At 40.9% G+C, this 267,710-nt stretch overlaps 5 protein-coding genes across 9 annotated transcripts; 3 read left to right on the forward strand and 2 right to left on the reverse strand.

The window, feature by feature from the left end:
* Nucleotides 1-3,625: 3,625 nt before the first annotated feature.
* Nucleotides 3,626-46,956, reverse strand: ELMOD1 (ELMO domain containing 1). 4 transcript variants are annotated; one of them, XM_058045620.1, is made up of 12 exons: nucleotides 46,939-46,956; nucleotides 31,237-31,331; nucleotides 21,354-21,499; nucleotides 21,179-21,207; nucleotides 19,902-19,999; nucleotides 14,302-14,431; nucleotides 11,120-11,253; nucleotides 9,846-9,914; nucleotides 9,533-9,556; nucleotides 7,447-7,497; nucleotides 5,829-5,962; nucleotides 3,626-4,989 (listed from the first exon to the last, which is right to left on the reverse strand). In XM_058045620.1, exons 2-12 carry the CDS (start codon nucleotides 31,251-31,253, stop codon nucleotides 4,817-4,819), a joined length of 1,005 nt encoding a protein of 334 aa, XP_057901603.1. In that variant the 5' UTR covers nucleotides 31,254-31,331; nucleotides 46,939-46,956; the 3' UTR covers nucleotides 3,626-4,816. The 4 variants fall into 4 exon arrangements, with proteins under 4 accessions (XP_057901603.1, XP_057901601.1, XP_057901602.1 ...); XM_058045618.1 differs by lacking the exon at nucleotides 46,939-46,956 and adding an exon at nucleotides 46,561-46,730; XM_058045619.1 differs by lacking the exon at nucleotides 46,939-46,956 and adding an exon at nucleotides 46,380-46,482.
* A 10,208-nt stretch (nucleotides 46,957-57,164) lies between these two features.
* ALKBH8 (alkB homolog 8, tRNA methyltransferase) lies at nucleotides 57,165-106,068 on the forward strand. Its single transcript, XM_058019069.1, has 13 exons — nucleotides 57,165-57,195; nucleotides 60,123-60,258; nucleotides 61,113-61,253; nucleotides 63,100-63,340; nucleotides 64,289-64,420; nucleotides 65,285-65,380; nucleotides 66,815-66,919; nucleotides 69,883-69,953; nucleotides 86,765-86,871; nucleotides 89,882-90,036; nucleotides 90,853-91,118; nucleotides 98,811-98,960; nucleotides 100,161-106,068. The coding sequence occupies exons 3-13, from the start codon at nucleotides 61,122-61,124 to the stop codon at nucleotides 100,728-100,730; spliced, it is 2,025 nt and encodes a 674-aa protein (XP_057875052.1). The 5' UTR covers nucleotides 57,165-57,195; nucleotides 60,123-60,258; nucleotides 61,113-61,121; the 3' UTR covers nucleotides 100,731-106,068.
* Nucleotides 106,069-114,250: 8,182 nt separating this feature from the next.
* CWF19L2 (CWF19 like cell cycle control factor 2) lies at nucleotides 114,251-174,859 on the forward strand. Of its 2 annotated transcripts, XM_058019058.1 has the most exons (18): nucleotides 114,251-114,330; nucleotides 125,942-126,052; nucleotides 126,755-126,874; nucleotides 128,278-128,385; nucleotides 129,768-129,887; nucleotides 131,009-131,102; nucleotides 132,298-132,413; nucleotides 132,696-133,426; nucleotides 137,191-137,284; nucleotides 140,139-140,228; nucleotides 152,130-152,255; nucleotides 153,911-154,048; nucleotides 163,325-163,537; nucleotides 165,152-165,268; nucleotides 169,421-169,576; nucleotides 170,938-171,018; nucleotides 173,299-173,400; nucleotides 174,279-174,859. In XM_058019058.1, the coding sequence occupies exons 2-18, from the start codon at nucleotides 126,035-126,037 to the stop codon at nucleotides 174,417-174,419; spliced, it is 2,565 nt and encodes an 854-aa protein (XP_057875041.1). In that variant the 5' UTR covers nucleotides 114,251-114,330; nucleotides 125,942-126,034; the 3' UTR covers nucleotides 174,420-174,859. The 2 variants fall into 2 exon arrangements, with proteins under 2 accessions (XP_057875041.1, XP_057875040.1); XM_058019057.1 differs by lacking the exon at nucleotides 128,278-128,385 and having other exon boundaries at nucleotides 114,269-114,330.
* A 21,087-nt stretch (nucleotides 174,860-195,946) lies between these two features.
* Nucleotides 195,947-197,591, reverse strand: LOC131080517 (vitelline membrane outer layer protein 1-like). Its single transcript, XM_058018832.1, has 3 exons — nucleotides 197,421-197,591; nucleotides 196,766-196,869; nucleotides 195,947-196,241 (listed from the first exon to the last, which is right to left on the reverse strand). Exons 1-3 carry the CDS (start codon nucleotides 197,589-197,591, stop codon nucleotides 195,947-195,949), a joined length of 570 nt encoding a protein of 189 aa, XP_057874815.1.
* An 18,918-nt stretch (nucleotides 197,592-216,509) lies between these two features.
* LOC131096876 (vitelline membrane outer layer protein 1-like) lies at nucleotides 216,510-218,208 on the forward strand. Its single transcript, XM_058045516.1, has 3 exons — nucleotides 216,510-216,677; nucleotides 217,133-217,230; nucleotides 217,923-218,208. Exons 1-3 carry the CDS (start codon nucleotides 216,510-216,512, stop codon nucleotides 218,206-218,208), a joined length of 552 nt encoding a protein of 183 aa, XP_057901499.1.
* Nucleotides 218,209-267,710: the final 49,502 nt, after the last annotated feature.

Raw genomic sequence — 267,710 nt, forward strand, 5'->3', positions numbered from 1 at the left:
CCTTCAGCACAGTGGAGCCCAGGCCTAGTAACCAGCCCTCTGCCCTTCCTCACAGCTCCTTTGGAGTTTAGCTCCTGACCCCAGCTCTTGCTTGGAGGTTTTAGAGCTAAATCTCTTCTCTAATTATAGTTCTATATAGAGTAGAACAGTTTTCTTTGCTAGAATAAGTAATGACCTGATTTCTATGTGCACTGCTCACAGGGGAAAGCACAAAGCCTGTCCTACTATATTCCTCTAGGATCTGGTAGGAAGAGTCCTGTCTAATCATTGGCAAGTCTTACAGAAAACCTGCTCTGCTGCAAACCAAGGAAAACAATGAATAATTCATTGCCTTATCCATTTCAGGATTGTTTTCTGCAAAACATCTATTTTAATAATTTATGTGATTTTTAGCTGCACCATGCTGCAGATGCAAGAGCAGAGAGGGGAACCCTACTGTTTGTCTCAGTGTAGCCTAGAGGATTCATTAGTGCAAAATTTGAGCTCCCATTGGAACAATTTCCAAGTGAGGACTGAGAGGTGGAAATCAGGGTAGTTTACAAGATTCAAAGTAGAACAATTCTCTGAAAATCACAGTTCCAGAGGAGTCTTCCTGTAATGTCAAAATGGTCACGATGATGTTAAAATGTTGATGATGTCAAGCTTGTTAAGAGCCAGCTGGAGGACAGAAGCAAGTATAATCAGAGTTACCATATTTTCCAAAGTGCATACAGAGTTTCCCTATTTCCCCTACAGCACTTGCCAAAGACATGAAGTTAACAGTTATAGAATTGCTCTCCAGTTATTATTCCAGCTGGTTCCTACCTTGGCCAGATCCATCCAAGTGGTGGACCTGTGGATTGAGGTTTCCCCTAGAGCTCGGGCAGGAATGACAACAATCTGCAATACCACACTAGGGGACAACCCTGCCATGCTGGTCACTCCTGTGGAAGGGTCACAAATCTCTGGTCACATTCTGACAAAAAGGGACAGGTCAGCAAATGGCATGTTAAAAGCTAATCACAATCCATGAAGGGAGGGATTAAGAAAGAAATGACGGTCCCTCATAATGGAAGCCAATGTATTATGATGCTACCAGTGATTCTTTGGGCCATTGGAGACAAATCTGGGTTCATTAACCTGAGCATCAGCACTCTGTTCACATACATCCTGTTCCATCTAACAGCACTTTTTTTCAGCTGGAGACATGCTGAAAATGCCCTGCTTGCAGCAAAGTGTTTTAGTCTGCTAAATCATCACCAGCTGTCTGTGCCCCACAGGGCTCATAGTGGGCACAGGTGCTTTTAGAGATTGCTCTTTCATTAAAAAAGACAATAAATTAATCTCCTTTACCCTCTAAATGACAGTAAATTTTTCAATAGAGCTTCAGTGCTGCTCCAGGAAACAGTCAGGAGATAAAATTATCCAAGGAAAATTGTATACATAAGGTAGACCTTGTTTGCTTCTAAAAACAGCATATAGAAATACCACCAGCACCAGCATTTGAAAAACTATCTTCCGAAAGAGCCAATTAGAAGTGCTGCAAAAATATTTCTCCTTCCCTCAAAGAACAAAAAAAGCTACAAGCCAAAGAGTGTCAGGAAGGTGGAGTAGCACTTGCTCTCCTCCTCCTGGCTGTAATCAACCCCCCAGGCACAGATCCAGAGGCTGTGGAGCATGTAGATGGAAAAGTTACTGAAGCACCAAGGTTACTGAAGACAAGTCCGTGCCCACCGATGTTGTTAAAGGAGCCCTGGTAACAATTTAAATACACATTAGAGGGGATAAGAAAATGCTGTGCTATGGGAAGTGCTTGAATGTGTAACAGAGAAGAATATAGGCACCATTATAAAAGGATGAATACAGAATTAAAGAACTCAAACACTACCTAGCCCTTTTCCCCCCGGCTTTAAACAAATCAAGGTTAATATTTCTGCATTTTAACACATTCAATCTCCCAATGTTATACCTTCATCAGTTATATTTTCACCCTCTGACCTAAAGCCATACATATTCTAAGCAATGCATATTCTGCATAGCTTCAGCAGGCTGTCTTGAATTTTATACAGTAAAGTAGCAGCTTAGACTTACAACATGGCTGTGCCTTTTATAAACAACACCTGGGCTGCATGGCATTGCCAATGTGAATTATTTGCCTGAGAAAAATTACTTGTTACAAAAGAAGGTGGCCATTTACTTTGCAGCCTGGGCAGGAGTCACTTGCTGCCTGAGATGAACATGACTAGGCATGAGCCTGAGAGAGATGGTTGGTGAAATGCAAGAACCATGAAGCTGTGGAAGGTTTTTTGGAAAGATCCGACCTAAACCTTCTTTACACTTAATTAAACCAAATTCTGCACCCTGCAGTGAGTATAAATATTGATTCTTCCTTATTGAAAAAACTATTTAATACTTCACACATCCGCCGCCCCCCTTCCCTCTTTTCTTTAATTTTCTCCTCCCTAGGGAAAGCAGCATCCAGTTGCTCACAGGTCAGTATGCTTAGTGAAAGCATAAATTCTAACATTTTAAAAAACGCTTAGGTTTATATTATTGTAAGAGGTCATTCTTGGGGAGGAAGGAAGGCCGTGCCCCACAGACATCCTCCCTCAGCATGCCCAGCCAGTTTTGGGCACCCACCAGGGATATTCTCTGCTCCAGGTTTGACATTGATTTTGGGAACAAAAACACAGGACAAAGCTGAAGCACAAGCGGGCAGGAAGATTTGAAGGCACCAGCATGCAAGGGCTCCACAGGAGAAGGAATTTCACACTTTCACTTCATTAAATCTATCTTCCTGTAAGACAGGAAAAATAATCACCCAAACTAGTTAGATTATACTGATACAATCTGACACAGAGCCAGATGACATTTTCTGGTTTATTTGAAGTTGACACCTTGAGACAAGGCACACCTGAGAGGATCAGAGCAGTAAGAAGGTAGCAGGAACCTTCCCTCCCTCCCCCGCAACTTCATGAACTCCACTGCAGACTATTAAAAATAAACCAGTAACCTAATAAATTGCAGAAGATATTTAAGTCAGAGTGGGGCAAGGAAAGAGAAAGAGAGCCTAAAACTTGAAACAATGAAAACTGTTACTAGAAACCTAGTTTAGAAGCTTCAAGAGTCACACAAAAAAGTCCTCGAGACCTAATGGCTATAAATAATCACTTTCCAAAATCAATGGTATTAAGTTGAACATGCATAGTTTTTATTCCTTGAATTCCCATGCAAAATATGCAAATGTTAATGTTTCCAGTTCCGTATTTCCAGATTCATTGGGAAAGACTAATTATTGCAACACCCATAAAATGTTGCTGATTAACTCCATGAGTGCAAGTTTCCAGCCGTGTAGAGAAGTCCTGACCCCCAGCTTACATTTTAGCAAAGAAATGAGACAACTTAAACCCAAGGAGTTTCCTAGGAAGTTGAAGTACTTCCATTTATTCATTTATTTATTTAGTTAAATAAAGTGATGGCCCAAGCAGTAACTAAAATGATATAAAGCACCTTATCTGAAGAAGTTGTGATCACACTTCATCCTCAGGAATACCACAGAGCTGTTACAACCCATTTTACCTCATCCATTAAGTAAAACACTTTTCCTCTGTACTACTGCATATCTCAAAAATAAAACCCACAGTGCTTCAGTTTAGAATGATGTATAATTTATTCATATATTCACAAGTAGTTGGACACTACTCAATTTAATCTCCATATGCAAGTGATTTACACAAACATATAATACTAAAATTGATTGCTTAGAAGGTAAAAAATACCATGGGTATGAAATGCCATGGTAGATGTTGTTCAGTATACTACACAATCTTATTGTCAAACACTTTTATTCATTTATGCTTTTAGAAAAAAGGCAGTTTGCCATTTTGAATTTTTTTTATAAGCAGTCTGGGAAACACAAGCAGTTTTGTTCTAAACCTTCTAACCAAATATTTCTCCCAGCTCTTAGGAACTGAATTAACAACCAAAGCAACATTTTCAGTAGTTCAAAGAAAAGATAAATAATTTTGCTTCCCTGAATTCACCAAGCACCACGTGACCAAATCATGTTGCCTTCCAACGTGTGACACAAAGCACCAACCTCTGCATATCCAAAGGAATGTGCAGGAATCTAGACCAGGCCTCAGTGTGGTGGGTTTGGTGACAACAGCCTGATGTTATAATTTTTGGCCCCTGCCGGTATCTCTTAGTTGTGAATGTGCTCACAGCTCACTGTGTTAGCATCACCAGACCATTTGGTATTCATGCATTTGATCATAATTCTGCATAAACTCTTCTCACTGAAAGTTGTATCTCACAAGCCTCATTAATTTTGCATTAAGCATATAATGGTTGCATGGAGAAAATTGGACTTAAATGTGTTTGTCTGAATTAGATTAAATTACATTATCTTCTAGATGAGGTCCAAACATATATTTTGCTTGAAATGCCAGTAGTTATCTTAAAACATACCGAGAAGTTAAAAAGCTTTCACAATACAAGATCCAGCTACTTATTCCACATATACAAAAACACTGCTAGAGAAATACAATTCAATTGTCAATGCTGAATTATGAGGAAAGTCTAAAAAAATAGAAAAACTCTGATATCTGGACATCAATTCAGAAGGTAACACTGCATAATGAGGCAATATGAGCACCCATTTAAAATGAAAAATCCCCAGCAAGAGAAGCATAAGGGGATCATGTGACAAAAATAGATGAACACTGCGCCAAAAACATGCACACGATTGCCATGGTCATTCAGTATGCTAGTGATGGTCTAACAGTGATCTAAACCAAGAGTGAGACAGTGCTTCCAAATTAAATCAACTGAGTAACTACATATTGATTAAACTTTCTGATGCAGCAAAGTGAGGACACAGAGCCATCTCTGGGTTCTGGAGCTGTCTCAAGATTCGCTTGTAAAATTTCTCTCTGACGCGATTAAATTCCATTATGTCCAGTGGATCCTCATCAATCCAGAATTTGTGGAATTCATGCATTAAGTAGCCTACAAAACAATACGAAGGAAGAAGAGATAAATACTGCATGTAAAGATGACATATAAAATTAGAAACTAGCCTGGAACTAATAATTATGATCTGCAAAGATAATCCTTTTCACTGAGATCTGACACCTCATGACACTGGGCAGGAACAAGACTAAACCTATTCTGGACAAGGCCAAAATTGGATGAATATTACACTCACTGGCAGAATCTCTCACAATAAATACAATAAGTCACTAGTCATCTTGACATATGGATTCACAAACTGAAACATAAAACCAGGGAGTATAAAAAGAGGGAGAGATGTTGCAAGTGCTCATTATCAGTTCCTTGCCTACACATTGAAAAATATTAGAAGTGTTACTCCCACTGTGCAAAGATGAACAGCAGGCCTCTGCTGCAGCAGGGATGCTTAAATACAGGGGACAGAGCTGTCAAAACATTATTTTGGCGGTGGAGCTGCAGCTCTGCTGAAGGGTGGGGAGTAACACTGGAATGTAGATGCAGTATCATATGACAGTTGGATTTAAGGGGAAACAATATTCAGACACTCCTTAAAGCACATTTGCTTTTTTCTTATTATTTAAAAAAGAGCAAGGTCACTTGGTAAGGTGCTTAGTGCATTTTTTGTTTGCGTTTCTTAATTTGTTTTACACCTTGGCTTGGTGGTGGCCTCCATCAGAGCTGAAGAGCAGAATCCAAGCATCTGAGACAGGAGGGCACATTCTCTATGCTGTGTCAGAAGACTTTATTTCTTTTTTTAAACTATGGGCAGTAGTATGTTAGCAGAGTACCAATTATGCATTTCCACCCCTTGCCCCACACTCCCACCCAGCACTTACAGAACGTCTGCTGGAAGTGGGTGAGCGTGGGTGCTTCTGGAGCAACGTTGTAGAAATGGGTCTTCAGAGCCCCACTCACAAGCAGGTTGTATGCAAGGTCTGTTATGTTAATGCCCACAATGGCAAAAGAGTAGCTGTAAGGAAAAGCAGCAACTTTTGTTGAGAATTCACCTTCTTTTGTCATATTTTAAGGAACACTGATGACCCTGTTACTGAGATGCATTAATTCTCTCCTTTGTGAATTTCCAAGGTGCGTGTGGGGTGCAAATCAAGGAAAACATGTATTCTGTGTGCTTTGTACAGCATTTCCCTTGGGAAGTACGTGGTCACAGTAAAAACAGGAGTCTCATCACTGTGCCAGCCTTTTCAGGGGAACAGTACTGATTAATTCCTACAAAATAAGAACAAGCACAGACGTCCCTGTGCTCCTGCACTCGCCTCTGAAGCAGGGCAAGGACTCCACACGGTGGCCAGGCTGCAGGGTGACCCATCATCTGTTATTTTTAACTGCTGGAGTTCCCACTGGAACTCATTACCCATAGTTAGGAACATCGTGCTTCAACAACCTGTCCTGAAAAGACATTCATATGGCTAAAAAGCTTGTGAAAAGCATCCAGCAGAGTCACCTCTGATTTCTCCCTAAAAGAGAACTAGAGACAAAGGCCAGAAAACAGGCAAAATCCTAAATCAAAGCCTGCAGGAAACAGAAACAAGAAAATCAGACTAATTAAGCAAACTCTGTCCTGCTAGGAGATATTAACAAGTGAAGTATATTAAGGCACAACAAAACTCAGAAACTGGAAGCTAACTTGTAAGGCCGGTTCATAAAAAATTTGACATTTCTAGCAGTGACTATTTCCCAAGAAAGCACATAAAGACTCACACGGACATTCCGTCACAAAAGCAAACATGTTTGGATATTCAGTGATTGATTTTTTTTCTCAGCTAAAGACAGCTGTCTTCTCTAGACTGTCTTGGGTATTTTTTCAACTACCTCTATCAAGCAAACAGAAATATTTTCTTCTCCTTTAATCTTTTTTTTGCATTTCAGGAGGGAAAAAAACAAACCAGATGTACAGAAGTTAACTTCAGCATGAAGTTAACTTGCCTAATGGCAACTTTCACAGAAAAATTAAATCTGGGCAGTAAAATCTTGTATTACAGATTTTTAGATACACTCAGAAGGAACATCCTGTTCCATTTCCATGAATAATGCAGTTCTACCAAACCCTCTGCTAAAGAAGAAAAAACCCTCAGTACTATTTCTTCGCTATTATATTTTCCTAAAAGCAGTTCTGAACCTGCCTTCGACAGCAAGAAGTGAAACTTGATCATGTCATGTGCTAAGAAGAATTAAACAGATATTAATCACCACACTATATATAGCACACAAAGAAAGCTTCTCCTTGCTACAAAATTTTTGGCTTATTTTTTTCTGAATGTAACTTGAATTGTTTCTCCAGTAACCTTCGACCAAAATCAAGGTGTGGCAGATGTACATATGCTCACAGAAATTTCTTTTAAAAAAGAACTAGGAAACAACTTTTCTCCCTCAAATATATAGCATCACTGTTATTTGCTGTGTTTGCAGGAAATCAAAAAAGGTCTTTAAACTTACCCAATTGCCTTATCAAACTTTTTCTTCTCCCATTCAGCTTTGCTAAGTTGGCTGAGGAAGAAAAAATAGTTAAAATCCAGATATTGCCAAACATTACTAACTGACAAATATTTTCTTTCAACTTCTCTGATGCTATAATATTGCCTGAATATGATATTTTATCTTCTTTGATATGGCTAATACCATTTAACACTCCTTCTGGCTGAATGGATTGATAGAAACAGACTTGAAATGAGTAACTGGTTTAGAGCATTGCCAACAAACTGGTCTCACCATTACAAAATGCACCTATGCTCTCAGCAAAAACTCATTGTTTTCTAAATAGACCACAAAGGTGAACCACTTCAGTTAAGCTTGAGCTGTACAAGAAGTTGTAAATTATATTTAACTAATCAAAGATGGTTTTAGCTCTTTTGTGTTTTCAGAGATATTCGTGATACTCATCACTGATGATGAGGCATGATTCACCTGAGGCAGCAAACATGAAAATACCCCTCTGACAGTAAATTTTTATGACCAGACAAATTAGAAATCACTCAACAGCCAAAGATAAGGAACAGAGTTTCCTATTATTTGGCACAATAATGCAGTGCTTTTCAAGGACACAGAAGACGCCTTCCTGAAATAAAATTAGTCAGGGAACAGATTCATTTTTAACTAAATTTCAGCTCTCCAACAATTTAAAAGAGCTGTGTGATCCATCCAGTCAGCCAACATCCCACTAACCAGGTTTGAATCTACTGAGATGAGCAAGTTTAGCAGAAATCATTGCCTGCATTTGAAACCAGCTAAAGGCAGGCACAGAACTGACCCTAACCAGGAGCCTACAGCCTTGACATGGCTGTGGAAATTTTGCCCTAGTAAGACAAATCAGAGTTTGCAAGCTTTAGGTCCCAAATTATAGACAGCTTTGTGTCTATAAAGCATTGTTCTTAGACTATTCTTGAACTTCAGTAAGTATAAATTGCACTAAAAACAATTCCCTGAGCTTCATGTAAATATAGTATATAAAAATTGTTATCAATAATTACTTAAGATGCTAATAGGTTCACAGCCATTGTGACCTGAGGGTTACTAGCTGGCATAAGGACAGAAACTTCAGCTCCTAAATAACTTTGCAGGCAGGAATACCCTATTATTTGCTCATCCTCTAAAATCTGAACCATCTTTGTAGGCTGTGGAATAACACCAGTTAGAAAACCCCAGGTAAAGACTGAATAATAAATGTGGCACACATAGGATGTGGGCAAGTGAAAAAGTTCAACTGAGATAGGAAATCCATTGATCCCATCAGAAAACAGCACAGCTGCTAAGCAACCACGCCAGGAAGATCACCAGGGGCACCACCTGCAGCATCTATCTTCTACTGAATGCTCTGTCAAGGCACAGAAATTGCACATGCTCACACTGCACTCCAAGACTGCCCTTGGTAATCAAACATGCAAATGAAGCACACTAATATGTTCCAAGGGCTTTTTGTCACAGAATTATCACTAGGAACTCAACAGGAAAAAAAAAACAAACCAAGAACCCTGAGGAGATCAAAAGCTTCAGGATTTAGGTGTGCACCAGCTTTATGGATATCTAACACTATTGGCAGAAGAAAAATGTCTTTTCAGGGAACTAATTTCTATTTAACTGGCTAAGAGGCCTCCACTCCCCAATAACTATGGAGTCTCTTACTGACAAATTACCTACAGCACAGTTTGTGACACTTGCAGGTTCCTGATCTCTGAACAGCCAGGACAATGGAGTAACCACATTGGAACCACCATTAGTTAAGGCAGACAGAATATGTGACTATAAATAAAGGGGCTTTTCAGCTCTACTAACAAATATTTGGCATAGACTACTTATGATTATCAAGTCAGTCACTTTAACAATATCAAGCAAGGTGGATTTCATTTTTGATATATAAGCATGTTCATATGTACCCAGTGTTCCTCTGCCCAGTTTGGGTCTAAAGGAAAGAACATGGATCTCCCAGTGTTGCAACAAAGACTTTAAGATTATAACACACCAAATTGTAGTTTGATCTTTATTTACATGTAGTGTCTCAGAAAACTTAGAAAAAAGAAAAAAATACCTTAGTTCCTTCTTAGTGACTTCCCTTTATTATGAAAAAACACAAACAAATTAAAATAAAGGTAAATAAAAATACAAAAATCACTTGAAATCAGAAGTGAAAACATTTAACACTAAATTTAACTATTTCCAAGATTTGGCATACAAGTTTACCTCTTGCACCTGGTCAGCTTTCAGGATCAGTACTTTTCAACAGACAGCATGTGGAAATACCCAAGGACATGCCCAACAAAGAGAAAAAACCCCAGCCCCCTTCCTCAAAGAGAGCCAGCAGAGTGCTCTCTCAAGTTATTGTTTCTGGTCTCAAGCATTACCTGTATTTAGGGTGAAGAGAATCAGTGAGAACTTGCTGAGCTATCTCAGTGTCCCATTCAGCAAAATACCTGCAGACATATATGTTTAGGGTGAATTGTTTAAAAAGAAACAAAAGCAATAAAAGCATGTGAAGTCATAGTAAGCTGTCTCTACACACCTTTCTAAAGGCAGGTGCATGTGTTACACAGTATGAGCAGCATCTGATGTGTTAAACTCATTAAACTGCCACTCAGACTCCCAAACTGAAAGATTAGAGCAGCCTCCAACTCCAAGTGCACTCCTATATGGGTTTAGGGAATGTGCATTGCAGAGTCTCCTCTCCACCCACCCTACAGAAAATCAGTTGTTTGTGACTGGAGCATGTCGGGTGCTGAGCTCAGGAAAAAGCAGTTCAGACCTCTTGATCTGGCAGATTCATTAAGCAAGATAAGAGTAATCACAGAAGACTAAGAAATTAAATACATGGTAGGGATTAATTTCAAATGGAAGTTCAAAGCCAGAGTCAAGAGTCCAGATCCTCAACTGAGATTTACTAGGGAGCAACATACGGACGGAGGATGATTTATGTCCTGCAATCTGTAAAAGCAGAAAATACTTATTTTTCGCCTTGTAAGGAGAAGTTATTTTACCAAATGTTTCCAAGTTATGTAACTGCATGCAGCAAATACAATTGCTGGAGAAAATGACAGGCATTAGTCAATTCCCAAATTACAAAGCACAGCTATAGCATTAACACCTGGTGCGCATGAGTTGGAAGAAAAAAGTGATGTAAACTCACTGTTTAATTTTGAGTATCGACAGAAATTGAAGCAGTAGTCAAACTACTTAAATCTACCATCAGTGACTGCATATCAAGTGTTTTGCTTAAGAATTCAGCATGAAATTCCCAAAGACAGCAGCTGAGCAGTAACATAACCCTCCCACCTACATACTTCCAGGGCATTTTGTTTAAGGAGATCTAGATACTGATGAAAATATACTTTACACTTTCTTTCTGGTAGGAAGAGAGTGCTAACTTGCTGTGTCACAGAGAAACTAAAAAAAGGGCTTAGCAAGTGGTATTACAAGGTTGAATTAGGAATACTGAAAGAAAGGAGACCCCTTTGAGAAACACTCCAAAAATGAGGCTAGCAAATAAATTGTTTCACTTGCTTAATATGAAGTCCCTGACACTTTTATAAATTATTCCCACAGATTTGCTAAAATCTGCAAGTAATGCTGCTTTTCATGACTTCAGACCCCAGTAAACCCATCTGCAGAGGGACATACTTACACCAAGTTATATAAGCCCAGGAGACCCATTCCTCTGAAGTCTGTTTTAGGATCGTCACCTTGGAAACCAATTTCACACCACTGCTTCGAAATCCGAGCTTTCAGCGGTGAATTCGGCTTCAAGCATTTCCACAACTAGGAAGATTACAGGTAAAACATAGTGAAGTTTCCACACAGTGAAGCTTTTTCTTTTCTTTTTTTTTATTTTTTTCTCTTTTTAAACCAAGCTACATTCTGATCACTGAACAGTATCGCAGCATTTCTATCCCAGCAACCCAAACACAAAATCAAATGGAGTTCCTCTGGATGTGTGTCTGTGGGGGGAAATCCCAAACTGCTCTGAAGAATTGCAGACATTTCAGCCCTACAAGGCCTTTCTGTTCTTATCACAGCTGCTCTAACAAGACCTGTTTTGCTTATGCTTTGTTCATCAAGGTGGTGTCTGCCTCCATAAGCACAGAGACAGGAATGGGCTGGAATTTGGTTGTAAATCACTGACAGTGCAGCAGAGCAGCTTTGAGTTCCTAAGGTTCTGCAGCAATCTTTTCTCTTTTTCATTTTTTTTGCAAGTCTCTGGAAAGGTTATAAATCAAGAGAGTTGGCTACCATGGTGTTGAACAGCAAATTGGAGAACATTAAAAAAAAATCCATACCAGGATAGCATGTGCACCATCATATTTAACTAAGGGAAGAATCATTCATTGATCTCACATAAAGAAATGTCCGAAGTGATTTAACAAGCCAGATCATCAGCTGGAATAAATCCCTTTAACTGCACTGGTTCAGCAACTTTAGTGCCTAAATATCATGTTGCCATGCACCTAAAAGCAGCCTCAATTGACATATGACAAATGCATACCTTTATGCACACCTCATGTGCCATATCACAAACTCACCCTTTTTGAAGTGTATTAAGAAATCAGAACTTAGAATAAGAAAGTGTATTAATCACCAGTCATGAATTGGTGAGCACATCCGCAAGAAAATCACTCAGACAAAGCCTACCCAAGGGAAAGAGTTGTGTGCACATTTCCCAAATAAAAACAGAAATTGTTTTAATTTTAGCAACTGCATTTAAAATTAAGTGCCCTGGGAAGGTTAAAATCTTAATGATTTCACTTTGTAACGACTGTATAAAGCATCATTGTTTAAACCAACGTTCATCCATCAACAGTAAATACAGTATTAATCATTAGTACAATCACATTAAGTTAATCTTTCTCTCATTCATTAAGTGCTCTCCTGGTAAACATGAATAAATGATAGCCATTAGGAACCCGAATTACCCATTGCAGAGATCACTTAGCAGAGTATCTAGAAGGAATGAAAACCAACCAGACTATTCTTACACAGCGAGGATTATAAAATGAATTAAACCCTTGGACATATTTCCATTTGGCATTTGCAAAAGTAGAACATCTGCTGTAAACAAGTGCTAATACTTAGGTGAAACTGATACTTTTTTCAACATTTTGACTTTGCATAATGTCGCATAAACTGCACTGTTTAATCTCTCCTCAGACAAATGCTTAGTTCCATTCTGCTTTTATGCTTGTGTAATTACATTTTTCAAGCACTTACATGACTACACATCATTGCTGACACGATTCTCAGGCTGGATGGTGGGGAGAGGCTACAGCCAGCTCCTTGGTCCTTCTCACCTATGATCCCAGACCCTACTTGCTCTCTGGGCAATGTAGATTCTTGTATTTAGGGTATTTATAGATGCTCTCCTGGAGCCAAAAGCCCTCTTTAATCTGCAGTGAGGTGCCTGGTATTTTCAGCAGCCAACACTGTAGGCTGCCACCTGGATCTCTCACCTGCAAGACACAGGCTTCCTCAATGGGTAAATCTGTGTGTCTCTTTAGTTAAAACTCACTCTACTCCCATAAATTTGTGCATTTGGATACAGGAGCAGCACTTGAACAGGAGAAGTCCTTCTGCCCAAGTCTACCCGATGGTTAGAACACTCCTTCAGGGCAGCTCTGGATTTGGAACACCCCTGGGTGAGACTCCCACCTCCCATCAGCAGGCAAACCTTAAAGGCAGCTTTCCAGACACCAACAGGAACCCTGAGGCATTTTTAGAAGTAGTTACTTGCATCTGACAGTGCTTGGATAATATGCCTACTGGGATTTTTGGAAGACCAAGTAATTATGGTAAAATTTCCAGAAGCTCTCACCGTAACTTGTGCAAAGGCTTGCACTGCAAGCTACAGCATGGAAGACATCTTCACCATCATCTGGTATTGTTAAAGTCTTCAGTATTTTTTGTCATAAATTGAAAAAGAAAACCCCTCACAACCAAACAGGTAGTATGTTTTTATAAGAACTCTGAAAATTCTCTAGGAAGTCATTTTGCTTATAGCCAAAAAGCTCACTATCACTTATTCTGTTTCTTGGCATTTCTCTGAAGTGTCTTGCAATAGCTATGGTTAAAGTAGGATCAGGACCAGGGCTTGCTATTAGGCTGTTTTTCAGACATTTATTCTTTCCTCAATTTCTTTCTAATATAAGAACTCTCTAGCTCTTTCTCTGCTTAAGGCTTCAAGACAGAGAAATTGCTTTTATTATCTGCTCCAGTGCAAGGCTTTCCTGAAAGCATGAAGGAAGTAAAAACCAATTGTTATGGTTTTCCTGACTCTCCATGTATTATTGAAAGAATAGTGTCATTTTGTTTTCACTTGAAAATACATTTGGTAACTATAAATGTGTAAGTCATCAACTCCCACTCTTCCATTCCACACAATAAAAAATAGATGTTTGCCATTGGTATACACAGACATTGCCCTGCAAAAATACATTAAATTGAAGAAATAAATTTGTAATTTGGTTAATAGAGAAAAATACCTTCTTGTGTTGGAGAAAGGTGTACTGAAGGAGGACATAAAACTACTTTTCCAGAGCTCACTGCAGATAACAGCTCTGTGCTCTAAGACCTGTGTTATCCAGCACCTAGATATAGTCCAGCCAAGGGAAATGCATTTATCAGCCAGGGAGTGAGCTGTTTGCTTGGCAGGTCTTACACCCAGACCAGATTATAAGGCTGTGCAGTCTTATCTCAAAACAGGTACATGATGGAGGAAGGTGAGAACAGCTCTCAGTGTTCCAAAGAGGTTTATGAAGCAGGCTTGGGAGCTGACATGAATAAAGGACGCCCCCCAAGCACCTCCTGAGTGCCTACCTTCAGCAGCATTTCCTCGTGCTGCGGATTCTCCGAATCGTACGGCTCTCGGCGCAGCTTCTCCACCTCTGCAATGAGGTTTCTGTAGCCCACAATCTGCAGCAGGCATGCCTGGAGAGACACTCCCAGCCTGAGGGTGGGGAGAGCAACATATTCCACCTCAGTCAGGTATAGCCATGAAACAGCACTGCCGTGTATGCACACAGCTGATACACATGACTAGTGTTACATCCGTCAATTGGCAGTCTAACACTTCAGTTGCAACAGGACAATTTCCAAGAGATCAATATGACATTGATAATACAAGGCATTGTGAAGGGCACAGTCTCATCTAGTCCCATTCTTAGATGATAATATTTGGGATTTTTTTAAAACCGTGAACAGTGATTTTTCACATTGAAATCACATTATAACTATACACAGCAGCATTGAATGCCTGTAACAAGCACATTACTGTATCTTTCTCTTCATTCCAATGACAGCTTTTCAATCAATTTCCTGGGATCAGAGATGAGAACTTGAAAAAGGCTGAGGGGGGAAAGAAAACTCAGCAAAAAGCTAAAAATAATTGTTTTGCTTCTGTGCCACTAAAGCTAGCATAAAGAAGCCAAAAGCCTGAAGTAATACAGTTTCAAAGATCTGCCTCCAGGCAGATTTGGCTTTTGTCTCATGTTAAGAATCATCATAATAGTTCTCTTTTCATTTTAATGCAGATTTTTGTGTTTCATTTTACATTTTCTGATGCATCATCAAAAAAACCAAACCCAACACACATGAAATAACTACCCTCAAAAAACTCTAAACCAAACTTATAAAAAACCCACCAGAAAACTCTGCACCAAACAACAGCTTTACATTAAGAATTTATAATACAAAATCTAAGTCATGCAGTATGCAACTGCCATACTCATAGAAATATTTGCTTATATATGGCAATAAGCCCTTTAATAGTGTGTAAAATTACAGGAACACCTGGTATGAATTTGGAGGGCAAGCTAAGTGCACCCTTACTCCTCTGTGGAACACAGGCTGCACTGATATTAAGCTGCATATTCCTTGCCTGTTGTGCTTGATACACTGAAACATTTTGTTTATTCTGTAATACTCTCAAATTTTCTGAACATAAGGATTTTCACTGCTTATCTTTTGAGGCAGATCCTGTTTGTCTAAATTGATGTCCCTCTATGGCAAGGTGACCTGCCTAGGATGAGGGAAAGGATGAGGATGTTTTGTACCTGAACTTTACTAAGGCCTTTGACACCTCAGCATTCTGCTGGAGCTGGCTGCTCGTGGTTTGGGTGGGTGCACTGTCCACTGGGTAAAAATCTGTCTGAGGGTGGTAGGGAATGCAGTTGCATCCAGCTGGGGGCTGGTCACTAGTGGCATTCCCCAGGGATCAGTCTGGGACCAGTTCTATTTAATATCTTTATTAATAATCTGGATCAAGTGCACTCTCAGTCAGTTCACAGCTGATACCAGGTTGGACGGAATGTTGATCTGGTGGAGGGCAGGAAGGCTCTGCAGGGGAATCTGGGCTGGCTGAATCCACGGACCAAGGCCAATTGTATGAGATTCAGCAAGGCAAAGCACTGGGCCTCCCATTACAAGAGAGACATTGAGGGGCTGGAGCGTGTCCAGGGAAGGGCAGCGGAGCTGGGGAAGGCTCTGGAGCACAAGTGCTGTGAGGGGCAGCTGAGGGAGCTGGGGGTGTTCAGCCTGGAGAAAAGGAGGCTCAGGGGGCCCTCAGCACTCTCTAAAACTCCCTAACAGGATGGTGTAGCCAGATGGGTGTTGGTCTCTTCTCCCAGGTAACAAGTGATAGGACAAGAGCAAATGGCCTCAGGTTGCCCCAGAAAAAGTTTAAATTGGATATTGGGGAGAATTTCCTTCACCAAAATGTCAAGCCCTGAAACAGCCTGAAGGAAAGTAAGGAAAGTAGTAGAGTCACCATCCCTGGGGGTATCTAAAAAACATGTACATCTTTCAGATGTATGTGGCACTTATGGAAATGGATTAGTGGTGCATTTGGCACTGCTGGGTTAACTGTTGGACTTCAGAATTTAAAACCTTTTCTAACCCAAATGATTCCACAGGTTATCTACAGAATCAGAGACATCAGCATTAGTCCATTTTTCATGCTGCAATTTTATCCCATTTGAAGTTATAACCCTTTCAGACAGAAAAGCCTCCACGGTATTTTCCATCCCTTGTTGTTTCTTTTTTGGGGTTTTTTTGGCTTTTTCTTTTTTTTTTTTTGTAACATGCTTCACTAGCTATAGCCTCCAATTTTACAGAAAGGCTGCATTTCAAAGAAAGCTGAAAAGCCTGACAGACTGTGAAATGCTGCAGAGTATCACTAAATCACAGCCATAATGTTTTTAACTTCTTTATAGCCTCAGTTTAGAGCAGCAGAACACAGGCTATGGCAAAGCAGAGCAATTTTATATTTAAAAAAAATACATGTTTTTAAGATATAAGGTACACGACACATTCAAAGTAAACCATCTTTGCACTTTATATAAAGGCAGTCAAAAGTTCCACACAATGTTATTTGGTAAGGGGGTGGGGGTCAAATTAGGTTCCCCCCTTTCCTTTTCATTAATGCTTTGTTATTCTTGCCAAATGGATGTGGGTGAGGTGCTGATGTCCCACATCCTCTCCTTGTCATCCTGGTGCTGGCTGTGGCTGTTCTCAGAGCCCAGGAGCAATGTACCTGGGCTTGCACTCCCACTGTACTCAGCTCCAGGTGCTCCACCAGATGGAGGCAAGACCAAAACTGGAGCAGGGGAACTAGATCATCGTTAATTCCCTCCCAACCCAAGCCTTTCTGTGACTCTATGTCTGCTTCCATAGTTAGTGTAGACTGCACGTCACCACCAGGTTATTCAACCTGCTCGCTCCTACTGTTATATACACACACGTATCTGAGAGGCATTGATAAAGGAAAATTACTGTGGGATGCCTTCTCCTCTTTAGATCACAGCAGCCCACAGCCTTCAAGAACAGCCAGTGCAAGCACCCCTGTGATGCTAATTCAGCTCTGCAAAGATGCCACATTAACAAAAATGACTGCATACAGATTTGCAGAAACACATACACTATGAGACATGTCCCCTTGTCCTTACCCCAGGAAATGTCAAGTCTCTGCTATCCAACACAAGGCCAGAGATTCTAAACAAGATTGTTTGGATTACAGGTGTTTTAGGTTCAAGAGAAGGCAAGGCATTGGATATTTCTTAATCATGTCTAGAAAAGCAGCTGACCTGATTTTGCTCAAATTTCTGTTGAAAACATCAGTATAAAATAAATGGCTGCATGTAAAACTTCAGTGCAGATGTCTGAAGTTTAGCAGAAATATGATTAATTTAATATAAGGACCAATTTAGTGACAGAGTGTGTATCTATGTATGTGACCTCATCTTGCACATTTCAGGCCCACATTCCTCACTGCTTTAAGAAGATATTTTACCAAATGGGAAGGAGAGCAAGGAGAAAAGGGGATGAGAGACTCAAATGCAGTAAAATATTGAAAGCAAGTATTCTAGTCTAAAGACAAGCATTTATCATGTGCTAAGCATATGAACACCAACTGGATCAAAAAAAAGATAATTCAGGTGGTTTTTTTGTTTGGGTTATTTTTTCCCTCTATGCGGTATTTTTAAAAATATTTTCATAGATTCACAGAATGGTTTGGGTTGGAAGTTTGTCTAGTCTTGTCTTAAAGTTTGTCTAGTCCTAACCCCACTGCCATGGACAGGGACACCTTCCACTAGATCAGGCTTTTCAGAGCCCCACTTAACCTGGCCTTAAACACCCCCAAGGATGGGACATCCAAAACTTCTCTGGGCAACCTGTTCCAGTGCCTCACTGTAAAGAATTTCCTCCTGACATCTAATCTAAGCCTACTCTCTTTCAATTTGAATCCACTCCCTCTTGTCCTGTCACTGCATGCTCCCCAGCTCTCTTGTAGGGTCTCTTCATGTACTAGAAAGACCAGATCATTAAAAATGTAACCTAATGTTCAGGGTCCTGATTTCAAGCAAGGAGAAGTCATTTGCATGACTGCTCTCTCTCTCTCCTGAAGGAGAACATTTCTCCAGAGGCCAAAGGCATGCCATGAGGGGAATCAAAAGGTGATCTCTCGTGTTATACAAAATAATAATTAATTTCTTGTTTTCTTCTGAAATCATTCTGCCCAAGGGCCCAATACTGAGAAGTGAGCACTTGGATCACCCTGATTGCTAAACATTGCAGTTCCTGATGTCCACAATCCAAGCTCTGAGCTGTGCACATTTACGTCCTGCAGTTTTTCCTCAGACATCACCTTCTCTAATTTCTGAGTTTTTATTTTTGAATTTCAGCAGACAGCATGCTGTGTAACACAAGAGTACCAGGGCTGTGATGCCCTCCTCAGATGGCAGCCTCTCAGAAAGGCCTCACATCCACTTGAAGCAGCTGGTCTTTCATCACCCTCCCTTTGAAGAGCATGTGGGCTGGGTCAGGACACACCCCGGAAAAGCTCTGTGCTCACATCCAGAAAAAATTCACAGGGCTTCCCACCTATGAGAATGAGGGGTTCTCTTTGTTTTGTTTCTCTTATTTTCTTCCTTTATTTAATGGTTAGGTCACAATTTTTTCAATTCTTGGGGCTGCGGTCACCATCACAAGAGCTGTCTCTCAAGCTAGAGAGAGGCAGTGTATTCTATTTCCTTTATGATCAGTGGAGCCTCATTTTCAGACCACCCAGTTACTGCCCTTTTTAATGGGGAGTGGGCTGGGAGGGAGATTCCTATAATGAGACAAAATAAATTATAATTTTTCAACTTAGCTTTTGGGTTTTGTTGTTGCAGCAAGACCTTGGGACCACCTAACCTGTTGATGCTGCTGACCAATTAAAGAAAAGCAGCTATCAATTTATGGATGCCCATTTTTAACTATGTATACCAACTTCAAGCTTGGGAAGAGGAGTGAACCTCAGACAGATCACCTGGATAATACAGCTCTCAACTTTCCTCCTACTGATTCCTGACCTAGATATCTTGTGCCTTAAGCACAACAAGGTAAGGCAACCATAAATGTGTTATCATCACCTACTCTTGAAATACACACTTGTAAATTTAATGGTTGGTAGTCAAACTCTTCTTACAAAAGTAAATATTAGTTGCATTACTAAAACTTCTGTTTGGATAATTAAAGGCAGTTTTAAAATGCAAACCAGCATACATCTGTATCAGCTAAAACAAGATGGTTTCCTCCCACTCAAAAGGCAGCATTGAGCCTTTCTAAGAAGCCATCACTGTCCCTGCCAGGACCTGTGGTTTGGTGGTGTTTTATCCCTGGGGAAGTGACCCCCATAAATCCATGCATCAACAATAAACTAAGACAGAATCAGGTAGATAAAAGACTTGCTTATTAAGTAACCATAAAAAATCATTCATTTTTACATAGTTTTTTGACAGCAAAGCTAAAATTAGAATTTTATGCTGAGAGACAGAATTCATCTTCAACTTCTGGACCACAATAACTATAGAGAACAAGTTCTCCATGGACACAAGAACTGAGGAAATCCCACTTGCTCTATAAGGAAACTATGAACTTACTGTGGATTTACATCGGGATTAATCCTTTTCAGCTCCATGATGTCATCTATCGTCTTTTCAATAGCATCAGGGTGAACATTTACTGATGTTTGCAGCCGCTAAAAAGAGGATTTAAACACCTATTAATTCCTACAGAACCTATTACTCAACAGAAGTTAACAGTGGTAAATGTGATGCCTGAAAGCTTCTGCATTAAGAGCCCAGAAGACCCAACTCAACCCCTGTACATATCTTTCCAAATAACTGAACCCTTCTGACTCATTTCAGAGCCCTTGCCCTGTAAGAACTCGAGTCCCTTCGCCCTTGCAGTCAGTTCATCACATTTCTGTGGTGGCTGTCAGTGAGGATGATCAAAGACCTCAGAGCAGACCAAGAAGCAGCTTCAGACCATCCACCTAATTACACTGGAATTGACAGCCTTCATTTAACATTCCCTCTCCCAACATGCTGCAGTAACACAGTGAAATTTCTTCCTTTTCTTTCATATATAATTGCTATTTGTAGAAATGCCCCCAGAAGTTCAGTATTCAAAAACCAACGTGCCATCTGAAAATTTAAGAGGTTGAATTTTCTTGTTCTTTGTCTCAAAACTTCACAATTGCTTAAATGCAAGTTTTAAAATAAGATTTTGCCTTTCTGTTTGTGCTAGAAATACATTTAGAACCACTATGCTGAACTAAGAGTTAAATTACTCCATTTTTGTTAATGGTGAGGCAAGGTTTTCAATATCACTGACTCTTGTGACAGAAATGTAAAGGCTGAAGGATGTTATTTAACATACACACAAGTGTCTTAGGGAACAACTCAGGTTAGCACAACCACTGGTACAGTAAATGGATACAGTGAAAGAGGCTTTTCTCCGTCAATGTATTTAAAAGGAAAAGAGAGAACAAAGCTGGGAAAGTTGCTTTCCAGACAAAAACCCCTGACTTTTCTAAATTTGCAAGCAGCTGACTGCAGATTACAGATATTCTAAGACAGTATGAGGAATCAAACAAAGAACCCCTAAATTACAACACTTCACTCTCATGACCTGCACCATGGCAATTTGTTCCCTTGATTCCATCATTGCCACAGTGGGCCCATCCCTGGAACACAGGACACTCTGCCCAACTTTGCAAGATCAACTCCTTTTGCAGACACAAGACCCCTTCAGTGGAAAATGTAAAATCATATCAAACCTTAAAGTGACTTTTTGGGGTGAGCAAACACCAGACTGAACAAAACAACAGCACAAGACATCATGGAAAAGGTGAGTAATGAGACCTTAGACTCACCTTACTTTTTGAACCTTTCAGGGATGCCTCTGTAAGGGAAGTATTCAAAAGCATCATGTCAGACAAGCATATTTACATTGAATAAATTTAATAACTTATTTCTAGTAACAATATACAATTTTGAGCATATGCAGAAGGCTACAAAGGCATGCAGAACTAAGTATATTGCAGTTACCTATTTTCATGGTTCTGGCAGCTCCAGGTTTGGTGTTGTAACAGATCCTTTGCAATTCACATTGACCTGTTAGTTTCCTGACCACGAACTTCAGGCAGCGCCACAAGCATTTGCAGTAGAAGTACAGGCATACCTGGACAAACATCCTGGCAAAAGAAGAAGCTTGAAAATAAGAGTCTGGAACAGAGTTTGTTTCAACATGTTCACCACCCAAACGGAAAGTACTTCCTCACCCCAAATTCCCATTGCCTAAGGGCACCTTCAGAGCAAAAGCAGCAATCAATCATACTACAAACATTTATGCCAGTAAATATTAAATTGGGCTTTTTAGTATTAGCCAACAAAACACCCTCCACAAAAAGCACCACAGCTAGAAGCACTGAATAAGGAAACACCAGAGTCTTAAAAGGGTACTTGTGGAAAACTCTTTGTCCTCTCAACATAAAAGGCTGTATAGTTCCTAATAATAGTTTGGGGAAACAGAGCTACATGAGAAGGGAGTACAGCTCACCCTGATATAATGGATGCTGAGAATCCAGGAAGACATCACACCCCAGCTTAGTTTTGCCTCAGCAACAACCTGCTCCAAGCAGAATGCTTGGTTATCCTGACAAACTTGACATCCTGACAGCATTCATGTCATGTCCCTAAGAAGGAAAACTAAGGCAATCAAAGCTTCTCCCCTTGCAGAAGAAAAGGTGTTTAAGAACTTTTTGGTTCTTATAATACAGACTTTGGTCTTGAGGACTGCCAGTTCTTCCCAAGACCAGCTGCTACATAGCAGTGATGCCACACAATTCCTCAAAGTACAGAACTGACAGTAAGCCAAGAAAGCCCTTATGTAGCTACTGCAACTAGTTTTGAGTCCCAGCAACAGAAGAAAGACTTTGACAAACTGGGTGTATCTCAGTGAAGATGGTAGGGTTGGAGCACAAACCCTGTGAAGAGAGGCTGGGAGAGCTGGGCTCATTCCACCTGAAGCAAAGATTCAGGGGGATCTAACAGCAGGCCCCAGCGTTTATGGGAAGAGTTGAAGGAAACAGAGCTGGGCTCTCAACAATCCTGCAGGGCCAGTAGACAAGGGACAACAGCTCTAAGTTGAAACACAAGAGAATCAGCCTTGCAAGGAGAAGCTTTTCCCCTCAAGGACAGGCAGGTAGTGGCACAGGTTGTCCAGAGAGGCTGTGCAGTCTCCTTTGTCAGATTTTTAATCCTTGACTGGAAGAAGCCCTGAGCAGCCCAGTCTGACCTCGGTGCTAGCCCTGCTGTGAGAGGGAGGCTGAACTGGAGACCTGCTAAGGTCCCTCCCAGGCTCAGCTGGGATCCTACAAAAGCCTGAAAAAGGCTGCCTACATGAAAACCACTCCATTTTAAACTTGGTTAGCATTACACCTGCTACCAAAGTCTACATATGGCTACCACAATTACATAACACACCCCAAACCCATATTTTAATGGGAAACAACTTATTTGGAAATAATTTATTTTTCTTGTTTCTATGGCTATGATGGCACAGATCCTGCCACATCACCCAACTATCTGTCAACCTCCTGGGATGAAGAGGATGGATCCACCACATGGATCCACCCACAGCCCCTGGGTTCAGAAACACATCTCATAAAAGACAAATTGCAAAGAACTAGCAGTAGGAACATTGCCATTTGGACATGGTCCTTGGCTACATGTGGCTCTGCTAGAACAGGGGGATGGATTATGTGGCATCTACAGGTGTCTTCCTATCTCAAACTCTCTGTGATCATATTCTGTGATTACATTATATGAAAACATCAATACAACTTTGATATGCGAGCTTGCCAATAAATACTCACAAACAATTTAGTCCACTATGGTCTAATCATTAGCCCATTATTTTCTGTAGTTGATGCTTTCAAAGGACAGTTATTTCTTAGGAGACTCTATCATGCTTTTCAATAGACTGCACTGATTATTTCAAAACACTGAATTCCAGATACTCAAATCAGTTATAAATATGCATGTGTATGTATATAAAGCTTGAAGAGCTCCATCACTTCCTAAAAACTTCCTGAAGGGCATGCTGTAGAAGGATGTTCAAGGAAGGGAAGATGAATTAAGGTGTGTTAAGGTCCACACAGGAGTTTAATCTGCTTTATGTTGGCTTCAGCTTTGAAGGCGGATTAAGCTATGGGAACTAAAGACATTTTATGTCTAAATGGAAAGCATCCACACAAGTATTTAAAATGCTTTAAAAGCATCCACTTTATCTTTAGACTTTCAGTTGATTCACTTAGTACTCCCAAATGCCTGCATGCAGAAAACCTCCTTGGTTTTATTCAACAGGAAGCCTCTATTTTAGAAACAAATTGACACCAATTGATTTGATTCCTCCAAAGAATGAGGGATCAGTCCCATTATGGAACCAAGTTTTAGACAAGAAAGAAATTTCAGGAGCTGACATCAAAGTATTTGGGTACTCCCTCATCCCTGACTCAAGATATGTCAGCACACACTACTGTGAGGAGTTAATTTGTGCTTCACATCAGGTTATCACCTTCAGTATCAAGAACATCACCAGGTAGCAGGAGGCAAGGCCATGACCAGGCAAGCAGCCATTCTTTAAGTTTCCAACAGTCAGAAGTAGAATAACAGAATCAGCACAGAATGATCTGGACTGGAAGGGATCTCAAAGATCATCTTGCTCCAAATCCCCCTTCCATGGGCAAGGACACCTTCCACAAGACTAAGAAGAGGCATTCAAATATAACCTACAGCCATCCTTAGTTTCATCAGCACAACTCAGCTCTGTAGTCGAGCTAAAAGCACAAGAAAACACCAAACTGGAAGGCTGAATATGGTAAAACAGAGTACTGAATTTTCATCAAGTATTTGTAGTAGAAATTAGAGTTGCTTTCTTTTGGTCTGCTTTGTTTCCAAATGTTAGGTCTTTTTTAGAGCAAAAAAATACAGAAAGATCATTTATATGGAATATGGAAAGACTCATTTAAATTCATGTTAACAGTTCATGTAAGATTTCCTTCTCACGAACAAGATAGCTCCTGTAAAATACAGATGTGCTTTAAGAAAGTTCATGCCTATACTTTGTTGCCTTCAATGCTAAAACATGACAATGCATTTCATGAAACATGTTTTGTGTACTATACTGTGGATAATTGAATACTGTGTGCCGTGATGAGTTTGGGGACTTAGAGGAGGGAAAGTATCAGTGCATTTGAATTACATATTTTTGCCTTAGGCTCAATGACAGATCTGCAAATCAAAGGAAAAACTGCAAGTGGGATAGAGCTGTGACCACATAATTGCAACCACTTTCTCCACCAAAGTTCTGCTTTGGCTGTGGTTTGCACAAAGACTAATAAAAATGCATCTACTAAAACCAAGACACTACAGCACAAAAACACTACCTCTGTGATTCACTAAAATATACTTAGCAGCTATTACTAATAAACCAAACACACACTAATTTTGACTAGGTAGCTTATATAGAAGAAAGTCAACCTTTGTGGGTACCTTCAGTTTTTTACCACTCATCCATCTCCAGTTTACAATAGTTGAAACCTTCCATTTGTAACATGAAAGACATAAAAAGTATCACAAGCTGTTTATAAAAGGGAATTTTGCTTGCAGAAATCCTGCAATAAAGGCACACTAGTGATTATGCAAGGCAGGTTTTATGTTAGCCCCTATGCACTGTAAAACAAAACACAGCATACAATGAACATGAACCCCCCAAAGGCACAGCCATGTGCTTCGACTGTGGCAGAGTGACACTAATTTCTGGCTTGTTTTAGAGCTAAATTTCAAACCTCTTCTCCACTCAATATCCTCTGTGCTCTGTTGTTTTTGGGGGTTTTTTTCTTTAGTTTGTTATTCTTTGTTTGTTTTGTGGGTTTTTTCCCCCACCTGCTTGCCTTTGCAGGTTTCTCAGCACAGAAAATAGTTCATGTGGTCATGTACAGCATTATTTCAGATCCTCAGAGGAGAGGTCTAAGAACAGAAGTATGACAGAAATGAAGGTGTTCCTCAGGGACTCCCACTCTATTCTTTCCTATTTCAATCCAAGTTCCTTTCCCCTCCTGTATTCCAAGCAGCCGTATAGACTTGCATATTTGTGTTTATATGTGCATTAAAACAGTTCATATGAACATTTACTCAAGCAAAATAAAGAAAAAACTGCATAATAAGATGTCAAATCAACATTCAGTTCCCTTGCCAAGGATGCTGCATGACAAAACCAATCACCCAATCTCTATCAGCAATAATGGGGCTGAAGAGATTCTGGAGTGCTCTCTTCCATGACAAAGAAGACAAAGAAAGGGATTTCTGCAATTTCTCACATCTTTGCAAGACAGGGGGAAATGCAGAGCCAAAGCCAGCACGGAGTGAGAGTACTGCTGCAGCAGAGACAGTGCTTCTATTTTCCACAGCACGTGCTGCTCTGCCTGGGGAATGAAAGCACATGGCAGCAACCAGCCAAGAGCACTGAGCACGTTGCTTCACACCCCAGCACTGCAAATGGAAGGATTTAAGTGGTTTTCAACAAGGGATTTCCAGGTTTGCCCTCGACTAGCCCAGCTGATGCTTGAACAGTGTGATTACAATGGCAAATGCAATGGTTATTAGAATTTACATCTCTCTCCAATGACAGTATGACATCACATTTTCATGAAATCTGGCTTTTTATTTAAAGGTGACTACTTCTAGGAGATAAGCACAGCCTTCTCCACGATAAAATGTCAGAAGCAAAATTATGCAAAACTTTCCAAAGTTGCCTAATATTTCTGTGAAGCTCCTTCCTGTGTAATCTGTTCAGCTAAATATCAAGATGTATGTCTGATGCAACATGAAGTACTTCCTGAAGGGAAGTAGAGATTAATTACTGTGCATGAAACTAATGAAAGTGTTTATTCCCTCCTTCAGTAATTTCAGAACCTCAGTATTTTCAGAGCTAGAAACAAACATAAGTATTCTGGGTAAAATAAAAGCTTTATCTAGATACTCAATGTTACTTACTGGACTTAAACCTGGGGGGAAACCAAGCAAACTCCTGAAACAAGAAAAAAAAAACAAACCAAAACAAAACAAAACCAAAGAAAACCACACAAACAAACAAAAAACCCCAAACAAGCCAAAATGCCCAGCCCTACAAAAAAAAAACAAACCCCAAACACAAAACAAATCCAAAACGTAAAACCCTCGATCCAAATCTAAAACAAAAAAACCCCTCATCCTCTCCCCCAAAGCAATTGTTTAAAATAATGAAATAAAAGTCACTGAGCATACTTACACATAATTTTCTTTTCTGTCGTGTTTTAGGTCCTATGGATTCTGAAGATTTTTACACAACTATTTCTTCCTGAAGAACATACTAATCTCAGATAAGAGTGCATTACATATCAGTATTTCCTTTCTGAGAATTCTAATTACTGTGTGTGAAGTCAAGGACACACTAGTCATGGCTGATCAGCTGTCCAATGGGTGAGTAAGCAAGTGTTACAACCCTGGTAGGAGCTCATTAACTTGACTATCTTTGGTTTATGTGCATAGTTTACAGTGTGTATACAAGCTCAACCAAGAAGTGAGGTACCAATCACCATTTCTGCCATAGGCAGACTGGCTACTACCTCCTTTAAAACACAAGAAATTGCTTTCATTCTGTGCCTTTGCAGACATGACAACTGAAATCCACCTTATCTCCACATTTAGACATAGGAGCAACTCACTGTGGCAGCTAGGGAAGACATATGAATAGTTTTTAACAGCAGCTTTCCACACATTCACTGCTCTTGCTGTTTGCTGATTTGATTTTCATTTTATCTGATGACTCCAGTACACTAAAATCTGCTAGAGCTTACAGTTTGCTTTGCAGTAGAGCAAGAGATGTAAGATTTCTAGGATTTACTGAAAAAAACCTGTCTACTACAGTTGGTTCTCCAAGTTGTTATTATTTCTGATGTTTAAGATAAATTACAGTCAAAGTAGAAGTGTTGCTGACAGACTTCTCAGAGTCCCAAAATGAGAAAGCCCTGGAAGATTAAGTATTTAACTGAGAAGTAGTTTTATTTTTTTCACAAGTAATATTTCAGATGTCAGAAATTATTCATATCAGACAAGCCGAAAAAGAAAAGACCAACTGTTTTCATTAAGACATTGCCTTGAACTGGAAATATGAACATAAGAGTCTTAATTCAGAGATTTAGGGTTACTCCAGCTACTGGACTGTTTAATAGACAGACTCTTTCTCCAACCAAGTTGTGTGGGAGTGATGATCCACTACCGGCAGAAAGGCTCTGCGGAGGGCTCTGGACAGGCTGGATCACAGGGCCAGGGCCAATTGCATGAGGTCTAACAAAGCCAAGTTCCAGGTTCTGCACTGGGGCCACAACAGCCCCAGGCAGTGCTGCAGGCTGGGGGCAGTGCCTGGGAAGCTGCCTGGTGGAAAAGGACCTGGGGGTGCTGGCAAACAGCAGCTGAACATGATCCAGAGTGTGCCCAGGTGGCCCAGAAGGCCGATGGCATCCTGGCCTGGATCAGCCAGGTGGGGCCAGCAGGAGCAGGGCAGGGACCGTCCCCCTGTACCCAGCACTGCTGAGGCCACAGCTCCAATCCTGTGCTCAGTTCTGGGCCCCTCAGTGCCAGAGAGACATTGAGGGGCTGGAGCGTGTCCAGGGAAGGGCAGCGGAGCTGGGGAAGGCTCTGGAGCACAAGTGCTGTGAGGGGCAGCTGAGGGAGCTGGGGGTGTTCAGCCTCGAGAAAAGGAGGCTCAGGGGGCCCTCAGCACTCTCTGCAGCTGCCTGACAGGAGGGTGCAGCCAGGTCGAGGTAATTCTCTTCTCCCAGCACAAGAGAAAACAGCTTCATTTTGTGCCAGGAAAGGTTTAGATTGAAAATCATTAAAAATTTCTTCACAAAAATAATTGTCAAACATTGAAACAGGCTTCCCAGGGATGTGGTGAAATCGCCATCCCTGGAGATACTTAAAGGAAACATAGATGTGGCATTCAAGTGGCACGGTTTAGTGGTACACAGTACTATGCTGAGCTAATGCTTGGATTGAATGATCTTAAAAGGCTCTAAGAAATTCTATTATTCTAAAGAAATGGAACAGGTTTTTCAGAGAGGCTGCAGAATCTCCATCCTTACAGGTGCTCAAAATGTGTCTGGATGCAGCCCTGAGCAACCTGTTATAGGTGACCCTGCTCTGAGCAGTGGGAAAGGACTTGATGATTTCCAGAGCTGTCTTTCAACCTCACTAAACAACAAGCTGGATTTGAAATCCACTCTTCAAAGTCCCCCTTGGGTCTCCAGGTGAGTATCTGCTGCATGAAGTTGCTAGAGGTAAAATACTGTCACCACTTAGAAAGCAAAGTCAAGATTATCATAACTTCAGAGATGAAAGCCCTGTTCCTCTTGATGTCTGTTTTATGGCAACTTCCACATTACAATCAACAAAATGACTTGCAGTTTGTGCAGAATAAAGTCATTGGTTTTAACTACAAAGATAATCTATGCCATCAGCATTAGCTATTCTGGTGTCTGTCCCAGGTTGTGCAACAAGGAAAACACTGTGCCACTGAGCAGTCCCTGCAATCAAAATTCCACATTTCAACCCTGCATTGATCTTCACAAACAGCTAAGGATGATTTAAGCTCCCCAGTGGTGCTGCTATTGGTTACACACAAACATGGGGACACAATATATATTAACTTCTTGTCCAACCCATTTCCAAGCTGGAAGGCTTAATAACCTTGTCTTGCCCATATATGTCCCTGCAGTTCCACACTTCACTTATTCCCCATCACACAAACCTGCATCTGCAGGTTGCAACACATAGAGCAGAACTCATTATGCCCAGTAAGTGCTTCCCTTGGAGGGTTTTTCTTCTTAGTCTCTTTGGCTTTCCTCTACATTTACAGAATACAGGGAGGGTAGTTCTCTTATCAGTTCATGGGAAAGGTTTAACATAATATAAAAAAATCCAGATGCTTGTAAGTAAATAGAAATAGCTCTCCTATTTCAACACGGTGTTCATATTTTTGGTGCCCTGTACTCTCCTCCACCCCATCCCTTAATCCAACTTTCTGTTCAGCATTTGGAATACTGGATTTTCCATAACAAAGTCCTAGACTGTCCTGTTTAGTTAGACAACTGTTTTTCAGAAGATCTACCTTGACTACTTAAGAGAATCTAGCACCACTGAGACCTTTCAAGTCTTTTAGGATTCACTGACTTCAGGAAAAACATGAAGAGAAGCAGAAGGTAGCTTCCCCATGACAGCCTCAGGAACCCACATATTCAAAACAGCACTCTCTCTCCAACATGGAGAAAATCATCAAGGGGCCAGGAGAGCAAAGGTGAGCAGAACAGATAGTTTAACAGGAAGAGAGCTGGCAGCTTAGAAGTTGTCATCAGCTCAGCTTCTCCATCAGGAGGGAGCAAAATTACTTTATGTTCAGAAAATACTAGACCTTTATGGGAGCAAGTGTAACACCCTCTGCAGTCCCAGACAGAGGCTCCCACCCTTCTCACAGGATGGTAGAGTTCACTTTATGAGGGACTCATGAACCAAATCCCATATGGCATCAATTTGTGACCTTGGGTCAGGCTTCTGAACAAGCCTGTACAGAGAAAAAATGTAAAAATTATAGAGGCAGGAGTATTAAGAAGGAAATAATTAGCAAGATTCTAGAACAGAGGCTCTGACATGAGGTCTGACAAAATTGTAAAGGGAAAAAGCAGTGCACGGGTATTAGTCAGGCTAGTTGTGAACTTTTAGGTCACTGGACCAGTACAAATGGAATTGGTGGAAGATTTGTGACCACCCAGGACCTGGGCCACAGAGCTGCAAGGGTCAATTCTTTCCCTCCTGGCTGGTGACTATCAGGTGGTGAGCACACTAATGTTTAAATTAGGGCTCAATTCAGCCTTGGCTGTGTTTTGTGGATGTTAGCAAACATTGCTTTATACTTTCAATCTGTCTATGTCCTTCTTACAGAGCCCTTCTGCAGCTGGTTTAAGATACATGAGGAAGCTGGCCCAAACACTCCACAGAAATGCTTTAGCTATGTCTGTCTTGGCAGCAAAATCATTACAGATGATCAGCCTAGAGGTAATGGTGCTGATATCCATAGTGTGTAAGCTTCTTTGCTATAAACAGTCTAAAAAGGGAGAAAAATATAGTGACAGATGCTCTATACAGAAGCATATGTTTTAGTCCTCTTGAAAAGGTTCCTCCCCTACAGACAGAATATGATTTCTTTGGTTTATACACAAATGAGCTCTTGATCTGTATTAGTTTTGAGAAGTGCTCAACTTCCCCCACCGACTACAGAACAAAAACAACATGGGCTTTCTGCACCTACATCTGTTGTCTGCAAGTCCCCCATTCTATTATTAGTTTATAGAGGAACAACTGCAAGTCATATGTGGGAGCAAGTAATTGACATTTCTCCTGCAAACTGGGCATGATCAGCTTCAAAAACACTTGCACACCTTCAGCAAGCATCTCTGCTTTCACAAACAACACTCCAAAAATCCAGACAGTGGACAAGAGCAGGAAGGAAAAAACCTGACATTTTCCAAGCATGGTTCTATGCTATTATTTCTTCTCTTTTCCCCTGACATATCAGGCACTACTGATTTGATACATCACTGCTCCAATCCCACAAGGCAGTTCCCACATTCTATGCTTCTATAAAGAACAGCAAAAGAAAATTTAAATTAAAATAGCTTTAATTAAATAGTGAAATCTAGGTGAACAGAGAGCAGTCTAGTATAATCTAGTTTACACCTTCTGTAATACTTGTAACAATTAAACCATTTAGCTCACTGCAGCATAAAAGTAATTGGAATAATTCAACACTTTTAAGAAAATACAGAACAGTTACCTCAGGAAGTGTTTCATGGTGATGGTTTGGTCTGCGCTGCTAGAGCTGTAATATATTGATCACTGAAGACCTCTTCTTCACAGGGGATATTAGTGCTGTACAAATAGAATTGAGACATTTTACAGACAGAAAAAAAAGGGATACTTCAGTTTTTTAAAATTGCTCTTGAAATAAACATCTATGGAAATACAAGGGAAATATATTAAGAAAAAATCTGATGTCAATAAAAACAAAATGAAAAATCATAAGGTGTTCCCACTTCAGCCTGAGCACATACTTTGACCAGACTATGCTACCCATGTCTTTTTTCAGAGAAGCAAAAATCTTGACTGAGAATACAGAAATGAGTGATAAAGCTTGAAGAATTACCTAGATATTTTCAAATGCTTCTTGTGTTCTTCAAACACCTGTCTGGTTCAACTCCCAAGCAGCAGCTTCAAGAGACACTCAGTTCACTCTGCTGTTGGAAGTCTTCTATTCACCAGAATTTGCATAATACATATAATAGAATAATAAAATATACTGAGTTGGACTAACAAGGATTATCAGGTCCAACTCCTGATCCTGTGCAGAACACCCCAAGAGTCACACCATGTGCCTGAGAGCATTGCCCAAACACTTCTTGAATTCAGAGCTCCCATAATACACTTGCCCAGGCTGCCCATTGGTTCTGTGACCTTGTGTCCTATGGTTAATGCTCATTATAATTACCACATAGTTCCAGCAGAGGAGAACAGGAAGAATTAATGAAGAAACTTCATAAATACAACCCTGTCTGTGTACTGCAGACTCTCTCCAGTCACCACCTCTTTACTTTAAGTTTCTAAAATTAAGTATTCATATACAAGCGATACTTGACTAAAAGATGCAGACGTCTCAAATTACTGTACTTCACATCCTGTAAAAGGCAGTAAAAGATTTTTACTTGCTGCCAGAAAATGGGACACTGCTACACAGGGGCAACTGCTATTGGGACAACTTAATCCAACACTGAGAGGGAACAAGATCACGGTTTCAAACTCTTTAGTGGTACAAACCATACACAAAGGCCTGAATGAAAGTTTTGTTGTTAAAAATCATTTAAGAACCCATTCTTCCTTAGCACTGCAGGCTGAAAAGTACTGAAGGCCTTAAGAAATCTGACCTCTTTTGTCACAAATTTAGAAATCTAGAGAACTTCAATTTTCTTCTGCAAGAACTATTTTCTTCTGCAAGACCTATCAGCAATGATGGGATAAAAATCTTGCCCTACCATGTTCTCATATTCTTTCCTCTGTGTAACTTGTAAGTTTTGTATTCTGCTATTGCCTGCTGACAGGAACAGAACAAGTATTTAAGTTCAGAAAAATACAGCTATCTTGTTGGATTATATCACATACAGCTTGCTAAAAATATATAATCCCTGAACTGTGAAAGCTTCTTTCATTTGTATTGTTTTTGACTGGCTGAATCATGTTGCTGTCCCCTGAATACAGCTGTAATTGGTGCTGGCTGCAGTGACACCTGCTTGCAAGGGCAGAGAGATGCTAACTCTGGTTCATTAATGAACACAAGAGGCAGGCTCTAAACACTTCCTGCTACAGCTTTTGATAGGTCTTCTATGGCAGTGAGCACAGGAGATAGGCAAAAACTGGAGGGGATGTAACCTGCTCCCCTTCTCCAGTCTAATAATTTGCTGTTTAAAAGATATCATTTGTGAAAGATTCTCACAGCTGAGTCTCAGCATTTTAACATCAACTTGAACAAAGGAAGCTCCACACAAAATTTGACCCATAAGGGCATCAGTGCAAGGAACACACCAGAAGTGCCAGAAGCTGTCAAATCAACCCCCTCTAAAAGTGCAGGCTACTCTCAGTCTCTCAGGTCAGCTCCTTCTTGATTCTGACCAAGGCCCTTGCTGAAAATTATGCTGCTTGATTATTACTGCTTTAAAGTGAAGAGAAATTCCACTTGTCCCAACTCCAGAAATGGCTCATACAAGCATGGCATGGTAGGAGCTTCAAGATACTATCTCTTCAAGAATAATTACCAGCTCCAACCAATTATAAATTACAAATCTGTTCTCAATGCTCATTAAAAATTAGAGCATCATTGTAGCTGTTCAGAGACCACTGAAAGAAAGGCAGTTGACTGAAATAAAAGAAATAAAAGAAAAACTAAATGACACAACAAGCATGACAAGTGGTTAAAAGTGCCTATTTTGGGTGTCTTCAAAAGCCCACACTTGAAATTACAAGAATAAATTTTCCTTGCTCTCTCCTTTTTTGTTAAAATGCGTGTGGGGAAGTCTACAGAAAGAAACTTTACAGCTGAAGACCTGATGCCATAGAAGTCAATATCAAAACCCTTCAGCATGGAGAGAGAGTTCATGTGCAAGTTCAAGAGCCAGCTCCTTACAGTACAAGCCCAGCTAACAACTGGGTCCATAGGAAGGCCACGGCCTCAAAAGCAGTTTCCTCCACAGGAACACATAGCAATCAAATCCCACCTGACTCTATTAAAAAGAGGACTCTAATATCTAGAGGCAAGACTTCCAGCTCAAACAAAACTACAGGGAATCTACAGTAAGGAACGCTGCTGTCTTGGTTCATAAGGCAAAAAGTTTAGTTTTTGTGTATGGCAGACAGCATTTCTAAATGTCATCTGCTAAGTACAGGGACAGAAATCAACATTCTGCTCTGTGGTTCTTGCAACAATTCACTTCTGTGAACACACACATACAGATGGCATTAAGCTATTTACACCCAGGATAAACTGAGAAATTTAATCAGGTGAGATTTTACAGTCATCTTTAAACAAGCAGGACTGGAGGGCAGCATTTCCTGCTTCCATATACCTCCATAAGTGATCCTCTAGAGGAGTTCAGTAAAGATTTTCTGTGAAGAAAACAGTATTTAAACTCTTAAGAAAGATTATTACCACAATTTACAGCTAAGTTCAACTATTCATAAACCGGTAGAGCCAGAAGATCTAATTTCTACCAATCTCTTTTCATCTCAAAATGTAATAGATTTCTCATAAGTGAAACTTTATTTCCAGTGAGGTTGTTATAGCATCTCAGTGAACAGGAAGAACAGCCCTATCTTAGAATGATATGTTCTATCAACAATTCAGAATTTACAAAAAGATTCATTTGCCGTTAGGTGTGCTTAGAAAAAAATCCAACCCAAGCAAAAAAGTCACGTATTCATTTTTATTTAGGGAGAAGGACTTGACTTCAGCCTCCTGTTGTCTTTAGGAAAGACCTTCCTCACCAAGCTGGATGTCTGCTGATCAGGAAGGCTTTCAAGGTCCACTTGTAGGAAAGAAAGATATGAGAAAAAGATTCCCCTTTACAAATGATAATCTTGTTAATGAATGCTTATGAGTTTGTTGAAAGAAAGGGCACAACAATTATAAATTCAGTTGAGAAGCTGTCAGCAGTTATGGATTGGATAGACTGAAATACAAAATTCTGAAGACTTGACAGCAGGACACCCAGAGCCAGCAGGTTCTGGGGAGCAGCCAGTTGGCCACAGCATCCACCCACTGCTCAGAGCCCAAGTTTGTGCTTTTACATGGTTTCACTCATGCGAACCTGCAGCTGTGGGCTTTTTTTATGGCTTAAGAAAATATTGCAGCTTCATGCTATACGCACAATTTTCTCACTAAGGAATACTCAAGATGCTTTTCTTCTGTAGATAGTTTTCCAGCTTTTTCTGATATTAAGTCATGCAGCTGATATGTCTAAAGACAAATAGATTTGATTTTGTTAGCAATCTTCCATTAGCTCCCTAGAGGTAGCTTGAACCTACAACTATAGAAAGTCTCTAGGGTCAGTGTTTGAAGTTTTCTCTTTGACATGAAGGGACTCATGCATGTTCTAAGGCTCTATATTGAGAATGATGGGGTGAGGATGAAGTTTGGGTTTCCCACATGTTCACGTTCTCAGCTTGCAGGATTTTATCCCATTTTATCACTTCCACAAAGCAGCTTCCTACTCCCTCCAACAACACACCCACGTACCCATTCATTGCCAATTGTTTCATCCAGTTTATTTTACACTAGACAGCAGCTTCCCCTCCTAAAACTAACCACAGCTTTTCTTGGAAAAGAAGCAATACTACTATAATCACATACAGCAGCAAAACTATTGCAAGATCTGCCTCAAAATATAAATGAAGCTTTCCTTAAATAAACATCAACTATTTGAATTTCTTGTGACTCTATGATCTTTTCAGTTGTATAGCAAAACACGCATCAGTCTGAAAGGGTAACAGTTGCTGGAGGCTTAAAGAAATCAAGAGTAAGCCTTTAACGTCACCTCTTTATCTAAAGCTGGGGGTTTGCTTTGTTTGTCTTCAATAAAGCTGCAGATACAGCTGCCAGGAAAACTTGTGTTATTTAATATAAATCACCATACTTTCAGAGTAAAATATAAACCCTAAGTAGCTTCTTTCATAATCTCTGTTTTGCAAGCTAATGGGTATTTGCAACTTGGCATATTGCAAACACTTTAAAATGTATATTCCAATTATAAAGAAAGAATAGGTGTGTTGAAGAAAAAAACCTCATAAATGTTAATGTGAGCAGGCTGGATATGATAATTTGTTAATGTGGATCATTAGATTACAAAAAAAAAACAAAAACAAACCAAACCAAGTAATTTACTTTTAGTTGTTGCAGTTTGAAGTATGTGTTAAAGTATGTTCTTCTGAATGCCACCACCGTAATGTTGATTTCAGTTTGCCACTTTTCCACTTTTCTTTCCAGTGGTATCTTGGGTTGGCATCTACTCCTCATTCACCTTGATAGCCTACATTTATTTATTTCTCAGGGACAATAGGCTTGAGCCTTATGTTACAAAAAGTGTTTTGCTACTGTACATTCATTTTTCTTTTGTTGATGGGAATGTTAGTGCCTCTGTATCTCGAACAACAACGTAAGATAACTAGAATTGGAAAGGGGAAGAATAGCTGATACACATTATGAAACATCCCTTGAGGTCCTGGAGGATAGCAAGCTGGCTGGAAGCCAGCAGGATGCAAAGACAGACTAGAGCACTCTGGGCTGCACAAACACAAGCAGAGCCAGTAAGCAGATTGAGGGAAGAGATTATCTTCCTCTGCTCGGCACTCTGGGCCATATTTAGACACTGCCTAGTTTGGGGCCCCAGCAATACACAAAAGACACCAACAAATTTAGGAGAGCTAAGCAGAGGCCACTGGCATGACGGGGGTGAGGCTGGGGGAGATGGGCTTGTTCAGCTGCAGGCAGGGACAGCTTTGGAGGGAGATAACAGCACCTCCAGTGCCTGTGGGGATGTCATTGAAAAGTCAAGAGATGGAGTCTACAGCAGTGCAGGATGGGAAGGGGAAAAACAACAGGCAAAAACTTAAACAGGAGAGGTTCAGCCTAGATATGATGCCAATTTTTTTCCTGAGAGGACAGTCAGGCAGTGGCACAGGCTGCTCTGAGACACTTTGAGGTTTCAAGGCCCAACCAAATGAAGCCCTGAGAAGCCTGACCTCAAAACTGACCCTGTTATGGGCAGGAGGTAGGGCAGGAGATAGTTTGAGGTCCCTTCCAGCCTTTGATTCTCTGCTCCCCTCACAGTCACTCTCACAGGGCTATCTCAAATATCCCATGTTATACTCAAATACTCTTAGTACTGTATTGCTATAGAGATTCCACTGACAGGGTGCCCAAGTGCCTGCTATTTCATCAGTTTAAAAGCTACCCACTTCTCAGTATAATTTGCAATGCTTCCCAAGAAACAAGCTTACCTTTAGGATGGAACAAAATCATTCCCTCTCTCATCTCTCCCCACCACGCCCACCGAAAGCCTCCACCATGAAATTTGACCATAAACAAGTCATATTATGGTTCTACAATTCAAGAATGAGAATCTACAAGAGTCATGACAATGACAAACACACAACACTCAAAAAGCCCAAATACAAATAAAACCCCAAATACAAATAAAACCCCAACAACTCCAGGACCCCAGTTTAGTAAGCCATTCTAATTCTAAGCAAGTATTGTTTATCCAGCTATCCTATGGAATAGACACATACCTACTTGCATCTTCCATCTTGCATTCATGCCCAAAGGTGGCATAGAAATCACTTCAAGTGTGTTAAACAAATGAGTAAAAACAGAGGATCTTCATGTCAATTGCAGCATAATCATTTACAGGTCTTTGAATGTTATAGCAACAACACTGCTCAGACCTCTCCAACTCAGGGGACATCCTGGGAAACGACTCCATTGCTAGAAAAGCTCTCAAGAACAGGTCACCTGTTCCATGCAGTTCAGAAGTTTTATGTTGGTTCATAAGTGGCTTTGACAGTCTCCAAGGAATGCAGCCACTGGCAGGACTCACCTTAGAGATCAAAAGTGGATGCCTGTTTTGTGTGAGCTTAGTTCCCCATCTCAGTACAGAAGGGTATTTTCATTTCCATGTGCCCAAGATCAGGCTGTATTCAACAGCCTGTCAAGCATTCTTTAGAGGAAAATCTTGGAACAAAATGTCACACTTGACTGATTACCCTAATAAGCAAGACTTGACTTCAGTCACACTGTCACAGGTAATAAATTTTTTTCCACTTCTAATCTCCATCACACACTGACATTTTACATTTCTGTATTTCTCTAGGAGAGCGAGGGCAAGGCTACATATGAAGTAAAATTTAAGTGAATTTTTGTCCTGTGAGCATAAGCACATACCACACAATTAAGCAATAAAAAGAAAAAGAGGCTTGAATAAAAGGTTAAAATCAACAGAGTTGGGGAGTCAGAGGGCACAAAACCCCCAGCTTCTCTCAAGCTACAGCAGAGTGCTTTGAAAACCTCTAATTTTGTAGTTCTAACTTAGCATTTCAGTCCATTACTGCCTCTTCAAAGCATTACAAATATAAGGAAGGATCAAGAGGGTCTTAAAGTTCTCATAAGAGAGAGTAATGTAGGATTGTATTTGAGTTCAAGAGAACTTACTTGTCAAATCTCACATGGCAAGTTACCTCTAACACCACTCAATTCAGCCTACCTGCAGATTTTGGCTCAGTGACAACCCACAGTTTGATGAAGGTTAACGTCAAACCAGAACTCAGCACTGTAGAAGCATCTCCACCTTTCACTGCACATCTCTGCCCTTTAAAAGAAAAAGGCTGCGGTTCTCTACCTGACTGTTCAAAGCAAACTAAATCCCAGAAATCCAGCAAAGGAAATGTTCATGCATACAGATGCACTTTGCATGCAGAACTGTGACAATAATCTGCTTTTTCCAATTTCTATTAGCTCTGCTCTACTACAATGTTGAAAGATGGAAAGAAAGAACAAAACTATATAAAGTCACTTTAGGTCACTGGTGAAGACTTTGCTGGATACTAAAAATTCTATTTCTATTAATAAACACAAAGGTAAAAAAAAGAGCAAGCTCTCCATAACCCAGAATACTATAAACTTCTAGAAATGTAATCAGATGCCTAATTCAACAGGAATTAAAGTATTGTCTTGTCTTTTCTCTGTCTACAGTGTGTCCATCCTTAACAAGCTCTTTACATGTGGAGGAAAGTGTATTTTATCCAGAAGGGCACCGAGTAAATGAAATATCATCTAAAAATGGAGTTCTCATGCTTGAAAACAGTCTTTAAAGCATAGCAACTTCCTCCACCCCCCTTCTTCATACATTATAAAAAGGTGTCATTTTTAGTCACTTCTTATGAACTTTCACTGGATCACTAAGGAGTTCACCCAGGAGAACAGCAGCATGACCTGGGTGGCTCACATGTGTCTCCATGGTTGGCAGCAGAATGTTTCTGGCCAACTTGCTCTGTTGCCAGACACGCTGTGCGACAGCTTGTATTGCAAGGAAGTGCGTTCTAAATAAAACATCACACTTTGTAGCAAAAATCCTTCCAGTTTAGAATAAATCCTACAAGGCTGGATACATAAAATCCAAAGAGGCTGCCTGGCTACCTCCCAGACTAATTACTGCAGAAGTATCAGGAAAAAAACCCAAAATTACTATTTAAAAAAGTGAATGACTGATGTGCTTTTGCTCTCCCTCCCTTCCCAGCTTCCACTCCATTGCCCAGAGATGAGTGGAGAATACAAGTTAAAGTGCAAAGATGAAGTATTCCCTTGCCACCAAAATTACCCAAAGTCTAGACTTGCTTTAGAGCCAAATTAACTCCTAACAAACAGTAGTTTGTGGGGAAGAAACATCATCCTATCAACAGGCTACATACAGACCTGCAATGTCAATAGATTCACACCCAAGATTCTTGCTCTATCCATTCCTTCACCTTTCCAACATCTGTTATATTTTCTTGGATCAAGCAGAGTTAACTCAGCCACCAGATTAATACAACCTCACCCCAAGTATCAGCCTGAAAGCATGTAAAACTAAGGACTGAGATTTAGTTTGTTAACTGACCCTTCCCCCCAAAAAATGTTAAGACAAGGATACCAGAGGTGTCAGGACAAAAGCCAAACTAAGCTTTTGAGCTAGAGGAGCAGAAATCAATTTATTTATCCAGGAATCTGGTGAAGATCAGACACAATTCATACTGATCTAACAGAAAATTGTTCTGTTTTGGCACCAATGTGGTGCCATTTTCCCATCATTTCACCGGATTACTTTGGCATAGAAGTGGCAACTTTTCCACAGAGCTCTGAGAGACAGATATGCAAGAGTAGAGCAAGTAGGATCCATGAGAGTTTCTGCATTTCCTTCTGCCATTTTACTAAAACAGGATTCAAGAATGATGACTTCCCATGCAGTCAGCCAGTTAGATGATGTCATGAAGCACAACACTTGTGAAACCATAAGCATTCTATAATAATGTTATGCACCAGCTGCTTGCTGCCTGCAGTGAGACCACAATAAAAGAGGAAAAAAAAAGAGGATCCAAAATCCCACTGCAGTTATTTTGCAAACTTCATGGCCTACAATTTAATCTCCTGGTTGCTGCTCAGTGAGATGTTCTACATCCCAGGAGGTAGGAAATCAGGACAACTCCAAGTACATGACCTTGTTGGAAGCTCTGGTTATGCATTTGCTGCTCAGAAGGACATGTGCAGGGTAGATTGCTCTGGTTTTACCAATGTCTGAAGTGAGCAGAAGTGGAAGAAATCATCTCTTTTATGATAGAAACTAGAAACTTTTTCTAAAGTTTCTCTAATTTGTATTGCAAACTCCATGCTCTGTTCAAACCAGGTTTAAGCCCTCCTTTAGGAAAAATTTTTGAATGGCAGCACGAGAAAAAAAAAAAAAAAAGAAAAAGAAAAAAACCAAACCAAAGCAAACAAAAAACCCCAAAACCCAAACCATATATACATATATATTGCTCCAGGATATCTATCCAATCTGTTGTCCAGACAGGCCTATGTTCCAGCATATCAGTATATTCAGCTCAACTTTAAAGAGTCACAAGTATCTTATCAAGTTTTTATTTCTATTAACAAGAGCTGTGAACAACTGTAAAAATGACTGCACTAAGACTCCCTTCCTTCACGTTTCTGTAGCTTAAGATACCTCCAAGCAGCATCAAAGTCAAACACTGCTTCTACAAGCAGTGGAGAAACAAAGCTGTGATGGAGTTTGGAGACAGAGACATTCATAAAAATGAGGGATAAATCAACACAAACACCACACTGACAAGACAAAGTAACGACAAAAGACGAGCAAGACCTGCAAAAGGTCAAGATGGAAAGAATGGTTTGAAGGTCAATGAACTTACACCAGCTGTTAAGCAAGATGTATGAAACAAGCATGGCATAGGAACCATTCTTATGTAGTAATTGTACAAAATGTATTTGCTCAACCAAGAAGGAAAGCAAAGTGAGTGACAAAGGAAGTGCAAGGTGCTGCGGTGCTCTTCAGTCTGCTGCTTCCTGCTTAGTTCAACCAGACCTTTACTTTATTTTGGGTGCCCACTCTCAGACAGCAAAGGATGCTGGCAAAGATTTGATAGTAGAAAACTGGAAAGACAAGAGAAGAGCATGTGGGGAAGAAAAGAGAAAGAAGAAACATGAAAACCATTGAAAACTGTTCCTGCAATATTACTGAGGAGGAAGAGGAACAAAGTGGAGCCAACAGACTACGACAGGATGATTGACAGGATTGCCATAAAGCATTTATTCTTAACACACTGAAAATTTAACTTAACACTGAAACACACTTAACACTGAAAATTTTCCTCCTTCAGTGTCTCTTTTTTCTTAGAAAAAGTGGGCATACTTTTATTTCTTATAGTCTCACTCTTAACCTAGTAAGTGTAAAGTGATAGGAAAACTTCTAAAAGAAATTACATTAAACAATTCCAGAACCCTTGCAGCAGATAGACCCATAATAATTCAGTAGCATGAACTGATCTTATCCTTGAGACAGTAACTTGAACAATATAGCACAGGTTGGTCAGGACAAACGAGGTTCAAAGAAGAACATGACTATCTCAGGCCATTGGAGATATAGTTGTAGTCCTACTTGAAAAACTGGGGAGTAGGTTGTGTGGCCCTTTCCTAATTTGTGCTTATGGTATGTCCTGTTTTCCATGTCATCTTCTGGGAGCACCACCATTTCTTTCCCTTCCTCACTCAGTTCAGCAAGAACCCCTTTTTTCCTCCTTCAACCCATCTGTTCTCCTCAGGCTGCTTTAACACTGACAGTGTGAGGGCCTACCAAGCCCAAAATTAACAAACCCCACATTGATTTTAGTGTTTCAGAGGAACAACCTGCTTGATGGCACACATCCAAGCCAATGTTGATATGTATATGGCTTTGTGAGAGCAGAGTGGGAGAAGGAATGAGAGGCTTGCTCTTATAACTGCCTATCAGAAGAGGACTGTAGTTTCCATGACCACAGGACAGCTTTGTACTAAGGGGCCCAATTTTTATCACCTACACACCCACATGTGCAAGTATTATCAGTGTAGTAACAAATTGTTGATGTGCCATGGACAAGTCTCAACATCTAAGTCATCCTGGAAGATAATGAAAGGTAGAGATTTAATTCTATTTTTCAAATATATGAATAAGACTAATAAAAAATAAAGAAGAAATAAACATAATTAGAAAACTTCATTTCATCACTAGAACAATCTTTAACTAGCTACAGAAGCCCTTGCTCAGTTGGGCAAGTATAATAGTATCAGTTTTGGGGTCCTAGGAAACTTACTGATTCACTTTTGGCAGACACAGGCATGGCCACAGGCATACAATAGGGGCTTAAATGGCAGATGGTGTATATACATTAAGGAATAACTCCTATGTCTGGGAAACTGATAGCCAGCTGTACACAGTCCCAAACAAACCCTCTTTGCAGAAACTGCCCTTCTTTCTGATGCACCATCAGAAAACATTGGCTGACCATGGCGTAGTTACAAAGATTGATACAGAGAGCTGTGGAGACAGGACTTTGTATAACTAATTCTTTTGGGTTTGGTCTTGTCCCTTAATTTACCTAAGTATCCTTCCCTGGAAAAGCAAAATACATAGCTACTACAGGAGCTACAGCTACATCAGTGCAGAGCACAGACCAAGAGAAATGCTGCTGCCAAGCACTTGAAATTGAAACTGCACAGGATGGGGGAAGGCAGTTTGTTTTTAAACAAAACATCCTATACAGATGCTGGAGTAGCTCCAACCAGGTCCCTGGGGCTGAATATCAGCTTGCAGTTGGTGTGCTCCAAAACATTTTCACCTATTTATTCTGAGGTGCTCCAAGACTAGTCCACAAAGAAAGGTGAAGAACAAAAGCCAGGAGATTTGCTTGAGAAACATTAGTGTAGACATCTATACTTAGACTAAAAATGACTGTGAAGTAATTTCTTACCAGAGAGGGAAGAACTCACAGGTACACATTTTCCTATAGACACAATCCTGAGGATCCCTACTTCACCTCCTAACTTTGCTCTAACAAATTCAATTTCACCTGCTTATATTGTCAATTGTTTTCAATTCCAATCTTTGTAGCTCCTATATTTCTCCTGTTCCCCAGGCTCCTATTGAGGTCTGTGGCTGTATCTATCTGAACTAGCCTGGAGTGCTCAGCTTGCAGACCTGTAGACAGATTAGGATGAGGTAAAAACACTATGCCAATTTTCTCTCAGGTACTTTACTGGGAGGGCCAGAAACTATCTTCTTGAAGGGCCTCTCAGCTGTAACAAAAAGCTGAGAAGTGTTTGCTCACATTTTGCAGAGGAGCAGGATACTGCACTCCAAAACAAACTGCCAGAAACACTTGAAGCTGATGAAGTTGGTGTGGGGCTCTTCATTGGTTTTATGCTAAAGTGGATGAGAACTGCTCACTAGACTGCAGCTAGGAGGTACTTGAAAGAAACCAATATCTTCCATGAAAGGCTCAGTAACTGAATGGGAACACTCCCAAAGCAGAAGTCCTGGTTCAGTTTCAACGGGAGAGTTCAGATCTCTTGCAGCCAGACTGCTTTGAGACCTGAACCACTGCAAGGCAACCAGAGAAGGTCTTTGGAGGATGTGTCAGATACTCAAGCCAGATGCAAGCCAAATCACTAGTAAACATATCCATGTCTCAAGGCAAAGTCAGACAGGTCAGTTTGTCACCAAAATGCTTGCTTTGCCTTGGAAAGGAGTGCTCGTGCAGTCCCACGTACCACTAAGTAGTGACTCGGGAAGCTGCTCCCACAGTTTCTGCTGTCATACTTCCCTTTCCACTGCCTGGCAGGAGCAAGCAAAATTTCCACCTCCAGCTCAGGCTTGGCAAATCCTGCAGTACAGCACAGCTCAGCACTTGAGCTCAGCTAGGTGGCTGAGCCTGAATCATGTTAGATGGATGCTGAGGATGCTAAGCCTGAACCACAGCCACAGTCCTGCATGACCACAAGCATTCTCCACATCTCTTTACATCAGCCTCATCTTTCATATTATTTTTCCTTACTTTATCTTTCTTGTGTGTTTGGAATCTCACCACCTGGTTTCCTTCTCAGTATTCCAGTAAGCTCTCCTCTAGAGTTTACTTTTCAGGCCTCCTTCCCAAAGCTTGCATCCAAACAGTAATGTATTTCATGCAGTCCTTTGCCCTGCATTACCAAGCAAAGGATTTAAAAGGAATGTCAAATGAAAGAAGCTTTCCAATCAAGAAAGCTGAGCAGATGTTCATAAAAAAAAATTAAATGTAGTCTTATGAGCCAGAGAGCATTAAATCCAACAAGATTTGATCTCCACGCAACTCAAGCTTGTTCTTCTTGCAATTTTCTGCTAACACTTCAAGTGACCCCTTGGGAAAAATAAAGCTTGCCTGGCTCTGTATAGTTATAATGCCCTGACTGTACAACTGAACATAATTTTTGTTTAAATTGGTTTATGGCTGATCACAGCTTAACTTTAAACTACAAGATTATTTAAATACTAGCAGCAGTCTGGAGCCCTACATATGCCAGCATTTGTGCAACAGCATTTTCCCTGCAGCCAGCAGCAAGTCTGTTTGTGCAGGGAAGATGATAGATAACAAAATAATCGCTTAATGCAACATAGCCCAAAAGTTTACCACTTAAGTATAGCTTAGCTCAGGGGGCTGCAATTCCCTGTCAAGAGTGATAGGAAGATGTTTGATCACAGGAAATTCTTGGGTTCACACATGTCAGTGAAGCTAATGTGATGCTGTCCCGTGGTTAATAAAGCTCTGTCTCAAAACTTGAGCAGGCTGGGGATTCACAGACACCGTGGTTGTGTGCTCAGCCATAGCAGGTTCTTACACTAGCAGGACATGTTTCACTGTGTGTCAGTGAGCCAGCAGGAAAGTTAACGAATGCATTCCATTGCACGGTTTTCCCATTGTTCGCTGCTTTCCTGGAATCATCTTCTGCCCATTTTCTGTTTAGAGTGATACATACAGCATCTGATGCTGTCACATGATTTCACCCTTGAAAATCATAGGCTTCCTGTCTCCAAGCTTCTATTAGCCTTGATGGTAAGTCATTTGCTACAGCAATGTAGTTTTGCATTAGTTTCAGTTGAAATATTTCTAAAAATAATATGCAGATTATAAGAACTGAACAAGTTAAAGGATATTTCTAGATGTAACTCCACCTGTTCAGCTTGGCAACACAGTGGCCCACATTTTTAAAGACAGTCAGAGAAAAGCAGGCTCTCCTAAGAATCAGTAAGTCTCATCTGAACCTGCACTTTGCTAAATAGATATAAGTATGCAACACCTACCAAATTACTACACATAATGAGGCTTTTGCTGTTCTGTTCCCGGGGAGATGAGGTGTTCTTATCACACTCAACTGATTCAACTATTCATCGATCTACGAGTACAAAATAACATTCTTTAAAAATGTGCAATGAAACGTTTGGAACAGAAGGCAATCAGCAAGCCTATTGAAGAGCACAGGAATGATGCAGGATTTTAGAGATGCTATTTTTTCTATTCTATTTCATTTTAGGATAAATTAGAATAACGAGGAGTGGAGGAGGGGGGCAGGGGGGAACATAAGAGAAAAGAATGAAAACCTGGATTGACTAAAGCATGCAAGCCACAAAATAAATTTCTTTCAGTTTCTAAAATGGCTTCTTTGTTTCAAATGCCTTTGTCACAAAAAAACCAGCTTGTTGTGATCTGACTGTTGAGTTGACTGAATTGGGACAAAGGTGTTGTTCTTCCCTCTCCCCCACCGCCCCCATTATGACATACACTTTCCCTATTCTCTTTTAGCCATTTTAAAGGAAATTATAAGAAAAGCAGAAACGGTGAGGACAAAGGGAAACATCAAAGCCATCAATCCTGGAATAAACTCGGAGCAAGTGTAACTTCAATACACAATGACCATGTGGGGGGATGAAGGGGAGGCGGGGAAGAAGAGAGTGCCATGGAAAAAAGAAGTCATCATTGTCATGTGCACACGTTGGTGTAGCTGAGGCGCACAGAGCCCGGGCCAGGTGCGGAGGGGCAAGCCAGGCCGGCGGCGCAGGGCAGGGCGGGCTGCGGGGCAGGGCAGGGCGCTCAGCCCACTGCGGAGCCGCAGAGCCGTGCGCCTGGCGGCCGCCCAGTGCCGGCCTCCTCCGTGCACTTATAAAGGATGGGGCCGCTAGAAAAAAAAAATTAAAATTAAATTTTAAAAATCAACTACGAATACCCTAAATGTGCAAGCCACTCAGCGCCCCCAAATTTCCTTACGCCGCAAGGTCCTTCTATAAAGCGTCCCGCGTTCAGAGGGGCAAAACTTCTCTCCCACCGGCGGGCGGTGAGCAGGGGAGGGAAGCGGTGCAGGGAGCTGCGATGCGATGCCCGGAGCCGCCTCCCGTCGCTAAGCGACCCGCGGGGCCGCCGCCGGGGCCCGCCGCCGCCGCGCACTCACCGCTCCGCGCCGCTCCATGCCCGCGGCGCAGCGCAGCGCAGCCGCCGTCCCGAGCCGTCCTTCCAGCCGGGAGGGACACGGAGCCGCCGCCGCCGCCGCGATCTGGGTCACCCGGCGCGGCGCCCGGCGAAGGTGAGGAGGAGGAGGAGGCGGAGGAAGGCGGGCGGCGGTGCCGCCTACCGGCGAGCGCGGGGGGAGGCTGCGGCGGGGCCCGAGCCCGCCCCGCAGGGAGGGGAAGGGGCCGGGAGCCACCGGAGCTCCGTGCGCGCCGCCCGCCGTCCGTCCCTGGCCCCCAGCGCAGGGCGCACCTCTCATCCCTGCGCTTCGGGACCTTCCCCCCGCCTCGTCCTCCCCGCGCCCGCCGAGGAAAGGCGATACCTGTCTGCGCTCAGGGGAGCCCAGCCACGGTGGTGCGGTTAAAGTCCTACGGAAAAGCTGGGAGCATGTCACCGCTGTCCCGGCTAACTGGGGTAGTCCAGCCACAGTGGTGCGGTTAAGGTCCTATGGGAAAGCGGGGAGCATCTCCCCGGTGTTAAGGTCCCGGCTAGCTGGGGTAGTACTCAGCGAGCCAGTATCCTTCCTCCATATCCCATCCCACCGACCTGGCAAGCAGTGTCCTTTCTCTCCCAGCAGTATATCCTGAAGGCTTTTGATCTTCAAAGTTTCAAGTCAGCTAATTGGGATCATAGGCATGTCATCCTATTTTTATAGCTCTCCCCTCTAGGAGAATAACAACTGTTGTCTGCAGCATCCACAGAATCATTTAAAGTTGCCCAGTGCAGTATCTACTGCCAGTAGGCAAGTACTCTGTGTTTCATTCACCCTTACTGCTGCATGCATCTGTCCAGATGTTCCTTTGAAGCTGCAAGCAGCCTGTCAGGCCACATTGGCATCCCGACATTAGCCAACAGTTTCATGTTTCAGAAGTCCTTTGAAAAGGCTAATTAACCTATTTTTCTAAGTGTTCTCTATGCCTAATTTGAAAATAGCTTTCAGCATGCCTGTTTCAGGGACATGGTTTAATTTCTTCTGAATCTCCCTTTTCAGTTATTTTGATCCCATAATCAGCTGTCACATTCAAGAAGTATGGTGAAAACACTTGGGCTGTTGTGTTAAACATTTAATGACTAGGAAACACTGTTCATGTCTTAAGGCAAAGCAGACTGGTATTTAATTCTCCTCCTGGCTAGAGCTATGTTGTCTGTCTTCCAGCTGCCATCAGCATGCCTGGTGCACCTGGCTGGCAGGTGCTGTGTCCTGCAGGGCTGATGGAGTGGCAGGGACAGAGGAGGTCCTAGCAGCCTCCACCTCAACGGTGTGGTCCATCAGCAAATGAGGTCCAACACTCAATGGAACAACTCAGCAGTTGGTATCAGACTACAGCTTTACCACCTCATCTCTTACTTGCATCATGCTTTGCACACTGAAGTAATCTTTCAAGCATAATTCCATGCATCAATGCAATTAGAAAAGTAGTTATTTTCTCCTGTGTCCTGCATTAGGGCAGTGTTTCTAGTTACTGTATCACAACAATGTCCACCCCCAACACATCAGATCCTTGCTCTTAGATCCTGTGCCTGTCAGAAATTTCTCTTGCACTAGGCCAGCGGATCCAGTGCAGGTCTGTAGATGTCTGAACAGAATAAACTCTAAATTGGGGGACCTTTCAGGGGCTTCAGGAGCAGAGTTTGGTTATGCTTCCCAAAATAAATCTAGAGAGAGAGTTGTAAGACAATTCATTCACATTATGCAAGATGAATCATGAACATAAAAAGCCAGATCCTTGCTACAGGATGACATGCTCTTGTTCACAAATATTAAGGAATTCAAAATGTGAGATAGAAAGCCTTATTGACTTCTCTTACTGTTGTGGCAAATTTAGGGGATCAACATGTTTGGAGTTTCCAGACAGCCTCCTGCCCATTCTCTGGAAACACGCCGTGGTACATGGCTGTACTGTAGTCATGCATTCTGTAGTCTGCCATTTCAGACTTGCCTGGATTTTTTTGAGATCCTCGTTGTCAAATTTCAGTTTGATGTACCCATTCACTCAATATGTTGGTATGGAAGCTGCTCAGGTTGCCATGACTTCTGTGTTCAGCATCGTTGTTTAATGGAAAGTTGAGGCAAACCAGCATATTATAAAAAGTTCTTCTGTTTATAAGCAGTTATGCTGTACTTTCCTTTTAACAGCATAACTAATTTTAACTGATGGCAGATGAAAGAAACTGTGAATGACAGCAGAAATATAATCTGTACTTAGAAGTGGCAGTGAAACCATATTAGAAAAATATAGATGTAGGACCCCACTAGTTGAGCAATGTCACGCTTTTCCAGCAATAGCTCATACAGCCTGCTGTGCTTAATAAAACCAGCAAGGTCACCTGCATGATTAATTTAGCATTGGAAAGAAGGTGACAGAAGCAGCAGAAAAACCAGATAGCAACATACCTTGCTCAGATATTGGTGAAAAATCAAAAGCTCAAGTCCCTTATTATTTTGGATAGACACTCTTGCTGTTACAGAAATTATTGATAAAGAAAAAGTTGATAACAAGGATATGTGCTGTGTCCTTGTGAAGAACCCAACTAATACCACGCAGCACTTTTCTCAGACAATGTGCCACCCAAGCATTATTAACTGCACCATAAGAAGTTATATTTTAGTCAATGGTTTTATAGTATTATTTTGTTTCCTTTTTAACATGTAGCATTTTTCATTTTGTGACAATATAGAGGTGGCAGAAATCCTTTAGTTACACTTGTATTCTTTGACTTAAAATCAACAAGAGAAAGAAGGTATTTTACCTAACAAACCTAGTACTGCTGGAATAATCCCAAAAGATGTAGGAAGAAAGAACAAGAAAGGACTAGGAAAACTCTCCCTATTTACATAAGGAACTTTCTTACCTCAGTTTCCAAAATCTGTAGTTCAGATCATCAATCCCTCTAGTTTTCACTCAGCATGAGATAGGCTACTCTGCATAAATGACAAGCTTCCTAGGCTGTTCTCAAATTTCCTCAATTGCCCCTTTTGAGGGGATTCTTGTCAGCTGGTAATTCTTTGTGCCTGGTTTAGGACAAGCATCAAATACAAACTGTCCTGTGATGGTGAATTATATGGCTCTCATCCACTGATATTTTAGCAACTAGAGCTATGTGCACACAAGCTTCAGGATAATTTTTTAAACCAATCTTCTAGATGTTTTATTCATTTCCAGTCCCAGACTTTGCTTCACTTGTATTTCTTTGACTGAAGATGCCATAAAGTTTAACATGGGAGACACTAACAGAAGCCTGTAGATGATGGTAACATGAGAGATGAAGTGTGTCAGGCTTACTCATAGAGCCTTTAGAGAGATGACAGCTAAGTGAAGCAGCCAGTATGCTCATTTAGTTTACCCATTTCTTGAGGGAAAGAATTTTGCCAGAATTTTGCCAGAAAAGACTTTGTCTACATATAAATTAAGAGCATTTAATGTTACAATATTGTAATTTAAATCATTCTGGTGTATATTTCTACATATAAAGAATAAAATATAGTGATATAGACATGAGTTCCAAATACTATAGACTAGCAATACTTGCTTTTTTTCCTCTTAATAAAATTGAACAAACTTGAATGTGCTGAAACTGTGTCCTAATCATCACCAATATGTGTACCAACCATATTATGTCTGTGTGAAAAGAAAGATTTGCCTTTATAAGAGAAAAATTTTAAATCAATTTCCAACAAGGGGAAAAAAAAGGTGATGTGTTTTGTTTTTTTTTTTTTTTTATCTATTCTTTTCATTCATCCTCTGCCATTAATTAGATCCATACTCTGAATGTATGTGTTACACTTCATGCAAAGATTATGAAGTGTTTCACCAACAATGATTCATGAGGATTCACAACTCCTGGTGATTTGGGTAAATATTTATGTAAATGTCATACAGATCAGCAAACTGACTCGCAGACAAGTGGTGTTTATAAAAGAAAAATCACAAAGTTTGGATCCATCTTCTTTTTTTTTCTTCTTTTGCTTATTCAGCTTAAAAGCTTACAATTCCTGTTTTCCAGATATGTTGTGTGCACATAGATCCAGAGAAGTAATGAAAATTGATTACAAGAGCAGCAAATGGGGTGACCCAAGCATCTGACCATATTTTTGTTTAGAAAATTTTAACTTGTGGTTGAACAGCTATTATTCTTAAAAAAGAAAGTAAATATGTTGCACAAGCAACAGCTAATGAGTTCTCCTGACATGATGCCTGAAAGGAGACGAAAGAATGGAATCCCAGTCCAAGGAATACATTGCAATATTCTCTGCAGGCAGTGGGGGCACCAAGGATCTCACTTAGCACGGAAATGCAACATTTAGTTCTCTTATGTAAACAGTACTGTGTCTTTAAAAATTTACTTCAGAGATTGTGTCCAAACTGCAAGCACTGCATCCTTAAAAATGTATTGAGTGCTCAAGTAGACAGAATCAGAGCCTGTTATTCCATGATTGTCCTTATGATACATTTATGCCCTGAAGTTATAACTGTGAGAAACGATGTTTTCCAGGATATGCAGGAGAGCAGACTGCCTGCCTAGTGTAGATATCAGGGAGGATCCCTGTGCAAGGTCGCATTGCTTCCTGAATGCCTACCAAACCCTAATTGTTTGTGACAGAACTGAGTTTTCCCAGGTTACTGTAAGATTTTGACTGTATGGCCAGAAGAGTATAATATAGTTCAAACAGCATTTAAAAAAAATTATATTTCCTATTTGTTTAATGTAAAACAGGCAAAAAGAACCAGAAGAGAATGTAAAGTACATGCAGACTTTGAAGGGGTGACAATTTTCAGTATCCATGTCAGAGAAAACAAATATTTTATGAGACTCTTTCTAACAACTCTGCCTTCAAAGCTAAACTCCACCATGTGTTGATGGGTTTAATGATTTAGAGGGAAATCAATATTTTGTATGGTTCTTTCAGTACTCCATATTACTTTTCTGACACCCCAGAAAGTGTGCTAGACTGGCAAATGATCTCACCTAAACTTTGCCTGAACTGCAGAGAAAGAGTTATAGCAGCAGTGAAAGCAACAATTCCTGTTCAGCAGAGAATTATCATCTTTTCTTTAAAGCTTGCATGGCATTGGAAAGATTTAAAGCCCTAAGTCACCAAGATTGTTTATGCCAAGAGGAAGCTAAAACTGAGGACAAGACAATTCCATGCAATGTATGGTTTGCTTAGTATTGGTACATGTGGGACTTTGAAGGCTGAGGACCATTCACTGAGAGGTTTTATTTGAGCAGAAAAATCTGGCAGGAGCTTCACTGGGAATTTTTGAGATAACTTAATGGATATTATGCTTTCCAGTACTTGTATCTAGGGAATTTACATCTCTTGGAGTCTTCCTTAATGAAATCAAGAAATTATCTGGTTTTTTACCTCTGTGTCCACATGTTGCAGGAACCTCTCAAGAGCTGATTCTTTGCACTGGCAGTACATACAATGAAATGTCTTCAGACTTGTAGCAGACACATCATAATTACAGTAATTTCGGTCTTATGCCTGAAAGTTCACAGGAATTTTCTGAAGACTCACCAGAAAAAAGGATCAAAGATTTTCTGTTTATTGGGGCTTACAGATTGTGCTCTCAGCTCAAGTGCAATATTAATGCACCCATTAAGCAATGTAGGCATTCTTTTGCAGTGTTTGACAACAGAAGCTAAAGCTGTTCCTCCCTGCCTCTAATAAACAGCCTTGAACTTCATTAGTGCAATCCCATGGCATAGCAGAAGTGCTCAGTTTAGCTAACCCATGTCCAATCCTAAACATTCACTGACAGGTTTGGTTCTGCAGATGGCAAGGTCTGTAGCTGTCCCGGTGGAGAACTGGAATCTCCCTGCTCAGAAAAAGCTGTGTCATGGTGCTAAAGAAGCTTGCTCCACAGGAGGATCACATCTGGTAACAGTGGTAGTGAACCTGCCAACAGAAATGCAGTGTTGCCAAATATTACAGTTTCACTGTGAGGTTTTTGCTATTTAGTGTATTTCTTGAAGTTTTTGTACACAGAATCTTGAAATTTCAGGAAAAGTGCAGCTTTTTTATTAAAGGAAAGCGGAAGTATTCTAAAATCTTACATTTGTGGAAAAAAGCTTGAAAAAGTTTGGAGATATTAACAGAATGTAGGCTAAAGCTTAGAAACCAGAAAGCATACTGATACTACTTGACATTTTAAGTCTCTTGAGTATACAAGCATTTTGATCACTAGCATTTGAAAATCCCACTGATTTTAACAGGCCCCAGACTTCTCATGTCTCTTTCAGTCTTATGCATTTGCTAACAAGCTTTTAAAAGTTAGGTTTTTTTGACTGTTTTTCTTTTTTAGAAAGAAATAGAAAATCTAGCATTGAACAGCACAAACACAGAATAAAAATGACATGCAGCATAGAGCCAGCCTTGCCTTTGTCCTGAAAAATATAAGCCCTTGGCATTGCAGAGGTTTGTTATGGAGAGTTTTATTATCTCAAGCAGCAGCAGTTGCACATTTTGAATTTAGGTCAACACATATTTGTCCAAGTGCTGAATTATTACATGAACGCTATCCTAAAACAATTTATCTTGTGTCTCATCCTTTATTACAGTACTTCTCTACAGGAGTAGTCACGGGTGATTTTGAGCTGGATTTTGTGCTAAGAGGTTTCTCTTATTTCTGTAACAAACTGCTATCCTGCAACATATCCTATTTGTCATGATTCTTAAACTGCAGTTTCTTATACCAAGAGATTTGATACAGCAAATCCTATCTTCTTGCTATTCCCTTTTAATTGGGTTTGAAATTAATGGAAATCCAGTGTGATCACATTAGGCTATAGCACGGTTTGGCTTGCTTTGCTATAAAAGGGAGTAAGATTATCTTTCCACCTACAGACCAGTAACCCTTGCTTGTTGAAGGAAATAGAAGTGTTTACTTGTTATCCTATGAAGTTGATTGCCAGGGACTGACAAATGCCTTGATTCTCCCTGGGAATGTGGCCAAGATAAAACAGCTAACAGCATAGCAAATAGTGTAATTTCTTCCGGAGAAAAGTCAGTGGGATTTTATTTTTCACCTATGACTAAATGGGAGCATGATATTCTGCTTTAGAAAACATCTCTCCTCATTATCAATTTAAAAAAATAGAGCAGAGCCAAGATTTTATGACATAAAACTTATTTTTTCTTAAGAAAACTACAAAGAATTAATATCAAACTAATTAATATCAAACTAATACCAAATTCATATAAACCAAAATATTAAAATTATAAAAAAGGGATTTTTAAAAAGAAGAAGTGAGTTTTCTGCTAACACACTTTAAGTCAGAGATTATATTAACATCAAAGGTAAATGTATTAGAATCCCCATTTCTGTGAACTCTTTAGTGGGTTAATCAGTGATAATGTTGTTAATGGAGATGTATTTTTACTTGTCAATAAGCACTGTGGTATCTGCAGGAGGAGCCTGTACGCATCTTATAGCATGGGAGGAGAATGCACAGCGCTTCTGGGCTTAAATCATGAAGGGCATAACAGTTCTGGTTTGAAATATGCTTGTATTAAACCCCTAATCAGGCTTTAAGTGTTTTTTCTTTTAAATGGTGGAAATTTCCTATGTGAATATGTTGTTTATAGAAGAAAAATCTTGATGCATTATCAGAGGAAATGTTATTGCTATATGCAGGAAAATTTCTTGACCACTACTAATCCTACAGAGATACTTAGTAAAAAAAAAACCAACAAACTCACAGTGAGTTTGTTCTCCCCCATAGAACGCACATAGACATGCACGTAGAATGGAGAGTGCACAGAATCTGGAATGTGGACACTTAAAAGAAACAACCTTTGGGCAGGTATTTTCCACTTGTCAGAACAAATTGGTAATGAATTACAAACTGGTATCATTAGTATCATCCTTTCAGCAGCTTTCAGGGTTGGGTGGTTTCCAGGGCAGAGAGCCTCGGAGAATATTTTAATAGAGACAGCAGCTGTTGATGCAGCCTGGTTGTTCTTTCTCCATTCATTCTGGCTCACAAGAAGAGCAGATGATGCTAAGACTTAGTGTTCACAAAGGTTAAAAAGGTCTATGCTGTACTCTTAGTAGGTAGGTAGCAAATATTCCTACTTTACATTTAAGAAAACTTAGGCAGAAGATCTGTGCTATCACAACACTTTGCTATCCACTGTGTGGGTCAAGGACAGAGGGTGACTCTGGTGGAGGAAAAGAAGTGGAACCACCCTTCTGAGGTGGTTCCAAGTAATTCCTACCTCACAAATATTCCACCAAGTAATTCCTACCTCCCAAATATTACAGGCTGGTGGATATTTGGATATTTGCCCTGTCAGCCTCACACACTTAGTGCCCTTGTACCTTCTGTACATGGAACAACTGTGGCCTTGGCATAGGGTATGGTATATATTCCAAGGGAAAGAGAAAGGATTTTTTTGTTGTTGTTGTTGCTTAGGTGGTTGCATTTTTTGTTGTTTTCTTCTGGGTAAGCACAGCCATGGGTAAATTCCTCCAGCGAGTGCATATGGGAAAAACTTGAGGAGCTGGCTTCAGCCTACAGGTTTACAGGCTCATCAGTCACATCTTACATACCACCTGCCTGGGAATCCCATACATCATTGATGCTGAGAAAGGTTACATACCCACAGGAGGCTGAGGGAGGAAAAATAAACAGAGAGAGAGAGAAAAAAAAGAATTAGGCTTTAGGTAATAAGATGCAGTGAGAAGTAGGATATTTGTCAGGTAAACAAAAAGGCGACAATCCCAAATTCCAGCATTTTGGATAAAGAAGGGAGAAAGGTTATGTCTAGGGGCATAGTATGCAGCTTGGTTAGCCTATGAAGAAGAAAAATGAAGCAAAGGCCTACACACTGTATCACTGATTTAAGGGACCACTTTCCCCACAGGGAGTCAGTGAGGTGTGCAGATGCTTCCTTTCAGTGAGGCTGGCCCCTCACTGGTGTGGGCTCACTCCACAGCCTTAGGGGGGTTGCTGGCCAGGTCAAGAGTGGTGCAGAGGAATATTTATGTACAGCCAGAGGCTTGTTCTTCCCATGGCCTTGTGTGGACTGGCATGGTTTTATCTTCCTCTGTCCCAAGTGCTGTGGCGTGCAAAAGGTAACATGCTCAGTGCTGGCTGTGATGGTGGCTTGCCCAGGGGATGGTTTCTTCTGGTGAGTGCCTGAGCCTGGGAGAAGCCATGATGCTGTCTTTAATTCATCCTGGCCTGGTGGAAGCTGTCTTTAACTTGCAGTGTGGCTTCCCCCATCTGGTTTTGGATCCCCTGTGCTGGAGGAGGCCCCAGTGAAGGAATGAAGGCAGGTGCGGGGCTGAGGAATGATGTTCCACTGCACATAGGGCTAAAGCATTGCACTTGTGAGGAATCAGAGGCAGACTGGATTGAGAGGAGGATGGCAAAAAGCTGGCTCTACTTGGAGAAAAGGTGGCACGGGGAGGACCTGCTGGCAAGTGGAGCTCAGAAGCATGGAGTGAGCAGGAACAGGAGGTCGCAAGTGACAGCAAATGTGTGTCCATGGAAGGTGGTTGTAGGGAGCTGCTCACCCTCTTCCCCTGGCCATACTGACTGCCGTGGATCCACCCAGCATGGATGTCCCTCTCCCCCAAACATGGCTGTGTGCCATGAGAGAGCCCTGGCCTGGTCACTGGGAAATCTTGGCACATAGAACTGGCTGCTGCCAGAGAATCAGAGAGCCAGTTAGGTTGGAAAAGACCTTTGGAGATCATCAATCCAACCTTTGATCCAACACCACCATATCAAACAGGTCATGGCACTGATGCCATGATCAGTCTTTTCCTAAACATCTCCAGAGACAGTGACTCTAGCACCTCTCTGGGCAGTCTATTCTAAGGTCTAATAATTCTTTCCATGAAGAAATGTCTCCTAATGTCCAACCTGAACCTCCTGCAGCTTAAGACTACGTCCTCTTGTCCTGTCACTTGTTACCTGGGAGAAGAGACCAACCCACACCAGGCTGCACCCTCCTGTCAGGCAGCTGCAGGGAGTGCTGAGGTTCTCCTGAGCCTCCTTTTCTCCAGGCTGAACACCCCCAGCTCCCTCAGCTGCCCCTCACAGCACTTGTGCTCCAGAGCCTTCCCCAGCTCCGCTGCCCTTCCCTGGACACGCTCCAGCCCCTCAATGTCTCTCTGGCACTGAGGGGCCCAGAACCGAGCACAGGATTGGAGCTGTGGCCTCAGCAGTGCTGGGTACAGGGGGACGGTCCCTGCCCTGCTCCTGCTGGCCACACCTGGCTGATCCAGGCCAGGATGCCATCGGCCTTCTGGGCCACCTGGGCACACTCTGGATCATGTTCAGCCGCTGATCAGCACCTCCAGGCCCTTCCCAGCCACTCTTCCCCCAGCCTGTGGCGCTGCTTGGTGTTGCTGTGACCCAAAGGCAGGACCCAGCACATGGCTTTGCTGAACATCAGAGCCTGGCTTCTCTGCCCTGCAATAAAGCCACAGACGCCCGCAGCCGCTAAACTCCTCTCAGCCGCGCCGCTCCGCGGGCAGCGGGCCGAGGCGGGGCTATGACGGCGCGGCGGGGGCGGTGCCGGGGCCGGTGCCCACCCCGACATGGCCGCTTCCTGCAGGTAACGCGCCCGTCGGGCCGGGGCTGCAGCGCCCGGGCCTCGCCGGGCTCTGCCTGGGGACAGAGAGCCGTGGTGACGGCGGGAACGCAGGCGGTCTGTGCCGCTGGTTCTCCTTCCCTCCCATGCCCGCCGTGCCGCCCTGTGCGGGGAGCAGAGCCCGCGGCGGCCTGGCCGCGGCTCCGGCTCCATCTCTGCCCCTGTCACACGAGGTGGTGCAAGGGGGAGAAGGCCAAGCCAGTCCCTACGTCTGCCTCACAGCTTTTATAGCCTCCCCCGTGTGTACTCAGGGCAGAGAAGAAGGGATACTGCTGTAAGGGTGGTGAGGCCCTGGAACAAGTTACCCAGGGAGGCTGTGGGTGCCCCAATCCTGGCAGTGTTCAAAGCCTTGAGAAACCTGGTCTAGAAGGATGCACCCCTGCCCATGGCACGGGGTTGGGACTGGTTGATCTTTACGGTCTATTCAAAGCCTTAACATTCCGTGATTCTAAGACGCTCTCCGGAGGTTATTGCTGTTATCGTTGCTGTTTGCAGCGAGTGCCCGGGGTTGTGCGGGGTGTCGGTGGGAGGTTTGGTGCTGGCTGTCCCTCGCAGAGGTGGGATGGGACAGCCGCGGGGACATGCCAGTGCCTGGATATGCTGGTGCTTTCGGGCGCGTTTGGCAAGTGCTGGAGCTCTTAAATCTCTGCGTAGGGCCTCCTGAATGTATTTTTCCCCTCCCGGATGTTTATGTGAATACTGTGTCCTCATATTTTTGCTGTGGCGTGACTGTGGCACAAAACCAAGCCATAAGTGAGTAACAGAGATCGCGGCTTATCCCTGATCGTGGCGCTCCCTCTGCCGACAGCCGCCGCTCTGCTCTGCCCGCCCGCCTGGTGCTTCAGTTCTCAGAGGCGGCTCCTACAGCAAACAAACTTCGTGCATTGCATTAAAGCTTTACATTAACCTCTGTAGGAGCTTCAGGCCAGTTTTGTAAAGTGCGTGTAACCTCAGCTCGTATTGCAAGGGGAAACTGTTTTCAGTGTGTAACTTCAGGAGGTGCTTTTTAAAAATACTTGTTGTAAAACTAGGTGGTAACTGTAACAAATTTAACAGTGGATTAATCCTTTTTCTTCTGTAGCCATACTGGCCTTTCTAAAGGAGGTGTGAGGTCCCAGAAAATGAAGTTTCCTACTTCTATACAGTTGAGTGTGATTCTTTTATTCAGAAATCAGGGAAGAGTTGCCTGCCAAATTGAGCCACTGGTAATGCATGCAACAGACAAGACAGAGTTTAGACCCAGTTTAGACAGAGACCAAGGGAATATTCTGTCTCAGCTATGCAGGTATTACTGTTTAAGATGTCTTCAGAAGCTGGAGGCACCAGAGTGATGCTGGCAAGCATGACACAGCACATCAGGAAGGTCTTCAGCTTCTTGAGCAGCAGGTGAAGGGCTGAGTGTTGTGGGCTAGGTCATCTCTGCCAGTGTTGGGTGCTATTTAGACAGCTGAGTCACACCTCAGCTGTCCATTGCTCAGGGTTTATGGAAGGGTAAAAAGAAGTCTTTCAGCTTTAGTTTCTGTGCTAGTTTAACAAATATTGTGGCATGACTTCTTTGCTTTTGCCTGGAGGATGTGGGTGTTTGTGAGGACCTGACTAAAGGCCTGACTAAACTCAGAAATGCTTTCCCCAGAGATCACATGAAGTCTTCCAGTATGTAGAGGTACAGATGTTATGGGAGAGGCCTGACCCTTTCAGTTTCAAGTCTGTTCTGCAGGCTGCATGACAGTGGTCTGACTGGTATGGCTGATGTGCATACCCTCCATGCTTTTGCATCCAAATCCAATTTGCTTTGCTCAAAAGTATTATCCTGTCCTGTATTTTTGCTCTCTTTCTGTAAACTCACCAAGCCAAAGATGTGTCACTTTCCTGTAGAGTAGTTTGGGACTGCCTGACACCCTCTGCAGAGGAACCTGCTCGTGTGTAGGCTGTAAAGATGTGGGCTTTTGTTCACCTGAGCGTGGCAAGTAAGGTGGGACAGGACAAGCCTTTTGCACCCAGTTGTGTAGGTGGTGATGCTTAGGGACATAGGGTTTTGTGGTAGATTTGGCAGTTCTGGATTAACAGTTGAACTCAACCTTACAGGTCTTTTGTAACTTAAATAATTTTATAATTCTATGAAATCTTATAATTGCACACATTGCCATAGTAGGCTTGCTGAAGGAGCCTGCTAGTCAGCTGAATCTTGGTAAGGGTAACCCATTAGATGCACTTAGGAGAATTTAATTCATAAAAATTTTTAAGCTTCTTTTTATGTGACTTTTATTTCCCCCCCTCTCAGCTACCGTGGCTTCTAATTATCTTATGCTTTTGGATGTTGGTTTTTAAATGGTTTTTTGGTTTTGGTTTGGTTTTTTTTTTTGTTTGGTTTTGTTTTTTTTGTGTGTGCATGTGTGTCTCATTGTGCTTTTTGTTTTTTTTGGTTTAAGCAAGTTTGAGATTTTTTGATCATTATTTAACTAATGAAGGTTAAGAGGACCATTGCTCTCTGTATTTAACACTGTTGAAGAATCTTACTTTGAACTGTTTTGAGCTATTTGTCTTTTGAGCTATTGTCAATATTTTATAACAATTTTACTAGCATATCAGTGCTTGTTTAAAACAACATTTTTGCTAAGTCATTCAACACAAAGTTGCAGCAAATACTAATATGAGGGTTTTTTTACCTTTACCCTTTTTTGTAGTACATTGTCATATTATCATGGTTGTGTCTGCAGTTTAGGTATTGGGAAGCAGCTCTGCTGTCCTGCAAGCCAGAAGGCATGCAAGTGGATGAGTGACTGTTGGGGCAGTTGACAGAGTTAAATAATTACATATAGGGGTGATTGACCTAGTTTTGTTTTGGTTTTTTTCTCTTAAAAATAACTGAAACAAAACCATTTTTTTGACAGGAAGAGAAGATGGAAGGATTGTTGCCAGGTCGTGATGATAAAAGAATGGAATAGGACAGACAGCTGCAGTTGCATTGTCCAGCTATACTGTTAGGAGGATTTTTGGCAAAGAAGAGAAGATACCTCTAAAATACAGGTAAGGGGTTGTGTTATAGGGACAGATAAAGTGAAAGTCAAACTGCATCGATGTCTGGGAGCTTTGTCATAATCTTACATGAGATCCAGACTCCTCCCTTGGATTTGAAGGGAGTAGAAAAAAGAAAGGAAAAGAATGTAGGCTCAAAGAAATGTGGGAAGGTACTGTATGATCTCAATGTAGTGTTAGACCAAAAGTGGCAAAAGATGCAGCAAAACCTGGAGAATGCCATTGACCTTTAAGTACTCACTGATTGGTAAATTCTGTGTTGCTATGAAATTCAGTGGCTAATAAATATATATTTATATATATGTACACAGTTTTCTGTTCCTTCACACAACAGGAATGTGATTTTCATTAAGTTTGGGAGACATGGTAAATGGTGTGTGGAGCATCCTAGTTGCTTGCTCCAGGACATGTAAGTCTACTCTCTTTTTTCTACTCTCAAGAAAGGCAAGTTTGGCCAAATGTCACACTTGGTTGCAATTAGGTAAAAGGAGCCAAACATTTCATCTCCAACTGAAACATTTGGTGAGGCATGAGAATAACTCAGAAGCTGAGACAATACGAATCTCATGGCAGTTCCACACATTATTTTTTTCTCATGTTCTATTCTGGAGAGACTGCAGAGAGAAGGAAATTAGCTGAAATTACTGTATGAAAACAGGAGAGGTAGACAGGTTAAAACCCACAAATGGATCTAGTGATACTGTGAGTGTGAATAAAGGAGTGAAGAGGAAGAAAAAAATAGGAAAATTAAATCAAGCATCATAGCAATCTTTTAAAGCTTTATTTTTGGGAGAGATCCTTTTCAAGCAAGACGCTTACTATGTGTTGTTATTTCTGCTTTCCAGAACACCAGTATGGAAGCTAAAACCAGTGAAGATCATTTGAAAGTCCAGAAAATGAAGAAGAAAGTATTGAGGAAGCAAGTCAGAGCTCAGCATACGTTGATGAGACATGAGGGCATAAAGTGTGTCTCCCATGTGACACAGGTAGTTGAGATTTTGATGGTAGTGTTAAAATGATGCTTATCTGTGTTCTCTTCTCACATGTGTCTTGTGTAAAATGCAGTTTTTAAAAATGGACTTCCTGAGATTGAGGGTTTTCTGTGCTTCTGTGCTTCTTTGATTTCGAAGCAGAACTGTACTTCAGCAGTTCAGGGTCTTTGGATAAGATGTTTTTTTTAACCTGAAACAGTAGTTACTTGGGTTGAGGAGGAAGGAGGAAGCATTGGAAATGCTATTGAAGTAGATAAACTTTTATTCTGTTTCTCTGTGGTTTTTTTTTTTTTTTTTCCCTCAGGCTTTTAACTTTTGTACCTTTATATCTTCCATGGCTCTCTGTCAAGTGTAATTTGTCACATCTGAGCTCACCATTAAAAATATGTCTATCTTGGAAATCTTTTCCATCTTGTTTTTATTAAGGCTGTGGTTCTGTGGGAATTGAGCTGGTTGGCTGACTTGCAGCTGTTTAAATGGGGACAACTTTCTCTTTCCTTGCAGAAAAGAGACCTAACAGAAAGCTGCTTGGATTTTTGATCTGTAGTGTTCTGCCACAGTAGAGTTACAGCACATCAGAGAATGATCTCACAGATACTGATGTAGCAAAAAGTGACAGGAACTTGCAGACAGATAGGGAAGTCAGAGTTTCTAATTTCACTCTCTCATTTATGAGGAAATACAAATGGCTTGAAACACTGTAGAGCAGTATTATTTACCCTATGCTTGTTCATCCTGATCCTGAAAATTCTTCCCATTCAAATATGGAAACATCAGTTAGATCTTTATACGTTTTTGTAATAAAATTTGGTTTAATTTTTGCTCAAATTTCAAACCACATGGACAGATGTTAATGACTCAGCAAACTTGTTTGTATTGCAAACTATTTAGAACAAAGACTGTGTCTTTCTAGTGTTGCATGGAAATGGGTCTGTAATTTGGGACTTGTTCCCCTTGAAACTGTCCCAGGTACCAAATTATCAATCTAATCTATCCAAAGAATAATTTTGGGGTCCAGCAAGGTCCTTTTTGGTGACAGAACATTTGAATAAATGATATGTGAAACAAAATCATAGTGCTAGTGGAAAATTTGTGTGAGGAAAATAGAAAATACTTCCAGGCTTTGTGCAAGAGTCTGACTATCTCTGAATTAACATCATCAGTTGCTGCATGTGCTGCAGCAGTTGTTTAGTGGGGGTCTTTGTAGATTAGGTGAAAGGAGTGGTTTGAACCTCTGCAAGTCCTTCATACACGAGTCCCTCCATCAATAACATTCCAGAAAATAGCAGTAATTAATAATGAGGTAAATCTTGAAAAATATGATCTTTGGCAGACAGCCTGGTGCAGAGCTTAGAGCAGATGTTGACAGAGTCTTCACCATAGGCATAATCACAGCAGTGCTCAGTTTTTTAATGCCCCTCCTCTTTGATTCTAAACCTCATTTTCTGTTTTTTTAGAGAAGTGAAGTGCTGTTGTTAGAATGAATTGAACACTTTTCCCAGCTGTTCCAGAAACCACCAAAATTATGTGCCAGTGCCACTGTTTGCTTGCAGTGCACTTGTCACACACATGCCACTTCAAAGTGTGCATTACCTGAGGAGATGTTTCTGAGAGAGATTGCAAGGCTTTCAGCCACACTGTGTGCTGGGCAAGCAAAGGTTGCATTAGCCTTGTGTAACAAGCTCATGGAAATGTAAATATCTTGTGCAGAATACATAAAAGAGTGCTCATGGGTTTAATTTTTTATAGGGCTGTTCTCTTGGTAAAATGCTGGTTTTAAATGAACCAACAATAATCACTAATTCTTTTTTGTTTTGTTTTTTAATTCTTTTTCATTTAGAGCCTGGTTATTGCCAATGCTGGTCTTGGTAATGGGATGAGTAGACAGCAGTTGCTCAGAATACTAGAAGAATATGGAGCAATGGAAACACTCTTAATGCCACCAAATAAACCATACTCATTTGTGAAATACAGAACAACAGAAGAAGCCAAGAAAGCCTTTAATGCCCTTAATGGAAAGGAAGTAACATTGGAAGACTGTGACCAAAACATTGTTCTATATATTAATTTTGTGGAAAAAGGTACAGTTTTTCTGCTCTCCTATATATCCAGCTTCCTGCATACTGCTTCCTTTTGCTTTTACTTCCTGGATTGTAAATGTAGGTAAAAGCACACTAGTTTTGGTAAGTAGACACAGAAAATGAAAGCTAGAATCTGAGATTCTGAACATAAAATAACCTTTACTCTTTGTATTCCAGGTTAGGATACTCTAATTTCAACTATATTACTCGTAAGCAAAAGGAAAAAAGATTTGACTAATTTCCTGACCGTTCAGTACTGTGCATGAAGGTTTTGGGATTAAGGAGCCTGCAGAATCCTTTTTTTCCTCCTTCCCCCTAATTTTTTTTTGGCTGATTATAAGCTATAAAGAACTGTTGCTCTTTCTGTGAGCTTTCATAGTGTCTAGCAAAAAGGGTTCCTGGTGTTGGTCTGTACATTATGCTAGCAAATAGCTTTTTTTTGATCTCTTAGGAAAGCAAGCTGAATGTCCCAACATCAGTGGTGTTTTGCTTTCACCTAGGTATTGTTCTGTACTCCATATTTGTACACATTTGATTACAGACTATTCTGTCTGTGGAAGCTGCTGATATGGTAAATCACTAAAATTCTACAAAATTAATATGAAATTCACGTAGAACCTTAAGTGATTGGGAAATTCTGTTTACCATTATTTTTACAGGAAAGCCACAAGCAGTTTTATGTTTGAATAGTGTAGTCTTGTTCGTCTTATGCAGTAAAATTTTTAGAAAGTGATGGAATGATGCAGATCTCAGGCCTTACCCTGTTTTGTCGTGACAAAAAGGGATTATTCTTTCTCCAAATAAGACCACAATGAGGGCTCCATTGTATTGCTAAACATTTCTACAGCTGTGCTATATTATCATAAAAATAATTATATTTCCATAGGGAACACATGTTTTTATTTTCTCTAAAGAGTGACAAAATTCTCTTTTTTTCCTATACCTCAGTTTCCTTGCAAAATGCTGTTCCTACAAGCTTGCCTCCAGGCTTAGTGGTAATTGAAAACATTATTTCTCCAGAGGAAGAAAGGAGGATGTTGGAAAGTATTGACTGGAAAGCAGATGAAGATACTCAGAATGGTGGGTACAACTCTAGGAATCCAGACAGTCTATACTTCTATGTTGTTTTTTTCCTGCAGTTTCAGGTTACAGGAAGTCTACATCTTGGGAAATGTATTGTCAGAAGTTATTCTGTGGTTACTCTTAGCATTTTAGAAGTTAGGTCTTATACTGCAAGTGATCAGTTCCTTGGGACAAGAGATCTGAATTGATATGCTAGAATGGGTTTACTTGAATAACAAACCTGCATCCAGAAACAATTAAAGTATTTTATATGTGTCTTGTGCCACACACAAGACTGTTTGTAATTTGATGTCCAACTGAAGAGCTGTGTCTTCTTTTATGTAAAACAAATAACTTAGTGAGGCATACATTCTGGATGGTTTCACTTGAGCTTTTGGAGTTGAATCCTACATTAAATGAATTCTTGGAAATCACTTCGGAGTTCCTGTGTAAATTTGTTCCGTGGAGCAATGCAAAAGGTTATTCTGACCTCAGCTAATGTGAAACTTGGTGATTAATGAGAATGATGGATGTTGCTGTACCTGTAGGGTATTCATCAGGTGTAAATTCAGAGATCAGGGCAAGAAAAAGATACATTAAGCATGGCTCAAAAAATTGGTGTTCCCTGTTTCTTGCATATACAAAAACACCATCCCTTTGACTCACAACAGCAGTGACTGTAATGTTTGATGAATTAGAAAAGAAAATAAGCAGAAGTGTGTGTGTGAAGAACAAGGGTCACATAAACTATTTTAACTGCTAATTAAAGAATGTTTAGACTTAACAGGTAGAATGGAATAGGGAAACATGGTAAAATGCCTGCAATGTTTTATATAGTCTTTATGTAGTCTAATCTTACTTTAAACATATGTGTTTTTACAGCCCAGAAGACTTTAAAGCATAGAAGAGTAAAGCATTTTGGATATGAGTTTCGCTATGATAATAATAATGTTGATAAAGACAAACCATTACCTGGAGGTGAGAACTTCCCTATTAAACTGTGCTTATTTTGCACTGATGTCTGAACCATTATATAAAGCCTGATGTTTGAACCATTATATAAAGTTTATATATCCGTTTGCACTGATGTTTGAACCATTATATAAAGCCTTGCTGCGTTATGGCTGTGAGAGTCTGGTTAAAGGAGAGCCTTTGCTGTATCTTAAGCACCCACACAAAAGTGCTTCTTAATTTTGAGACTCATTCCAAATTATTGTTAGTGCTTTAAGCTTGTTGTCCAGTCACTTGGAGCAAGAGGTTGCTGCCCTTTGTTGAGCTCTGGTCAAATAAGGCTTTTGGGATTGTAATTGTCATTCCTTTTTAGCTTTTTGTTCCATAAAACAATTATGTGTTACAAATTGCATATTAATTTATTTGGGGGATATGACGTATGTTGCTGTATATATTTATCTCAACCAGCTTGAAACTTGCTGGATGCATGCACACTGAAATAAAATTTCCTTTGCTCTGAAAGCAATTTTGTAAAGGTTTCAATAACTCATATTGGGATTTGAAGGCTGTGAGTCAGAGCAAAGCAAGTGAGTCATCTTATAGACTTAGATTTAAAAATAGCAAAATAGGAGAGTTAAATTCCTGTAAAACTTGAAGGTGTTTAAGGTGGTGCATGTGTACTGGGGTGGATGTAGCATGCAACAGAAGGATTCTGGTTATCTTAAGATTTTAACTGTGAAGCTATATCATTGTAAGAGGATTGATATGTGAATTGTTTTCTAGTCTCACAGACTATCTTATGTGTCAGAAAAGCATAAATACTTCTTGGGAGAAAACAAGGATAAAAATCAGTAGATTTTTGGAAGGGATAGTAGTAACATGTTTGTTGGTGTTACCTGCAGCAGAATTTTTCAAACAAATCCTCAGGTAAAATGGCAAACCAAAGGTTCAGTGGAGGACTATGCCTTCCTTTCCTGTTTCAAGACCAGCTTAACTTCAGCAGATTTGTTGGTGATATTTAATCTAATTCAGTAACAGATTTCCAGGGAATAAATTTTTAGGGAGCTCTTTGCACAACTGACTCTTTGCATAATAATTTTGCTTCTTGACTGCAACTTTTTTATTGTAATTGGTAAAAACCTTTCCTCTGATTTGATGTGGTTTTATTTATGTGTAGAGATACTACAGTTTGCATTTGTAAGGACTACTCTGTTTCTGAATGTAGAGGGCTTGGAAGAGTGGCCCTTGTAATTTTGAGACCTTCAAGAATATTGGACTTGATGATTTGGCCTCCAGTTCTGATGTGTCTCCAGTTCTGATGTGTATGTTAGCAGCAGATGCAGAGTAATCATCATTAAAGATGGACTTGCATGTACATGAAGCTACTTCTATGTATTTTCCTAGTTATATTTATTGTAAAAAGCTGTCCTGTCTTGTTTACAGTTCTCTTTCTGTAACTAGGTCTTCCTGAAATTTGCAACCCATTCTTGGAGAAGTGCTTAAAGCAGGGATATATCAAACATAAACCTGATCAACTGACTGTAAATCAGTATGAACCTGGACAAGGTAAGTTCATTTGTCCCTCAAAAATTTTGAACTCTATTTTATATAGGGATTTAACCCTGGTAGGGAACTAGGCACCATGCAGCTGCTTGCTAACTCCCCTCACTGAGGCAGAGGATAGAATTGGAAGATAAAAGTGAGGAGGATATGGATCAGGACAGTTTAGTAAGTTAAAAAAAAATAGGCAAACAAAACAAAGGAAGGAAAATGATGCAAAAAAATTCCTCAGCTACTGATCAATCAGTGCTCAGTCCCTGAGTAATGACATCCCTGGTAAACTTCACCAGGGATGAAGTAACTTTAGTGTTACTGATCACGACCTCATATGGTCATATGGAATATTCTCTTGGTTGCATGGAGTCAGTTATCCTAGCTGTGTGCTCTGCTAGCTCCTTGTGCACCCCCAGCTGACTTGCTGGTGGGGAAACATGAGAACCATAAAAGACCTTAATGCTGTGTAAGGACTGCTTAGAAAGAGGTAAAACATCCATGTATTACCTACACTGTTTTCATGACAAATCCAAAGCATAGCCCCGTACGGGCACCTGTGGAGCAAATGAACTACAGCCAAACCAGAACAACTTCACTAAAAAGCAGGAGAGTGTAGCATCTAACTGTGAAATGGAGTAGGAACAGGATTTAAGCAGGAACCTGCTTAGTGTATTTCCTCTGTGACCAGAGATGCTTTGAAACAAAACTAAAGTTTTAGTACTGGTTTCTCCACATGGGAACTTAGGTTTAGAAGTGCAGTTTTTGATACCACAGTTATGGAAAATTATGGTGTTTGAGTCCAAGGTCATGATTTGAAAACTAACTATAAAAAGATATAGGAATAAATAGTCATATTTGGCCTTCTAGTTCAGTGGATTTTTTTACTCCAAACTTGTATTGCTTCCTGTAATGTGCATACAGTCTCCAAGAAATGGAGGCTCTCCTGCTGTTAGTACACATGATATAATGTTAGTGCATGTGATATATGGAGTGTTAAATATGATGCAAGCAGTGTTCCCTTATCCTAGCAATAAGGAATTACTGTATTTTTGTATTTTTTTCCAAACCGGAGGCTTCTGAAGAAAAACAAGCTTCTAATCACACTTCTAGGGAACAAATCACGTGCTGTACTTTTTGCTAAGCTTAGTCATCAAGGTTAAGTATCTGGCTTGCTTTCCAGGGTGAGTATCTCATTTGTCCTTAGGAAGAAAGAACAATGGCTTTGCTCTCAGAATTAATGTCTGGCAGCTATTAGAGTGTCTGCTGAACAAGGGTCTGATCCTATTTGTTTGTGTATCTGACAATCTGTTAAGTTGATACATTTTGTACTTCTGGCTGGGACATCTGAGGAAATTAGTTAGAATTGTAGATTTCTATCAAGAATGGAAGCAGACTTTTTTGAAAAATCAAACAAAAACCCAATCCCAAGGCAAAATACCCTTTCTTAAGTGCAAATCATTAGGATATGAATGAGCGCAGAGCTCAGTCAGATTGATACTGCCTGCATCTTGGTTCTGAGCTGTTTTTTCCCTGGAAATTATAATTGAAATTTTGGAAAGTGAGTTATGGCTATGAGTATCTAAACTGGAGGGACCACACATAAGATAAATTAAATGAGATGTGTGGGTCAATGTGGTCTTGGTTGAATTGCTGATGACAATGTGGAGAGCTGTCAGTGTTCTCCTGCTGCACAGTGAATTGCACAGACTTCAGTGTGCAAGTTTGAGCCTCTTGAGGCAGAGCCTCAGTGCTTTGTACCGAGGCAAAGTTGTGAGCTGTAACAAACAGGTATCTATCTGTCCTTGGTTTTCAAGTCTCACTGATTTTCTGTCAGATTAAATGTTGGTCTCATAAAACACTTCTATTGTTTTCCCTGAAACTAATGGTATTCAGAATATTTACATCTGGATGTAAAATCTGCTGTATAATAAAGGTGCTTTATAGAGCTGACTAACACTTCAGAAAAAATTGTCTTCAACTCAGGAATTCTCTACACAGCCCAAAATCAACTTGGGTAGAATTTTTGATAATCAAATGAAACTGTTTCAGTTTGGATGGTATGGGAATGATTCTGTCTGCCTTGGCCTGCAGTGGGTCAGAGGAAGGTGCAGTTGCAGTTCTCCCAAGCTGTCTGCTGTTCTCCCTTGCTCACTGCTGACTGCTGTTCCCCACCTTGTGGTGAGATCTTGCTGTGGCATGCACACTGCTGTTCTAGCATTTGGCATTAAAATGTGTGACACAAGCTGCAGGGATTGGCAGTTTCTTTCCAATTAGCAGATATGAAAGAAAAATCTAAACAAACCCCTAAAAATGACTGTCCTTTTGGCAATTCTCAGTTATGTGTGTGTACTCATACCCACACTAACAGATGTATTACCCAGGGGTTAGCCTAGCAGGGATGTTGCTTTGCCTAGGAAGTGCAAAGCACAAGCAGACTTGATCCTGGCAGTGCCTGCCTCTGAGGTAGCAGGTCCCAATGCTGAAGCTGAAATTCTTAATGCAGTCATTTGCTTAGGAAATAGAGGAATTTGAAATTACTCCTCTCTGAAGGGAGTGAGGAAGAAATATATTATTGTGGATGAACTAAAGTCCAAAATCGCCATAGGTACCATAATTGTTGCTTCTAAGGCCTAAACTGCCTGCAAGGAGAGCAAAGTGCTTGAGCTTCTCTCTGCAGCAGGGAGTCCATCCAGGAATGAGCAAGGCCTTGGAGTAACCTGAACTATCTTCTAGGTATTTCTACTGATTATACAAGACACTTAGGTTAATTGTGTCCATCTAATCTGGGTGTGAGACAATTCCCTTGTTTATGGTAAGTTTTGTTTGTTCAACCATACATCCCAGTTTTCCATAGGGACATCCATAGAAATAGAGCTTGCCAATGGAGATAGCACTCTATTATTGTTGTTGTTATTATTATTATCATTATTGTAGTCACTTTTTTGTTGTTTGTTTTTGTTATTTTTTTTAAACAGGAATTCCTCCTCATACTGATACGCATTCTGCTTTTGAAGATGAAATAATCTCTCTCAGTTTGGGAGCTGAGGTAAACTTAATGTTTGCATGTGGTCTGATGCTTTACTGAGAAGTTCCATTTTTACATTGTTAATTTGATTTTCCATGGTGTCTGTCCACATTCATCTGAACTTAATATCAAGTATGAAAGGTGGTATGATATGCTAATTAAATAAGTAACTGCAATATGATGGTGTCACTAGAAGATTAATTGATACAATGATTGAAAGATCGTTGATACAATAGTTTTTAAATCTTGGCATTCAGGTCTCCATTGACCTTCCTTCATCTTTATTTCATGCTTTTAATTTTATATATTCTGCCTTAGTACTGCAGTCCTGGGCTTTCTTATCCTTTCTATTCCAATGAAAAGGCTGACTCTGGCACAGATGCTCTCTTACTTCATTGATGTAACACCATAAGCAGTGCATTTCTAGGTTATTGTATTGCAGCATACCTCAGACCTTGCTGGTGTCAGAGATGGCCAAAAGCACAGTGATTTTAATCCCATGAAAAATACAAATCTTTCTGGGAAGTGGTCTGCATGGAGCATTTTTAAGCTGTAAAAGGCTGGAATGTGTACATTTCAACCAGGGACACAGACAGACTTGGACCATTTCTAGATATTTCAGACATAGGCATTGGATTGCAGCCTGTTAGGTTTCTCACAAATTTCAGTGCCTTTTCCTGATGGGCCATAAATGCACTTTTCAGGTGCAGGCAGTCAAAACACAGATATATTTAAACAAGCCAGTGGCCCATGAAATGTTCTGTTGTTTATGGTTTTCCTTTCTAGTACTTCTACAATTTTTTATGATTTCTTTGTGGTTTTGTGCATTTAGCTCTTCATCTGATATTAAAATGAAAATATCAGTTGCAGTAATATGTGGTTTACCTATTTTAGGAGCGAAGCCCCCTTCTCTATTCCCATTAAATCTTACCACAGGCAAATTTACACACTCTATTAATAAATAATTGGTCTTACACATACAGCATCAACATTTGGTGTCTTTCTCTTCTTCTCTGTATTTTTCTCTCTGTAGGGTGTTTTTTCCTACTTGAATACATCAGGCTGCAATGTGGTGGAAAACATGCACAAAGCCATATGTCTTGTCCTTTCTTTGTTCTCTTCAACAGTAAATGCACACATTTAAATAAAAAGTGCCATAAAGAAATAACCTTGCAACCCAGCCGGTTCTGTATTCTATTTTGGAAATTGGCAGACACTTCAGAGGAAAAAAAGGAAGAAGAATGCCTCATTATACTGAGTAATGGAAAGAGCATTTCTTTCAATTGCTTATATGCTTGTCCCTTCAGGATCTGAGTTAGGCAGATTGTGATAATTAATAACTACAATAAATGCTTTGGCTTATGAAAAAGAAGTCTGGCAGAACAGAGGACTAAACACAAAGACACTCCTAGCCTGGTGACTTAGTTATCACCACTCAAACTCAAACTTTTTGTATCATCTTCACAGGCCCACAGAACTGATGATATTGGATGGAATCTCTTAAAGTCATGTAGCCCAAGCTCTTGCTTAAGTAGGGTCAGGTTGTCCAAGACTATGTCTGGTTGTGTTTTGAATGTTTATGCAGACAGAGACTCAGCACCTCTGTAGGCAAAATTTTGTAGTATTTGACCTCTGTCACAGTAAAAATCCAAACTGTTTCTTCGTGTTCTGATGGAATGGCATGGGATTTAAATTGTGTCCATTGTTTCTTGTCCTGTTGATTTACATTGTTAGGAAGAATCTGCATCCTTCTTCTTCATTCCTTCCCATCAGTTATTCACACACATGAATAAGAGCCATCTTCCCTGACCCTTACCATCCCTTGTCCAGGCTGGTCAGTCTCAACTCTGTCAGCATCCCCTTATGTAAAGATATTCCTTAATAATCTTTATGGCCCTGTCCTGGATTTGCTCCAATAAGTCCATGGTGTTCTTGTAGTGGGAAGCTCAGTCCAGTTCCAGCACTGGACAGAGTAGAAGAGATAGCCCTCACCTGGGCTGATAAGTGAGGAAGGATCACCTCCTTTTACCAGCTGAGTGCTCTTCCTAATGTAACCCAGGATGCTGTTGGCCTTTTTTTCTCCAAGAGTACGTTGGTGGCTCATGTTCAGCTTCTTGTCACCAGGACCTCAAGGTCATTTTTAGCAAAGCTGCTTTCTAGCTCATCAGCTGCCAGTGTGTAAAGATATGTGGAGTAATTCCTGACCAGGTGCGGGACTTGGCACTTCTGTTTGTAGAACTTCATGAGGTTCCTGTTGGCAGCAGTTGTCCAGCCTGTCCAGATCCTTCTGAATGGTGGCACAACCATCTGACATCAGCCACTTCTAGTTTTATCTGTAAATGTGCTGAACGTGTGCTCTGACCCATCATCCAGGTTGCTAGCCCTGGTGTCAATCCCAAGGGCAGCCCACTAGTGATGTTTAATTTGTTTCTGCAAACCTGATTTATGTTGAAAAAGGAATAGTTACTGGCATATATGTTCATTTTAAATATAAACAATCTTGCAAAATAAAGACATGATTCTTCACAATGCTGCGTTTGTCTTGTGTCAGATAATCTACAGCAATCCAAGTTCTTACACCTGCATGAAATTAGGTGAAAAGGTAGGTGTGACATCCTCTTTCCTATCTCAGTCTCATGAAGCAGTTTTATCAAGAGGCACAGAGGGGCAAGTGGTGGCCCTGGTTGGTGCAATCCATTGTGTTTTGAGGAGTTTACATGATGGATCTAACTTGTTTTGAAGGAGGAAAATTTCATTATTGCTTGGCACTTCTGCCTAGCTTATAAAAACTTCTCAATAGTTAGAGGGCAAAGCAGTGCAAGGTGATTTGTCTTGTCCTGTAATACTTCAGGAAAAGTAGGGGTCTCAGGCTAATCTTTCCTGTATGTGACCCGTTTCTTTACCATCTCGTGGGAAACTGCATAATAAAATGAGACTTTTAGAAAGTCCTGTGGACTCGTAATTGCATTTTCTAAATCACCACATTCACCCTGTCTTTATAGGAGTTGATAAACTGAAATTATTAATGAATATCAGTTTCAACGCTCTGTTATTGAATGCAACTTTCTTTTATTCAGAAATTGTCATACTAGAAAAGACAAGGCAATGTGGTAAATTTAGATGAACAATCTTTTATTAAACTTAATGGCAAATCATATTCTGTATCCATAAATTTTAACAAAGTACTGCAAAACAGGGATCAATCCTTTCTGTTGAGAATTTTGGTTTTATTTCAGTTAGGTGTTATTTTCAGTGCCTCCATTTGGTGTCTCTAAAGATATGCAGTTTTACAGTATTTCACCAGAAGCCTGGCCAAGTTTGCAGCTGTCTCAAAAGAATCTTCATTTTAACCTGTGTTGAATTTTTCTTCGCAGGTGTGCTTCAGGAGCTTGATCAATATTGAGATTTCTGTTTTTCCAGTTTTCCTAACTTGCCATTTTATATGCTGCTGTGTAAGGCCTTGATTCATTAAAACTTTAGAAATACACAGGTAGCATTTCTATTATGAGCTCAGTAGTGCTATGAACATATCCAACCCATAGAAGAATTTTCCCTTCCTGGCTGCAGATCTTACTCTCAATCTAAAGTTACCAACAACCTGTAGTTCCTCCTTGTCAGCTCTGCCCTGCTGCGTCTGAGACTGCTGTGGGACACCTACTGTGCCCTGCCACACAGCAAAGCACAGTCACAGTTTGCTCCAGAGGGATGTTGGTTTGGCACAATATCCTGATTTATGTTGCTGTGTCCCATTTTCCTAAGATGCAGCCCCAGGCTTGTCATTCTCTCCTTAGCTCTGCTTTTCCTTGCCTTACTCTGCTTCCTGTGTCTTGGGCTGGCAAAAGGCTGGTGCAAACACTGAGAACTGCTGTGATGCTCCAGGCCCTGACCTAATGTCTGAGGAAGGAAAGCTTTAGGGATATCAGCCAGATTTGAGGCTCAGGGTTAAAGAGGGGGGGCTGTGTATGGATCATTGACTTCTGCCTAGCTTCTGTTCATCTGAACACATTCATCATCTCTTAGCCTGTGGATCTTAGGTGCTTTGATCTATAAAGAAAACCTGTGAGTCTCTTAAGCCTTGAAAGCAGAGCAATGTTTCAAAGAAAAGCTTCACCAGACCTTTTGAACAAGCTTTGAGTATGGTCATTCTAGAACTGATAGAATGAGGTGTGCTGCTTCTACTCATCTCTCAGTCTGATAATTGACCCTTTTTCTGGCACTTTTGCTTCTTACCTGTTGATCTATTTCCAATCTGTCTTGGCTAACAAACAGAAACCTGTGGCTGGTGTAGCAGCAGCTGTTTCTGTAATAGCTGAGAGATTTTATGAGAAGCCTTTAGGAAGTCTAGACTGTACCCAGCCTTTGACAGTTAGCAGCTGTTTTGTGTCTTGCATGAGCTTTAATAAGATAGACAGGCACTAGGTACTGCTGTGTGGTCCAGCTCTTGCTCTGCTTACCTTGGCTAGTTGCTAATTCAGCTTAATTTGCTGTTTACATATATATTGGTTTTTTTTTTTTCTTGTAAGGAAAGGCAGAAAACATCTTACCTATTTAAAGAATTACTATGGTAGGGGCTGTACCAAAGTTTTGTTCTCTGTGTTGGCAGGATGATGGTAGTGGGTGAAATAGTAACAGTCATCAGTATTTCAAAAGAGATTGTATTGGCAGAATCAAATTGTCTCTGAACCCAAATGGAAGATATTAATTTTAATCACTACAACCTAATGCTGAGTTTAGAAGTTTGTTCAGATGAGGTAGGATTCCTAAAGCTCAGTAACATGCTTTTCCAGTCCGTAAGACAGGTGCAACTCAAGAAACATGTCTTACAGTCATGGATTTTATTGGTTCTTGAAGAATAGCAACTTTCAGTAGTTTTAGCTGGAAATCCAAATGGACATAATTTATAATTGTATGCCAAGTTTAGTAGGTTTGTCCCATTTAAAGTGGTATTTCATTTTTGAAAACTAATGAGGAGCTGCTCCAAGTGAAAGGTGTGCTGAGCACTGCAAGTTAAATGCATCAAGCTTCATAAATCTGTCTCTTCTGTTTGCATTTGCTCTGTATAGATATATCCTGTGTGTTTATTTCTGTCCATGCATGTCATACCATGGTTGACTGTCACTGAGCTTGGATGGGATACAAGAAGCACCAAATTCAAGGGAAAACTTGCTTTTGACATAATTGAACATTGAAATATGCCCTCTGAGATAAGTAACAAAGCCTGCAGCCCCTTCATGGAAATATTTACAACAGTCTAGCTGCCTCTTTTGGGAAAGATGAAACATTCTGTTCTGAGTTTTTATTTCTGTGCTGGATGTCTCTTCCCCATTTGCATACAGGATTCTGTTCACAGATACCAACATGTACTGCTGATGTTTCCACCTTATGAGTTATTTTAACTCATAAGGATCCTGAAAGCCCAGCTTTCATGTAAACTGTTCAGAGGGAACCTGTCCTGCAGTAAAGAAAAACATCTTTGGTTGTTGATAGGCTAAATCCTGTTTTAGCCAAGGGTAACGAGCAAGGCACCCACTGTGTGCCATTAATGTAGAAAAGCATTTGTTTCCCAAGAGCTGTAGGAATCTGCTAACCAATTTCAATTTGCATGGAGATGGTACAAGAAGAGCATTCTGGTTTGGTCAGAATTGCCCTCAGAACAATGATTTGGTAGCATTATTTCCCCAGAAGCTGTATGAAGAAACATACAGCTTCTTCACAACATGAAGTTGTTGTGAAGAAACAGGACAGCAGTGTGGAGATGTTGCTTTCTCTGTTACCTTCTCAGCTACTTGGGAAGAGCAAAATCAAAGCTAAGCTATGACAGAGCCATATTTCAAGATTTTGTATGTAAAAATATTCTTTTTTGCTCCCCTTTCATATTGGTGTGACATTACAGTTTCCAGCTGCCTCTTTGTCTGAGGCTGGGTATTTACTATGAGTAGGCCAATACCAGGTAAATAATTCTGAAAAGGTTGGTCTCCTTTCTCCCTTCTGTTGGATTGGTACCAGCCTGCCTTCCTCTCCACAGAAGGAGGAAACTTATCATAGTCCATACCTTTCCATAAAGCTGTTCCCCACTATGCAAAGCCAAGTAGCTCCTACTTCAGTGCTGAGGAAGGAAGGCACCCTGTGGTTTGATTGCTGAATGTACTGTGACTTGCTGAGCTATTTCTCCTGGGTCTGCTAGAGTGGGAAGTTGCTTTTCTCCATTCTCTGTAGTGGTTTTGTTTCCTGTTCATGGTCCATTATTTTGGCTACTGAGGGGGAAGGCAGAGCTGTGGCTTCTCCTGGTCCTTAACAGTTTGCTTTCTTCACGGTCAGTTGGTTGTTCTTTTTAGCATCCTGTGCTTTGTTTGAGCTGTTTTGGTGTTGAGAAAGGGTTGTGGAAGAATATTCTCTTTGGCTGCTGAACTCCTCAGGGCAGTGTATCCAAAGTGAATGTGGAAAGAGATATAAGAAACGGCAATTAGGAAGAATTTGAAAATTAAATCCACTCAATATCACACAGAAAAATACATTGAGATGCTATAAGAAATATCATATGGTTCCAGTTATTTTTGTGTGATTGTGAGAGAGCGCCTACTGTGACTGAAATACTTTCTAAAATGTTTGCAGTCTGCAGTAGGGCTTAAGACTTTCTAATTGGGGTCATAACTGCTAAATAATGAAGGAAAGCTTCTGCTTAATTCCTTTAGCAGCTTGATTCTGTTTTACCAGAACCTGTTGTCTCCAGGCTATTTGCTGTTTCTGTAGTGTGCTTATTTTGTATGCTGAGGCAGCACCATTTCATTTTCAATTCTCAGACGTCTGGCTGTTAAGGCGCTACCGTGACACACAAATACAGATACTGAATTTTTCAGGGGAGCAAATGTACTCTCTAAAAAGTATCTTGCTATTCCATAGCTATTGCTACATATTTCTAATTGGTTTTCATGTGGTAGGAAAAATGTAGATAGGTAACAATCTTGGAAAAACATTATACTATGGTATATGGTACCACTCATTTTAAATTAAAACCTTTTTTTTTTCCTCTTTTGCACTTCATGCCTCCCATGTATCCTTCAATATGATACATGAACCATTCTTCTGTGGTGGTGAGATTAATTAACTGTTTAAATACGAAGTTTGCATTTATTCCAGCAGGGGAAAAAAAAAGGTTATTGTAATAAAAGAAAAGAAGCATCAGATAGGAGACCATTAAAAGCAGTGTGGTTAACAGGTTGAGGGAGGGGATCTTCCCCCTCTGCTCTGCTCTCATGAGACCCCTCTTGGAGTTCTGCATCCAGCTCTGGGGCTGCCAACATAAGCAGGACAAGGACCTTTTGGAGACAGTATAGAGGGGGATTATAAAATTGATAAAAGAGCTGGAGCTTCTGCTGTGAAGACAAGGTGAGAAAGTTAGGATTGTTCAACCTAAAGAAAAGAGGGCTGGGGAGTTTTCCAGTACTTAAAAGGGGCCTACAGAAAAGTTGGACAGGGATTCCTTATCAGGGAGGTTAGTGACAAAATGTGGAGTAATTGTTGAATGGTTTGAAATGGTTTGAAATAGTTTGGAGTAATGGATACTGAAAGAGGGGAGATTCAGATTAGATATTTGGGAGAAATTCTTTACCATGAGGCTGGTAAGACATGGGAAGTTGTGAATGCCCCATTGGAAGGGATGAACCCATGGAAGGGTTCAAGGCCATGCTGGATGCTGCTTTGAGCTGGTGTAGTGGAATGTGTCCCTGCCCCTGGCAGGGGATTTAGAACTAGATGCTCTTGAAGGTCACTTCCAAACCAAGCTATTCTGTGATTCTATGAAAACTAACAGAGCATTTGAATTTACATTTCAACTGGTATTTTTACAGCTGAAGTTGTTTTTTAGTCAGGTTTTGAGTTGTCATTCTTGAAATAGTTAAATTTTTTTATAGAAACCTTTGTGCTGCTTTTTAGTAGTTACTAATTTCTTCATTTTTTAAAGGATTTATTGTTTTGTCAAGAGGTTCATCACTGAAAGTTACTGTAATTCCACATATTATTTTTAGGAGGTCAGTACTTGCTGTGTGAAATGGAATCCTGGTGTCTGCTACCAGTTAACAGCAAACAGGCTGAACCGGTGAACTAAAAAGTTATCTTCAGGTGTTGCATTTCAACTGTACTTCTGTTTTGGAATTCAATAAGGAAACCTAATCTGTTGATGTCATCATCAACCTAAGCTGTTGATGTCATCTCTGTTGTCATAGGAGCCTATTTTAGACTGTGGCAAATTTCATGTAGAAATGCCTAGTCAGTCAGTACTAATCATCACAAGTAGCCTATAAGCAAAGAAACAAACTTAACTTGTTGAGCTCCTGCTGTGGTGTATTGTGTCTCATGGCTTTGGACTGGAATTTGTAATAGCAGTAAGTGGTAGCACATGAGGTTTGAAGTCTGTCTGCGTTTATACTATCCTACAAATCTGAGTATTCTGCATGCTTTAGTGTTCTGTTTCTGTTTTTCTTACCAGCTATGTTTTGAGAGGGGTTTCTCCAGAGGGCTCTTGTTGCAGTAGAGATAAACTTTTGCTGAGGAGCTGGCAATGTTGAGCAGTTAAGGTGTGCTGGAGCTGTCAGACCTGTGATGCTGATACACTTGGCAGAAGGATTCTGTCAGTGGGAGAGTTGTGCCCTTAGCAGAGAAGCAGGCAGGCAGCCTGTCTGTGCTGCCCAGGGGCAGTGCAGGGAAAACCCTGGTCTGTCTGCTGGGGCAGCAGAGAAATGGTTGGAGGAAAGCAAGGCTGATGGTGCAGCAGAAAGCAGAAAAGTGGACATTTCACAGTTCCTTGGGAGGTGTTCTTGTTCCTCCTGCCCTTCCTGTTACTGCCTGCATCTCTGCCATGTGCATTCATGCAGTCAGTTGTAAATTCAGATGTTGAGGCCCTGGTTAGAGCCCTTTTGAGTAACTTTGGCTGGATTTTGAGAAGACAGTCATTGTGCTAATGAAGCAGATGGAGAAGACAGAAGAAAGAGATTACGTCCTTTATGATGAAAATCAGCAGTGTTGGAATACTTCCCATCCAAATTTCAGAATGTGTTTTTCCTTTATGGTTGTTTTCCCTGTTCTAAAATAACATGTATATGTCAGATGTGTGGGAGCTCTGTGGGGTGACATGTAGCAATTGAGTAATTGATAAAACAATTTTCTTCAAATTATTTTAAACAAGTGTCTTTGTGTCAAGTAGTGTTTTGAATTATACTTTGTGGCCACAGGAGACATTGTTAACTTCCATTAGTTCTTTGGGGGTTTTTTGGGTTTTTTGGGTTTCTTTTTAGGGGAGGGAGTTGAGGGTTATATGCTTTTGATTGCTAAGGAACGAGGTTTCTTAATGTATGTAAGCAATTTCTTTAAATTCATGCCCAAATCTCTGTTCCTCAGTAGATTTCCCTTTTGAAGATGTAGAGGATTAAGAAACAGGCCATATGGTAGTTTCTATAGCAATAGATGAAAAACCATGTCTTGTCAGCCCTTATGAGATATGATGCAAGAATTAGTTTGGGAAGGCACAGTTTGCATGTCTTATATCCTGGCAGTTCTCTTTTATTGTAATGATCTCTGGGACAGCTGTTAGATGCAGGTATGAGAAGGACTAGCTGACCTTTGTTTCAAACTCTGAGGGCATAAATTCATCATTTCATCCCTTTGAATTACAGGTATTCAGCACCACACTGTTTCCACGCAACTTTCTCAGTATATAGGGGCCGAGATTTTAGTGATGATAATAGTGCAGGACTCGGTTTCAATTAAAGCAGGACTCTTTTAAACAGAGTTGAAGCATCTGTTGAATCCATGTGTGGATGCCTTATGAAATAATTTGTTGTCAATGGTATTTAGTCCAGGATTAAGACTGAAATTTTAGTATTTACAGGTAGGGGTACCTGTGTGCTGCATGCCTGAGCTCCTCTGTAATCAGTGGGGATTGAGTCAGCCCAGCCTATGGGGTAATTCAGCTCATGCTGGGTTAGACATTTTGTTTCATTTCATAGGTTTCAGTTCCCCAGTTGGGTTGTTTTAAAATCTTTAAAATCTAAGGCCAAATGTAGATCTTAATCTTGAACTGATTTGCCTGTTTCCACCCTAAAGTTAGCCTGAATTCCTGTACTACAGCACTCCAAGCAGAAAGCTGAGAGCTGCTGAGGAGAGTTAGGTTTGATGAACAATTCCAGTGTTTGTAAGGGAAGATGGTTTTCCACAGTATGGGATAATGAATATGCAGCATATTTTACCCATTCCTTGAAATACATTAAACCTGCAAAGACTTGGGCTATTTTACAAGAACTGGTGGGTCTGTGCCACACTAGTACTTGGTATGAGTCTACACTTTGAATGTAAATATTTCAGGTCCTCTTTCCTGCAAATTACACTTAACCTGTTTTATTCCATGTTTGGCAATATTACTCAGGCAAAGCCTGGTTTTTGCTGTATCAATTATTGTTTATATAGCATGGAGGCTTTATTCCCTGTTGCTCACCCTGCTTCTGCTGTAGAAAACTTGCAATTAAAGCCTGCAATTGTTGATGACAGGATGATAAATGTACAGGTAGTGGAATGGATGTAAAATTACAGTTGAAGAGAGTCCTGCTTATGTGTATTTGCAACCTCAGTAATGTGAGAATTGTGTGTATTTCCATAGGTATTGGTAAACAATCAATGGTTTAGAAAGGTGAGATGTGCTTTTTGAATGCTGAAGTGTTTCCCTTTCTACTTAGATATTGAAAACCTCTTGAGAACTTTTCTAAATGGGTGGGAAAATTACAGATATTCCACAGCATCACATAGACCATGTGCTACCACACACATCCATTTAGGATCCTCTATGTTAGGATCCTCTATATATTATACTTGCATATAAATTTGTGATTATTACAGAACAACCGTGTCTGTGTTGTAAGGACTTGTTTAGTGGTTTCTTGGTGGACATTTGGTACAGTGTTCGACATGTAAATAAGGAAGGGGTCAGGATGTGTAGGAGTCCTCTTGTGCTCTTCCATTGAACTGTCCTCCATTAGAAAGCAAGAGATGCAAAACCTTAGAAATTTCCTTTCCTTTGGAAAGGAAGATGAATGATTTGGTGCATTTCAGGCACATTCTGCCCTGGTATAGTTGGATGCAATTCCCTGTATGTCAGTGTAGTAGCACCCATGGATGTGAGGGAAGATATATCACTGAAAAAATGGGAAAATACTGCAGAGGAGGCTAAGTCAGTAAAAGAAATTAAATTAAGACTAACAGCATTAGCCTCTTGCTTTCTGTGTACTAAAAGATTATAAGCTAAGAGCTAGGGAGGCAATTTATTAAAGGATGAAGATGAAATGTTAGTGAGAATGACTAAATTTGTTCTTGTTGGGAACTTGGCTGACTCTGACTCTGGATTCACAAAAGGACACCAAGGTTTTGTGCTTGGGTTAGATAGCACTTCCCAGAAAGGACGCATCTGTACCTATTGGGGGAGAGAGAGGTGGGAGCAGTGGTAATGAAACTATTGCCTTTTAGAGTAGGTGTTGAAAGCCTTTTATATATGAGTCTAATACACAACATTGAGTTTTAACACAAGTAATGATCTGGGAAGATGCAAAGAGCACAGGTAATGTCCTGGCATACAAAAGAAACTTGATACTTTTAGAGCAGTAGGAACTGACATGTTTTAAAGGCTTTTGAAACACGGAGTCAGTTTGAGCAGAAGTTGGTGGGATAGTGCCATAAGTACCACCAGCATCCCAACCTCTGCCAAGGCTGGGCAGAGCAGCCACCTCGCTGGACATCACAAGGAGCTGGCATCCAGCTTAGTGAGGTGACTGATAATTTCTCATGACTTAGTGTTGCTGAACCTCTAGAGGTGAGGTTCCCTGGGTACAAAAGGAGAGTGGTGTATATTCCTACTAGCTATGGCAATGCCTGCAGAGGGTTGGAAGCTCCTCCATCCAACTGTGGTTAGCTTGAAAGTTGCAATAGTTTTCCTCTTCTTGTGCACTACACGAATCTTTTAGAGAGAGGTGAGACAATAAAGGAGTTTGTATCATGGAGTCAGTGGCATACAGAGTAACTGGCAGAGATACTGGTGTGCTGTTCAGTGCATGCACTCCACTCCATGGGCATAGCAAGAAAATCATAACAAGGTGAGACCTCAGGTATAAAAGAATGAAGTGTCCATATATTGAAATATTTTTTAAACACTTATATGCTAGACTTTGATTAAGAGAAAGAAACACATAGATAGTTAAAATGACACAGAGAATTCAGGAAGATAGTAACATGTTGCATGGATGGAAAATTGAATACAACTTTTGAAGATAGAAAGCCTAGTAAGTATATTAAGCATCTGAGCAACATCACCATAGTGCCTAAGTGGATAAACAGGCTTAGCAAGAGATGGTATGCTTTGGTATAGATCTGATATGGGGGAGGCCTGCACATGTGTTGTGAGATTTTTGAGAAAGGCAGTACTGAAATAGTTCATCGTCACGATTGTCAGTGCTGCACTTGTTTTCTGAAGTATGGCCAGAGTATGTACATGATACATGATGTAAATATCTGCATATATTACATAAGGTAAATTTCTTATGATGTGGATTATTCAGGAAAAATAATCCTAATTGCTTTCCTTTGAAAATTCAGCATTTTCTGAGTCCTGAATTTTGGAATTTAGCATGGTTTTTGCAGTGAAAGGTGCTGTATGTTACCAATTAATTGCCTTGATCCTGTGTGAGCCAGCAGGCTCTTGTCTCTGCATAGAGCCCCACTGTGTTGTTCAAGCTCTGTGTGTGGGCTCTAAACCTCTCAGCTGTCTTTGAAGTAGACATTCTTTTTCATCTGTTTTACATGTGGGGAACTGTTATGTAGGCTGATAATCTGTCTTTGCTCTCTGAAAATTCAGTAAATAATGTCAGAGACTTGAGAAGCATTCCACATTGTGCTTTTTTTAGCTTTAGAGTATGTTTCGTCTAAGGTAGTCTATTATCATCAAATACAAATTGCATCAGAGACAAAGCTTAGAAAAAGAATTGCTGATCCCCACTGTAGCTGTGAATTTCTTATTGACATTGTCTTCATAGCTCTGCTGCATTTTTTCTGTTTTCCCTTTGAATCTTTACTTGTTTGATAGACCAGTCATTCACCTTCATCCTCCTACTCTTTCATGAAGTACAGTACCACTGCACTGAAAGGTGGTGCAGACTTCTGCACCCTGAGGTGTTAACAAAAAGATACTTTATTCCCTTCTTATGTTGGATTATTTTCTGATTTTTGCATTTTGCCATATTTTATGCCACAAGGAACAATGTTCATGATGTGGGTGTCTCTTTGCTTTGAGGTTTAGCCATCCTTGAAAGCTGTTTACTGGTTCATGTGCTCCCTTGTCATGAACATTTTCTCTTAAATAACTTGGCATCATGACAAATTATTTAAAACCACAAGTAGATATTAGCTGTTTCTTTTAAGTTTTGGGGTTTTTTGCTATATTCAGAAACTCACTTTTTCCATAGTGGAAGGAAAAAGGTAAAACTTATATAACACCCACTGTTTTTATGTTTTGATTGTAATCCTTGGATGATACACCATGAGCTATTTGATCTTTATTGACTCTGCCATCTAAGAGAAAAAAGAAAATAGGTAAAAACAAAAATAGTAATTGGAAATAGCTCCTGTGGAGCAAAGCTGTCATGAAGCAGATTGATTCAGCAGTGGCAAAGTTGCTTTATTGATTGTAAGTCCTTAGTAAATTAAAAAGAGGAGCAAATGCGTTAATCTTCCATGTGCGTGTGTGTTTGACAGTGACAATTGAGAATGCTCTGCCAGGATAAAGACACATAGAGCAGTGTGGGAATGTTTTCTACTTCAGTCAGCAGCAGGCTTGCCAGAGATAAGAATAGGGTTCTTCAGAAATCCTTCTGGATTGAATGTTCTTTACTGTGCTGTAAACAAAGGACAGAGGAAGTATTTGTACTTGGTTTTTTAAGCATTCAGGTGCAATTAGTCTAGGTAAAGAAATGAAGCATAGCAATGATAATAATTTTCTTCAGGTGTTCCTTAAATTTTATTCTCTGTCTCAATTGCAATTTCAAATTTGTTGTTAATAGATCAGTGCAAAACCTTAATATATTCTAGCTTAGGACCTCAATCTGCTTCATAAGCAAAAGTTCAGTTTTGGATTTAGACTTGACTCTTTTAATTACTGCTAATTACTTAATGTCATTGCCCATTTGCAAGTAAATTAATAGTTTGTTTATGTTTTCCTTCCCAAATCATCACAGCTTCTCATAAGGATGAAATTCAGTTAGATGGGGAGCAGCTACATAAAGTGACATTATAGTACAGAAGCTTTCCCTTCCCAGAAAAGCTGGAACAGAGCTGGGATTCTGTTCTGATGAGAACTAGATGTCACCAAGATGAATTCTTGCTTTTTAGCCTCAAATTCTGCACCATCAAAAATGTATTTATTCTTTGGTTAGTGTTGTTGAAATTCAGCCAGGAGAACAGGCTCTTCTCTTGTTTATTTTCCTGCCATTGCTGCCTGAAAATCCAGCTGCTGGGGATAGTTTTGTGGCCTCTCATTCCCAAGGTGTCACCTGCCTGTAGAACACTCTGAACCTCTGTTTTGGATGCACAGTTGTTTACAGGACAGGGTTTGAGGAACACCTCTTGTGAAGAGACTCTGGGGTCACACAGATGGTGGGGGAAAAGGAATTGGAGATGAATGAGGTAAAACAGCAGAGAAGGCAGGGAGCTGGAGATACTGTTGTTTCCCACTACTTTGTATAGAGTCACCTGCCTGGCATGCTGAAGTGAAAGGGAACAAGGTCCTCTTGGGGGACCCATTAAAGGTCTCCTCATTGATTCATGAGGATAAGGTACTGTTTTTTAATATCATCTGCAAGAATAGAGCTTTGTAGTTACTGCTGACTCAGAAAGAGGGCCAGTGGGGCAACAGGATTCCTTCCAGGAAGGAATCTAGACATTCTTGTGTTCTTATTATATCATACTGCTGAAGAACCCAGACTCTCTCTTGTCCCCTCACTCATGTCCCCAGCAGCAGTGAGCCAGAGAGGCATAATACAGACTGAGGCATCATCTCACCCATTTCATCTGACCACTTCACTCCTCTTTTTCTTTCTTTACTTGCTGGTCCTGTTTAGTTATCTTCTGATTTATTTGCCTTTCCAGACAGCTGCATCTTTTTGCAGAGACTTGTTGATATTGTGCTTTACAGGACAGCATCCCCATGAGATTTGTAAAGTCCACTGTATTTTCTCCTTTCTCACCCCATGCTTCTTTGAGGTTTCCTAGAAGAAATTGCAAACTCTGAAGGAAGGAGTACAGTAGCAAGTGGCTGCCATTCATCTCTTTGTGCAGCTATTGAAGCATTTCATGATCATTAATCAGAGCTTATAGTTATGCTTTATTTCTCTTCCCTGATATCTCTCTACCCCTTCCAACCCCACTGTTTGTCACCCTTATCACTTTTTGCCTTAGATAGCCCAACAGGAGAAGCTGTGTCGCTCTGAGTGGTAGTACAGCACAAATAATTTTTTTCCTAAAAATGTAAATGCCACTGTGCTTTGCTTCAGTGTGCACAACATTAAATAGTAATTGTTGTTAGTGGCAATTTGTAGTGTTTAAGAGTCTTGCCTATTCAGTCTCTGTCATGCTGGGGTTTTGTGCTGAATGACTGATTGTTGCACCACTTTTTCTTTGTGAAGCACATCTGTACGCAGAAGGAGAACTGCCTAATTTGTTTCAATCTGGCATACTGGAGTAAGTCTGCTTTTAAATTGCATACTTAGTAGGTTACAAATCAGATGGCAGCATTTTCTTGGTGGTAATTCTCCAGTGTACCAGGAACTGCTGACTTGAATAGGTTTTGACCACTTTTCCTTTTCAGTAAGTCTTCTGTAACTCATTTGGCTTGCTTAAATGACCTGCTCCTTATTTTCCACAGCAAGAGTTTCTCTCATTTGGGAAATGTAAAAGGATAACATTCCTAGCCCAAGCAGAAGCAAAATGTACCACTGCCATCTGGGCTGTGAAATTGGAATAAAGCTGAAAGCGTTACCTCAGTATATAGCCATGGCTGGAAGCCAGATGACAGATAATAAAAGGATGGTCTGTTAGTTGGCATGTTAGTCAGGATCTTGGGATGTGCTTGTTGTGCTTCAAATCTCCAAGAATGTGGGCAGGTTGGAAATTATTTCTCTCACCTAATACTGTTTATCTGCATGTTATGTATCTACTGAACTAATTGTCTCAGCTCTTCCACTGTGAGCAGATAGGCAGTTCCAGAGGGCATGGGGTCATTCCACATCACTTAGCTCTACATTTTACACTAGGATGAATAACCCTGTGGAGAAACTTGTCTCTCTGTGTAGACATCACAAAAAGACAGTAGCTGATGGCCTTAGTCCAGGTACATAATTTTCAGATGCTTGAGATACAGCAAATGAGCCTTCTCTTCCTCTCATGCAGCTGCCTTTAGTTGTGGGATAGCAGTCCTTTCCTGCCTCACAGGTACAGAGAGATTGAACAGTGCTACTGTTCTTACAAAGTGTTTACTGTGAAAAGAAATTACTATGTAATTATAATTATCTCTATATGCATATATTTGTGACTGCCTGAGATTTGAACATTGTGCTGAAAGGGAGGGAGTTTTAGGACAGGGGACCTGGAGGCTTTTGCATCCCTAGGAAATATGTAGCTGTTTCATAGCAATATTCAGTTGAACACATTAGAGAAACAAACAAAGCTAGGACTTAAGAATACCTAGCTTGTATATGAAGCTCTAGAAGTCATGCTCTTTCATGGTGACTGGTTTTGTTTCTTTTTAGATTGTGATGGATTTCAAACACCCTGATGGCCATACAGTGGCAATTATGTTGCCCCGATGCAGTTTATTGGTGATGACTGGAGAATCCAGATACCTGTGGACACATGGGTATGTGTAAGAGTCCCTGCATTGCTGAAAATAGAGGAGTAATAAATGTTGTTTGTTTGGTTTTTTAAAGACACTCTGTGTTTAAAATTGCCTGAAAGAAATCAAGTCAAGTTTTATAATTAATATCCAAATTCACTCCTCTGCTCAGATGCTGCTTAGGTTAAATTGAAAAACTTGGGGATTTAGGGAGCTAATTGCCAGTCCCTGAGGTGTAGTTTCCTGCTGCTGTCGTAAGTTTCAGTTGGAAATCACTCTCACATCTGCAGTGTGAAAGTTCTCAATGACTCTGAGCTGGCAAAGAATTGATTGTAGTGCAATTAGTGTCACCATTCCCTTTCTCTCTTTTCAGCCCACAACTTTCCCCATTAGATTACAGATGCCAAAGGCTTGAGAGAGGGACTTGAGAGTTTAAAAGATTGACTTCCCCTGCACTGAGAGCTTGAGGGTGGCAGAGGGGGGTCTTCCTGAGCTGTTCCCAGCTGCTTTAGGGACACTTTACTACTGGTAAGAGTGCATTGAGCAGTTTTGGGACGCTGCTAAGAGTATTTATTGAGATACATCTTGAGGCTGTGCTTATTGTAGAATTTAAATACATGCTTTTTAAATCATGCACCACTGGGAGATACTTAAAATTGGAGTGCTGAAATTGGCAAAAAGGCTAAAACCTTACTGAGCTCTGAGTGTGACAGTAATGCATTTCAGGAGCATATGGCAACCCTGTATTGGACAGAAATGCCCATAGTAAGCATTTCTTCCTTTGTTTGACCCAAGCCATCACTGATTTAGCAGTCAGTTGGAGGCACTAATTACATTCTGTGTCAATTAAACACCAAATCCTTTTATTGGCAGAAATTTTTCTGCCTTTTAATTTTGCTGGTCAATATGTATTATGAAAACAGGTGAATATGAAATCCCTAATAACCTTTACAGTGTTAATTTTAGAGAGCTCCTATACCACCTGTATATTCCCTTGTTAAATTAAATAAAGTTGTAAAAAGCACTTGATACTTCTGATGTGCCTCAGTATAGAAGCCCAGGGCAGTGAACTCCCTTGTTGTTGGACACACAGGACTGAATACAGATACCAGCATTGTAATCTTCTTATGCTGTCCAGTCTAATACTGTCAGCTGCCTTTTGGAAAGGTCACGTGCAGCTCTGAGAACACAGTGCAGTTTCCGTGTCAGTGCCATTGCTGACCAGGGAAGCCGGTGGCCGGTCCCCAACCCCAGGCATCAGGCAGCTCCGTGGGCTGTGCTGAGGCCAGTTTGGAACACCAGCCCCAGGTCAGGGTAGTGGCTGTGCACAGACAGAGCTGGGCGTGCATCTGAGGCTGTAACTGGAACAAGGGCCAGGGGGACAGCCTCCATTTAAACACAGGGAAAGGAGGGCTCGCCCCTTCTGAGGCCTCAGCTTCCTCTAGGGCTACCAGCTCTGCTCCTTCCAAGCCAGCCCTGGGCAACCACACTCCCAGGAGGCAGAAGGATACATGCCTGGCACTTACAATACTGGCCAGAAGCCACTGAAGTTGGAATAGTGTATCAGTCTGTTGAAATGTGGAATGAGATTATTACCTAACTCCCTTGTACCTTCAAGTGATTGTTGTCTTTCAAGAACTTTCATTAATAAACTACATAGAAAATGAAGGTCCCAGAACTTTCTACTCATGTACAAATGGTTCCCATGCTGGTTTTTGTCCACCTTTCCTAAATATATTTCTTCTATATGTTTTTATAAGCAGTAATGGGTCAAGATACTCACCTGGAGTAAGCTTTGCATGATGCCACCAGAATGTCGTATTGTAATCAAAATTAAAATCATCAGCACGAAGTTGTAACTAATTCACTTGCATACATAACGTCAAAATAGATTTAGTAACATTTGTGATGCCTTTTATCTGCACTTCAGAAGTCAAATTGTAAGAGCACAAGAGTCAGTTTTGAAATTAATCTGGACATGTTTACAGTGTGTATGCTTGGATGCCAAGGAATTAGAGACTTTCTTTTGACCCCATTAACAAAGTGCACAGGAGAAGCATTTTTATTCAGTTCTCTGTGAAAGGGAAACACATGGTTTAGAAATAAGCTTATGCAGTGTCATCAAGGAGGACAAAAGATGTATTCTCTTTTTGACTCATAGGTGAAAGTAGAATTCTGACTTTTCTGATGAAGTTCATTAGTCATGTTTTTCATATTTGGTTGGATAACTTGGCAAAACTATATTCTTGGCGCTGCAATAGTAAAACCACTCTGTGCTGAGCAAGAGGGGGTGGCAGCATTTTATTTTTGACATTGGGAAGTCCTTGTAATAGTAATGAAAGGAAATGAGAGAGAGGAACAAAACCCAGGAGAGACAAGAGATGCACAGTGCAGTTGTTCACCACCCAGTGACTGATGCCCAGCCTGTCCCCCAGTTCATACACTGAGCAGGATGCTCTCTGGTGTGAAATATCCCTCTGGCCAGTTTGGGTCAGCTGGCCCGGCCATGCTGCCTCCCTGCTTCTTGTGCTCTCCTCACTGGCAGAGCATGGGAAGCTGGAAAGTCCTCACTTGGACTAAGCATTACTGAGAAACAACTGCAACATCAGTATGTCACCAACATTATTCACATACTAAATCCAAAACACAGCACTGCTGCTGTTAGCACAGATGCTTAGAAGGAAATTAACTCTATCCCAGCCAAAACCAGGACAAAAATAAATATATTTTAAAAAATATTTATTAAAAAAGTACTAGACAAATAAACAATCAAACTTTATGCAAGAAAATGGAGGGAGGGAAGGGAAATGTAATTACATGCAACTAAACAACACTTCAATTCATATTATTAACATGTCATCTCTTTTCTCTCTGAAATTGAATAAGTTGAAAACTGAGAGGCAGAAATATGTTAAATAGGACGTTGTAATCATATTTCTCTCGGTGTAGGGATTGCCTTCTAACAAAGATGGATTGTGGTTTTTTTTCTGATGCAAATGGAATTATTCCTTTACTTTGTGTTGCTTTATTTTAGGATCACACCCAGAAAATATGATGTTGTTCAAGCATCAGAACTTGGGCAAAAGGTTAGAACAATCACTGCTGATGTTGAGGATTTAACATTAAATCGAAGGGAAACAAGGACTTCATTTACATTCAGGAAAGTGAGGAGAAGCCCTTGCAATTGCAGTAAGTGTCTTGAGGCAAGCTTCAAGTCACAATTGCTATTTGTCACCAATAGGTAGCTTTTTTGCTTTGGGAAAATAATTTGATTTTTTGGGGTAGTTTTGGCAGTCGTTATAGCTATTCCTGGATGGTTCATAGCATTTTATATGGCTTGAATTGCTTGCATTCATGTGGTTGCTGGAGTTTCTCTATACAGAAAAGCATTTGGCTTGCTTCAGAGCCAGGCAAGTAATCTGGAGTCTTCTGTGTCATTGGCATTTCAAGTGCTTAATAATGTAACAAAATAGAAATAATTACTATTCTTCAAGTTTTTTCCTCGGTTTTGATTTTTTTTTTGTTTTTGAAGGAGCCTCTAATTTTGAGAAAATAGGTACATTAGAGAAGAAGAAGTAGTCATATCTGCTGTGACAGAGCCACGTAAAGTGCCTTAGGGCAGTAGAAATAATAATAGGTGGCTCAATGAATACATGGAACTGAAGTCCATTTATGCCCTTAAAACAGAATTTCAGAGCTGAATTGCAATGATGCCGTGGTCTTTGGCATTGGGAGCACTATCTCAGTTTTGAGAACATAAACATCATTAACATAGCAGATTAATGATCACTGCAAACAGCCTCTGGTACATGTGGGCTGGTTACTTATTTTCAGGTCATCGAACACTTATGTAGTTTGACCTGTGTTTCAGTTTTTAAAATATACAGGAGGATTGAAACATTTTTTGCATTTTAATATTTCACTTTTAATTTAATTTTAGTAAATATACTTAATCAAAGAGGAATTGATTTAAAATTGATATTTTGTATCTGTTGCTTTATCTAGTTTACCCATCTGTCTGTGACAGCCAGAAAGGACAGCAGAGACCAGTGCAGCCCTCATTTCCCCAGAATGAGATGGAGGCCTCAAAGCTGGAGCAAGAATATGTACACAAGGTGTATGAAGAGATTGCCACACACTTCAGCAGTACCAGGCACAGCCCATGGCCCCGAATTGTGGAGTTTCTCAGGTCCCTGCCAACAGGGTCAATAGTGGCTGATATTGGTTGTGGCAATGGGAAGTACCTTGGCATCAATGAGGATTTGTACATGGTAAGTAGTAGCTCCTATCATTTGTTTTCACTGGTTCTGGTGTTTATTCTGTCATGCACTTGCTGGAAGTTCAAGCTGGCATTGCAAGAATGCCAAGAACAGAAAGCTATTTCCTGGTCCAAGATCAAGTACCAATTGTCTAAAGTTTCCACTTGTATTCTTTATGTGCTTTACCTTTTTCTTTTTTTCAAAGCCACTGCTGCTTTGGAATTCAAAATATGTTGAGAAATATAGTAATGGATGCAGCAGATTGAAAAATTGTAATGGATGGTTTAGCCTTTCTTGTCATTGGTGTTGAATAAATTTATTAAAGGGTTGGGCAATCTGAATGCTTCCAATGAAATTTTCATTTGTTTGGTGAGTGGGTGAAATCTTCATGGGCAATGCTGTTTTGCATAACCTCTGTGGCCTGGTGACATGTCTCATTTGTGAATGATGTCATGTTTGGCTGTTCTACCTCTGCCTCTTTGCACAGGCCCAGTAAATATGCCAACATAAAATTCACAGGGAGCTTTCAACTTTGGTACAGATTTCTGGCCTTTCACTCCCTTTTCTTCACTTTTAGACAGTTCTGACATAATTCTTCTCATTTTCTTTCTTTCACTGTCTCACAGTCTGTACTTAGTCCAGTTTTATGAGATTATGTATGTACAAATATGAACCAAAAGATAGCTTTCATTGCAAATATTTAAAAGATCCTATTTGGGGCAATTCAAAAAGAGTCAAACTTGCCATTGTTTTAAGCCAAGAGAAATCTCAGAGAAGTGTGTGTTATGGTATCTGCTCTCTTTCGTTCCAGGATTGTCTGATTCTTTCACATGTTTGTCCTGTGTAACACTCTGAAATCCATCATACTTGAAAACTTCTATGTAGGGCAAGGCATTCATTATTGATAGTAAAACTTGGAGTTGTTTGTCTTTTTCAGGAGTTTCTGTCCTATTATTTATATTCAGCTAAAAAAGAGAAGTTGTTATTTACAATGCTGTTTCTATTAGTAAATCATCTCCCTTACTGTTCTTATGGGCTAGAACAACATCAACCAATTAATAAGTAGGCATCTTTATGCCTGACTGCTGCAGCCCAAATATTAATTTCGGTATGTTTCAGTCTTTTTGTCTTTCAGTCTTGACTGCTGTAAGAAAAATCAGCAAGCCTAACTAGAGAGGAGAAACATTTATTAGAGTATCATGAGGGTTGACTGCTCCTAGAATGGATCTGGTAAATTGCAGTTGCTGAGGTTTGTGGTAGACTTGTAAAGTGAAATTAATGCAAGATACTGTATTCAGAAATTGCCAGCATCAGTCTGTTTTCTAGACACAATTAACAGCTAAGGAAAGGAAAGATCACATATTGGCTGGCAGTAAAAGTAAAGCCAGATCCTCTCTGTTACTTTAGGAGTTACCTAATTTCATGTGTGTCTGCAGGAGAAATAAAAAACATAAAAAATAACAATGAAAGGGAGGAAACTATTAAAGAAGCAGTTGAAACAGTTGAAAAATAGAATCTGGGAATTGCTTCATTCAGTTGGCCTTCCTTGACATTTTATTTTCCAGTGGTGACAACTAGTGGTTCTTAGATGGAGATAGACTCTAGGCTTTACATTTGGTTGTTTTCATCTACAAGTCAGCACAAGAGCCTCAGGAGAATGGACTTGGCTCCTCCTTTCTACCAGATTTTTTTTTCTGTAGCAGCCTAAGTGTGGTTAAAGAAAACCCTGTGTATATTGTGTTTACAGGTGTTTTGAAACTTTTGACAAGGTATCTCAAGTGCTGTTCCACCTACCATGGTTTAATCATGTAGCTGAGGGAGAGGGATTACAGAATGTTTTATGTATCATTGTGGGATAAAAGGAATGGTCTCTAGAGGCAGGGCATCACTTTTCTTCCTTATTTACTCATATTTAGTTGGAAGAATAAAATCCAGGCATAACTTAGTAAACTCTAGGTCTCTTTTTTGTGCACAGTGTAATGGAGCTCTGAGCCCAGGTGCTGTTGGGAAAGAAGCAATAAAGCAGTGCTGTGAAATTAGGAGTTGTGTAGGAATTGGGTAAGGCACTGTTGGCACAGCTCTGCAGCTTGGGGTGTTTTGACTCAGAAGTACTGAAAACCTGAGGCAAGCATTTCCTGAAGGCAAGCAATATGCTTTTATGCTTTAAGTAGCAGTGCTATTGGTAGATCACAGCTAGGGTAGCTCTCTTGATGTTTTACTTTTCAGGTAGTGTCTGAAAACATCTCCACTGCAGCCTGTGCTGTTGTAGTTGATTCAGTTTCCCTGGATGATTAAAGGTGGCCTCATCTACCTGAGTATCCCGTGTGACAATGAAATGCACGAGTCCATCCGTGCTCAGCAAAAGTGACACTGCTGTAATGGCTGCATTATTCTGACACAGTGAGAGAGCAGCAATTCCATGCCAAACAAATTCAGATTAAGGATGTATCAGCTAGAGATGGAATCCATGTCTGATGTAGCTAGAACAAAGGCTGGAGAAACGTTGAATTTAACAGTTTCAGATTACTTTTTCTGTCTCGCCCACCTTGTTATTGTTTAAATGACAGCAAAAAAGAGACATGGTTTTAGTGTTGTTTTTCCACAATTCTCTCCTCACCCAATCTCATTTGGGGGAATTATTTTAACAGATTTTATTTAGGTGCTTTGAAGCTTAATAGTCATCTCTGTAAGCAGAGCTTTTCTTTTTATGGAACAGTGTGTTCCAGCCTTAGCCATTCCCCTGATTACCACGGGGGTTTCATTGATGTTGTTGCAATGATCTCATTAATTTCTATGCACTTTAGCTTTGTCTCCTTATTTCCAGTGTTCAGGTAGGTGTGGTGATGTGTAAGTCTCTGCAGGACCATTCAAATCCTCGCAAGGCTACAGCGTGAATGAAAAGCCATGGAAGTCTTTCAAATTTGTGGTTTACATTTTTAATTGAACTGATAAATTGCTGGGAAATTCAGTGGCAAATAACTGAAAATGCCATAGGGTAGATATGTTTTGTTTTTGTATAAAGAAATTTCTCTGCTTGAAGAGTACAGATGATAGGGAAAAAATGCCAATAGAAGAGCCAGAATGATTTTCTTCAATACAGATATTCCTATTTCTGTTGTGTGTGTGTGTCATTCAGAGGTAATTGGTAACACAGTTTATATTTCACAAGACTTTTGCTCTGAGATGTGCACCGCTGTTTTCTTCATTACTGTCCCAAACTGAGATCTACTAGAACTATATAAAAATTTGATTTTTCCAGGGTGTGGGGAGGAGAGAGACTTAATATTTTCTGTGGTATAGTTGCATAAAGTTGGGTGGCTTTTAGTTCACTGGGTTTGTACAAATTGGGAATAGATTCTTCTCCCAAGGACTTTTTAGTAGTGGGTAAAAGCAGGAGGGACAAAACCAATTAGTAAATGTATACCTGGAGTAAGTTCACCATATCTTAGCAATTGAAGGGTGACAGAGATGAACCTTTCCTGCTTTTTTCTCTCAGTGAATAAGAGTCATTAAATGGGTGAGAGGTCTGAGAAGAGAGCTCAGAAGAAACTGGGCAAGAGCAGCACAAAACTAGAATAAAAGCTGAATTGCTCAACTTGATTCTGTTGCTCTGTCACTGAGAAATGAACTCCATGTCTTAGGCACAGCACTTTGCTTTCAGAGATACCCTGACTACATACAATGGAAAAGCAAAACACTACATGAAAGCAATGCTGAAAGCCTGGCTCAGATGAATTGTTTGCTGGAATGTAATTTGGTTTCTTGAGCTTCTCATGCTGTTAGTTATAGCTGAGGCTTGTCTCTGGAGAGCGACATAATTCCATTTGGTGGCTGGATTTCAGAATTAGATGTCGTTTTGTTCATCGCTCTGTAATGTGCTGAATAAATCAGGTTCCCAGATACTTACATGAACTAAGTCTACCAGGCTGAGTTAGTTATAATGAGATAATATAGAAAGAAAACACGTAGTGGTGGGTAACCTCAACCTGTCTTTACTTATCTTTTTTTCAGCATGTAAGAGGGTTTATCTTTCACAGATTTGTAGCATAACTACAAAGCAAGCTATTTATTAGTGTCTTTTTCCCCCAGTGATCTATACCAAACCACTGCATTGAATTGATTTTATAAAATCTACTTTAGCTACTCCTTGCTGTAAAGGTGGAGGTGAAGGTGCATGGGAACATGAAGGAGCAGGATGGCATAAATGCCTATGTTACCCATTTCCAGGAAGTCAGTACAGAGCTGCTGAACACTTAGACAAGTCACAGGTGTTGTATTTGTTTCTCCCTCCTTTCTCCTCCTTTATCTTGGCCCTTGTTTTTTTTTGGTTGTCTAAAGGTTTGCAGACAGGGTGTGGTATGCCAGAATGATGACATACCTTTGCCCCTTTCCTAAGTTTTGTGTTTGTTGGAGTTCTAGTTACAGACTCACTGGCCTCCATACTAATACAGATTTCCTGTCTTCAGGTAAGAGTTGGATGCAGTTAATATTTATCCTTATACACTGAAAATCAGTGCCTGAAATCCAAATGAATTTCAGTCACAGTAACTGTCAGTGGCCACTCTTGAGCTCCTGTGAGCCATTGTTTACATCACAAATAGTGGTGAAGAGATGGTGAAGAGAGGTACTTCTCCGAAAGGGATGTGGGAATGGATGTCTGGAGCAAAATCTGAGAAGCCTGAGAAGCCAGCCTCCTTTATGGGAATTTTGAAAGGTGTGGAATGACTTGCTGAGAGGTGGACTTGCTGAGGTAGACTCAGCTGAATAATCAGCCATGCTATTTGAGATATATATGAGAAATTGTGGAGTTTGAGCAAGGAATTTGATTTGGAAAGCTGAGGTATAAGAAATGATTGAGAAGAATCATAGATAATAAGAAATAGAAAGCCTAAGAACATACACATATAGTTTGACTCACCAACAGATGTACTAGATTCTTCTGGGTTTGGACACTGGACTAATATTAATTCATCTGCCTTTCTCCATTCTTCTGGAAGAGATGCCAGCAAAGAAACTAAATATCCTGTCCTGAGCATTGGAAATAGAGATAGGAACTGGCAAAAATTAAAGCTTTCCAGCTATATTTTGAGATTAGTTTTAAATGTTTTGATTATATATTTAATTAGAGAGAGAAAAGCCTGTTCTCAATTAAAACAGTCCTTTGAACTCTTCTGTAGATAAAATTTCATCAAGTCAAAGCTTCTTCATGCTTTAAAATTTAAAAATCGGTTCATAATGGTATTGGGAAAAGTTGAGTTTGGGATCTCTGCCCCTTGCTGTAAATGTTTTCTGTACTCATAAAAACCACAGATAGACTAATTTAAGGTAGCTTTTTGCTACCTTATTGGTTTTTTAAGTGACTGAAACAAGTGTATTTTGGTTTTTAATGAATGCATGTTTCTTGTACGTCAGAAAATGCAGGAATGTGGTGATTATCATTACTTTGAAATATCACTTAGAGTTAATTCTAGAAAGATGCTAAAGTTACCTAGTCTCAATGCCAGGCATCTGTGGTGATTCTTTTGTTCACCATTAATGCATATATGTATAGCACCTAGTGTCCTGTTTACATATAAAACCACGTAAAGTTTTAGCCTGGAATACCTGTTGCAGAGCAGCTGTGTGTTCAAAGTGTTCTATTTCAAGGTCTCCATTTTCACTGTGAAACAGCATCTTTTTGCTTTGGATTTACATTTGCTTTAGAAAGTATGTCAATACAAGTAAACCTGACCTCAAAATATTTGCTATAATTTAGATGCAAATGAGAACTTTGCAATCTGGCAGTCATGCCTTTGTTCTCATTCTCAGTTTGTTGGATTTCATCAACATACATTGTAGTCCTTTTCAAGGTCATTTTGGGAACGGGGGATTGTGTTCCATTATCCAGCCCATTTTCACTCTAGATGTGGAGGTCCAAAGCAGTTCTCTCTGGGAAAGCTTGACATCAGTGGAAGCTCCAAGTTTTCTTCTTCGTCCTTCTGCCAGCAGTGAATTTGGTGCTTTGAGTTTTATTATTAAGTACTGCAAGCCAATGTCTTAATTGCAGAAGTCGTTAAAGGTACTGGTAATGAGGTGTGCAATCACTAACATGCAGGTTGTCAGAGTAATTTAAAGACACTTCAGTTGGCTGCCAGTGTAAAATGATGGGGATTTGTTTGCATTCAAGTAAGCAAGGGTTTCCTTTTTTTAATTCATAAACAACACAATTCACTCAGTTCTTCAGTAAATGCAAGAGACCAAGGAATGAGTGTGAAGAAAGCAATGTTAGGATTGATCTTTTCAGGTCTGTTTATTGTTAATTGGCTAATATGTACATATTTGTAGGTTTTAGTGGAGGATTATTCTGTATTGTCAGGTTGGCATTTTCACAACTGTTTCATTTACTTTGGATCAAAAGTCAGGGACCTGAGTAGAAGGCAGCTCACTGGTAAGCTTTCACTGGAGCAGAATTCTGGTTTTCTTCAAGACTGTGGTGGTAGGCTGAAAGATAAAAGGACTTGAACAGATAAAATGAAAAATTATGATGGAAAATAAATATGTTTTCATTAATCATTGCAAAAGAGGTTTTTAATTTTGGTGGTGCTGTTGTCTCTTCTGGGTTGATTAAGCAGGGTGAGTTTTTTGCTATTCTTCCTGCATCAAAGACGGTTTGGTATTCTTTCGGTGTCAGATGCAATAAACACTGTCAACAGTAATTATTTAGGATTCTGAACCTGTTCTCCACTATCTGCTTGTTGCTAGTCATTGAAAACAAATGATAAATTAATAAATTTATTATTCTGATACATGCAGAGTTTGGTATACAACCTGGTAGCAGGGCTTTGGTTTGCGTATTCAGTATGCATGACAGTCATGAAAGCAAGGGTGGCACATGCCTCACTATTTCTTTCAGAAGGTGTTTTGATCAATTGTTTTTATGCAAGCATGTAAAAAACACTTCTAGATGCTGATTTTTCAAAGATGGTAAGTTTTGTCTTATGCCTTTGATGTGGACACTGGGCAGATATAGCGGGCTGACTGCTGGGTTTAAAAGGGGAAAAAACCAATGTTTTATTAGGTATTCAGAAATGTTCTAGAGATCACTTCACTGGACTGTATAGAACCTTGTAAAATTATGTTGAGCTCAAATTTTTTGTGCATTGTGATAATGAGGGGTAAGAGAAAGACATCTGAGCACTTCCTCCCACTGAAATGACAAAACCTGGGTGATGACTGAAGCTGTATGCCATACTTTAGTGATACCACCAAAGTCACTGGATAATTGTTTAAACTTGTAGATCAGCTTTTGTGAGTTCACTATTTGTGTGCTTTAAATTTTGTCAAGTTAAAAATGGCAGTTGAAATGAAAAGAGCATACTGAGATTAGGTCACATCTCATTTTGCTCATTTCAAGACACCTTGAATGAATTTTGAAGTAAAGTTAGGTTGAAACCTGGTCTGTCTTAAGCTGGTTCAAAATGAGGGTGCTATAATGAGCTGTCTAATATCCAGTCTTTCATCTTTGTTTTCAGTCTGCATCAGGGTTGTTTTCTTTTTGTCTGTACCTGGGAACTATATACTCCTCTTAAGGCTATTTTCTCACACTTGTGTTCCCTCAGTAGGAGACTGTGATGACTCTATTACTGTAAGCATCAAATGAAAATCATATTCCAGTCTTGTAATTATCCTCTCATGAAAAGCTTAATGAAACATTTTCTCTTCTAGGTTGGCTGTGATCGCAGCAAAAACCTGGTGGATATTTGTGGAGAAAAGCATTTCCAGGCGTTTGTCTGTGATGCCCTGTCAGTGCCAATCCGCAGCGGTTCCTGTGACGCCTGCATCTCTATTGCTGTCATCCACCACTTCTCCACAGCAGTAAGTCACCCCCCTCTGCTCCACTGTACTGTTGGGTTGCTGTGCAGAGCTGCTAATACTGCAATGCAAGCAAAGGCAAGAACACAATGGGAAGAAATCCAAGGTTTGCATTTGGTGTAAGCAGTCCTCAGAGCAGAGTTAAGCTGTTGTGCTACTTCTGCTTCTTAGATTTTCTGTTCACATTCTCCTCCTGCTTCTCAAATGACCTTGTTCCCCCTGAAGCTTTGGTCCTATGTTTGGGTTTCATTTTCATGTGCTTGTAATTAATGACACTGGAGAAGGGGACTCTGCTTTGGGAGTAAAGACATCTATTGTTTCCTGTGTCAGATATTGGGCTCTTGGACAGATCTTGTGATTCTGTGTTTTTTAATCTGTGCATTGGCTGTCCATCTCCAAACAAAAGGGAGACTGCTCACCAGACTGCTGTATCTCTGGGCTGGATAAGGCTCTCCTGGCAGGAACTGTGCCATGGTAACAAGTTTTTAGACTATCTTAGAGGGGCCCCATGGAGCTTTCCATACCATAAATGCAGTGAATGTTTCCAAATCCAGTAAAAAAAAAGTAGAAGGAACTCTGTTTTGGAGGAGGCTGACATATCTCTGTGTGGTCAGAGGACCTGTGTTTAAGCTGTAAGTCTGACTCCTTCAGCTGCAAACTTAGCCTGTGCATCATCAGGTGTGGTAGATTTCAATCTGGGATTTTAAATACTGAATCACCTTCTTGAAAAGGTGTCTGTCATTTCCAGGTGGGCTGAAATGTCCAAGAAATCATGCTCAGCACAGAATTATTTTCAAATGGAAAGAGATTAGTAGAATCATTGAGGTTGGAAGAGACCTTTAAGATCATCAAGTCCCACTGTTAACCCAGCATTGCCAAGTTCACCACTAAACCATGTCCCTGAGTGCCACATCTACAGGGCAATGTGGTTAAATACCTCCAGGGATGGTGAACCCACCACTGTCCTGGACAGCCTTATTCCAGTTCTTGACATGAATGATGTCTTGATGAAGAAATTGTGTTTAGGAAAATGTCTTGGCTTGCACACAGTGATGGGCTATATTATGAATGAAAATAAATAGTGGGAAAAAACACGTCCTTTTCAAGTTTTATTGTATCTTGGGTAAGGAGAAACTCGTGCCATTCCATTCTCTTGACTTCTTATTTATGTAGCAGCTTCACACTTTGGCTTTTCCTTTCCAGGAGCGGAGACTGGCTACTATCCGGGAACTAGCTCGGCTTCTAAGACCTGGTGGAAAAGCACTCATTTATGTCTGGGCAATGGAACAAGAATACAAAAACCAGAAGTCTAAATACCTTAAGGAAAAGAATGGTAGTAAAAACAAAGACAGAGAAATGAATACTGACATAGCCCAGAGACCACTTAATGACCAAGGGCCTGATAACAGCAGCCAAGACTCAGCATGGTGTGACCAACTCCTTAATGACTTGAAGGATGAAAGCTGTGGTGCCAAGCCAGTAGCAGACTTCAGACTGCCTGTTCACACTAACAGAACTTCCTTTCACTCTCAAGATTTGCTGGTTCCCTGGCACCTGAAAGGTGGTACAAAAAAGAAAGAGGAAAATGTTGATACAGTGGTGGTTCCAGGTGGCTCCAAAGAATTGCAGGAGCTCAGCCCTGTTTTCCACCGCTATTACCATGTGTTCTGTGAAGGGGAACTGGAAGCAGTGTGCAGATCCCTAGATTGTGTGAGGGTTCAAAAGAGTTACTATGATCAGGGGAACTGGTGTGTGATTCTAGAAAAGTTGTAGCCTGTGATGCTTTCTCTACTATCTGTAGAGTTTTCTTTGTTTTTTTACAGTGAAAGACATTTTGTGAAAGGTATTTTTAATGCAGGCTGCAGCTGTTGCCTCTTTTAAAATAGCAGAATGAAGATTGTGCATTGAGGTAATAACAGTGGCTAGCTCTGTGTGCATATGTTAACAAAACAATGACCAAACTCAGCTACTACCTCTGCAGTGTTTGCTTTACTTCTCTGAATTACAGTGAAGAGGATTGCGTGGGAAAATACTGCCCATGCAAATCACCAAGACCAGTGTTGAGCTTTTAAGACAGAGGGCCTAGTTCTCCCTTCTGTTACACCATTTTATATTGATGTAGCTGCAGTGTTTTCCCTGCAGTCCACAGCTAATTGGAGTGGAGCTCTGGGCAGGAACGGCAGAGCTGTTTGCTGTGTAAAATTGTGGATGAGGGAGGAGGGAGTGATTGGCGCATGAAGCAGTTAAACTGAAGAGTCAAACTGTTGCCTCAAGTTTGGTCTTGCCTGTTTTGGTGTCCGTGAGTGGTGACAGGTCTCTTTCAGTTTGGAATTTACTCTCTTGGTTGTGGTAATAATTATTTCCTCAAAGGAAACTGAAAAGATATTGGGGATAGCGCAGACACTTTGCTCTTCCTTGACTCTCAAATACCCACAAGATTTCTGTAGCTCTTCATTGCAGTGTTTGTGAAAGCTCCTGTGAGGTGTGAGTTCCAGCCCAGCTGGAACAGCCAGACCAGCTCTGCTACACACCTGCATTTCAGAGTGCGCATCTCTGTGCCTGTAGCATCAGGAGCTGTGGGGGTGGGGTGACACTGAGATTTCCCAGGGGAAAAAGGGAAAAATATTAAAGTGAAGGCAGTATTGGCACAGGTTTTCTGGTGGGTATTTTCAACCTCTAAATGTTGTCAGTGGAGCAAGTTTTGTTTAATACACTTCAAAAGAGCAAAGGACTTGAGTGGAGGGGAACTGATGCTGGGCTGACTGACTCAGAGCAGCTCTTTTGGCTGTGGCCTGCAAGGACTAGTGCAATTTATTTGATACAACTCTTGTGCTTCCAAAGGAGTGTGACACCTGGAATGCATTTCTGAAGCTAAAATAATGGGCTGGCTTTTGTGGGATGAATGGCTGTTGGTGCCTCTGGAAACCAGTGCTACTAAACTATGCTGTTATATTGATTGATCGCCTGTAATTGTAGCAAGCTCTACGGTATTGGCAGGTTGTGGTGCTGTAAATAATGGCGTTCAAACCAAGGTGCCCATCCTAAATCATGTGGGGACTTTCAAGGACACCTTGGCTTACTCCTGCTTGCCTCCCATGTGCAAGTTAAAGGCTGCTGTGCTGGCAGCCTATTCACAGTCACCATTTCTCCTAGGCTCCCATCTTGTAATGGAGAAAATCCAAGGGGAACGAGAGCAGTAAGAGAGGAGCTTGCTGCCACCACAATTCACCTGGCCTGTGCTTTGTGTGCTGTCTGCTTCCAAAGAGCCTTGGGAAAGAAGCTCTCATTCCTCAGCTGCACATGTAGCAGCAGCCTTGTCCTAATGATTCCTTCCCTTTGGCCAACCAAGGAAACATGTCTGTAGCAATGAACCCTCTTGGGCATGTTCAGGGGCTGATTTGCACATATTCAATGAATATCCCATAGCTGGAAACGTGTCTTGCATAAAGGCCTGAGCTGGCTTTAGTACTGGGACACAGTGTTTGGGTGCAAGAACTCACTCCTTTCCCAGCTGGACTGTGGCACCAGAGCTAACCAGTTCTACACGATGTCAGTGTGTCACTGGTGAGAAAGGGCAGGGAGAGCCTCTGCCTGGTGTCTGTGCAGTGACTAACTCACTAACCTGGGCTCCCTATTATTTCTGATTATGTGGATTGCATTTATATAGAATAAAGGAGGAAGACACATTTCTGAAGCTCTGTGCCTGCATGGCCCTGTGTTTGCTGGTGCCAGGACTCCTGCTGAGCACACAGCAGCTGCTGTTGGGTTTCTACATTGCCTTTAGCTGCATTTTTAAAAGAATATACAGTGTTCTGGCAAGGAACAATTACTCCTTGAAAGTCCTTCTGAAGTGCTGCCATATCATGACCTTGTGTGACAAATTAGGAATCAGTCTGCAGTTGTGCTTGATTAGGCAATGTACCCTTGTTCTGACTGAGGATAGCTCAGAGGTGCTGCCTCCAAATTCACTGCTGGCTCTGACTGCACACAGGGTTAAGCACTGTTCTAACCTGGGGCTCAAATGCATCAAGTAGACAAATCCAAAATAATTAAATGTGGACTTTATGTAACACTGATCTATTTTTTGCAAGCCCTGTGGCTCCTGTAGAGCTTTCCTGTTTTCCCTCTGTTTCCCTGGCAGAGGCAGCATTAGGCAGTGTCTGGGGTCACACTTAGCATTTCTTGCCTTCTGGGCTGATTGACATCATTTATTGACTGCCATATGAATGAATAGGTCCCTTTCCCTCTCACCAGGTCTGCAGTGAAGCACCTGGGATGTCTGAGAGGAGAGTCAAATTTTATTGTCAGTCTTTTGGAGACCATCAGTCTTCCTGCAAGGTATTCCTTTTAGCTGAGTCATAGCAGCTTTTCATGCTGTGACTTGCTTTTCATCCATTTCATGCTGGCTCAGAGCAGAAAGTGTTTTTCTCCCTGTCCTAGGCAGCCCAGAACCTCCTTCCACAACTAGGACCCATTGGAATTCATCACCTAGGGTGATGAGTTCCAGTGGGTCCTGGTTCTGGAAGGAGGTTCTGGCATGGGGAGCACCAGGTTGGGCAACACTACTTGGACAGGTAGACTGGGTTGAACATAATTCCTTACCAAAGAGGCTTTTCCTGGCATTTCTGAGGGCTGTGAGCCAGAGGACGATCCCAGCGGCATGCTATCTCTTCAAAGACAATAGAAAAGTTAAAAGTACTCTGAAATCCTCTGAGGCCTGGAAATGTTATGAAATATTTCTTTGGTTAAAGTCAGAGTCTCTTCAGATGCTCCAAGAGGGATGAAGTGGTGAAGGAGAAAATGACAAGGGAGGAGGGCAGGTAAATGTTAACAAAACATTGCAGAGATTTACAACACAGAATTACATGCAACCACACCTGCCCTCTGCAGTACTGACTTGCCCCTTTTTACCTCCTGGAAGTGGTAATGAGAAGAAACTCTTTAAGGTCAATACTTGGTTTTAAATGTTACAGATTTTGTGTTGCACTGTCCTGCCCTGACAAAACAAAGGCTTCAGAGCATCCCTGGGCTTAAAGCAAAGGACATTAAGTGATTTCTTGTTCCAGGGCAGGCAAGAAATGAAACCTGCAAAACATGGAGGACTTCATTTAACTTCATAGAGATTCTTCAGACTGATGTCCTGGTGCAGCCAAGCCCGTGACAAAAACTCCTCCAGACCTCGGAGAGGCTGGATTTCCCTGGAAGTGTTCAACTTAAGCTTAGCAGGGAGATGTGTAGGACAGCAGATGGCAAGGGACAACATGCTGATTGCATTGCTTTGCTGAATGAGAGCCACAAAAAGCGGAATGGGGACCACAGCTTCTCTTAAGAGAGCTTGAAGGACTTGCCTTGGCACCATGAGCAAAAGATGAACTTTGTATTCTCAAGAGCCCACCAAAGTCACTCAATCATGCGCTTCTTCAGCTGGACAGGGGAGAGAAAATTTAATGAAAGGCTCGTGGGTGGGATATCATCAGGGAGAGATCACTTGCCCATCACCATCATGGGCCAGAGTAGAAAAAGGAGAAGTAAAACTAAATCTTAAAAACACCTTCTCCCACCCTTCCCTTCTTCCCAGTCTTAATTTTATTTCTGATCCTCTAACAACTCCTTGCAGTGACACAGAGGGATGGGGAATAGGGATTATGGTCACTTCATCACATGTTTCTGCAGCTGCTTCCTGTTCTCATACCAGGATTAGGAATCATCTTCCTCTCACAGAAGCATTATGAATATGAAACTTCTAATCATGTAAGTACAAATACAGATGTCAGACATTCTCTGTATAAAGTGAACGTCAGTGAGCACGTTTGGGGAACTGTGTGCCAGAAATAAATGTCATGCAGCTGTCACTGCATACAGCAAATGTTCTGAGTTTTGCAAACTATTCCCCTAGCAGCACTAGGTGGATGGGGAGCCTTCCCAAACACTTAAATTATGAGAGATTTAGAGTGATACCATTTTCCATACATAACAAAATTTTCATGTTTACCAGAATCTAAAAAACCTTTTAGTTTTAGAATTCCAGTTCTGTTACACTTGTAAATATCACAGAAACACTTCCCACTTGCAAAGTGAAAATGATAATGAAATGATAAATGAAAATACTAAAGAAGATCAATAGCTACTGTCTCCAGCATGCTTTGTTTTGTGTATTCTTCTTGCTGCTACAATTAAGGATTTCTTGTCATTATCACTTTGTGTGTCACTATGGTTTTCTATAATTTATTGTGGAGAAAAGAGGGAAAGACATTTCATTCGTTATTACAAATCTCTTTTAGGTGTGTTAATGTGCTTTATATGAAGTGATTATGCTGACAACATCAGCTTTTGGACCGTAACTTTTTATGCAGATAACTTGCTCTGCCTTAACTAGTATATGTCCTCTTGGGGCAGAATCGGAATTGCATTGCTTTGTCTAAACTTTCTGAAAGACCATGCCTGACATCTCAAGTGGCTGCAAATGAAACATTTTCCTTCTCTCACCTGCCTCCTTAACAGGTATTTGCTATGGAGCTGAAGAATGCAGACAGCATGTTCTTGTGTCTGATGGTGCTCCCATCCACAAATTTCCTGGCCAAGCTACCTCACTGAACTGTAAAAGACACCTGTGTTGAAGTCTGCAACTCAGGTCAACAGCAAGACCCTGGATTGTTTTTATCTGTCTGACATAATTTTGTACAGTATTGCTGTCACATTTCTACACTTGCAGCAAGCCACCACTGGTGTGCAAATACTGTAAAATTCTCAGAAACTTTGCCAGTATTGTAAGCTATTTTAAAGGTATCCTTGTTTAAATTGGATCAGGGACACGGAGAGAGTGCTCTGACATGAAACTCTTCTCTACCCCTTAAGCAGCCTATGCTTATACTTTACCATAGCAAAACAGCAACCAATGACAGCAGTACTTTTTCCTTTGATTTTATGAAAGTGGTAGCAGAAAATTCTAATTCACAAGCAAATAAGGTGGAGAGATATGTCAGTGCAATATGAGTAATTAATTTTCTCCCTGCAATGCAGAAATGCTCCGTATTATTACTTTAACATGACAAGCTTGCTTTTGTTAAAAACTGATGCACTCTATCTGAAAAAAGAATAAAAAAGAAAACCAATCTTCAATCACAACAATATAGATGTATTTATTTTTAGCTATGTCTTTGTCTTATATCCCTACTGAAATTTAAAGGAAAACTATTGAACCAAAGCACAAGTCAGTAGAATAAATCAATATGATAAATTAATTTTTATAAATAATTTTGTGCTTCTTCATGTGATGTCTTATTCAGACTCTAGATCCAAATTGAAACTGTGATTCCAAGGCCTAGAGAGAGTTTAGAAATTACTAACAATTAAAGTAGCTCACAGTGTATTGCTGACCATCCTGTCTCCTCAGATAGTTAATCTTTGATGCCTTGTGCAGAGCAGAAGATGAGGCAGCATGTTTCTTATCACATACAACTGCTCAAACACACATCAGTCCCTAATTTTAGGTTCTTCATACACTTGGATGAAGTCAAAGCACAAAATTGCAACCAGGGAACTGCTAAAGCACTCATCTCAGGGAGGCACAGTCTTTTACAGTATGCTGCAGCTCTCTCTGGCAAAAATTCAAGTTAGAATCTGGCAATATCTGAAGCTCTGCTAGAACAATTACAGTGAATCCCACGTTCCTGCTATTAGAAAGCAAATCCTGCCTTCAGTTCCAATTTCAAAGTTCCCCAGCTTTTCACACTGCCTTATTCTTCTAGTTAAAGACGGCAAGGATAAGAAACAGAGAAGAAGTTTTTAATTCTTTTTTTTCCCGCTTGCCTCTTGCTTAGTTTCCAAAAGGGATTTGCACAGTACATGGCCTTTACACATTCTCCTGTCCTCTCTAAATCTATTAACACAAATCTGCTGGGTTCCCCCCCCCCCCTTTCTTCCTTTGCAAATCAATTTTTTGTGCACAACATCCCTTTCTGAGGACTTGTTTGTGTGTGCCATCCATCTTTTCACCTTTCTTTATGTACTTCCTCTCTGGTCTCATGGCCTCTAAATTCTCACCCACATTAGATTTCCTAATTTACCAATACAGAAATAACTCCTTGACTCATAAGTAATGACATGCTCGAGTCCTTGAAAATCCTAACACTTTATATTTCCCATTCAAATCCTCTCCTCAGTTATTTATCTCTGGACTTCTTACAGGCATCACAGTCTGGAAGATTTTGACATAAAGCCCTTTAATAAGGAGACCATCTGGTAACTAGCTTGATGCTGGTTTTCATTTATCTAAGAACCAGTCCCTAGCAGTTCCTACATGACCCTTTTGTCTTCATCCCATATTCTGAGGGAGGTTCAGAGGGGGTTTCATTTAGAATTCATCAATGCCTCTCACCAAGCTACCACAATGAGAGGATATATTTCCTCTGACCCAAGTGTTGAGTATTAAGAATACATTAAAAAAGAAAAAAAATAATTATTTATCTTGCATTCTTCTTGAGTCTCAGGCTGTATCTGGCAAGGTTGTAAATTAGAAGGTATTCTGAAGTGAAAAACATTTGCACCAATTCCTTTTAATGAAGAAATACTGATTATGCAGATGTAGCTTATCTGTATGCTTTAAATTAGAGGAATCACTGAGATTAAATCTCTTTCTTTCTGTTGATATCTTGCAGATTAAATAAACACAATTGTGCAGTCTCTGGTGCTCTTCCCATTCTCTCTCATTTCTGTTAACAAAACCTGAAAGACATGGAGCCAGCTTGCAGGCCACAGCTAGATTTATCACTCTGATATCCCTGGTAGGAGGTTTGTTAGGACGGCCAGAGTTCTTGCCTCACCTTTGTTCTTTCCAAATAATCCTCTCAGTTTCATCCTGTCTGAGTCAATCCACTTGTTCAGACTGACATGCCAAGTGGTCTCCTGGGAGAACAGGCAGGAGGAAACATAGAGTCAAAAATCACTTCTTGCCCATCTTCCCTGTATAAAAAGCGCTTGGCTTTACAAGGCACAAAGACTTCATAATAAGACATTATTCCTGTGTGAACAATCCCTTTCTGAATCCACCCTCTTGGCAGGACACCCTGCAGGGATGTGTTTGTATCTTGCTTGTGTCAGCAGCTCCCTGAGATGCTTCTGAAAGGCAGGGTGAGGGCTTGAAACCACATCATGGGGAAATATTAAATGGAACTTGTCTATGGGACATACTATGGTCTCTCCCATTCTGAAACTTCTAGGACAGAAGAGCTTAAGAAGTACACTAAAAGAAATCCAGTGTCCTTCCACTTAGGGTCTCTTTTCCAGCTTGGTGGTATCCAGCATGGTGGCATATGCTTTGAGATATGCTTGCTTAGTGCAGCCTGTGTGTTAGCATCAGCAGAGGCCTGGAGGGGCCTTTGTGCTTCAGAAGGTGAGTGGAAGACAAGCTGGTAGTGTCGCACTTGTCAGAGGGTTTCCTGTCAAGACAGTGACAAAGACAGTGACTTGGGATGTCAGGCATATTACTCAGTATTTACAGCTATTTCTGGGTCAAGGGCTAAGACAAGAATTGGATATGAAATTGCCCTTCTCTCTAAACAGAGTAGTATAACACAAAGAAAAATGAAAAGCAATTTCAGGAATTGAGGGATGAAAATTGGAGAGGAGTAAATTGTTCAAGCTGCTGCTGAAAGAGACAATTATGAACACTCTGTGTGGCAGTCAAATTCTCTGTACAATTATCATCACGGTGCTGTAGTGCCTTGGAGCCATTTCCATGGAGCAAGACCTCACTGGTGTCAACAATTTTTTCCCACAAGTGTTCACCTTTTCATAAGAAAAAGACATGCTCTCAACTATTTTTATTCTCCATATTGCAGTGAAAGGAGGAGACTCTCCTGCAATACTCCACATGTACAGTCCAGCTGGGACAGTTTCTGCAGGTCCCTTCAGTTTGCTGTGTGCTGCCCATGTGAGTGTGTGTTGGACTGAGCCACAGCACTGCAGGAGAAGAGGACAAAGACAGCTCCAAGGTCTCAGGAGCAGCCAAAGGCTGTGGTTACTCTGTACAGTGTCTCCAACATCACTTTAAGGTATTGCTGCTCTTGCAACAAATGAGCTGATACAACTCTGTGGGACGAGGCTACAACGTGGCCTCTGGAGCTGGCCTACCTTTAATAGCCAAAAATGTGCTTTAATCTCACTTAAAACCAAAACCAACCCATTGCACTGAATTGAAAGTCCCTCTAAGAGTATTTTAGTTTCTATTGCACTGGTCAGATGGAGAGGGACTGATAAATGAAAGCCCAGGGCTTTGATCCCCTGCCCCAGCCAGATGATCTTGAGTCAGTATTTGTGTCTCACTTTTGAAGTAGCTGATCTGAAGCTCCCTGACATGTGCAGCTCTGGACCTCTCCAAGATGAGCAGGCACAAGAAGATGTAGTCATTTCTCCCCAAAGGTGTGTTGCCAGTCTCAAAAATCACAGAGAGGATGAGTGTTATCCTTGCTGTGAGCTTCCTGTCTGATAAAACTCTTTTCAACTTCTCAAAAGAAAAAAAGCCAAACAAACAAAACATGTAAATGCTTCCCAAGAAATGAACTGAACAAGTTATTTCACATGTGTAGCAGCTACCTCACAAAATATTTATTAGTAGAAAAATAGAATCGTTTAGGTTGGACAAGGCCTCTAATCCAAGATCACCGAGTCCAACCACTAACCCAGAACTGCTAAATTGTCACTGGAGAATTTCCCAGACAAAGGATTCACTTTATTACGGTAATGAAACTTGGGTGGGGAGAGTGAAAATGGATGTTCTAAACCACACCCCCCTGGTCTGCTGAACTATGGCCGAAATTATAATCTCTTTTCAAAGAAGCTGAGGAAATTAACAAAATAACTATTGCTCAGGGGCAGACAACTCACAATTTGCTATTGAATATGGAACAAGGGGTGAATCATTGTTCGATCCACCACAGCCTCTTCATTTGTTCTCATTGCAAGCTGAGCTCTCTTTTCCAGTCGAGGCTGTCAGGAGCCTCAATGTCACCGGGGCTCTTTTGTTGCTGCCAGGAGCACTCTTCTTGATGGACAGTAGAAAATTGTCTGGTTTTTCACTTCAGGTGCTCACTGCACAATTGAGGCACTCACAGCACAATTCAGGCAAGAGCAGCTAATAACCTGGGCATTGCTGCTGCATTGATTTTTGGGTGAGGTGTTCTATCATTTCATGGCACTAAATTTAGACACAGTTGCTTTAATTTTCTCCTGAGTAAACACAATGAAATTTCTATGAAAGAAATATGCTTTTCCCTGTAATTGCATCATTCTATGTTTGTTTGGTTTTTTTCTGCTGCAATTTCTCCAAGGACTGGCATTTTTATTTAAGACAACTTAAATTCCCTGAGTCTAAGTAATCCCTCATAACTGAATGTAAAGGACTGCTCAATAGTCCCAATGGCAACTGAAAACTAGGTGGTTTTAAAACTTACCAGAATGAGAATTAACTGAAACTAAGTACATTTTGACTAGGGTGTGTCCCCTTTCTGTCTTCTTATCAGCATCTTACTGGACATTGTTTTGCTTTAGTATGAGAACTTCTTAATGTGTTGTTATAACTGAGGTGAGAAATTTTCTCCAGCATCACAGTGGAAAAAGACTTTGTATTCTCAGGAAAAAAAGAACCTCTTTCCCCTTAGTGAAACCTTGCCTCGTGTTTAAAGAAAACTGCACAGGATCACACTGAGTGGAGAGGATTTAACCTTTTTGAAATAAAAATAAAACATCAAGCTGAGAGTTGAAGGCACGTAGTGAAAGTTAGAAGCATGGAGGTTTATAACACAAGTCAGTTGGAGAGTCACCCACCAGTTTCTTTCAGAGAAAATGTAAAATGTACCATTAAATGGAAAATAAAAGCTCACTATTAAAGGTCAGTTCTTCCCTAAAGTTCATCAAAAATCAGTATCTCCAAGGCATTACTGTTTTTTTAGCCTTTTCATTTTGGCACAGAGATTTAGACAACTGAGCAGAGGTGCCCAGCTGATCATTAAAAGTGGTATACCAAGAAGTAGTTCTCTAGGCTCACTGATGTTTTCTGAGCCTGTGAGGAGCTCTCAGACATACTAATATCTTGAAAGAAATAAGGGTAAACTTTCGTTTTTACCTGCTTCCTTTGAGGAAATACTTACCTTGAACAAGGAGAGGAAATGAAACTAAATTATGCCACCATTTCCCTAACCACTGACTTCAAAATTAAAGTCAGCTCTCAGATATAACTTTCTATGTTTTACTGTTCTTCAGTTTCTGAGATTCTAGAGCGTATTTGTGTCATAGATTCTTTCCTGAAACCGGGAGTATTGGAAAATGGTTTTAAATTAAAATTTACAGAACCACCCTATTAATGACATGGAGGGTTACAGAATATGGTATGAAGAATAGCACGTAACACTGCAAGAGCTCATCCTGTGCTTTGAATCCTCTTCTTTGTCTGTAACTTTCTGCTGTAGAAAATACATTCCCTGTTCTCACTCCCAAATTGTCCACATCTGTCACTATTCACGTTATGCCATAGTTGTCAGACTTTCTGTTCCCATTCTCAAATACTTCCTAATCTGATTCAGTCACAAGTAGTTGGCTCAGCTCATGGACTATCAATTTTCTGTTTAGATTTAATACACATCTATTAAGCCCATATGCCTGGCTGTGTGCTGAGCGAGTTAGAGAGCAGCCACTTGAGATCCTCTGCTGCCTGCCTGGAACAAGTGGTAGCACTGGCATGGAAAGAAACCAATTTGTTGGTGAGAAGAGCACATCACAATCAGAGAAGAGGCTTTCCTTAATGGGGCAAACATGCTCTTTTCTTGCTTCTCCTCTCTCAAGCAGTGTACTTTGCTGCACATAGCCAAGGACTGGAAGTAGCATTAGTCAATCCTGCTGGAACATCTTCTGTATCCATCTGTTTGCTCTGTAAATGGCTCCCTGGAGAGGTTTCACATGCTGCTTTTCCAAATGGTGCCTATGAAAGTCTATCAGTTATCATTCTACTCCTAGTGGTGATCTACAACAGGTTTTTCTTGAGATGCTGTTAACGGTCAGCATAAATTGAACAAATATGCAAATTCAATTTACACATTTAATACCACCATGGAGATGATGATTAAATTACTGTTATCACTTTGAAAACATACTGTCCCATGCAAATAGCTAACAAATTACCCAAGATCTTCGCTCAGACCTTGGCCTAAAGAACGTTATTACTTGGCAGCTGTGGACACACTTGGTGTCAGACACATTAATATTGCTCTGATCTCACCCCAAAGAAATTATTTCCCAGATAAACATTTGTTGCATCAGAGGCATAGAAGCCCTGTCAATACTGTTGGCCAACTGCAACTTTCAAGTGCTTGAGCACGTGTTTTTGAATTTCCCTCTGCTCATCCAGGCACATTCTGAGCAGCCAGCACCCTGACATTACGAAGGTCACAGTCTAGCATGGATGCACTGAAGTGGATGCAACTGGGCAAGAAAGTGCCTGGAAGATCACCTGGAGCTGTTCGCACCAGTGGGGAGCACTGGGCTCTGCATGGCTCTGGCACCTGTGAGCATTTTTGGGCCACATTTCCTTGCTCACTCTCTTAATGCTGGTCTGGACATGCAGGCCAGGGTCTGTGCAAGGGAATTTCAGCCTGGCAGGAGGGATGAGCCTGGATCTCAGTATCCCCCGTGTTGAGGATTACATTGAGTGCTCGGTGTGCAGCTGCAGGCTGAGCTCTGGGGAGAAGCCTGAGCCAAGATACTGGGAAACTCCCAAAGGGCACAGAGATGTGTGATTCCAGCCAGGTGCTCAGACACTCAGGGACAGGAAGGAGCCAAGGGTTCCAGACACGACTCTGCTTGGACTGTGAGGGTATAAGAGCCCTCAGGTTTCTTCATTTGGGGTCCTTCCTTGAAGGCACCCAGCTCAGACTATTTTGTTGTGGTATTGTGATTTAAACTATTTTAAGGATTGAAATGTCAGAGACTTTGTTATGAGAAACCTGGGGTCCAGTCAGTAAGGAAACCTTGTCTGACCATGGAGTGTGGAGCTGCCAGAGCAGCTCGGGTGGTACGAGTGTGACTGCTGGAGTGGCTTCTGGGTGGGTGGGCAGGTAAGTTTCCTTAACGCCAATTGCAGGACTGTGTGGTCCTGTTGGTCAAGCAGCACAGGGTTCCAATAAGCTGCTGTGCCATGATGTGGTATTTGCTGTGACCTCCATCTGTGAGGCTGGTGAGCTCTGAGAAAGGCGTGGGGAACCCACCTGGGTGCATGGGATGGGACAACTCTGGATGTGCAGACAGACTGGGGAATGAGAGGATGGAAAGCAGAACCACAGAAAGGGACCTGGGGGTCCTGGTCTGTGCCAAGTTGGATATGAGCCAGCGGTGCCCTGGCAGCCAGGAGGGCCAACCCTGTCCTGGGGGCATCAGGCACAGCACGGCCAGCTGGGCAAGGGAGGGGATTGTCCTGCTCTGCTCTGGGCTGGGGCAGCCTCACCTCCAGGGCTGGGGGCAGCTCTGGGTGCCACAATATGACAGATACAAAGCTGTTAGAGAGTGCCCAAAGGAGGGCAATGAAGATGGTGAGGGGACTGGAGAAGCCATCTGAGGAGTGGCTGAGGTCACTTGGCGTGTTCAGCCTGGAGGAGACTGAGGAGAGACCTCATCACGGTCTGCAGCTTCCTTGTGAGGGGAAGAGCAGCGGCAGGCACTGATCTGTTCTCTGCGGTGAGCAGTGACGGACCTGAGGGAACTGGCGTGCAGCTCAGTCAGGGGAGGTTTAAGTTGGATATTGAGGAAAGGTTCTTCACCCAGAGGGTGTTTGGGCACTGGAACAGGCTCCCCAGGGAATGGTCACAGCACCAGCCTGGCAGAGTTCAAGAAGTATTTGGACAACGCTCTGAGGAACATGGTATGATTCTTGGGGATGGTCCCGTGCAGGAGCTGGACACTGATGATTCCTGTGGGTCCCTTCCAACTCAGGATGTTCTATGATTCCATAACCCTGGCATGAGCCGAGCGCGTCGCGACGGACGCCGGCGAGAACAGAGGGGCTGAGGGACCGAGCCGGCACCAGAACCCGGCTCCGGGCAGGTGCCTGCCGTGCCCCGCTGTCTCCCCGTGTCCCACGTCCGCAGCCGTCCCCGCTGTCCCCGCCGTGCCCGGCTGTCCCCGCTGTCCCCGCCGTGCCCCGCAGCCCCGCCGGGAGGAGCCGCAGCCGCCCCCCCACCGCCATTCCCCGGGACGCCGTTCACGACAGTGTCGCGGCGGGGCTGCCGTACGGCCGCCGCGCGGTTTCCGGCAGGCCGTGCGGGTGGCGTGCGGGCCGCAGGGCGAGCGGAGCCGGGAGCAGCGGGAGCGGGAGGCGCCGCTGGCACAGGTGGGGTCACCGGCCCGGCCCAGCCTTGCCCCGGGGCTGCTCAGCACACCCCCGTTCCCCGGGCTTGGGACTGGGTGCGCTGCGGGGTCGGTGCGCTCCTGAAGCTGCCCGGGCCGCGGCAGGCGGAGGCGGGGAAGCCGTGGGGAGAGAGAGCCCCTCCTGTGCCCGGGGGAGCTCGGCTGAGGCACCCACAGTGGCAGGGCGCAGTCTGGCATTTCTGCGTGACAGCCACCTGATTTTACTGCTTGTGGTATTGATCCTTTTGGTGTTTCACTTATTATGTATTTCTGTGCTTACACCTTTGGAAAGAGCCGGAGTCTTTACGTTCTCTCTTCAGATTTTTTTATGCATTGATAAGATGACCCTACCCTCACTTCCCGGCCTTCTCTAGGCTGAACAGGCCCAGTCTCAGCCTTTCCTTAAATGAGGCATAAAAGGCGACTCCTTCTCCTCGTCGTGTGGCCTGCCTTTCCTTCAGAGCCTGTATCCCTCCATTGCAACCTTCTGGTCATGGAATGGTAACAACTTGAAGTTGTGTTAAGAAGTGGGAGCCTGATTTTGTAGGATCAATTACTTGCCTAATGATATGTTGCTGTACTGTAAGACAAGAATTAGGAGGCTCCCACTCAAAGGTGGTTTGGAAGAGATGCTGTGACTTGGAGACCTGTGCTAATCCTGATGCATGTTGTTCAAAACCTGCCTGTTTTTGGTATTTGTGGTGATTCTTGTTGTGACTTGTAGGTAGTGTGAATGCTGAAGTTACAAACAGCGCATCACTTAAGTGACATGGCTTGTTTTGGGGTTTAAGGGGGGATAACTAGAGAAGTGTAAGAGAAAGACAGAGTATGGAAAGAGAATGAGGCTGTGATGATGGGGTTTTGACAAAAGGAAGGCCAGGGTAAGCAGCAGCCAAATCTTCCTGAGCAAAGATAGTGCAAGAAAAAAAGGAGTGGGAAAATGGTCTGGATAGCCTGATGCTTACACAACAGTGATGCCTTTTCTTTTTCTCAAGGCAAAGCAGAAGGACAGAGGATTTTATGTAATACATCATGTGGGCATCTCCTTTGTACAGTTATGGAACCATTTCTTGGCAATAAAAGTTTTCTTCTGTGATTTCCCCCCTTTTGACAAGCAGTTGAAGAAAAATTCTTTCAACTTAGTAATAGTGAATCACACTACCCTGCAAAAGTTTGTTGATGTTGTTAAGATGTCTGTTGCTCTAAGTTGAACTGCTGTATATGTCTAAGAGTGCTCCTTTGCTCAGCTCAACCTCTTGGATGTCCAGAAAATACTCTTAGCAGCAAGCAAAGCTTTCGCGGGGCACTGTTATCCTGTTTATCTTTCCATCTCAGCTGGTGCCACTTGTACAGCAAGCTGCCTGGTCCAGTGCCACTGGATTAGAATCCTAGAACAGCCCTGGCTGGAAAGATTTGAAGGATCACTTGGTCCAGCCCCTTGTGGGAAAGGGAGCCTAGGTGAGATTATTTAGTCCTCTGTTCAGTCATGTCTTGAAAAACTCCAGTGATGGGGTTGAGGAAGCTCTCCTGGCTGACCATTCAGGAAGCACAGTCCCCCACCTGGGATGCACTCCCACCACCCAAGGCTGTCACTGCTGGCACTGAAGCCCTTTGTGGACAGCAACTCCAGTGTGGGCCAACGTGTGCTCTGCTTGATTCCCTATACACAGCACTCACACTCAGTCAGACAAGTTTCCCTTACCAGCTGGACCCCAGGTTTTCCATGGAAGAGTCAGAGACATCTGAATCCTTACAACAATTAAATCATGGTGCAGAGCACAAGGCCAGTTTGAGCTGGGTGCCTGCAGGGAGGGGCCCTGACCAGCTGAGTCCCTGAGCTGTTACACCCTTGCAGTGCACGTGTGCCGCAGTCTGGGCTGCTCCTGCTGAGTCCTTGGCTCCTGCAGTGTCTCTGGGTGCCTGCTCTCCTGGCTGGCCCTGAGGTCTCTGCTGTGCACAGGGGCAGCACCATTTCACTGCCTTTTTGCCCAGGGCACAGCTTGTCTTTGGCACAGTTCCTGTAGTTGCTAGAAAGTTTGGTATCTTGGGCAGGGGGGGCTGCACTTCTGGCTCCACTGTCAGGATATGTCTCAAAGAGTGCTGCACTTAGCACCAGGCTGTGCTGTTGGGATGTGTCTCAAAGAGTTCTTTGATGGTATTGCAGCTTCATAGGCCCTAACTCTCAGTGTTAGTGTATTCCTGTAGGTTTAGATTCTGCTCATCAGCCTTGCTGAAGAATGTTAGAGAAAGTGATTTGGAGTTTTTAGAATGAAACAAAATTTGATATTTTTTCTTATTGCTAAGCTGTAGTGTATTAAAAGGTATGCATGTAGGATCTTTGTTGAATTCTGTAATTTTCTTTGTCTTGAGCAAGAAACAGAGCATCATTGTATTGTTCAACATATTTTTAAAATGCCATGAATACAAATTACTCCTACATGAACATCTTTAAAATGCATCTGCAATATTTGTGTAAAGAAAACCCAGTGCACAACCCTAATTTTCTGGAGTAAGGCAAACACATTTTCCTTGTACAGCAGTGGGCTCAGTGTTGGCTTTTACCATTCACAGCTTAGAAGTGGGGAATAAATAGCTGTATAAAGATGCTACGTCTTTGCTTAGACAAAAGCTGATCAAATGTTAGAACCACTGTGAGATGAATAAAGAACAAAGGAAGTGGTTGCACAGGCTTGTTACCCATTTCTGTGCAATTAAAAATAGTTTATGCAGCCCTGGTCCCAGCATCTCAAGAAGAACCAGACAACCTTTTAGAAGGTGGGAAGAAAGGTGCAGAGATGATGATGGTGTGGACTGGCAAAGGACTCTAGAGGTTTTGAGACAAGGAAAGATAGGCTGAAAATGAAGTTAATACAAGAAAGTTCTGTAAAACTGTTAAATGATATGGAGAAGGGAATAGAAAGTGTTACCTGCTGGTTCTTTCAGGTTAAGAACTAGGTTGTGTTAAGGATTTTGCAGGTAGCCAGCTTAAAGCTGACAAAAGAAGTGAACTTTCAGATGATGCACAGAGAAATTCTGGAGTCTCTTGTATGGCGTGTTGCAAATACCAGCACTGCACTTCATCCAGACAAGAATGGCCTAAAATGCAAAGTATATGTTGGAAGCTGTAGATTGAAAAGTTGTTGAGCCTCAAATTGCTGGAGGATGCAGGGATATTTTGGAGATGGCTCACTTTGAACTTAAGCCTGTATACACATCAGCTTCCTTGGGCATTGCTGGACATTTTTTAGTTGGGATACTAGTTTACATTCTTAGTTCTGAGAATGTCAGAGTGCTGAGAAATCCAGTACAGGTAAACAGAATGGAGTATAATTTGTGAAATACTAGCCAGCATGATTCTTCAAGTCCATTTTTTGTGGAGTGTAGGAATGGATCTGGAGACAGTGACATTGTTTTCCACAGAAGTTAACCATTAGAGATGCTTGATCCCTATATGGCTGATGAGAAACCTTCCTGATGGGACTTTTCAGCTTCTTACTGAAAGTCACAGTGTGGAGTCTGTGTTATATTTCCACTTTGTTATGTTTTCACTTCCAAGCAACCTAAAGCGAAGTCAGATTCTTTGATTTTCAGATATTCTCTTGGGTGCATTGGGGTAATACTGAAACTTAAATTAATGATCAAATGGTTTTCTTTGCTGTTGCTTGTGGAATTGCTGTGTTCATCATCTTATGAATGTCCTTGAACTATTTATTTTCCTTCCAGTAAGATCAAAAAGTTGAAGTGAGGAGAGGAGATATTGAAGTTTGGGAGTTTCCCCCCACACCCCCTTTTCTATACCAAAGTTTCAGAATGTGCCAGCAAAAGTGTATCATAAGCATTTTATCCTATACAAGCCCATGTGGGCCAAAGGAAGCTGTAGAGATTCCTTTATTACTTATTTGGCTGATAGGGAAATTTAAGAATGAAAGTTTTTTTTTTTTAAACTCATTTAATGTTTCCTCTTCCCATTTATGGACCAAATAATCTAATATAGCTATGTAAAAGGGCAATATTTTTAAGACTTCCCCTGTAGATACTCTGTTATTTCTGTGAAAAGTCAATTTAGCATTTTATAATGTGAAAGCCTGAGGATGTCATAGTTGCCATGTCAATACTCTGCTGTCTGATTTTCAGAAATGGACTTGTTGCTGCCTGTGTGAGAGCAGATTAATGTCCTAAGTGTATTGACTTTCTCTGCCTTTCTTTGATTCTGGCTGGGCTGCCTGCTGCAGTGGCTGTTCAGGGAGGGGATTGTCCTGCTCTGCTCTGGGGCAGCCTCACCTCCAGGGCTGGGGGCAGTTCTGGGTGCCACCATATAGGAAAGACATTAAACTATGGGAGAGTGTCCAAAGGAGGGCAGCAAATACAGTGAAGGGCTTGGAGGATGCAGGCCTGTGAGGACTGACTGAGGTCACTTGGCTGCTTCGGTGCAGAGGAGACTCAGGGGAGACCTTGTCGTGGTCTGCAGCTTCCTTGTGAGGGGAAGAGGAGGGGCAGGCACTGATCTCTGCTCTATGATGAGGGAATGGCCCGGAGTTTTGTCAGGGGAAGTTTAGGTTGGATGTTTTGAAAAGGTTCTTCACCCAGAGGGTGTTTGGGCACTGGGAATGGTCACAGCACCAGCCTGACAGAGTTCTAGAAGCGTTCAAGAAGCTCTCAAGCTCATGGTGTGATTCTTGGGGTGTCCTTTGCAGGGGCAGGAGTTGGACATTGATGATCTCTGTGGGTCCCTTCCAACTCAGGATATTCCATGATTCTATGAATGGAACTGGGAGAAAACTATTGCGACACTTATTCTCAATGTGTTTTGTTTGTCTCGCTTAGAAAAGCAGCAAGAGATTATCAGGAATTTATCACAGCTGGCTATTGCAGTCAAGACAGTTACTTGGTGATTGTAATTCTGGAATCCTTTTACTTTGGGAAAGACACTTGGAAAGCTGTGTAGTCTTTGCTTCTGGTAATCTGAGGAATTTGCAGAAATAACTGTAGATCTGTTTCTGGAAAGATCAGATGTTCAGCCAACTCACCTTAAGGAGCTTTTTGTTATGAAATATGGAGCTTGCACTTGTTTCTATGAACCAAAATGCCACACAATTCTTTGATCAAAATTTCTCTTTTAAATCTTGGAAATGTATTCTTTTATTTGTGTAGTCTTTAATTTGTCTGTTTTCCAAACTGCACTGATAAAACCCAGTGGCTGATAGTGTTTATGATAATGATCAGTAATCAAATAATTAAGTGTTGACATGCAAATCATTAGAAAGCTCCAGAAACAGCATCTTGTTTTGATGAACATGATAGTTCATGGCACTGGTATTTTTGTTTAAAAGTTTACAGCAAGAAAATAGTCAGATGGGTGTTGTGGTAAGTGCAGAGATGTATATTTTTCCTAGACATGAACACTTCTTATCAAGACTTCAAAATTTGGATAACTCTTGTATCTGTTTTTTCATATGGTATTTTTGTATTTTAGGGTTGCTCTTCTGTTACTTGAGGCTTTTTCCATGGACTTTGAGTCTTTCACTCTTTGGCCTCTGAGTGTGATGTGATTTGGCCATTCCTTGTGCAGAAAATCCTGCCTTTTAGTTTTTAAGGATTACTGACAGATTGGAAGTTGAGTGTAGATAAATAAGACCTCGGTCAAATAATGTATATTACTGAAACAATGAAAATAAATTGATAGCATAAACCAAGTTCATTGCATAAACAAGAAATTGTGTGTTTAGTTTTACTTATTTATATTTTTGAAAATACTTTATATTTCTGAAAAAATTGATTTGATATTTGCAAGCCATTATTTTTGGAAATATCTTATTGGATGTTTTTGATTAGACTTTTCCCTTTAATTTTTTGGTTTACATTTTTTGTTTTATTTTCTTTGGAAATACAACTTAAAATTAAAGAAAAGCAAACAACAAACAGTACATAACAGTATCACTGTTCACAGTATTAGAGCTCTAAAGAAGCTGTGAAATCAGCAGGTTTTGCTGGTGAAGTACGATCAGGTATTTCCTCCTAAAAGCCTAACAGGTGGCTTTTTGCAGTGATCAGTATTTGCTGAGGTGATGGAGTGCTTGGCAGTATTTCACACTGCAGTTTTCAGTGGAAAATTACAGAAATCTCTCCTTAGGGAGAAATTAGGAGCAAAACATGTCTCTGTTAGGGGTTATAGTTGCTTCTGTGCTGTAATAGTAAGCACCTCCTTTTTGTTCTTTCCCTTTTAAATCTTCATGAAGTGTTAAATCTCCAGCTCTATCTGCCAAAGAAAATAAGCACTTCAGCACTTCAGTCTATGGTATTAGAAGAGTAATGGCACTGAGAAATGAATACTGCCTTTCACAAAAGATTTTTGGATTTTTGTCAGAGCACCTCCATGCATTTTTGTAAGCAACATCTTTGAACAGACAGGTCGTTTTTGAAGGTCAATGATGAAGACAGATATCACATTAAGAAGAAATACCTATTTATGGTTTCCTAGCAGTAATAGCTTCTAGTTATCTGTTGTGTCTGCACGTGTACCAGCAGAGCCTCTGCTGCCTCCCAGATGTTTCTGACTGAAGGCTGACATCTTCTGTAGCCTGCTCTTTAAATCACATCTGACTTTTGGTTATTGATCACAAGAAGCTGAAATGATTGAAATGATAGTCGCTTCAGTGACCTTTATCTGTGCCTTTTGGCAGGTGAAGATGACAAGAGTGGTGACATTTCCAGCTGGCAAAGCTGTGTCTGGAGGAGGTGGTGATGCAGGCAGCTCTCTGAATCAGTTGCAAGTTCCCAAGCTGGGCTGGAAGCTAAGCTCTTCCTTGTGTTTCCACTATTGTCCTCCTTGGGAAGTCTTTGTGGATGTAGCAATAATTGGAATATTGAGACTCAAAAATTAATCTAAGCATTCACCAAAATAAAGTGTGTTATTTAGACAGAGAGTTGGTATAAAAGCATCAGAGCTGCAAAGAAGGGTATGTTCAAGTTCCCTGGAGGTAAGCACTCGTGTAACCAAGGCTCCCTGTCCCTGAGCTTTGGGGTGATGGAAAGTAATGGAGTGGTGATGCATGGCATAGCAACCTTTCTGATACTTGATTATCAAAACAGTTAAAATAGTGGGGTAGTTTGTATGACAGCATGGTAGATGGTCCTGAAATGAGAAAGAAAAACTCATTGTACATATTTTGAGTGCCTTATCTTGGTGTCTGAAGGACTGGCTAGGTGTTAGATTTTTTGAACTTTCTTAACAGAAAGCTTTTGCTGAAAAGAAGTTTTTTCCACAATTCTTTTTCCCCAAGTGCACTTTGCCCCTTTGTTCCTTGAGCCTTGATGACCTTGCTAGAGGGGCAGCTTGTAAGCCTGTTCTGCAGGAAGCTGCACCGTCCTTTTGGTGGGATTTATTTTGTGTCAGGGTGGTCCTGGGAGTGGCTTTGCCTGAGACTGGAGTGCAGGAACAGGCCTGGGTAAAGTGGTGGGAACATGTGAGGGGCAGTGCAGAGAGGAGAGGTGTGGCATGGAGCCCTGCCCTTCAGGGGCAGGTGGCCAGGACAGCAGCTTAGCTGGTGCTCTCTATTGAATGTTTTTGTCAAACTGTAGTGATCTGATCTGCTGTAGATTTTCTTCTGATTGCTTGTGGAGGAATAGGGAGTCTTTCGTCTTTTGGATGAGGAAGTTGACTATTGAGTCATGGGAATTATAATTTAAGAACTAGAGGTTGACCACAGTTATAGGTGGAAAATTGCAAGGTTTTTGTAATGGTATGGAAAACTTTCTCTGGACTTCATGAGAGCTGAAACAGTAAATAGAGTTGAGGTCAGGAAGGAGTGTTGGTTAGGGTTTCTGTGAGCTGGGAAGGGAATTTTTACCTCATCCTTCCATCCCGTCTGGACATCCTTGAGGGACTGCTGTGTAACAAGCTGCATTTATTGTGTGACCTATAACTTGGCTGTTGGCAGTGCCTTTGATCTTTTCTGCTTCTTCCTGGTGTTGCATGATGTAATTTTTATAGCTTCTGGGTTTTGCATCTGCAGTGCATTACAGGCTGCTTTGGAGCAAACTTTATTCATTTAGTAGATCATGTTGCCAGCTACTGGGCGGGCTGGCCTTAGTGACCCACTTGATGGAAACCAGAGAGCACTTCCCTTGAACTTGGTTTCCTCGCACATTCAGCTGGATCTGTGAAATTCAAACCCCTTTCGCCTACTTGTGGTAAAGTCTGTACAATTTGGCTCTCTTCAACCATGGCAAGCATTGCTGACATAGTGCTGCAGAATAATTACTGTTTTTGTAGCACCATAACAACAGAGCTTGCAGAGTGCCTTGCCAGCCTTAGACTTCACCTTTTTTGTTGCAAAGGAGACCATGGGCAATTTTATTAGGGTGTTGCAGAAGTGTGTAGTGTAGCATGATGCTTGTCCTTCTTTGACAGGTTGTTGCTTGTAAAGTGTTCATGTGTACATGCACAGGCATTTGCATAATTAAAGCATTACTTTTGAAACAGAGGTAATTCAGAAGCACATCATCCACTATTTATGGGGAAAAAACTGAAAAATGTTGCTGTGGTGACCTAAAATGTACCTCATTTGTAAAGGGGGAAAATATAAATTATTTAGTATTCCTGCGGTATTGTAAGTATTAATGAACCTTAATGTGAATTAAATGCTTGGACTCCTCTGGGTCAACAGATGTGAAACTATTAGAGTTGGTCCTCATAGGTAGAATGGTAAATCTGACAGGAGAATTAATTAGTTTTTCTTTCTTTTTTACATTTTATGACATGCTAGTAAGTCCTGCAGCTTTTGAAAAGAAAAGTAGAATATGAAGGTAAGTTTTGAAGCTAATAAAGTAGTGTAGGCAGATTTCCCGACTCACTTCTACTTGAAGTAATTGTGTGTGTGTGAGGGGAAAGTATAATGAACAATAAAAAAAAGAGTATTATAATTTGAGGGAGCTAGATTTTAGAAACAGAAATATTTATAGGGTATTGCTGCTAACTTTCTAGTCTTAGAAATTTTAACTTCTTTCATATTTTTTAGATGTCTAGGCAATGTTCTTATTTTTTCTTTTTTCTTTTTTTTCCTTCTTTCTTTTTATTTGATCTTGCATAGATATATTGTTAAGAATCTTCTATATTTTGTATCCTTGTTTAGGAGACACAGACTTCCATCTGATGCTTTTGTTTCTGTCTTTCTCTTTTTAACAGCCCAGTGGTCAATCTGCCACTACACATTCATCTTGCCCAATCCTGTTTAGTTTAGTATTCAGGAGACAGCAATCTGTAGTCTGATGATGATTTCTAGTCAATCTGTGTTCCAAATGAGTCTTTGTGTACTTCAGCCAAAATGATGATCCATCTCTTTCATTAGAATGATGTATCTCAGTTACTTAAATACTTGCCTTCATTTATTCTGTTTATTTTTAGATCTAATAAAAAGTATAAAAGCTCAGTTTGTGCCTTACTTTATAACATTACCTCATTTTATTTGTAACTTCGGCAGCATGAAGAAAATACTAATGTTATTTAAAATATACTTGTTATTGTAGGAAATGATAAGAGGCTAAATCTTCCATGACAGACAGAGAACATCTACAATGAAGAAATGTTTACAAGCTGATCTTGAGTGGTCTTTATTGTGGCATTTACAGATTTATGGGCTGGAGTACTGCAAAAAGGGTGGAAGGGAGCTGTTGACTCCAGCTGCAGTTCTTTCTCAACCAAAAGTGAAATGGAATATGTAGGAAAAGCCTGCCTATTTTTTTCCAGTCTACATCTTGGCAACTAGTTTTGTGTTGCTTGTGGAGCGAACAAGCTTGGACTTGGTTTTTTTTTTTCCCATCTAGAACTACATGCAGCTTCCCTTTATCTCCAGTGTTTCATCTCTGTCCAGTTATAAGCTCAAGATTGGAGTCTGTGGCTTGTAGACATTTTGTGAGTTGCAAAGCTGAGGTTATTTTCCTTTACTTGTCCAAAAATGTGGCATGTTTAGTTACTTTGTTTTAGTCAAACGAATATGTTTTTAACACAAAAGAGCCATCATTGTCTACATGGACTAGAAGAGAATATATCAGTCTGATACATTTCTGCATGAATTTTTAAGGGTCTTGTCCCAGATGTTGTAGGGTGGCCAGGGTTACCTCTCTGTATGATGTAGAAGTTGCAGGAGACACACCTGCATTTTTTGGATTCCTGGGTGGTTTTAGTGATGCTGTGTTGTACTTAACATCTATTTCACTCTCACTGCATTGTAGTCCTGCTCATTCTTTTGTTTTTTTGTTTACTTGTAAACTAGAAAATGTTTTGATGTTGGAACAGATGTCTGAATGCCTTTTTAACTCCTTCTTTATGCCTGCCTTTTGAATTTTAAGAGGTAGTATTCACCTTTGTAGACTTTCAGCTTCATTCTAGAGATGGAAGTCTCAGTCTTGACCTCTTTTTTCAAGCTGATTTACACTATATTGTGTTTGTTTTACAATATTCTCTTGTTTAAAATCAAGAAGTCTGGGTAGCAGCCGTGCTTTGCTTGCATTTATTTGCATTAGAAAGTTTATCATATGGATAAACTGCTAAGAAAGTAGGCAGTGAAAAGTTTAAAAGGGTGTTTTGTTTGGGCACAGATAAGAAGTGGGCTTTTTTTTTTTTTAGTTCATTGTGTTGTGCCACTTTGAAAAACACAGCAGCAATCTTGTCTTGTGAGTTAGCACTTTTAAAAAAATCCCCTTTTAGTCTTATTTTTTTAGCATGTATTTCTGTTCTTTTGAACCCTTATAGTGTATTTGTCATCTTCCTGCAAACATTGTTTTCTGTCAGGACAAAAGCTGCAGATTTTCTTCTTGGCTGTATCAAAAAAGAGAAACTGCCCTGTGGTAGTGTGGTTAGTGTCTTGTGCAGTGCCCAGGCTTGGATGTGGAGAACTAATAGCTGGCCAGGAGGAAAAACCTCAACTGTTGTCCAATTTCCTGAGACTTTTTTATTTTTTTGTTTTTAATATTGGTCTTTCTTAAACTTGTCTGTGTTCTCTTGGCTTATGTTTGACAACACTTTCTGATAAAAGTTGGTGTTTTAGGATAAGAATTTCAAACTCTAGCTTTAGTTTTTGTTTTGATTTTAATTATTTTAAAAGAAAGTCGTCAAATAAGTAAAAACCCAAAAGCATGTTGAAATTTGAAAGACTTATCTAACACAAAATTAGGGCTTTAATAATGTAAAATCTTTCCTCCTGTTTAATCAGGGTAGGGTGATATATGGCATATATAAATAAAGATAAAGAATTGATATATGATAAAGATAAAGAATTTACTAAAAACAAGTTATACTTAAGTAAACTTCTTTCTGAAAGTCATGTTTATGCTGAACATAACAGAGTGAACTTCAGAGGCTGAAAAAATAATTATTTTAACGATGTGGTTTGTAAAAATCCTTTTTAGGAATTGAAACTGTTTGCAGTGATGGTTATTTTTTCAGAAGATGTAGTAAAAGTATTTCTAGTTTTATCTCTGTAACTACAAAGGGAGGAACATTCTGAAACCTGAAATGCCTGAATGCAGTTCTCAACATTGTGTGTGGAAAAGCTACTGAGCTCCACGTGATTATTTTTCTTCTCTGTTCATCTTAGGCCAACATTAGTTCTGAGAAGAAGGAGAGCTGCAAGCTGCTAAAAGGTCTGCGAGGTGAAGATACATTGGTGCCTGCTGATGTGAATGAACATATGGAGCCACTGGAAAAGGTGATGAAATTGTAAATAATTAAATTGGGTTGTTGCCTTTACAGAATGTTTGTATGAGCAGAAGACTTGGTGGACTTTAAGACAATCTTTAAACACATCCCAATTTCTGATTTCTTTATGCTTTGATACTAGCTTTTTTTAAAGGAAGACATTATCTTTTATTTGCCTGGAGGAAAAAATTCTGTCATTCAATTCCAGCTTTAATTTCTACCAAAAGCAGGAAAGGAAGTGCTACCAGACAATAATAGTCCCATGGGAAGAAGTCTGGAGGATTCAAGGCTTCATAGCAACCTCATTTGTGTTCATTCACAGGAGAAACCTTAATGGAGCCTGTGAATATCACATCCTTTTAATGTGCAGATATTTCAACAATGGAAAGATGTGTATTGATAATGTAGTGATACCTGAAGAAATAGGTTTGACCAAAGTAAATGTAGTGTAGTAGGTATTGTCTATTTAGTTACAGTGAAAAAGATACTGAGAGGGAGAAGAAAAATTGATCATAGATGTGAAGTATGCCCTCCCTGCCCCTACCACTCCAGCCCTCCCCCCATAGAAGAGAGAGAGAGGGTAGTAAAAATGAAAGGTATTTATGTGTATTTCATCTTTTTTCAGTGAGGTTTGGTAAGTAGGTTTTGATTATTTTTATTGTATATGGATGATTTGGTTTACTGGATCTCATTTACAAACATTTACTTGTAGGAACATTCTGTGCAGAAAAAAAAGAAAAAGGATAAACATTCCAAAAAAGCTAAGAAGGAAAAGAAGAAAAGTAAGAAACAGAAATCTGAAAAGAAGGATGACTTACTTGATAGTTCTTCCGTAAGTAAAAAATTCTAAAATAGTTCAAATTGCAGTCTTAAAACCTGAACCATTTTAGTCCCTGTGTGTATGCATGGTTGGTAAAATTAAGGCTCATTCTTATAATTTTCTGTTGGGAAAAATTGAAACAAAATTTTTCTATTTTCATGTACTGAGTATTTAATCAATTTAAAATAGGCTGTTATGTGAGTGCTTGTGAATTTTATGGTATTAAATTAACTCATTAGGATCTAAGGGATTTGTAGCTTTTCAGCAGAGAGAAAATAAAAATCAAAATCCTCATTCTGATATGGAGAGGAAAAAATTTCATAGATACCCTGTAGTGTCTGGTATATGATAGAAAGATGTGTCTAAAATTGGAAATAATTGACTTTGATTTTAAACATGAATTACCTCTGCCTTTTTCCTCAGATGTTCAACCATGGACACTCCCAACAACATGGGAGTTGTACATGGGGCTGAAGGACTTGTACATTTGAATCTCTTTCTTCCATATAAGGACATGCCTTCACATTGAAGGGCACTCTGGAAAACAGTGCAGAGACTGCATTTGAAATCTGGGTGCTGCCTTCTGGCCACGTTGTGGAAAACATCTTCCCAGCATTTTTGGTACAAGTCAGGTGGCACTGTTAGTTGTAATTTTCAGAGTCGCTTTTATGGAGTGAAGGAACGTCCATTATAATGGGACTTATTTTTCAGAGATGAACAATAGTATCAGTGTGGGAAGTAACCAAAGGCACAAATGTCCCACATTCTCCATGGGTGTCACCAAAACCCTTCAGATCACAGCAGGGACTCCTAGGATGCAACACAGTCCCAGCTGTAACTTCCATCCAAAGTCTTTTACTCCTAAGACAGGTTCATGTGAATAGCAGAGAAACTCTGTTCAATGCAGCCCTGTTGGATTCAAGTGAAAAATCTCTGCATGCTGTTTGCAAATGCAAGTGTAGGAAGTGGAATACAAAATAGCAGGCAATAGCATGTACCATTTAGATTTAGATTGTGCTGTGTAACTGATCTAACTTTTTAAATGTGAAACATACTTAGTAATGCATGTAGATTTTTTAAAAATTTGTTTTTTGTTATGTCCTAAACCCTATTGGTTTTGGTTTTGTTTTTATTCTGACTGTTTTACTTTTAGTGGAGTTATGCAAATAAGCTGCCAGTATGAGGTTGTGTTGCATGCTTATGAAGTGAAATATTTTGATCATGATGGAGCAATCTCCTATGGGAATATTAATATTCTGGTTTTATTCTCAGTATTTTTAAATATTAAACAATATCATGTTAGTAATGCTAATCAGCATTAATTTTGATTATTGATATAATTGCTAAGTATTGCATATTATCAAGTAGTGTGTTAAGCTATTATTTTTATTCTTTACATTAAACTCTCTTCTTAGGATTCTTCAGTTGAATGGGTTGAGTCAAACGTGTCACAGTCAGATGACACAGAAGAGGCTTGGAAGGTCAACAAGCAGCAAGATACTGCAAAAGAACCTTCCCTGCAGGTGGGCAGGCTCACAGCTACTCCAGAGATAAATTCAGCTTGTGAGACATGCTTCGATTTCTTGGGAACTCTTTTGCAGAGTGTTGAGCAAAACCTGTTTTACAGACCAATGTCTTTGTTTAGTTGGGTGATGCTACTTTTCATTGCTTAGAAGACTTCTCTACCTAATAGTTCTGAGTGTTTATTAAGGCACTACTCTTAATGTTGCCCAGTACCAACTCATATGAGGATTTTTTGAAGCTCTTACAAGTTACTTTGATTTTCTTGAAGACATCATCTTAAAGGTCTTAACTAGACATGTTACTTTTTACTTCACAATTTTAGTGGCTGTTCTACAATTGAATAAATTGGCAGCTGGCCCTAGGTGACCCTGCTTGAGTGGGGGTTTGGAGCAGATGACCACCAGAGGTCCCATCCACATTTGTTGATGCACATTGCTTGCTGATGTGGACGTAGATATTATGGAATCACTTGGAGATAGATATTTTTTCAGTTCCTTCTCTTTCTTGAAAGAGATCTGAGAAATATAATGTTGAGTTTCACCTCTGAAATTCTCTGGCATGTTGTCTAACATAATTTTTAAATAAGAGACAAAGTGACATATGGCATCTGTTCGGACTGACAGCTGAGTCTTGAACTCTGTTGAAGATAGGAAGATTCTTCTGCAAGGCCATGTTTCAAAATAGATGTAATCTGGTCATTTTGGTTGCTACACCAGAATTACAGAAATGCCCAAAATACTTGCCTTTACAGAGTAATTGCTTACCATGTGTATGTCACTGCTTGCTTTTGAGGCTTCAGGTTTTAACCTGTATAAAGGTAGTGGATGTATCTAGGCTTTTAATATGATGCTTTTCTTTAGTCTAGTCCTCATTTTTAAAATCTCTTTGATCAGACTTAGGTTCTGTATCATGGGTACAGTTCACAGAATTTAGATGTGTAGCTGTTAAGTTTGAGGGTGCAGTTAGTGCATGGATATCTGAGGTGTGAACTATGCTCAGATAATGATTGCAGATTTTGTATACAGTAGAAGAGATGTAAGAGATCATGAGATTAGAGCTAGCTAAATGAGATGTACGGTATTTGTTTATTCTAATGATTAGCAGACTAAAAATATTAATGTTTACTAATGTCTTAAATACCATTGTAAATATGTATTTCATGTTACAGGGAGACATGAAACTTGTTTAAATATTAAAAAATTTGAAGATTAGAGTTCTTAAAATCATATTTGCTTTTCATTGAAGTATTTAATATGTGTTTGTAGGACCTATACTGTTTATTGTCAACAACATTTGTCAGTAGCTGCACTGCTTTGGTTTGGCACATAAGCCATGTTTTTGTTGGAATTATGAACACTGATTCTTTGTGTTTATTTTAAAGAGAGAAGAATGGATGAATTTAAACTTCATGTCATTGAAAACAACGTCAGTAGCAGCTGTCAAAGGTGAAAGACACAAAGAAAAAGTATTGGAACGGCAGAAAGCTCAAGAACTTGAGCAGGTAGGAGGAATTAATATCTTAATCTTTTTCTGCCTTTTACTAAATTTTGTGTGATGAATAGAGTAATGAATTGGTTCAAATATGTAAGTCTTTATTGTTATTAAAACTAATGCCTGATGTGATAATGATCTTAATTAAATTGGTCTGTTTGGATGGAAGGCTTCATACATCAGGCTTGTGGAGAAAAGCCTTTTAACTTCTAGGTAAGGATAAAGCTACTTTTGTTAGTACTAAGTTCTGTTAGTAACAATGACAGACTGTTGGTCTGGCCTTCTCCTTGGTGTGTGAAAGGGGCACCATTGTTTAGTGTTGTAAAAGCTTATTTAAGTTACTGTATTTAAGTGTAGGGTACAGAGGCTTGTTTTCTCCTAAAGAAAGAACTCGGAGCAGTTGTTGTGCCTTTCATGTCTCAGTTGTTGGTGAACACATGGGTGATTCAGGGTCTGGCTGGAGAAAGGGCTGCTGTCATTGAATTACCTCTTTTTACATACAGTTGATGGCTCCTTCATTTGTTCATTTACCTTGTTAAATGCTATGTAGTCTGATCTGAAAACATAGTGATGCATCACTAGCTAATATTTCTTTGTCCTCATGTCTCACAGCAGGCTCTTTCTTGCCATTAGGTTTCCCTGTTAGCTGTGTTGTGCTTGGGAACCAGACTGACCTGGATCACTGTTTTTGTGTAGTAGGAAGTGCCTTGGTTATTGTCTTTCGACAAGGGATGAATATTTAAATTTTTTTTTTTCTCTACAATTTTTTTCCTGAACACTATTTCAGGAGGACCATTTAGTGTGGACATCTTAAATCACTGGAATGTCAGCATGTATTATATGGTTAATGACAATTTAGATGTGTTCTTAGTCTTAGAAAAGAATGATTTTTATAGACTCTCGCACCCAACTACTTGCTGTCCACGTAGGTTCATACTCCTCTGTTTTCTGTGCCTGAGTGTCTGCTTTTTCTTTGGTACACCAAACAGTGTGTGCAACAGATGCTTAGACCATGAAAGTGGTGATGGTGGTGAATTGTGTGACTTCACATACAAGTCTCTCAAAATGTATATATCTTCTATAAAATACAAACCATATGCTATGCAAACATTTAAATTATTTCTGTTTTAGGCCGTGTTGTCTGAGAGAGAACTCAATCCCTATTGGAAAGATGGTGGTACAGGTTTGCCACCAGAGAAGGATGAAGAGGCTTCAGTTAAGAAAGGTTAAGAGCAACTTTTAGTAATAATCTTGAATTTCTGTCTCCAGTTTCTGGGCTCTGTGTTGCTAACAAATTGCTCCTAATGTTGTTACTCCTGTTGTAACAGGATTATTAGTAATATATATATTATTAATAATATAGGTAATAAAGTAAAATTTGGATGAAAATTCCATAGTGAATATTGGATTAGTATCATAGAATATGTGTTTTGCAGAATTTCTGTTCACTGGGTTTTTATCTTGAGTGGTTTGACCTTCAATATCCTTACCAAATTCACCATTTTGAACTAATTAAAGAAAAGTGTGATTTAACCAAGACAAGATAAATTGTTGTCAACTCATTTGGTTCCTTTCATTCCATTGCACAAATTACAGTTTTAAAGAATTCACCCACAGAAGTCTGAGTCACATCAAAATGAAGTACATTACAGATGCAGTTGGTGAAAAATAGCATTTCTGTAGTCTTTTTACTTTTTTCCTTACCCCAGGGCTATCCTGCTCATTTTCAGCAAACACAGTAACAAAAACCTTTTTCATAATGTCATGAAACATTTATTATGTGGTGAGAATGATCCTTGTATTCTGTCAACAGAGAAGAGTGGTGTCTGCTTTTTGAGAGCCTTTCCCTGTGAACCATTAGCATGAAGGTAATGGTTTCTGGGACAGAAACTTCCAGGTTTCTGTCCCAGAACCATTAGCTTCATGCCCACTTTTAGGAGTCACAGAGATCAGAGATTTGTAAGAGTTGGCAGGCATCAGTGAGTGTGTGTTTAGAATGTCAAGACCACTGCTAGCTTCTCACATGGGAAGCAGTGGGTTACTCATTCAGTTTCTGAGAAAGGGAATTCACTTGTTTGTGTGTAAGGGGTACGCCCAAGAATGGACACAGGATGTGGGAGTGACAGGAAGGTTCTTTAATGTCATAAAGAAACTCTACAGCTTCTCATATGTCACTCCTGTATTGGAAACTGCTTGTGATAAACTAGAGAAACTTAAACTAAATGAGTGGTATTGCTGAGGTATAATCAGCATTAACTTATGAAAATATGTATTTGTATATGAATTCTGTTTTTCTTTTGCACTCCTTCAATTTTTACAATAAGTTTAGGTGAAGCTTTAATGTCACATACAGAATAAGGTCAAATAGGAATAATTACTTGAGATGTTAAACTACAACCTCTTGTTGTTTTCTACTTTAGTTACAGTGGTAGAAGATGCTGGATTAAGCTGGCTGCGAAAATCGTACCAAAGGATGAAGGAGCAGGCTGAGAGAGAGAAGCGAAATTTGGATGAAATTGTAGCTGAGAGATACGGGGTAAGGATCTTCAGTTAAATTTTCTTCATATTAATAGATGCTTGGAAAAGATTACTTTCATATGAAGGCACAAGTACTTAATGTACAAAGTAAAACATGTGAAAAGAAGCAAGAGAAAACAGTCCCTGAAGCTTCTCTCAGGTGATAAAGGAGCTACCCAGCCTTTTATATATTTTTCTTGTTAAATGTTTTTAATATATGGGATCTTATAGCAAATTTGAAATACTTACACAATATCCCATTGCCTTAAAAGTGGTATGACTTTTTTGTTTTTTCTTTTAGTCAGTGGAGGTATTTCAGTCACGGTTAGAAGAAGCTGAAAAAGCTGCATCCAAAAAGGAAAATTATCATGGAAGTGGAACATGGAAGAAGACTGACTATTCAGAAAGTGAGAAAGAGAAGAAAGACAAGAAAGAACAGCATATTGAAAAGGTGACACGAGATGAAGATGATAGAGACAGGCACACGTCTGGGAGCTATTCCAGGGAGAAGTATGGCAGGGGGTGGGCACAGGAAGACAAGGGTCACAGAAGAGATGTGTCAAGAGCAGACCAGGAATGTGGACACAGTAGCATGGACTCAGTCCCAAGGGGCTACAGCTCCAAAGCAGAAAAATACTCCAGTGAAAAACGAAATCAGGAGAGGAGTTCATCTCTAAGCAACTTGAAACACAAATTTTTGAAACCCTCTGAAGATGATTTAACATCTTACAGCGCATCCAGAGACTCCAAGTTAAAGCAGTTCTCTTCCAAGGAGGACTCAGCTCATAGCTCTTTGAGCAGCCGTTTCCAGAAACCTGGTGAGGATACTGCACTGTGGACCAAAAGACACACAGAAGATAGCAATGAGAAATTAAAATCTGATCAAAAATCATCAGGTACTAGGGAACAAATTGATGGCAAAAGTTGGAAAAGAGCTCCAAGTGATGACAAAGAGAAGTTGCGACAGGAACACGCAAGTGATACCCCTGAGAAGAAACAGATTTTATCTGACAGTAAAACATCATCCTCTAGGTATTTTATGAACATCTTCGCTTGGTTTTTATTTTCTGTATTTTCATGGCAAAATATAACGAAAGCTCTATCTCCTTTTTGACATGATAAGCACTGATTATATCAGATCTCTTTAGTTTCAAGGAGGGTTTTAGCCTCCAGCTAAGGGCAGCTAGAAGAAGTAAGTTCGGCAGAAGTAGTGAACATCCCCTACCTGATCTGTCTCCTCAGCACATTTGAGAATTGCTAATGATAGGCTATTTTCTGCTTCTTTCTAATGTTAGTTCACACTGCGGTAAAATTGGCCTCTTAGGCAGAAAAACCTCCAAAGTATCTTAACGGTCATTGAATTTATGAAAGACAACCTTGAAATGGTAGAAAATGCTGACTAAAAACTGAGATAATTAATACAGCAGGGATAGGTTTGCCACTCGTGAGATGAGCTCATATGCTAAAGTAGAAGCATATGAAAAATAGTAGAAGCTGTTTAATAGAAGGTGTGTTTTCTGTGGTGAAGGGGAAGCATTAATAGGACTGGGAAAGGAAACACAAACTTGGCAGGCAGCAGGAATTTAGTTTTCCATGACTTGCTTTTGTGAAAGACAATGGAGAGTAGTAAGGAGAGGTGGTCAGACTCAAAAGTTGTAGAGAACTGACCTCTCGCTCTGCTCGTGGCCTCCTGTTCTCCAGCATTAGCAGCTTGCTGGTTCTTCCAGTGATCTGACTAGTGTGGTTGTTACTATGAATCTTTTCTTTCAGATTGTTCCAGTAATTCACACGTGCATGCACGTGGATGAAAAGAGATATATAGGGATAGAAGTGTATAAATGTATAAATATATATATATATATATATATATGTGAATATATAAGAAATGCCTATTAAGAGTTCCTCTTGAGTTCAGTGAAATACTTCAAGTGTATTGGAGTTCATCAGCAAGCAGGAGTTGAACCTCAGGGAGTGGAGGGTTTCAGCTTTCTCTGACAGTGCTCTAATCTTTGCAAATGGGGCAGTTGGTGAGTTCTGAGAGGGGTCCCACTCAGTGCACTGCTGGCACGGCCCTCTGTGGGCTAGGAGAGCTCAGGGGCCTCGCACAGCTCTGCTGTTGGGGGAGTCACAGTGTGCTGGGCTGCAGTCATCAGGAGATTTACATCCTGGCCACAGTCTGGCACAGTCACTGGAATTTTGAAAGTTCCAGTAGCAATGGTCCAGTTCCACTGAGGCTGTGGTTCAGGTGAGTAATGATCAGAGGCTGCCAGGGGCTGACTGAGTGTTTCTGCCTTTGTTCCCCACTGTGGCAGGCACCAGGAGTTCTGGGTGCAGACAGTGTGCTCCTACCTTAGCCTGGCAAGAGTTCCTGCTGCAGTCAAGCAAGGGATACTTCATTGGTCCCCAAAGGCCAAAGCATATTGGAAATTCTTCTCCTGAGAAGGAGAGGGCTAGGCACAATGTGGAGGAAAATTCACCACCACATTGCTGTGGAAAAAATAAATTGAGCCAGATCTAGAACATTGCCTCAGTATTGTTTTCTTCGAAGAAGCAGCAGCTACTCCTTCCAGTCTTTTTTTTTTTTTTTTTTTTTTTTTTTTTTTTTTTTTTGTGAAGGAATGGTGATTCACTTTTTTTTAGCTGCAGGTACAAAAACAGTACCTTTTTTAAAACTGCAGCATTTACTAAGTGCAATGGTAATTGTAACTGGACAAAGCTGCAAATTTTGGGAAATGAGATTGTGTGCGGAAGTAGTTTACTTGCTCAAGTTCAAAGAATTCAATTATTATGATAAAAAAGATAGTTCTTTTCCTCACAGAAGAGACCTAGATGTAGAAACTGTTCAGCTGATATTTTCTTTTGCATGTGTTTTCCATTCTGGTGCTGTAAAACCCAATTGTCCATCTTCTTTGATATTTTAATTATATTTCTTAGCCAATGCAATTACTAAGCTGACTCATTGGTAAACTGGGGATTACTTAGGCCTGCAGAGCCATATAGCCTATGCTTATTGACATAACTTATTTCCAAGTTCTTCTAAGATGACTTCTTAACTCCTGAGACTCTGTGTGTTTTGAAATAGTAAATAACCTGTCCTCCTGTTTCCAGCAGTCAGAAGTATTTTTTTTTGGTATTGTATTTCGTAGAAAATTCTGGCTTTTGGAACATTTCAGGTTTGGACTTGTGCAGCAGATACCCGTTGAGAGTAATTTATAAGCTGCTGCTTTCTTTTTCTTCTTAAAGTTTCAATTCTTGTAATACATGTACTCTTTTGGTAGTGTTGTCAGTCACAAAAAGTAAATCTTTGAGGTGAAGGCTTGAATTAATAGGTGTTGCTGGTTCAGTTCCTCATCTTTCATGCTGAAAGTATGGCTTTTAAATTTTATCTTTTCTAAAGCACAGAGGAAGTCTCTTCAGCCTATAAATCAAAGTGTTTTGGACAGTTATGACGCAGGTTAATTAAAAGTGCTGATTGGATGTCCAAGGGATCTCCCCAGAGGAAAAGTCCATCAGCTAGTGTTTGCTGGAAGTCACACTTAATAATGTGACTGCTTCAGAGTTTAATTTGAGACAAGATAAAAAGCAAATCAAAGCAATGTCTCAAGTCTCAGAAAGTTCAGACAGTGATTCAAGCACTAGCACCATTAAAAAAGGATATATGAATTAATAAACACCTTTTGTTCCCTTTTCTGAAGTAGTCTGCCTTGCTTTGAAGGATACAGCTAAGGAACAGTGGGAACCTAATCTTTGCATGTTTTGTTTCTGGTGAAATTAAAGTAAATTCTGCTGAATTTTGGGGGCTTGGATTGGGCATGTTGAAAATGAAAAGCAACTCTAGTAATTTTGTCAGGACTGGAGAGATCTGGTGCTTAAAGAGGACACCATCTTCAAAGATTTCTCCCTCTTCAATTTCTACGGGGTTTAGCCATATCAATTTGTGAGAGTATTCTGTCTCTAACAGCAGGAACCACTATCATAACTGTACTCTTATGTATCTTTTGTGTTAGGTATTTTACTTTTAGAGTTAATTGGTTTTAGTCTTTCCTAGGGTCAGAGAACAAGAGCCAAGCTTCCTTGATGCTTCTTTGCAGTATTTTTAGGAATCTGTACTTAATAAATATAATAAAAATAATAAGTCGTATAAAAATAAAAAGTCGTATGCTAAGTTTTTAATACCAACATTAGGGTACAATACTCTTTATTACCAGCTGTGGCTTCTCTAGAGGGACTTCTTATTTTTAAAAGGTACCTGTTAATTTTCTATGGCAACTCTTCTGTATCAGCCATAAAATATTCAGATGCAAAGATTGTACTGTGAGCAGATAAATATGGGAAAATAAGTAATCTTCAAGGGGTGGAAGGCCATTTGGCAAGCATAATAACTCAGAAATGGGTGATTTTGCGGAAGCTGAGAAGTAAAAGCATGGCCAAAGCTGGAAAGAAGAATTAGAAAATAACACTTTATTCTTTCTCTTTCCCTTGGTTTTTTTTCCCTTTTATACCTGCTCCTGACTCTTGACTGTTTTTTCATGCTGGGAGAATGTTCACAGATAGTGCTTTTCATTTGAGTTGTTCTCAAATGTTAGAGGAAACAAGCCTCATAAAAATTTGATTCAAGGTCTTTGGTTTCAGAGTCCTTGGCAATTTCAGTCTGTAAATACATTTTTATAATACATCGTTTTCAATTATTTTGCCAGTAGACACATATGTACAAGTACAGTAGCTTATCATACTGAATTACACAGGTGAATACTGCCCTGTTTTTCTGTGGCCTTAGTGCAGCTGCTGTTTTCCAGATCATCAAAGGATGAGCCGCCTCAGGTCCTCAGTGAGGAGGAGATGAACAGGCTGGGAGCGAGGATTGTGAAAGCAGAACTCATGGGAGACACGGTAATGGCTCTGAAAAACTGTCATGATTTACTGCAGCTTTCTCCAAAGCTCACAGCAATTTAATTGTTTGGGTGTGTTTTTTAAAAGGGTACTGATTCAAGCAAATAAAGACTTGCAAAATTTGGTAGGATTTGAAGGTATTGCTATTACAGTAATTTCTGCTTTAAATGCAGTATAGAGGATTCAGGACCCCAGGCTTTTTAGGATAAGCAGCATATCTAAACCAGTTGTTCTCTGCCCTTTTTATAGTATTTATTCTCTTTTCATAAAAAAAGGAGCAGGTGAAAACTACAAAGCTCCCTCTCTGTCTTTGTTATAAGGTAAACAGTGTCTGGAGCTTTGCTTTTTTCATCAGCTTTGTCACACGTAGGTGCTTGTGGTCCATAGCTCTGCTGTATAAGCGAGCTTATTAATTGTGATATGGAAATTGTAAAACTGAAAGGAATAGCATATGCCATTGCAGCCAGCTCTGCGCTGAGAACAGCTGTGGAATGCTTTGTGGTCCTGCTCTGATTGAGGTTGGTCTATGGAGCTGGGAGAAACAGCTGCATATTTATGTGTAAACATTTTATTTCAGCCAGCTACCTGAAGGAACAAGATTTTCACTCTTCAGCAACACAAAATTTGGAGGTTTATGTATTTTATGTATTACATTAAACATGGCTATAATGAGTTAATTCGCTTCAGTAGTACTGTCTGGAAGCTTCAGTTATAACAAGGTCAGAGTCCGTTAGTTTTTAAGCTGTGTTTTTCAAGTGCTTGGCTCTGATTAGCTGCTCTTAAGGAACTATTTTCATATTTTTTAGAAGCAAATGCTATCACTGTGGGCTTTTGTATTTATTTTTTAAGATAAATTTTTACTGCACCTGTTTAGTTTGCCTCTTGTGACATAATATTTGCACCAATATTTGCATCTTTAAGAAATAATAAATAAATATTTATTTATAGTAATACATAAAACATGTTAAGTCTCCAAGTGGTAATTTAATATTTCTTAAGAGCTATTGATTCTTTGATTTGTGGAAAGTTTTAGTATGTTTTGTCATTATTGCTGGATTAGGACATGGTGTTGATCCTTGTTAAAGCCCCTATCAGATAATTCAGATTTTGTTAGGAGAAAGTGTCCATTTTACAAATATTTTCTTTTCCAACCAATTTTATGTTACGAATTCTTTTCTCACAGGCTTTAGACATAGATGTGGGTATGTAGCTTTAAACATTTGAACAGCTATACCTTACCTAGAAATTGTGTCCCTTTTAAGTGTTATTATCATCAAAAGGTGAATTAAAAGTTACTTAAAGCAATGTATTTCCTACTAAGGTACAGTGTGAATTATTTAAATAGATGTGTTCATATGTTAGTCTCTAGATTTCTTAGTTAATACTAAAAAACATACACTAGTGAGGAAAAATATGCTTATGAAAGTAATTATGATAGGTTTGTGAGGGACTGGTGTCTAAGCTGTCTATAAGCCATCTATACACTAATTGCTAAAGTACTGTGGAGGGAAGGTTTTCCAAAGACTGATGGAAAGCAGCAAAAATTTGTAAACTTCTTTTTCTGATACTGCTCAGCTTCAGTAGCATTGCCTAAACAAAACTTTGGGCACAAATCTGTATTTTCAACCTGATGGAACTGAATGCAAGTGATTTGATGAAAAATATACACATATTCTGTGGGAACAGTGTAATTAATTTAATGTTGGATCATTTTGTTTTGTTTTGACCCAAATCATGTGGCAGAAACCAGTACTACAATTTATTATTATTTTTATAGATACAATTTTCTATATATGCACTCTGAATCAACCTAGTTAAAAAAAACCCCTAAAACCAAACAACAACAATTTAAATAATAAAATAGCTAATATAATATATATAATATGTAATAGCCTTGTGGCATTTTAAATATTTTTCATGGTCTTTCTCTAATCATATTGAAAATGCAGCTTGTTTAAGCAAGTTCATCCCCACACACCAGAACAGATGGTTATGTAACAGCATGTTCTGGTGGCTGGAGCTCGGGGTTGGCCATGCGGGCCAAATGAATTCTGAATCTATTTTTGTTACTGGTTTTCTGCCTGGTGTTGATCAAATGACTTAATTTTGGGTGGCAAGTATGGGCATGAGTGTTGGAGTCCAGTCAGTGTAAGTGACAGAGGGGTTAGAGTATAGTTCTGTTCTTTACAGGTTGATAGGCTGGCAATTCTGACCAATTCAAGATACTCTGGAATACTTCTATTTAGTTAAGAGTCAGATGGTTAAGGGAACACAGGAGCATCAAAACCAATTTGCACAAGACTGTAAACTGCTCTTATTTTCTACCTCTTGTACATTTTATTCTTAAGATAAGGTCTGAAGTGCAGATGTTGGACATGGAGTGTAGAGAGCTGTGAAACTTCATAGCAAAATTTTCTGAGAGCTATTTCCCTAGACCCATAGAGCTGATGTATGTGTGTAAAGGTGTGTATGTGTGTGTGTGTACAAGAAAAAAAATAAGCATATGATGTGTTCAAGCTTCCTTATTCAGCTTCCTATACATAAAGTAATACCTATGCTTAGTTATGCAAACCATTTATTAGTAGAACTTAATAATGCTAAAGAATACATTTTCTGGTCTTTTTATGGCAATGCTTGTTCCTATACTTCAGATGCCTCTATTCTGATCATTTTTTCATGTTATATCCTATAAAGAGTTGTGTGAATTATATTGACATTTTCTTTACTATTTTGTGTTATTAGAGTTTAAAATGTTATATCAAAACACAAAAACATGAAATTAATAGTTCATTTTGATATAAAATATGAAAAAAAATTTAGATAAACTAATGGAGTGCTATCACTTTTGTTGAAGGATTTAGCTTCAGAACTTCAAGCAAAACTTGACAGTGCTCGCAAGTTGAGAGAGACTCAGGGACAGATTCCAGCAAAGGCTGGCAGAGAGGTAAGTGGGAAAATATTTTCTTTTCTTTGCACTAATGTTACATGTATGATACAGGTAGCAGCTGAATTAGAGAACATCGGATGTACTCAGGAACATTAGAAAGTGTGACTGAGGTGAGTGACTGTCCAAATTGAATTGTACTTTTTGTTGGTAAACAAAACTTTGTCCATGGTGCTTTAGCAAATTCAATTTTTTTTTTTACTCATAATATTTCCTCAGCAAGGATATGTATCTTCCATTAAAAATGAAACTGATATGTGCTGGCTGCTACATGACTGCTGTCTCTGAAGAAGCTGGCACTTCCAAATGTTATTCCTTCTGAGGGGTGGTATTTAAGAAATGTAAGAAGGCTTTTCTGTACCAACATTGATATAAGGAAACAAGGCTAATACCTTAAGTTATGAGTTATCTTTCCTCATGTTGGAGAGGAAATTTTCAGACAAAAACTCATGTTCTTGTTCAGTTTTACCCCAGTTCCACAGTAAAAACTCAGGTGCTAGTGAATTAAGTTTTAAAAGTCACTAAATTTTTTTTTTCCTAAAAAAAGGCTTCATGTGAGACCTCATACACCAACTAGTATTTGTCCAGTCTTTAGAAGACAAATTAAACTGAATTACAATGTGTGGTCTCTGCCTGACTACCTTGTGATGATAGTATTTAAGTCTCACACTTGAATTCACAACAATTCAAAATTACAAAAGCTCTGTGTAGGTAGATTCTGCTTCATTGCCATGCAGTTCTTTGGCATGTTTTTCATATGTGTAAAAAAACCCCTAAATAAAGCAGACTGGAGTTGGGTAATTACACAGGAAAAAATCCATTCAGATTTTAAAATTGGGAAGTAAAGATCATGTTGTGGGTGAGCCTCACAAATGCTGCTGGACACCTATTCCTTAGGTACTGAGTTATGGATAACAATTTTGGTCAGGTCTGGTCTTCAACCATATTCTGATTTTTATCTTAATTTTTAATTAGAGTGTTTTTACAACTATCAGTCATTGCAAAAATACCAGATGTAAATATTTATGAGTATCCTTGGCCTGTGCCTCTTTCCTGGCTCCTTTTAGTCTGTATTAGGTGGTTTTTGAGTGTCAGAAGTCCATCAGAGCTTACAGTTGCTCTGTCCTAAGCCCTGTCTTTGTGATGCCAGGCTGTTTTTACTGATTTTACAGCTTTGAATTGGTTTTGACTAGTGGGACACAAGCAGGATGTGTTTGGTACTCCTGTGTACCAAGGGCCAGCTAAGTCACCTTGTGTGTCAGTAGCCCAGATGTTCAGAACCCATCCCATAGCACAAGGGAAGCTGCTTTGGGAAGGGGTGTTTGGCTCTGCATGACCCTGCCTTCCTGTGGCACAGACCACCCAAGTGCCAGCCTCTGCCAGTTCACACAGGTGTGCTCCAGGTGAGGTACCTGAAGCAGTTGCCACAGAAATGGTTTTCCAGACAGATACCCTATTGATCCCAAAGCTTGACAGCTGTGCCTGCATTACCAGTAACAAACATGAAACATTTTGTCTCAGGCAGGTCTGTCTGTGCTTCTGCAGAGCAGCACGGCCAGTGTCATGCTGGGTGCTCCTGAAGTGTGTCTTTGCCTTATTGTAGTTTCTGTTGAGAGAGCTGGGGAGATAAATCAGGAAGCAGTGAATCCAATTTTGAATGCATCTCCCTAGGAAGTTTTTTTCTTAATTAATTGGACACGGATCAATTTCCCAATTCTGTTCCCTGTGTGACTGAGTGAAGACTTACCCTAGTATAAGGGGGTGTATGAATGGCTGGGGTTTGTACAGAGGACAGGAGCAATTCTTTTGATAGTGGTGCTGGTTTATTCTGCCATAAAGTGATCAAGAAACTACAGACTGAAGGGACTATAAAGTGTTAGCTTAAATCATATTTTAATTTTATATAATTTTATTTTGTTTATAAGTGGGAGTAGAGGCAAATATAGCTTTTACAGTGAGACTTAGTGACTAGTTTTGTAATTTTTTTGACTTAGACAAGAATTCTACCCCAAGCAATCTCAAAAATGTGGTTGTGAAGTACAGTTTTCAAAAACTGTCGTTTGGAGTTTAAAAACATTGTGTTTCTCAGCTGATATACTTCACTAAGTCTCAGCTTGGATAGAACCCCTCCTTCACTGCAGGCTGCCTTAAATATGTAACCCTATGAATTTTAGCATGAATACAGTTAAATTATCTGTTAATGGAATTCGGGATCTTAATGGGTATTGTAGCTAAATGCTTGAGCCACATTTAGATTGTGCTTGTTTTATCTTTGAGTAGGAGGCAACCTTCAGGGTCGATGGAAATCAAAAAACTTTTCATTTCATTTGGGATAGAATGAAATTATGCTTATTTTCAGATGCTTATTGTCTAATTTGTCATGGGCATTTTGAGAAAGCAAAGCTGCACTTTGAGTCCTGGTGAAACTCTGTAAAGAGAAGGCTGCTGTACCATAGGGTGTCTGAGTTGGGATCGGTGATGAAAATGATACCAATTGAATGTAAGGAGACAGCAGAAAATGGTGGAGACTTCAGCATTTACAAAACAACTTCCATGTGTTTGTTCATAGTTTACCACTTAAATACAGTTTGCATTTCTGTTCTGAAAGTGCTACACAACCCTATATGTTATTGCAATGATTATGAGGATGTCACTTCTGCCATTGTCAGTACCAGTCACAACTGATGTAATTTATACTTTTATTCAGTATTTTTAGATAACAAACTGGATCTGGAACAGTGGTACTCCTGTGGGGCACATAATTTGCAGTGGGTTTTGCTACTATAAAAATTGGAATGCACGGATTTAAATGAGGAAGAGGCAGAATATACAATATATCCTTTGGAAGGTGCTTATCATGAACATCTGGTCCAACAACATGGTGGCGGATGAATATAGTATAAGAGTATGCATCTTTTAAAAGTGTTTTCAATCCCAAATGAAGAAAAGCTTCTCAACCCAAAGCCTTTTTCTGTATTCCATAGAACATAATTAGTATGCAGGAAACAGAAAGTAGTTTCTGCTGAGCAAACGCTAGAGACAGTTTTCAATAATGATGAATTGCATTTGAAAGACAAAAATCAATACAAAATTGAATGAAAGCTGGAAGGTGGTACTTTAAGCAGAATAACATGGTAGAGTATAGAGTCACTGATTATTTAAAAGAAGAGAGTTCTGAAAAATAGAAACAGCTATAGGCTTTTCTGTTATGCATTTGAGAATAGGTAGGGAAAATATGAATTATTTAATCACAGAAAATCTTCATCTGAATAACTGAATTTTCTGTGGAAGTCCTTCAGCCTTTGGTCTATTATGAGTGTTTTTCTACTGAAGAGTATTCAGTGCTTGGGCATAGAAGCCTCTTGGGCATAGAAGACATCCATAGAGTAAGACTTGAATTTTGGCAGGCACAGCATTTCACTTTACAGTGGCTGACATGGTGCTGCTTTAAAGGAGGAAACCTTTTCTAGGCTACCTGTTGCATCTGTGAGAGTAACTCCTGGCCATTGCTTGTACATCTCAGGAGGAGAAGATTTATAGTGCAAGGAAAAGTTAATTTGGTGAGTTTTATGGCATAAGTGGGACTCATCTTTTACTGAATATATTTCATAATATTAAGAATTCCCCGTATTTCAAGCACTTCTGCTATTTTTAATTATTCTTCTTGAGTATAAATAATAAGGTTGATTATGTTTCCAACACCTCCTGTCTGAACACAAATTTTGATGTATTGAAGTTCTGATGTTTAATTTGGATTCCTGAGAGTCATTAGACTCCAGACTGAGGGAGAATAGTGGGGAAACTAGCTCACTATAAATAATATTTTTTAAAATTCTTTTTGAACAACTAACACTGGTTTTTACAAAAGAAACTGAGTAAAACAGGTTGGCTTAAATCTCAAATCCTGCTTGTCTGAAGGGGGCTTACAGAGAAGCCAGAGAGGGACTCTTTGTTAGGAGCTGTAGTGACAGGACAAGGAGTAATGGGTGCAAAGTGAAAGAGGTAAAATTTGGGTTAGATATTAGAAAGAATTTTTTTACTGTGAGGATGGTGAGGTGCTGGAACAGGCTGTCCAGTGAGGTTGTGGATGCCCCGGTCCTGACAGTGTTCCAAGGCCAGGCTGGACAAGGCCTTGAGCAACATGGACTGGTGAGAGGTCCTGCCTATGGCAGGGGGTTGGGGCTAGAGGATCTTTAATGTCCCTTCCAAACCCTTAATATTCTCTGATCCTAGAAAATTGCATCCATTGCATCCCATTGTTTATAGTTCTGCCGTAGGAGAGACAGGATGGAACATGCTGGATCTTTACCCAGAGAAATGATTTGCTGCACAGTTACTATCCTGAGACAAGTAAACCATGTGGCACCTGAGACGAATCAGATGTGGAACAAACCTGAAATAATGTTCTCTTGGTTTCAGTAATGATAATGGGGAAAACAAGAATGTATGTTTATTTTTCATATGTTTTCAAGATTGACCTGTTCAAAAATAGCTTAAAAATAGCAGTGATTCTTTGGAGAAATAGACAGTTATCTCAAAGTCAGGTGGTATGTGTGGACATGTGTGTTTCTGCATATTTGTGTATACATGTAAAATTTAGATAGCGATTAGTACTTCAGAGTAGGAAGTGAAAGAAAGAAGGAAAGGAATGCTTCTGATGTGTGGGGGTTTTTATTTAAAAAGAAACCAAGCCAGTGCTAAACAAACAGTAAGTAAAAGCCAAATCACCCTGAAAATTAATGTTCAAAATTGCAGGTGTACCAGGTTGTTAAATTTTAGGTTTGGGAATTGAGACTGTAAACACAGTTTTTTTTCTGCAATGAAAATATTTGGTTGTCAAAATTTACCTGTAATATGTTTTCATAACTTTCATTCTGACTTAACCAATGCAGAATTTAAATACAGCTGTAGGATAGACTTGCCATATATAAAGAATGCTTTAAAAATGATTTTAAATTGCTTGGCATAGAAGTATTGCTGAGACACTTGTGCAAAAACTAGAAGGCTGGGGATTAATGATCCTCACTAAATGCACAGTAAAAATCTGAGATTTTATTTGAAACTTCAGATGGTGGGGAGATAAAGCAACAGATGGCTCATGGCCTGTTTACTCTCAGATGTTTTCAGCTCATCATATTTCCTGATTCCTGCTGTTCCATCACACTTGAATCTTGTCTGCAAGATGGCTGTGCCTTTCTTTCTTCAGCAAAAGTTTGTGTTTTCCCTACAGACTTGACTAGCTCTAAATGTAGCACAGAGTAATGAAAGGGGTATGAGGTGCAGAACAGCTTTCCTATCATTAATGCATACGTTTAAAAAATAATCGGTGTATGCTGTTATTGATTAGTTTATTTCCTGAACGTTCTTGTTGATGTCAGTAAGAGTGTATTACACAATTATTTAAAACAAATACATATTAAGTCAAAGTGGTTTATCTTCCTGAATGTAATTCATAGGAATGTGGCTTTTGCAATTAAAACATATTGGAAAAATTGTATTAGTAAGTAAATGATGTAAAATATCATTTCAGAGCACCTAAAAAGTATAAAATGACAGAATAGCTAAAACTTCTTAGAATTCAAACTGAGAATACAAAAACTTCCAAGTATGCTTTAACAGCAGAGAAAAAACCATATCCAAGTGCCGTGCAGCACTTGTAACTGATGGTGCCATTTTTTCTGGCTGTATTTTCTGCCACACCATGTTAAATTTCTGCATATTTTTACTGCTGTATTTACCATTTCACTGTGTTAAATCAGTTGATAAGATGAAATAGAAATCTGTGGACTTAAGAACCAACATGCTTCAATACTTCTCTTTTTTTTATGGTTGGAGTATATATGTTTTGTGTCAGATGTTCTTGCTGTAAAAACAAGCCATCTAGTCATTACAGTTTTCACAAATTTTCTTACTTCTCATACCTACAGTGGCTCATTGATGTGGCTAAGTGACTAATCATTTCAAAGTGTAGCTAACAATTTAGAGTATCAAACTGAATATTTAGAGCTTTGTTTAAGGTTGTATTTTCAAGACTATGTGGCTTCCTGAAATCCAGGATATTATTTTAAAATCAGACTTAATTGCTTTAGTTTTCTCCATTTCTAGGTGCATCAATGGACAGACACATTACAAGCTGCTGTAAGTTATATGTTACTAGTTGCAGTTTTACTTCGACAGGCTGGCAGTATGGCTTAATTAATTTGACTCTAGATTTGTGTCTGTGGCCATTCTACTCAAGAGATGATATTCTGATCACCTTGTCTTAAAGATGCTCTAAGAAAATAAGTACTGAGCAGAAATAGAAGGATTTCTGCATGCAGGGCTAATGTCAAAGACATTCATTGTAAAAGGAGATTAATGAAGATTAATAAACTGCTTATTCTGAGTAATAAACAGTTTAGCCAAAATAACCTTTTTGTAATATAAGGACAAAGAATTGCTGAATTTTAAGGGGCAACTGACTTTATATCAATAAGAACAAATGAAGTTTTTTACTTATTGTGTTTGTAACCAGTGTCACTCACTTACTGGCAGAAAAAAAGGATGGAGACCTAATCCTTTTCCATGGTTTGGAATTTTTGGATTTTTGTTTAGTCCAGTGCTTTGTACACAAACCAAGCACCGCCTGATACAGATGCTGTTCTGTAGGATAGTTCACCTCTGTGTTGCAACCTGCAACACAGATTTTCTAATGCTTCTCTTCACTGTTAAACACAAGGGCCTAATTATGGCAATGCAACTTTCTGATCTTGTAAAGCCTTTTAAAAATCCCATTACTGTGTTAGCACCTTTTGAATGTGTAATAGTGACTCATTAATATATTTATGAAGTCTTTCTTGAAGTACTAAATTTTTAACCTAGTTTTTAGAAGTTTGCTTTTGCTTTCCTTCCTCATGATGCTAATTCTCTCAGTCTTATCTTTTTTCTACTTTAAGAAATCCAGATCAAAGATACAACATGTATGCAGTGGACTGCTGTTATAGGCCTCTGACCATTTTAATTTCATCCTCCTGTGAGATGCAAACCTTAGTCTTGCCATAGAGAATGGTTAAACTACTGATTTTTATAAGCATTACATTGAAGGCTACAATGCCACTATTCACAGCAAATGTTAGAGCCTGAAGGGGAGCTTAGATGCTTTGAAGCCTGTTACTTGGGGACTCCAGGTTGGGAATAAAATGAATCCTAAACATAAGACATAGTCCCCTTAGGACTAGCCAGCACTGAAGGAGGCAGACACTCTTCCTACATGGGATTTACCCATCCTTGTGGTAACTGGTGGTTATGTGTGACTGCAAGCTGAGAGCCTAAGGGAAGGGTAACTGGAATGGGAGGAGAAGGAACAAAGGAAGCAAACAGGAGACAGTAGATGGGAGAAATAGCTGAGTCCAGCACTCTGAGAAGTGCTAGATATCTTTTGGACACTTACTATAACATGAGGACAGACTTTTCCAGTAGAGGAATAAGACAATATCCAAAGCATTTCCATTCACCAGAGACTGTAGGGGAAAGGAAACAGGTGGCATGCTTAATGCAGCATCTGATTTAACAAAGCTAGCATTTGGTTGTAGAGGCTAGTTCCTTGCTCAAGACTGTTCCTTTGTTATTCCTTTATTATTCTGTGCTTGTACCACTTGAATGTAGCTCTCAGTAAACATGTGCAGAACGCTTTCAAATCATGCAGCATCCAGCTTTTTGTTGGCTCAGTAATTAAAAATATTTTTTTAACTTTATTTGTTCCCTACCATACAATACACTGACTATTAAAATATATTTTATTCCTAATAGCTATTAGCATTGAAAACTGAGTGGATCTTGTCTCAGATGCTTGGCCTGACTACATTTGTTCACCTCACTACTTCATTTGCTCCTCAAATTAAGCTGTGCATCTGATGTGGCAGAGGATTTCCACTTCCTCTTGCTGGATTATGGAATAGGAATAATATCCGGAGAGTTCAAAATTCTTATTGAGATGGGTACCGGGTACCCTATTGATTTATGTATTTAATTCAAATCTTCTATCTTTCAAAACCAGACTTGTCTGCTTGTTTTGTTCAGTTGACTCTTAATTGCTGTGTAGCAGTTTGTACATTTGGTGAGAACAACTGTGTACTTTGCATATTTAATTGGCCTGAAGTAAAAAGTCGTGTTCCTTAATTAATAGCAACAAACAATTCCTCTCTCACTCAGGAAATAGACCCTATTTTTATTCATTTCAGACTGTACACTATATTGTTTGTTTAGCAGTCATCACAAGATTTAGGGATAGTGACTGAGCCTCTTCTCCAGTTTCAATTTTAACATTTAAGAATAGGTATATTAAAAATACTTTAATATATGTTTTAAACTTATTGTTGCACTTAACAGAAATATTATTTATCTGATTATAATTATTAATGAGTATTTGTTATGTCACAGTGGCCACATTATGTTACCATATACTATGTCATATAGTCATGGGAATACAGGTGTAAAGAAAATATCAATAGATAAAAAGAGAACATTAAGTAACTTTTGCAGTTAGGTTGATATCCACACTCCTTAAAAAGTCTGTTACTTCTGTGAGTGGTGGATTGTTCCTGCAAAGGCTCTTTCTCAGTATGATGTAATTGTTCAAGTGTAGAGGAAGTCTAGTTTTTATTTTGCTTGTGTGAACTTATCCATTACAAATGTTGGATACATTGCCCCAGAATTCCCAGGATCAGCCTTTGGCACATTTTAAAGCTTTTTATTATATTGGATGCTTTCCATTATTTTTGTACTAAGACCTATTAAAGGGATATAATATATGCTGAAGGATGTGGACATTGCATGTTACAATTCTTTTTTGGAAGCTCTAGTGAAAATCATTACTTCATGGCAGCTTACTAAAAAAACCTCCTTTTACTGATATTTCAGTTTAAAGATGATTTCTAAAGTTCTAGTTTCATTTCAAAAAGTGCTGTTGAATAAAATACAATTAATATATTATTCAAATGTCACCTTCTGATAATGCTGTAACCACTTGAGCATCTTTTTCTACCAGAAAGCTTTTTGTTTCTGATGTGTTTAGAAATAACTTCACTAATTATTGTTAGTAAGATTCTACTAAAAATCCATTTTTTGTGTGAATACAATTAACTTTTATGCTATATTTTTAAGTCAGTTCTATTTAGATAGGGTTTTGAGGTTTGAAGGATGTTTTTACCTCTAATAACATCTTTAATCTTCTGAATAATCATGTTTGGCTTGCTTCCATTGAATTCATTTTGGTTCCTAGTATGCTTTTGCTGTTAGTCTCTAACATGACTTCACATTGGTTTTCATGCTGTCCATAAGTATTTTATCCTTTTATCTGCTTCCTTTAATCTCTCTTTGAAGGACCACTTTGATTTCTTTGTACTTTGTATTCTAAAGGTAAAAATTACTATAATTTTTTGACTTTTTTTTTCCCTCTGGAATACTGAATCTGAATACATTATAGTCAGTATTACATGCTTTGTGTCAGGACTCAGGACTCTTGGAAATTAGGGAGAAAAAACCTCAAAGCCTCATAAAGCAGACAAAACCTTGCTAGCTATAGGGTTCTGACCCAAAGAATTCAGTATGTATTATATCTATCACTCCCCTCTCCATTCCCTGTCCCTGTCCTAACTCATTCCAGATTCTCTGCTGCTGCTTGTATGTTAGTGTGTAAGCATGCAGAAATGGGAGGAAAAGAGAAAGTGCAAATGTTGCTTGGATCTAATATTTTAGAGCCCTTCTTCAAAGACAAAGAAAGTCTGACACATAGAACACCTTGTGAATTCCATCAGCTTTTGGGAAAATAACAGCCTGCACATCAATGACATCCTTTTTGAAATGTCTGTGTTAAGAATTTTAGTGAAGACAAATTTGGGGATGGCTGTCATTAAAAGGAATTAAATATTTGTAAGTTGGTATAAGAATCTGGTATTTACTGTTCTTTGCAGTTGTTGAAGCACTGCTGTTGTAATGACTGTTGGTTTTAGTGATCTGTGTATTTTAAAAGTCATGTATACAGTGAGGTTAAAGTTTAGAGACTGGGAATGGAAAAGTTCATCCTTTCCTTGTCTCGGTAAAACAAAGGTGTGGGGAAGGAGAGACCTGAAGTTAGCATCTTTTTGGAGACATTATGTGGGCAGCAGGTAAAAGGAGCTGAATGACTGGGAAGATGCTCCTGGCAGAGGATTTCACATGAGCAGGACCCTTCAGAAGTGGCTACTTGGAAGATTATTCACTGAGAACTGTAAAGGGTCTGCTATGTGGATTTGATTAGTTCTCTTGGGAGAGCTCTGTATCCCTGCTTGGCCATGTGGATAGGGTGAGTTTTTCCTCTACAAAGGTCTGTGCAATTTCAGACTTATTAGCAATGCTCTGGATTTTTGAGATTTCACTGCAATATCTGTGGTTATGTGTTCAACCTCCAAACTTGTAAAGTCACCCAAATTTTAAAGGAATTGTGGCATTGTAGAAGGTTGCTACATTCATTGTAGAAGTTTGATACATTCTTATTGATGTTGTCATCTTTGCTTTCTGTATCTGCTGTGAATACGGTTTTATGGCATGGTAAAACCTGGTCCCCCCAGTCTGGCTGTTTGTGTCTCAGTCAGCTGCGACCTTTATATCTCATGACATGTGTGGGGTGAATGCACACAGCCTTTTTCTCCCATTGGAATGAACCACCTTTTCTCCCCCTACCAATAGGGACAAAAGCCCTTACATTGTGAAAAAGGAATACTTGAGGTACAGATTACACACAAATAAAATGTATCTGGCTGATGCTGGAAATAAGTATGTTGTATTCTCTGAAAATATCATTATTGTTATTGGAGCCAAAGTTGTGCTGGACATCCTGGTTTGCTTTGCAAAATGAGATTTGCCTTTGGTGTTACAGAAGAGAGAGGTCTGGCTTACCCAGGCAGCTTTTTGGTCCATAACTTCTACCTTCATATGACTTTCCTTGGAAAAATGTAATTAAGCTGTTGAAGTATACTTCAGTATCTACTGATTTACCAGACTTTATTTGGGTTTCTGGGACAAGCTTTCCTTAGGCAAGCATGGCAGGTGGAAAGCAGTTTGGTAGAAAATAGCTTGAAATGGAGATTAATGAAGTTGTTTATAAGATTTGACAAAGGCTGTCCTAATACCATCTGATTAAGTAGTGGCCCCATTATGTGCTCTAATTTAATCAACTGATTTACCTAAACATCTTTGGAGTATAATCAGGAAGTTCACAGGCTTTTTAACGATTTTAAAAATTATTCTTAATATTTTAGAAAGCAAAATACTTACTTTTTGGTGAAGAATTTCTGCCTTTTTTCCCCCTCTCTGTGTTTGTATATATCTATCCCCTATATCTATATAGGGCCCCCCTATCAAGTGGGGGCCCTATAAAGAACCTTTCATGAAGACAAGTTCTATAACTTTTTGGGGAACAGAGGTGAGGGTGTTTGTTCTCCACACTCCCAATCTAGAGTGGTAAAAGAAGTGGTAATGGGCTGTAGGTTTTTAGATGGTTTTCAGGAATACAGCATTATAACGATGGTGGTGTTTATTAATTCAATATTATCTCTTTAACTCTTTCAGAAGCATTATGTGTCTATCTGTATGAGATAAAGCTTTATGTGAAAAAAGCAAGAATACAAACTTGGTTCTTTCAGAAAGAAAAGCTCTGCATTTAATTTATTGAATGCATTTTTAATACTTTTTTCTCTTTTTGAATGTGAAAAGAATACCTCACTAAGGTGAAACTGTCTACTTTGAATTATACTGAACACACAAAATGTAAAGAATCTGTTGCTTAATCTTTAGGATTTTAAACACTTATTTCATGTGGATTAGGTATTTCTTTTGGCTTGTCTGTACCATCTGTTTTAAAATATGTCTTAAAACCTGACACAGGCTTCAAGCCGTCAAGAAGATGAAGAAGTGGTCCTTGTGAGAACAGATGGAAGTGGAAGGGCATGGCCTGTGATGGGAACAGCAGAGCCACTGGAGGCAAAAGGAGGACGAAGAAAGCACCAGATGGTAAGTTTTACAAATCTGAGTACTGAACTGCACCTCTTGACTGATTTTGTAGTTTTACTTTTATATTGCCATAATTAATGAGTATCTTATTAGAATGTCAGTAGGTAGTTTAAAAGTTCCTTTTGGAAGATTGTCGCAGACATCTTTTATGAAAAATCCTTTCTTAGGGTTTTTCCTTCTGAGAAGCTGCAGTTTCAGCAACAAAATGTAAACAATGGTTATCTGCTGCTGTGGAATGCAACAGGTGCATCTGTGACTGGCCCATCTTGGATGTTTATAATTAATGGCCAATCAAGGACTGAGCTATCTCGGACAGCGTCCGAGAGAGCTGCCTTTTGTTATCATTTTCTTTTCTTGTCTGTTCTTAACTTAGATAGCTTCTGAGGAAACCTTTCCTTCTATTTCTTTCTAGTGTACTTAAAATGTAATATATATATATATATCATAAAATAATAAATCAAGCCTTCTGAACATGGAGTCAACATTCTCATCTCTCCCTTCACCTGAAAACTCCTGTGACCATTGTCACAGAAGTTGATTGTAATTAAGTATTAAAGTACATATTTATTAAGCATATATTCAGTTTATTTTCAGATTGCATTTCCCAAGGGATCGCTTTAGGGCTTATCTAAATGCATGTTCAGGGAAAAGTTATCACAGTCTCTTTAGTTTATATTACACAAAGTTATGTAAATAACAAAGATTAGCAGAGCTGAATATTTCCAAATTAAGAAAGATTTTGCTGAGGTACTCAGGTCTCAGGGGCTAATTTCACTTCAGTTCTAACAAAAAGTATGACTACTGATGACAATAATAATTAATCCTAATCTTTTGTAACAAAAAACCTAATCTTTGTAACAAAGTGCTTTGGGGAACAATAAGAAACTTGGAAGCTGGAGCAGTGTTTTATTCTTAGGATAATTACTTCTAACAGTAAATATAGTAGCAGTTTGATCTTTTTGAGATAAGAGGAGGTGACACTACCTCATAATTCTAGCAAGCATTCTTGATTAGTAGGACAGATCAGTTTGCAACACTGCTGTGGAGAAGTGAAAGACAGAGGAGGGTAAGGAATTTGTTGTCATCGTCCTGTTGTTTCCATTTTGGAAAATGCTGTCCTGCTTTATGTTAATGACCACTTCCTGTACTCCTTTGGAATTATTCTAATCCTATTCTAAGGGACATCTCTGTTCCTTTGTGCACTCTAAGGTGGCAACATTTCCGAGAGATACCATTCACACAAGTTTTCGGTACTGTCTGTGTTTCAGTAATCTGTGACTTTACAAAAGCTTTAGAGTTGTCAATAATGAAAATTAGTTTTTAGGATATTTCATTTTTATGAGCTAATTAACTGTTTCAGTGAAGTACTGTCTATCTTTCCTGAGTGTTGATGTTGTTGCTCTGATACCTTAAGGATGTTAAGGATATAGTGACGTTGGTAAGAGGCTATATTTTTATTTAGACATACTGATGCAATTGAAGAAAGGGAAAGATGTTTTTCTCCTTAGATAAAATGGAGCTGTTAGCCCCAATGTTTCAGATCTGCATACCTTGATTCATGAGTCTTTAAACTTGTTGAAATTTTTAGGGTCTGAATTGTGTAGCTGATCTTTTCTGATTAGGTTAATATTTATTTTTAATATGTTTGCTTCCAGATGCCTACTCATGTAGATAAAGAGAGAGTAAGGTATTTTCAGGATGATGATAATGTGAACTTGAAGGATTTGGTCAAAAATGAGAAGATGAGAACAGCAGAGGATCAAAACTCACTGTTCATGCGTATGGCATCAAAGGTAAGGTGCTGTGTGTATGACTTTTTAATTAAGCATGTTTTATTAGAAATATCAGGGAGGACGTGAGGCCTGAGTAAAGGGAAGGCCTGAAAGAAGATGAGATTTTTTTATGGCTACAGAATTAAGCAGGACTGTCAAAAATAGGGGCCATTGTAAATTGTAGAATTACCAAGTACAAAGCGAGGAATTTTCTAACATTGTGAAACATCTGAATGGATTCTTAAGATTCACTTAACAGTGTTGCTGGAGAGACGTACATATTTTAGTGATGTGAGTCACCTGTCCTATTTTAAATGGTCTCTGAAAGGCATTGTGGGTATAACAGGAATTAAAATGTCTAGTTCAGACACAGGAGATTATTCCATAGAACTCTCAAAGAAAAAGGAAGAGATCCCATCACAGGCATTGAGGCAGTGAATTCAGATGACAGACAGGGTTGATGAAGGCAAAATGTTGATAATGTTGAAGGTGAATGAGACCATGACTGTACGTATACAAGAGGCTGTTGATGCCTGATTTGAGAGTTGTTGTGAGTCTGCAAACATTGTCTCAGTGCTGGTGTGATTAAAAGGACAATCAGAATTTTGGAGGTTATGAAAAGGGAGTATTTAGCATTTTAAAGCATGTAGTGAACACATCATGCATATCTTGAATGCTGCCCAAACTGTTAAAGCATACCCTGTGTTCAGGAGCACAGAGCAGTGGCCATCTGAAAAAAACCTAAGTAAACAGAATTTCTTCAGCTTGGGGGGGAATGGGTGGATGGGTAAGGGAAGGCAGCTTCTAGAACAGAACTATTAGCATAAAAGTTTAATAGAATACAATTATTTTTGTTTCTCATATGGGCTGTGGCCACAGAACAGATAACATGAAGGAGTGGTTTGAGATTTTTTTTCAGTGAAGAAGGTAAGTGTAGAACTTGTGTTGTAGAGCATGAAATGCAATGGAGGCCTTGATTGTGAGTTGGAGAAAAAAAATATAGCAACTTAGTGAAATACAGTTTCATTGTTAAATATTGAATAGGGAGATCTAGATAGGTTTTGGCTCAGGATCTCCACAATAAATGCTGAGAACTGCAAATGTGTAGCAGAAGAGTCAATTCTACCAACTTTCCCCCATACGTCTTTTCCATTGCTGGAGATTGATTTTGCAACATGAAATGGCCACACTAGGTGAGAAAGCAACTGTTTCATTCTAACAGCTTTTTCCCTTTTTTTTTTTTTTTGTTTAATTTTTGGTTTCTTGTTTTGTTTTTGTTTGGGTTTTTGAAGGATAGGATTTATTAATAACGTTACAAGAATGTATTGTGTTTCCTAGCCTATACAAATACTTCATTGCAATTTTGGAAGGCTCTGAATTCCTACTAATTTCAGTGAGCTTTGGATCAAATGCTAAGTAATGTTTCTTTTTTGTTACTGGGCGAAGATGTACTACATCACATTGTTTTATTAGAACAAGTTTCTTGACTGACCTTTAAAGATTCAGCAATACTATTTATTTACTGGCTAAGTGTATTGGAGCATATGCTCAAAGTAGATATCTTGTCAAAGCCATTACTGTTGCAATGTCCATATTTTAATTCATGGTACTGTAGTCTATCAGTCCTATGCAATGTCACATTTAGGTTTTGAAGGTATTTTTGTTCAACTTTCTTAAAAAGAAGCATCTCAGACGCCAATTTTTCTTCTCCGTTAAGATCTGAAATGCTTTTGGTAGTTTCTGTGCAGGTGATTCCCACATCCTGTCACCACAAAATGTGATGGTCTTCCCCAGATGATGTTTGTTCCTTGATCTTAGGTTAAGAAACTGGCTCCTAGGCCTCTCTGAGGTTTCCATGTCTTTCTACGTCTATAGAAAGCATTCTTATTCACAGTACAAGATCAGTGTTAACCACTGAAGTGTTGGCAGCAGTCTGAAACATTTGAGTGGGATCTCAGATATTCTAGATGATTATTTGTGTCCTTTATCAGCCTATACTACATGGAGTATCTGCATTATGATCTGGGGCTCAATAAGTTAGTCTTCAAAGTTCTTGCATTTCTCCTCAGTAGTTTCAGCAAGGCGTTTTATTCCAGCAGGAAGTCTAGCAAACAAACCTCTTTTGCCAGTTTTATTTTGATAACATAGTACACAAATTTGACACATACAAATTACTTTCTCTTTCTGCCTTCGTTTGAGGAATGTAAAAATTATCCACAAAAATTAATCTGTCGTGTTGCAAAGGAGTGGTGGGAGGAAACTGCTGCAAGTCTACAAATGATGTCCTGCCTTGGATGGGAGAAGGGAGATTGTGTCTCTTAAATTCTGTTCAATAATTTCATTCATCTAACCACTGTGAATTGCCTAGGGAACTATTATTTCCTTCAGAGATTTTCCCAGGGCTTCTATCACTTTCCCAGACTATGCCCAAAAGAAACTTGCAGCCCCACGGCTGTTGAGGATGGAGGAAATAGGTGCTGCTCTCACAAATGGGAACAGAATGAGAGCTCAGACCAGCCTGTTTTCTGGCTTTTACACAGCTGAGTGCTCTGCTCTAGATCAGTGCTACTTTCCCGATATTTAGTGCTTTAGCAGGGTTTCAAATGAAATACAGGCTAGTTGTTACTGAAGATAATAACATAATTGCAGTTTTGTAGAGAGATGGGGATGTTGAAATAGAAGGGTATAATTCATGAAAGGATTTATTTTCTTGAATGGGACTTGAAAGAAATATTAGTGCGTAGACCCAAAGTCTCTCTTCATGAAACCTCTGTCTAATCCCATTGGCAGGTGAAGGTCTGTATGTTATCTCATGCCAGACTCCCACTCAGATTGACAGAATAAACATCTGCAGTGTTCAACCCATACTTCTACTTATTAAATCCTTTTCCCACCTCTCCTTTTTTCAAGAGCTCAATGAGATGAGATGGAGGGATTTTGCTGTCTCCTTGCTATTTGTTTACCTGTTGAGTCTTTGTTCTAAATTTAGATTCTGACTTATCATTGCCCTCTTGTCCATTCTTATTTTTGTAGTCATGGTTCTGAGACAACCCTACTGTGCTTGAGGCTTTTGCCTCCTGTTCCCCTTCAGTCTCTTTTGGAAGGTGGCTGATGTGGGTGTCACTTACCCCAGAGGTTTGAAATGCTGCCTTTCCCACAGCTGCCCCTTGCATGCTATTATGTCAAATTTATGAATACCATGAAAAAGGCCCAAATCTTTAATTTACAGTGGTGGAAAAAAAAACCTTTTTAAAACCCAACACTAATCTTTTTGATATATGGACAAAAAGCAGGCCTAGAGTTTGATTTGTTCATATTTTGCTGTTGTGTCTCAATGAAAAAACCACTCATTAAAATCACTATTTCTACTTTTTATTTTCTTCACATCTGAAAGTGGTTTTGGTTCTCACTGTTGTAGAAGCGTATCTTGAGGATATAAAGAAGTCAATAAAACATTTGAAAACTGTTTTTTTCTGACATTTCTAGAGTACAAAATATGTGTGCAGTCTTAGATTTTCACTACTGATAGCTTTAAGTACCCTGTTTGTAGTTTCTTTAGCCTTTGACTGTTGTAAGTGGTTCAATTTTCCCAAATTCATGCTGTTAAGACTTATGTAATCCTTTCACTCATGTCAATAGATGCTTGTGGGTGTTTAGAGACTGATTCCTGGAACATAACCTCAAGAGAAATTACCTTGTATTTGTATGTATTAATTCTACTAAAGCATTTTTTTTTCCTTTTTATATTTTACTTCAAGAAAGAGAGAACAATTAATTTGAGTTGTTCATCAGGATATTTTAATTTTGGCCAGAAACTAATTTTATTTTAAAATATGTGCAGTAATTCCTAAGAGGAATTCAGCATTGAAAAATTAAATGCTTTACTAGTAATGCTGACCTTCCTTTATGGATTTAGCCGAGTGGTATTCTGGTATTATAGGTTTGCAAAAAGGAAATTTGCATGTTGCCTTTCCTTGCTTCTCTATAAGTCTGTAAAATGGAAAACTACTTTCAGCATAATCATTTTTGCTTGCTGTGCAAATCTACCTGTTCACACTTTTGCATTTCCATCATCATAAACCAAAATAATAGTCTTGAAAAAGCCTTAGAAGAAGCTAAAGTGAAAAATGCAAAATGTTGCTGCCGCTGCTACTATTATGTAATGAACCTTTTTCTTCTTCTTCTTCACATGGTGAAGCAATTTTAGCACAATATTTAATAGATATGATAAAGCCAGCAAAGCTCTGGTGCCCTGTTGCTTTTTACATTTACTTAAAGACCATGTGCCTGGTTTATTGTAAAGTTATTGTGATAACCCAAGAGAAATAACTTTCAACACCTTGTTCTGCTATATTTCAATTCAATTCACTAAATACCCTTCTGTGTATATTGTGTGGACACAAAAAAGCTGTTTCTGCATGTGGAAACAAATCAACAGCAGTGACAGCTGCATTAGGGAAGAAAACCTGGGAAGAGTAAGAACTGTGTAAATGTAGCCCATATTAAATTACTGCACAAGCATTTAGGATTCTGCCAGAATTATGTTAAAATTACAAGATATGTTGCAATTGAAGACTTGTGCAGGACAGTCTTTCCTAGACATAAAAATTATGACCAGGAATAACTGTAAAGTGAAATGCTAATAAGAATTTTAAAAGTAGAATTCTATGACTGAAGGTATTTTTGTTTAGTTTACATTTTATACCATTAAATTTATATAAAATTTTATCCATCCTAATAACTACTTATAGGAAAATCTATAGTTTTCATTTTATACAGCAGGAACAAAAAGGAGGTTGGTCCCTAGACACTGAGCAGTCCTCTGTCATCTGTTTTTTGCTTGACTTCTGCTGCTCAGAGGTAATCCTGAGCTACCTTGCTCACCAGCATGGTGGTTAGTCTTTTCTTGTCAGTGACACGGGCCTTAAAAGAGCTCTGTTTGATATCTTAAAATCCTTTGATATTATGTGATTAAAATATTCTTTAATTCAGTGTGGTGGTAGGTTTTGAAAATGCCTATTCACTGAATTATATGATGAATTAAACCTACAAATTTAAATGCCTGTGTTCACAGGGAGACTGGAATTGTAATAAGGTTTTACATGATAAAATTCTGCCTTTGTTTGTCTTAAGCAAATACTATTTGCAATCAGAAAAACTTTTCTGAGGTGATTTTGTTGTTCAGAATAGGTGCTAAATGCTGAATAAATTTAAATGTGATGAGATGTATTCTTATGTCAGTCAGGTTTGTATTCTAAAATAATAGATTATTCTTCTTTGCAGCTTCCTGAAATACATTATGATACAACATTCCACAAATATTAGCTCTGTCATTTTAAGACGTCAGTGTTGCCATGACAATTTAAACCCAAACTGATACATTTTATACAATCTATAGCCTTTTTTTTTGGACAAATTTTTCAAGCAGATGCACTTTTATTAGCTTATATGGAAGTAACTCCAGCTATGATTGCGTTAGCAAGGAAACAGGAAAAGCAGAAGTTCAATAGTTGCATACAAATTGAAGCAAGAAAATAAGCAGAAAAGAAACAGTACAAAAAAGCTGAAAATAACCCACACTGGAACCACACAGGTATCTTTTGTTCCTCTGCTAATTGTGTTTAATAGAATTTCCAATTTCATCCACAAATTTCAAAGGAAATTTGAAGTGGGGGAAAAAGTATACTTGAGGTATTCTGTCTCATAGGTTTCCTTTCAGTATCACAATGATATGAAATTCTTTAGCAGGGCTTTTTATTTGAAGGAGCCACCCAAAAAGCAAGTAGTAGCAGCAGAGGGAGCAATAAGAGACACAATGTGCAGCACACTTGAGATGGAGTGTGTAGGGAGCCCCTGTATAAGACTGCAGGGGTTTTACTGTGGAATAAGAAAAAAAGAATTTATTTAAAATAAAGCTAAGAGATATGGTTCCAGTGGCCTGAGCATAGGTTGGCAGAAAAATTAGGCTGACCCTGTAGTATACCTTGCACAGATTTGCAAGAGTTACTTCAGGAAGTAGCCCCATGCCATGGTGCCTGATGGCTTCACTAACATAGCAAATTAAAAAGGGCTTCAATTATTTAGTAAACAGAACGTTATATAATGAAATAATTCATGTAATTTATTCATATTATTCATGGTAATTATCATGATAAGGATTTAATCAGAAAATACAACACTGTAATTTTTCCCCCTCTCAAATCATTCTAATTTATGCATAGTCAGATGCTGATTTCTTTCTAAACTCCTGTGCTGAATGGTTAGAGATTTCACCCCTTTTCCTGGGTTTTAGCCACATTTGCACTGTATTTGAGCTGTCCAAATGAAAGCCCAGAGGGCTCCTGTGAGAAGTTTGGATGCCTTCCCTGACTGCTGTTTAAATGTTTGTGTATTACAGGCCTCTCTCAGCCAGGGCAGGCACAATTGTGATTCTTCTGTGTTGGTGAAATGAAAACTGCATCGTGGTTGTGGAAAATCAGATGGATGGTAGCAATGACATAGTTGCACAATTATGCTGTGAGATGTGGGAGGCCATGTCATTTTGCCTCGTGCTAAGAGTCCTAAAGATGCCTTAGTGTCCTCTGGTTAATCAGTGCTTGCCTAAAGAGAAGGGAAGGCTGGAAAAAAAGGGGATGTATATGAAGGAAGAATGTGGGAGATAAGCCCAGAATAAAGAAAAGTGAAGTAGGAAAAAGAAGACTGGGGATTGTAGAGCTGATCTGTCTTATGAACATATCAATTTAGCACAGCTCTGGGCTTTAATCAGAGTCTGGTAGGAACAAGGACTTCAGGTGCATTTCCTTTCTTAGCTTTAGGTAATTCCGTGATGTGTTGGAGGACATCCCAACTTTAAACTAATAGATCAGAATGCCTTCCTGCATCTTTCTGATCTCTGTGCAGCACCTGAGCAGCAAGGGCAATACCAAACAATATCAATCATGGCAAGAGAACTAAATGCACAACACCCAAATGCATTGGCTTTCATGGTTGGCAGGTGTGATGCTGCACCTGTGATTCAGAACAGCAGCTTTCCAGCAACTCTAATACCTCAGCATAGTTCCTTCTTTGGATGTTTACTAGCTCTGTCTTTTGTATGGAAGAATATATGTATGAAAGAAATTGGTTTTTAAATGATTACTTGCTTTCCTTCTGGCATTTTAGAGAATGATTTCTTCTTATTTATTCAATTCCCTTTTAACTTCTTTTTGAGAGATTTAGTTATAGCCAAGTAATACAATTGGCAGAACTCACTGGGCACCTTGTTGTACAAATAGAAGTATAAATATTTTAAAAGAGGAATGGAGCACCTCTCCTATGAAGACAGGCTTAGAGAAGTTGAGGTTGTTTAACCTGGAGAAGAGAAGGCTCCAGGGAGACCTTATAACACTTCCAGTACATAAAGGGGGACTAGAAATCACACAGGCAGATACAACAGGGGTTAATGGCCCCAAACAGAAAGAGGGTAGATTTAGTTTATTTATTTGGGAGAAATTCCTTACTTTGAGGGAAATCAGGCACTGGGACAGGTTGCCCAGAGAAGTTGTAGATGCCCCATCCCTGGAGCGTCCAAGACCAGGCTGGATGGGGCCCTGAGCAGCTTGGCTTAGAGGAAGGTGTCTCTTCAAAGTCTCTTTCAAACTAAACTATTGTATTGGTTCTATGATCTGTTGGTCATGACTGTGCCAGAACAAACAAAATCTGGATTTTAGACAGCGCCTACTTTATAAAAGTTTGCTACTTTCTATGTAAGAATGTTGCTTTGGATCCCAGATATCATGTTGTATTCAGCAATTTGTCCATCTTGAAGAGAGGCATCTTCTATCCAGACTGTTTAATAAGATGAATATTTATTCTGTCACAAGGGATTCTGTGGAGTATTTTGAAAAGTACTGTTATTTAAAAGAGGTTGTGGAGGTTGTGTGTAACAAACCAGGAATTTCCTTGGCTACTTCTAAGTGCAAGCAGAGCAGAGTAGTAGTGATATTCTCTGCTCCACGTGATACTCCTGATAGCCAAAATGTTGTGATTTCCACTCTTCCTTTCCTTTCTAGTCTGCCAGCTGTCATGTTTCCTGTGTATTTCCATTCTCATGGCAGAATTTTGATTTAAATAAAAATCCCAAACTTAATGTTTAGTAATAACAAAATGCTGCTATCCCCCAAGCAGTGCTTCGGCTGCAGGTCTGACTTTACCTTATTAATGCTTTTATGACAGAAGAACAAAGACCCAAACCACTACATATTTTTTCTAAATCTCAGAAATCTTCTTTTTCTGTTAAATGTAGAATTACAGCAAGGCAGAAGAAGAATGGAGTTAAACTCTTGAACTGTTGATTTCAGTCTGCAGTGGCTTCCAGTAGGAAATGCACATAAGCAGCTAAGTGTATTATAGCTGAATAAAGTAATATTAAGGAGGCTCCTCCTCAATTGTTTGATAAGAAGAATACTGAACATATTTAAAACAAGGTTTTGGTCTGTGTTAGAGGACTGCAGTATTTGGAAAAAGCAAGAACTTCTGTCATTTTTGGGGAAAGTTAAAAGTCGGTTATGTACTGTGTCCTTTTTTTTTCTTTTTAGTATCAGATTATCTACAGAAACTGTGTCTGGGATATTTGGAAGTATTTCTTTAATTTGGAGACTGTGCCTCAGTTATGAAGGCATGCCTTCCAAATGCCTCCAGTTAACATTAGTTCTTTTCTAGGGCTACCCTAGTCAGAATCCTAAAATATATTAAGATTTGTTGTGGCATGCAACAGGTGCACTCAGAAAGACTTAGTATTGAAGGCAAAGACTGTTTTCTTCCCAAAATGGCTTAGTCATGTTCCCTTGGTAAGAATAAGTGTTGGAATATTTTCACAGCATGTGAATATGAAGTGCAGAGTCACGATCTAGTTATTTCACAAAAGATGATTTAATGCTAGTTGTAAAAGGAGAGGAGGAGGAGACAGGAGAGGATAAAATATGTTTTAAAAATGATATATGAAATTGTGCATCTATTTAAAGATAGCCAAAGTTATGCTAAGATAATACTGAAATACCTAGCCTTTAATTTGAAATGGAATATAGTAATATACTCTTCTCACTGCTGTCACATATCTATATTTTAATATCTGTGTATGACTGCTCTCAGGAGAGGTACCTGATTATTCCATCTGCAGCAGATGCCATATGAAAAGAAGAAATGCTACTGCTTGTGTACTTTATGCTTTTTTCAAGGAAGGAAGCTCTTTTTCAAAGAGCTAAGAATTTTTTCTTGCTACTTTACAAATAAATGCAATTTTTCTGCATATCTTTTCAGCTCATGGAGAAAACAGACAGAGAGTACTACACTCTGGATGACATGTTTGTTTCCAAAGCAGCCAAGAGAGCACGCAGTGGGGAAGAGGAGGAAGTACAAAGAAGAAAAGCAATCCGTGAGCACCAGCAACTCTCTGCATGCATGGAAAAGTGCCCCTACTGCTTTGATAGCAGTGAACTTTCTAAACATCTTATTATTGCAATTGGCACCAAGGTAAGAAAATAGCAATTTAACACAAGCATGGAAATAAAAGAGAAATTATGTCAGAGTGTTTAAAATGAGAAATGAAATTGCTTCTATGGAAGGATTTATTGTTCTGCATCTTACTTTCCTTCCTCTTTCAGTTGATTCCACAACTTCATCAAGGATGAGGAGGAAAAAGATATAAATCTGTCATGAATTTTAAAGCTAATCTTTGATGTCAGGACTTCACATTTGTAGAAGACAAGAGTAATAGTGAAAGACCTCTGTGCAGAGATTAGACTGTTGGTGGATTTGTGGAAGATTAAATCACACTTCAGGAAATTTGAACTGGTGAAGAACTGTGTCTTGATATCAAAGAAAACTAGGTGGAGAATTCAATTTTTATGCTTAGAATCCTTTGAAATAGACAGAAGTTTGGTTTGGAAACCTTTCTTGTTCTGTTAATCCTTTTGAAAATTGCATAAATATTTGGATTTATAACATCTGAAATACTTCAATATAGCATTTTTTGTAGTTTTTTTTACTACAGTTTTTCTTTATCAGTGATGTTTTCATTTGATCTGAAACTCTTTATAGGTAAAGAGTTACACAGCTGGTACAGGTATACAGAGTTATACAGCTGAGAGGTATACAGCTGATACAGTGCTGTGTTTTGGATTTAGGAAGACTGTAATGTTAATAAGACACTGATGTTTTCAGTTGTTGCTAAGTAGTGCTCAGGGACTCTTCTGCTTCTTGTACTGCCCTGCCAGTGAGAAGGTGGGGAGGGCACAAGGAGTTGAGAGGGGACATGGCCAGGACAGCTGACCCTAACTGACTTTAGGGATGTTCCAGACCATATGACATCATGCTCAGTCGATAAATTCAGGGTCAAGTTGGCCAGGGGCCAGTTCAGTGGCTGAGCAGTAGTTGGTGGGTGGTGAGCAATTGCACTGTGCATCGCTTGGTTTGTACCTTGTTGTTGCTATCATCATCATTATTTAATTTCCTGTCCTTTTAAACTGCCTTTATCTCAACCCACAAATTCTACCTTTTTTCTTGATTCTCTCCCTCTATCCCACTGGGAACAGGGAGTGAGTGAACAACTGTGTGATGTCTAGTTGCCTGCCAGGTTTTACCATGACAAGGAATATGCATAATATCTATATATCTGTATCTATATCTGTATCTATATCTGTATCTATATCTATATCTATATCTATATCTATATCTATATCTATATCTATATCTATATCTATATCTATATCTATATCTATATCTATATCTATATCTATATCTATCTATATCCCTCTGCATATTATTAAAAATGCATAAAGCCATATATCTATATTAAAAATACTGGAGTGCACTAAATAGTGTGAATTCATAGCAGCTATGATACCAGTTGGTTTATAAGGGTGATAATACTGGTGGAACTGCTCTCAGGATACTGGTTTGATTGATTTGCTGGTAGATAATGGGCCCTTTTAAAAAGTACTAAAATTGCTAATACTTTACTGTAGTCAGTAGCTAATGGCTTCTGTTGGTTTGAATTTAGCAAATGATGAATTTCTTAACTTCAGCAATGGGAAGGTTTTTAATGCTGGAAAACTGGGCACTTGAGTTTTTGTTTGCTTTTCCTAGGTGTACTTGTCTCTACCAAGCGGCCAGTCCCTTACTGAAGGTCACTGCCTGATAGCCCCTCTACAGCACCATACTGCAGCCACTCTTTTGGATGAAGACATCTGGGAAGAAATCCAGGTCTGCTCAGAAACTGTCTCCTGTTCTAACCCTTTTGTAAAATAATTTTGTTGTGGATAATAGCATCCTTGTCATAAGCACATATTTTCATAATTTGCAGTCTGGCAGGTCTGTTCTGATTCCACTTAGGGGCAGAACCTTCTGACATTGTGGATGAAAATTAGTGGTCAAATATTAACAGGAAAGAGAGGCAGGGTAAATACTGAAGCAAATTTTATGAGCACTAGAAGAAGTTTCCTGGAATGCTGCAGAATGTGCATCCTTGGAGATCTGTGAAACCATGTCAGAGGAATGTCTATTGGAAATGAAGAAGGTACAGCTGATCCCTTACAGAAAATAGAATAACTGACTTCATAGGATTTTCTTGGGAGTGCCAAGGAAAAGAAAAGAATTGTCAGAGCAGGCAGATCACTTAAAATTAAATACAAATATGTTGTTTACATATCTTCAGTTTTTAATCTGTTTTTGGGTGGATATTAGTTAAGAGAGAAATACCTTACTCGTAAAATAAATGAGATCTCTGTTCAAATCCAACTTTCTGTCCTTTTTGAAAAGAATTATTGAAATAAAGCACCAAGCATGATGGGTTGTGCTTTCCAAGTCTCTTATGAAGACATTTTGATGATGTGGAGTTCTGTTTTCTTTGGAGATGGTAAATCAAGGGAGGGATGTAACAAGCTTCTGCCTAAGAGAATGACTATGTTTGTCAATCCCCTATTCTGCCATCAGGATTATTACAAGGGGAAAAAAATTTGCCACCCCTTATATTGAAATATTGGAGACTATATCAGACTAGAGAAAGGTTTCATTGTTGTAGCTGCGAGATTTAGAGACTTAAAACCAGAATAATTTATAAGTTTGTAATAATTTAAATAATGTTGGTCTTGCCTCAAGGCAAGAATCCTCTGGCAGATGGATTCTCTGACTTTTCATATTTGCCCCCACATTGATTCTCATGTCTGATGTTGTTTCATATAGTAAATTATGCTCCCTTCCAGCCAGAAAGGAAGGGAGTTCTCTTACATATGACAGAAATGCCTAGGAAAGTTGGATAAGAAACAAATAAGTGCAACAAGTAGGGTCAGGAGGAACAAAAGAGCATGCAAAAAAGTGATAAATATGTTTATCCTCGATCTTCTGTTTACCCCAAGCTCTTAACTAAACAATTATGATTTCTTAAATTGTATGAGAAAGAAAAAAGGATAATGAAAAGATAAGCAAATGCAGTCGCTGTATTCAACACTAGTGTTTTACTTGTTAGAAAAGGCATCTAGTTGATAAAACCATTATCCTTTGATCCTGTGAATATATTCATAGAGAGAATATAGATATTCTGAGATATTTCTTTGCAGCGAAGTATTTTGGAAAGTGATGGATACATGATTATTTTCTTTCCCCAACATATATGTGCTACAGAAGGAGGAGTCTGAAAAACACCAGCAAGAGTATAAGCAGACAGTCAATGACTGAAGTAACTTTCTGATGCAAGAGACATATTTTTTATTACTGTTGAAGGGCAGAAAAATTAACTATTCACAAAAGGTTGTGTGAAGTATGTGTTTTAGCTATTTTTGCTGTTTGGGTTTTTTTAGGATATATTGGACTAAAGCAAAAAGAGTTCCTTTATGCTGTATGCCTTCAAGCTCTTGAATTTAATGTATTGTGTAGTTTTGACACCGATGTGCTCACTTGCCAAAGCAAATATGCATGGAATATTTTTAATATGAAAAGATACAAATCTTTACACATTCTGTGTTGACTGAACTGTTGCATGTATTTGTGTTGTGTGCACCCAAGCATAAGCCAAGCCTTCTTATTTCCCCTTATGGATGGTTTTCTCCTTTCCAGTGCTAATTATTCTTAATGCTTTGGCCTGCTCAGAATTTGGAGGAAAAGTCCAATGTATTTAAAAACAAGAAAATCCAGCTGGGGAAGTTAGCTAACATCTGCTGATATTCGAGGTTTTTTGGTGGATTTTGCATTTCAGTTAACACTGCAGGGTAGCAGCTGTAAGTCGTGGTATTTGTCAGCCTTTGGTGTCTCACCACATTGCTTGCTTCAGTGTGTTTCTGAAGTGGAGTTCTGGTGGCTGGAGTGACAAGGAGAAGACAAAAAGTTGTTAATCCAGAGTAGCCTGTCACTCTGTGCTGTAGAGGCCCATATCAGTCATGGCACACTGGGCAGTGTCTTCTGGCTGTAATTCATCAGTTGCTTTAGGGGAATGATGGCAGCATTCTTCTGTCACAGCATGGAGAAGCTCATTAGTGAGGAAAAATTCAGGGCACAAGGGCCTGCTTTGAAGAGCTTAAATGCCTAGTTTAGATATATATTTGGCCATGTTTCTTAGCTTTTAGTTTGATTTATACTGAACAAGATGGCAAAAGGATGGAGAGTTCAATTTCTAGTCCCATTGCATTAAAAACCTGGTAGTGATTGGCTTTCCTTCTTTTTTACTTCAGTACTTTATTTTTACAGTAAATTATGATATTGCTGATGTGTATTTGTTTATGTATGTTTGATTCATCACTCTCCATTTACATTAAGATAAGGAATCTTAAACCTTTGGCTGGGATTTGCCTTTTAATGGTGCTGTTTCTACTTCTGAGCATTGTTAATTGGGAAAAAATACCAGTGCAACAAGGACTACCTATGAATTATGTGAGTCTTAGGGCTATGATACCTTGGTCTATGAAGATACTACAGTTTCAGTGATTTCTTGGCTTACACTTGGAAATGGTATAAAAGCACACGTAAGACAAAAATCTTCATTTTTAAAAAGCGTTTTTCAAGATCTTGAGAAACTTTCAGAAACACTCACCCTATGAGAAAGTTAGATCTTTTGTGCACTTGAAAATGAGTTTGAATGACTCTTAGAAATCATCCCTTGTTCTTGATAATGTGTTCATCATCTGAACATTGTAAGCTGTAGAATGATGCTTTTGCATATCGTGGATGCAAATGCCAGCTGTCAAGAGCCAGGGAGCAGCCAGAGCCAGCTGCTCTGCAGGAACCAAGTCAGGGGCTCAAGGCAATGGGCAAGGCAGGTGGGGGAGGTCATCTCATGACAGGACACGCTCCCATGGTACCAGGCCAGGAGTGTTCCTGTGCTAGTAGGCAAGGTCCTCCATGGCCCCGTGATGGCCAGGCAGGTTTACAGTGTGGACTTAGGTCTGAGATGAAGTCGGGGCCAAGAACTGCCAGGTACCTGCACAAGCATTCCTGAAATGGCTCAGGCAAGAACCAGAAGAGACAGCCTGGACTTAATTGCAGCTCCTGAGTGACTGGGGGCCAGGTCCACGCTTCTCACCTCTTCAATAACTCTTTAATACCCCTTCTCTTTCTGCTGGACCTAATCCAGTTCACAACTGAAGTGCATCAGAGCTTCCCACCTACATAGGCAGCCAGAGACCCAGCAGGTAGGGCCCAGCCCCTGCAGGGCCTCTTGGCTGTGTGCAGGACCCTGACACTGGAGCTATTGGAATTGTTACCTGAAATACACTTTGAGTGGGTGCAGCACCTCCTCCCTCTGACAGGGAGCTGGCAAATGTAGCTTGGGTCCACACATAGTGAGTATTACATTTGGTTTGCTTCCATACAGTGAAGATGGTGGATCAATTTTTTGAGGCAATTATTAGTGTTTTACTTAAAGATCAAGCATGCCTAGTGAAAATACTTTCATATTTAGATTTTTTTTTTGTTGAACTGTATAATTGGAAGGAGTAGTAAAAGGGTAATCGTAACTATAGTCTGTAAAAGCCAGGTCATTACCTTCTTAGGAATTGCAAGCTTGGGACCTACTATTAAAGCCATGTTGTTTTATGGAGCACTACAGTTAAGAAGTAAGAAGTTCAACATGGTTTCAATTTCAGCTATAAAAATATGTGATATTTATTAAAACTAAGCTTGTAGTGTTAATTATATTGTGTGTTTCAAAATAGTTTTCTAGGCTTCTGATGTTTTTATCATAGGAAATATAGTTAATCTTAATTTAGTAAATAATAAAGAATAAATAATTTTCCTAGTATGATTGCTACTGTTTTCCATTTTATTGTTAGTTTATTACAAATATAATAAGCTAGTGAAATAGTACATTCTATCTGAAAGTTCTGCAAAGTCAGTTTAAATAACACTTTTTTTTTTTCCTTTAAACAGATGTTTCGAAATGCATTGGTGAGAATGTTTGAAGCTCAAGACTTGGACTGTGTGTTCCTAGAAACAAACATGAGTATGAAGAAGAGGTATCATATGGTATATGAATGCATTCCTCTTCCAAAAGAAGTAGGAGATATGGCTCCAATCTACTTCAAGGTACATAAAAATTTTTTTTTTTTATGAAGTAATTGGAATGATTATATCATAATTCATCTATTTCTGAAAAAAAAAATTATATTCAAGTGCTGTTTTTGAAAATATATGTTCTTTGATCCTTCTTCTGGACCATTCTTTGCTAATATTCCTTGATCTTAAAATAAGCAGTGTGAAATAATTCAGTTTTTCAAGTAATCAATGGAAGAGTTTTTTTTCAAGTAGTCAGTGGAAGAGCTGTTTTTCACTTAGCATTTCTCCCAAGTCTCACTGCACTGAAAATACTAGAAGATGAGAGAATTGTAGCCTCTTGAAGTGCTTTAAGGATTGCAGTACTTCTTACTTGAGTCTTGTACTATAAACTTAAAGCACAATATTTGTGACTTGGCAAGCATTAAATGAGAAAATAATGTTACCTATTTTAAGAAATACCAATGTAGATAGTATTTCATCTCCATTTTATTTCAGTAAGCCCAAATTTTACATGTGTCTTAAGCCTCTGATGAACATTCTACAGCAGGATAAATATTTCTTCTACAGCTTTTCTGGTCTCTTTACCCTGACCTTTTAAGAAAAGGTTCATGGAAGCTTCTGCCTGGAACTGAGTCCTTTCAGCTTTCAGCAACTTACTCATTATTTGCCCTTTATAAGTAAATTATTTTATTTGATTTTTGAAATACTATTTATGCTTTCTGGAAATAATGTGATTAGGTTTTGATGAAGTGGGGCAGCAGTATGGTGAACAACAATAGAGTAACTTTTACCACATTTGAAACCTTTCACCTGTCAGATCTGACTGCTGTGCTTCAGGTGCTGGTATAACTTGTGTTTTCTTTGAATACTCAAGGAAAGAGAAGGAACAAGATTTAATGCAATGTCATTTATTTTGGAAGTATCTACCATTAAAATGCACTGCAAATGAAATTTAAAGGTACCTACCCTACAATATACCCAGTTCCATACTATGGGGAATATAGTCAGCTGTGGGTTTTTAAGGACAATCATCCTTCTAAGCTGGATTCTTCTCTTAGTGTTTAAAATAGAAAAAGGCTAATTTAGTGTAATGAAGTCATAAGAGGTTTTGTATGGGGTAAGTAAAAAGAGAATGTGACCTTTTCTTTGGAACTTGTGTCAAGCAAAACTCAAATTAAAATAAAGAAACAGAGGATCTGAATTGGGTGGGTCTGAAGATACGATATAATGTCTTTATAAAATAGCTTGTGGAAATGAGACAAGTTACAAAAATAAAGTTACTTTGTTAAGAAGTATTGTTACTTGCCCTACTGCAATGTACTTCACTGCAGTTAGTTCTTTATTTGCTGTATGAAGGACTGTTTTCACCTTTAGATGAAATAATTTTACAGAAAGCTATAATGGAGTCTGATGAAGAGTGGTCCATGAACAAGAAGTTAATTGATCTTTCTTCAAAAGACATTCGGAAATCTGTAAGTAATGAAGTGTTTTGTATCCTGAATTTATCATCAAATTCTTCTAACATTTTTCCATTATTAACTGTTTCAAAGAGAGAAGAAAGGGACCACAATTAAATTAGTGCATCAGAGGATGGCATAGGTACGAGGAGAATTACCAGTCTGCACTCTTAACATTAGGGAAGAGACATTAGGGAAAAGATTCCCATTTATTTCAACAATTGGTGGACTAAGCTGCCAGCATTACTTGAGAACAAAGCTTACACTTTGAGGACATGTACTGGCATAATCTTCTTGATTAACTTTAAGAATTAAGGTAGATCAAAGATTTGCAAATTACTTTCCTGAAACAAATATGATTTGTCCTTTTCATTAACCTAGAACAGCTGTTTGTGTTGCTAAGTTTATGAAATGAAAATATAAATAGCATTATGAATCTTTTTTTTTGTAAAACAAGGGAACAGTACCCTCTCTGTCTCCTGGATACTGAGATGAAACATCTTTATATAAACAAATCTGAAAGGAATAATGCTGGATTGGTTAGGTTCAAAGATTGTTCTGTCATTTTAATATTGAGCTGGAAGATGTGTGTTATATAGCCTTACATTTTTGTGACTATTATATATTTATTGAAGGTAGGCCAGTTTTCAGATTAAGTCAGGACAGTTCTTTACAGTAATACAATGTAGCTGAACATGAATTGTTACACAGTTGTGCGATTTTAACATTATTGTTGGGTAAGAAATGTCTGTAGGCTTCAGAAAGATCGAAGGGTGTGGCTTAGAGTGAGCTGAGGTTTGGGAATTTGGGGAGTTGTATTGGGAGGTGGTGGTACCTGGCTGGAAGGTCAGACATGGCTGAGACATCACCTAGTGGGGGGATTGTGTGCAGAAATTGTGAGAAATAAGACAAAGCTGTCCTTTTCTTTAGGGTATCACCTGCCAACCCATTTTTCCTTATTTAATGATTTTTTAAAGTCCATTTAAAGTGTTAAATGTTTCTTGCTTTGCTACATTGCTCCTCTGTATTAAGTCTTAATTATTTTTAGAGTCAGTATTTCAAGCAATAGATTGACCACTCCTCCAGAAAGTTGTATGGTTATTTGGACTGTAGTGGAGGAAATGCTTATGAATTGGAAGCTTTGTAAATCTTACCAGTATAGGAATGTCCTCAGCAATTAAAGGAGTGAAAAATAACTTGTTGCAGTGAAACAGCAGAAATTATTTGCAGTACTGTAGCAATAAATGGATCCACTTCTGTTAGACTGGAGGGTCTTTGTTGTGGCAGATATCCAGCATCTCTCCTGCAGGCTGACAGAATTATTGTCTGATTTGGCAAACTAAGGATAATATCTGTCCATTCACATAGAGGGGGTTTCTGGTAATCTGTTGTTCAAAAAGGTGTTTCCCCTTCTCCCTGAGAGTCAGTTTTTTTTCAGGGTAAATATTTCCTGTTACTGTTAGCGTTCAAAAACACATAATCACGGGGGATTATATGCGGTGCTTTTTATTAAGAGCTCTGGGAATCGGGGTATATTCAACCCAAATCTGACTCCGACCATACATCTGAAATGATCATGTTTTGTACTCTATCGTTACTTAACTTTCATATTAATTATTAAACTTATATTGTTCTATTGTACACATAAATTTAGCCCCTCTCTGAATTTCCAACATAGTTTCTCACTATTCTTCTTATGGTTATATAATAATTACATTTAATTACTAAACAATCATCACATCTAACAATTATATAATTTATCATACTGCTTACGCAGGTGCAGTTGATCAGGGAAAGCACAAAGCCTAACATTTTAGATTCTATCTTTAACTTTTTCCAGGTTTCCACTATCATTACCATAGAAATGTTGACCAAAGTCAACATCTTTAATAAATGCAGCTTGCTAGTGGTTATCTTAAAATTTTTGTTAAACTTATGTAATTCGTAGATGTGGAGTCAGGGAGGCATTTGCCCACTGTGCACACTGCTGCCTGGTGTCCCCATCTCTTACCTGCTATTCCAGCTGTGGCCTCTGGAGGTTCTGCCATCCAGTCATCCTCTCTTCAGCGTCTTTTTGTCCAGTTGCTGTAAATTGTGCTTTGCCCTTACCTGTTTGCTTTACTTTTTCTCTGTTGCAGTTTTGTCCTACATGTAGTTGGTTTGAGAGGTAGTTTAAAATAACACATGGTACTATAAAAATGCAAAACCATGTTCAAATTCATTCTCCTGTGGGGAGGTTGACTAAATGCCAGCAATGTTTGTTAAACATCTGAAAATGTGACTTTGCATGTGTAGGTTCCTAAAGGGTTGCCCTACTTTTCTGTGGACTTCGGCCTTCAGGGAGGATTTGCTCATGTGATTGAAGATCAACACAGTTTCCCTCATTACTTTGGAAAGGTATTGTTATGTAGAAGATTAATTTACCAATTATAGTCTGTTTTGGAAAATTTAAGTAATTAAAGCAAGATGTTGCCAGAACAATTACTTTGATGTTCCCTATCTGAGTTTATTATCTGTCTTTTCTTGATGAGTCATTGTAACTTGGCTGATTTAATGAAGTAGATGATTTTTTCACTAGCTGATAGTGAGGTTGTGATTCTAAACTGGTGTTTCTTTAAATTTGATCTGAACTGCTGATGTTTGAAATGATGGGTATATAATCTTATAGATGGAAGATACTTACATCTACTTAAAAATTTTCATGGCCATAGTATTGATACATAGGTGCACTGGCACCTGCTTGTATAAATTACTGTGCATACACATACAGACAACTACTAAAATCCTCGTGTGGTTCAACTGCTACTCATGGTATGTATAGTGTAAAATATATGTACAGGGAGAGCTGTAATAAACTCTTCTTGTATTTACTATATCACAGAAAACATTTTTTAAAGAGTTGGTGTTGCAAAAACATGGGAGAAATTGGGGGAGAAATATAACACTAGAAATAGCACAGTGGGCAGCTTTCTTTCTCTGAACTTACCTTAATCACAAATGCACTAATGCATTAACAGTCTTGTAATGTTAGGATATTTAAGCAGTACATCAACGTGCTGTGCTTACAAGAATTTTGCTGAGGCAACCATCTAACAACTGCAGTTCTATGTTTAAATTGGTATATTTTTCAGAATTTTAAGTTTTAATTAGCACTTGAAGAAAATGGACAATCTCATAATTTGAAAATACATATTTCTTCATTCCATGCTAAGATAGTGTTAAGTAGTATGGTAATTTTGCATTTATCATTATCTATCTTACTTTTACTTGCGAAGGAAATTATTGGTGGCATGCTGGACTTGGAACCACGGCTCTGGAGAAAAGGAATCAGACAGAACTTTGAGGAGCAGCGGAAAAAGGTGTTGCAGTTTGCACAGTGGTGGAAACCATATGACTTCACCAAAAAGAAAGAATGAGAACAACCTGAAGTCAAGGACTATATAAGCCATGAATTACCTAAAGGATACTTCAAATGTTAGGAATAACACCAATGTGTTATGAGTGGCTAATGTATTTTAAAATATAGGATATTGGTTAATTCCTGATGATCTGTTTCAGTTTTGGACACTGGATCACATGTACCTGCAAGCCTGAAAAACCGTATTTGTACAGTGAGTTTACTTTTTCCTTTTTCAGCTGAGCCAGAAGGATAATATCCATGTGGCCATTTGAGTTCTTAAAAATGTAACTTTTGCTTTTGGAGGTTTTATAATATTTGAGACAACTGATATTTTTTATATTGTATTAAGCCAGTGCTTAATTATCATAGTGAACTTTTGTCAAAAATGGTGTACATTTTAAGAACATTTTGATTAATACAAATACATTGCTACAGAAGTAAATTGTACAGAAAATAGTCTTCTGATTTTGTGTCCTTGTCGTCTTTAAATTGAGGTCATTGCACTAAGACAAACATTCACAAAGAATGTGATTGATAAACCTGCTGTTGCCCCCCTGCACAAGAATGAATGCAATTTTTTGTACTTTCTTTCAATATGAAGTAGTGTTTTTCAAGCACAAAGGATAATGAGACAGTCCATAGTTGATGGCAAATGACAGCTTTAATACTTACAGTTATTTTTGGTAATAGTGAAAGAAGAATCTCAAGGGAAAATGCTCTCTGATGGCCAGCAAAGAAGAAAATCATCACAGGGATCTCCCCAGGTGACTCTTCTCCCCTGGGTGTCCCCTCTCATCCCACAGGTGGTTTTTGGTAATACTTTGCCCTAATAGTTTTCATCACGACCAGCTCAAAATCCCTGCTTGTGATGCTGTTAGAGCTGGTTGAAGCACGCTGTGACCAGAGGCAAGAGTTGCATGTTAGTTGATTGTTAAGTATTTAATTTTTTTTTAGATTTTGTTTTTTTCTTTTGTGTAAAAGGTATGAAATGAGGGTAGGGAAGTGTGAGGTGGGGAAAGGATGATTCTTGCATCAGTGTCCACCACTTCCTATGGAAACCCTAACATAGCAGGCTTGGACTTAGCAGGTAGGGAGGTGGGAGAACAAAGACAACAGGAGACAAGGACAGAAGGACATGGATAGAAACAATACAGCAACGCAAGGGAAGGGATGCAGACTTGTGAACAGGAGGCTGCAGTGCTCCAGGGAAAGGCTGCAAACAGTGGAAGGCAGAAGGCCCTTGGCATAGGAGAGGTTAAGGCTTTGTGTAAGTGTCTCGTGCTTCCTGTTCTTTTCCTTCTGAACTATTGCTCTGTACAGCTCTGTTAACTATTGTGAACTGCTCAGATTAAGAAATGGATACTAAATATTACAGGGTTGAATAGGTGTTTATTTATAGTCCCTTGGTGGTCTTTGGCAGCTTTGCTGATGTGGTGCTTTCCTTGTTCTTGCCCCACTGACACATTTTGACAAGTACGTATGGTAGAGATAGGAATCTGCTGTGTTGTGAATTTTCTGTAGGATCTTTGTCAATTGGTGCCACTGCAAGAGAAGTAACTTAAAAGCTTTGATGATGATTGTAGTGATCTAATACCTGATTTACACTGTGTTCACCAGCAAGCTGTGGATAAAGGGACAGTTCTACTCTTCTCCTTAGGCTGTTGGGAAGATCGCTTAGCAAATAGGATGTGAAATGGTAACTGCTAGTAGTTGCTTAGAATGTAGCAATGCTGAACCAAATTTAGCTAAAGCACAGTCTTTGGTGGTATAAAGCATGACTAAAAATTGCTTTCTCTGGAAGCATATGTAGCTTCCAGTCTCATCTGCCTCCTGGGATGATAGCTGGAAGCAGCAGAGGTGACTGTCTTTTAAGGCTGTGGAAAAGTCTTTATCCAATGCTGTACTGGAAATGGAATTCTTCTTACATCACTTCTCCTGGAATTTGTGTTCCTCAAGGGAAGTGCTGTGTTTCACAAAGAATATCCAACTTGTGTGTAGAGAAATCCTCTGACTCATGGTCCATGCATATTTTATAATTCTGCTTTCAGCAAAACTACAAAACTACTGGTATTGTTTGGAAAGCACTCTGAAATATGGGATAAGAGGTAACTCAAGCTAGTGATACAGGAAAATATTTCTTACCCTTTTAGAAGTTTTCAAAATGGGAGGCTGTGTTTACCACATACGCTGAGAAGAATATCTTGTAATTGGTCACAGACCAGAAAAGTGTATTGTCAGGTTAAGCTGTTCCTCCTCATAAGTATCTCTAAATATTCATGAGGCTGTGACAGTAAACAGCTTGTTAGGGCACTCTTGGAAGGCATGGTGTGCTTAGACTTCAGTCCTTATTCTTATAAATACTAAAAAATTTTAAATGGACCTCTTTCATCTGGGAGAATACCCAAGTTCTTTAGCAATAAGAGATAGAAAATATTAATTCAGATGTCTTTAGGGAAAGCAGGGAGTGGAAGCTTGATTTCTTATGTTGTTATAAATGTACTTCTATGTACTCTTTTGTGTGACCAAGGAAGAGAAGGATTTTCTTTCTTCAAGTGAATCTACGGGTGTGATTTAACAGGTGTTGGATTCTATCCATGTCTTGCCCTGTTTTACAAGAAGATTGTGTAATAGGTGCTGCTACTCTTCTGAAAGGAAAATGTGTTAAAATGTATAGTAATTCTCATGATGTTCACCAATCTCTTGGTATCTCATGAAAGAAGAAAACTTTTGCTGATCCCCTGAGAGTTCTTAGGTTGAAATTTCTTCAGCATTTCCTGTTGTCTGCATTTGTCATTTTATCATTAAAGTATGTTTTCCGAAGAGACTACAGATGAAAAGTCATGGAAACACAGGCTGCTATACTCTTGCTTTAAGTGTAGCTGTTTTGTAAACTGGATCTTTAATATCCTGGGTAAACTAGGACTAGATACTAGAGTACAAAGCATCTTTACCTACAAGCATCTTTACCCTCCCTGGCTCCTGGGTGTGACCCAAACACTGTACACAGAGGCACATCTCACACATTGGTTATGTTAGAGAAAGCAGTCTGAGCTCATCATATGTGGGTAGTTGTAAAAGTGCTCAAGCATGTGCCTTTGTACACGTGGTCTGAGGGCAGCAGGCAGCCTGAAATTGCTCTGATGAGCCAACTTTTAAGTTCTGTATTTGAACTGAAAATGCATCAATGAATTTATTTTAAATTTTTAGCTTTTGTAAAGCAAGTACCCTAGAGCATACGTGCAGTAAAAAAAAAAATTAGCAAAAACCCATAAGCACAATTAACATTTTAGAATAAAGTTGAAAGTTTTCTTCTTGGGCCACTATTGTTGAGGTAATGTTTTTATTCAGGATTTTCTGGTTTGCAATTTCTGGCCATTGATGCACAGCTATTGGTCACCTCCAAATCTGGAATGAAAGATAGATACAGTTTGGTTTTGAGACCAAACAAGATGACTTTTCCAAGTCTGTCCCAGCTCTTTCTTCTGTGGTTTTAAGATGTTATTTGGTTCTGATATTTTATGTGAAAATGTTTTGGAACAGCATTGTAAGACAAGATACGAGCAGCAAACAGCTGATAAATATTTAATGGAGCATAAATACACAGTTGCCACTGTACAGCTTCCCCTTGCCTGTTGTCCCAGGTTGCAGGGCTTCATTTGGGAATGCCAAGTGATCTCGTGTCTCTAGATGGTTTCATAGCCGGTTTCAGCTGTGGGCTTTGTAGTTGTTTGAAAGCATTTCAGCTCTTCCAACTCTTCCTATATTCTCCCTTTTAGTGTAGAACAACTCTTAGAATGTTTGACCACAGTTCAGGAGGCCAGTGAGATGAAAGACAACAACAAACAGTCATAATGGCTTTATGGATTGTGGTATTTCCAGGTGGAACTGGGTGTGTAGGCTTTTAGTTCAGAGTTAACATGGGCAAATTGAATCAGAAATGGCAACATTATGATCTTTTTCAGTCCCTTGCTGTTCTTTCCTGGCTGCCATTGCACGACTTAGATTTTCATTTTCTTATCCAAGCTGCTCTTCCATTAGGTAACTCATCTTAGCAACACTTGCTAGGATTTAGTAAGAACTTGCTAGGAATGGCTGGGTCAGCCTCTTAGCCACTAAGACTGACCAGTCTGTACTGCAATACTGGGTCTTTGCCTGAATCACTCTTTCCTGTGGCTGGCAGTGAGGGTTTGCTAGTGTTATGTAGTGGAAAAGGGGCAAAGCCTGGTGTGGCTTTTATACACCTGTTTGTTATACACCAGCACTCCAGGTCTCTGTGTAACTGTGTGTTGGGATATGCACTGATTACATTTAGGGAACAAGTGCTGAGGCTTCACGGGATTTCACTAGAGCTACACTGGGCTGTACACCATTAAACATGTCAGAGTATGTCCTTTACCACGAAGAGAAGGTAGTTTTAAGTGTGTAAAAGAAATTACTATTTTACTTGTTTGTGTACTTCATCCGCTAATACTGGATTTATAATATATATTAAGTAGTCCTTAAGCCTTTCATAAGTGGTTTGTGGCATCCATAGAATCAGAGGACAGGAGATAATTTTATCTAGCTGATCCAAAGGGAAATTCAGGTACATTTGTGATATTGGCATTCCTGATCTGTTTTTCATAATGAAACATTTGTTTTCTTATATTTAATCTGATTTGTCCATGATTCAAGTTCAGTATTTATTGTCTTGTCTGTTACAGATGTGTGAAACGTGATTTCATTCTTCAGAGGCTGCTTTTGCATATCTGAGGACTGCAGTTAGGCTGTCTCCAAATTCTTATCTTCAGGTTAAACTGTGCATTTTCTTTCAATGTTTTCCTGTAGGTTATGTTTTTCTATTCTCATTCTTTTGTGCGCTAGGGTCTCTCTGGTTCATTAAGATGGGATGTGATGGAAGTCTCGAGAGTGGATATGATACCTCAGAGAGTTGTTATCACTTTGTCTGAAATGAGAGGTTGCTGCCATTCTTGGTGGAATATCCTCCTATTTACAGACAGACAGACAGACAGACACACACACACCCCCACACACACCCCCACACCCACACCCAGTGCAGTTTGCCTGTTTGAGGAGACTACAACATAGTGAAGCCCACAACTCCCTGCAAACTTCAGATCCTTTCCTGCTCTCAAGTCAACAGTTTGCTATTATTGCAAATTACACCCAAGTCTGTGTTCTTGCACTTGTTGTTATTGACTTAATTTCCTTTTTATAGACCTTTTTTATTTTCATTTTGATGAGACACTTTTGAATTCTACTTCTGCTTTTAAATTATTTTTTACACCCTCTTGAGTCATGTGCAAAGTTAAGGAGCAACTCTGTATTGCAACAACTAGCAGTTGTGCCACATCCATGTTCATCGTGCAATATTTGTGTGCACCTGCTAAACTGTTTCCCTGCTGTCACTTGGGCTGTTGCTTGCTACAACTTCTGATCCCATTATTCTTGCTACAGATGTGTCTGCTGAGGGCACCTCAAGTACCAAATGAAATAGGACGGGTTGCTTTAGTAGAGTCAGGATCTAGTATCATCTGTAAAAGGTGAGATGGAAATGAATAATTATCCAGGATTATATTCTGGTTTTCCTTTGGAAAAAAATGGCCTGAAATTCAGACTTTGCTGTTACACCTTTCTCATTCAGGTCATTTGCTTGGCTGGGTCCCTTCCCAGCTCTTGCACACTCAGAGCACTGAGGGGGCAGAGGGAGAAACAGGAGATGTGAAAACACTGCTCAGCCATATGAGAAACTTTAGTGTCCTATCAACATTGTTTTGGTCACAGATCTAATTCACAGCACCAAGCAAGCTTGCCCTCTGCTATTGGCAGAGCAGGGCCACTACTCATCAGGACTTTTCAGAGGCTTGGCTGAAATTATGTGCCATGAGTTCTTGCTGTGATTTACAGTCAGGTTGGTTGAATTTAAAAGTATATACTACTGTTTATTCCTGAAAACTCAGAGGAAAATATTTTCTGTAATGAAAACATAGATTCAGGGTTTTAAAAGCCCTGAACAACTTGATAGGCTTCAGAAGGCAGAGTAGAAAGAGAATGTGGCCATTATCTCTTTTTACAAACAGCACATGGCTTCTTGAGAGGTTCCTGTTCACCAGCTCCCCACTTTTATTGAAGTGTAGTCTTCTGTGGAAAGGTTTTGAATTATTTTCTCTTTAGAGCAAAAAATACTTTGGCCAGTATTAGAACAGAAACAGATGATATGGAATTCATCTGACATTGGTGTGAGTAGTTCTTGTCTCTGTATATAGCTGTCTGCAAGACTGTGGGTAAATAGCATTTTATGCTTCCTATCAAATAAAAAACTTCAAAAAACTTTGTTTTAAGGTGGAAAAAAAAAAAAGAATAGCATCCTCCAAGGAAATCTTAATCCGCAGGACTTTGATCTTCAGAGCTCCTTACAAGCATGAACTTTGTGGTCTGAAGGTTTTGACAGACACAGCTCCCTCCCTCTGACTGCTATGAATCTATTGATTGTCTCTTTGGACCAAGTGAATTTCCCCCAAGCCTTTGCACATGCCCTGCCCCAACCCAGCACGTGGGATTTGGATTGCTTAGGGCAACCAATGGAATCTCAGATTCCATCTCCTTTTGTGTCCTTGGGATCCCATCAACTTCAGTTGGACACATCGTCCTTGAAATACTCTTTGTCCGTGAACACAGTTTTAAATGATTTATGATTGCACAGTCTTTTATTTTTAGCTTCTGTGCAAAGCCTCCAAATCAAATCTTGATGGGAACTGCTGTCTGTGATGATTTTATTGTCTTCATTTCCACTAATGAAAAACAAGTAGAGTCTTGAATTAAACTGTGTGGTCGTCTTCCTTAGTGTATTTTTTACACAAATCAAACAGGAATACAGGTAGATGAGAGCAGTAATATAATTCTGGCATATTAAATAATTAACTTTAAAAAAGTCAGTGAATCTCTTCCTAACAAAACAGCACTGCTAGAAAGCTTGGGTAGTTTTTAATGTTGGGAAGTGGGGACATGCAGGAGGATTGTGAGGGCGCACAAGAGGTTGTGAGCTGGGTGGTGCAGTTGGCACAACAGAAGGATGGGATGCTATCGTGTGGGGCTGGACAAGCTTGAGAAGTGGGCCCGTGAGAACCTCATGAGCTTCAACAAGTCTAAGTGCTACTTCTGGGTCAGGGCAATCCCAGATAGAAGAACAGTCTGGGAAAAGAAGTCACAGAGAGCAGCCTGGCCAAGAAGGATGTGGTGGTGCCGATGGATAAGAAACTGGATGCAACATGTCATTGTGTGCTCACATCCCAGAAAGCCAGTTGTACCCTGGGATGTTTCAAAAATAGTGTGGCAAGCAGGGTGAGGGAGGTGATTCTGCCCCTCTGCTCTGCTCTGGTTTTTATCATCATGTGATTCCTCAGTTCTGATGCTACTGGCCCTGTAGTGTTTCACATGTCTACATTATTTGGGCAATAAAATTGTGATGTTTCATTTTCTTAAATTACCCTATATGCATTACTTGGTTTATGCAGACATCTTTGTGCAACTTCTGGTTGAGTGTTTTTGCTTCACAGAAGATTTCTGGCTATGCAGTTTTCATGGCTTGTTTTTGTTTTGCTGGCTTTTGTTTTCTCCTGTAACACACTGACTGCAGTATGTCTTTCAGGGTGCCAACCAGAGTGCTTCTCCTGCATGGAATTGTGCTGAGCTCCTCTGTATATGACTGACTCTCAGTTCAGTAGGCTGGTTCTCCTGATCCTGGGGAGTCCTTAGAGACCTGTGCTGCTCCCTTTCCTAATGGCTGGTGTCTTGGAGAGAGGGTTTGTTTATTGGAGATGGGCTGTGTGGTTATTGATTGTCTCCCCCTCATGAAAGGAGTCTGTTGTGCAAGAGGACAGGTCTTGGGCAATAATCTAAGAACTATCACTCTCACCTTCTCAGGAACCGTGTTTCACATCTGGATCAGCTTATTAAGGATATTTACTAATGAAGCCCCAGTAAGGTGACACAGCAGCCAATTATTTTTTGCACTGAGTTCCCACTTGTTTAATGACTGACAGCAGGACCTTTTAAAACTGCAGGCCTGACAACTTTGTAATAATCAGTTATTTCAGTTTAGTCTTTAACAGCATGTTTAAATCCCAACCTGAATCCCCAAATATAATCACATTACAGACCAATTATTCTGTTCGCTGAGTCACTTTGTCAGTTTGACAGCATGCCTGGCAGAAAATTTCGATTCCTTTCAATTCTTTGATTAAAGAAATGAATTAATTCAGAGTTTTATTTTGTTTGGAGATATGGAAGTCTGACTCTCCCACTGATTCATAGTCACCATTTGAAGCTGGAGAGTTGTCTTTTGTGGTAAATGTAGTGAGTAGTCGCAATTCTGGGCAAAATCTTTGTTTTTGCCATGATGTAGTGCAGATTCCTGTATTTGAAGGCCTGCTCCTTTCTTTTTTGCTTGTATTGACCAGAGGTTGACTGTATTTCACTCTAGCAGCCATGAATGGCCAGTGAGACAAGTAGTTGTGAATAGGTAGTGGATCCGTACAAAGGATGTCTTCCTGATGGATTAGCATTTAAAAAAAATATACAAAGAATATAAAGATGTGTAGGGAGTTTGGAACTTTTGAACAAGCAGGTCTTCAAGTTGGAAGTTAGCAAATAAATATTCATAGTGTTTGACCTTCAGAATATTTGGTTGGCTTAAAAAAGTTGGGTATCTGCAGCCTGCAGTGAAGACTAAGAACTGTTAACAAAATCATACTATTATAGTTCTCTGTTTGATATATCTTCCTGCTCATTATAATGGGAAATGAATAGTATTAGTTTTGGCATTTTGAAACTGTTTCTCAAATGCCACAAACATGTTATGACTTGGAATTTACAAACGTTGTACTGCTATCTGCATGCTGCAGACCAAATCAGCTGCTGTGCTGGCTGCTGCCCAGTCACATAATTAGGCCATGAATGTCATACGGCATTAACAAAAACCCCACCCAGGGCAGAGGAAAGTTCATACTTTTCATCCCTGTGCTGCTAATGAGGAGTGACCTACAGGAAGGTTAGGGCTGGGGTGGGGTTCCTTCACAGTGTGCAGTCCCTGCTGGGCGGATGTGGGCAGCACAGTGTTTGATGGGAGGAATGATAATCCACTCAAAATTAGGAAAAGGAAAGATATTAGAGAGCTATGTTAGGGCATAACAGGGATGTGTAGGGATACAATCAGAAGGACTGAAATGTGAAGTGGATCCAGCAACTTTTAGGCTCATAGAAGACAAGGAAACAAAAAAACGTTTAACACCTGCACTAAGAGGAAGGCAATGATACTATGGCATCATTGCTGAGTTAGGAAGACTCTCAAATAACTGATGGTGCAAAAGAGACATGAAGTAATTTTGGCTTTTAACTTTATAAAAAAGAATAATTTTGACCGGACTCTGAACACAATTAAATTTTCAAAGGGGAAAATAGTTGTCAGCAGTAAGGAAAGAAGAGGTAGAACAAAATATTCAGTAACTTACATGTGTATAAAACATATTTTTTTTGACAGCAAGAAACTATAAAAAACTCAGCAAGAAACTATCGGGATGCTGTAGAATATTTGGGGAAATGTGATAATGCTATTAATAAATATTTACAGATACTTCAAATATGGTATGTGTAAAGTTGCATAGACCTATATCCCATAGCTTTGTTCCTGTTCTCAAGGACTTTTGAGGGGGGTGGGGGAAGAAGCAAGGAAGCTTTCAAAGAGAATACATTTTTTTAATGTTCTCTTCATGAGAATCTTCATGCTTCCTTTAAAAGTTACCTTTCCATCTAAGCAAAGCTTTCCATATTTCTACTTTGAGTTTTCTGTCATTATGCAGTCTAAATAAAATTCATCTTTGAAAAATTTCTTTCAGATAGAGCTTTACTGCCAAGAAAGAGAGTATAATTTTCACTTTTCTCTTGGGAGTTAGTGCAGCAGAAAGGTTGTTTTGAAGTGCATGAAACCTGCTCTTTGTGCTGGATAATTTTGCACCCTCCAGTGGCCGTGAAGCTTCTTTTTTAGTCCTGAATTCCCTGAAGTAGACAGAACACACTGCTGCAGGAAGCAAAATGTTCAGATTCTGAAAGCCATCTGTGTGCTTTTTTTCTATAATCAAATAATCCACAGCTGTTTCCAAAAGGATATATTCCATTAACTCTGTGCTTTTATGAAAATTTTATTCTTCTTTCCCCTGTACTCTACCACAGCTGGGGAAAAAAACGCAAATCTCACGTGTGACATTCTGTTTATGTTTAATAACTGCCATAGGCAGGCAGGAGTCCTGCAGCATTTTCTTGTCACCTTTGGCAAGTTTTGTAGTATCACAGAAAAGTGGCCCTTGGTAATTAAAAAAAATGAGCTCTGATTCCATGTCTGCGTCTCTTCCTTCTGTTGGGACAGGAGAGGATTCCTGAGAGGATGAAGTACTGGCACCGTTTGTATATTCTGTCCAAGGTAGACATCAGCAAGAGGTAGTGAATTTCTGAGTACCTCAGTGGTTACCTGGGTTTGTTCCCACTAAATCACAGACCTGCTTGATACTTTGTCCATATGTGGAAAGAAATATCTTTCAAATTTCCATCATTATCCTCTGGAAGAGACCCTGATATGCAACTGGAGAACTGTAGATGTATTTCGAGCAAGAGCCCTTATCCCTCTTGAATTTAGTTTTTACACTGAACAATTTACCTTTTGCCCTCTGAGAAGCCACCAAAGGCAGTGCTACCCATGCTGGCAGGTAATCCTCAGCCTTCAATTCTCTGTAATGCATCAGAATTTGCTTGGAATTTACATCTCCAGTTTCACTAAGGAATGTTTCAAAAAGTGTAGGGTTTTTGCTACTCAGCAGTGAGATGCAAGGAGTAGAATAGATCTCAGCTTAAGTTTGGGGCGGGGGGTGTGTGATTTGCCACCAGTATGGGGAAGGTGTCTGAACTCCTGTTAGAGTCAGTATAGTGAGCAGAGCTGAGAGTGATTCAGTCTCCTCGGAGTGGGTGGTGTTCTTGGGATGAGTCAGTGACTCCAAGCCTGTCCTGTCCTGCCTGGCTCTCCATGGGCTGTGATGGCAGCTTGGGCCCCTGCCTCACACAGAGGCACCTGCACTGTAGAGCCCCAAATCCAAGAAGGGTGGATTGTAGCCTGTGTTTTTATGTAGAAAATCGCTGTCAATAATTTTTGCTCTTATATAGGAGTTATATCCTTTAGAATGTAACTTTTCTCCTGGGGGTCTTGCAGCAGCCATCAGAACACTATTGAATTTTCTTGCTCTGAGACATTAGGCAAATTGTGTCTTATTAAAGGTGAGAAAGTTTAGTATGTTTCACAAATTGAATGTTAGATGTTTGGTAATTTATTTTAATGTTCCAATGAGGGATGAGGTATGCAGGGAGAATTGAGCTCTCCTCTGTCTCGAGCCACAGGATTTTAACTGAGGCCAGTCCCCCAGAAATGAGGGTAAGTTTTCATATAAAACAGTAGTTATAATTCAGAATTCGAAGGAATTGGACAAGGTCTCAGAGGACTTGCAGAAGAAAAATGTTTTTCTAAAATCAGACTAAAGAGAACCTAGGGACCTGCACTCTTTTACCCCATACCTTAGAACTGGGGAAAAAAGCAAGTAAACCTCTAATGGTTGATCTTTGTCAGTAAGAAAAAAACAAACAAAAAAGATTTTGAAAATTCCTCAAGGCTTTTTTGTTTGAATGGCCTACAGGGAAAGCAGTAGATTTGACACATTTGGAATTTTTATGATTCTGTAACTCATGTGTGATTCTTCCATAATCAACCTAGAAGGATAATGAAACCCTGAAAATGTTGGTACATTCCACTATTCAATTCACATCTTTGGATAGCACTGTGATCCAGATGATCAGTGTGATGCTGTTAAATGTCATGTGGTTGTTAGGTTTAGGAAATATGGTTTTTATAGCTTTAGCACAATCCTGAAAATGTGAAGAACAACAAGGAGGTTATTTTGGCAGAATGGGAATTACTTTCAGTTTGTACTTGAATCCACAATCAGGATGAAGGACCTCTTAAAAACATTTTGCTCAAGATGAAATGAAGCATTGTAGCAACACGTGATGCTTCTGAAGTGTAGTTTTGCTGCCTTTCATGTAAAAACAAGATGGTAAAATAGAAGAGGTGATAGAAAATAATGAAAGATGTAGTTTGGACAGAAGCAGTCAGATGCCTCTTCTTATTGTCTCCCTGCCCTTAATGAAAAGAACATGATTTTTTTTTTTCCTTTCCCCAATTAGGTCAAATTTAAACATGCCAGTTGTGTTCTGCTGGGTTCCAGTTCTCAAGTTCTTCTTGCACAAATGGTGGTACATATTCCCCTAGGTCACACCTGTAGCTCTCCCTCTGACTGGATAAGCCCCTGTGTTTAATTTTTTGCTGACTTTTATGAACCATTTTATTTAATGATTTCAGTTGTTTGGGTTTTTTTTTTTTTTTTTGCTTTCCCTGGGACAGGCCCTTGAACAGGTGAGATCTCTTCCTTCACACCATGGTGGGTAATATGGCACTTTCAAATAATCAGAAATCCCAGGGACACAATAGCTCTGGTCTCTGTACCCATTCTGAGCGCAGCAAAAAAGAGGAGTTGCTGGTGTGAGCTCTCATGCTGACAGTGAACCTCTTACTTCAGACAGGACATGTATCTTTGGAGGATCTGGTGTTCCTTGTGGCTCATGTTTCTGGACACACTGCAGGAGCATCAGGAAATGGAAAATTCAGTAAAAGTAACATACAGCTGTAAAGGTCAAAAGTTTGATTATGGATTCATGACAGCTTACATTTGCAAAATGGTCTCTCTTTTTTAAAAATTATTCCTTGAGGCGCTGGAAAGAGTCCCTGGCTCCAGACTAAACAGCCCAGGAAGTGGCATCTGTCCTCCAAAGTTCCCCAAGCAAAGAGTAGCACAGATATTTTCGTAAGCTTGAGAAGATTATACAATTGTTTTGTGGATCTTGACTGCCACTGTGATTGCTATTGCAGCAGATGAAGTTTCCTCTATCCTTGTGTTTTGTTGTTTTGTTTTGTTTTTTTAATAACTTTATTCTGGTGGGATGGCTCGAGACTTTAGGAATGATATGGTATTTCTGACTTTGCTCATTCCTGGTAATATCGATTTCCAACCTCTAACTCAGTTTTCTGTTAGCATGATGAGTTTATTGTCTAATAGCTATTTTTTTGCTGAAACAAAAGTTCTTTGAAGAACAGAGAAAATAACACACTATTTGATTACTACCTGGTTCTCCAAGAGGATGAGACAAGAAATGCTGTGATTATACAGAGCAAGAGCAGTTTCTGTCCCAAATACACCATAATCTATGGGGAAGGAAAGACTCTCAGCCTGTTATTGAGAGATGGGAAACTGAGGTACAAAAAGATATCTTTTCCTGTTACGCTACAGCTATGATGCTTGTATTCAAGATGTTTGTTGTGTATTTTCAAGTCTTTCACATTTGTTCTGATGTGTACATAACTTTTAACTACCTGTATCAAAAGCTTTATACCTAGAAATTATATTTCCTCCTTTGGTGAGACAGAGACAATTGGAATTCAAGCCAATACAATCCAGTTAATAAAAAAACTTTAGTTGTTGATAAATGGACCAGTCAAAAACCTACAAACCTACTCAGGCACAGCCTTGAAGGCATCAGCCTCAGCTTTGTCACTGATGGAGAGAGAAAACATGATTATTGCAACTGTGTTCAGAATTTAAGGGGGATTTTGGGTTTATGTGAAGCTTATGGGATTTCAGAAGAGGTTTGTGGGATTATGTAAAATTTATTACAGGAAGTTTAGGGGAGGGGAAGGGATCAGGGTAAATGGGTGAGAAGCATGAGGCAATGAGAAAAAGGGATAAAAATGGCTCAACACACTGAACCCTGTGGCTGCCTAGCATTCCTGTCCTATCTTTGTATAAAATCCTTTTCCCAAACCATTCTTTCTTTGTAATCTTCCTGGGCTGTTTGTGAGAACTGTGAGGTCCAAGTGTCAGCATCTGTAGAAGGACTGAGGAGGTCCAGTGTTCAGCATCTGTGCATGAGATACCTAAACACCAGTAACTGGAAAAATCTGTGTCCTGCTCCTACGACTGCTAACCATAAAAGAAAAAAATCTCATGTAAAGGTCGCGTCTCATTTCCGTGAGCTACGGAAAACATGCTTTCCTAAAACTCCCACAGCACCAAATGTAATGACTCATTGCCTCTGTTTATTCCTTAATTACAAAGTTCCTATGTGGGGGTCTCAATTTACGACAACACATCTCACTGGCATGACTTTGATAATAACTCTGCTCCGTGGCATGTTTGAGATCAAGCATGGAATTAGACTGAGGGAAAAATGTTTCCAGTGGGGTTTCCAGTGATGGATGCCTCCACCATCCCCAGCTCCAGCACCTACTGACTCAGAGCTGAAGAGAAAATGACTAGAAAATTCAGAGGGAACTGCTGTACCTGCCAAGAAAGTGAAGCAAGAAAACGGTAAGATTTACGGGAGAAACTGGTGATTTATGTGGTGGTACAGGCTGAGCCACATAAACAAAATGACCACTTCCAGGTTCATATTCCATCATTACACACTTCCCACAGTGCTGCTGGACACAGACTTGAAAATGATGCTGTTTTACTCTGTAATTTGGATGCCAGAAGGAATTGTAGTTATCCAGCTGACTGATGTCCAGCTTTTATCTGAAATTTGCTAATAAAATACCCTTGTTTTCCTGACTGCTCCTACCTGTGGCAGAGCCTTGATTAATGGCACTGGTGGTGATAATGCTTCTGTGCTAGGAAGCCCTGCCAACATGAAGAGAAGCTAATCCCAAAAGAGAAAGGCACAAAAAGGGAAGCTGCTCCAGGAATGCTGGCAAAGTTGATCAGAGAGGACGAAGGAGGAACTCTGCTGGCCCTGAAAATATGCTGGGTGAGGATGCTGAGGGTGCTTGGAGAAAGTACAAAAATGGGGTTTGAAAATAATGAGGAAAACAAAACATTGGAAGAGCAATTGAGAGAAGAAGCTTGGAGCAAATATTTTCCCTCTTATTTTCACCCCAATCAATATGAAAATTAGGAGAGACAAAAGTGTTTTCAAGAGGTCTGAGTCATCTCTTTGAACGTGGGGGAGAAGTATTCTGCAAAGTCCTCTCTCCTCTTCAGCGTGTGCTTCTGGGAATCAGTCTGCCTAACTGAGGTGGCTTTAGACCTTGCAGAGAAAACTGGAATTGCACTACATTTACTTGCTGCCTTAGTACAAGAAGAAAGAAATGTGTTGGGGGTAGTTGCTGAGCTTGCAAGCACCCACTTTTGATGATTTTGGTTTCAAAGGTGGCATGTATTACCACCGAATAATTAAAGTTTATCCTAATTAATCTGGACCTACAGATCACAGTGTCTCTGAAATACATTTTCCCCATTAATTAGTGATTTTAACAGAGTGGTTAGGTACAAAAAAGTATGCACTTCCCTGGCAGGGGATTTGCTCTAGCTGCCTTTAATGTGTTTTTCTGAAAGAAAATCAAATCTGATTTTCTTTTAAAAAAAATCTTCATTTGGCCAATCATTCTTTGTGAAACAACTAAAAGAAATTTCTTTAGATGCTTAAATTAAGGATATAGGAAGAAATAACTGAAACACATTCAACCTGAGGAGCTGGAAATGACTTTTCCACCAGCCTTTTAACCAAACTGGTATGGGTTGCCGAACACATGAGCTGCAGCTCAGCAATAAAGATTTCCTGGCAAGTCCAGGGATAATACTGGCTCTTGATTTGCTTTTTCTGTGCTGTCAGGACAACATCACCCAACAAAGACTTGTACTTATTTATTAATTATGCTTTTCTATTGAGGAACCTCAGCACAATTTGACCCCTAACAAAATTTGTTCCTCCTGTGTGAAGGAATGACTCAGGTTTTTGTAGCTGTTGGGCCTGACTAAAAGTATATTACTCACTTTGTATGAAAATTAGTGCTGGAGACATATGACACTGTAATGGCTGCTCTACAGCCAATTTTGTCGTCTTTGTCTTTATATAACATTATCAATCTTGTATTTTTTGAGAGATTTCCAACTCACTTACTGAAATTTGCATCAACTTAATGTTCAACCTTCAAGATGTTGCCTAATTTTCTTAGAAGAATTATCCAGGAGTACAAAAAGATGCAGATTCTTAGTCAAAGGCAGGTTCTCCTGAGACACAACATTTCTTCCTCTTGGCATTATCTGAGTTGGCATGAAAAGCCTTGGGGAAGGAGTCAAACCCTTTGTTGCAGGGTCTAGATGTCCTCTTACAGTAGACACCATATGTACAAAATAAGATTATGCTTGGCCCAAACAGCTTAAAGCCCAAAGAAAATGAGGCCCAAACTGATGAAAGAAGTTGGAGAAAACTGACATTTATGGATAGCAGGACAAACGTTTCCTTCCCAGCTGTAGATCTTGAGTTGGACAGGGTGCTGGGCCATCTTGGTGCTCCTTGTGGTCCCTTTCCAACGTGGTATTCTGCGATTTTATGACTTTTCAGCCCAAGAAAATTACAGTAACACTGGAATGGTTTCATGTTCTTTTTCCCTGTTGCAGGTAGTGGGACATGGCATCTGAAAGTGCTACAAGGAGCAGAAAGAAAGATCTGTAATAAAGGCATCAGTTTAGGTTTAAAATGGGTTCTGTACCAAAGTGGAAGACACAAAATGACACTAAGTACTTTTTAGACCTGTTACCTTATTACAGATGACAGAGGTGCATTTAGATAAAGCTGTATAAGCAGACAAGCAATATTTAGAGAGGAAGGGCAATTGGGTGCTTAGATAGTAGCTGTTTTTTGCCAGACCATTGTGATGGAATGGCAAAAATTACCTGCATAATGAGACTCTGGTAGATGCAGTACAAGGGTACAAATACAAGGCACAGATATTAGCAAGATGATGAAATAGTTCTTGTAAAACCAGATGTGAGACTTGAAAGCACCATGAGAACAGCAAATGGTGCTGTTCATATAATCAATTTTCTATTTTTTTTACTATAGTTGAAAATAATTCTAGAGAGAAGAAGAATGAGAGGAGATTTTTTCCCCCTACTTTTAAGATACTCTGCAAACACTGTGGTGAAGCTGAGCAGAAGAAGGAAATCTCCAATAGAGCAGTAAGTGTTAGAAATTGTGTATCTGAGCTCATGGCTGAGGATGAATGCTAATTTTTGCTAAAAAAGCAAAGAGAAGATATAAAATATCAAGGGATAGAAAAGAAAAAAAGGGAAAAACATTAATACCAAAGAAATGACAGCTGACACTGGTTTGCATCAGTAGAGATTATAGCCCATCTTTTATTAATGCACTTTCCAGAGGTAAAGTGTTACATCAATTTATCTTGAAATGACACTTGCAAAGAGCATAGTGTCCATTATAATCTCATTTAATAAACTGCTAGGCCACCTAAACATGCTTTCTATCTGAATTATCCACTGGAAACATGTGCTTCAGCAATTCATTAACCTTCCTTCTAATTTTGTGGGTATAGGCAGCACTCTGCTATGGCCCTGCAGAACCACAGCACAAGAAAATTTTTTCTTTTGCTCAAAGTACATGTTTGTTACTGAAAAGGGCACAGGAAGGTCAGAGGGATGTACTCTTCCTTGGATTTACTGGAATTGCTACTTACTTGTTCAGAATTAGCCATTACTTCAGTACAGATTTTATTACAGGTCAAAGACACACTTGTGGAAGCAAAACCAAATCTCCTACTAAAATAAAAAATAAGAGATAAAATCAGATACAATATTTCTACTTCAAGGAAAATATAAATAAGTACTTCATTAAAGATGTTCTAGAGGAAATAAGCTGGCTTGGAAGAGTTCTGAACTTTGGGGACATTTGCTCAGTGTGGAGCCAAGTTCAACCTTTGCAGTTTTTCTGAAGGGAATGTGGTGCTCTCAGAGGATGAGAATGCTGATAAGCACCAGAGATCTCCTAGGCTACAACATCTCATATGCAGTTTAGAGGGGAGTCCAACCCTTGCTGCTTTTAGGGAAGAAACAAACTTCCCAGGAGACTTTTGGGGCTGACCTGTTCCAGAGGTAGTGTGTTTGAAATGCTCAGGGCCTAGAGGTGGGTTCCTGATGTGTGACATGAACATTTTTCAAAGCTTTGAATACTGCATTTTCCCAGGTTTAGTATTCATTATTTCAGCTGTGTCATGTGACAGCAATGTCCAAAGGCTGCTAATGCACCAGGGCAAACCTTGCGGTGAGAATGGGGACAATCCAAATATTCCGTGTCTTCTTTCAGTGCTCTTGGGAGAAACACCAGGAAGATGTCCAAGGTGTTTTTCATCCTTCTCTATTTCATTACTCACGCTCATTCTCTCACTCCAGGCAGGGTGCTGCAGGTGTTGTGACAGCTGGGGGACAGGACTGTGGCTTCTAAGAAATGCACTGTCACCTCACTTGGCACGTGAAGAGGATGCCTGCTGATGTGTGTGCTTGAGTTGCAGCAAAGATTAGAGCGTGGACCTTCCCTCTGCTCCCTGGCTGCACAAATGCCAAATGCCACAGGAGCCCTGGTCCATTGCTGTGGTTTTTATGTATGGAGTCTGCCACCAGAACAGACAGTAAAAGTGAGACAGAGCCCTTTGGTAGAACAGGGGCTGTCAGCTGTCTGCTTAAGGCCAACATGCCAGTATCATCACAGGAATGCTCCTGTTGGGCGCATATCTGAGCTGTGGAAAGACTCTCATGGTTTGTATTTCACTCACTGGAGTGTAAATTACATCATTGAATTGTCTTTACTGCCTGCTCCCTTACCAAAGGTTTTAGCTCAAAGTTATCCCCTGATATCCTTCTTTACTGTAGTGAATCTCCATTGGCACTTCTCCGGCTGAATCAGTCCATATTGGACAAGGAATTTCTGAGGAGGAAAGCTGTTGTTTTGGGTAGAACAAGCCCACCATCCCTGCCCATATCCAACAAAATGTGTAAAAGGTGAGCCCTGGGAGTTATTTTATTGCTATTCCTCACCCCCCAGATGCTCAAATCCATCCATATGTGAGTAACTGGTGTTACTTCATTACCAGCTGCTGCTGCACATCACCTGTGCCTTTTGAGGAAGCGTGGCTGTGAATATCTTTACATGCAATTTTGAGCACTGTGCATGTTCTCCTCAGTGCCTGGGGAAAAGTGGGTGCTGCTGGCTGTTTTCCACCACAGATGCCTAAAGGCAAAACATGAATGTAGTGAGGGATGTAAGATTAAACATCCCAACCAGCTCTTGCTGGTGCATCAGGTGAGTAATTGCACAAGAAGCAAGATGATTATGGAAGAGCCCTGGATTTCCATCTGGTATTCCATTCAGGTTTTCCTGAGAGAAGAGTGGTCACATGCTGGTGTGAGTGCACAGGAAATGAGTGCTTGACATGTGCCTTGCCACTTTGTGGTGGGCTGTGACAAACCCTGAGGTTCACTGCTGCAGATTAGTGACACACACAGCAGAAAATATCATATTAGCCAAATAATGAATTTGAAGGAGTAATGGACAGGGATATCTCTTCCAGCATTTCACTGTTAGGTATCCTCTGCCTGGAAAATGGGATATTTATTACTCAAGAGGATCTGCCAGGGCATTTGGATTCAGCCCAATCAAATGTTTTTGTTATGATGGGGAGGGCTAAGACCTGAGTGGGAAGACCATGAAATGACTTTAAAGAGTGGCTTTCTTGCAGGAACCTCCCTGTTGACAGAAACTCTTTCATGTTTAATGCCATGTAAAGTGCTGTGTACAGCAACTTGCTTAAGTGAATGAATAATGAGTAATATGAAAGTGATGTAATAGTGCAAAAATAACATAAAAACCCTCGAGACATTCATGACAAGAATTCCACCTGTTTGTCTCAGTGTATTTCAAAGTGCCCTAGGGGAACCTTTTTTCCAGAAGAAAAGCTGAGTTGTGCATTTTCCTTTTATATCCAATTGTAAAGAGAGATTCCTGTAACAAAAATGGAACTGTCTCCAGAGTGCCTTTATCTCTTAAAATTGGAAATCATCCATGAGGATGTGTGACCTTGTTGTCAGATCACATATTCAGTGTTTCTATTTTGATTTTAAATCTGGTACTCTCCTGATATAATAGGTGGCTCTGTGGTGCTTACCAGTTAGGTGTGGAATAAGCAAAGCATGTGGGAACTGACCAAACTGGCAATAAAAATATAACTGCTTGGACTTTCAAACCCATTTTCAAAAACTTGGCAGAAAGGGTTAAATATACTTGTAAATGTACCTCTTGTAAGGCTTTTCCTGGCTGCATGCCAAGTGACAAGAAGTCTCTTTGGATGCATAAGGGCAGATGATAGTACAGCTGATGCTTCAGAAACCTCTGGAACATCTGGGATCCCAGCAGGGATTAAGCCTTGGCTCACAGGTGGTACTGAGGAGCATTCACAGTCTTCCTGAGCAAGACTTTCTTATCAGAGAGAATACTGCAGCAAACAAATTTCAAATACATGATCATGGGCAAAGTCTATGACCTTTACAGAGCTGAGGATATTCTCCTTCCCTCCTACGTCTTCCTCAGATTTCTGCCTCCTCTTTGCGCTCCTGGGACAGAGGAAAGTGTTTGCTGAAATATTTGCAATTCTCTCTGGAACTCTCCTAATCCTTGCTGTTTGTTCCTTTCCTCCTTGAGTCCTTCCTGCACATGTGCACCGCAATGCTGCTCTCCACCAACCAGTTCCTGCATAATGCCCTGTGAGAGCTGGGTTTGGGGCTAATCCCTGCCCCATACTTGTTATGTCCTCACCCTCAAGGAATTGCCTACAGCCCCAGGAAGCAACACAAAATATGAACTCCAGAGAAGAGTTGAGCAGGAGGTTTGGATGCTGAAGGAGATGGTGGTGGGTTCAGGAAAAATACCCGTGCAGTGGTATATTTCTGACTGCAATACATGTGAAGTACTCTAGCCTTTGAAACAAAAATCCTTGGAGGGCCTCTTCTGCACGGGGCACCTGGAGACGTGCTGAGAAGGCGGGAAGGAGAGGCATGGAGCTGGGACCACAAGCTGCATGGTATATTTGAACTCATTTGTGGATGGATGGATGGATGGATGGATGGATGGATGGATGGATGGATGGATGGACAGATGTCTGATAGTGATCCCTTCATATCCTAAGCATTATAATGGAAATAGGATGAGATGTTCCCCTTCCCCTCCCTTGAAACCACAGTTTCTGTCAGGGCAGATGATCCCTCTTCTACTTCAATGTTCAGCCCTTACAGTCCCACCTCCTGCCTTACCAACAGGTGTGGGAATCCCCTGTGCTCCCTCACAGGAATTTTGTAGGTTATAAATTTGTTACCAATCTTAATCACAATAATTACAAAGACCCTTCTTATGAAGTGCTGTAGCCATGGGACCTGGCTACCCTTGACATAATAAGACAGAAAAAAAGTACACTTCCCTTGGTGCAAGGACAGATTCAAGGTTTAATGCTGTGCAGCTTTGTAGATGCTGGCATTAGGTGGGGAGCCAGGCTTACTCACAGCAGAACACTCTCATGTCATTGAGAGCTGTGTCATCCCACTTTCCCTGGGGTTCCTCCACCTTTGTTTGGAGCCCACAGATGGCCCCAGAGGTGCAGTTGCTGCTCCATGGGCCGAAGTGCCCCCCAGAAAGGCCCCAGCCCTCCAGGTCGGTGCCGTCGGAGCAGGCGAACCTCACGTTGTTGACGGCCGTGTTGTCCCGCAGGTACCGCCACCGCTCCACGCGCAGCGAGAACGACACCAGCTTGTTGCTGGAGCAGAGCTGGGCCTCCGTCCAGTTCCCCCACCTGCCAGAGGGAAAAACAACTGATTGAGGCCTGCCCAGCCCCTGCTGTGCTGCAATCAACACCATGACCTGCCTGGCAGTCCTGGGGCAAGGGGCGTACATGGGGGTGGCAGGTTTCTGGCACCACCTGCTTCACTCTCCTTCCCCATCATCCCTGGATGCCCAGCCACCACCTGCTCCAGTCTGCCCTGTTCCTGCAGAACCCCTCGGCAACTTCAGGTGCTTGCTATGACCCTGCTACTCAATGTGCTTTCCAAAGTAAGCATTTGAGTAAAAGGAGAAAGTATTGCTTTAAGATCTGTAATTTCTGATCTTTCTTTCATTTTGCAAAGCACTGTTCCTTTCCCTGGAACCAGACCTTTGCCCTGAAACCTTCACACTTTGTGGCCAAGGGGAACTCGCCCACCTCCTCAAGAGGGATGCTGAGCCACCTTCACAGGGGGTGTGGCTGTCTGTGGAGAAACCATTGCACTGGTTTCCCTTCAAGCTGCCCAGGAGCAGGATGAGGGAGTGAAGGCTGCTCACCCCCCCACGGAGGACTCGATGACCGTGCCGTCCGTGCAGTGTAGGCGGACGCCGTTCAGAGCCGTGTCATCACCAAACAGCCAAAATCCCTGGAAGGGCTGCACCTTGGAAAAGGGGAAGAAAAAGGGAGAGGTCACCCTTTTAAAAGAGGGTGAGGGATGGCAGGAGGCTTTGGCGACAGAGTAAGAACATCAGTGCAGCTGAGCAGGGCTGTGAGGCAGTTCCATGACATTTCTCAGCAAGCCCATTTTGCTGTTGCCCACCTCTGTTTTTCTCCAAGCTGTGGAGCAGGCACTCTGGAAACAGGAGTGCTTGGTGGCTGCTGTCCCAGCCCATGCCCACCCTCCCACCCCGTGCTGTGATACCCAGACCAGGCATGCTGGCAGGTGGGACTTGCCCCTGGGAACAGGCTGTACCAGCCTCAGGAATTTTCTTACCCACGAGACCCCTCTGCTAAGGAATCACCTACTGGCAGGAGCCTGGAGAGATTCTCTGCGCTAGAAATTTCTTGCTGAGAAGCCTGCGTGCTGCAGACACAGCACAAACTGCTGTGAGGGGACAGAGTGCTGTGGCCAGCCCTGCTACGATCAGAACAAAATGACATCGTCTCACAGCAGGTTTTGTTCCCCACGCTGAAGAAGCAGTCAAAGCTTACCTTCAGTGCAAATCCCTCTGCGTGGCCTCTGGGGCAGAATTGCTCGTGTCCCCACGAGCCCCAGGGACCTCCGTTCGGCACGCTGAGGACAGCGCCATAGCGCCGAGCCTCTGCGCCCCGGGGCCAGCAGGAGCCCAGCAGGCAGAGGATGGCTGGGATGAGCAGCGGCATCGCAGGGAATCAGCTCAGCTCCCTGCCTCGCTACACGGAGGGGCTGGCACAGGGCAATTTATTGGCCAGGGGAGCGGGGAGTGCCAGCAAAGCTCCTGGGGAGCGCTCCTTGTTGCTATGTACTGCTCCTGCTGCCTGCCCGCCCTCTCTGGGGAGGCCTCCTGGGCTGCCCTGGATGGGGGACTGCAGGGCTCTGAAAACCTGAGGATGCAAAGGAAGGAGAGTTATTCCAGCTTCAACTACCAAAGAATGGAATGGCCTGCTTCTGTAAGAGCCCCTTAGTGCAAGGGAAGGGGGAATGTTGCTCTGATGTTACCCCTTGGATGGAATTGTAAAGGACCTCAGGTACTGACAGCACCCAACAGGAGCCAAGGAAGACAGAAATCTCTTAAACCTCTTTCTCTGTTATTGCATCTCACAGGCAGCAGGAGCGTGTCAGAAAGAAAAGAAACACAAATGAAGGGCGGTGTGATCAGGGTCCTGCTCAGGAGAACAGGTAGCTCGTGGATATCTTGCCATGCCTGGTGGCATAGAATTTTCTAAGCTGGAGGGGTTGAATAAGTGATATTATCAACCCTCTCCATTAACCATGATAAGGCTTTTGGGATATATGGAAAGTTAGGGTTGAGCAGTGTCAGAGATACCTACAACTGTACATGAATCTTAAAGAAAGCAGTGAAGAGAAACTAGGTGGAGAAGGAAACTCCAAGATGACTGATACAAAAAAAAAAAAATAAAATAGAGATGTTTTACAGTTTGTAGTTATATTCACAGAGCTGAGTCTTTCTCTGTTGGAGTCCCACTTATTGACGGGGCTTGTTTTCTCTGTCTTCTGCTTTCACACATCTTCTCCTGTTTCCTCTCTAACAGTCTGAGCTGTCCTGCCACTGCAGGTGGCAGAAGAGAGATCCTGGTTGCAAAAAGACCCTGCTAAGCTGATTTTTTGTTATTCCTTTTGGCTGCGTGGGGAGGAGATGGCAGAGACAGTGCCACTGGGTCAGTGGTTCTGGGATATTGCAGCAGGAAGCAGTGAAAACTATTCACACAAGTAATTAACTGCCTGTGGGAGAAAGTGAACACTGGCTGCATTTCTATAACTTCACGGTGGGAAGCAAGAAAACAAACAAGGAACTAATCTCTGCCTTATATTTCCTCTCCTGTCTCTCATTAATTTTTAACTCTTCAAGAGTGAGGAATCTTCGCGGGTCAAAGAACTTTCCGTCCCCTCCTCTCTCACCTCTTTCCCTACAGAAATCTTTCTCAGCTCTAGGAGGAAGGAATGGACTGAAATAAAAATGATGGGATCAGTATCAGCAGCTGAGTTTGTGCTGTTGGAGTGCAGGGACAATGAGTACTTTTGGGTAGATCTGCTGATACACTGAACTTCCCTAAACATCCAGTGATGCCTCTAACATCCCTGCTAATTAACAACTTATTATCTGGGGAAGCTCTTGCTCTTCACCCACTGCTTCTTTTTCAGTTAACCTGCAGTTTGCTAATCAGGCAGGAAAAGTACCAGCTCGCAAGTCTAGGATGGGTGGGTTTTTAATTATGTAACTTTGGAGAGCTGGAGTTTGAACTCAGAGAACTCTGGCAACTTCTCTGCTGGTAAGCTACGGCAGCTAGTGGTAGGGTCATATGTGACATGTCCTTTCTTCTTTTGTTCAAGCTATTGGAAGGCCAGGATAGTGTTTGTTAGACTCAGCAACTGAAGACATGATGGCCAGAGCAGAGTGAAGATCAGCTCTGTAATTTTGCAAGCATATAAGCCAAAAGGAAATATCTTTTTTTTTTTGAAAACTTAAGTCCTCCACCCTATGACAAAAAAGAGCAGAGTTACAACGAAGACAAAATTGTTTGGAAATAGTGCAGGCACTCAAAAGAATCAGAAAATCAGCACAACAGTAAGAGGTAATCACACAGCCAAAACATCAAGATTAAAGAATGAAGTGCTTGCAGTAGCCTTATTGACATTGCATGTACACATTTACATGGTAGATAGGTAAGTACAGGTTAGGTGAATCCCCTTTTCCCTAGGGCAGAAGGTATTTTGTCATTTACTGCCCATTTATAAGATGGTGAGGCTCTCCAGGAGCTGTGTTCTCAGCTGACCTTCTCTAGAACATAAACATTCTTAGATGGTGGTGAGAAACAGCCATTTTACATTGTGTGTGGGCTGAAAACATTCCTGCAATGGCCTTTGTAATGTCATTGGAGATAAAACCGGTTAAACTCTTCCCACATCTATAAACTAAAGATAGTTCTTTGATAAAAGACCTAGTATCAAGAATTCTTCAGCGCTGCCAAGGGCATCAGTCAGCCTTTGAAGCTGACTGACACTGAACTCCTGTGGCTGTCATGTCAGCTCAAAAGCAGATGCAGTGCCTCAAAAGGTCTCTGCTCCCTTTGGTCCTCCATGGGCTGCAGGTGCTCAGCTGCTTCACCTCGGGCTGCGCCTCAGGCTGCGGGGGAATGCCAGCTCCAGTGTCCTGAGCACCTCCTGCCCTTCCTCTGCCCTGACCTCCGTGTCAGCAGGGCTGCTCCTCTCACATGTTCTTACTCCTCTCTCCAGCTGCTGTGCAGGATTTTTACCCTTCCTGAAATATATTTCATATTCAGCCCCCAGCGTCGCTGATGGGCTCGGCTCTGGTGAATGTGTCCTGGCTCTGGCTGACATGGGTGCAGCCACGGGCATCTTCTCACAGAAGCCACCCCTGTGGTTTCCCAACAAAGACTGCCACAGCTCACAGATGCAGCACAGACTGGCTGATCCCACTGTAGCATCTAAGCTGGAATAAGAGGCCTGTAGTTATTTGTTGCCACATTTCTCTTCACAGAGAAAAGCAAGGCACAATTCTCCCCAAGAATATTTCTGGGTTCCACATTCCCTGAACATCAGAGAAAGAAAACACAATTCTTATCTCATTTGCTGTGCCTGTGTTTGTGCAAGAGTAGAATGCAATATGGAGATTGTTTACCCAAAGTGGTGGTGTTTTATTTCCTTGGCTATCAGCGCCAAGTGTGTGTGTTTGTGTGTGGGGACTGTCAGCTGACAGTCATGGGATTCTGTGCAGTTGTGTGCAGAGCTGAGTGCTTGGCAGATTCAGTTTGGATATAAAGTAATGTAGTATAGAATAATATAGTATAATAAAGTAATTAATTAGCCTTCTGATAAGATGGAGTCTTCCCAATCATTCCTCCCTGCCACGGGGGTCATCCTGTTTCTATAGTTACTCCCATCACCTTTGGAGCAAAGTTTTAAAATTGACCTCATGTTTGCCCCTGTTTAACTTTCCAGTAATTTTAAATGACACATCCATCACTGCTGTGATGTTAGCTCTTCCAGTTTAGAGACATAGATCTCCTGAGTACTTATTATCAGTCTTAGTCATTCATTGCTATTCACAGTGTGACTTTTTAAATCTCTCTTCTGAAGTAATTTTGATTTCTACCTAATCTTTCTTAAGAACCCTAACCCCTGAGAATGGCTGGAGCCATTTGAAGACGAAGTTTCTTCCACTAGGAGCACTGAGCAAATAAATAATTTTAAAATGGCCGTATCTGCTGGCCCTACAGATTTTCTGACAAGGTCCTGAATCTTTGATGTGAGGAAACATTAATAGCATTTATTCCCTTTGCCATTTGTTCTCCAAAGTGCTTTTTGTCTGCCATTTTTTCACATGCAATCTACCACCAGATGTGTTACTTCTATTATTTCCATCTGGCTGCAATATTAGCACTCACTGTCTCCTGCAGCCTCCTTTACCTTGTGGTATAACACTGACAATTTTCTTTTACTCTTTCCCAAGTAAATGTTAATTCCTTGTGTTTCCTGGTCCTGTACTTCCAGCATCACCACCTTCAGGCTGCTCCTGCTGTCAGTCAGGCTGCAAGCCCATGGGTTTCCTTGGGAGGCTGCCTTTGGGTGGGAAGAATGGAGAAGGATCCTGTGCAGGGTCTGTATGTGTGGTTTTCCAGTGAGCAAAGGGAACAGAGAGCCGGGAGCACCCCTGAGCACCTGGCAACAGCATTGTCTCAGCCCTGAGGTACAGAGAGAGAGGGGCATCCTGCACCTCTGATGGTGCCCTACAGCCAGCCTGGAGAGATTACCAGGAGAGTTTTTGAAGATCTGAAGTGAGGACGGTGGGGTTGGGGAGTAGATATGCAAAAGTGAATTAAAATTAACTGAGAATGAAGTGTTTCTCTTTGTGTATGAAATCTGCCAAGAAATTCCTTCCAGGTGGTGAGCCATGGGAACTTTATCACGGGCAAAGTTTTGTTGGTGTTTCATTCCAAGCAAAGCCATAGCTCTCCGGGCATGGTGTACTGCTGCCAGCTCTTGCTGACTTTCAAGACTGAAAATAAACAAATTTGACAAAAGAATTTTTTTTTTTGTGAGGAAAAAATCTTCAAAACTTGACTGGATGTGACCATCAGAATCTTTATCTTTCTTTTAAGTTGTCCCTCCTTTGAGCAGGGCGCTCAGGTTCTGTGGAGAAGCCATGTCTACTGAGATGTTGTTTGGGACTGCACTGGTGTGAAACTAGATATATGGCAGTGTTACTGCCATAACTGTGACAGCCACATTCTTGTCTGGACTTGTACTCTGAGTTAATTCTGAACACATTTCTTGCCTGATTTACGCTCTTCCTCACAGTTTACAGAGTCACTTCTCTACTTTAATCAATTTCCAGACATTATCTCATCCCTTGTCTTTCCTAAACCACACAGATTTATCCTTTTGAGCTCTTCCTTTGCATTTCCTTCTGGTATTTTCTGTTGCTTTGGATATTTGGATAGCTAAATCCCCATTACTCTTGTCTTCAAAGTCCCAAAACTCTTCTTTAATAACTTCCCTCCAGTCTAAAACCTGAGTTTCAGATATTCTTGTAGCTGTTATACTCCAAGGGCCCATTTGCTGATTGCAAACCCAGAGGAAGAAAAAAACCCAGAGCACCTCATAAGAAAAACACCTCAAGCACAAATGAATTGTGAGACAGGATATTGAAAGTACAAGGGCAGAAGGTAGATCATGGGAGAGGAGAAGGGTTCTTTATTGTCATTGCAAATCCCTTGGTACAGCCAAGGAGGAGCAGCCCCTTTGGAGCCTCCGTGGGCGCAGCAGGGACAGGGCTGTGCTGCTGGGCTCCATTTCCCTGAGCGCACAGGGACAGAGCCAGCAGAAGGTTTGCACATGAACAGTTCATCTTGATCCTACAGAAAGAGCAGTCACTGGGTAGCTCCTGGCTTTGGGAATGAGAGAACTTCTACTGCAGCACCAGAGGGTAATAGAGCCCCTGTGGTCACTGCCCCTGTGCCATCTGAGTGGCTCTCAGGGTGGGACAGCCACTGCTCAGTGCAGCAGCAGGACAGGAAAGCTGGCAGAGATTGCTGAGGCCCTGGGAGAGTTGGGCAGCCCTTTGGAGTTATAGGAGAAACAGACAGACTGCTCCTAAGTTACATCCTCAGCTGGCCAAGCAAAGGTGCAGCCAGAGGGCTTTCCTTGTTTCATGGCCCTGTTTATGGTGCCATGGCTTCTGCCTGCTGACCCCTGCCTCCAGCAGTGCCCTGCTTTGGTGATCGCCCCGGCCCATTGATTGTCTTTGCCCCAGGCACGGCATGCACCATCCTCTTCATCTCTCAGCTCCTCTCTGGACACGCTGGCACATGGCAGGTGGTCTCAATTTGGTGGCTGTGTGACATACCCACAGCACAGGGACACACATTTGTGACTTGCTATGGCTCTGACTGTAAATGAAGCAGATGACATGCATTATGTGTTACCTTTTCTCCCCTCAGATGGGAAATGAGTAATAATCTGAGTTTAGCTTTGTTTTCTCCTCTCTCTTGCCTCACCAAATCCAATTTCCACAGAAAAGTTTCATGAAGAATGAGCAGGGTGGCCTCTGGGAAGAAATTCATGAGCAGGGAAATGCCAGGCCAGGCCATTATTAATGGTGGTCTCTAAAATAAATAACAAGCTTATTAACTTTGCAGGCCACAGCAAGCTGGAATAGGCTGCAAGTACTTAGGGAGACACAGCTTGAGCTTGACAAATGGTCTTGTCAAATTAGAGAAATAGTTTGAGAAAAATAAGATGCGATTCTGTTCTATGGACAGGGGTGAGCTCCCACCTTACTTCTGCAGAAGTAAGCAGCTGCATGAATTAAACCACCTGCATTGACATCACTCTGCAGAGCAGGGTCTGGGTCATAAAGGATCAGAGGCAATGCGTGAGTCAGCGGTGTCAGGTGGTCTCCATGCTCAGAAATGGGAACCAAATTACAGCCTAGGGGACAAATGGAGTGAGTTTTCTTCTCAGCAAGTGTGGGCCCCCAGCGGGGCTGCTCTGCTCCACTGAGGGCCCTGAATTCCAGCAGGACATGGCCTGGCTGGATAGAGTCCAACAAAACCCATCGGTAGTCTGGAAAACCTGATCTGTGCATAAGCAGCATGAGGGCTGGGACTGTGTGACTGGGCTGTGGGAGGACAGGGAGAGGGGTTCTTGGGAACAGCCCTTCTGGCAGGGTCTGCAGCCACTGCTGCCCTGGGAGCGTGTGGGAAGGACAATGCAGGGACCCCAGGGGAGAAAGTCTACCCCAGGGTTTTCTGTCTTCTCCCTCACTGGGCTCCCTCCAGGCCATGTAGAGCCAGGCTGGGTGGCAGCTGCAAGGGACCAGGGGGAGGCTGGTGGCTGTGCAGGGACTCCTGCTCAAGGGGGGGATGCAAGGACTAGGTTGGGGAGGTAAGCATTGCTCCAAGGACTTAGAAACCATATCACAGTAGGAGTGCAGTCACCTGGGCTCTGCAGGGAGCTTAACAAGTCCCCAGGCACTGCAAACAGCTCACAGCTGCTGTGGGAGAGGACAGCGTAAGAGCCAGCAACAGTGCAGAATACTGCTGTACAGTGGAAGGGAATGGACTGGACTCTGTCTGTCTGAAACAAACACTAATGGATGAGTACTGCAGCAGGCTAAGGTTGGCCAAGGAGTATCCTTAATAACAACAATTAAGCCTAGGGAGGCTGCAAGATTATCCCTGGAGGATTTTTTGGGAAAGTTTGAGCAGAATTGCATCAGTGGTGCCCAGTGTGCAGTGATAGCTTTGGAGTAGGAATGCTCCAGAAGACCTCCTGAGCATCTTTCCAGACCAGCCTGAGGTGTTGGCAGCTGGAGGTGAGAGGGAAGGCACAGGGGTGGGAGGGGGATGCCAATTCTCGCCCTCAGCCATGCAGGATCATGTCACACTTGCCTGTAGGCTTGCTGGGAGCAGCTTTCCCTGGGGCCTCGCCCAGCTGCTTGCCTCTGCATCACTGGGGTGCTCCCAGGCACCCGAGCCTCTGTCTGTGCCTCAGAGAGGGGAGTGTGAAATGCCAAGTGACAGGAGACTGCAGGAGCTTCACACCAGTAAATGGGTGAAGGCTGCTGCCAGAAACACCATTACAAAGTGTTTATTTTCTCTGTATTTCCAGGATAAAATTGGGGAAACATCGAGAAACGAGCGAAAGCAGTGGAACAGCTGGGATCTGTTTACACAAACTGTTAAAGGAGAATGTAAGTAACCAGGCCACATATACATTACAGCATATGTAGTGTTTATTAGATTAAGTATATGAAAATATCTGCTAAATCACATATTATTGCATGTATAATGCTTTTCTGTGAGTGTAAGTCCATCCTGAATTTCCCATCCCCTCTGCAACTGGCCAGCAGACTGGAAGTCCTAAATAATCTTCAACCTTTACTACTACAAGCTGGACTAGAGCTGCAGATAAGAAACTGTGGGACATCAAATTCCTGCTGCCTGGGGAGTCCTTTTCCTGACCAGCAATGTGAGCCTAGCAAAGGGCAAATATCCCCCAAGCAGCGCTGAAGAAAACAAAGAAATAAATCCTGCCTAGCGCTGACATAAAAGGAATACCATGGAGCCAGTTTTCTGGGTTACTGGCACTTCCCTCCAGCTACAGCATTGTTCATGGAGCTGGGTGGGTGAGCCTGCCTGAGCACTGGCACAGGTCTGGCTTGGGTTGTGGTTAGGAAACACCTCATCAGACTGGCACCAGCTCTTTTTAAATGAAGGGATGGGGAGGTGAAAGGACATTTGTGGGTCAAACAGGGAAAAGGAGAGCAGAAGCAGGGGTTTACTTGAGTGAACTCTCCCTCTCAAAAAGATTCAGACCTAAAAAACCAATCCCATTTGAGCTTCTCTCCTATTGCCAGGCATGGACTACCTACTAAAGGGAATGATTCAGGGAACAGGACTCCCACTGTGTGCTTTGGGATATGTTCACGTTTTGGCAACAGTTTTGTGGGACCAGGAAACCTTTCCAGTCTGTGTCCCCCTGGTGTAGCGGCAGTGAAAACCTGCGGTGGTGCAGCAGGGACAGCAGATCTCCAATGCAGCAGTAGCAGCCAGAGCCCTTGCAGCAGCTGAGACCCATCAACACTGCTCTCCTCTGCAAAGGTGCAGTGTATTTCACTTGGAGCTCGTTGGGGTCTTGGAGCTGGATTTTGCCGTGCTGATAAGGAGATTTGAGCCATCCCTGATTTGTTTTGTCAAGGCATGTTCATTTCCTGATGTTCTAAGAAGGCATTTTCACTGGCTAGCGTTTGAATTCCGTGATACCTCCGGGTGATGCTCAGGTGGACACACCATGGTTGGTGTGGTTTCAATACCAATCCACAAAGTTCGCTGTTTTCTGAGTGTTTCTTTCTCATCCAGGCTTTAAAGCTGAAGTCCTGCCTTGCCCTTGTCTTCCCTCTCACGGGCTTGTTGTCCCCAGGCTAGAGCAGAGTGTTCATTTCTTGCAGCAGCACAGAACAATCACAGCTCCCAGCATCACGGGAGGGAAGAGCCCAGGCTTGATTTGCATTAATTTATGCACAAAGGCTTCCTTTTGTCTGAGGTACTTTTAGCTAACAGATCACTCACTGGCCAGAGCCAAGGTCTAATTGCATGATAAAATTGTGCAGATGTGGCCACAGAAGAGACTCATGCTGTTAATGGAGTGTTTTTCCACAGAGACTTGACCCAGTTTGGAGAGAAAATTGTGGGGGTATTTTTTGAGATTTCTTTTTTTTTGTTTCCTTTTATTTTTTGTAACTGCATCTCATGGAGGGATACAGTTAAAATAAAGAAGACATCAGCCTCAGTGGTGAAGCTACTGTGGCCAAGCTGGTTGGACCAGAATTTCAAGAAACTTTGCTCTTCTATACCTGACTGTGGGTGAAAAAAGGGACAAAATGACCAAAGCATTGAGGAAATTCCCCAAAGCAGGTGTTACTCAAGTGAAGTGTGCAGATACCATTTGTAGTGTTCAAAGCCCTTCAAAGACTGAGTGCAATCCTACTTGGAGGAATAGGTGAAAATGAGGGAAACAGAAGCTGACCTCTAGGGCATTTGTATGGGAGGTTAACAGGGTTTGTGTCTTCATGGTTAGCCCTGTTTTTGTGAAAGATTTTCTTGAGAAATGTCCATAAATTTTCAAGAAAGGGAAGAAATCCATATTCCAGCTGCATAAAATTACTGAAAAACTGGACATTCTGAGGGAAACCTAGATATGAGATATTTTTCGCATGTAGCCTAGGAACTGTGGACTGCTGCAGTCACTGCAGGTGGTGGTACAGTAGAAAATCATGTTCTGGGATCAAGGAGGGTTTTCAGAGGGATTTAAAGACATGTGGGTATCTGGCATAAAACATTCCTGGCAGCAAAGGAGGCTTTTAGCTGTAGTACAAGTCCAATGCATCCACTGAAGTGATATTGGGGATTTCCCCTGGTTGCCCAAGGGTCTTGTCCTTAGGAGCAGGGATGACAAAAATGTGCTTTGTGCTCCTGTTCCCTGTGAGCAGCAGGAGAAAAGGAGACCAAGCCCCTGGGTGTGCTGGTGTCTGTGAGCTCTGGCCTGGTGGCAGCACAGCCACTGCTCCTTGGCAGAGCTGAGCAGGTCTGCAGTGACCTGTCCTGGCTGTCACTGACACCGGGCTCTGGAAGGGTGGGCAGCTCCAGAGCAGCGCTTTCCATCAGCAGCTTCCCTCTGCCCCCTCCACTGCCTGGCAGCCCTAAGGGGGAGCCCTGTGGGGGCTTCCAGCAGTCCTGAGGAGAGGGGTGGAACCTGGGGTAACCCCAAATGAACAGAGGATTAAGTACTTGGTGAACAAAACCTCTGCCAAGGAATGCTTCTGTGCTTGCGAAACCTGGAGTGTTGCACACAGGCAGCTCTTAGAGGCAGGGCAAGCACAGCTTCCCTGCAAGCAGTGTACAGCTGCATTTTCCTCACCTGGAGGAAACAAAAAAGTCACAGTTTTATATGAGTACAAAAGAAAAGGGACCATAGCACAGAAAATAGCAGAGAGGGAGATTTTTCATCAAGACATGCACTTTTTTTCCCCCTGAAATAAGAAAGCAAGCAAGAGCCCCAGAGAGAAGCTGAAGGGCCAGGTGTGTTTGCTCAGGCAGTGACACGCCAGCAGCCAGGGACGCCCAGACCTGCTGTTGAGTGCAGCCCAAACAAACCTGAAGCAGTGAAGAGAACCACTGAGAAAGGGCTTTGACCTGCAGGTGATGCCATAAAAAGAGTAAAAAGAAGCTGCCTGCTTTCTCCTCTCCCTCTGCTATTCCTGAGGCCCTTCCTCAAGGGGGCAGGGACCACCTGGTGTTCCATTGGCCCTTGTGCTCAATGTGAGGGTCTCTCCCCTGTCCAGTATGTCATGAGGCATGAGCACTGGGAGAAGAAATAGACAACAGCAGTGTCAGGGTTTCAAGGACATGCCAAAACCAGCATGACTGGCAAGTGCATTTAGGCACACTCTTTGGAACAGTGAGATAATGAAGCAGAGCCCAGCATGGCCATGATGAGTCTTCCAAAAGGTCTTGTGCCTGTGGCAGCAAAGAGAAAGAAAGAGCTGGGTGAGCTTCCTGTAGGAGACCTGCATGTGGGCAAGGCCTCTACAGATCGGCTGCAGTGGTAGGCTGTGGTGGGGACCGAACAATATTAAACTTGCCAAAGAATTTAACCCTTTCTTATTGCATGCATATAAATTTACAAAGATGCATAAAGATGAGGTCTCATTACATGCACCCATGTTCCCTGTGAGAAGTTGTCGGGACAGGTGATTTTCATGGATAATGCCACAGAAATTTCAAGCCTGTTCAGAGTCTGCCCACTCCCATGAGTGTGGGTGAGTCTGCAGAGGAAGGGATTAGGAACCTTGTGCCCATTGGCTCAGCTAGGAGGAGAGTGATACAAACCAGCTGGATTCAGTGCAAGTTACAGTGGGTAGGGATGAGGGAAAGTGGCTTCTGGAAAAAATAAATTAATTGTATATATGAAACATTTGAGTCTTTCAGAAGCAGCAGAGGATTCAGAGGAAACTGGGGAGGGGAGGAATGACAGCTGTCCTGACCAGGTTCCTTTCCAGTGATTTTCAGTGGGTTGTAGCTTTGCCACATTGGAGAGGCTTGTGGTGAAACTTCTTGTGCTATGTACTCTTCTATTCAACTTGTGCTTCAGGCCTCTCTTAGAAGAAGACTATTGCAATGTTGTAAAATGTCAAAATTTCAGCAACAGGTGATTTTGGAGCAATGTGAAGTCTGGCAGCGTATCCATCATATGAATTCCCTCTCCACATTACTTTGTCATCTCTTATTGGCATGAACATTGAATACAACAAAACAACTTTTCACCTCTGCAGATGAGCCTTGGCAGCAATTGCATTAATTGGATGGTTATTCCATCCCTGCTAGGTGAACTCCAGCCTTGAGCAGAGGAGGAGTATTGCTGCAGCAATGGTTGCACACCTTCACCTGCCTTGGTGCTGGACAGAAAGGAGACACACAGCCTCCCCTGTTCCTGAAATCTACCTGAGCTGTACACAGGCAGTATAGCTTCAGCAATTCCCAAATTAAATACAGAGGGGCCAGAAATCACACATGGGGAGCGTGGAAAAAAATAGGCATACATGGAACGGGAGGTAGGAGCTGGGGTGAGGGAAAACCATTGCTTTTTCTAGGATACAGGATTCCCTCATGTCCAACCTCTCTTCCGTAGCAATTTTTCTCCCTCCCCAACACTTGGCTGCAAGCCAGCACCTCAGGTAAGGAGGTAGGGGAGCTACAGTAAGCCTTTGGAAGAGAAGCTTCCCCTTACCCAGCAAGCACTTTGGTCCCAGCCAATACTGCCTTCTCCAGGTGGGCTTCCATGAATTCACAAGGCTGGGGGAAGAGGTGGGAGAGGGCCCTGTGTCCCACAGTGCACTGCAGGCATGTGAATGATACTCTCTCCTGGACTGACAGTGTCTCCCTTGCCTCCTACCCGTGGCTGTTCCGGCCTCTCCTTGCTTTGACTGTGTTCAGCACCTCGGTACCAGGACAGAGAGCTCTGCCTCCTCTGTCTGCCTCTCCAACACCCTTTCTACCTCCTCAGGACTGTCCTGCTCTCTGCAACCCTCAACATCTCCCAGGACAGCATGAGCTAGTGGGATGTGGCACACGTGCCCCATTTAGTGCTACAATTTTAGTCATTCTGGGATAATTGTTCCTCTTTTCCTTTCCAAGGCTTTGGGCAGGGGACAAAGCAGCAAACCTTGCAAAGGGGACTGGATCTCAGCACCAGGATCAGGTGCAGGGAGTCAGGGTCTAGATATGGTCAGTCTGGGTCACCAAGACAGGGCTTGGGCACCTAAACCTGTGTCCTGATGGTGAATGCTGCCTTGGGCATCTCTGTCACGATCCCCTTGGTGGTTCAAGGTCGATTATTTCACTTACTTGTAAATGAATTCCTCATCATTGATTGTGGTCTGAATTGTTTGCAATGAGACTCTGTGGTCTCAAATTTAGACCAGCATTTTCTACAAGCAGTTGTATCTTTGCCTTGAACTATTATATCCAATGTAATACTCAAAATTTTGAAATATGGTCAAAGAAATCTAGCACTCAGAGTAAATGGGTGCTTCTGTCTTCAGTCTGTGCACCTCGGTGCCTGGACTATTGCATGCAGAAATGTCACTCCCTTGTTTCCCAAGGGAAAGTAATGTTGGTGGAGTCCTTGGATACCTCAGTGAAGAACACTGTGGAAACTCACTAAGCAAGCAGGACCTTTCTAGATCAGGGTTTTAACAGAGTGTAAATGATAAATGGATCATGCCCCAAACAGCTACCATTGTTTGTAGGTGGTGACCAATTCTTGCTCTTGACAGCTGTGATGGAAGTTGGGTGAGGGACGTGGGTCTGGATTGGTGTGTTTGCAGGAGCTGAAGTCAAGCATGCAGCAGGTTCAAAACCACAGCAGAAACACCTCTTCATTACTCAGTGGGACTACTCTTCATGTTTCTGCTCCAAACTACTCCCCAGGTATGGGATATCTTGGGTTAACCTGTGCCTAACCAGTGTTTCCCCGTATTCACCTGTTCCTGACAGAGACCCCAGAGCACCCCCTCAGCAAAGCTGCGGAAGCTGTGGCAGGACCAGGGCTGCCTCCCCAGTCATCCCTTCACGGGTCAGTGTTGAGGGCACTGGGACCTTCATCTGAAGGCTGATAATTGAGGATCTGCTGCAAGATCAAGTGAAGCAAAACTTAACAGTTGCTGAACTTTAGGAATATGAATGAAGTCCAGAACATTAATGTAGTGCTTAAAGGCTTTACAGCATGAATTCCAGAGGTGGGTAGCTGACTATAGGCAACAGGGTCTGTTCCATAGTAAATTCTCTGGATCAGCATGACTGTCTGTGAAGAGTTCTTGTGGGAGACAAATTGCTTGAGTCTTTTCTCAAAGTGCAAACATTCAGACTGCAGTGGCCAGCACTAATTGCACATGGTGGTTCCCAATGACCATCATTTATTTCTACCTTGCTCTGGACTGGAAGAGGATGGTAATTCCACACAAGGATTTCCTGGAAGAATATGGACTCTCCTCCACAGATAACTGCCTCAAGACTTTTTTGTCAAAACAGTAGGCATAGTCTACAGCATCATGTTGCCTTGCTCTGGGCATAGATCAGGATGTAATCTGCTGTTTATCAGCATGCAGCTTAGACTGATGGCTGAAGTATTTTCAAACAATACCTGAATTGCCTTAGGAGATTAAAAATATTGATAAAGTAAAAAGATACTTACATATATTAAATGTTTTCATACATTTTGACATCAAATAAAGACATGCCCTCTTTCTTTTCATCCTCCCCTTCACCTGTGTTCAGGATATGTTGATAAATTCCTTTATTTAAAAAATAAAGGGAGCTTTGAATGATCTGGTACTTATCAAAATAATCTACAAATATCAACTTTATTTTCAGAGCTTTTTGCTCTTCCTTCCTTCCTTCCTTCCTTCCTTCCTTCCTTCCTTCCTTCCTTCCTTCCTTCCTTCCTTCCTTCCTTCCTTCCTTCCTTCCTTCCTTCCTTCCTTCCTTCCTTCCTTCCTTCCTTCCTTCCTTCCTTCCTTCCTTCCTTCCTTCCTTCCTTCCTTCCTTCCTTCCTTCCTTCCTTCCTTCCTTCCTTCCTTCCTTCCTTCCTTCCTTCCTTCCTTCCTTCCTTCCTTCCTTCCTTCCTTCCTTCCTTCCTTCCTTCCTTCCTTCCTTCCTTCCTTCCTTCCTTCTCTCTTCTCCTCTCCTTTCTTTCCTTTCTTTCTCTCTCACTTTCTTTCACTCTTTCTTTCTCTCTCTTTCTTTTTTCCTTTTCTTTCCTCCTCTCCCTTCCCCACCCCTCAGTAGACCTTAATCTATTTTTTGTCTTGGCATTCTTGAGCCTCAGTTTCAAGGGGGCGGAACAGCCCTGTGGCTGTGGTTAAGGATAGATTTCCTGAGAACTTTTCCCAATGAATTTTCGGAATAAGTTGCTTAAGTTTTCATAGGTGAAGTAATCTTTAGTTGAAGACTTGCAGTGGGTGTAAATTGGCATTTGGTCTCTGGCTGTCAGTAAATTTGCACTGCAGGAGGATCTGCCTCTCCATTTCTTTGTGGGGTTTTTAGTTAATTAGCAATTTGAATTAATAGTAAAAAATATTGAAAGCCTGTAAAAACACATATTAAGCCGTGTCCCACAGGAGGCAATTCTAGGTCTAAAATTGCTCGATATTTTTATTTATTTTATTGCACAGTAGAATAGAGACTTTGCTTATTAAATTTATAGACTGTAATTGCTGTTTTAAAAACAATAATGTATGCTCAGTTTAGTAGATGACTGTCTACATTTTCAAGGTAAAGTTTTATATGAAAGCTGGGGGTTGTGGGCAAGTGGGAAACCACCTGAAAATAACTTCACAACAAGGGGAGCACCACCTCTACATGAAGGTCATCTTTACATCCCATCATTTCACTAATGTGAAATTATCTCCCCTTTTATCTGAGAAATGGCTATACTTATGTTATTTGCTTTAAAGCTTCTCTCTCTGCTCATGCATCTAGAAAACCCCCTCTCTTGTCTCATTTCTGAGATCTCTCACTTATATTTTTTCCTGCCATTCAATTTCCTATTAATCTGAGTCAATTTAGCAAATGAGAAAATGAGGGCCAGATAGCAGATAATTTGATTACTCATTTTCTCTTAAACATTTACCCATAGTACTGAAAACTAATTCTCCTTCAGCACTACTGTTTTTAGCCTGCAAAATCCTAAACAGAGTCTGAGGTTATAAGACTAGTTCAGATGGGATCATGCTTCACTGTAGTCAGTGGTGATGAACAGATGATTTCAGAGAGAGGTTCATGTGAAGATATCTGCTCCTCTCTATTGTCATCATGTTGTCTCTCAGCAGCTATGAAGGGAGCAAACTGCAATTATTTCAGATGGAGACATCTGCACTGATGTCTGTGTTCCCTCAGAATCTCACCTCTTCTTCCTAAATAATGCAAGCCTTGCTTATTCATATTTCCAAGGAAGAGAATAGATTCTTTATTGTCCTTTTATGTTTTTTTTGGCACTGGGTATGATTCCTGTGATTCCTGGGTTTGCTGGTGTACCATTTCCATGAGATAGTGTGTCTTTTGCAGGATGCAGTTGGCTGTGGAGTGTCTTATCTGCATCCCAGGCTGCAGGTGAGGAAAGGTTGGCAGAGCCAGGCTGTGTGATTTACAGGGGATTTCTACCCAGTTGCAATGGTCAGCTTTGGCATTAGAGATGATGAGGAATGTGGCTACTGAGAGCTGATGGGTGGCAACCAGTGCCTTGGTAGCAGTGTGGGAGGAGTGTAAAATGGCCCAGAGCACGCAGAAGCACACAGTCATTCAGTCAAAACCATCACCCTGAATTTATTGACTTCTCTTTTAGGGAATACTGTTTACTGCCCCTCCTATTTGGAGTTCCTGGGCACCTGCTGCCTTCAGCCCTTCCTTCAGCTCACTCAAAAGAGTCCAACATCTCAAATGATCTCCACCCTTTGTGCAGCAGCAGGTTTACATGAATATGAGAAACTGAGAATATGAGAAAGACAACACAACACTGCCAAATGAAGTTTTTATTGTTAAGTGTGTGGTATTTTTCAGGTGTAAAAATCAGAAATTAATGAATTTTCAAGAGCAGCTAATACATAGTTTTTTCAATCAAATCATAAAATAAGCAAATCATGTATGGTATATGTTTCTATATGTTATAGACAATTTTATCCCATGTTCCATATCGATTTTAAACGTCATAACATCACAATAATAATTTTATAAAATCAATATACTGATTAGTATTATATTAATCTGTTTATGAAAAAAAATAGAAGTTTTTATAAAAGTTGAAAAGTAGTGGCAAAATTTTTATGCTCCTCTGCCTGCAAAAATAAGTGTATTAAGCTGGATGAATAATGAAAGGATGAAATACCCTGTATCATCATCATTTTGCTGTAGTCATGTTTCATTAATCAAATTCATCAGTTTTCCAATTTTCTTTAAAACTGTTGTGACATTTTCAAGGATATTAAAATACAGGAGAGGGATCAAGAAAGCAGGGTGAGTGTGTCAGTAAGAGATCTGGATCTCACCATTGTAGGCTTTTTTTGATTTTGGTAGTCTGTGTAAGCTGATCTTTGGAAACTGGCTGAGGCACCCAAGCAAAATTGGCACTCTTAAGTGGTAGCAAAATCAGTGTCTGCTCTGCACGTGTTAAGTGCTGTCTAAGCCATCTACTGTGAAATCAAGTCCAAGGCATCTCACATTTGGCAGCCCAGGTCACCAGCTGTTTGGGAAAATGATCCTTTCCAGGTCTTGGACTAATAGTTCTCTAATAGTTCTCCTCTTGAGCTTCAGTTTTCTCCTGGTTCTGTGAATTCTGCACAGGAGTCATTTCTCATGGCCAAATTTCTGAAGGTGCCCTCACCTCCTGCCTCGTCCTGCTCCCCTGCGCACTGCGGGCTCACTGTGCCCCAGGATCCTCCTCTGGCAATGGGAAAAGGCAGGAATCTTATGATTTGAGCAGAGTCTGAGAGGGAAGATGGGTCCTGCCAGGCTGTGGACCTGCATCACTGCTAATAGAGGTGAAGTGATCAAAGGTGGTGGTTTAGGGCCAGCAAAGGAGAAATGGGAGGGAATCCTGCTCCTTTTGTAGCCATTTCCCAGCCAAGTCCCAGCCATTTCCTTCTGACTCCTTCTGCTCCTTTCCATCCATTTGCTGCCAAGGGCAGGTCTGAGTGTCCTCAGCTACCACTGTGTGACCCTGCCTAAACAAACACACCTGGTTTGCCAGATGTGATTGCACAGTCCTTGTGGGAGAAAACACATCTCCTCTGGACTTTGACATCCCTTTGGAGAAGTAAAACGAAAGTTCTGGTTTAAAAAGGAAAATGGGTTGTGCTTTCATCACGTGCTGTGCTCTCTCAGTGCCTTTCACTAAAAGGATCGTCCAACTTCCCATCATCTTAATTTTCATATATTGCCACCTATACAGACCACTGACAAGTGTAAGAGGAATGAAGAGTCAAGAATGGGAAAAGCAGCATCGCCCTTTAGTGGGACAGGAATAGATGGAGCAGAACAGGGATTGGAAGAGAAACTTAGAAGAGGGAAATTCTTTATCTTCTGTTAGTTCAAGATTTGGCACCTCATCTTGCTTTAACATCCTGAGGATCAAGATACTTCTCTAAAATGTACTCTCTCTTCTTTGCCTATTGATCTGAGTGAAAGCTTCTGCCAGATGCTGCAAGAACCAGCCAAGGGCCCTCTGAAGCATTGGCTAACTCTGTGTTAAGGGAATCTCAGCTTCAGGGTTTTGAATTGCCCTCTCTCTGCATCGTGACATTCTCTAAGATGGTGCCCTCAGGCTCAGTGTCACCTTTTCACCTTTCTACTTTTCCCCAGTGGCACTTAGCCCTGAGAACCACAGTGGGCATCCCAGCATATCTGACTTTAGCTAAGCTTGCTGCAAAAGCAAAGCATACAGGGTTTTTGAGATTAAAAAGACTGTTGAAAAGAAGGATATTAAAACCATAAATTACCTAATTTGTTGAGATTCCCAGGAATCCTATTCAGCAGAAGGTTTTGGGAGTCACAGGCCTTGAGTTTACTTACTCTTGTTCCAGGCCACATCCCTTATATTTCTTCATCTAGTCTGAACTTCCTTGCCAAATAGCAAGAGGTAAAATGGTTATGGCAGTTACTCTCAGAAGACAAACATTCCCATGGCCAAATATCTGCATAGCCAGAAGCAGAAGTCAATATTAAGCTTCTACAGTAGGGAGCACACAGGTGTTCCTAAAGCCCTTCAGTGGTGGGGGATACACCTATGGCCACAGGATCTGCTGCATGGCAGCTGCTGAGCTCCCAGAGGATCTCCTCATGGGCACTGTGAGAAGGTCAGCAAGTGCTGTGCCACTGCCTGGCTGGAAACTATTGTTCCAGTGGTGTTTGTCAATGGGCTGCTAGGGAAAGGCAAGCAGCCATGGGAGGGTATAAATTCCCCAGGCCATACACCAGCTCTCCTTCAGCAGAAGCAGAGCACAAGAGATGAAGTTCCTCATGCCAGCCACCCTCCTGCTGCTCCTCCTGTGCCCCCCAGGCTCAGGGGTGCGTGGTTACACCTCTGTCCTCTCTGTGCCCAACGGGGGCCACTGGGGCAAGTGGGGCAGCCAGCAGTTCTGCCACCATGGCTATGCCAATGGATTTGCACTGAAGGTAAAATTCTCTCCATTCCCTACCCTCCCTGTCCCTAAGGATTTTCTGCAGATTTTTCCTCTTCTTGAGTATGATGTTCTGTACATAAAGCTATGAGTCTTCTGGCAAATGTTGCCACTGTAGCTACACCAAAAAAGTCTGCATGTGGCTGATGTTGCAGGGAGAAGTCATGTGGGTGAGAAAATCTGGATTCTGGGAGAGAAGCATCCACCACCAGTGTCTCTCCTGATACTCTGCCTTACCTGTTGGGTCAGAAATAGAAAACACAAAGAACATGTTACAAGGGTTAAGTGGTTTCCCGGTGACAGCTGTCTTTTCCAATGTGCTTCCCGAGACATTTTCTCTTTCCCATTACAGAAAGGAGGTGGGACTGTTTACAACAGGTATGTAAAGGACTTTTCCTGGGTCCTTTTCCCCTTGCCTTTACCTCTGTCCCTGTGTGACTTCCATTGCAGGTGGAGCCTGACCAGTTTGGAAGTGATGACACGGCTCTGAATGGCATACGCCTGCATTGTCAGGATGACTCAATCACCATTGAGTCCTTGGTGGGGGAGTAAGTGACAATGTGGTTTCTCTCCTGTTTGTCATCCCCAGCTCACAATCCACCCATGGCTGTGACCATTTGTAGGGGTCTCTTCTCTCTGACTTGCTGTATTCATAGTGCTGTAGTGTAGTGAATTAAAACAAGTGGTTAGGGGTTGTTTTTCATCAATTTTTAGGGTTATTAAACAGGGTTTAATAACTTTAACTTAAGTTAAAGTAATGTAACTTTACTACTTTTTGTTTGCCCTTGGATTTCACTGCAGAGCACGGTGAACACCAGGGTCAGAGTCTTTCTTTGGAAGGGTTTCTAAGCATGCATTTAGAAACTGCCAGGTCCAAGCCCTGGCCGTGCTGCAGGGAACAGTGCTGCACCTCTGGCTGCTCTCCTGGCTGCCTGCTGTGTACCTGTCACACATATCAGGGATGCATCATAAAACCTACACTCAGGCTGCCCTCAGAGTTTCCACCAGAACCATAAATATCCAATCTCAGGCTTCCTGGTGTTTTTCTGATGAGATATCAATGAAGAGAAAAGTACATCTTTGGAAGGCAAGGAAAAGAAAATTAGAAAGTAAGGGGCCCCAGACTGCAGCAGGATGCTGTGTCAGAGAAGTGTTAAGCTTCTGAGCAGCATGACAAGCAGAATGATCATTTCCCAGCAGCTCACAGAGCCCAGACATTTTTCCATTTGCTTTTTGTCAGGTGGGGTTCCTGGACAAGCTTCCAAGTTTGCCCTGGAGGCTACCTGATCTCCTTTTCACTGAGAACAGAGAAGTCCCAAGGAGCAGGTGATGACACAGCAGCCAACAAAATCCAGTTCAGATGCTCAGATGAAGCTGTGCTGGTTGGTGATGGACTCTCGTGGGGCAGCTTTGGCCCATGGACCAACAGCTGCAAGATCTGTGGTCTCCAGACCAAGGTAGAGCCCCCACAGGGACTTCAGGATGACACAGCACTCAATGATGTGAAGTTCTTCTGCTGCAAATGAGCACTTCCTCCCAGTTCCTCGCTGCCTACACATCACATATCCCACAGCAAGTGAAGTGTCAGAAAGGCTTTGCTCTAGCTTTATCCTGGGATGTGCCCATGATGTTTTGGCTTGCATCTTGCTGTTCTGGCCAATGCCTTAGATGATGATGTCTTTTACAGCAACTGCTAAGTTAGCATAGCCAAATCATTGCATCATGTACTGCTGGTATATTGCTCTGAAAATGCTCAATCTCTAGCAACGGCTCAGAGCTTACAGATTTCTCAACTTTTCCTCTGACTGGCCAGTTTCTTTGAGGTTTGGTCTGCCCATTTTCCCCTTATTTGATGTAATACTTGATCTGTTGGTATGACAAACAGGGAAGAATGGGTATTTGAGTGCATTTGAAGCTTCTGACCAAAGCCAAAATGAGTAATGAGAGACAAGCAGGGTGAAACAGAAGTTTGGGTGGGCTCATGAGAAGCATCAAAGGTTTGCTGTAATTTCCCACTCCTAGCTTGAATTGCCTCAAGATTTGTACATGCTTTTTGCAAGCAATCTGTTAGCTCCTGCCTGAGCTCCTGCCTTAGGAAACATGGCTAGAAAGTGTGTTTGCACTGTGCATTCATCTGTGTGGCACTGAACCACCTGGTGGGTCGCAGCTCCCCAGGCCTCCTGAGCTGCTGCTTTGCAGTGTGCTCTGCTGGCTCACCTGGCTGCTAGTGCAAAACATTCTCGTGGACTTGGATTTTGTTTGTTGCCTCTGGGCTTCATGCTTTAAATAGAATGGGGGAGAATCTAAACTAAAAATAAACTCTATGTCATTCATCCATTTTTTATGCTCCAATATCCTGGTTAAGCTGGAAGTTATTACCTTGTCCTGATATGCTAGATGTAAAGAATGTACTCTCAGTTCAGGGAAAAATGTTTGGAGATCATTATCATGCTCAATCAAGCCACCAAGCCTCTCTGGCAAGAGGTTGAGAAGACTTGCTGCCTCTCTGGGCACCTCCTAGGAAGTGTAGCTGTTGCTTTTTCCTCAAAGCAAGGCATTATGCATCTTTGTGTGCTTTGAAAAAAGGTAGGGACATGGTGTTGGCATTCTCCAGGTGACTGCTGGGGTTGGGCTGTGGGATGTTGTGTCTGGGACCGCAGCCACGTGGAGCAGCACAGAGCTGATGGTGGAGATTCCTTCTGCCAGTTCACATCCTCTCCTCAGCACACACATGGCAGCCATCTCCACTCTGGCTCTTCAGGCACACAAACTTTTCTTACTGTTGCTTACCTCAAAAAGTACTTCAATAATAACTGTATTTCCTTCCACTGAAGCACTTCAGCAAAGCTTCCATAGTGCATGAAGATTCTCAGAAAAATTCTTGCATTTGAATGATTTTATTTAAAAAAATTTAATATGAAATTTTCTAATCAGACCTCCTGCTGCAAATTTTCATAGTTCAAATTTGTTTAATCTCAGGATTTGACTTATTTCTTAACATTTGGTATTTCTAAATGATCCTTTAACTGCTGTCTCTCTTCCTCTTGATTGCAGACATTTTAAGTGTGCAAATGCTTTATGAAAGAAATGCTTACTTTGTAAAACCAGCCCAGTCATCACTTGAAATACTGATTATTAGCTTCAAGGAACTGTTTTGTAGCTTCCATCTCAATTTAGCAGTTTCTGAAAAAATCCTTATTTATAATATATTCAGCTCTCTCTAAACATATAAATCTCTCAGCTCTAACAATTAGCCAAAAAAAAAAAAAAACCAAAACAAACTCTACCCCCTGCAAAAAAAAAAAAAAAAAAAAAACACAACAAAAAACCAAAAACAAACAACCACAAAATCACAACCTCTTTTAAACAAGGGGAACCAAACTAAACTAAAACTAAATTCTCATGCTATCACAGTTAACTGGAGTTAGCAGTGCCCACACCATATCCTAACTTCCAAAATTACTATTTTCAAGCCCCACAAGAGGACATATTTTAGTTTGCATCTAGTTGCTTGGCTTTCATTTTCCTGTGAAACAGGAATAATTTCAGCTTGCAGGCTGACATCCAGTGTAATTAGTGAGGCAAAATTAGTGAGGCAATATTTGGGGACATAAAAGTAAAAATAGCTGCACTTGATCTAAGCAAAACAGGCTTAATTTGATGAAAGTGAGCAGAAATCGTGGTGATACAATTATCTTCCAAAGCTTGGGAATCCCCTTGCTGAGGCAGAGGCAGCTCCATGCACTTCACAGAAGTCTTAGGGGGCCAACTGCTGGTCACCTTCCACCAGAGCACGTTGGACAAGCACAAACCATCAAGTATTAGTACTACAACACTCTGGGATCAGTGTCACCAGCAAATCTGGCAACAGGACATCCCAAGTGCTTTTGTTTTAGCATGTGAGTAAGTCCTGGTTTTTTGAAAGATAAACTGAGTGAACCTGTGTCATTTGTGCAGCTGATTACGTGAGGGAAAAGGGGCCAGGTAGCTCTTCATCTCCATATAGAGGAAGTTTCTACGAGAGTTAATTTTTGGAATGACCTATGCCACTGAGCTGAAGTGCTTGAAAGAAGGAATGGCATTTCTTTTGAGTGACTTGTTCAAGAAGAATTCTTATATATGTGTATGCACATGTAAATGTAGATGATGGAAAACTGGAGCTTCATATTGTGCATTTCTTCTCCAGAGGGTAATTCAGGCTGGAAGACTCTGATCATCTGCTCTTTCTTTGCAAATGAATCATTCAGTTAAATTTTGAGGTTTCGCTGTGGGAAGAATTATTCACAGCGCCAGCAAAACTGACCTTCTATGCTTTCCTGCTGTGCCAGGTGTGACACAGCTTCCTAATGGAGTGTGAATACACACTGCAAATGAGAGCTGTTCCAAGAAATGTTTGGAAAACAGAATACCATCTTCTCCTCACATAGTTTCTCATGTACTTATCAGCAACTTGAAAATTGAATGGCTATTTTTTTATCCTCTGAATATTGATGAACCAGCTGGGTCTCCTCTGATGGTCCACTTGCAAAACATGGATCATACACAAACTAGAAAGTAGATCTCAGGCATTTACTTCACTCAGAGTGGAGAAATCACTCTTATACCAGAAATGAAGGTATAAAACAATCATCTAAGTGTGCTGGAGCTGGTGTGGCTGAAAATGTGCATGGCTGGAATCTGTGAGTGGCTACATCTGCATGACTCAAGAAAGCGACTGTGTGTCTCTGGCACATCTACAAGTCAGGAATATGTTGCTAAAGAACTAACACATAGTCCCTGTGGAATGTTGGTGGACTAGTGGCAACACCAAGGACCAAGCAAGAATTATCCCTGAATCGACTGATAACGTGGCAATTTTGGATCTGGAGCATGAGTAGGCGTGGGGATGGCAAGGAGGAGTTTTCCACTGATCCATGCATACATGGTACAGCTCCCAGGGAGACTGGCAGAAGCAGCAGACCTGGAGCTTTCCCAAAGTGATTTTTAAAAGCCAATTCTATTGAATAGGACTGAATCAGACCAAGACCAGACCTGCTGTTAGTGGTGCTCCACTGAACCAAGCTTTGAGTCTGCCTCTGAGAAAGATGACCATAGAAATCCTAGCCTTCATGGCCATATTGTTCCTGTTGCACAAGGAAAATAGATATTCCATTAATCAAAAGTGCTCTGAGGCTTAAGGCTCTGAGGCTTGTTAATTTTTGTGAGATGCAGGGGAAACAACTGAAGATGCTTTAGCTGCATTTCATTGTTAATACTATACATGATGAGTGCATCATGCAGCTCATGCTCAACCCGTCATAGTTAGCAAGTTTTCCAGCCCCATAAAACCAACCCTCATTAACTAGTGTGAATGCCAATGAAGAAACAACTAAAACTATCTGGTTTTGAATTTTCTGAGTACCATTTCTTGGGATTGTTTTTACAGAATGTGAGGAGGAAAGAACATTAACCTATGGATCATGAAAAGAAAAACGTCAGGACTCTGGAGAGGTGATTCATGAAGTATTGAATTCTGGCTTCCATGCTCCCCACAACACTGTGGGCATGCCTGGGTCCTGCAGGACTGAATATATATGGTATTGTGCTTGAACCCTTACTTTTAGTCTGAGGAGCTGTTGTGTGGCTTGTACCTGTCTGCTCTGTCTTCATCTCTCTAGAAAGGGAGCCTTCCCAAGGCAGTCCAGGCTACAGAAAGTAATGTTGGAAGCTGTTGTCCTGGCAGGAAGAAGGAGTATCTGCTCAGTGAAAGCTGGGGGAACGCATGAGCTGTCTGGCAATGCATATAAACACGATTAGCAGCAAGGCAGCAACACCAGATATAAGGAAAACATATTGCTCCTGGGCAGATAATGTAGAATCTTTCTTAGAGACTTTTGCATTTGGTGTGTGTTTCCTGAACTTTCCATGTTCTACTGGAGCAAAACTGGGTAAACATCAGCCACCTCATAACCCCTTGCAACACAGACTGACTCTGTACTGCTTGGTAAGGCTTGGTGGCTTTGGCACAGGCCACCTAGCTGGGTGACATTTGGCTCCACTAGCACCTGGGCCTCTCCAACAGAGAGGCTTTTTTGAAATCCCAACAGAGATTTCTTTTTGATCACTCAAAACCAGTTCAAGAGTGGCAATGGGATAATGGCAGTTTGATGCACTTCTTAATGAACATAAACCAGCAAAATGGACATCAATGACCTCTTCAGTGCTGTGTAGAAAGGGAAAAAATTACAGTGCCACGGGAACATGTGCAGGAGTTTATTAATTCAGTTTGTGAAAAAGAACATTTTCAGAGGGGACAGGACATTATGAGAGGTCAGGTTACTGTGGGAGTCATTTCAGGATCAGATCCTGAAGAGGCCCAAGACATCCCCTTTGTGTTTCTGCTGTTCTCTTTCTCAGGGGGAGCATTCTGCTGCTGTCCATGAATGACTTAGAAGTCCATGGACAAAATTGTACATCACTGCCTCATTGAAATCCAGAAAGGGCCACTCTTACCCTAAAGGAGTCTCTTCATACATTCAGAAATAATTTAACCAATTTCACTTTTGCAAGTAGTAAAAGTAGATTAAAAGATTAATTCTCCAATCTGATGATGTGCCTAGCATGACCTTCAATCCTTGTACCAATTTTTGTCAGTGAACTTTTTATAGTGAGATAACCAAAAGTAATTTAAAAAGCAACTTTCTGTCCCAGCTTTTGCCACTTATCAAATAAGACCACATTTAGTAATTCTAGTTTATTGCTATAGAATCCACAACATGGCTAGAAGTGCTGTCAATTGAAAACATGAAATAGATTCTAAAAGTTGATTTGAACATGTTCTTTTCTGAGGAGAAAACACAAAACCAAATTTTGTCTCCTTCTAGCTACATTGTTTGTACTTCACTGTGACAGCAACTTCTGCGTGCTTGCTGGCAAGAGCAGTGTCAAGGGGACAAAGCTTTTCTACTTTTAAAGGACACTTTCATCTCAGGAAAAGTATTACCTAATGAAGAAAATATTACTTCTATGTCCAGGCTTTTTCAAACAAATATCTGGGAACACATCAGTGTTTATGGAAAAAACATAACTGGGTTTCTCCTCTGGGTCATGCTAGTGAAGTTGCACATCTCTGAAGTAGGGGAGAAGTAAGAAAGACATAAACTTAGGAATCATTACTGTGTAAACAACCTGATGAAAAATTTCCTTTCAAGTCCAACCAAATGACTGCAGCTTTCCATGTGAGATTATAACAGCCATGCTGCGGTGCTAAGTAGTTATCCAGCAGTACCTGCTGAGTCTCACTCCTATTAGAGGTGTAAGAAATCCACTGGTGTCCTCCTGGGCTTTAAAACCCAGCTGGAAGTTTATCAATGGGTTAGCTCAGAGGTGGCTCACCTTGAATGAGATACAGTGTCACACTCTTGCTTGTTAAGCAGGCTTTTATATAAGTGTTATGGTTTCCATAGAAACATAACTAAATCTTTCCTCCAGCATAATCCCCAAAAGCTTTCACAGACCTGGAAAATACACAGTGAACAGTCAAATCATTTTTTATGCTGACAAAAAGAATGCCACAGTTGTCACCCAGTCAGGTTTCTCACATGGGGCAAAATAAGTTTAAATCCCACACAGCAGAATTGCCTTGCAGCATTCAGACATTTTCTGGAATCCGATTTCCCTGCAAGTTCAGTTTTAAAAAGCTCTAGAGAAACCTTACAGAACTGTGTGAGCTATAGGTGGGAAAGACCTTAATTGTGCTTCCCAAAGCATGTTGGTGAGTGCAAAACCCACGAGAACAGAAACAATAATTATGCTGAGGATCTCTTCCCCAGGCCTGCATTGCTTTCAGCTGTACATTTTCAAGTGTTCTTCATGATGAGTTTTAAATGTTCTCCTTCATAGCTGGGACTGCCAGCATGCAGCAGGGGTTCTCTGGGCTGAAGGATTTCCCCCTCACAGTCTGTTTCCTCTTGTGCAGTGTCACCCCACTTCTCTTAGCAGTTTAGGACCCCTAGGTCATGGCTGAAGACTTCCTTTAGCTTGGAGAAAAGGAGGCTCAGGAGGGACCTTATTGCTCTCTGAAAGGAGTTGTAGCGAAGTAGGGATCAGCCATTTCTCCCAGGCAGCCAGGGACAGGATAAGAGGAAATGTCCTCATCTTGTGCCAGGGGATGTTCAGCTTGAACATCAGGAAGAATTTTTTCCAAAGGGTTGTCAGGCACTGGAAGAGGCTCCCCAGGGAGGTGGTGGAATCACCAGCCCTGGAAGTGCTCAAGAAATGACTGGACATGACACTTTGCACTGTAGTTATTTGGTGTTTGGTCAAAGGTTGGACTTGAGGATCTTGGAGGTCTTTTCCAACCTAAATGATTCTGCTAATTCACTAGGAGGATGACTTCTTACAGATCTGTTTTTAACCCTGCCTGCTCTTTTAGTGTCTTCAAGAATGTGAGCAGAGCAATAAATGAAATAAAATCTGGACAAAACTACAATGATTCATCTAATTAACACTGTATGAAGTTATTTATTTTTTTGAAGTTTAAATATACAGTGCTGCTGCAATTCATTTAAGCAACTGAACAGAAGTTTAATGCAGGTGCACAGATAGTTTTGTCACTTTCAGCACTTTAACAGCAGCAGGTGTTGAGCTGAATTTGCTTGCTAGAATTATGTATTATGAATGACAGATATATGAACTGCAGTGCCCTCAGGTGGAACTTACCTAAATGAATATGGACACCTATCATTTATAGTGCATCAGTGACAATGTCCTTGTCTTCTGCTTCTGTTATGGAAACAGGTCTGATGTTTAGCAATAACCTAACCCTGTTTGTTCTCTGTTTAAAGGGTAAAATGCAGTTCTTTCAGCTTGTAGTTAGGTTGCACAATCCAGGCAGCGAAAGAAAAATCTTCCAAGGAGCTGGTTCAGGGCTGCTGGCTGTGGATGACCAATGGGTATTAATGGCAACTGATGGCTTGTTCACAGCCCCCCAGACTCTGGGGGCTCTCTGTGCACGCAGTCCCTGCTGCAAAGCAGATGGCCTCGTCCACAGCCAGGAGCCAGGCGGATAGCGAGGGCTGGACACAAAATTCCCAGACTTTGCATCATCTCCACTTCGTGTGGGAGCACGGAGCAGTTGTCAGCTCTCATTACATCCCTGTCAGTGAACTCAGTGCCTTCCCAGCTGGGCTAAAGCAGGGCTGGCTGGTGGAGACCCAAGGAATGGCAGCTGCTCTGGGGACTCTCAGCTTCCATGAGGCAAAATCCCTCCCCGGTTCACTGGCTGTCCTGCACGCTTTCCTTGGGGCAGAGCAGACAGGCAGGGAGAAGGGCAGTCCCTTCCATGCTCCTGGCATGGGGAGAGAAGGGGGGGTGAGCAGCCCTTGTTAGAGCTGTCCTGCTTCACCCTGGGGGTGACACCCAGCTCATGAGGACTCCGCAAAAGGGGAGTGAGTGGGGCTTGAGAAGGGACACAAACACTGTCTTGAGAAACAGATGTGAGATGAGCTATTGTTTCATGTCCCCATACTTACTGCCAGGAGTTACTTCCTGAAACTTTTTTTTTGAAATCAATTAATTTAAACTTTAGTTCAAGATAGCTCAATGTCAGGAAGTCCCAGGCGGGTTGGCAGTTGATACAGATTTGCTCTGGCAAGGCCAGGGTATCCTAGGGGCTTATTGAGAACTCTGCAGGGATGATCTACACATCTCTGCCAGGGTTATGTTCCAGTCAAACTGTTGGACCTCCAGGTGAAGGGACTGATGGAAGAGCTGGACCCACTACACAGAATCAGGTAGGAGGAAGGGAAGCTGTCCCTTGAGGTGAGACCCCAAGCCCTGTGTTGCGTGGAGGGAGGGATGGCAAAGAGCAATCCCTGGACAAGTAGAGGATGGGGATTCCTGCGGTGGGACTGATTGGATACTTGTGAGCTATTGCAGCAGGAGAAAGGCTCCTTCACCACCTGTGCAGGGCCTCAGTGGGTGAGACCAGAGGTTGTATTGGGGTAGGAGTCCAAGCTGGTTGAGTCTGATCCATACTCTGGAGCAGTGTGAGCCTCTGAAGTGGTGCTTGTCGCTTCCAACGAGCTTCCTGCTGCTCTGCTTCTGCTCCTTTGCACTGGGCTTTCCTAAGAAGAAGCTAATCAGGATGCGTGTCCCTGAGCTGCAGGTATCAGTGGGTAGCACTGTTAGATGTGTTATGTGTGTTCCCACTGTGAGAAACCATCCTGTTCTCAAATAGCCTAGAGTCAATCAATACAGGAAAAACATGGACAGGCAATGGTGGGTAGTGAGGCAGTGTCTTTGATGATGGCCAAAAATCAGCGGAAGAAATTATGGCATAAAAGCTGCAGGAAAACCAGGAGTGAATAGGCAATTATAGTTTAAACTCCTCTTCCCAAAGAGACCTGTGGTCTTTTTGCATAGATATTTATAGTGTGCAGTCTGCATTATAATTGTCCTTTGAGGGACTAAGCTTCGTGAGATGAATAAAGAACAGTAATACAATGAAGTAATTTAATTAGAGCGTTATTTCATACAATAACATGACAAGTGTCCTGCTTCCATTCTCCCTGGAAGCTGTGTCCTTGATGTCAGCACTGACAGTGATGCTGCAGGAGCAGCATCAAACTGGTGGTGATGTGGAGAGCCAGGCTCTCTGCTGTGCTGGGATGGATGCACCAGCTAGGAATGGCACTGTCTGACAGCACCACCTCTGGATGCAGGCAAATGCAGGCCACAGCCATGGGATTTGATGGCTTTGTGATGTGTCTAATGAAATGTGGGTCTCTGAGACATGTTCTTATGAACCTTTCTCCCAATTTCTGCTAGAGATCATGAAATAAGAGGAGCCACTGTCATGTAGGATATGTACCCCAATTGAACAAGGAACAGAGAGCTCAGCAGGATAGAAAGTGCTTCTCTAGCATTACTGCAAGTGCATGCCACCTCCTGGGATTGTGAGAGAAAGGAAAAAACTTCCCAAAACTCCACAAGCAGAAGTTAAATCCTTACTAAAGACCAGAGGCATGCAAATGCCAATGTCTCCCTTTTAAGTTTTAGCGCTAACTAGGAAGATAAAGCTATCAATCAGGTAAGCTGCAAGTCAGATCTCATGCTTTGGCTGATCCAAATGGCCAAAGATGACAATTTTATCTGAGGTGAGGCAATACCATCAGCTCTCCCAAGACATAGCATTGCAGAGACATTCCAGACCTGGTGAGGAGTCCTAGTCAGATTTTTCAGATGTGAAAAGAGTGGAGAACAAGGGAAAATTTTGATCCACTTTTGGAGGAAGGTTCGCTGTCCCTATGACAAAACAGAGCAGTCATTGCCTGCAGCACTTGTCAGCTTCCTTAAAGACCCCAGACACACTGGGGCACACCTAACATAGCAAGAACTTCCAGAGTGCTAAGGATGCATGCCTTCCTTCTTTGTAGCAACATTAACCACAAAGAAGTCCAATTGCTGCTTAGATAAAAGGACAAAGGCCCCTAGGAATCCAACATCTTGGGAAAGAGCTGTTTAGAGCCACGTAACAACAGCTTAGATGACTATTTACTGTGAAGTTGCAGTCTGAAGTGAGTATTGCTTTCATGGCCAAATTTTGATTTGGCACCAAGTGCCTCTTTGCTAAATGCCTGTGAGCCAAGGACCAGTTTGGGTTAGAGATTGATTTGGGGATGCTTCAAAGCCTAGATACTTTCCCTGGACTTCTACTGAGGAGAAGTAGAGCTCTTTCCATGAACTCTTTCCATCAGTCACCATGAGGGTACCAAGTGCTTCCTACAGCATTTTCTCTTGTGGACCTTGAGAATCACCTCCAGGTGATCTTCAAAAGAAGTACTGGTTCATGTATTCCCAATCCTTTTAAGCACTTGCAGAAAAGGAATAATTTACCCATCACTGGAGATGGAGATATGCCATCCATGTGTTCACTCACCCTGCACCCTCTTTACTCTGTCTCTCGGAGCCCAGATCATGCAGATGGTGACTGTGTGCCAACACAGGTAGCACTCCAGCCATTATTCACCCTGTGGAGCACTGAGGCCATAGGATTAATCTCAAATCACCAAGGTACAGCAAAAGATCCCTAAAGGAAGAAGACTCCTGCATGCTGTTGCAGGGAAGGAGGAGAACGCATTGCTGGGAAGGGCAAGAAACCTCCTGAAAACCTGCCTTGTCTGCAGGAGCACCTCTGTGACATCTTGGCTCTGCCAGGTTGTTGCCTTCACCCCCACAAAGTGGCATTTTGAGAAGAGGAGCGTTGGATCCCTGATGGCACAGCTGTCCCCTTGTGAACTGACCCATTTGCCAGTAGTGACTCTGATATGGAGCACAGTTGTGACCTGTGAGCTGCCTTGTCAGTGTGCAAACACTGGCTGTGTAATGGGACAGAAGAAAAGCAGCAAACATCGAACTTCCAGCCCAGAGTGAGATTCCTCTCTGTTGAGATTCCAGCTAGGGCTGGGGGAGTCATGAAAGAGGATGTGCAAACAGTGTTCTTCAAAATCCCTGACCTGTCTTGAAGTGGTTTGCTGTGTTTTAGCTGATAGCAGTTTCCATGTGCTGTCACAGACACTGACCATGCACAAGGCGCATGACCCCTGCAGCAGCCATCCTGCTGGGCTCACCAGCTGGACAATAGCTAGGGAAGTGCTGCAGCAGTTTCTCCTCAGTTTTGCATATTTCACTGTGTACTACCACACTGTGTGTAGGTTCAGCAGGGGATTCCCATCAGGGATGACGTGCTGCAGATTGCCATGGCAGTCTGTCAGTACAGACAGCTCTGCTCAGACTTCCCTGCACACCGAGGCCAGCAGGAAAATCCCTGCCACAGATCAGACATCAAGGCATGGCCCCCATATCAAAGGTGAAGATGTGGAGCAACCAAAACCTTTGGGAATACTGTCTGTGTTTCACAGCCCTGCTCCTCAGTTGCTGGTGTTCTACAGACATTACCCATCCAGGAATTGTAATAGCATGTAAGAATAAGTGTCCTTTAACAGCTCAAACTTCAATTTATCTAAGTAAACAATTGCACTCATCTTGTTTTAAGTTAAATATTTGGCTCAAAGAACTTAACTGCACAAATACAGCAAAATCTTATGAGAAAGCTGGAAAGGAACTCTTTACAAGGGCATGTAGTGAGAGGACAACAAGCAATGATTTTAAAATGAAAGAGGGCAGGTTAGATTAGATGCTAGGAAGAAATTCTTCACTATGAGGGTGGTAGTCATCTGAGCCAGGATCTTCTGCTGTCCTTTCAGTCTCTGAATGTGCTTTTGGGGAGGGACATGCTGCAGCCTAAAGCAGGGGCTTTATAAAGGATGCAGAAAGGCTGCTGAAAACACAGAAAACACCCAAAAAAAGGGATGTAATATGTAGAGGAAATGCTGAAATGTGTGAGCTTCAAAGGTTTTGGGACGTTCAGACTGCTGGAAATAAAATTGAAACATTGTTTGATTGTAACCTGGAAAGGAAGAAAATATCAGTTAGTGACTGGCTTGTTAAGCTCAGGGCAGAGAGGAAGATTGGATGAGTTACAGTAGCTGGATGCTCAAGATGGAAAATATGAGTAAGAAAAAATAAGGTGCTGATATGAACTTGACATGAAGAGCTGTTAGAGCAGGCAGACAGGAAAAGAACAGGGTGTCCACCTCTGGAGGACTCCCAACATCAGCAGGATATTCCTCTGGAAGACTGACAACACAGATTGCCAGGGCTTGAGGAGGAGAAAAAGAATATCCTGCAGGAACTGTGACATCCCTGGTGAGGTGAGGGAACTCACTATTCCCAAAAGGACTTAAACTCTGGATCAGTGAATAAAAGGAGTGGGATCTCATTTCATCTTGCTGCAGTCATCAATTGGTGCATCAATTCTGCACGTGCAGAAAGGCTGGTTGGGAGTACTGCCTGCTGCTGCACTGAGCTAGACACCTATGGGAGCTACAGAAATGCAAAATCTATTTATTAAATTAAATTAGTACCACTAAGGTGTCAATAGATAGAATGGTCCATTTTCCAGAAGGATGATTTGCTGCCAGAGGTACCATTTTCCTTTAAAATTAACCATTATGTGCCAGTAAGCCTAGTACAACTAATACCAAGGAGTGGTTTGAGTGGAAGATGCAGAAAATAGGGCAGCCTAATCAGAGGCAGGCTGAAATCAATCTCCTGCTGTCCCTGACCCAGAGACACTCTGTGCTGAGATCTCTGCTGCATAAAGACAAGGCACGTCCTTGCCTGTGCCCTGCAAGGGAGGTCATCAGGGATTCACAGGAACGGCACAGGAGAATCTGAGACCTCACATTTGCATTCTGAGATTCACCACAGCACTAACCTCTGCCCTAGCAGAATGAGCTAGTTTCAGCTTTATGTCACAGGTTCCCCTGCAATACCAAATCCAGGAAAGGGACTAAATTACCTGTGCAAAAACACACATCTGTGCATTCAGACATGGATCTGGTGCTTGCCTTAATTTTCACACTAACAAGATAAATGCAATAATTTTAGCATATGGAAGAAATATTAAAATTTGCAGGACAGTAATGAACAACCCCTTTTGAAGTGGTCTGTCTTTCTCTCAAGAGAAGCTATTTTTGTCTGTTTTCATTAAGAAAATAATAAACGTATTTTTGGTGGCCAGCCAGTACAGAAAACAAACTGGCAGTGTTATGCTGAGCTGATCTATTAGTATGGATACCAAGAGGCACTCTGCTCTTCGTTTACATTGTGAAGGAATGGCTTCACATGCTAATGCTCTCCTTCCATCAGTGTCCTACACATGGAATCATAACAGCACCTTGCAGTCTTGCCTGGGTGCTCACAATTGTGCAAAAATCTCAGCAGAAATCCTTGGTAAGTCCTTACCCGTCCCTCCTGAGAAGTGGGCAGCTTTTTAAAATATACCCCAAACTGCCTCTGAGCACAGCAACCCCTGGAAGATGCATTATTTGTGTTCAATAATATTATTTTTGGTAGGGTTCATGTCAATTTGAAAGAGCATTTTAAAAAGGTAGAAGAGTTCTTTCCATAATTACAGCTACACGAGCTTAATTTACAAACTCCTATAAATCTGTTGACACTTGGTAACAGTGGTATTTAATCTTTGTTCTAATATCAGATTTATACTGGTTGGTACATTCAGTGCCTTTCATTGCCAATTTCATCCCAAGTGCCCTTCATTTTTCAAAGATGGGTAAAGGAAAAATTTGTCTAAACTGTGAGTGTCTGGAAATGCACCATGGTGCAGGTTTTTGTTCTGGGAGAATAAAACAGTTGTGCCAAAAGGGAAGGGAAGGGAAGGGAAGGGAAGGGAAGGGAAGGGAAGGGAAGGGAAGGGAAGGGAAGGGAAGGGAAGGGAAGGGAAGGGGAAGGGAGATGACACTTAATTGATAACTGCTCAGAAACTTAGACTGGTCATAAAATGTTGAGTCTCAGCTATACAAAACCACAGACTCTTTGTCCCCTGCGATCCAGTTAGTAATTCTTAGACACCCTCAAGAATCTGGGCCTGAAATTCTGATTTGAGAAAGAAAAAACTGAAAATGTACTCTCTTTTCATCACAGTTTGGCCATGGAGGAGCCAACAGATGCATTTTAGTTAGCAACAGAGTGCAGACAGATCTCTTGGTACTGAGAGCCATAAGTCAACTACTTCTGTTCTTGATGCTGCAATTAGTCAATACATTCTTCAAACTATCAGTTTTCCCCAAACAGATCAAATTACAATCTCCAAAATTCAGTCCCCAAATAGACTTATTTTTTAAAAACTATCAACCATCAACACATAGCATTGCTTTCCTTCTTACAAGCAACAATCCTTTTATAAAGAGGATCAAGAAGGTAAAGTATACATGGCCTTTCTGCCCATGATGAAATTCTTAGTTAGTCCAGAGCACCCACTGAGCTCTACTGGAGCCATGGGTGATGCTGGCTTTCGCACTGGTGAGCTTGATGTTCAGGCGAGTTTGGCTCCCCAGGATGGAGAGAGCCCCAGGATCAGTAGGAAGTCAGGAGCAGGGGTGGGTGATTGGATGTGCAGCACAGTCCTGGGGTGCTTGTTGCCCCCTGGACCCACTCCAGGCAAACCTGGCCCTGGTGCAGTGCCGAGGGGAGCCTGGGTGCAGCTTCCCTATATTTGTATGGGTCTGGCACCCACTGTCAGCTGCAGAAGTCAGAGGTCTCCACCCTTGAGTTGAAGCAGGGTTAGTGAAACCTTGCAGAGAGTAATAGGAACAATAAGGAAAAAATCATACATCTAAGAAATTAAATACATGGTCTGAAATATTTTGAATATAATTAAATTGCACTTAGAGTTTTCCCTCACATCAATCAAGCCAGCTATTAAATTTTTTTAATGTGAACCTTAGGAAGATTTGATGTTTTAAACCATTAAACCCAGATATTGTAATTTCCCCCATGGCCAGTATGAACATTGTATTAATCATGCAGCACCCACTGCAAGCTATTTCTACCGTGCTGCTTTTGTCCAGTCCCCTAAACTATTACCATCCATCTACTACATGAATTTCCTGTAATGGATTGTAAGAAGTCCTCTGTGCAGCACGCTGACTGAGTGATCAGAAGAATTGGATCTTTTTCCTTCCTTTTCAAAATTTTCATGCATTATCTTCAGTGACTCATAGGGTTCAGTTTTTTCCAGGTGTGCTTTAGGGAAAAACGAAAATAACCCACCTCCAGCATAGGCTCAGCCTCTTAGGAGAAACTGCAAGTTTTTTGTTATTACTATAAACAAGATTTTCTGTTTCAGAAGATCCGGTTAGAGCCATTACTGTTCCCTGTATCCTCTGGGCAGGAAGTCTCTTCTCAGGCTAATAATCGCTTGCAATTTTTTTCCTATGGAAAAACAATAAACAAAAAACCAAAGGATCCTCATTGGTAATGCTGCTCATATTACAGATTAAATTGCCAGAGGAAATATACAGTTAGGTATATTAAGATTTTTCTGTGAATCTATTACATAAGCATACAGATTTTCGTTGCTGTCAGCGCAGCTGTTTGCAGGTCTGCATTCAGCAAAGAATGTCAATGCCAGCGCTGTGAAAGCGTCACTCAGCAGCTCTGCTGCTTCTGGGTCTGATGGTAATAGATTGTCTAAGAAATCTGGACACGTTCATTTTGCCAAGGGATCGTGTGTTGCTGGAGGTAATGCACATCAGATGAGATGTCACACTCTCAGAAGAAGTGTGGAGGCGTTAAGACAAGCCAAATTCTCGGCTGTTTATATTCTTCTTTACCAATCAGGGTATCAGGATGCAGACTGAATTTATAAATACTGGAGTGGGATTTGTTGCATGACAGAAGCTCTTGGAGAGTGACATATAGGTTAGACCTTTTGCCTTATTATGCCTCAAAGAAAAGTGATTATCTGCGTTCACAGTTTAAATTAAATAAATATGTTTGGTTGTGGAGTGACAGAGAGATTTCAGGAGAAGAGTGCTTCAGACAGCACGTGCTGAAGGCTGTCGGGGGAAGCAGAGAACAGCAGCCAGCTGTGTTTTGTGCTGCACAGGTTTCTGAATGCTTCTGAGAAATTTTGCAAGTTTTAGAAAGAACTGTCTCCACTAGTTCTTGGCTCTATTTGAAAGCTGGTTTTGGGTCACTGGTAACTTCCCTGAAGAAGGAGAGAGGAGAAAAAAACCCCTCTGTTGGGGATTAAATGAGAGCCAGAGACATGGTTGTAGCTTCCTTGTGGTTGTGCAGGCGCTGGTGGAGCAAGGAGGCAGGATTGTGCTGGGGTGTTTTATTTGGTTTAGCTGGGGACAGCAAGAAGCAGCAAGAAGACAGAGTCTAACAGCATCTCCTTAGCTTTTTGCCTTTCAGTCTTTTTGCCTATCATGGTTTGACTAATCCTTTAAATATATTTTGCGTTCATTTCTCAAATAACCAGCAGACATATGGTGCTAATGAGAACGAGAGAGGGTTTGTTTTTTTAATGAGAAAGAGCAGCTGGTAAGCAGAACATAAAATTAAAAATGGAGGGAAAAATAAGCTCGAGGGGATAGATAAGGTTATTAATCACAGCAGAATTCCTCAGCTCTCTCCTCTGATGAGAAGCATCAGGTGGAGTGGGACACCAGTGACCTTGGGACAAGTGTGTGACAGCCTTTTGCACTAGGTGAAAAACAAGTGAGTGATACATGCAGCTGTGTCACAGCTCTCCATGGCAGCAGAGATGCTCTTCCCTGTCCCTGTGCAGGCAGCCTGGCCGGTGGCAGCCCCTCCAGCTGCCCCAGACTGTCACAGCATGGTCCTTCATTCGGGAGGGAAGCCTGACACACCTTGTGGGTGCCATCTGCAGAGGGACAGGTGAGCACAGACCAGCAGTGACACATCTGAAAGGGAAATAATTGGAAAGTGAAAAAAATTGCTCCAGTACATCCAGGGGTAAATTTGCCATTTCTGAGTGGTGCTGCATTGCTGGGAGGATTTGTGGCAGATGCTCGCAGCTTTCTTTAAATGAAAACCACTTCATTTTCTGCTATTTAAACATGTCATCCTAAGCAATACAGAACAATAAGAGACTTTCCCAGGATGCACCACTGTCTGACTGAGAGGCTCAAAGTAACACAAAGAGCCCTCCTGCCCAGCAGCCCAAGGTTTCTGCTGCATCACACTGCTGTTTTTTAAAATCAAGCCTATTTCATTTAATGACTGGAGGCAGACAGAGCCCCGCTCACAGCTTCTGTGCTAACTTACATTCACCGGGATGCACAGGCTTTTCAATACTGCTGAATCAATCTGCCCTTTCCACTCAAAAGAACTTCTCTGGATTGTCTTGAAGCCTGCTCTTGCCAGCAGCCTGTTCCTGTCTTGAAGCCTGTTCCTGCCAGAAGCCTCCTGCTCACATGGTTACTGCTGGTCTGCAGTCAGGTGCCTCCTATCCCTTGCCAGACAACACCTGAGTCACAGGCAGTATCCATCCTGTGATGCAGGGAGCCCCAGGCTCTCAGGGGCCCTGAGCACCCCCAGCTGCACTGGTTCCGTGGCTGAGGTTGTCTCTGTCTATCAGACCCTCTGCCTTTTCCAGAGAAACGTGTTTTTCCTAGGTATGCCTGACTCTTAGAGTCAAGTTGTCCTCTGCTCTTTGCACGTGCCTGGCCATGAACGATGGAAATGATCTGGTCTAGTTCTTGGTGTCTGTATGAGAGCCAGTTTGTTCCTGCAACTCAAGGACAGAGGAAGAAGGTAAGATTTGTCTCTCCTAATACAGACACAGCATTTTGGACAGGTTAGTAGCCTTAGAGACCTTTCCCTACTGTGGCCATGTCAAGGACAAAGGACAGTCTTATCCCTCCCTATGCTTACTGGAGCACACTTTGATCCCAGTAACTGTGGGGCAGAAACACAGTTGTGGTCCCAATTCCTTGCTCCTCTCAGCAGGCTAAGGACATTTATGGACACCAGTGCTGCTTTCAGTGTTGGTCCTTTTGGTGCTGACAGTGGTGGGGAGGGACAGGCATGGCCCTCTAGCTAACCCTTATTTGAAAGGATCCAGTTTGTATCCCCTGAGACACACTTTATGGTGTGCAGAAAAAGTGTGTGGCTGGCTGCAGTGTGCATTCTTGATCTGAGCTGCAGCACTGGTGGGGATGTACCTTAAGAGCATTTGACAGACTGCAGTGTGAACATTACCCATTGCTGGCTTCTGTGACATTATTGATCTTATAATTATTATGCTGAGGGACGATGATGATTTGCACAAAACAAAAGCAGCCTCTTTTCTGAAAAGAATCTTTGGTAAATTGTTCATCTCTCAAATTTTGTCCAGAACCTGCCCTTAATTTCCAGAGTCAAATGCATGCTGCAGTAAAGAGACCACTCTGAGCAGGAGTCTGTGCCATGCCTTTTCCTCCTCGAGCAGTGCAGTCACCTTTTACTCCTCTGAGGGGTACTGAAGGTTGCTTTTTCTTATAATTGAGCAGAAAGTAAGGTAGAAGTAAGGTACAGCCACTGTAACAAAGGATTATGACTTCTTCACAGGGTGAAATCATAAGAATCTGGCTATATGGGAGGAAGTTCTTGTTTGAACATGCAATTTGAACAAGTAGCAAAGAGAATCCTCGCAGCTGAATGACACTAAGTGGTTTCTTCTGTTTAATAAATATACAAAATATCTATCTAGATCAGCTGGATGAGTAATGGAAGCACTCAAACCCTTTAGGGACACTTTTGTTGTCTTGCAGGCTTGCATCCTTTTGCACCTAGGATGAGAAGAATTGAAAAGGCAACAGTGGGAGATGATTGCTGCTGCTAGCAGCAGAGAAGAATGAGTGCAGATGTATTAGGTTTTACCCCCTACATGATAACAACTTTTCTAGGAACAAAGAGATTCTTTGTGCCATGGAATTTGGTGGAAAAGATGGGTGTGAAACTTCAGGGACATAGCTGAACATGCTGGGTTCAGAGAGAGGTGAAATCATTCCAAATCCATTTTCTTCTTATATCCACCTGTAAAGCCTTTGGTGGACATAAGCATCAGGCATGCTGTGGCAGCCCAGCTTTGTGCCTAGCAAATGCTCTCCTGCTGCATGCTCAGTCCCAGCAATCTCTTCAGGAAAAGACTCCATGTGGCTCACTCTCACCAGGACCCACAAGTGCCATTTGAGCTGTTTGTGCTGTGAGATTCCCACAAGCCCATTGTGGGGGATGCACATTTTCAAAGCCTGGCTGGGGCAGCTCTCTCTTGTTCACTCCCCTGGGGTAATCATAGTGCTATTTTTTGCTGCACACTGTGTGAGAGGGAAGGGTCCCGTGGTGTGCCTGAATGCTGCACAGTGCAAAGCAGCACTGTGCTCCCTCCGGCCTCTCCCAGACCCCCCTCAATCTCCCAGAAGGGAGAAAAGGCTCACGTCAGAGGGATGTTTATGCTGATGTTATTCAAATAAGCAATGAACAAATAAAATGGTATTTAGGCACTGCCTTTGCTTCTCAATACATTTCTTCAGGCAAAATTACCCGCAGTGGTACTTAAACCTCCTTGGGGGTCTGTAGCTCTTGACAATGTTTTCTTTCCTGCCTGCTACAGTTTGAGGGGGGAAAAATTCTTTATTGTACTAGCACAGCCCACAAACTTGCTGAGATACAGATGTGAAACTCTTGTCTTAGAAAGAGCAAGGAGGAAAAAGAAATCTGAAAATAGGGAAAAATGTCAAGGGAGACATTCGCAGTTATATAAAGTTCTTCTTCCTGATTTAAATATTTCTGTAACTTATTCTGAAATTCAATGTTTGTAAGTAAGAATAAAAACACTTTGTATGGAACAGCTTCTGGATAACATGTTTGTGCAGAACAGAAATAATGAAGGGTGAAAAAATCAATACTCAGAGGGAACTGAATGGCTCAAGCTATGGCCAAGTGTATGGAGGCTGCCTTGAAGAGCTTAGCACTTCGAAATTCACCCTGGTCAGTAGAAATGGAAACTAATTTCCAGCTAGCATCTTTTCTGAGGCCATTTGTTAGAACCTGTCAAGCTGATATGACCTCTCTTTCCAATCTCAAGAGGGCAAATGCTTCTATTTCCTATTTACAGGGTGTTTATCACCAGGGCAAAAAGCAGTCTCAGCCATTAGACTGGGAAAAAAAAAAGCCTAGCCACAGAAATAGGTACAGTTCCTGCAAGGCAAATCAGTAAATGAGGTGTCCACAAAGCACAGTCAGGAGAGGGGTTGCCTATTTGACTTTTGAAGCTGCTTTGGTGTGAGGGATGCAGTCAAGGCATCGAGCCTCACCACCTGAGCCAAGGACTGAGCAGTCATCAAGGGCAGGTGACCAATTTGATTGATTACAGGATAGAAAGGCAGGAGAATAATACTGACAAATGACATTTTGAGGAAATGAAATTATTCTGGGAGAGCTTTGCTTTCACTGATTAAGAACCGAAGGGCTGCTGAGCATGGCCTTATCTCAGTCATGTTAATTTCTCCAGCACAGTGGACTGGTTGAACTCTCCAAAGGAAAACCTCACTACTAAAATCCAGAATAAATTAGATGACAAGTGTAATCTATCAGCCATAATAATTTCAGCACACATTGGAACCAGAAAATTTTAGCTCTGTTTTAGTTCCCTGTATCTGGGAACTATTTGAGTTGGTGAGGAGGTCTGTCTTTGCCAGTGGAGAAAAGCTCCTTTCTATCCTGCTGCACCATGATTAATATACCCCCCAAATTATATCTCCTTCTCAGAAGATCAGTTGGAAAGTGTTGGCTGGGAGCAAGTCTATAGACCTGAAGGTCAGCCGTTCTCTTACCCCTGCAAGTCAGAGGTGGCAGAGCAGACAGAATTATGGCTGTGACTCATCTGGTGACATCCTGGAAGAAAGCCTGTTGTGAGAGGGCTTGGTGGCTGTCAGCCCCCATGAACTGCAGGACCACTGGCAGTGGAAAGTGTGAAGCATCCCTCTCTGAGTTCACAGAATCACAGAACACGCTGAGCTGGACCCATCAGTATCCCCCAAGTCCAACTTCTGGCCCTGCACAGGAGGACCGATCTCACATCCAGTGCCTGAGCACACTGTCCAAATGTTCCTTGAACTCTGTCAGGCTTGGTGCTGTGACCACTTCCCTGGGGAGCCTGTTCCAGTGCTCGTCCCCTTTCTGGGTGGAGAACCTTCTCCTGATGTCTAATCTACACCTTCCCTGACACACTCTGAGGCCATTCCCCCAGGTCCTGTCACTGGACATGAGAGTGAAGAGATCAGTGCCTGCCCCTCCTCTCCCCCCATGAGGAACCTGCAGCCTGCCAGGAGGTCTCTCCTCAGTCTCCTCCTCTCCAGACTGAACAGAAAAAGTGACCTCAGCTGTTCCTCATAAGGCTTCTTCTCAAGGCCCTTCACCATCCTCATTGCCCTCCTTTGGACACTCTCCCATAGTTTAATGTCTTTTTTTATGTTGTGGCACCCAGAACTGCCCCCAACCCTGGAGGTGAGGCTGCCCCAGCCCAGAGCAGAGCAGGACAATCCCCTCCCTTGCCCAGCTGGCCGTGCTGTGCCCGAGGCCCCCAGGACAGGGTTGGCCCTCCTGGCTGTCCAGTTCCAGTGAGAAAATGTCCATGCCAGCTATGGCTGCACTCACAGGCCATGTGTGAGGTCACTGGCATGTCCCATCTGGATGTCAGTCACCATGTTTTCAGTTGTTGTGAGGCACATGTAATGCAGAGCACAGAAATCTGTGAGACTGTCCAAGACTTCACTAGAATGGCTCCCTTCTCCTGTGGGACTCAAGCTGGTAGTTTCAGATCCAGCAAGAGATTTCTACACGTCACATCACTTGGTTTCACTCCAAATTGATGGGTATAAACATATCAAACTCCCTTTGCATGCCCCACTTGGGAGAATATCATAACCCCCAAGTTCAAGCATCTACAAAGATTTAGACAGAGTGGTTGCTATTCCTCTTTTCCCACTGAGAAGGTGCTTTTGATTCCACAGTGCTCTCATTGCCTGACTGAGGCGGGGGGCAGCCTGTACTGTACCTGCTACTTGAGGCTTACAATAAGTTGTTCTCATTTACCTGGTGACCTACTTCCAGCTGTTGTTACCTGCAACAAGTGAGAAGTGGCCCATACCCCTTCTCTGCCTAAGATGAAGCCTGTATGTGTGCTGAAGGGCAGTGGGCCGTGCCCTGCTAGAGAGTCCCAGCTGGCTGACAGCTTCCCAACCTCCCTGTGTGCTCCTCACAGGAGGTGACACTGCAGCCACCACAGCACGTCCCCTGGCAAGGCACAGCCTGCACAGGATGAAGCCCATATCAGCTTGCTGTGCTAGTTTCTTTCCTGAGCAAGGAGGAAGAAATACCTTCCTTTCTTTGCAAACTGACTGTATGTGCCATAGATTATTTCCATCATACTCTCTGTCTGTATTATTGGCATTAATCCAGTACAGCGTGGGATGAAAATGTGCCCCTGAGACTAAGCATGCACGTAACTTTGACTACCAGCTGACAACATGGATGCAAAGTTGTCTCTTCAAACTACTCATAAAACCCTGTGGATAGTGACACTAAGTAGCTCTCTTTTATGCAATGCAGGCATTACAATTTTTTTTAGTGTGTTGACACATCATTATATTTCTCAACAAGGCAAATTAGAGCAATGATATGAAGTTTTGTCTTGAGAGCCTTGAGGATTTTTTATGGTTCTGGGAGCCTGCATTAAGACAGACTGTAAAGTGGGGTGTAAATATTATAATGATGAGTTATTTCTTCCTGCTTGCTAAGAAGCAGCAGAACCACTGTAGAAGCCAGCATATCCCATATGGATTGCTTCTATTATATTTTAACAACTGCTGCATGTACTAATTGCTTTTAGTTCATGGGGACCAAAGATAATGTTATGAATACTCAAAGGAGAACTTATATTGTACATGACAGCCATGGCTAAGCATCTCCTTTCTCCTGCTCTTGCTGTGAAGACACCCAGGTGGGATCTTCCTTTTCTGTTTCTTGTTTTCTGTCACCAGTTTTGATGTCACTGTGAGGATGTGCAATAGTCTTGAAACACTTGTTCCAGGGTCTAGCTGCGTGACAACTTGTCCCAGAGGTGCCTACAAGGATGGATTGTCCATGTCCTTCTCATCAGGGGCAGGTGGGGTGTGTGCTGCCAGAATCTCTGTGATACAACATTGGGCCGGCACAGCCCTTTCTTCCCCTCAACCCCAAGAGCTGTGGGCATCATTCTGTCTGTGACAGCACAGCCTTTATAAAGAAAGAGGACTGGGATTGGGGAGGAGTGCAGCCACCATGCCATGTTACCTCTTTTGGGCACCACTTCTCCCTGCTGTCAGCCCATCTACTCTGACTAGCCAACAGGTATCCAGACAGACTTACTGTGCCACTCCTCACAGAAAGGACATTTCCACATGAAAGCTGACCAAGAAAATGTAGAAATTAATATTCCACAGGACCCCTCATTCCCTATGTAGAAACCTGCTTGGTTTCCCTTTTCTTGTTTCAAAGAGGTGTAATTAAACACAAAATTAAACAGGGCTGGAGCTCCTGAGATGTGCTGCAAATTCAGTGTCTCATGGACGTTTGTAGTTTAACTTGCATACTGCTAGGTGCTGGCATTTGCTTGGGCTGCACCCCACCTCCTTGTCAGGGGCAGGGGTGGGAGAGCACAACTGCATCCCGATTTTCCTGTGTTGAAAACCTGACCACAGCAGCAGGGCACGGTGCTGTGTGCTCTTAGATCAGGAGGAAACTGGAGAAAATCTCCTTACACACCTTTAACAACATCTATGCTTAGCAGGAGTTGCTGCTCAAGAGGTGCTACTGATACATCATCCAACCTCCTGCAAACCACAGGACTCATCATTCTGCTTTGCACCCAGCAGTTTGTGTTTGATCGCAGTAGGACTTGTCTTTTGCCACACATAGTGTTCAAAAAAGCCATCCAGCCTTCATGTGACACTACAGAAGGGGAGAGAACATACCATTTTCCATGGTCATGTGTTCTGTTGGTTAACCATCTTTGTTCTCATAGTTGCTTGCCTTATTTCTAATTGAAATACATCTGACTTCAGTTTCTAGCTGCTGCAACTAGTTTTTTTCTCTGCAAGATGAAGAAGGAATGTGGTACTGAACATGTCTGCAGTCAGGTCACCCTCCAGCCTCCTCTTTGGTAAAGCAACCACAAGGAGTGTTTTAGCCTTATGAGGTATTTTCCATAGTCCTCAAATAATTTTAATTTAATATTTTAAAAAATCTCAATTTTTTGGTCAGATCCTTCAGTTGAGCAAATTATTCCAGTAACAATTTCTGTAAACAGGAATGATCTGAGCTGCCAGACACTGCCTGCTTCTTTGAGCTGCTCCTGCCATCCCCAGTGAGACTTCACAGTTCTCAAGCTTGTCCATTTTGACCCCTTGTCCCTGGTGTTTTAAAAACCATGGATGCTGCATTTCTTGCTCTAGATACAGAGCTTGATGTTTGACTGTTCCCAACACTTCATTTTGAGTTTCAGCTGCTGTAGTTTAAGGTAAAGCCAGATCAACCTCTGAAGAATCAGACCTTGAAATCTAGATTTCTCTCTGTGTTCTCTACTTTCATCAGTGGGCTACAAAGGCTCCTCGTTGTTCATTTGCTTCCTGATTCCTCAAATGTATCCTCACAACTGGAAGGTCAGAGCCATCGAGAGGAGTGAGAAATGATTTTGTGGGAGCCCTGGTGCTATCCCAGGGGTTTCAGCATTCCCTTGACAAGAGGGCGATCAGTCCCACTTCATCCAGCTTGAGGAGGACTGAAATCTGTGTCTCCCCCTCTCTGGGTGATTGCTCTCATCATCAGCCTTTCTACCACCTTCAGCATAAAAACAAGGAAGGAGGCAGTGTTGTGACCCAGCAGAAAGGCAACAACTTGGGAGCAGAAGTGTGGTTCAGAAGATGCATCTCAGGCTCCCTTAGGTACAACAGTGGAAAGGCAATAAACTGCAATTTGTTCCAGACCAGACCTTAACATTTGAATCTCAGGAGGCTAGTCCAGGTTTGAAATCCTTAGCTGGGTGGCCAGAGACGCTACTTAAGCCCTTTCATACAGCTGGAATCAAGATCCCATGTTTATCACACCCCAAAAGAATGTGGTATTGAAGGACCTGATATGCACACAGTGAGTGCCAATTATGCTTTCTTAAAGAACAGTTTCTTTTTAAATGGTGAACATTTCATCCACAATATTAAATTAAATTCCCCCAAATAGTAAACATTTTCTGACTTAATACAACTGTTAGTGATAATAAATCCCTAATTAATGGTAAATATAATTGCAAACCTAACGCTAAATTTTTCTCTTGTGGGCATCAGCATCACTTTGGGGAGAAGGTAGTTCAATGCTGTAAATGTACAAAATTTTGGCCACAGTTATTGGATCTTGGGTTTGAAATGCCTTCTTTGATCTTTTTGTTGAAAATCAGGCAACTACTCCAATAGGGAAAATGGAAGGACACATGATTGAATAAATAATAGCCAATAGCACACAGAATTCAAGCATTCATGCATTAAAATATAATACTGTGCACACTGGCATGTCTCATAAACACATTCTATCCATTTGGATAGAAGGATAAGTCAGCTCACAGCAAACCCTGAAAGATGAACCTCTGTGTTGTGTGCCTTTTGCTTAAAATAGCTTTGTTTTATAATTTGATTGTGTAATGTAACAGAGCTCTGAAGTTTAGGAGCTGTATTTAATGAAAAAAGGAAACAATGATAATGCAAACTCGATTCCTAGATCACAGGATGTAAATACAGCAGGTATCAGCTGTGGGTGCAAATTTTTTTAAGGGAAGTTCAATAGGAAGTTCTTTCCTTTGGGTGCTGGGCAACCTTTATTGCCTTCCCCTTACACTTCTATGATTATTTTTTAAATCTAGGCAGTTAATATCAAGACACAAAACACTGGTTCCCTGTCTCTCTTCTGGAAGCATTTTCTAGTGTTATACACATTTCTGACTCAGCCAAGGTCTTCTGAATGAAAAGCTAAAATGAGCCTGCATTGAATTAATTAGTTCAAAGCAGCCTGCACTGTTACCTACAACTGTGAACGGGCACTGGGGCTGGTTACCAAACCCAGGTGAAAACGTGTCTCTTGTAAATGGGATTGCTTATAAGGATTTGACTGATTTGAAGTAAAATCTATTTAGTTCCTGCAAGTTTTGTGCTGTTTTCCTCTTTGGAAGGGGAAGTATAGATATTCTTGAGCACTGCCTTTACTTTCCAAGCAGTACAACTGGACATTTAATGATCTGCAGAATATGACACATGAGAAGAAAACAGTCACTGATACAGAATATTTTTAAGAACACTTCTAACAGAAAATTCGAACAGAAATTTCCATGTTTTATTTCATGTCTTGTAATTCTGGAATATCCATCTCACCATGTTCAGTCTGGCTCCTCACTCCTGATAATTTCCTAAGTGCACCCAGGAGCAGAACTAAATAAAAGTCAAAGTAATTCCAAGTAAAGAGATATTTGCCTTCAGCATTGTTTTTTTTTTCTCCAAAATGAAAGCATTTAGTTAACAATTCTCATTGAAACCAAAGACAAAACTTCTGTTATCACCTGTCGTCCTGAAGAGAAATTCTTCAGCTCCTACTAGAAGTCAGAAGAGTATATAAAGGCTATTGAAAACATATTGCTATTTCTGTCAAGTTAGTGGGACCAGAAGGTCCCACTTTGATCTGGCTTAGAGTGGAAGTTTTTGTACTTTTATTTAATCTAAAGTTGCATTGAACAGATCAATAATTGTGGGTGGTTTTATTGTATTTTTGCAGACAAAGAAATGTAGGTCCCAGCTGTTAGGTCTTTATAATCTTCCATGAAATATAATAAATTGCTGTAGCATGCTAAAAAAGAACATATGTGTATGTCCATTGTACATTTTGTGAAAGTAAGAAAATCTATTCTTGAAGAACATTTGCTTGTTTTGTATGCATAAGTCAATATTCACTCTTCTCCTTCCCCTTGTGTCATGCAGAGCACGTTTGGCTTCGCAAGGCCTACATGGCCCATCACACAATCCAAAAATCCATTGGCACACATCACAGATGATCGGCTGGCTAAAAGTGACTCAGAAGAAATAGGTTCTATGAATTGCTTCACAAAACTTCTAAGATAAGGCCCAGATTCATTATGAACATTTAATTTCTGGTGGTGAAAAACAATTTTTCCTGGGGAAATCTTCCTCAGCTGCTGCATTTGTGTTACAGTAGGCTGGATCCATATTCCCTTAGTATTTCCTCATTTGAATGGATTGTGGTTTGTTTGCACCTTTTTGGCTTCTCTGACCAGAACAGGGTCTTTGCCTCTCTCCTTCTCAAGTGATGAAGGTTTGCAGCCCAGCAGCCCCAGAGCACCTGCACTGAAGCTGTGTCCAGATTGCCAAATGTTTAAATACCATTTTTCCCCAATAAATTCTACCACAAGCAGATGGAATTTACAATTTAGTCTCCAGGGTCAGATTCATAAGAGCAAACTGTGCCCAAGCTTTGTAGACTCTTTCAAAAAGCTGGTCTTGCTTTCAGCTCAGAGTTTTACAGATTGTGGCTCAGCTATAGAATGTGTGTACACAATTCAATGCCTCATTTCCCTCCTCCTTCATGAGTCCTCTGGGGAATTCAGTGCATTTCTGCAGATGGCTTCCTCCTCAGCATGTGTCCTGCACCCCATCTCCTGCCTCCTTTGCTGTTTCCACAAAGGAAATAACCTCATTTCTGCAAAAGTGGATCCCTCAGCTCTTCTCTCCTGCTCAGCTACCATTTGTTGAATATCCCTCATCAAGCGACTCGTCCCCTACCAGAAGAGTCAATTAGTGACTAGTAAGTGAAAATCCAATTCTTAGCAAATTATATAAATTATATGGTTATTCTATAACCATGACTTCCACACCCACCTGCCCCCACCCCCCCAAAATGTAGGGTCTCTTTAATGGTCAGTCTCCAAATTTCATTAGCTTTTCTCTACTGGTCGCAGCCAGGTTCAAGAATACTCCTGCCATCTTCTGGGGACTTTCCTCTGTGTGAGACACCCCACTGAGAGCACACAGCATCCCCTGAAAATACTACCAGGCAAAATGCCAAGAATTGAAAAATTCCTCAGTTTTGGTAACTTAAGTGCTCTGTGTATAAAGCCCAGTGTGTTTTAAGCAGCTAGCTCACACCAGTCCTTTGTCTCTTTCTTTGAAGCTTTGTCTTGCTGAGGAGGAATGACAGCAATTTTTAATCTTTGTGACAGTTTTCAGGGAAATAAGTGTGACTATATTTCTGACTCTTCCTCAATCTGCCTTCAATCCTCCTTTAGGAAACAAGCACCAAAGGCAGCTGAGGCTGTGTTTGGTACAACATTCACTTTTCTTCATTTACCTGTAACAGGACTGACTGCTCTAACGTCCTTGGTTTGCACATGACAGCTGACTTTCACTCTGCAAAAGGCAAGATCTGGCCAAATGATGCCCTTGTACATTCCCATTGGCAAGCTTGGTCACCAAATATCTGCTTGTTTTGTATATGCCAGGTTAATTTGCTATACATACATGACTTTGCTTCAAAATCCCTACAGAATACAAGTTCCTTTTTCTACACAGGCATAATTCTCTCAAGCTTCAGTGTCATCCATTAACAAGCTGCTAATAATAAATAAATTAATAATCACTTTAGAAAAACTACACGGAAAAGTAACCAGCATAAGAAAGGGCGATGTTCCCCAGCAATCTCAGCTTTTTCATACTGCACAGGCTTTCTTGTCTTTTTTTTCCAGAACTATTTCAGACAGATGCCCCAGTAACCCCTGATGTTTCCTACAGATCTCTTCTTTTTGACACAGAAGTTATAAAAGCAGCACTCTCAAAGAAATTGGAAACCTTGTATTCTGCAAAAGCTCAGTTCTTGATTTTCTCCAAGGAAATAGAGTATACTCTAAGTCTCTAATCCAGATATAGCAAAAAGACCAGAGGGTGCCACATAAATTTATTATCTGTACTATCTGTTATTTCTACATCTGTATATTGAGAATTCCTGCTTTGTTAGTATCTGCACAATGTAAATATTGAATGGAAGTGGTGTGAGTTATGTTTTGTTACTGTCAGATGTAGCTCTGAGAAAAATGTGAGAGAGGTCATGGTCACCCAGTAGAAGATGAACAAGAGGCTTGGACTGCCTTGGATGCCTGCCAGTGGATATTGGTTGATGCTCGTTGGACAACACACTTGTGTAAACAACTTTCTTCCTGCAGCAAGTGCTCAGAGGCTGTTGACACCCACGAAGTTGTCAGGACCTTGACTGCTCATCTCTTGTGAGGGGCGGCACTGTAACCAAGGCTGTGTGCAAGCATTGGTTCATAGTGCCACCTACAGAATCAGCACTTCCACTGGATGATGAATTGGATTGCCTCTCACTCCTTTCTCTCAATTTCATTTAACGTTACGAAGAAATTGTGAAGCAGAGGTTTCACAAACTTTAAGTGTTAAATTACCAAAGATTTTCAAGTGGGCAATTACACAGTGCAACAGGGTATTTTTAAGCATCTCCTTTAATCTAGCCTGTGATGAGGATATTCCTACCCAGGAAAGTAGAATAAATTTCAATGACCTCAATTTTAAGTGGAAGGAAGAAAGGTCTGAAACATTAAGAAAAAGATAACCCCTAAGAGAGATGTGCAGACATTGAATGACATAGGAAAACATGTAACTTATTGGGCCTGAAATTGTGGAATCTACTTTTCATATTGAAGGATATTTTTATTAAAAAAAAAAAAGAAATGTGATTAATACACCTGTTTCCAAAAATGAAAATTCTCTTTTTATGAATGGAATCCTATGTGTAGGATAGTATTATGTGTAGCAATATGGGTAAAGAGATGATATGTGCACCTGGAGAGCTGCATTCTAGAGCTATAGTCTAAAAGACATTCATGACAAAAGCTTTGGGCACCAGCCTATACCTTGAAGGAGTGAGACCTGTCATTGGCACAAAATGAAAGCTGTTATAAAGAGAGCTATTCAAATAATATATTGAGATGAAGAGACCTTGTGGAATGTCTTCCTTTCTTTAAGGTTAATATCTAAATGTATAAATGAAGACAAGTAAACTGAAAAATATGGGGAAATTTGGACTCCATACTCCTCTGGATTCCTCTTGTGTTAATTTATGCTTGCAGAATTGAAGGTCACTGTGAGAAATACAGAGATTCATCACCTGAGTTTGAGAAACCCAGTGGCATCACCAACAGGAAATGCATATTAATCCCTTGTGTGACCAATTATTTTTGTATCAAGTGGGAAAGAGATAGGGTGATGCATGTTAGAGAATGATTTCAGTTTCAGACCTGTTCTCACAATGACTATTTTCAGTGAAAACTTACACACACACAGGTAATTGCACAGCAATTATGGGCTGTATGTATGGTGAGACAACAGTAATTGCTTCTTGTTCCAGGTCAGGCCAGGTGCTGGGAAAGAGGTAAGCTCTGGTTTATCTTTATTTGCTCTCCCTTGGTGCATACCACATCTTGGAGTTAGTCTTCTTGTATTGGAGTCCTGGGTACCTGTCCCAAGGACATTTGCCTGCCTCTGGTGTGTATGATGGGAAAGCCCTGGGAAAACAAATTGCATCTAAAGAGGAATAATTGAAAACAACAATATGTGAAGTCGTAGTATACAAGAGTACGAGCGCTCCTGCTACACCAAGCTTTAGAGTTGGAGAAAATCTTAAAAGAGATTGTGGAAGCTCTAGCAGTGAATTAATCGGCATATGATTCCCCACTGAGAGTAGTACTTGAGTGGGAAATTATTTAAAACAGGTGGAACAGAGTAGGTGTTATCAGTCTGACTGTCACTCTGTTCCGTTTGGGGAATCTTACTGGTCCCTAAGGAAAGAGAAATCACATTCCTTGACTCATGCTGTGCTGGTAAAGTATGATATGTTCAAATTACTGGGAACATGTGTTGCATTCAGTAGACAGCAGAGAGAAGGAAGAGCTCCCGTAACTAGCATCCCACTTTCTGAAGTACATATTTGTACAAACTGGGCTGAAAATTTATGAAATAGGAAAGAAAGAGCAAATAACTGAGAGAGGACTTTTTCAGCCCCTCTGTGAGTAGCTACAAGCTGCATTTCTACTGGGTTAAAAATTCTTGCACCTTTTATGTGTGATCTTTTTCATAATAAAGGCCAAGATGAGTTCCTTGCGGTTGAAGTATTTGACTTAATGTATGACAAGGTGTAAAATCAAAATACAAGAGGAAAAACTGAATTTAAAATACCCTTTTATTGCTATAAAGTAGACTGAAGTTGTATATCTTTTCTCATGTTTGCCCTTTAGCTTTTGATGCTCTTTAGATTTATGGCATAGTGCTGAGTGAAAATGATAAATGGGGTATAGATACTGGAAAATGGAAATGTTGCTTGCCAGCCTGAATAATATGAGCAGCCATTCAGTCACTGGAAGATATTACAGGTTTAAATGTACTTTGTGATGCTTCTTTTAGCCCGACACCTTTTTTTTCATGCCTCTTTCAGAGATACTATCTTACCATGAGATAGGTGCTCTAAGTAGCAAACCAGCAGCTCAGTTGTGGAAATTACTTTGCATTGCTCCCCTGCAGAAGTGTACCTCTCTGTAAGAAAGCACTGCAGCCTAATTGGAACAAAACCTTGGAGCATGAAAGTGAGGATGGCTTTGTTGCTGAATAGTCAGATCATTAACATAGAGAGGAGTCATAAACTATACTTTTCTTTAACTAAGTTGTGTTTGTGATTTACAAGTGATTGGGTACTTATTATTAACCCAGTAGCTGGGTAAATGTGTGATAAAGGAATATAAACTGGGAGCTCCATGGTGCAAAGACCAGGCATTCTTTCAGTCCTTGGTGAAGTCCCATGATGCTTTGGAGTAATGCAAATAAAATTTAGAAATTCCAATCAATCATATATCTTTTAAAGATGGAGTGCCCTAACATGACAAGGATAACCATAGATCTGAGTGAGGAAGTCTGGGATCAAGTCTCCTTTCTATTTGAGCCAGAATACTGTTGCAGTGAAGGCCAACCACATCTTTAAGACATGTCAGGATTGGGGTGGATTTTTCCCATCTGTCTTGTTTAAACTGTTCCAATCTTTGTCAGAATTTAAATCCTCTGGGGCCAGAACACAAACAAGAACATAAAATTAACTAAACTTCATACACTGGGCATTCAGTTGAGGGAAAGGGAATGATGATTTGTATTCACCCTCTTTTCGAGGGATATGTCTATACACAAGACAAAACATCCTGTAACATCTGTGGTTGAACATTCCATAATATCTGTCCTCAGAAGGCTGATTCTCAGCACAGCTGTTTCTCATAGTTCATAAAGGAAGAAGTCTGGTGCTAATCTCAGACAATAAAAAAGAGATCAGTAATGTGGTATTCAGATGATTATATTCCAAACTTCCTGTTCATTTTAGATACCAAAGGCATTTAGAAATGTCAGGGTGTTTGGGAAAGAAAACGGATTATAAAAAGTTTTGTGCTTTGTTTTTTTTTTCTTCCTTAGCGTTGAATTTTAACAAGTGCTTAGTTACTTCCACACTCCTGGAAACATGAATTTTTTCATTTTAAAATGTCATGTACAAAATATGGATATTTCCAAAACATTTTCCTTCTCCTGGAGAAGAGAGAGAGTGAGGGAAATGTGAACAAATTCCACTATACCCACACTGCACATCAGTTTAAATATAATTAATGGAATCATAGAATGATTTGGGTTGAGAGGGACCTTAAAGATCATCTAGTTCCAACTCCTCTGTCATGGGTGAGGACACTAGACTAGGTTGCCCCATCCACACATCCAGCCTGGCCTTGAGCATTCCCAGGGGTAGGGCATCACAAGTTTTCTGGGCAACTTGTTCCAGTGCCTCATCACCCTTAGCAGTGTAAAAATAGTAAAGATTTTCTTCTTAAAAAAAATCATATTGGTAAAACCAAAAAGCACAATTTTGGTAAAAAATTACTGATAGCCTCTCCTCCTTTCCTCCCTTTCCCCAAAGTTAAGGATTCCACGAACTTATAGATAATGTTAGAAGACTATAATCAGGAATGCCAAGCTAGACTTAAAAACAATGACAGGAGTAGCAATTAGTGATTAATGGGCTCCTTTTATTTGCCTTCAGTTTTTCTTTTGTGGGTTTCTTTGAAAAGAACTTTGCTGAAAACGAGTTGACCAATGGCTCCTCAGATTCCATTAGAGAAACCCCAACACTTAAACTAACAGAGAATTTTCATTATTTCTCTCAAAATACCATGGTGATGAACACTGGTGAAATGACTATTAATCATTTGTCAGCTTCAGGAGCAATATGATTTATTTTTATCATTTAACCATATGAGATGGGATTTAACCATATGAGGACAAGAACAGCACAGGACAGACTGCTTAGTCTTTCACATCATTTCTCTCAAAAAGTCTTGGATTTTCACTGGTCTGACAGAGGGTCTTGGGGAATCACTGGTGATGGCTGTGCCTGCGTGCAAGGTGAGTTATCAGTGAGCAGAGTAAACGCTGGAGTGAGGGTAGTGCCTGGGAAATGTGAGTCTTTCAGACAGGAGGGTGGCAATGCCTCTGCTTTCCAAGGGAAGGCAGGAGGAGATGGGCTGGATGGCTGTAGATCAGTAGTGATGAATTGTTTCAACATAATTGCCCTAAGGAAAGGACTGAATGTCTTCCAAAGAAAAGAACTAAACAAGGCAATTTGCATATCAGAGGAATCCAGTAATGAAAACTTACATTAATGTGTTAACTTAGTAAATGTGAGAAAGGTGGGTGTGAGGTTGTCCAGTGAGATGCAAAGATCTGAGAGAAATGACCAATTGTGTCCCATAACAGTTACTCCACGACTGCCATTCTGGAGGGCTGACACATCTACAGCTTCCCCCAGATCCCTGACTGTATCCTTTCTCCCACTGCACACACAGTCTTCTTCCTGGTTTGTCAGAATAACCAGGGTCTATCCAAACTTACTGCACCTGCAAATAGCCCTGAGCTGGTGATATTTTCCAGTTATTTTTCACCGTGGAGCCACCAGAAGCATTCATTAATAACAAGTTTCTTGCGTGACTTGATTTTCATCAAGCTTTGATCAAACCTTCATGGAGAAGTTTGGGTTAGAGGTGTACTGAGGAGAGTCACAGGCTCTATCCAGCCACTCTATCCCACCCTACAGTGCTGCAGGGGGTTGTTGTGGCCAAAGTGTAAGACCCAGTGCAATACCACTCATGTTTTCTGCGCAGCACCAGCATTGTGACATATTCAAGAAAAAATACTGCTCTAAGGAAAGCTAAGAAGTCATCTTCTCCTGGCTCCTGCCCCAGTGAGTGTGTCTTGCTGTGCCTAAAACCTTGCCTGGCTTCTGGACTTTCAGCCTACTCTTAAAAATCTTCCCTGATGGAGACCCTGGTGTCTCCCTACAGAGCCTGTTTTGGTCCCTAACTAAAGACAGACATTTCTTGCCTTGCTGCAACCATGGGGTCTACCCACTCTCCACACAGGTATGGTAGCACCCAGCCCCTCGTCTGCAGTCACAGCTCAGCTGCAGACCAGCCATGGCTCGGCAATGCAGGGGAGTAAGTTGTTTAAAATTACACCTAAAAGAGCCCTAATCCTCCTCTCTGAACAAACGAGTAGTCCAAGTGAATTGCTTAGCTGCGGCGAGCTCTGTCACCTCATTCCAGCATGGATGACTAAGGAAGGAGTATGGCAAAAGTTTAAAATATTAGAACATATTTCTACCCTAATTTAGGCATGAGCACACTGTGATTTCCAGCCTGTGAGCAGCTGCTCACATTGGGTCAAGGCACACTGGCACTGTTATTTACTGTGGTCCTTCATTTCTGGGTTTGCATGGGAATGGCGTGCAGGTTTTGTGACAGATGCCCTGCCTCTCGTGGGCTGAGCATCTGACTCAAGGCTTATTGGTGAAGCACTACTGCAAAGCATTACCTTTTGCCTTTCCTCAGCTGCTTGTTCTCCTTAAACTTGATCCCTACAGAAAGCCATTCCCTCATCCCAAATTACCACTAAATCTGTTTAAGCCCAGACAACAAAAATGACCTTTTAAAGTATTATGTTAGTCAAAATATGATTAATTAGGGTTGAGTTCTTTTAATCCCGAATAGTTTAAATACTTATAAATTAAAATTTAAATAATTATAGTCTTCTCCGGATATTTTAAAGAAAGAGCTATGAAGTAGAAAGTTGAATTTTCAATGCCTCATTTAGCATGCTGAAAAGAAGGAAAAGAATAATATTAAAATATTTTATATCAGAGGTGTAAAACTGAAAAGAAAGAACTAGCATTCTGATTACTAATTAAGTTCTCATTTAACACAAATAAAGCATGCAAGGTTGTAAGAAAGTTTGACAAAAAGAAAGCCTGCAGAGATCTGTATTTTTTGTGCTATAATTATATTGGTATTTCTATATTATTATAGTCATTATCTTGCCAGTACCCAAGACAAAAAGCCACTATTAAATCCTCTGAAGTGGATAGTGGCTGCATATGTATGTCTGTATGTGTGTAAAAGTGTGAAGAGTTGTAAAAATATTGAATGGGGTTCTGAAAATAGTCCAAATTTATGCAACCACTTAACTGCATCTACTGCAGCTTGAGTTTGACTTTGTGTCTGTGAGAAATCCAACACAGACCCACTAGAGAAGAACCTTGCTCAAGTCATGCACGGCTACCTACCCTTGAGTTTGCGGGAATTCCAAGAGCAGGCAGGTGAATTACTGGCTGCAAACACAAAGCCTGATCTAGATATTGAATCCTACAGTTCTTTAAGGATGTTGGTTTGGCTGACAGCCCTTCACCCCCTGACTGTGAGCAGTGTGTCTCCTGAGAGCTCCTTCAGCATTGCTCTTGGATGCAGGAGACGAACAACAGAGCATGAGGCTGGCAGAGCAAAGTCTGACAGTGCTCACTGTCCCTTGCCTGCAAAATGCATGCAGCCACAGACAGGGGAAGCCTGTGGACTGCAGAAGCTGCCCAGTCATGCCAGTCAAACCCACTGGTTCCAACAGGGGTGTTCCAAGGTTACTTTGCTTCAGCTGGGGTGAGAAAGGAGTCCAGTATATCTTACGTGTTCCTCTTCAGCAGCCTCCATCATTCTCGTTATGTTGATTTTTATTACTGTAGAGATGTTTACTGAAGAGGATAGAAATTATTTGCAAGTGAGGCATGTAATAATTTTTAAGAATGGAATAAGAGTGATTCTTAACAAATACACTTGGATTTTTCTGGGAAGGCCATTTTTCCATTCACATTTAGATGCATTAAATTTCTTATGGAGAACATCATCATAAGTTGCAATGACATGAATGAGGGATGAGGACTTTTTTAAACTGTAAAGTAGAATAGCACTGATCAATAATTCGACTGGAAGTTAAAGCTAACTGGAGTTTGGAGATTAATTTGAAAATGGTATATGTATTCTATTTTCAGGAACCTTTATGCATTCAAAGTGTGAACAAACTCAGGGCAATCAAGAGGAAAAGCAGCAGCTTGGGAAGATAACTTTTTATGACATTAGCATTATGTTTTCAGAATGAAGTTGAGAGCAAACCTCTTCAGCTTTAGTTGGAGAGTTTGTGCATTTAGGCCAAGCCAGATCTCACTTACAGAAGATTCTCCACAGCAGCAGGTTAGCTTTAGTAAAGTTGCAGAAGGGACTCCCCCTTTCAAACCTGCTCTGTCCATCTCTGATAAAGAAATCAGTCAAGCTGTGCTGATACGTCTGCACATCAGGAGAGCAGGGAAGGTCTCTAGTGAGGAGGGCATCAGAGTCACTGAGCAATGGTCTAATATTGGCCATGGGGGTCAGGTGTCACAGGGAGACCCAGGGAGGTTCACACCCCCACACCGACACTGCCATAGCACATCACAACATCATGAAATGGTTTGGATTGGAAGGAACCAAAAAGATAATTCAGTTCCAACCCCCCTTCTGCCACGGGTAGGGACACCTTCCACTAGAGCAGGTTTCTCAAAGGCCCTTGGACGCTTCCAAGGATAAGGTATCCACAACTTCTCTGGACAACAACTTCTATGCCATCTTCCTTGAAAATCAGAATAAAAAAATACTATTGCTATATCAAGCAAAGGTCTCAGGAAGGTTTCCAGATTGAAGATTTCAGTTTAGGAGTTTTTCTTCCTTAGTGCTCAAATTAACAATACTTTGGTCATATGTGGCTAGCAGTTAGTTGGTAGATGCCTCCACTTTGAAATCCATAGTATTTGCCTTCTAATCTTTTCTCATTAATTAACTTGAAGAGCCAGAGCCAGCCTGTCTGTGTGATCAGGTAACCCTTGTCACACCTCTACCATGGTCTGTGCCTTTTTTTTGCTCCGCTCTCCAACCACCTCCTGACCCAACATTTCCTTTATAAAGTGCTACTGCTGGGTGGATTAGCTGCAGAGCAATTTCCTCACTGGTCCCACAGTTCATGCCAGGCACAGCTCTGTGCACCATGGGGGCCTTCTCCCACAGCAGATAAAGAATATCCCCCTCGCTGTCATCCATATTTTGTTTATGTGTCAGTAAAGAAGCCAAGTAACATATTTGCTTTGTCTCTTGTGGCATTAACACACCCAAGAGACAGAGAAAAGTGTTATTCTGGAGACTAGTCCATGGCTGTGGAGCCCATGAAAGGAAAATGAGAGTGAGAGGTGAATGCTGGGGCTTGGGTGCCTGCTGCCATGTGCTCACAAAATGTTTTCCATGTGAAGGCCCCTGGAGGGATCTCACACCAGGTGCCTGAGAGTGTTTTCCAAATGCTCCTTGAACTCTGTCAGGCTGGTCCTGTGACCGCTTCCCTGGGGAGCCTGATCCAGTGCTCATCCCCTTTCTGGATGAGGGAACCTTTCCCCAGTAACCAACCTAAACCTGCCCTGACACAGCTTCAGGCCATTCCCTCAGGTCCTGTCACTGTCACCACAGAGCAGAGATCAGTGCCTGCCCCTCCTCTTACCCTGGTGAGGGAGTTGCAGACTGCAATGAGGTCTCTCCTCAGCCAGTCCTCTTCCCCAGGCTGAGCAAGCCAAGTGACCTCAACAGCTCCTCATAAGGCTTCCCCTCCAAACCTTTAATCATCCTTTGTATACCCTCTAATGGCTTAATATCTTTTTTGTATTGTGATGCCCAAAACTCCACACAGGCACAAGAGAGACAGAAAATGAGCATAGGGTATCCTGAGGTGGGCCAACTATGAAGATTAGAGGAAGAAAAAAGGAACAGCGAGAAGAGAAAACCAGGGTAGAAAGAATATTTCATCAATTTTTGTCCAGGGAAGAAGAATTCCCCCAGCAGAGAGTGAAACCAGATTGTAATGAATGGCAGCTCATGTGCATTGGCCAGCAGGGCTGACCCAGACTGTGGTGGGGCTGTGACCACTTCCCACTGATCTCATACCCTGGCAAAGAGTGTTTCAGATGTTTACCGCAAGGCAGTGAATTGTTAAAGGCTACCTGGGGACTTTTCACACTCAGTTGGATTTTCTGCATGCAGAGGACATCTGCTTTCACCTGGCATCCTCGTTCTCAAAAGCATGACATCAGCCTGATTGTGATCTGCATGGTGTCTCCCTCACTGTTAATGCTTCCCTCAGTATTAGTACATTTCCCTTCTTAGCTCATTGCCAGTACAGCTTTCTGTTATCTCTTGGTCACTGTTTGGATTTTTTTTCTCAGTAGTTTTGTGACAAAACCCAGATACAGGTGAAAGCTGCGGTGTAAAAAGCAGCCAAGCACAAAGGAGGAAAAACCACATCTCTCCTCAGTGGCAGGGAGCTTCTCTGTGATTCACTGTGCTGCTGCTGAGCTCACAGCTCTCTGCTGGCTTTTTAACTGCTGCAGGCAAAAGCCAGATCAATCTGTTTTAGGTGTTTGTTTCATTGTTATTCTGCGCTGTCAGTCACAAAGGCAAGGGACACTCTCCCAGAGACAAACAGATGATGGCAATTTTTGCTGTGCCAGATGGGGGTGTGCAATTCAACACTGAGAGGAGCTGCCAACCAGAAAGGCCATCATAAATCACAGTACCCACATTTTCCATATGATTAAGGTCTGTCAGGTCTCTGCCAGGCATAAATATCCACAAGCATGCTATCATTTGAATTTTGGAGCACTTTTCTGCACAAGGAGTTACCATTTTACACCTGAGTACTCCTTGGAGACTAAAACATGTTATCTGCCTGACTGAGGGATGGAGGAAATCCCCACAGGATTTTGGCACATATGAACCATACCTTCCCCCCCCTTTTTTCCAGGAAATCTCAGCTGGCTAGGACAAATTCAAATTCTGCCATTGCTGCAGGAATTTATGAAGTAAAAAACTGACCTTTGCCTTCAAAATTCGACAAACATCAGCAGAATATTTTTTACACCCTGATCCTACAGTGTGAAAGTCAATCTGATTTCCTTCTGACCCAGATATAATGACCTTAATTAGTTCTTCATGCTGTCATTGTTCAAGAGCAATCTTGCTCTTACAGAGTTTGCCCACAGCTGACACTTGGGGAAAGGTGAGATATCTGTGCCCTAGGGCTTGGAGTCAATGGGCTGTGGTCATCTGAATGCTGCAAGAGACAGATCCCTTTGGTATGGCAGCACTAAAGATGTGACCTCCCTGGCAGGGCCAGTTGCTGAGTTCACCCACCATTATGACTCTCCCATGACTCTCTGTGCCTGAGTCTTACTCCAGCAGCTCGGCAGCGCGGGAAGATGACAGCGGATATGGCACAACCATGCAGCACATCTGGCCCTAAAATATATTTGGCTTGTAGGTAGGGTTTCTGTCACACAGGAAATACCTCCAGATCTATTAAGATCCCAAATCTTATCTTCTCTCAATACCAATCACAAAAATTCTGTGTGTGTTTGTTGTATTAAACTCCTTATGCGTGGAGGGTTGAGTAGTTATATTTGTAATGTTATTTAACCTTTTTGGAGGCATTATACAAATTTTTTCAGGTTCTTATTTAGTATGTTAGTGCAGAAAATATAATTTTGTATTACCTAATAAACATACTTATTAAAATCTATTTGATGGAGGGAACAAAAATCCAGTCTGTGAGCTGCAATAAAAGTTTGCAGAGGAACTTCCCCTGTCTTTATGAAAGATGCATGTAAAGATGAAGTGAAGCACCTTTTCTTTGCATTGTGGCTGGGGAGTAGGATCATCTCATACGATTACAGATGTCTCTGGTGTAAGTCACCCTAGGTTCCTTTCAGAGTCTATTGTGAGAAGTAGGTATTTTCAAGAAGTGATTCACTTGACCTATTTGTAGCCATCTATTTTAGGATGAAATGATCGTCCCCCCACCCCCCCAAGTGCCTATTTCTGTGCATTGACTGTAAAGAGCAGTGAAGGCACTAGCTGAAGGGTAAAACATTGCAGGTTTTTGCTTTTGGCCAAATGAATTAGTGGATCTTTAGATTTTTTTTTACTTATTCTTGGCTCAGGCCCTAATGTTATAGTAATGAGTAGTTTTGGGGCAATGTAATCACACCAAGGACTGCTCTTTTTTTGCTCCTTTTGTCCCCGCCTTTCCTATTTTCATTTTCTGTTTCTCTTTTCTCTTTGTTGTCTTTCTGTATCTCTTCCTTTTCCCTGCAGCAGTTTCTAGTCCTTTCTTGTTCCCTGAAATTGTGTTAAATGAAATAATGAATACACTTCCTTAAAATATTATGAAGACTTTTAAGGTAGTATGCCAGTAGGAGTAATGGGAAGGGAGAGAGTTCATAACTCTCAGAACTCCTGTGCTGGTCAGGTTTCAAGGTTATCTTCCCAGTTAGTTAGATCTGGTTGCCTTCCCAGTCAGAGGGATGGAAGTAAGCATCGTAAAATAAAAGCTTAAGCTGTTCAGAACCTGGACATTGCAGCACCAGAATATTACACCAAATACGCTTCACTCAGACCAACCTATTCCAGGGAGGAGCTGCTCGGTGTGTTGGCTGGACAATTACTGAAGACCATATTTCACCCATGGGCTTTTATAGTTGCTCTAGCTTGGGTACATTTCCTCCTGTCCCCTTTGCTGAGCTGACTGCAGTGAGGCTGGCAGTGTGAACCGTCCAGCAGGCACTCAGGTCTGCAGCACTGCAGGGGTGGCGGTGGTGGCTGGAAGGTGATGGGGGCTGGGGCTGGCATGGGTGTGCTTGCACCCCAGCAGCCCAATGAAAGCAGGGACAGCTCTACCTGTCCCACCCAGTCCTGGCTCCAAACTGCATTCCCAGCCCTGGGCTGTGATGCCCAGGGCTGTGGTGCCCCCTGATATTTTTGGAGTGGGATCTTCTGTCTCCACTAACTCTACTCACTTGTCCAGGATGGAAGATGACTATTTCCGCCTCTGATTTTTTTCCTGCAAGCATAGTGGCTTGCTGCTTTTCTCATTTCCAACCAAATTATGCAAAACCTAGCATAAAAAGATTTAGTACCTCATCTTTACAAAATTCTGTTTCTTTTATGTCTATGGTTCAGTTGATCCCTTTAGTGCCTGATTTTCTTCCCTGTTAGTCATCTTTGTTTTCTTAGCTGGAAAAAAAAGCACTCAAACTTCATAAATTCCAGTCCTCTAAAATAATAAAGCTGTATTATTTGTGTTGTCTTTGATCTTTGATGCAGAGTCATACACACACATTATGCACGTTGCTCTGTCATCAACAGTAAAGGAACCCAAGGTATTTCAGAAGAAGAAATTATGAATACAAATGTTGCAGCCCTTTATAACCTCTCTTTAAAGTTAAAGAAAATTAAGGAAGAGTTGCAAAGTTGCTTGAAGTTTACAGTGAACTCATTTCTGTTCCAGAATTTGCTAGCAAAATTAATTTTACATTGCTACGTTTTTTAATGTGGAATTATTGACAGATACTCAGCTTCTGGTTAGGCTCATAGAAGATAATGGGCTGTCGACAGGAAATAGAGATTTCCTTGGAGTGGCTTCTTGTTTCATGGAAAGACAGAACTGGAATCTTTGAATAAAATTCGAAGAGGAAAAGAGAAGTTGACTCAAGATTTACAAGTTTAAATTGGTGGAACTTTTTCTTTGATAAAGTATAGATGAGTACTTTACCTATCTGTTTCTAATTGGTCCTTTGCAACATCAAACCTGCCTCTCTGCCTGTCTCTCACACTTATATTTCTGATCTACCAGAGATGAAGCTTTGCTCAGTAAAGACCTTTCACACTATTTAAAATCCAATTACCCTGAAAATCCTTCTCTTCCCAGCTATGTCTCAAGTGTTCAGGTTATGATGAAATTGCTCTGCTTGATTGTAACAGGTGCACTTACCTTACTAATAAGAGTTTTTGCTTGTGTACACTTACACAAGTCTGCTTGAACCAAAATGTTACTGTTTTTAATATTTAATGAGCTGTATTTTTTAATATAAATAACAGTGAACAGAATAGGACAGGAGAAGATGGGAAGGAAGACGAGAACAAATAATTTTGAAACATAAAATATTTAAGAATTACTGGCAGCTGTGGAGAAGGGGGAAGCTACCACAGACAGTAGCACTGTGCTTTCTGTTTCTTCTTCTCAGACTTGCTCAAAGAAGTTGTTTATTTAGGAACTTACTGTTGTACTATTCTTCAGATTCTTGATTTTCATACCAGTCAGAATAATTCCGTGCTTCTTTTTCATGTCTCTATAATTTTTTGAATCTGACTTTTTCATTTTCAAATCTTGTCTGCATTAAGTAATTTTAATGCTTTTGTAGCAAGCAAAAATTAAATTTAAAAATTAATTTTTAATTAAAATTATCTTAAAATTAATTTCTAAAAAATTAAAAATTCTGCTATATGATGAAGTGAATGGGGTAACACTGTAATGCTATGCACTTCCTCTGAGTTTTCACCTGCAAGGAGTTCAAGATGCTTCTTAAAATCCAGAGAAGTGTTTGGCATTTGAGGTAGTATGGATGTTTTAATGTTAAGCTGCTTCTTTCTGCTGCAGAGCATTTGCTTTGTGTTGCCTTTGTGCCCAACCAACAAAACAATTGCTCTTTAACTTTTTTGACACCTTATCATGTTGAGTCATGTGAAGCATTAAACTGTTGTCAAGGGATGGAAAAGATCACACTTGAAGATAAAACATGAGGGCATGAGGGAAAAACCATGACATCAAGTTGAGATTGTACAGCAGGAGTACATTTTACTTCATGGTAAAAAAAAAAAAAAAAACAGGACAAGATACTTTGCAGAAACTTGGTATTGTGCACAGATTAGTACTAAAAATAGTTTGAACCAACTGCGTTAGCACTTTCACCTCTCAGGAATCAAATTCTCATTGCTTTGCAGAAGCATCTGGAGTTTAGCTTTAGCTGAATCTTATTATTGAAGAATAAAGGGAAAAACTGATTGTATAGAAAACCATACCAGTGACCTGAACTACAGCACTCTCTTTACAAACCAGGCACTTGGCTGCACCACTGCAGAGAGAGCTAAGACTTTTTTGTCTTTTTAGAAGAAATATTCCAAAAATATGGTTTACGTATTGGTCTTACTAGCAAAATGTTATATTCTTTCAGGATTTTAATGGTACTTTTCTGTAAAAATAATTTCATATTTATCTATCCACAGAGAAAAGGTTTTTTCAACATTACTCTACTAGCAGCAAATGTTGGTAGATACAATTTATTTCTGCATTGCTACAAGCAGCCAAATTCCCATTATGTCAGTATGTGAATTTTTTTTTCCTGTAAAAGATTTTGAGATTGATTCACCCAGATTCAAAGAAGTCCTGAGGATTACTACAAGGTGCTGACCACCTCAGCCTACATCAGCAGGGATGAAAACTATAGGGTTTGGCCCACACTGCTCTCAACTCCCCACTGAAACCATTCTTTGTTTGAGCTTATTTACATTACATATTTGCTTTGTAATTGCTTGCAAATCACCTTGAGAAGTTTGGAATTAAACACGTTGCAAAAGTGAAACATTCATGTTATGGCAAGCACGTTGCAACTCCCCCCACCCCCTGCCCCTTCCCAAGGTGTGCGATTCCCTCAAAGTAGCCTACCTTTTTTTGACCTTTTCTTGCATAAAATATGTTGATATGAAAGAGAGCTTGAGAGTCCACTGAGTCTTCCATAGAGAAAAGGATTAGTCTTTCCTTCCTATATTTTCCATCTTTTGTTTCTTCATCTCCTTCCACTCCCCCTCAACAGAACATTTATAAAGATTCCGAATCAGATTGTGAAGCTGAAATTATACACACACATACACATATGTTTCTAGTTATGTCACCATTACAAAATACATTTATTTAAAAACTCCTAGTGCAGAACTTCCCTATTAGTATTCACACTAATCTCTGCATAGAAACATTCCTCTGGGGACTGACTGTCTGTTTTGCAAAGAGCACAAAAACCCGTGGAATAAGAAATGGTGGTATCCTGATGCTCAGTAACATCAGCAAGAGTGACAGTGCTGAGTGGCAGAGGCATTCATATCTGAAAGTTGTGTTCCTTCACCAAAACTAACTTGACAGGAAAATACTTTACCTTTATATTTGCCTGTAGCCTTGTTTTAAGGAGCCAAGTGAAAGTGAAGAATGAGGTTAAACGATCAATTAAGTTTCAAGTGCTAAAACTTTAGTCACCATATTTTGCAATGCTTTCAAATATTTCTCTAGAATATTAGGAATGTTTTAACACAAGTATCCACAGCAGGTTAGACAGCTGAACATTAGAAGGAAAAGGGATCTGAACACTATTAAGTACATAAAAGTGTTATGCACTACTAGGCACAGACAGACTGAAGTTCATGTTGAAGGTACATGTGATGAAAGACGCTGGGACAGCCATTGTAAGCAGCCACACACATTACATTTCGCTTCTTGAAGAAGTGCTTTCACAACAGGATCCTTTGCCACCTCTTGGAGAAATAGAGTAGATTTTATTACAGTAGATTTTATCTGGATGCTCAGTAGGATCTTTCATTTGGACAGCATTTTGGCTGACTCACTGTTCGTGAATAATATCCTGTAGGTAGACATGGTAGATAATTTTTCATTTACTCAGACACTATCTTAATGGTTTATTATCATCTACATCTATAAGCATGTTCTTTCTCTCCCTCTCCTGTTGCTGAAACAATATAAAAGTAAAACCTCTCTCTTCCTTTTTGGCCTTCATAGAAGCAAGTCTTTGGGACAAATAAAAGAATTCAAAGAAGTTTCCAAGAGAAAATCTTCCCAGTCCTTATATGACAGAAAGTTTCACTTTTCAAGAAGTCTGGGTAAAATATAGTGGGATTTCCTGTCATTAAGATAAAATCGAAAAAGGTAATAATCTAATCAGACAAGATGTCAGTGTGAATTAATCTTAGACCAGTTGGTAAGGTGGTATTGCCACATAGGTGGCAATAATTTACATTTTGGAACTTTTAAATAGGAAAATATCTGCTGGAAAGTTCAGTTTGAGAAGTAACAAGTGTGTGCAGCGTTTGTGGCAAGAACCAGCTCGCCCAGACAAGAGAAAAGGAGCTGCAGTATGACACTCTGTGCTTGGCCTCCTCTGGTCCTGCTTCCAGCCAGGTCCTGCTGAGCTGCTGCAGAAAGCCCTCCTTACACCTCCTTACACCTCCTTACACCTCCTTACACCAGCTCTGCTGCAGGCTCGTCCCTTCCCAGATGCTGTGCAGCACTGCTGGCCTACAAAACTGCTCAGGCTCAAACCTAGTCAAACCTGGTCAGTACTTTGTGATTACCCCGATTTTCCAGGACCTGCCTGCTAACTCCTTGCTTTTGCTTCCAGAGCTGCTACATGCTTTCCTGGTGCTTCTGGGATCACAGGGCTGCCTGGAGTGTGCTGTGAGAGACCACCAAAGGGAATTTCTACAGGCAAGCCAGAGGACTGGGAGAGACATGAGGGGCACCTTTCCTCATGGGCATCCACTCTGCCTCTCCTCAGGAGAAAAGGCAGTCCTAGCAGACAGCTCAGGAAATTTGAGAGTCCTGGCTTAATTCAGCCTCTGTCCGGAGCATAAGAAGCTCTTAAAGCTCTTTCCATTTTGGATCCTCCTGTTGTATGAAGAGTGGAAGGAGCTTCTCCAGAAGTCTGGAAAACATGTTCTATTTGAACTCCTGCTATGATACACAGAGTGCTTGAAAGCAAATTTGGTTCAATTTCATATGTACATGCCTAGAAACCACTGTATTTTCTTTGGCTTAGACTTGTGATGACATTGATATCCTTACAAAAAAACTGCTTATAGCAGGAAGTATGTCTGGGATAAATATGTTTGCAAGAGTGGAAACAAACTGGCTTTCTGTAGGGAGCTGTTCCGTAAACAGTGGCTTGACAAAGCTGCAAAGACTGCTGGGGTGAGGTAGCTCTAGACCATAAAAGATGCTCATCAGCATCTTCCTGTTTTAGTGTTTTAAATTAATTTCAGTGGGGTTTAGAGGTAACTCTGAGGCAGGACTTATGCTGCCCCTGCTGCCTGGTGTCCTCAGGGTAAAATACTCAGGACACAGAAGAAACACTGATCAAGAAAAAGTTCAGTTTACCTCATCCAGGGCTGAATTCAGCACATCTGCCTTTCCGTGCAAGTGGAATGGAAATAGGAGATTTTGAGTTCTGAGCTACAGTTTTTATTTTGCAGTTTGTAAGTTTTTAGGTCTGAATGTTTAGCCAGCTGAGTGTTCATTCTAAACAATTAGTTACAATTGTATGCCATCACTTCTCCCTAAGATTTGCAATCTCAGTTTGACCTACTCATCTGGGTCAAAGCACTGCTATTTGGACATTCTTATTTTTCTCACTCCATCAGGCATTTCCTTCACCTTTTTTTTTTTTTTTTTTGGTGTGTGAAATATTGATGATGTCAATATACCTTAGCCCTTTTCACAGCCCTGACATCTATTTTTGATCCTATTTTGGCAAGTCAGTATAGTGAAATCCCTAAATTTACAAATGGATCTGATGCTGTCCATTCATGTTTCCAGCCAATTGATCCTGAATAAAGTTGTCTTGAAGTTGGATTAGGCAACAAGGAATTCCTGATTCTGCCATTGATCTGCTAGGTGGTGTGACTCTTGTGGTGTCACCAGTGCTTTGTTTGCTTTTCTCATCCACAAGAAAGAAGTCCTAATAGTGTGCTGAGGGTCACAGATTAAAGATATTTTATGAGCATTAGGACACTGATTCTTCTGCTTTCATTACACAATATGTCATCTTGCAGTGTAAAACAGATTTATTACTGCTTCAGTAACATGCTGGACTCTAACATAACCTGATGACTAGAACAACAACTTAGACCAATGTGAATTTGCTGCACTTTGCACATAAACTATATTTCTGAGTAGTTAAAATATAGAATTGATTTGTTCTTCAAGCCAGCTGTAATTCAACAGATCATTAATGACAAATGGCAGAACGCCCCAGCCATCCTTCCAGGCACTACTCCAGATGGAAGTCATTGGATAAAGAACAGGAAGGTTTGGCAAAATGTGAAAGAAGAATAAATTCGCTGCACATCATTCATTTTGCCCGACTGCAATAAAGTAATTGTAACACAATGTTGTCACAGGATAACAGTCTCCTGCTGCTTTAGAAATGCTTTGCAAAACAGGTGTTTACTTTCTCTGTGGGGACACATTGATCCCATGACAACAATCTTTTCTATTAAAGGAAAATTAAGTACTTGTAGGTTCAGCAGCACCATAAAAAAGATTATTATAAAAAGCCATATAATGTGAAATGATATGAACTATATATATGATATATGTGATATGTGCAACTAATAGAGGGATTAGTTAAAATACTTTCTTTTAGCAGCTTTACAGCCAACATTTTCTCAACAAAGGCAGATAGGACAATGCAATGCACTATGATGGAGTTGTTTTTGTTATTTTAATCTTCCAAGGCTGTGTGAGCTGTAGAAAAACAGCATTTGTGAATAAAAATAATATCAAAACTCCAGCATATGTCTGATGAGAAATGCATAGTTAATAGCAAATAAATTAAAAAATCATGAATAATTAACAATAAACTAACACACTCTAAATAATGGAAATTAAAGACCATGTATTTTCTGTCAGGACTGAAGTCAGTTTTGTAAATTTTGCTCATTAGTACTAAGACAAAAATGTGAAAATAGATAAAAAATAAGAAAAAATTTGTGATTTTAATAATCTTTTCCTTAGAATCACAGAGACGCAGAATCATTTAGGTTGGGAAAGACCTCTAAGATCATTAAGTCTGACCTTTGACTGATCATAACCTTGTCAACTAAAGCACAGCACTACTCCATCACCTCCAATCCAATACTTAACCCCCTTTCTGTGGAAAAATAAACTTCCTGATGTCCAGCCTGGATCTCTCCTGGCACAACTTGAGGCAGTTTCCTCCTGTCCTGTCACTTGTTTCCTGGGAGAAGAGGCTGACCCCACCTGGCTGCACCCTCCTGTCAGGCAGCTGCAGAGAGTGCTGAGGGCCCCCTGAGCCTCCTTTTCTCCAGGCTGAACACCCCCAGCTCCCTCAGCTGCCCCTCACAGCACTTGTGCTCCAGACCCTTCCCCAGCTCCGCTGCCCCTCCCTGGACACGCTCCAGCCCCTCAATGTCTCTCTGGCACTGAGGGGCCCAGAACTGAGCACAGGATTGGAGCTGTGGCCTCAGCAGTGCTGGGTACAGGGGGACGGTCACTGCCCTGCTCCTGCTGGCCACACCTGGCTGAGCCAGGCCAGGATGCCATCGGCCTTCTGGGCCACCTGGGCACACTCTGGATCATGTTCAGCTGCTGTCTAATGAGAAGAGTAATTATGCATTAGAAATTGTAAAAGAATTAAAAGTAGTCAAATTTTTTTCCGAAGTGTCTGTAATGTGAGACACATACATCACATTTTGTTGTAGTATGAGAGAAAAGTTGCATTGGTATTCTTTTAGTGAACCTTATTCATTTTACAGACATTCTGCTATTCACCCAATAATGTGCCAGCTACAGGTTGGGGCTGAGGAGACATGTATAAAAGAAGAATATTTGTTCTCTTATATGCTGTAAATGTCTATGTCTATGGGCTCTCAAAGGCATTTGACTGCCAGATGAAGCAACCCCTGTGGTATTTAGCTTTTGCCAAGGCTGCGTCTGGATCAAGAAAAATGAAATGAGAATAATTAACTGGGGACTGAATGACTTGTTTGCTCACCAGACTCACCTCTGGGATCTGCATCATCTTGAATCTTCTGCTGTCTATTTCTATTTAGCTAGAGACAACTTATGATGGTGTTTGGTATTTTTCCAGCTGGTTGCTCTATTCAGCTCTGTGCACTTCATATCATGAATCCCAAACAGAGTTGCAGTATGCACACTACTGATATCTTTAGTAACTGTATTGGGCAGGTATGAGGCTTAATTTCACAAGCTTTAAAGGCTGTATCTAATCAGACTAGCCAACATGGTCTGGGTTTACTCAAAGGTCTGCTTCATCTGAAGAAAAATATACTTGAAGAACCTAATGGCATTTTTTTTGCTGAGTTGTGAACTTCACTATCTAGACA

This window comes from Melospiza georgiana, chromosome 2 (genome assembly GCF_028018845.1).
Source record: "Melospiza georgiana isolate bMelGeo1 chromosome 2, bMelGeo1.pri, whole genome shotgun sequence".
Lineage (NCBI taxonomy): Eukaryota > Metazoa > Chordata > Aves > Passeriformes > Passerellidae > Melospiza > Melospiza georgiana.

Coding starts and splice junctions, on each gene's coding strand:
- ALKBH8 (XM_058019069.1), top strand. CDS start 61,122: ATGGAAGCTAAAACCAGTGAAGATCATTTGAAAGTCCAGAAAATGAAG. Junction 66,920..69,882: donor TCAGTATGAACCTGGACAAG/GTAAGTTCATTT, acceptor TTTTTTAAACAG/GAATTCCTCCTCATACTGAT. Junction 98,961..100,160: donor TCCACCACTTCTCCACAGCA/GTAAGTCACCCC, acceptor TTTCCTTTCCAG/GAGCGGAGACTGGCTACTAT.
- ELMOD1 (XM_058045620.1), bottom strand. Junction 21,208..21,353: donor TGCCAGAACCATGAAAATAG/GTAACTGCAATA, acceptor CTTCCCTTACAG/AGGCATCCCTGAAAGGTTCA. Junction 20,000..21,178: donor TGAAAGGTTCAAAAAGTAAG/GTGAGTCTAAGG, acceptor TCCTCTTTTTAG/CGGCTGCAAACATCAGTAAA.
- CWF19L2 (XM_058019058.1), top strand. Junction 128,386..129,767: donor CAAAAGAACCTTCCCTGCAG/GTGGGCAGGCTC, acceptor TTTATTTTAAAG/AGAGAAGAATGGATGAATTT. Junction 129,888..131,008: donor AAGCTCAAGAACTTGAGCAG/GTAGGAGGAATT, acceptor TTTCTGTTTTAG/GCCGTGTTGTCTGAGAGAGA.
- LOC131096876 (XM_058045516.1), top strand. CDS start 216,510: ATGAAGTTCCTCATGCCAGCCACCCTCCTGCTGCTCCTCCTGTGCCCC. Junction 216,678..217,132: donor CCAATGGATTTGCACTGAAG/GTAAAATTCTCT, acceptor CTTCCATTGCAG/GTGGAGCCTGACCAGTTTGG. Junction 217,231..217,922: donor ATTGAGTCCTTGGTGGGGGA/GTAAGTGACAAT, acceptor GCTTTTTGTCAG/GTGGGGTTCCTGGACAAGCT.
- LOC131080517 (XM_058018832.1), bottom strand. CDS start 197,591: ATGCCGCTGCTCATCCCAGCCATCCTCTGCCTGCTGGGCTCCTGCTGG. Junction 196,870..197,420: donor CAGAGGGATTTGCACTGAAG/GTAAGCTTTGAC, acceptor CCCTTTTCCAAG/GTGCAGCCCTTCCAGGGATT. Junction 196,242..196,765: donor ATCGAGTCCTCCGTGGGGGG/GTGAGCAGCCTT, acceptor TCCCTCTGGCAG/GTGGGGGAACTGGACGGAGG.